At 41.1% G+C, this 217960-nt stretch overlaps 12 protein-coding genes and 2 long non-coding RNA genes across 28 annotated transcripts; 7 read left to right on the top strand and 7 right to left on the bottom strand.

Moving 5' to 3' along the window:
• Positions 1–1732: 1732 nt before the first annotated feature.
• Positions 1733–35101, top strand: arhgap17a (Rho GTPase activating protein 17a). 7 transcript variants are annotated; one of them, XM_025909620.1, is made up of 22 exons: positions 1733–2352; positions 9908–9947; positions 17879–17983; positions 18191–18223; positions 18648–18724; positions 19447–19558; positions 20128–20204; positions 20392–20509; positions 21159–21227; positions 21399–21480; positions 23285–23412; positions 25687–25798; positions 26081–26162; positions 26550–26630; positions 26728–26841; positions 27053–27144; positions 28464–28611; positions 28815–29093; positions 29903–30051; positions 30527–31066; positions 31168–31187; positions 32737–32833. In XM_025909620.1, the coding sequence occupies exons 1-21, from the start codon at positions 2300–2302 to the stop codon at positions 31170–31172; spliced, it is 2496 nt and encodes an 831-aa protein (XP_025765405.1). In that variant the 5' UTR covers positions 1733–2299; the 3' UTR covers positions 31173–31187; positions 32737–32833. The 7 variants fall into 7 exon arrangements, with proteins under 7 accessions (XP_025765405.1, XP_005448158.1, XP_005448160.1 ...); XM_005448101.4 differs by lacking the exon at positions 31168–31187 and having other exon boundaries at positions 32737–35101; XM_005448102.4 differs by lacking the exon at positions 31168–31187 and having other exon boundaries at positions 1734–2352; positions 29906–30051; positions 32737–35101.
• Positions 35102–36013: 912 nt separating this feature from the next.
• On the bottom strand, positions 36014–75240 carry grid2ipb (glutamate receptor, ionotropic, delta 2 (Grid2) interacting protein, b). Its single transcript, XM_013273721.3, is given in 26 exon segments — positions 36014–39145; positions 39447–39611; positions 40658–40776; positions 40936–41065; positions 41151–41237; positions 41328–41483; positions 41565–41761; positions 43000–43077; positions 43531–43618; positions 44020–44172; positions 45329–45936; positions 45939–46074; positions 48461–48762; positions 49236–49359; positions 49600–49685; positions 50738–50872; positions 51056–51207; positions 51641–51796; positions 51928–52080; positions 55009–55078; positions 56648–56733; positions 59569–59850; positions 70849–71003; positions 73667–73996; positions 74157–74410; positions 75086–75240. Coding segments are annotated over 26 exon segments (4359 nt in total). The 5' UTR covers positions 75171–75240; the 3' UTR covers positions 36014–39073.
• A 3689-nt stretch (positions 75241–78929) lies between these two features.
• On the top strand, positions 78930–81014 carry zdhhc4 (zDHHC palmitoyltransferase 4). Of its 2 annotated transcripts, none has more exons than XM_003438717.5 (7): positions 78930–79107; positions 79391–79520; positions 79662–79735; positions 79816–79994; positions 80075–80200; positions 80301–80545; positions 80643–81014. In XM_003438717.5, the coding sequence occupies exons 2-7, from the start codon at positions 79398–79400 to the stop codon at positions 80940–80942; spliced, it is 1047 nt and encodes a 348-aa protein (XP_003438765.1). In that variant the 5' UTR covers positions 78930–79107; positions 79391–79397; the 3' UTR covers positions 80943–81014. The 2 variants fall into 2 exon arrangements, with proteins under 2 accessions (XP_003438765.1, XP_019218332.1); XM_019362787.2 differs by lacking the exon at positions 78930–79107 and adding an exon at positions 79114–79248.
• Positions 80997–81731, bottom strand: LOC112847722 (uncharacterized). Its single transcript, XR_003221453.1, has 2 exons — positions 81600–81731; positions 80997–81391 (listed from the first exon to the last, which is right to left on the bottom strand). It is a non-coding gene; the product is annotated as an uncharacterized LOC112847722 (long non-coding RNA).
• pgp (phosphoglycolate phosphatase) lies at positions 81691–83789 on the top strand. Of its 2 annotated transcripts, XM_003438718.5 has the most exons (3): positions 81691–81838; positions 81957–82560; positions 82883–83208. In XM_003438718.5, the coding sequence occupies exons 2-3, from the start codon at positions 81966–81968 to the stop codon at positions 83206–83208; spliced, it is 921 nt and encodes a 306-aa protein (XP_003438766.1). In that variant the 5' UTR covers positions 81691–81838; positions 81957–81965. The 2 variants fall into 2 exon arrangements, with proteins under 2 accessions (XP_003438766.1, XP_019218329.1); XM_019362784.2 differs by having other exon boundaries at positions 81691–82560; positions 82883–83789.
• Positions 83790–84083: 294 nt separating this feature from the next.
• Positions 84084–91171, top strand: bricd5 (BRICHOS domain containing 5). The gene is made up of 6 exons (XM_005448112.4): positions 84084–86655; positions 86853–86990; positions 87068–87217; positions 87310–87417; positions 88593–88743; positions 90280–91171. The coding sequence occupies exons 1-6, from the start codon at positions 86602–86604 to the stop codon at positions 90372–90374; spliced, it is 696 nt and encodes a 231-aa protein (XP_005448169.1). The 5' UTR covers positions 84084–86601; the 3' UTR covers positions 90375–91171.
• mlst8 (MTOR associated protein, LST8 homolog (S. cerevisiae)) lies at positions 90764–94291 on the bottom strand. Of its 2 annotated transcripts, none has more exons than XM_003438719.5 (9): positions 94147–94291; positions 93822–93969; positions 92827–92878; positions 92574–92736; positions 92419–92494; positions 92163–92315; positions 91919–92043; positions 91671–91834; positions 90764–91356 (listed from the first exon to the last, which is right to left on the bottom strand). In XM_003438719.5, exons 2-9 carry the CDS (start codon positions 93948–93950, stop codon positions 91238–91240), a joined length of 981 nt encoding a protein of 326 aa, XP_003438767.1. In that variant the 5' UTR covers positions 93951–93969; positions 94147–94291; the 3' UTR covers positions 90764–91237. The 2 variants fall into 2 exon arrangements, with proteins under 2 accessions (XP_003438767.1, XP_025765790.1); XM_025910005.1 differs by having other exon boundaries at positions 94170–94258.
• Positions 94292–95494: 1203 nt separating this feature from the next.
• LOC100705197 (voltage-dependent T-type calcium channel subunit alpha-1H) lies at positions 95495–115175 on the top strand. 2 transcript variants are annotated; one of them, XM_005448113.4, is made up of 33 exons: positions 95495–95615; positions 97198–97353; positions 97543–97645; positions 98660–98796; positions 98972–99060; positions 100211–100370; positions 102222–102507; positions 102680–102805; positions 103004–103161; positions 103458–103500; positions 103591–103716; positions 103952–104100; positions 104428–104613; positions 105073–105190; positions 105573–105728; positions 105842–105916; positions 106023–106139; positions 106292–106377; positions 107303–107426; positions 107867–107935; positions 108086–108270; positions 108416–108542; positions 108772–108897; positions 109490–109579; positions 110349–110520; positions 110723–110871; positions 110966–111075; positions 111166–111299; positions 111406–111464; positions 111612–111690; positions 111962–112083; positions 112237–112395; positions 114715–115175. In XM_005448113.4, exons 2-33 carry the CDS (start codon positions 97217–97219, stop codon positions 114820–114822), a joined length of 4065 nt encoding a protein of 1354 aa, XP_005448170.1. In that variant the 5' UTR covers positions 95495–95615; positions 97198–97216; the 3' UTR covers positions 114823–115175. The 2 variants fall into 2 exon arrangements, with proteins under 2 accessions (XP_005448170.1, XP_025765789.1); XM_025910004.1 differs by lacking the exon at positions 114715–115175 and adding an exon at positions 112564–114688 and having other exon boundaries at positions 102713–102805; positions 112237–112443.
• A 441-nt stretch (positions 115176–115616) lies between these two features.
• On the bottom strand, positions 115617–124099 carry meiob (meiosis specific with OB-fold). Of its 2 annotated transcripts, none has more exons than XM_005448115.4 (14): positions 123964–124099; positions 123562–123649; positions 123342–123399; positions 123032–123163; positions 122809–122881; positions 122457–122652; positions 119337–119437; positions 119051–119103; positions 118766–118861; positions 118284–118376; positions 116934–117078; positions 116655–116841; positions 116350–116436; positions 115617–116269 (listed from the first exon to the last, which is right to left on the bottom strand). In XM_005448115.4, exons 2-14 carry the CDS (start codon positions 123616–123618, stop codon positions 116153–116155), a joined length of 1395 nt encoding a protein of 464 aa, XP_005448172.1. In that variant the 5' UTR covers positions 123619–123649; positions 123964–124099; the 3' UTR covers positions 115617–116152. The 2 variants fall into 2 exon arrangements, with proteins under 2 accessions (XP_005448172.1, XP_005448173.1); XM_005448116.4 differs by having other exon boundaries at positions 123941–124052.
• A 28079-nt stretch (positions 124100–152178) lies between these two features.
• Positions 152179–173220, bottom strand: si:dkey-121b10.7 (heparan sulfate glucosamine 3-O-sulfotransferase 6). Its single transcript, XM_003438559.5, has 2 exons — positions 172380–173220; positions 152179–153763 (listed from the first exon to the last, which is right to left on the bottom strand). Exons 1-2 carry the CDS (start codon positions 172850–172852, stop codon positions 153121–153123), a joined length of 1116 nt encoding a protein of 371 aa, XP_003438607.1. The 5' UTR covers positions 172853–173220; the 3' UTR covers positions 152179–153120.
• A 139-nt stretch (positions 173221–173359) lies between these two features.
• On the top strand, positions 173360–177768 carry LOC106098490 (uncharacterized). 2 transcript variants are annotated; one of them, XR_003221452.1, is made up of 4 exons: positions 173360–173603; positions 173984–174187; positions 174447–174647; positions 177657–177768. It is a non-coding gene; the product is annotated as an uncharacterized LOC106098490 (long non-coding RNA). The 2 variants fall into 2 exon arrangements; XR_001224734.3 differs by lacking the exon at positions 173984–174187.
• On the bottom strand, positions 176503–196736 carry neurl2 (neuralized E3 ubiquitin protein ligase 2). Of its 3 annotated transcripts, XM_005448117.4 has the most exons (4): positions 196596–196651; positions 195650–196459; positions 194957–195062; positions 176503–177832 (listed from the first exon to the last, which is right to left on the bottom strand). In XM_005448117.4, exons 2-4 carry the CDS (start codon positions 196422–196424, stop codon positions 177802–177804), a joined length of 912 nt encoding a protein of 303 aa, XP_005448174.1. In that variant the 5' UTR covers positions 196425–196459; positions 196596–196651; the 3' UTR covers positions 176503–177801. The 3 variants fall into 3 exon arrangements, with proteins under 3 accessions (XP_005448174.1, XP_013129023.1, XP_013129024.1); XM_013273569.3 differs by lacking the exon at positions 176503–177832 and adding an exon at positions 194030–194093 and having other exon boundaries at positions 195650–196736; XM_013273570.3 differs by lacking the exon at positions 176503–177832 and having other exon boundaries at positions 194102–195062; positions 195650–196734.
• On the bottom strand, positions 191781–193923 carry msrb1b (methionine sulfoxide reductase B1b). The gene is made up of 4 exons (XM_003438720.5): positions 193795–193923; positions 193174–193316; positions 192942–193059; positions 191781–192372 (listed from the first exon to the last, which is right to left on the bottom strand). Exons 1-4 carry the CDS (start codon positions 193847–193849, stop codon positions 192356–192358), a joined length of 333 nt encoding a protein of 110 aa, XP_003438768.2. The 5' UTR covers positions 193850–193923; the 3' UTR covers positions 191781–192355.
• Positions 196737–199164: 2428 nt separating the features above from the next.
• Positions 199165–217571, top strand: tex2l (testis expressed 2, like). Its single transcript, XM_005448118.4, is given in 13 exon segments — positions 199165–199525; positions 205714–207147; positions 210128–210328; positions 210506–210658; positions 210661–210832; positions 212174–212409; positions 212487–212636; positions 212737–212836; positions 213404–213539; positions 214675–214812; positions 215165–215374; positions 216850–216970; positions 217054–217571. Coding segments are annotated over 12 exon segments (3168 nt in total). The 5' UTR covers positions 199165–199525; positions 205714–205755; the 3' UTR covers positions 217213–217571.
• Positions 217572–217960: the final 389 nt, after the last annotated feature.

Here is a 217960-nt window from a genome sequence, read left to right as displayed (position 1 = left end):
TATAATGTGCCTAATTTAATTTTTTCAGGTCAATGAAACTTTTTATTGTATTTTTGACTGGCTTAGATCAGAATATATTCAAATGTTAATATGTTTTTTTCTTTAGATTTTAGTGACTTTAGTGACTGACCTAAAGACTCTTATCTGGCTGCCAGTTTAAATCACGTCTTTTTTTTCTTTGCTTAAATACAATGAGTCTGGAGACTTTTATTAGTTATTTGCATAGTGAATTTTTGGTGGTGTGAGTGTAGTTAATGATGTGGCCCATATTCATGTTAAAGAAAAGGAACATTACTGGAGTCAGAACAAATCCCTCTAGTTTTAAGTTTTACAGTGGAACAAATTATTGGCCAAATAAATACACTGCGTGAATGAGCATATAGGGGGCTTTCAAACCTGCAGGAAACATTCACAAATTCACAAACAAAATAACAAAGTTAAATCTACAGTCGTGTAAAACAAATAAGGTTTTTAAGCATATACCTTCAACTACTTCTGTTGGAATTAAGAGGGTCAGAAGGAGCCAGCTGCTAATGCACTTGATTCATTGGCCATTAGCAAGTGTGAGCACCTCTGTTTTGGCAGTTTGTAGGTCTGGAGCATTCAAGTGCATTAACATAATACCACAATCCTCCTAAGAGAGCAAATTTACTCCAAGGTCAGACTGTGCAATGCTCAGAGAAACTGCAAAAACCAAAACCCTTGAGCTACATCTTAGGCTCTGCAGGTTTCAGTAACTCATTAAATATTAAAGTTCATGACAGTACAACTAGAAAAAAACAAGTACGACTTGTTTGGAAGGGTTGCTAGGAGCCCTTTCTACCCACCCCAAGAAAAAAAACAACCAAACAAAAAAACAAACATGGCAGCATGGTTTAGGTTTGCAAAGTTGCATCTGAACAAACCACAAGACTTTTGGAACAAGGCAAGACCAAAGTGGAGATGTCTGGCCATAATGCACAGTGCCATGTTTGGCACAAACCGAACCAGCACAAAAACACCTCAGACCAGCTATCAAGCACGGTGGTGGAGGGGTGGTTTGGGCTTGTTTTATAGACACAGGATCTGGGCACCTTGCAGTCATTTAGTCAGCCGTGAACTCCTCTGTGGATGCAGATATTCTGGAGTCAAATATGAGCTCCAACAGGAAAGTAAGGTGCTGCAATCACTCAGCCTGACTGAAATGCTGCGGCAGGATCTCAAGAGAGCTGAGCATAAGAAACAGCCTGCAAACCTCAATAAACTGAAACAACACTCTAAAGAGGTTTGGGCCAAACCTCCCCAACAAATATGCAAGAGACTGATAAACTCACACAGAAAGCAAACACCTGAAGTTACTGCTCCTAAAGGTAGCTCTACAAGCTGCTCAATCACTTGCACTTATTTTTTCACAGAGCTGACTGAAAAAAGAAAGCTTCCTTTTTCACACCACTGGAGATACTGTTTTTCTAACCATTTTAACTTGCTGGGATGAGAAAAGAAGGTTGAACAAAATTAATGTGGTTCTATGTGGAAACCCTGTGAGCAAACTCCTAGATGCTTTATTTTAACTATATCCACACGGTTTAAGCACCAGTTAAAGTGCATTCAACTCATCTGAGCTAAACCCAAAAATGTGTCTGTGATTTTTTTTATTTTTCACTATACTAATATTAGTGATACAGATGGAAAAAAAACAAACAAACATCCTGATGTTTTAGTTTAGGAAGGCATTGTTTTGAGTAGGTCTGTCCTGCCAGTGTCCAGGGGGAGGTGGTGCTGCTTGACAGATGCTGGCCGTGCACTAACGTTACTTCCTGCCGCCGTGTGTGTGTTGGCAGTGGCAGAGGTGAGGTGCTGCTGCTGCTGCGCACTCAGCTCCCAGTCATCTGCTGCGCTCTGGGGGAAAAAGCGGCCGACGGATTATCCAGCTCCCCTAACAGTGTTAGCTCATCGGCTAACAGACAAGCCAGCAACCGAGAGGAGCCATGAAAAGCCGCCGGAGCCGGTGAAAGTTAGCCAAGGGTTACTTTGGGACTTTAATGCACGCAAAGATACCAAAAAGGAGGTTCGCGGGTCATGCCGTCGCCCCCAGCGGGAACTTTTGCCTAGAATTTCCACTTGGGAAGGGCTAGCTCGGGGGGCTAGCTCGGCTACGAACTATTTTTAATTGGCTTTGCGCTCAATGGCTCTCGCTTGTTTTTCCCTGTCATAGCGACAGCTTGGAAAATTGGGAGAGGCCCCCTTGTGAAGTTCATGACAAACCAAAGCCCGGTTTTGAAGCTTAACTTCGGACGACTAAACTGGCAAGGGAGCGAAAATGAAGAAGCAGTTCAATCGGATGAAACAGCTCGCCAATCAAACAGTCGGCAGGCAAGTATTGTGTTCAGCTCCGAAGCTTTATAGGCGAACTAGCAGCTTTCTAAAGCTTGTTGGACCGGAATTTAACTTTTAACCTTAGTGTAAACTAACCAAAGCAGTTCTTGCTGTGAAATTCAAAGAAAGAGTTACACGAACTGATATTAATTTAAAAAAACCGAATAAAAGGAAAGGCTACACTGGCAAGCAGAGCAGGCTTTCATGAATGAATCGTTTGACAACCAGAAGGAAAGATGAGAAACTCTTAAGGCTGAACTGATTTAGCAGCTTTTCATTTTTTTTTGGTAAGTGCTTATGTAGAAGAGGGTGAAGATTTCAAACCCGGCCATTTATTATTAAAACATAAAAAAAAACAGTTGTAAAAATACTGGGTTTCCTACCATATCAGCTGTTAGAGTCATATAAAATGATAAGAGTCTGTGTCTGATACCTCATGAACACTATACTGATATGTCTGTGACAAAGGAGTTAAACCTTTGCTGTCTAGTCCATGTCTTTTCCTGCTTGCCCCTGTGCAGCTGAGTGTAGGCATCAGATTCAAGCGCTGTGCTGACTCTAAAGCCTATGAGACCGTGGCAGTGGCTTTATGTGCCGCCTCCACTTTTATTTTGGGGTTGTTTTACAGTTAAAAATAACCCTCTTTTAATTTTGACGGAGCCCTTCGCTTAATAATGGGTCTGAAAATCAGTGTTTTAGCTCATTTCTCTTTAACACAGCTGGTTGATTGGCTGACCCTTGCAAACAGAAAGTTTGAGCAGCTGCTTCAGCGCTGGCAGCCAGAGCTGTGTGGCTGAGATCACTCCAGAAGTGATATCCTCTCTTATTAAAAATGTCTGAAATGGAGCTTTAAAGCAGTCCAAAGCCTGAGATTTGGTCATTGTAATAATATATAAAGGAGAGAAAACAGAGAAGAGCATAGCTGTTCTCATTCCTTTGAATTTGAGGCGTGCGGCAGTGTTGAGGCTAGATCCATTCTTAAAAAAAATAAGCAAGGGTTTATTTTGTCGTGTGTGGACCTGTCAGCGAATGCCTTTATGTTTCTGTGTGATGACACATGCTGTCCCTGTGTAACTAGATATCTAAAGCTGGCAATAAGCTCAGCCTTGTGAAAACATGAGGGTGAGACATGTCAAAGGATCTTTTCACCCTGAGAGGTTTTTCTCATGATGTCAGGTGTTATAGGTATGCACTTTGTGCTTGTATGTGGAAGTCACATATGTTTGGCAGATATTGGGCACAGCCAACAGTGGATGGTACCAGATAAAAGACCCTAACAGGCGGAATCATTTTATTTTCAGTGGTTAACAATGGTTTAAAAAATAGAATATATAAGTAGCAAAATCCAAACTCAAAGCTATTTAATTTCAGTTTTATTTCTATTGTCCTGTTTTATATGATGATCTACATCTTTTATATATCAGTCAGGCAGTGCAGACATAGGATAACAGATGTGTGTTATACACTTTGCTTAATTTAGAAATAATTTGTGTAGTTTGGACTTGTAACATTTATAAATAATAAATCGACCAGCTAATCAGTGGTAAATGAAAATACACACGAGCAGACAGGGCTGGCAAAAACTGAGTTGTTGGCAGCTTTGTTAAGATGCGGTTATTAGTGTGTTGACGCGCATTCTGTGTTTACTTTAGCAACAGCAGCACTGACACGGAGGTCTATGGAGATATTCTGCTCCTGAAGCCAAAAACTCAGGACCAGGAGAAGCAGGGCAGCTGGAATACTCATAATTCCCTGTCTGCACTCAGCAGCAGTAAATTAGAAGTGGAGAGAGTGTAATGCAGAAAACAGACAGATACGTGTGCGTGTGTGCATGCATGCAGTAGTTGCTTGCTCTTTTGTATGCACAAGTAGGGTTAATCCCTCATACACTCGTATGCATGGCCTTCTGAGTGAGTGGTCTGTCAGCGGTTGGATTTGGAGCAAAGCGAGAATGCTCTGTTTCGTCCATTATGTTTGTGGCTGCTTGAGTCTGCAAAAAACCTGGGAGTGCAAAAGGCCGTCTCGGCCGGCCCCCCTGGGTTCCTGTGATTGTGCGAAGGCAGAACACTGTGTCCAGCGAGCAGCCGCTCTGAGGAAATCTCCTTCTACAAACAGGAAGCTGTTCCCAGAGCCACGCTTTCTAAAGAAGAAGAAGTAGGAGAGAGAGTTTAGGGAGAATTGATGTTGAATCAAGACAGTGAAACAGAAAGATAGCGGCATGTGATTCATGTCGGGGATTTTTTTTTTTCTCCTCTCCTTTCAGGTTACAGCGTTTTGCTATCGATGAACTTTCTGACCCTTTGTCTATCTTTGTTTGCAGCAGGTAATGTGCTCAGATAGTGACACCTTTAGAGATAACTTGGCAATAGGAAGTTATAGACTATGACTACTGTCTGCGTTAAAATGAATGCTCACAGACCTTGAATGCGGTGAGAATTTTACTCCATATAACTTTCAGTTAATGAGGACTTCATATGCTTTTCCTATTTTTTTGCCATACAGTTGATGATCTGCATATTAAACATGACCAAAGCCTCCTGTGAATTAAAAGTTACAGCTTCAGGCTGCTCTAAACACTTTGTTTCAGACAGTTTTTCTACTTGTGAGAGAGCATATATCCTTAATATCTTAGGCACACATCAAACCCACAAACCTGCCATTCTAATTTTATATTCAGAAGAAAGCTGGCTTAAATGGAGCCTAAACGCCTTGTTCTGATAGTGGATGAAGGCATAGCCTAAGATAAGAATTATTTTGAACCAGAGATCTACTCTTGTAGAGTCAGAGAATAAAGAATAAGGAGCTGGAAATGCGCGTCACAGATCTTTTGTCTTATCTGTGTTTCGTGGTGATGTCAGGAACTAGATTGACAGTAACACTTTGGCAATAATGGGTGGTGCTGAAGTGTGAGACAACCACATGTATGTGTGGGAACTCGGACATAGATGAACCAGAAAAAATTCCCAAGTGTTTGGAGTTTTTCAAGTTAAGCATGTTGGCACACCCCAGTGCCTACCACCTCAACTAGATTCAGATGTGTGACATTATCTGGGTTGCAGAGGTAGATTGCCACAGTCACTTGCATCCCTTTTAATTATAGCTGCTTTGTTGTGTGCCTCTATTCTCCCAAGCGTGCGGTCAGCACATTGACAAATACTTTTAAATATCACCCTCTCTGCTTGCACTGTTTTCATCAAAGCTTTTGTCCTCCTCCCCCATTGTTAATAATTGACTGGGTTTATAAACAACAATATTATATAATCCTCTTTTGATGCTATATCTAACAACATAGCTGAGTGTTATGCAATTTAATCATGCATTGTATTTGAAAGTCCATGATTGACTTCAGAGAGGCTCAAGTTGAAAAGAAACTCTCCCTACAGGAATCAACAAAATGTCACCGTAGAGCTAACAAAGATAGGTGACTCTGGGCGTTCCCCCTCCACATGAACAATGGCATGTATCAGCTGGGATGCCTCTGTGGCACTGGTAAGCTATACGTGCAAGGTTAGGCTGCTGTTTCCAAGTGCTGCTTAAAGTCAAGCGCTACTCTCAAAGACTTAAAATGACAGTGTACTAACAAGATCGCTACCATGTGTCTCAACAATGGTTCCATCTTAAAAAAGTTCAAATAAGATAGAAAACTCCTTGTCACCAGGGGAAAAAACTGGTAGCTGTCAAGTGATTGCACTGAATTTTTTTTGCATTTGGTGATTGACTACAAGTATAGTTGCTTGCTTGGTTGAGTGTGCAGTCAGTTCAATTCAATTCATATGTTGCCAAATCACAACAGCACTCACATCAAGACACTTTATATTGAACAATAGAGACGATACAACTTTACAGGGAAAATCCCAACAATCAGACGTCCCTCTTTCAGCAAGCACTTGGCGACAGTGGTAAGGAAAAACTTCCTGTTAACAGGATGAAACCTTTAGCAGAACCAGGCTTAGGGAGGATGCAGCCATGTGCTGTGACCACTTGGGGGTGAGGGGAGGAAGAGAGGACAAAATGAAAAACACACTGTAGAGAAAGCCAGAGCCTAGTAATAACTAATGATTGAAAGCAGAGTGATGTATAAACACATAGTGAGTGAACAATTGGAGCATCTGGTTCCAAGGCTCTGCTACAATTCTACTTTTAAATATCCCAGCAACCATAAGTAACCCAGCAGTTCAATTTATCACAAGGTCGTCTGGTCGGAGGTAACCTGTCTCCACCCAACTGCAGTCTGACTCACACTGATTGCTAATTTGCCGACACGTTGCAGTCAATCTGAGTCAGTCTGCGCTGAAGAGCGCACATCGTGTGCACACGTGGCTTTGTAGCAGGTGACTCCATCTTATAGCAGTTTTATCGCTGTCTTGATGCACCACAGTCACTTTGAAGATGACGGCTAATTATGAGTGGTCGCAGACATGGTCCCCAATTTCAAAGCACCCATTTCAAAGCCAGTAAGATGGCACTTCATTGCACACAGCCACAGTAATTACTCTACTGGTAAACAAGGAGCTTATTTAAGTTTCAGTTTGACATAATAAAGACTCCTTTTCTGGCAACTTTCTGTCATGTTTGAGACTTTTGAATAAGAAGAAAATAATTGTTGTTTGCATCCCTTTTACGGTTTTGCACACTGTACTGTTGTTTAATTACATAGTTATTATTAGAACATTTGGATATGAATATTGGTGAGGAAGGAGACATCCTGTTTTCTCAGGTTAGCTTCATCTTGATCTGTCGCTACACATTTGCTGTTCATCCCCATCTTATGCTTCAGGTTAATTTATCAGCTTATGTAATCAGCCACATTAGATGCGCCGTATGGGCTGAGTCACTCCATTATACCTCCAGCTCCTTTCATCTGGGCCCAGTATCCATTACCGTATGCCTTAAGCTGCCAACTGTTGCTGCTGTAAATGCAGACCCTTTTTGGCTCCTGAGTTTAGCGACTGTGTTGAGTGGCCGGTAACAGCCGCTGTATTGTGCTCACGGCTTTGCTTAATCGCTTTCTACGTTCATAGTAGATCACCATGGTTACCATTCTGAACAAGCAGCCACCACGGCCGTGCAGCGAGGCGCTCTTGTTGTTAAGAAGTCACATGCAGCGCACAGTTGACACACTTTTCTCCAAAGGCTGCTGCTTCAGTGAGGCACGTCGGGGTCAGCTCTATTCACTGTCAGTCAGCTGATGCTGGCAAAACAATTATTGTTTTGTTTGTTGTTTGTCCTCTGATCAGGCTCCACACGGCCTATTTTTGACTCTGTGACACTGCGTTTAAAGGTTTAAAGTGTTGCTTTTAGGTGAAATACCAGCGTCTCCACGTGTGGTCAGATCATTCAGTTGCAGCCAGCGCTGGGTCAGACTGTGGACACGTCATAAACACACCTCACATCAGCATCAGGAAGCGGAGCTCAGGGATACCAGTCAACTTCTTGTATTTCTCTTGCCTTGTAAACGGTTTAGTCTGGTTTTGATGCGGCTCATAAATCACACATGTCATTAATTGGGCCAGATGCAAAATGGATGTGTTTAAATGGCATGAATATGACTGAGTTTTTTAAGTGCCTTTCCCACAGTTTTTGTTGAGGTACCCTAGAAGTGTAACCACTCCTTCTTATTTTCTGTTATTAATATGATCCTTTCTGTTAGTAATAAGAAATATGATGCATATTCTTTCAACCAGTTACTCTTAGGCCAGCAATTGGAAATTGCTGATGAAATCGCAGGGCTGTGAGTGCAACACCTCAGCCTCTGCATTCATTCAGTTGTTGCAACAGAAAACCAATAAAATGATATATTTAGGTGTTTTCTTGTTTCAAAACAGGCAAGGGACCTAAACCAAGGATGTCTTGCAGTGTCTACATGAACAATTGAACAAACTGGTTGGATAGTATGCTCTGTTTAATGATTGGTGAAACGGTAGCACCACTTGGCCAGCTTATGCCTCAATCACACAGACCTGTATTCTCCAACTGGTTGGCAAGTGGTTTCTGGAGGTTGCTGTCAGTCACTGCTTGAAATCAGTCACAAAGAGAGTACTGCTCTCAAAACCTCCTTATTATTTCTTTACTTGCTGACATATTTAATCTAAAATTGAATTAATTAAAATTATTCTAGACATCAAGTCAACCTTTAAACAGGAGAGTCAAGTTACTTGTTTGCCGGCACAAATACAGAGTAACCAAGTGGCACAAGGGTGTGATCTGTAGGAGTGTTGCAATGAAGGGACAAGTACTTGATTTTTAAGATCAGGACCACACCAAGAGCGCTCCAGCATGTACACTAGACCAAAACATGGATTGCGTACTGTGGTTTTGTAATCGCTTTTTGCATGTGTGTGTGTGGGGCTCGCATTTTTCCACATCTATGTTGAAGTCTTGTCTGTAGGTTTCTGTGGGTTATTAGATGTTTTACTGTGGCTTTCCTCTGGAGAGCATCTTTCCATTCATCTCAGATTCCAGATTATTATGGTTTGGAGTCTTTAACTCCCCCAAATCGCCTCCAAAAACATAAATAAATAAATAGATTACACTATTTGTGCGTCTTTCCTTCGGACCCCAAACCTATGGTCCCTTCTCTGTCAGTCTGTTTCTCCTCGCTCCCTGCCTCTGTGTTGTAATTGAAAGCAGCTGTGTGGAGGTTACCATAGTTCATAGAGAGCAGTTTTTGGAGGAGGGCCCAGGATTCGTTTAGAGCTCAAATCTCCCAAAATTCAGGCAAATGACCGTCTTCAGGTTCTCTCAGTTGGAGGACTGAACCTGCACTTGGAAAAGTTTGCACAATAATTGGGCACAAATGCATCAGTGTAGACTACTTAAATGTCATGCCTCCCTTGCTTGACTCACAACCATTTATTAGTTCATCCCTAGAAATTCAGATGTTGGCTAAAATACAGCACTTATGCATTGATAGTATTGCTTGTATGAGCTTAATATAACTATGGCACACAAGGAAAAAAAAAAAGACAATACAGCAGGCAGTAAAGTGTCCCTTCTCTCTAACAAGAAGCCACCACCCTGTGTGAAGGCGTTAACAAGCAGTCTGAGGTGTGCCTGTGTTTTCCCAGCCTTCTCTCTTTAAGTGAATCTAATCTGTCTGACCTCTTCAAGTCCAACTATTAGTTTGCTATTAATAGTTCAGGCAGAGCAGGGCTGCATGCTGTGCGCATGAAGACATGAGTCTGAGCTCCTGCAGCTTAAGGAAATCAAGGCTAGTTGAGTAAACAAGAAAGAAACAGAAAGAGTAAACAGAAACACACCTTCTGTATTGTTGCTCATTTTATTCAGTTTAAGGACACACTGAAGTTTGAAGAGAAACATGACTTGCTTGACTGCTTGAGCCATGGAAACAAACTAAAAAGATCAACACACTCTTTCAACATTCCCACAGATTCCAAGGGCACAGCTTTGATTTTAATTTAACTGTGGAAGCCAGCGTTTCAGGGTTAACGTCATTTCCCTCAGATATTTTTCAAAGTGTATTGAACCACTTATCTACCGTCATCTGTCAGTGCTAATTTGTGCTCTCTTGTTTTGTTTTTCTCACCCACAGAGCAGAGAAAACAGAAGTCCTCAGTGATGACCTCCTGCAGGTAAATCATTAATCGGACACAGTAAAGCTCTGACCAGCTCTCAATGTGGGTGTATGTGTCAAGCAGGGGTTGCAGCTGGTTGTGCCATTGTGTCTGTGTTCTGTATGAAATCAGTTTTTATTTACATCGCTACAATTCAAATATTTGGAGCAGGTTAATTGATGACATGTTCCTCAATAAGGAACCAGGAGTGCTCTCAAATGCGCTGAGTATTGAATCCAGCACTCCACTGTGGTGTCGACACTGAGCTTGAGTTTATCGTCTACTGAAATTTCTAAAGTATTCTGTAGTAGTGTATAACTGATTGTCATTAGTATTAGATGTACAATGCTGTGGAAAAGTCTTGAGTGACCCCTCATTTCTTTATGTTTGGCAAAATTAAAAAATACATGCAGTGCTTTCTTGAAATATCTTATATATAAGGCTGCTGCCGATTGGGAACCAAAAATTTCACTTTGGGATTCATCACTTGTTGCCACTGACTTTGTGTCCTTGTGTAATCTGGCATACCTTTGCCTTTTCTCCTTGTTTCCCTTCCCCACAAATGGCTTCTTGACAGCCAAACTAAAATTGATACCATTTCAGATTCTGCTTTAGCAAACAGTAACTGGATCATCTGAAGGTCCAGATGTCTTTCAGGTCCTGTGTACTTTCTTTGCTGGATTTTGTTCTGTCTCTTAAGAACATGAATTTGCTCTAGATGGTTTTTACACCTGCCAACTTCTTCAACAAGTTAAAAAAATTTATCTGAAAATGGGCATCTACAAGGACTGGATAGATAATGACTGAAACCAAACCAGAAACACTGCAAGACTTTCAGAGGGGCTGGAGAACCGTTGCTCAAGACTTTCTCAGCCTCAGCAGATTGCTTCAGTTGCTGCTTCATGCAACAGTTACAGCCACAGTGTAGGACGGATCGCTGTCGTAGGAACTCTAACTCAGCAGCACTCAGACTGTACAATACCCACACAAGATAAATACTGTTTAAAAGCACATGTATATTTTAGCACTCCCACTGCACTTTACGTACAAAATCTTGGTGTATTCTGGCTTTTTTTTGTGCAATATTTTTGTTATTTCTTTTTTCTACTTTTATTTTTCTAATATAGCTCTAATTCGCCCTTTCTTCCTGTCGCTTGTGCAGCTGTAACAAGTGAATTTCCTCAGTGTGGGATTAAATAAAGTCTATGTTTATATCAGTTACTTTTCTTGTCTTCTAGGGTAGTCACTGGCAGCACTTTGCTGTTGACTTGTCAGTATTATGAAGTGACAAGCCAGGACATGAATTTAAACCACGGAAGCGTTAATTTTTAACTTAAAGAGTGACTTCACTGAGTACTGTAAAAGCTAGGAAAGAGTGCAAGTTGTCATGACAAATGCTGGGTGAATAACAGTATATCAGTGCATTCATTTGAGTAGTACTTGTGTAACTCATGTGGCTGTTGCTAGTAGAGGTGAGAGTCACCAGGCACCTCGCGACACAATATTATTGTGATTTTTAACATTTTGAGATATGCTGAGTATTGAATAACATATATTATAACATCTATAGTACTGAATATTGTAATAACATATATTGCAATTTATCACCTTTTTTAAAAAACTGCTTTGTCTATATCTGTTTTAAACGATAAGATACAATCATCTCACTTTGGCTATTTTTTCCTGCAAGATGAGGTTGTCAAGCACACCATCACTGTCCATAAATGTCAGTCAGTCTGCAATTGAATGTTGCAGTCAAGTTGGCAATTACATGCAATCTATTTCTGATAATATAGCAATTACCTGTGATAAGTCTTGTGTTGTCTGTTGCTGCCTACAGAGACAGAAGTTCACAACACCCTCACGTTCCAGACAACCATTTAGTCACCACAAGCTGCAGTCAGTCACAGAATATGTAAAAATTCAGTGCAGCCACTGATTTTTGTAGATTCAAGGAGGTTGCTGTCTTGTTTTCACTCGTGTGACAGCTTTGTTAGGCTAAGTATGTCCAGTGTTGAATGGTTTTACGATTAAGCTGATTTAATGTTTACTTGGGTAACGTTAATGTGAACGTGCTTGAGATGAGCTCTCTTGTTTGTAATATTCCCATCGTTTTTTTATTTATTTCATAAAAGAAATTCAAATACTACATTGATAAAATATCACCTTGCTAAATATTGCAATACTATGATCTATCAATTTCGATCCACCACCCCATTGCTAGCAAAGGGTTGTGAAGCACATGCAAAGTACTTCTGAACTCTGCGTGCAGAGCAGCAGATATATCTTCCCACCAGAATCTGTCTGCTGCCTCTGAGCTGATCTGAGGCAGACAGCAGGTGGGGCTGGGTCAGAATATTGCCTGCTCAGCAAAGCATTCCAGCAGTGAACATGGTCTATAAACGTTCAAGGAAGCTCAGCTGCCTTTGCACTACTTCCTGCAAAGAGATGCAATGTCCAACACCCTCTATTATTTTCATTGGTCTCTCCACTGTCACCTTATATTGCTGATTATCTAAACCAACAGCACTGACAGAACAGTAAACGAGAGATGGTGGACGTGAAAATGAAGTGAGCCTCATATGGACAAAATACACATTTGAGTGACAGCTAGAACATCAGATTGAGAGCCAGCTGGACTTATTATAATTCAAGTGGACAACAGTGGTGACTTTAACCGCTTGGGGTGCTTTTTCACTGAAGAAAGGAAGTTATATTTTTCTGACAATTGACTTTGACCGCTCCTCAAAGACACTGTTGTTCTACGTCTGCCTGGAAATCAGCTGTTGTTTTTCTGGAATCGGTCTCTCAGGTCTTTCTGATAAAGAAAAAAGGGAGTGAGTCACTCAGAGATGGTGACTCAATCACCTTTAATTCCTACGACAGCGGTTTTCACTTCTTGTCTCGAAACACAAATTCTCTGTTTGTTTCTTAGCAAGTTGAAAACCTACAACTTTTGTGTAGTCCTAATGTTTTTGCAGAAGACAGTTTAATTTGTTGTGGTACATACTTGTGCCATCTTCTGCTAATACCCAGTGATAATTTATAATTTCCAGAAATGCTTTTAATGCCACCTACTGTATAGCCGCTATAGCAACAAATACTGTGCTTTGGCAGTAGATGTGTTGAGTATTGTTAATGTCTCATTTCTCTCAAGGGCATTCTGAGCACGACTTAAAACGCTTACTTAAAATAAAAAGAAAAACTAAAAACAGTTACTGGGAACAGTAATGTAGTCAGATACATTAGCTAACGTAATGATTGTCTATACACTTAATAAATATCCGGTTCTAATACGTGCCCTCCACTAATCATAGATTTATCTGTGTCTTACTAATTAACTGTAAGATGAGACTTGTCGTTGCTACTTGTGTCTTGAGAAATTTCATAAATGCATAAAACAAGACGTTGTTTGGATGTACTGTATAGAGCTAAGTGTGGCCACATCAAAGCAGTAAGAAAATCCTCATTGCATCTTTGTATCCAAGCAGTGAGTAGAAAGAATTCTCATGCATGTTTTTGTTTTTTATACTGTCATGTTGCACACCTTGCTGCCCATTTGCAACCACTCATTAAAAATCCCACTGGTGGAATATGGATAAACAACAAGTAAAGACAAACCAGTGCTCCAGTGTTTTAGATCCTTAAATAGCTTCCAGTTAAATATTGAGTTTAAGTCTCATTAGAGATAATGTCATAGATGTGTTTGCTTAGTACATCCCCAATAGGAACAAGGACCAGTGATAACAATAATGACCACTGTAAGTACCGGCAAGTATTCTCAGTAGTTTATTTTGCTCCAGTCCACTCATAAAATCCAGTTAAAGCCTGCATGTTGGCATGGTAACCCATTAGTGTTGACTCAAACCTACATTAGACCAAGGTGGACAGTTTGTTCCTGAGTGTCTGGCTAGAGATAATCGAATTCCCTACGTAATCACTGCTTATTATTAATCTGCTATTGTGCCTATGTTCATGTTTAACTTATTTTTGTCTTTATTAAATGTGTCTGTAATATATTTGGTTTTAATTAATGGCACTTTGATTAATCTCTTTATGTAATAAGGGATAATGGAAGTACTGTCTGAGAAGCAGCTTAGAATAGAACAAAATAGAATAGAAAAGAATAGCTATTTATTCGTTATACATGTAGAACAAAATTATGGTTGCTCAACGCCAACTGTGCAGGAATAAAATATCAATGATAAGACAACAGGCAAAAATAACAAACGGGAAATGTACACACAATCAAGAAGAATATATGCAAAACAAGAGAAAGGCAGACAATGCAGAACAAAGTGCAGTCAGGTTCAAAAAGTATTTGGACAAAGGCATAACCTTTTTTTTTTTTCTTTTTTTTCCCCGCCTCTGTACACCACCACAGTGAGTTTGAAATAAAACATGGTGTGATTGAATTGCAGACATTCAGAACCATTTTTACATGTAGTCCCACATTTCAAAGGGTTCGGATGGATAAAATTCCTTTGGAGTCTGTGACTGAAGTCAAGAGCCCATGGACGTCACTAAATGCTGTATTTCCTCTCTTGGGATGCTCTGCCAGGTCCTCAGCTGCTGCTTGTTTGTGGGCCTTTCTCCATTCTGCTTTGTATTTAATAACTGGAAAGCATGCACTGTTGGACTGAGATCACATGACTCAGTTGGCTATTGAAAAGATCCCACTTCTTTGCCTTGAGAAACTCTTGCTTTTGCTGTAAGCTTTGGGTCATTACCCATTTGCACTCTGAAGTGTTGTCCAAGCAGTTTTCGGGATTTGGCTAAAGCTGAGCAGAGAGTACAACCCTGTGTACTTCACAATACATCCTGCTACTTCTATCAGCAGTCACATTATCAGTATATCTTAGTGACGTAGTTCCAGTGGCAGCCATACATGCCTCCACCATGTTTGACAGGTGTTGTACTATTGCTTCAGATCATGAGCTGTTTCTCTCCTTTTCCATCTTTTCAGTTGTCAGTCCAGTACTTATGAAAACTAACCAACTCTTTACAGTCAGCTTCTTTCTTAGCTCGATTGCCTTAAAGCGGTTCTGTGCTTGATCCTCCAAGGTGGGAAAGAGTCGACCAGCATTCCTGTGCCAGCTGCCTGCCCATTTCTACTTCTCTGTATATAGCATCAGGCAGTCCACATGGGTACTGCAGAAGTACTTCAGAAATATCGTGTTGCCAGTGTAATAAGTTTGGAGCCACCTGTTTGAACGCTTCTGTCATTGATCCCTCCTGCAAACAAAGAATATTTTGTTTCCCATCCAAGGCTTACTGAATAATTCCACCCTTAATGCGTCATCTCTTGCTATTTTTTGCTCTTTCAGGACATGTTCAGACATGTTAACATCATTTCTCTTAGGAACCAATAAATAAACACATCCACTGTCTGTCTTTTTCCTCCCTGTCTGTCCTACATATTATTGGGATTCCCTTTCCTATGACGCATCATGGGATTGACCAAGTATTGACCTCATCACACGGCAGGAGGGAAAAAAACCACGCCCCTCTGCTTTTCAGCTTCTTTTCGGATCTGCCGAGACTCCTCGGGATAATTTATTCTTTCTCTGGCCCCACTTTCTAACAATGTAAGGAAGAAGGTTCCTGCCATGTAATCCAAACATTTCCCATACACCCACACAGGAATTTAGGCCCTTCTAGAGCATAGGGAGGGGAATCCCCTGAATGGTTTTGTACCAGGCACTCAATGAACTGGGTCTAATCACTGTTCCCAAGCCTTTAACGCGTGCATCCTTGTGTTCATGTGTGTGTTTTGGTTAGATTGTATTTAAGCCAGCTGTTTTAGGAATGCTGGGGGCCACCGGGGGTCGGTACTGACGTAAGAGCGCGAGGAGAGGGGAGGGGCAGCACACGGAGGCGGATATCTGCTGTGCAGTTCCTGCGTTCCGACTCCATTCTGTTTTTGGAACACAATTGTGTGGTATTTGGTTTATCCTCCTCCTGAATTCGCCTCCCTCCATTTCTGCTCATGTTACCGTCTAGATCTCACTGTTCCCCTTTATAATTGGAACATCTCGTAAGTGCATGTTTATCGCTTTGAGACATTTATAGAGTTCTGATTTCTCACTTCAGTAGAAACCTGTTCTGTGAAGTTGCTTTTCCATTTCTCACAAGTAAGGCCAACTTACTTACAGTTCCTTGCGTTGTCACGCTGTGCTCACCAGACTTCTAAGTACATGTGAACAGTAACTCGCCATCAGCACTTCCATTCACGGGTTAGCGACAGTCGGCCTAATGTTGACGCTGACCATCGCAGTCAGACACCTGGCACGACAAGGACAGTGAATAGTGACCCTGCAGAGTTTCAGTTGGCCTCTGTCCTTCAGCCTGAATAGCTGTAACTTCAATCAATGACAGTATTATATCTGGTGTCAGCCTGAAAGCACAGAGTGGATCTGTGGAGTCAACCGAGTAAACAGGAGAAAGTCTGTGTAATCAAAAAAGCCTTTTCAAAGCCAAAGAGCTGCTCGCCATGGGTCACATCTCGGTGGGCGCTGCTGTGAAGACATTTCCGATGAGTCACGTGTTTCGAAGATAACATTCCAGCGTTGCTCCGCAGGAGCAGGCCTTATCAATCACGCTTGAACTTTGACCCCTGACCCTGACAAGGCCATCACAAATCATATTTCTGCATGGACCTGGAGCTCATTAGCCCTCAGCTGGGCGCTCTGCCATGTTGGGTTTTGGTGACAAGTTAGTGGGGTTGATGAGATTAATCTAAAGTTCATTAAAGAGGCTGGTTATACTTTTCCTTTTACAGTGGTTGATACTAGTGTTGTTGATACTATGTTCAGTTTTTGCACAGGCCAGTACAGACAATAACATCAGTGACAGCACTATTAAATTGTCTAACACAGTGCTGGATGTACAGTAACATAACTGTAATGTATTTGTGACACATTTCAAGTGTCTCTTAGGTAGTGCAGAGACGAGGAAAATAGTTTTGTCTGAGGTCGTGCTGTGCTTTTGGTTACTTGGCATCATATTTCCACGCTATCAGAGGTTGGCTGCGACTGTTTGTCTAGTCGCTGATAGACTTCCTCAGCTTCAGTCTGGAATTTCAAGAGAAACACGACTCTTTTTAGACACAAATAACTACTAATCAGTTGAGTTGACAGGTTATGGGCAGGACTCCTCACGATTGCTGCCTAACTGCTGCATTAACATTATTATTCTATTATTAGCCACAGCCTCTATCGGGTATAGTGAATGTTTGGGATTTAATATGTGCACTTTCCAGGTTACCTTAAAGTGTTGCAAACATACGCTACTTCTTCTGCTAGTGGGGGGCAGAGCTGTGTCAAGTTGTGTATCAGCTGAACTTTCTCTCTGTCTCTGAACTAAAATCTTCATTGCTGCGTTCCAGTTACCTTGGAAGTTGGGTGTCGGTCACTTCTGAGTTAGTTAGCTTGTGGCTCTATATAATGTCAGTGACAGCTAATATCCCTCTCATTGGTTCTGGCTGTGATCACTGCAGACCCACCCAGCTGCTGTTTAAACCTTCTGTTTGTAATGGGCAGCCAATCAGAAGATAAATTCAATGTAGGCAGGTAGAGGATGACGTGGTGGCTCGTGAGTCATGTGAAGTACTCTAAAGGAGTCCCTGAGCCTGGTTCTGCTGGATGTTTCTTCCTGTTAAAAGGGAATTTCTCCTTCCCACTGTCACCAAAGTGCTTGCTCATTGGGTTTTTCTCTGTTGTGTTATTGTAGGGTCTGCCTTACAATATAAAGCACCTTGACACGACTGTTGTTGTGATTTGGCGCTGTATAAATAAAATTGAATGGGATTGAGTCCAAAAAAAAATATGGATGTCTCCTTTTCTAATTGTGATAAAGTATAACATTTGTTGAGTGTTTGTCTTCTCTTTCTACCTCAGCAAAAAGCTCTCTTTTTGCCTAAGATCTCTTCTTGTATGTCTTGTGCACAGATCGAACGGCGCATGGAGCTGGTACGCGTGGTGTCCCACAACACACACAAAAAGATGGTGTCGTGTCTACAGGGACACATCGGTGCAGAGGCAGAGAAGAGACATGTAAGCCATCAAGTTTGTGGCTATAAAACCTGTTAAAGCAAATCAAGCAGCTGTTCCAGGATTTAGCTTTTCCTCCCACACACGTCGGGTTCTTTTTTATTTATATGTGTTTTTTTTCCTTGAATGTGTCCACAGTAGGAAGCACAATCTATAATTTCTCTTTTGTTTTGTTTTTCTACCCTACACCACCCAAAATATCCACCTCAGTCTGTACCACGCCTCTATACAGGAAATGGTCAGGTAAAAGCACTTACTCCACTTCTCCAATCCTCAGCACCACTTGCTCCATTTCCCATTTCCAGCATCTGTCATCTTCATTCACTATGCATGACACGCTCGTCTTTGGGGATCCTCTCGATTAAAAACAGGATGCTGCACACACATCAGTGTTCTTTCACTGATGTAAATCATAGAACTGTAAAAATAAACTGTCATTTAGCAGACGTGTCACTTCCTTAGTTTTCGTCTTAAATTGTTTTCGTCTATTTTTTCCCTCTTCTGCTCAAAAAGCCCGCTTCCTCTTTCTGAATTTACACTTTATATGTTCAATGGAAAGTCCTAAACAGGTTTTCCATTGGCTTGACCTTGTATGCAGAAGTTCATGTGTTTGTGCACCCGCATCTAATCACTGTTTGCATTTTTCCCTCCACTAAACACACAACAGAAAAAGCTTCCCCTCACGGCACTGTCCCAGGCAATGACTGAAGGTGGAAGCCAGTTGGGAGAAGATTCCTTAATAGGGTGAGTGTGTGATTGATTGACACACCAGAAATCCAATTGCCTTGTCTGGGCAACGGTTGCCGATATAGAGCAGACGCACCCCAGAGAGTGTGAAATGCAAGGTCTCACATTCAGGGTAAGCGGTCTTCCCGGTTCTGTTTGTCTGTCAGGGACTTTCAGCAGTTCCCTTACAGAAGAATCAGATCAGCTATTCTGGCGCTCATACGCAGAGTAGTTGAGGATCTAGAAAGTAGATGTCTACAAATCTACACTGCAGCTATGAGTCTGGAGAGAATAAGGAAGGGGAAGTATGACAGTCTGCTTGCACATGTGATTCAATCATGCCAACATTTTTATTGATATCTGGAACTCGCTGTTTCTCGTGTCAAGGCTTATAGGTTTCATATCTGGGAAAACTGCAGCTCAAAACTGATTCACTCGTAGATAAAGTGTCACTAGGTCACTTTGTGCTCCTGGCTTTGAGCGGCTAGAAATGATGACATCACAGTGACCTGGTTTTGTTCTCAGCTGTTGGCTGTGGACAGATGAAGGGCTGGTGACGCAGACTGTGGTCCTTCTGTGTTGTTATGTAAATTCCATTTTGCAAAGAACACGTGTGATTACACTGGTTACAGAAGACCTAACATCCACATCCGTTAGTGCGGATGTGTTAATGAGGCATATGTGTGACTTTGCTTGATTTTAACAGGCCTGACTCTCTGTCTTCATGTGCTTGTCAATAGGAAAATGATGGAGGTGTGCGGAGATGCAGAGAATCGCCTGGCATCAGAGCTGATGCAACATGAGCTGCAGATAGAGAAGGACGTTCTGGATCCACTCAGCCAGTTAGCCGAGGTCAGAAAACCTATGCATTAATATTAACTTAATATAAAGAAGCAGCTTTTTGCATGCCTAAAATAGCAGCAGCACCCATTTCTCCACTTTAACTGGTGTCATTTATACTTTATATGATTTGTTTTCTTTTGCTTTGTGCTGCCCAACTCCAAATGAACGAAAGCTTTTTAGTAAAAAGCAGCTAGTTGCTAGTGCAGTGACCCATTATGGTGATTTTCCTGTGTTTTTCAAAACATCCCAGCCCTCATAACACTAGCCAAAGTATCCTTGTCCTAGATACTGAACCCCGAGTTGCTCCTGATCCATTCACCGGAGTGTGAATGTTGGATAGTAAGCACTTAGGCATAGAAAAAGTGCTTGTGTGGATGAGTGAATGAGACGTGTTTTTTAAAGCTGTTCTGAGTTCCTAACTAGAGTAGAATAGCGCTATATAAGAACCAGTCCATTTAACAATTACCATATTTTATTCCACCTCTAATCGTCATGCAGGAAAATCAGTGGCAGTGCCTTGCAGGTCTTCTTCATCGATATATTTTCTTAAGCTTGGTGTGTTTTAACCATTCATGTAGGTGGAAATCCCTAACATCCTGAAGCAGAGGAAACAGCTGGCCAAACTGGTGTTGGACTATGATTCTGCCAGAGCAAGGTGTGTCTACAGCTCAGTGTGGCTGAATGTCTTTCTGCTTGTTAGGCGATGCATTCTAAAATACCTGGAACTGCTAACACAGTACCATAAATCAAATTTATTCACAGGCATTAACTTTTTTACAGTGCCCACATTTCAGATTGCGGTCTGCATTTCCTGCTTTTTCCTCTTTCCTTTCCGTATTCAGATGGTTGCAGGCAACCAAGTCAATAATCTCAGGAACAAACACTCAAGCACTGACGGCCAAGGCTGACCTACTCAAGGAAGAGGTGGATGAGGCCATGAACAAAGTGGAGCTTTGCAAGGTAATCTTTACTGATTCATTTCTGCAAGTCTATATCAAGGCAAACTACCAGTCATGTCCAATCAGGACCATATCGAAGCGAAGCCACTTGGAAGGTCATGACCTGATTGATAATATAACTCAACTGATGCCATTAAATTTAGACGATTTTATTCATGGCTACTTGTTGTGTTTGATACTATTTAGGCTTAAAAGTGATCACATAGCAGAGTTAAAGTGATCTTAGTAAAAGAAACTGGAAATAAGCTTGGGAGTAAACTCATTAGAGCAACAACTGGACATTCCAAGACCCTTGGAATGGCCGGTTTGCTGACGCACGCAAACTGACTCTGTCCTGTCAGCTCTCTGTGTGTTTGTGTGCATCTACTGAACTGAGTCACTGGTGACTTTAGTGTCATGGCTCCATGATGTGTTTTTCTGTCCAGGAAGTACAGAACTTTCTGTAAAATGTAGGATTTATGAGTCGTGTAAAGCTTAGCCGGCCACTGACGCCTGAACTTGTGCCACCTGAAGCACTTTTTCATTCGAGGGATGGCACTAGTAGATATGATCCTCTTTAAATAGCCTTACTAATTCCCCTGTTTTCCCTTATAAATGATAACATCATCTTTATATATCTAACATCATGCCTTTTTGTTTCTTCTACACAGGATCAGCTTGCTGCCGACATGTACAGTTTTTTCTCAAAAGAAGGCGACTATGCCCACTATTTCGTAACGGTGAGTTCACTGTGTCAACAAGCCAGCACTGTTGTTGCATGACTTTCCGTGGGAACGTTCACAGCTGCAGAGTAGCCGTGGGGCGGATGCTTGGCAAGCTGTTTGTATTTACTTTGCTGTCATGTACTTTACTGCTCTTACCCCGGTGTGTGTGTCTCTCTGTTTCTGTAGCTCTTAGAAGCTCAGGCAGATTACCACAGAAAGTCTCTCACTGTTCTGGAGAGTGTCTTGCCAACCATCCAGGCTCAGCAAGGTATAACATATGCAAACATGCTTTAAGCACACACACCTGTTTAACACAAAATAGTGCAACGTTGTTATGGGGGGAAAAAAGCACTTTCCCAGGCATAACATGTGACGTGACCCCTTTGCTTATTGGAGGAACCTCCTGTACCTCCTTCCCAGCAGCAACCTCTGTTTTACTCGTTTTTTTGGCTCCCCCTTTAAAGATCTGCTTTCCACAGAAATTCACTCATATGTGTCCTGACTTGTAATGAGGAGAATCAGGTTTTCATTCTCAGCTGACTCAAGAAATCCAAAACCGCTGCTTTCAGTTACATCCCGCCAATCTGTTTCTCCCCCACTTGTGGTCATTGTTAAAGGTACAGTGTGTATAATATCACCACTAGATGTCAGTAGATTACAGATTGCGGCCAACTGAGTTCTGTCTTCTTACCCCGTCAAATTCGAGTGCATAATCTTAACGACGCTAGCCGCTCTAGGACAATCACTTGGCCCCTTTCTATTACTGTTTATTATAACATAGTTGAATATTATCAACACTTAGCAATAGATCAGGAATAAAATAAAATGGATATGTGTTAATTAAATATTTTGGAGTATTTTACCTATTAATTCAATTCAATTCAATTCAATTTTATTTATATAGCGCCAAATCACAACAGAAGTCGCCTCAAGGCGCTTTATATTGTACAGTAGATCGCACAATAATACATACAGAGAAAAACCCAACAATCATATGACCCCTATGAGCAAGCACTTTGGCGACAGTGGGAAGGAAAAACTCCCTTTTAACAGGAAGAAACCTCCAGCAGAACCAGGCTCAGGGAGGGGCGGGGCCATCTGCTGCGACCGGTTGGGGTTAACTCCTCCTAGCTACGGTGGCCGTTTTAGGACAAACAACTCCGGCTGTCGTTCATCTGTAGTGAGTGTAGGCGGTCAGTCCACTGTTTACCTCGTCTATTCACAGGGAGAGGAGGAGACTGCAGAACTTTGCGAAAGGTATCCAATGCAGTGTGATGAGTCAGGAAAGCTCACTTAGCTGTTGTTGTTGAAGACGGCGGGGCTAAAACCAGTCTGTGCCCGATTCTTTGTATGTTTAATGGGTTAATTCTGTTAATTCTGTTCTGTCAAGTTGTTGGAAAATGTAATAAATAATCATATTTATGAGTACAGTATTTTTCTTTTCTATTAAATAAACTCTAAAATGACTGACTGTACCTTTAAAGGGTTCCTGACATTAAACAATAGTGCTTTACTCTCTGAATATTTTAGGATTGTGATGTCTCCTCTCAGTTTGTTTTCATCTTGCTCTGCACTCTTTAGCTGTGTCTTGTTCAAGGAGTTTGTTTTTTCTGCATTAAACACATGTGGTCTTACACAGACTAGCCTGGTCTCCCAGCATGTGGCAATGACTCATGAGCTGCACACACACCCACCTGGTTTTGCAGCGCCCCACACCACTCCAAAATTCTTTCCCCGGCCCTCCCTCTGTATTTGCCTTTAAGCTCACGTGCTCACACTCGCTCATAAACGCATAAAAATGACAGAACAGTCACTTCTGCTGGCTGAGAGCATGTGGTTATTATTTGGCGACACCCTGTAGGGGGAGTCAAGACTGTTTTTTTAAAAAAAACAAAATGGCCCAAGGGGAAGTTTTTGGCCCAGATATCTACCATCCAAACCAGTAACAGGCCTTACTCACACTGAATGTATTTTACAATTATAATAATCTGGTCTCTTTTCATGTGTTTCTAATTCCACTCTTTGCTTCTTTCTTCTCCTCTCTATTTATTATTAATTCTCTTTACTTTCAGATTCATGGACGGAAAAGCCTGCATTTGGCACTGGTTTAGATGAACACCTGAAGAGGAGTGGGAGGGAGATCGCTCTGCCAATAGAGGCCTGTGTCATGATGCTTCTAGAGACGGGCATGAAGGAAGAGGTAAGGAAGTTATAGACTGTGTGGCAGGGAGTGAGGACGAGATGAAACAGAACAGGGACCGTATCAAGGCACTGATTGAAATTTAAGTCCTTTGGATCATCGAAGTAAGATATACAGTCACCAGATACTTTCAGTTAAACCTTGTTAGTAAGTGGTTGCTTTATGGCAGAGATTCGATAAGGTGCTCGCAACCTTCCTCAGAGATTTTGGTTCATATTGACATGATAGCATCACATAGTTGCTGCAGATTTCTTGGCTGTACATCCATGATATGAATCTCCCATTACACAACATCCCAAAGGTGCTCCATTAGATTATGATCTGGTGACTGTGGGGGCCATTTGAGTACAGTGATGTCATTGTCATGTTCAAGAAACCAGTTTGACATGATTTGAACTTTGTGGCATGGTGCATTATCATGCTGGAAGCAGCCATCAGAAAATGGGTACACCGTGCTCATAAAGGAAGGTCAGCAACAATACTCAAGCTGTGGCATTTAAACAATGTTCAGTTGGTACTAAGTGGCCTAAAAATATCCCTCAAACATTACACCACCACCATGAAACAATGTTGTTTACATCCGATTCACCATCCAAATGTTGCAACAGAAAACAAGACTCATTGGACCAGGCCGTGTTTTGCTCTTATGAAATGTAGCCTCTGTGTCCTGTTCTTAGCTGACACGGTGGTACCGAGTGTGGCTTTCTGCAGCTGTAGCTCATCGGATTAGAGGTTCAGAGATGCTCTTCTGCAGGGACTGGTTGTAATGAGTGGTTATTTGAGTTACAGTTGCTTTTCTGTTAGCATGGTTGTGCCATTCGACTTGTGGCACTGTGGTGGAAAATGCCAGCAGATCAGCAGTTTCTGAATTACTCAGACCAGCCCATCTGCCACTTACACCACCTTTCTTCCAAATTCTGATGCTTCATTTGACCTTCAGCGGGCCATCTTAATCATGTCTATGCGCCTAAATTCTTTGATTTGCTGACTTATGATTAGATATTTGCTTTAAAGGGCAGTTAAACAGTATATAAGGGAGCAGCCCAAAGCAGCTTTAAAAGAGTTTCCATTTTTGTCTTGTTGCTGTTTTGCTTGATTAAAATGTGCTCGTCCATTTGTTAATATCGGTTGGAAATAGTGCTATAAAGCCAGGAGGTCGTTGTCATCTGATCTTGCAGAAACCTGTAGCATGTATCAGCTGCATAACTACGGTGATTAGTGCTGTGCTGTCTCATAGGGTTGCCAAGTGGCAGCATGCATAATGAGAACAGTAACTGATCAAGACAACTGCCCCGTGCAGTACCACAGGAAATGTCATGACTGTTTGACAGCTGATCTCCAAAGGTGCTGATATATGATCTGAACCACTCAGAAACATTATTGGAAAAACGTAGACGCACTGCTCCAGAGAGTGAGCGAGGATTTTGGGATCGGTCATGTTAACAGCTGCACTTCAGCCAAATAATATCAGACTGGAACCTATCAGGGATGACATATCGCTTTAAGAAAGCACAGACTTCCATGTTGTTCTTTTATTACTCAGTGTCCTAGTGTCTAAGTTTGATTTCTATAAGAGGTTTTAGTACAGCCTCTTTTTAATGCTTTTGATAAGTTGTCGATGCTCGTTTTAGAAATCAATTCTTATCTAGTTTGATGAGCTTATTAGCTTTTTCTTTATTACTCGTTTTAACCAGTGAAGTGAAAGTATTGCTGGCATTTTAATTAGAAGTGACATGGAGCAGTAGCTGGCATAAACGGGTCGACTGGTCATTGAGAAAATTGAAACTAAGCTTTTAATTGTTTGTTTACACGAACATCTAAGGAGATGGGCAAATTGCGAATGATTTTCCGTAACGCTGTTCCAGAGAAATGGTCGCCATGTTATGGTGAACGCGATGACTTATGAAATGTTTACGTCTCCACCCTGATACAAATTTAGAATACAATGTGCTGGGACGTGCTCGTCTCCTGTCCATAAATCAGAAGGTTTTGTTTCCCCCGTGATTGTGCAAAAAGGGAGGGAGGGAAGAGGGCAAGTGTTAACTCCAAAGCACATTATTTGTTTCCCAATTCATTCCCCTGTGAGTCCAGTCTGTGTCATTATGGTGTGAAGACAGCCTTTGTTTATGTGTCAAAGTAAATAGCTCGCTATGTGTGACTGGTGGGTGTGTTTGTTTGCCTGCTTTAAGGTTTCATTATGTGCAGCTGGCAGAGGGAGTATACGTAGTGGATACAGAGTCCGTCTGTAACTGTGTGTGTCTCTGTGTGTGTCAGGGTCTATTCAGAATTGCAGCAGGGGCATCCAAGTTAAAGAAGCTAAAGGCGGCGCTCGACTGTTCCACTTCACAGCTGGAGGAGTTCTACTCTGACCCCCACGCTGTCGCTGGTACGTTCCAAACCAGCACCGTTCTTCAGCTGTTGTATCTCTCAGTATAAAATTTCGACCAAAATCTGAAAAGCAAGCAAATATTTGCTGTTTATTATAATTAATGTTTCTTTCAAACTTTGTATTTTCTTCTTCATATTTCAGTGACAAACTCAGGGATAGGTCAATTTCACTCTTCACCATTCTAACTGATAAATGACGTAGCAGCTCGATTTTATTTCAGCTACATTTTTGCCTGTAATAGTGTTTTAAAATGAAAATATTGTGCACGTGTGGTTACAGGAGCACTAAAGTCCTACCTGAGGGAACTCCCTGAACCTCTAATGACCTTCCAGCTTTATGATGAATGGATCCAGGCATCCAGGCAAGGCTCTAAATAGTCCTGCTGAATCTATCTTTGCACAGCACATTACAGATTCAAGTTTTACTTTCCATTCATTTTTCCCCTGTTCATTCATAAATAAACATGTAATCAAAGGTTTTTAATATACCTCTGTATCACCTTTTCTTTAAGTTTCCTGTATAATGTGAGAAGGGAGAATGATGACAAAAACTCTCAAATGAATTTGATAAGAAAAAAAAAAAGCAGGGTAGTTTTAAATTTGCCATGTGACACCTATAAATAATTTCATTTTAATGCTTTTATTTTGGTGCATTTGAAATATATATTTTTTATGGATATTTTTGGCTTCTTAGGTCTTCCATAAGTAATGAGCTGCTGTTATTTGTCTACTTTCTTCTATCATTCTAGTGTGTCAGACCCAGACAAACGGCTCCAGGCGCTCTGGGTTGTATGTGATAAACTACCAAAGAACAACAAAAACAACCTGAGGTCAGTCGCTGAAACCTACATAGGGGCTGATTTTGCTTCTGTTTCCTCTGTCGTGTGAGACTATTCTCACCTCTCTGCCCTCCATGTTTTCTTTTAGGTATCTGGTGAAGTTTTTGGCCAAACTGGCTCAGGAGAGCGAGCTGAACAAAATGACTCCTAGCAACATTTCTATTGTCCTGGGACCCAATTTGCTCTGGGCCAAGACTGAAGGGTGAGCGGGCAAGACAGAATAATCTGTTGTAGTTTACTTGTCAGTCATGTTTAAAACAAGAGAGATGTAACAGTGTCTGGGAGGTCAGAGCCTAGTCTAGGGTGGTGAAGAAAACGTAGAAACGATAGTCTGTTATTTGAGCTTATTTCAGTTTATCCCTCATTATGTCAGAAAGCATCTAATTTTTGCACATCTATGTATGCACACCCAGGAGTCTGGCTGAGATGGCTGCAGCTACCTCTGTGCACGTGGTGGCCATTGTTGAGCCCATTATCCAACATGCTGACTGGTTCTTTCCTGAGGGTAGGTCTTGGGTTTCCTCTATAGCTGCTTATTTTCAGTCTGACCTTATTTACCTTCTTTGTAGCCATTAGTCCTATCAGTATATGAGGGAGTCATGGTGAAGGCAGCTGATATTGATTGCCTTGCAAGACCGATAATCAGGAGTGAATGGGGACTGAGATAAGATGACCATGGTCAAACAGTTTTTTGTACTTTAGAGGCTGGCTGGAAGATGTCTTTTATTGAATGTCATATACATAGAAGTTGCTTTAAACGCTCACCATATCCAGTGAACTGAAGAAATAAATGAAAGTAAAACTCCCTCTTACTGTTAATATGTAACAGAGTCAATAGTTTGCATACTGGGTTAAATAAACACACGCCCCCACTAATATTTGGTGTACTCTCCCGTAGAGAGTCACACCTCGACCAGGTGCTTTTGGTGGATTCGAGAATATCCCAAAGACTTGTGCACCCAATTCTTGTTTTTTAAAGTCATTAAGGATGGATGCTGTGCAATCATTGCACCCTGGAAAAAAACTGTTCAACAAAATCATGAAAAGCCAGAAATTACCATAACATTTATACCCATGTTGGATGTATGTAAAGTTCTGAGACAGCTGCGTATTTGTCTTGGGTTGCACAGGCAGGTTAGTTAAAGCCTCTCTTTTAGTCTCTGTTGAGGGCCTGTATCTTAGGCAGAGATGATATATTACTAGTGTTGCCATAATTGAGCATCTCTGGTGCACATACAGAGAGGGATGATGAGACAGTGGGAGCTATCACCTCACAATAATAAGGACTTTGGTAAATTGCTGACTCTGTTTGTGGAAACTCCTTTCACAGTCTTTAGACAAACACTTTCAGGCAAATCTTTGATTCTTAATTCTGTTCAGTTACATTTGAATTATGTGTTTTCGAGCAGCTTATGAAGGGTTTTTGGCGCATTCCAGCCTAGTATAAACTGAATAATAGGCTAATGTTTGTGTCAGAATAAACAAAGTAAACATCTGTCATCTGGCAACATCTGCTTCTTCTTGCACATAAAAATGAGTGTTTTCGGCTTGTTTTCTGTTTCAGTCTAATAAGCTTGGCTAATGACCCGAGACCTCCATGGTCTTGTTCAGTTAGGTTCTCCCTCTATCACAGGTCACAGCTAGTCTAAAGTAAAGAATGCAAATGTGGATTGATTGAACTTTCTGTGCATTACAGTGAATAACGTTAAATTTCCGTTAAATTGTTCTTTTGCCGTTTATTTAACCAAAAGGGGGCGCTATAACACCCACCTGCACTCTTTCTTTACACAGTTTAACCTGTTTTTCTTAACTGTGTTTTTATAGACGTGGAGTTCAATGTTTCTGGCATGTTTGTGATGCCCACACCTGCATCCAACCACAACAATCACTTAGATTATGACTCTGGCACCATTGAAAGGAAGAGACCTGGCAGCATGGTGGGACCAGAGAACGACACAGGGCGCAAAGACAAGTAATCCTCCAGAAGTTGCTCACTGATCACTCTGATTAATTTGTGCCTTTTAATCCAGCTGCTTTCTTATGCTTCTAGATAATGTTGGTGTAAATAATCCGGTCACTTTTCTCGTTATGCCGTGGTGATTCTGCCCTAATCATGAATCTCTTTTGGTGGTTTTTGTTTCTCTCCTTCACCGTCTCCCTGCTATCCCTGTGTAGTACCACTAACAAGCACTCGGACCACACCCTTCGTAGAGGCAGTAACACTTTAGGTAGAAAGCAGCACACTTCACCTGCTTTCCAGCCTCCTTTACCCCCCGTGGAGGCTCAGGGACAGGGACACGGGGCCGGGCAGGTTCCCCAGGCCTCGACTGAGCCCCAGTCACAAGCTTCACCTGGGGGTTCAGGGTCTGATCCTTTCCAGCAAAGTTTGGCACAGGGTCTTGCTGCTCTTGCAGCTGCTCAGCAGCTTCTAGCCCAGCACACAGAGGAGCTCAGGTAAGAGGTGTTTCCCTGCATCTCTGCTGCTGGTGGCAAAAACGTAGCATGCCTTACAAGCACACATGCATGCTTTTATGTTTTCAGGGTTCAAACTGCAGGAAGACATTAGTGAATTGTCGGTAAACACACAACGTCAGTCTGATTAGTTGCGTAAAGTGGAGAGGTTTATTAATGCATGGCTCACTGGCATCTCACAGACACCAGCTCTTCTCTTGGTCACCATAGTTCAGCTGGTGGTTTCTCTAACAAAACCACAAGTTTTCTTACGCCACCACCAGTTGCAGCTATGCAGACGACTCTGAAGTCAGCCCACTGAAATGGCACAACAATGGCCTCTGTCATTCCACCAACAGTCGCTCTCAGGGCCTCTTGACTTCCCATCCCTCTGCTTTCCTCCCCAAATCACTAGAATCAGCAGGAAACTCGCACTAACTGGCTCAAACTGCTTTGAAAAGCCTGGACATTGGCGCCTGTTATGCAAAGACTGAACGAGTGTCTTTGATTTAGTTGCTGAAAAGACAACATTCGTTTTCAGACAGATGACACTATTCAGTTCAGCATTTTTGGCTCTACAGACTCCACTGGGAAAGCAAATTTAGATGAGCCTCCCAGATTATATTTGTGGCACATACTACGCAGCACAGGAGAGGGGTTTGCTACTACTAAAATAAATCTGGATCTACTTTAATAGCTCTTAAAAACATTCAAGGCTGGATGCTGTTGCATATGTGCTACTCAGTTTCAGCCAACTTGATGGTTTAAAGCTTTTCTTTTTTTTTTTTGGTGTGTGTGTTCTTTCTCTTAAGCAGCCCAAAGCTACGTGACTCTACATCCACCCCAACCCCTGCTCTCCAGAGGAATGGCTCTGGAGGAGGCAGCCAGGCTGCTGGCCAGCTGGGCACTGGAACCCCGGGGGCTGGATCCATGGGGCCCAGTCCACATATGATGCGCAGAGGTAAGAGTCTACACCCTGAAGTGGTGCAAAAAATTAGTCATTCATTGCTTAGAAATATTAATTAAATAAAGATCTAAATATGTTTAGGACATCGGTACAGCTTCTGCATGGGTTGAATTCCCATAATTCCTCCCTCTGAATAGCCAGACCTATGCAAACAGACTTTAAGGTGAGACCATCACTGTTTGTATGGCTCTTGGAGATGGTATGAGATTGACGGCTAGTGAAAAATTAAGCCAGTACCCAAGTCCCAAAGAATTACAGTTCCTCTAATGGGCCACTTCAGGTTCCAGCAGCTACTCACAATCGATCAGGGAATGCACGTCTTTCCCTCATGACCTGTGGTTGGCAGAAGGTGTCTAAGCCTGTGGGACTGGGGCCTAGATTTTCTTATACAGATGGATATAGTATGTATACTTTTGGACTTTTATTTATGTTTCCCCCCCAATAATGGCAGTTTACCTTCTGCTTCCAGGTACCAAGAAGCAGGCTCCTGCTCCTCCCAAACCCACAAACCCTCCACCCAGTCAGCCCTGTAATTCTGTAAACTACGCCTCATCCTCTGGCTCCTCCCAGACTTTCAGTTCCACCCCCAGACCCCTGTCTGGCCACTCGTCCACCTCTGTAACCTCCCCCACCTCACATCCAAGTGCCACACATCGGCGCCATTCGAGTAACCAGCCCCCGATCCAGGCGCCGAGCCATCCGCCCCCAGAACCTCCGACGCAGGCCAATCCCTCTGTGCAGCCCGCATCCCTCGGCCAGCCCAGCGGGGACCAGCACAGCACCGACCCCTCACCCCCAGGAACCCCAACCCCTCCAGACACCCCTCCACCCTGCACTAACAGCCAGGATGCAGTTACCCCTCCATCCCCATCTCCATCTCCCTACCAGTCGGGCTCGCTTCCCCGGCCACGGCCTGTCCCCAAACCACGGAACAGACCCAGCATCCCCCCGCCGCCCCAACCCACCACAGTGACCAATGAGACCAACGGGATCTGCACCAAGATGATGGGTGGGTACCGTTTCTTATGTGAAGTGTGTGTAATAGTGTCATTACTAACCTAATACTAATGTACTGTAATTCTAACACTCTTCACTGTAATACCTCTGCAGGTTAAAGACACACTTGTGAGGTTTGTTGATAATTGACACTTGCAGTAGCACTCTTTTTTTTTTTCTTTTAAATATATATCATCATCACAGCCTGCCGGCTCTTTCACATCTTTTTTTTTAAACCAGCTTTGATGCACGACTGTCCCGTGATGGATTTTAGTGAGAAACCCACTTCTGATGTGAAAAGCAGATATTTGATACGGTTGCACTTGCTGCGTCCAGTCAAATGATAAGGAAGAAATCAGCAGATAATATTTGTTCCTCTTGAGATCTTTAAAAAAAAAAAGAGAAAATGTTGTGTTTTTAAACACTCAAACTTCAATTCATCAGTTGAGTTGCAAAGTATAGAGGGAATATAGCCTCACTGATCTTTACCTACTTATAGCGGGCCATTCATTCGAGTCATTGAGACACATTTCACCCCACGTTTTCTAAGCACCTCCCGCAGGTTGGATTGGTTAAATGTCCTCTTCTTCTGTACCATACAGACTTTGCTAGCTACTCCAGTATATAAAGAAATACCTGGAGGTGAAACACGAATCATTAAAATCTTTCCACCAAATTTTTTGGCTTATGTTTGTGCACGAGCTTTAAAAATGTTGTGTTTTTTCCATTAACACGGAAAGACACCTGACAGCTTCACACTGATGGACTCGATTAAACTGTTCACTTTATCTTCCACTGCTTCTCAAAAACATGTTTCCAGAAGTGGATGTCTCACTACGGGTAATGCGGCAGTCTGGCATCAGAGCTGTTATTGCCCACGAGTCATTTTCATCTGTCACTGTGTAATTACAAACAAAAGGGTTTGAAACTCTGATCAGCTCTTAGGCGAGGCTTTCAAACCCTTCACTGTCCGGGAAACTCCGTTCAGATTTTCAGAAATATGAAGTGATCCGTGTTGTGGAGTTTTAAAGCTGGTTCCCCATTTTTTTTTTTTTTGTATTGTTTTTTTAACGCATGTGCATCTCTAACATGCATGTTTGTGTTTCCAGTATTCAGAATCATGTCCACCCCTCCATCCACCCTCAAACACTGTAATGCCCTACTTTTATTAATTGCATACAAATGCAAATAAGAGTTTTCCAGCTAAAATGAAACAGAAACATCTTTCCAGACTTTACATTTTCTCTCTGCTTCCACTGCTTTGTCGCACTGCTGCTCCTCAGTCTCTGTTGCACAGCGCCACCTGCTGGCTGGAGAACTCCTCACTTGCCAAACCTCTGCTGCAGTTTAGTTTTAATCTACGGAAAATATGACACAGTTTGACTGCTCTGCTGCAGCTTTAAGTGTTTTCATACGTCGGGCACGTGTTTGCCATTATGGCTGCTGTTTGTCCTGTGGGCATTTATCTTTTTGGGATGTTTATGTAGAGTTTTATATGAATTCCTATGTGCATGGGAAACACATTTGCAGTCCCTTGCTAACATAAACAGTAAGTGGAGCTATCTGTTTCAGCTGTTACCACACGCATCTCCTTTTATCTAAAGATTATTTGCTATTGTGACTAAGCTTACATGTTTCCTCACCGCAACTAATCTGTCCTCCATCATCTGTCCCGCTTTGTAGATCCGGTGATTAATTTCAAAGGTTTGAGTCGAGCTTTGGTCCCCGACTTCACGGCAGTAGACCAGCAGCTGCCGACTGCCACCGCCTTCTCCTCCTCCTCCTCCTCCTCGCCGCCTCTTCCTAAAGACTGTGACCTGGAGAGCGAGAGCACTGTCCTATAAGGAGGCGCCTCCTCTCACACCTCCTTTAGTCTCCTCTCCAGCCCATATCTGCAGCCCTCGTATAAAAGATGACCCTCTCCCTCTGTGCCTGGTCATGAAGGACAACAAACTAATGGCGGCCATCATGGAGGTCAAACAGCTTCCTGTCAGCAAAATACATAAAACATTTCTCCAGCCACATGATTAACCTTTGACATGCTAGTTTATTATATGCGAGCTCTATTAGTATTTATACCAACTACTACACACACACTTTAACATCACATTATTATAGGGGGTAAGCTAGCGCATTACTACTGGTTGTCTTCACTTTTATAAAAGTCATAACTACAGCTTAGTCAGTATAGTTATTGATTATATAACACATCTTTAAGCTAAAAAGGGTAAAACATCACTATAAATTAACAGAACTGAGCTGATCACAGCTCACATCAGCTAAAGGATCTCATCTGCAAGCCACTTTGCAACCCCCAGCTCCTTTGCTTCATTCTGTTTTTAATTTAATTCATGTGTGAAAATGGTGTGCTAGGAAATCTAGAAGCAGTGATAGTCATGTAAATGGCAAATTTTTGGTTTCTTAGTCTGACAACGGAGGTAGCGTCCACATGCGATTGGTGTTTTCCACTATTTCTACTGTTGTTTAGTGCAGTTCGTGTGGCCATCGGCACTCGCTTCCCGACAGTCTTCTCGACCTCCATGATGTTGCCAGATGTGATTTTTGCAGGGAGACTCGTGATACAAAGCCTTCACCCTGCGACATGTACCGGCCCCTCTGTCTTTACACCGCACTCCCTGCAGATCAAGCTCCAGACAATCGTCAAAGAAGAGCGTAGCAGAAACGAAGGGCAGATGTTGGACCAGCACTGCTGTTAGAGACTGTGTTACAGCAATATAAAAGAGCACAGTGGGGTGGTGTATTTGGTGTGAGGTGGGGTTTTCCTGTGTGTATTTTTCAGTGTTGAACATGGCCTTAGATCAAGAAATAAATAAGTTGTATTTTTAAAAGGTGGATGGACTAGAAACCAAAACAGTTGAAGTGTAGCTGTGACTGCAGGTTTCCAGTCGTCTCAAACACTTAACTTACCCTTTTCTCCCCCTTTATATGGAAACCCATACTTTTATTTCTTTTTCCTCCTGCCTGTATTTATTTACCAATTTAAAACAAAAATACATTCCCTAGTGGCTTGACATCTTTAATGCAGTCTTTAAATATGCACCATGCCTTATTGGTTCCTCCCAGAACTATGAAATACGCATTTACTGTATGGGGGACGGGAGGTATTCCCTTCTAGTACTACAGTATTTCTAAGAAGCTGTGTCGGTAGCGGGTATGTTTCAGGCCGTGTCCGATAAGAAACTGTGCGCTTCTGCATTGTTCTGCAGAAGTTGTGTATTTAAATGTGTTTTGGGTTTTCTAAGCAGACGTAGCAGGGGTCGACCTGACCCTCCCAGCCTGAATGCAGTCAGTATTTTTTGCCTTTCTGTTTCTCCAGTCTATCTTAGTGTGCTCTCCGGCGTTCGCCAGGGCATTACACACAGCGGGGCTGAGCGTGAGCGAATGTAGTGAAACATCACCCTGAGCAGAAAGATGCATAAAGAGCTGATTTTGCACTTGAGCGCAGGCCAGACTCATTGAGTGGTTTTCTAGTGAACTCTGTTATAGAGGGCTTGGTTTTCTTCCCTCTCTCTGTCTTTCCCACTGAGCTGAGTGAACACAGTGCTGTGATATCTCAGTAGTGATGTGGTGTTAGATTTTTGCCAGGTCTGTTTTTGTTTTTTGTTTTTTATTTTAAATGGCTTTGTTGTATTTTCTGTGTAAACTTTGCTTTATTGTTATTATTATTTTTTGGCCTATGATAAATGCAGATTTTGGTTTCTAGAGAGCTGACCCAACATGGTACCAGGTGAGAAAGTCTTGGATGCTGCAGTTGCCCTGAAAAGAAGTCGAGTTGTGTTTTTCAGAGACAATCAAAGCATTACGATCCCCTCCTTTCTCTCTCTGTGCGCTCTTGTACCTTGCTGCCTTATCCTTGTGCATCGAGAGAACAAACAAATGCCATTAAACTAGAAATGATGATAATGATGCTGCATTTTTAAGTTCCATAGTTTTATATGTATGCTGTCTGGTGAGCTTAAATATGGGAAAAAACATGTAATATGAATGCTTTCCTTTCCAAAGAAAATAAAGTATATGAAGAAACTATTTAAATCTGCTCCAGGTTGATTGTCTTGTGCCTCGACTCTTCTCCTATAACAGCCTTAAAGAATGAGGGTTAAAATATTCCTATAATATGATTTTAAAAAGGGGAACAAATTGCTAATGTCACTGATTAAAAAGCTTTTTTAAAAAATGCATTAAAATGTTACCTATAAACATTTTTTTTTTTCTGTTGCCACTGAAGGGCTATATGCAAGTATGCTAAAACAATCAGGTTAAACTGAAATAAGATTATTTGGGTCATTAAAATAGTTCAGTTGACTGTAGACTGAGCTGTTTAGATGACGACCATCTGCACTTTCCACGAGGAGGGTAAGCCACAGAAGCCTGACTTCAGAATGCTGCCACAGAGGATATTAATGGAAAGACGACTGGAAGGGGAAAAGGCGCACAAGCAACAGGGATGACTGCAGCCCTGAGAGGATTGTTGGAAAAAGTCGATTGAAGAAGTTGGGAGAGCTTCACGAGGAGTGGATTAAAGCTGGTGTAAGTGCATCAAGAGCCTCCATCACGCTGCTGTCACGTTCCTAATATCAAGCCACCAAAAACACAACCAAACTGTCGCTAAGTTGTTCCCTTTTCAGATGAAAGTACATTTTAAATTGACTAAAGTCTGGAGGAAGAGTGGAGAGGGTTTCCACAGTCACGTCAGGTGCTGCTGCTGGTGGAGCTCTGTGTTTTATCACGGCCACAGTAACACAGCTGTCTATCAGCAGATCGATTTATGATACTTGATATGCTTTCTTCCTTTTACAGCAGAATTTTGCACATGGACTGATTTATGTTGATACTTGTATATCTGCTATCAGCTGATAATAATGGGCGTTCAACACGTGGGTCACTCTCTAAACCTATCACCTGAATGCACAGGTAAATCAAACAGCGTTACTTTCAGGCATTTTTTTTTTATTTAAAACATTTTAAACATATCCTCCATCTGAAAGCAAACAGAAAGGTAAAATGATCACAAAACATGAGCAACTTTTCATGAAAACATATAAAACAGTTATAAAAGAGAACCAATAAGTTAACCTAACTAGACTAACTGAAGTGTATTTAAACCTAAATATCCAGGGAGGGTAAATGCTACCAGCTGCACATCTTTTATACATTAACTGCACCGACATGCAAATGACGGGGACGAGAAACACCGTTACTACACCTGTAGCAGCTAGGAGTGTATTTTTTATTTATATTTATTTTTTTTTACAAGGTCACAGTCACCTCGTGAGCCTGACTAAAGCTATGCATTAAGAATAAATAAAACGGTAATTTCCTGGTGACACTCTTGAATAAGAAAATGAACTGGGACTTGGAGGACAGGGGAATACAATTTTTTAAAAAAAGAAAGAAAAAAGAAAGAAATGATGAGCAGTGCATAGCAAAAAACAATGAATTTACAATTTCAATAGTTCATAAACAGAAATACAACACAGCTACAGGTACACTGTACTGTAGAGGAGTCATGACATCACCATGACAACCAGAAAAGCAGGAAATGTCCATTTACAGTGTGTTTTTCCTCCCCGCACATCCCTTTGACGCGCATTCATCCAGAGGCCGCCCACTTGTTGGAGCAGAGATGCGTTCAGAACACTAGAAAGGCTCGACAAAGTGCACAACCATTAGCCGTCCTCTCTGCCAGAAGCAAACAGCTCACGCTTCACAATGAAGCTGGCTTTCACCTTTGAGTACAGCCAACAACAAAAAGGACACTAATCACCCACATGCTCTGAAACTACAGAATTTGACGATGTGCAGATGGCGGGCCGTAAAAGGTGCAGCATTGTTTGCAAAACATCGCTCGGAACACTCAAAACAAATGTGCAAATGAATGTGGATTCCACCGAGTCCTCACAGGGAGAACAGCAGCGATGCTGGATGAATCCGAGTGGATGTTCACAGGCTTTAGTTCGGCTGCAAACGGGCTGCATTTGGACGGTGATGTGTTTTCTGATGGTGAGTCCAGGTGTACTGCGTGGAGACATGGAGTGACGTATGTCATCCCCGCTCAAGAGAAATCAGCCATGATCACCCAGCTCAGTGACTAATGTGTCATTGACCAACTGAATAAATGATCGTAATCACAGCATAATCCCTATTATTGAAATTTAAATATCACATTTTTAGTCGTTGCTTTAGAATCTTTTAAATTCATTTAGATAATCTTTGCATTTTGTATTAGATATACTAATGACTTAGTCACACTAGAGTAAAAATGAGACGATAATTCTTGCGACTAGAAAAGAAACTGGTAATTGCCCGGTGATTGTACTGAATTGCAATAACATTTTGTTTCCCATGTAGCAATGGATTGTAAGTTGCAGTGACCAGCTGCTGAGGAGTCACAAGGAGACTGCAATTGTTTGGAGACTGGTTGCCTGGTGTGAGGCAACATGTCTCCAAGCAATTGCAGTCTGCATCTAATTTATAAACGCAGACAGATTGCACGTTACACTGACTCTGAGTCAGTCTATGCCAGTGTGCACAACTCATCTGTGAGGTGTCTCTTTGCAGTAGGGAACTCGACTCAACTGTTTGCCAATTGGTTGTATTCTGTTTATCTTCTTGTAAGGTTGCCCAGCACCTATTTGATTTGCAGTTAAATCACCAACCTGCAGCAACTACGTCACCAGTGGTGGAGGAATTTATGGGCTTCTGGCTGGACTGGGAATACAAGTAGTTAATTTTTGTTTTATGTGAATTTGGACATCAACAGATTTCATGTGATTGCCAGCTTGACTCCCTTCAATCGCAAACTGATAGCAGACAGACTCCATCTTACTGCCGTTTTATTTCCATCCAAGTCTTCAACGCAACAATTCAAAGGCGAAAAATTGATTGCGAGCTGTCATGGTAGAGTTTTTACACTTGAGTGACATAAGTAACAATGTAACCTTAAAGGATGCAGGCCAAAGAATTCTCTTCACATCTGTTTGTTTGTTTGTTCAAATGACAAATTTTTTTCTTTACTGCAAGATGAATTTTGACATTTGGTTTGAGTTATTTTAACATATTTAATAATAATAATAATAATAATAACAAGAAGAAGAAAAATTAAAATATTAATAACACTTAAATTTTTTAGCCCCTTGCTTTGCTTCCATAGACATCAGATCCTCAACACTTTAGGACCAGAGCTGGGTGTGTGTGACTTTAACTCGCCTCTATCAGGAGAGAAAAAAAATAGGATTTTCATCATAGATGTCATTTAAATTCACAGTAAAGGAAATAAATATGACTACAAGTCATACAATTTATGTTCTAGATTCACAATTTGGACATAAATTGTTTAAAAACTCCTACCGTCTACTATTTCTGAATGTTTAAAATATATCCTGCTGTATGGGAGGCAGTGAGCGCACCATCAAACACTAACACTGAACTACACCTGTCAGTCATCTTGAGTCCAGATAACTGTCATCAGCCTACATTTATGCTTCGTCTTTACAATTTTCAAATATGATCTGATAGAAAATATAAACTTTATATAGTCGTATAATAAACATGTAAATAGTCATACCAGTTGTTGTCATTGCTTAAACCTCACTTTAATGCAGCATCACAATCAAGGTCCTTAAAAGGCTTCCTTCTAACAATCTTTACAAATTTACCAATTAATGCGCATTAAAAAGAGATGTAAATAATGTTAATAACTGGCGGGAGTATTGCGTGCGTGCTGTGGAGTTCCTATTGATCTGTGGACACCTGAATAGTCCTGCTCTACCAGCACCTGAAGTAATAGCACTGCTGCACACGGGGCACTCGTTAACTTGTGGTTTATCTACATACAGATACAGCGCATTTCCATTGTGTTTGCTATAGATGACGTGGTCTCTGTTCCCGTTGGTTTGAGTGTCTGCGTGTGAGCTTGGCACTTTGGTTACGGAGAGCAGAGTGAAAACTGAGCCAGCCGGCCTTTTCGGTTTGGCCCGACATCTGCCCGCATTTCTTGCTTCTACCAGGCCAAAGGGGAAGACAGTCTGGGGCTTCTGGGGTTTTCTGGAGTCTGGATCTCACTGAGAGCTCTCTGCAAGAGAAAAACCATAATCTCCTCTGATTTATACTCATTTTACCCCATTATTTCCAGATTTAGAGCACATTCATTTATTCCATAGACAGCACCCCTTTGCAGCCTAATCAGTTTATAGCTGCAGGCAGCCGGTCTGTGTGAGAGCACTGTTTGAATGCCTCATTGTTTAGTAGGTTTGAGTCTGTCACACGCCTGCTGAATATATCCAAAATATGCCTGTCACCTTCTGGAACAAGTCAAATTTAGCCTTGCTCACTCTATCAACACCTTGACATAGAACGGTGGAGTAATAGCTCACCTCAAACTTGGATACGAACTCTGAAAAAATGCCAAAGAAGGTCTCTGTGCTGGAGGACTTGCTGTCCTCTCCAAAGTAGGAGGCCACCTTGGAGAACTCCTCCATGGCTCTGGTCTGCAAAGATTCCAGAGACTGGATCGCAGGGTGGCTGTTCTCCAGGAAAGTCTGTGGGCACAAACGTTTACAAATATTAAAGGGGGTCTTGATGAATGGTGCAACTGGGTGAAGATTTAGAAAACAATTAGTGATGTTGCCATGACGTCAGTAGATTTGATAGCTAGCAAACAGCTATATATATATGTAGCTACTCGATAGCTATGTATATATATATTGTTTAAGTGAAGATTTTACAACCTGATTTCTCTTGTCTCTATACTTACACTCCTCCATAATTGTTTGAGGCAAAGCAAGGTGCCACCACCTGTACACTAACAACTCTTTTACTGCAGTAGTCCTGGTTTGAAAATGTTATTGATATCTATTGAGAGTACTGTATCGTATTGTTTCTTTGTTGTTTTTCTCCAAATACCCTACTTTCCTCCCACAGTCCGAGGAGCTTGCTTGTTAAATTCGGATTAAATGGTGAGCTAACCATAGCTGTAGATGTCAGACAGATACAGTGCATAAATAAATGTTTGAATGAGTGGCTTTGTGGTCAATTAGACCCTTGAAGTGCAACATTATCATATTATTTGTGTTTGTGTTACTATCTTACCCAGCCAGGAAACGGTTAGCTTAGCAGTGCGAAGCGGGCAAGTCATTATGTCGTTTGTGTCAACAATATGGAACCCAGAGAATAAAAACAGCTGATTTTGTTGTGTTTTTCCTGAGCTTTTATAATATTTTTTACACTTATATTATAACCTGTATGGTAGTAAACATCAGAGTGCTTGTAGTCGATGAGAACTAGACAGACACAAGAGTGGCTCTTTAACTCTTAACCGTTGGTAAACATCATTCATTTATTTACAGATTTTACTGTAGGGGTGCATTGTGGAACAGTGGTTAACATTGTCACCTCACAGCATAAGTGCTCTGGGTTCAAACCTGCTGCCCACCTGGGCCTTTGTGTGGATGTTCTCCCTATGACATTAATCTGAGTGTCGTTCCTACTGTTTCAGCTTTGTGATAACATGCAAGCTACCCATTGTATACACTGTGTGTGTGCTGGAAAAGGCTCCAGCCTTGAAAATGGATGGGTTTTATCGTACACTCATGACTGAAGTGAAGTGGTCGTCAGGGGTAGACTGGATCTTCTGACAGGCTGCCCTGATGTCCTGCACGGTGGAGTGAAGGTCACTCAGCTCTGTTGTAATGGCCCTCTGGTTCACTGTCACAGGAAAATATTGGAGATGAGGTAACAAACCCATAGCGGTTAATTGAAACTCAAAGGAAATATGCAAATCAAACTGTAACAATCAGCATAAAATATGCAAAACAAGCACACCTGATTCTACTGTATATTAACTATTAACTAAGAGCATTGTACCTTTAGCTGCCAGAGGCACTGTTGTGAGGTCTCTGGGAAAGCTGAGCAGCTCTGGGAAGTGTTGGCACAAAGACTTGGCCAAAATGTGGAGAAAGGTGGATTTCCCGTCTACTGTTTTGGTTGTGCTTAGCTAAGAGACAGAAGGAGAAGAGCATGAGCGACTAAACACTGAACTCGAGCTTACCGTGTCGAAGGCACAGACATCCATGCTGTACCTCAGTTAGGAAGTTGATCTTAAAACTGGTCGTCCTGTTGCTCTTCGGCTGCCCGTTGTTCAGGTAATTTCCCATTGCAAGAACAAACTGTTGGTAAAGTAAAGCCGTAAGTATTCACTGCTAACACAGATATTCACCGATGCCTTTGTTTTCATTTCGACTGCTCTAAAGTCTTACCTCCAGGATCTTGGCTAGTTTCTTGCTGCTCCTCAGCTCCACTGAAGCCTTGTAGATGTAATCGTACGCGATCTTCATCTCCTCCGTCCTCTCCTGTAGGGTCGTTTTAAAGTAGAGGCTCCGCAGGCGAGTCTTATAATCAGGCACCATTAGCATCTGAAACACAGACAATATTAAATCACTTTGTTTTAATCTTTAAAACCTTGATTATATCTGATATTATTCCCCCACGGTCACCTGGAAAATGAACTGGTCCGGCTCGCTCAGCTTGCCCGGGTCCTGATCAAACTGTTCGTACTGTTTCACCTCTTCTTCGTCTGGGGCGTACAGCAGCAGCTGCTTGATGTGGGCCGGCTCCAGCCTGTCGGTGGTCATGTTCATCAACACCTGACGCAGCTCTTCGGGGGAGATTTTCAGATGGGCGATGAGGATGGCTGCAGGGAGGAGGAGGAGGGTGAGTAGGCGGGGGGAAATGTGGAGAATTTATGTACCAAAGAGGATCACTGTGTTCCCGCTCTGCTGACAAACCCTTCATCTGCCTGTCTTTCACTCACATTTATTACCATGTGTCTGTAACATGTAGCTCTGAAACCCAGAGTCACATCATAAACTCGCTAATTAACAGTGAATTAGCAGTGCCGTGACAGGAGACAGAAGTTGCTGTGCCAAAGAGTCCAATCTGGATAACTGCAGAGAAGCAAGGCATCATTTTTAGACTTTTCATTGTCTTGCTATATTGCTACACTGGCCTCCATTGTTACACTGATGTATGATGACTAAGACAAGGTTGTAGCATTTCTTTGTAATTCTTTGATCAAATTTGGCCAAATCTGATCCACGATCTAGGAAGAATATAAATATACATTTCTTTTTCTTCTTGGAGAGACTCACTCTTTTTCCTGGTGAATGAACCATGAACGACCTGTTGGAACCATTTAGCACAAAGCAAATCTAGAGAAAAATCAGTCAGAAGGTATAAGGAGAGAGCAATGATCTGTGGCCAAATCCATTTTCTTTAAGTGGGTTATCTCGTTGTTACCTCGGCAGTGCACCTGTTTTCACCTTCATTCCAACCAAGGGAGGTGAAATAGATTTACGATGGTTTCACTTTGATCATCCAGTATTTCTTTACTTTATTTGAACAGTTTATTATTTTTTGCTCTCACATAGCACACGAAATGAAAACATCTGTATCCATTACGGTGGCCCTGAGAGGTCAAATGCAACTTAAGAAAACACGAGCAGGTAGAGAAATGCTGCAAAAGCACAGGGCACACATGGGAAGCTGAATAAGTAGTAGCAGAAATTTAACCGCTGCAGAATCAGTGGTAATTTTCAACTCTTGATTCTGTTCCATTAACCTTGTTAAGCTAACAGATATATATATCTGAGTGCGCTCTCACCTGAACCCTGCCCTTCGATGCAGCGTTACTACTTCAGGCTAACATGTTTTTATCAGGTTAATTTTTTGTGGGCACAATGTGGATTTGATACCTTGTCTAAATAGTGTCTATAATTCCTCTCCCACATCAATGACGCAGCAAATATTTGGCCTTCGTTAAGTGATGTTCTTTGTCTTCTACTTGTGCAAGGTTTTTGTAACCAGCTGTAACTATAAAAGGTATTTTTGCTGCAGTCTCACATCCTTGTGTCGTGTTTGTGTGGTACTCACAGGCATTGTAGGCTTTCTTATGAGACAGAATCTCCACCACGTCTTTCTTTTTTAAGTTCTCTGGCTGGAAGGCTGGCTCTGGAGGAGAGACTGATAATTTTAACAAACAGTGTAAGGATGTGTTCTCCTGGCACCAGGGGTCAACACGCAAGCTAAGTCACAGAGGCTGAACGTGGCGGGTTGATGGGTTAATAACACACTCTGCCATTAGAGGCCAATAAAAATGATTTTTAATCAGTAACAGCAAGTTGTGTGGTTTGTTTTTTACATAGGCAGATCTGTGTTATTACTGAGAATCATGACAGAAAACAAGAGGAGGCTATGGTGCCGTATGGAGAATGGATTTGAGGTGCAGGTGAATGAAGCAGCTCCAATGGAGAACATCATAACTGTGAAGGTACAAACACAACAGGCGACGTCAATAAAGACAGACATATATTCAGATGCGATGCAAATGTATCGTTTTAGACACAAAGAGGTTAAAATGACTTGATTTGTATGAATTGATGAAGAAGTGACAAAATCACTTACTGGATCTGCGTTGAGTCCCAAAGTGCAGGTCCAGGTCTAAGTGCTTCACCATGTCGGTGAGCTTGTCATACTCCGAATCCTCCCCGAGCTAAACACAGACAAGGACACACTCTACTCTCCGAAGGCACAGTAAAAAATCAGCTTTTTTTATTTCTTTCTTTTATGGATGGTGTTCAGATTTTATTCATGTCTGATAGGACTATATGCTGGGATCAAAAAGGCTCAACATTTTAACATCTAAAAGCAGATCAAGTCTGGCACAGCCTCTGTTTACAAAAACAACATTGTTGCCTTGATGACTCATCAGAGACACATAAGGAGGTTTTTCCAAATATGGATGGAGATATGTAGGAGTAGTGAGAAAACTCACAGTCCGAGTGGGAAGATTCACATGTTGTTTTCTTTTTTTACTGACAGAGCCATACATATATATATCTGTACAGCCTCTAACCACAGGGTAATGCAAGATAACTGGAGATCATCACTCACCTGACCCCATATTGTTCCCTCAGAGTTCTCCACCTGCTCCCAGCGGAGCCTCTTTACACTCATGTGGTTAGCGTCTGAGGCTTGCTGGCCCGGCTTGGGCAGCGGAGGTGGGTCACAAGGAGGAGGCAATGGTGGAGGAGGTGGTGGTGGAGCCTTGAAGATGGAAAAACAGTTACTTAACACTTAAGCCATAGTGTTCTAGTTCAGCACAAAGACAGCAGTTCTCACTACTGAATCATATTCCCACTGTGCGCATGGACCTCACAAGTTTCTTGTATACTCTCTAGCAGTTGTAGACAAAGAGATTATTCCTGTTATTATTAGTTATTTAGGGTATGGCTCTGTCGTTGAAAGCAACAGCAAGACCGGGGACAGAGCACGAGGTTAAGTCAGAAACAGCATGGCAGGAAGTACTGGGGTTGAGATGGGTTGCAAAGTGGCTTACAGCACACTGTGGACAGGATAAAGAAGATTAAAATAAAATAAATAGATTTCCCACTCAGGTGTATAGGAGAATATCAGCTGAACTGTGGGTTGCAATGAGATCACGTGACACATCGGGATGAAGTTGATGGTCTGCCTGAATGATGTTCTCGAGTAACGATGTGGAATTGTCATCATGTGAGTTGTTCATTGTCTCTGTGTTTTTGTCTGTTTGTTAGCAGAATTACTGGAAGAGTATGGTGTAAAGATTCTTTATCCTGGATCTTTACACTTATATGGCACTGAAATAAAAAAATAAATAAATGGAAGAAATCTGGAAACATGTTCAATTCACAAACAGTATTGGGGGAAGAATACAGACTCAGACTGCTCGTGTAGTCCTTTTATTTCTCCTTAACCTCTGACATCCCACAGGTCAAACCACACAGAGTCAAGGTTGGGCTACATTTAACATACTGAAGGCGTTAGCTTTCAAATCAAGCATCTTAAGTGAATTTTGGCCTAATAGATCTTCTGTCATAAAAGGCACATTTGGGGATGTGAAATAGATACTAAACTGCATATAGATCAGACGGTACATCATTCCAAATCCGAAACTGGCTGCTGGCAAACATGAGCGATGTTAAAAGGTTAAAATGGGGCAAATGATGCAGAATGTTGCTTAGCACCAGAGTGTTTAAGTGCTAGTTTGCACCTCTGTTGCTAAGCGCTCTTGGTTTCAGCACTAATGGAGTGAACCTCTTTGCGTTTTCATTTTCTATTTCTGTGTGTGCTGACGTCTTATTTGTACTTCAAGTAACAAGACAAAAAACAAACAAACCACCAAGCAAAAGAACAAGAAAAAAAATCTGAATGCAGATGTTACCTGTTTTGATGTGTGGTGTTCCTGCCTTGTGGTTTCCAAAGTCTTTATGTGACTGGGGAGGGTGGAGTGAGAGGTTGGAGGCTGCGAGAGCAGCGAGGAGCCCGCGTGGCCCTGGCTCTGACATTGGGATGGGCTGTGCTCCTGGAGGGACGGCGGCAGTGGGCCCTGGTAGCTGTGTTGGTGGTGGAGCTGGTGGTGCCTCTGCAGGACGAGTTGGCTCGGCCTCAGCAGCTGCGGGGAGGGCTGCGGGGAGGGCTGGCGGATAGGCTGGGGCTGGCTGAACTGTCGTGGGAGGTAGGTGGGGCGGGAGCGCAAGGTTTTGGTGGAGGTCAGGGTTGTGTGGCCGAGGCGGGTGGTGGGTTGGAAGCGCTGGAGAGTCTTCTCATTTTCGTCTCTGCTCGGGTGCTTTTTGTGTAGGGGAGAGCGGCTGGACAGGATGGTCCTCGGAGGGGGTGGAGGAGGAGGGATGATGGGGTGGTGCGGTTGGAAGGGCATCCGGCTGCGGGGCACGTGCTCGGGCGAGAAGCGCACTGGTGGGAGAGGGTCGGTAAACGGAATGGGAGGGGGTATGAGAGCCTGCAAGGGTGGAGGAGGCGGGGGCTTTGGGTGGGAGGTGGTGGGATCGGTTCGGATCCAGAGGAGTAGCAGGGAGAGGAGGCCTCGTCGCTGCTGCTGTGACCCTCACTGCTGCCGCTGCTGAGCTGCCGAGGCATGAAGCCGATTTCCTGGTCCTCCTGGAAGCTCATCTGGAGGGAGGAGGAGTGCACCATCAGACCCGAGAACCACCTTCACCTCCACATGCTCTAATAAACGGCTTCTATGTTTTAAAATCCAGTCTATTCAAGCTAATTAGGTTATTATTAGGTTCATTACGGCTTTGACGTTTGCTTGAAATGTTGTACTGAAACTTACTCCACTGCCTGTTTATATTTGAACAGAAAAAGCGACACAGGGTGCGATCAGAATGTTTTGGAACTCAGACAATTTATTTAAAAAAAAGGTTTTGTTCTTGTGCACCTCTGGACTACTTCTAGTGCTGCTATTTTACGTCCCATTCATCTGTAATTTCTATCTAGACCACAAACGACATCTGTGTCAGACTGACCCAGCTTTAATGTCCTGAACCATCTGTGCTGGTGAGAGGTGGGTGTCCAGCTACCACCAGCGAACCAAAAAGCAGTTTTCAGTACATAAAGTCCAAGCTTGCTCAGGAAGGTCAGACTGTTCACACAAACTTCTGCTTCAGCTCCATGCAGATCTGGCTCCCTGCAACTTTATCTTTTCCCCAGAAATAAAGTTAAAGTTAAAGGGTAGCTTCACTAAAATCAATGCAGAGGTGCACAAAGGTGCAATCTTGAAGGGGGGACTAGCCAAATTCATGTTTGCTTGTTTAAAAAGGAGATTTTATTTTACAGGTGTAGTCCCAAAATATATTAATCACACTTCATAGTAAGTTCAGAAATTCAGCTTTTTTTCTCTCTTTTTGACGTTTAGAATAGAAAATATCTACAAAAAACAAATCAAAGTGCTGATCTACAGAATTTAAAACTCATGCACTTAAATATCTCCAAACCTCTATATAAAAACTATGAAAAAAACAATACAATATATTATAATATAACATAATGTGAATGAAAAAGAACCATGACAATGCTATAAAAAGCCCAGTACTTATTCTAAATACAGATTGCTAAACAGAAATATGCAGATAAAACTCTATGATATAACTGAGTATCGTTTTACTTACAGGCACAACTCTTCTTCTGAAACCATGACAACCACCTTGATATATCTGTTCGTGTGACACAAGTGTTCATTGTAGCGTACATTAGAGGTGCTCTAATGTAAACATGCAACACTACAACGTTAATACTTCTCTAAATGTTCAACTTGCTTACTGTTTTATTAATGAGCAAATGCACAAACAACAGATTTTCTCCTTATCATGCTAAATATATAAATGGAGATCACGGCAGTCTAACAGCTTCCACGCTGCAGCGGCGTACATTCTGTGCAACTGAGTCAGACAGGATGACATTTTCCCGTCTGGCCCAATCAATATTGTGGCAGTGAAAGTGAAAGTATGACCAGCATTAGCTTTTATTACAGTATTACTCACACTCTGCATTGAAATTTAAACTCATTTTTAATTTAAAAGTAATGAATGTAGCAGCTTTAAATGTGAAATATAGACAATAATAATAATCCTGTGATGAATGACGCACGTTAATTGCAGGCACGGCTTCCAGTTATTCCTCTCACTGAACTAGCACCTATAAGAGTCTGAAGGTTTAAGGTTTAATCCATGGAGATTTTATATTTGTAGAATGTAAACATTACAGGAGCTAGCTTCTCCTGCATAGGCTGCTGTAGGCTGAGTAGTAAATCACTCACTCTTACGGTTAGGTCCATAAATTGTTAGACAAGTCTGGTTTAAAATCCACTGTGGTGGTTTACAGAACTGCACTACAAAACTACAAAAACTCTGTCTCTGTATCATTAGCATGACTGCCATATATGCATAGTACAGCATAAGGCTTCATATGTGCAACCCTCAGCTGATTAAAAAAAAAAAAAGCTCAACTTGTAAAATAATAAAATAATGTATTAAATAGTGAATGTGGGAACATCAGCCCTGAATAAATGGTCAGCAAAGAAGTTCTGCTGGTCACTGGATGTTTTGCATCATCACGTGTGAGGAACACATTAAGAACAGAGCTCGGATGATGCACATATTTTTCTACTATGTTGATTCTGACAACATCAAATGAGAGTTCAAAAGCAGACTTTAAGTTCATCTTGTATTTTTAGTGTGGTCACGAAAAGCAGACTCGCACACTCAATCTTTAAAATCCAAGAAAACATATTTGGCTACAAAAACAAAGATATGGCTCTTAATATGAACAGAAATATGACAGCGACAGGGCTCAACAATGAGAGCGTTCCACTTTTTCTTAGGCCTAAAAATGAAAACTGCCCCTGCTCCAAAAAGCTCCAAATAAAGGTAAAACACTTGCAGCATAGTCCTGCCTCTCACAGCTGGCAGCTCAGTGGTGGAATAACTGAAAATCACTTCCATCAGTCTTAAGAAACTATAACGCTCTAAGATCGTGGCCTGTTTTTCTTCCTCACCTCCTCGTAGTCGTTCTCCCCAGGCACGAAGTCATCCACCAGAGTGACCCGGTGGCCCAGCTGCTCGCTCAGGGAGTCCAGGAACTTGTCTGTGTCTCGGCTGCGTGGCGGCCGGGAGAAGGTGAACAGTTTTTTGCGGTGGGTCAGCACGTTGTGGCCGCTGTCTGAGTGATGAGGGGAGGCCGGGGGGCTCTCCAGACTGACATAAGGGTTGGAGTCTATGCTGCTTTGATGGTGGATTTCATACACGGGAGTGGGAAGAGGCTCCTTCCAAGACAGGGACAGGCCAGATTTACGATTACCTGTAGAGACGCACATTAAAAACGATGGCCTCGATTTATATTTAGGCCACCTTGACGTGAGAATCATTCCTCATAGTAAATATCTGACATTCTAGACCACGTAGTCACCAGGAGGATTATTTCTTCTGAGAGGTAACCAGTGCAAAATAAATAAAAAAATAAACTGAAAGCTTGTGTGTTTGAGTGGTTGCCATGCCATGGTCACATCAGACTGGCAAAGAAAAGCAGCAATTCTGCTTGTTTGCCACCTATAAGGACACATCGTCCACCACAACCCCCCAAATCTCATCATGATGTAAACATGGCATCAGTCACGTGCCACCAAGGCCCAAAATTGATCGTCTTCTATCACTATGCATGTCATTTTATCTGTTCATTATGCAAATATGGGATCTTGGTGGCTTAAAACAGCAAGATGAAAGCATGTATCTGAAAGCGTGTGGATGCGCTGAGTTTTTAGGAACCCAGAATACCTGTGAGGGTGGGGAGTGTGAGGGGAGAGAGAGGGCTCTCGGGCTCTGGTGAGGAGCCGCACTGCAGTGGAGGCACACTCTTTCCTGCGTACACGTTCTCCAGCTCCGTATACACACCTGTCATCTACAGATGAAGGCATGATCATCTCATTAGCACATTATTGCTGGGTACATTTTCTTTGAAGGTCTGCTGCTTATTAGTGTTTTATTACTATTTTTTATTTCGGTTAAGCTGCAGACCCACATCTGACCAATGATCAAAGTAATAGTAATGATCAGCAGACCTTCACAGAGAACATAGCTAGCGTTCCATAAATGCCAGTGGCTGAGGAGCTAGGCGCGGGAAAGCTGCGGGTATACCTACATGATTGAGGTCAGGGGACTCGGGGAAGGAGGTTCCATCTCCTGACTGCCTCTCCTCCGGGCTCCCGGATTCATCGATATGAATTCCTAAAGCACAATAAAGCATGAACAGTGACACGTGTTCATCCACCATCCACCTCCAGCCTGGGAGGAGAGCGGATGAAGCAGAGCAGAACAGCGCAGAAGGAGCAAAAAAAGCTCAGGTCCCGCAACGGGGGTTAGCGATGGTAATGGAAAACTGGGAAAAAGTAAAGTACCTGAAGCCTGAAACAGCCTGGAAACACTGTTTCAAACTGAGAGCTTGGGGAAGTTTTCAAAAGCAAACGGATGCTGAGAAATGGATGTAATGTATGAGCTGGTGATGACTTTTTTTGTTTTTGTTAGTAGCAGTCCTACGTGAGCTCAAACACTTACACACATTCCCACCTGGGACTTGGCCACTGCAAATAAAGCCTCATTACTTATCTCTGATAAGACTTGGATCAATGGGAATTTAGGTAGCGGTGCGTGAATAGTACAGTAACTTCATCAGGCATCTCCATTTACTGTCTCATCATTGATTTCTCTTGTATGTGTTGTGTTATAACGATGGGAACACTGAATTACTTATAAGCAGATTTAAATAAGCACACAGCTTATTAGCAATAACAACCCCATTTAAATCCCTCTTGCTTTACAGATTTCGTTAAAGCGACATTAATATTCTGTGTTGGTCACCTGGGGCAAACAACCTTGTTACGACACCATTTCAGTTCATCCAGCAGTGACGAAGCAACGTTCCCACTCAAGTCTCTCTTTTTTTGCCTCCCGAGGGAAAAAATCTTCATCTTCATCAGCTAAATGTTCACCGGCTCTACCTTTAATTGCTAACTTTGTCTTCCAGCTGTCTCTGCGCTGTAGCCTACAGTGGCTTATTAAAGCTTTGACATCAAAGAAAGGTTGCCTGACGACAAGATAAATTGCTGGAATTGGTTATATTGTAGCAGATGTGTTGCAGGATGGAGCTCGGAGGCTTTTTAAAACCTTTGTATCAAACCCAGCTGAACAATTTCTGAAATTATAATGATTTTGTGCTTAAGGAGAACAGGCTCTTATTCAACATGTTTATCCCACTGGGACGTTGCCATGCATAAGCGTACCCATTCCTAGGTGAGTCCCGATGATGCAGTCATCGGAGCTCCTCTCTCGGACGTTGTTGCGGTACGACGACCCCGTCACCCGCATGGAGCTGCTGCGCCGGTGGTGCTCTGGACCGTTGTCAGGCTCTAATAATGCTGCAAAACACACACATGTATACACACACACACACACACACACACAGGGTCAGATTGGCTCTGTTTTGCTATTTATATAAAAAGCACAACCTCAAAGAGCAGATTTATAAACAAAAGTCTGGAATGATCAGAGTACATCACGATAAAAATCCAATTCAACTTCTCGTTTGTTTCATGCCTCACCGTTGCTCTTGTAGCCGAGGAAACGAGACAGCTTGCCCTGGCAGCGCTCCTGTTCGTCGTAGGTCAGCAGCTGGTAGATGAACTTCCAGATCAGCTGCTTGGCTGGAGTGTCCAACACTGGAAACACGTCCACGATCAGGGTGTCCACGTTCCTGCAAACACACGTGCTTCATATCCACTCACTGTCTTCTTTATATAATTCTTGCTTATGGCTGACTATCATTCAGTGCAAGGGTTTATTTTATATTCTTTGTACCATGTAAAGCTGAGAAAGAGATGCCGGGAGAGAGCAATGAAAAGAGTGGGAGGATAACAAAGATGTCACTTATGGTATGATTTATGTTGTTGGGTGTAACAGTGATATTTTAATCCTGCTGCCTCACATGTTTGCATCATCTGCTGAGCTAATTCATCATCCCGTCTCTCTCGATCCCTTCATCCTATATGGGAAATATTATCAGAGTCTAACGGAAGCTGTAACTTCCTGCTTCCGCTGCTAACCCTTCATTTGCTCAATAATCCATGTCTTCTTTTGCTAACAGATTCCTCTGTAACCCTCTGCTCCCCGTCCCTTCGCTCACTGACCTGTGCTGGAAGAACGTCTCTAAAGCTTTGCAGACACCGTATCTCTCCTGGATGGTCAGCAGGTGCTCCAGCTGCTGGCTGAAAGTCCGCCCGTGAACTTTGATGCTCGGTGGAAGAATCTCTGCAACCCACTGCAGAGAACTGAGACCAGGAGACCTGGACAGCATATATGGAGGAAATCAAACATTAATTTTTCCATTCCTACTTACTGAACTAATCCTTCTCCTTCATTCAAAATAATACACTGCCACAGGCTAGGTCTAGTGTGAGATATTTGGCGTGCTAACCTAGAGCGCGGTAATGTGGTGGGGGCCAGACTAGAGGATTCATCTGCATCTGTTTGGTCTGAAGAAAAGTCAGATGGACCCTCCTCCACCATGAGAGTGGGCACTGCCCCGCTGCCCTGCAGCATAGACACCACCTTCTCATGGGAGCAGTTCCTAAAGCAAGGGGAACAAAAAGGAGAGACGATGGCTGTTAGCTGTATAATAGAAGGACTGAAGCAATGTAATCTATTGTAAGACGTGCACAAACCAGCAGAATCACTGCGTTATTATGTAATACTAAGATAAGACACTGGGAAATGATAATTTTACAACCATAATTGAAAAATTATGTAAGCAGACATACATAAAAACTACATTTAACAGGATTATATAATAAAAAATTAAATAAAAAATGGGTTTTTTGTTTCAGTCTGCCCAGAAACACTGCTGCTGCTCTAAGACACCTTGCAAGCCACAAGAAGCTTCCCACACTTACTTCTATATTTTGGTACAATATGTGAGAGCATCTTGTTCTTTATGTGATGTACACAGACACAATGAATCCAAATATAAGCCCTGGTGATCACGTACTGCAAAGTTTTAACAAATACACATTTTTTTTTACCTTAAAGGGATGAGGACTGCAAAAATAATTGTTTCCATCATTATAACAAATATCTCATTTTCCACATTGTTACAGACGCTTTGTAAACACTACACTGTAACGTCTAAATATCTTGTATTTTCTTTTCCTCCTTCTTTCTGGTGAGCGCCTCCCACTGTTTTCCTGATCACCTCCTACGGCTGCAGCAGCATGTTATCAGGGAGAGCAGCGAAATTATACAGTGCCAATCAAATGAGTACATCAAGTAGCCTGGGAGACGCGCTGTGACTCTTCTTTCACATGGTTATCAGGGTGGCAGGATGAGTTGTGCTCTTTCCTCACATGGAAATACTGTGTGATGTATTGCTTGGTATAGTGTATTTGCTGAGCTCGCACAGGTACAGTTCAAATTCAGATTTCTTATGTGCACTCCCACACTCACTCACGAGAAGGAGAAGGTCAAGAAGTTGTAAAGTCCACAGAAGACAGTGACTCCCACAAGGAAAGTTCAGTTTACATAAAGGCTGTGATCACGTTCATCAGCCCATGCGCGCATAGGGCACCTGCACACGTGTCAAGGTATGTGACGGAGTGCTTCATTCACATACCCCTCAGGATGGGCTGTAAGAACCCATTTTTCCTGGAGATATAATTACTTGAAAATGTGGGGATCTGATTGTCAAATATCCAATGAAAAAAAGAGCTGAGTACTGTGCAAAAGTCCTGAACCACCAGTCATATTATCATATTTTGCCTAGAAAATGGGAAATAGGTAGATCATTTTGTTTGCACAGTTTTAATTAGCTTTAAAGTCAATATTTGGTATAACCACGTTTATTCTTCAGCACAGCCTGAACTCTCTTAGACAAGCTTTTATGAAAAATTTTAATAAAATCTGACTTTACTTTTCTGTGCTCATTATTAGATCCCCTACTGCAGCTGTAAACATGACAGTCTCCACTGTGTTTTACAGATGGCTACAGACATTCACTGTAGTATCTTGCTTCTGACGTTCTCTGTACATATTGGCCAAAATCCGATCCAGACCTGTCAAATTTCATCACTCAATCAGACCTGTTACCACTGTTTTTCAGACCAGTTCTGGTCTAATTTGGTATACTTCAGCATTTTCTCCCCGTTTCCCTTCCTTGAGAATGGCTTCTTAGCAGCCACCCTTCCACTGAGAACACTTCTGATTAGACATTATGTGTTTTTGTAACAGGCAGCTAGTAACAAAATATCTAAAGATACAATTTAAAATGGATTCTTTGCTAAGTCGTCTGTAAAGTGTAGACACAACACTGATTCATCCCTTCAGTTAGAGGTTTTTTTTAATGCTTGAATGACTCATAAGTCTGTGTTAAGTGGTTTAACATGAAAAAAATCCCCAAGACCACTTCAAAAAAAAAAAAAAGTCTGGCTCATTGGCAGCAAAATATAAAGAATGAGGACTGACTCAAGGCTTTTGCTGAGGACTGATAAAACGTGCTGGTGTTAAAAAAATGCTATCTTTGTGGGTTTTTCAAAACACTACAAATTCTGCCCATATATAAAGATAACAGGAGATAGATAGTGACAGATATAGTTATGGTACACATCCCTGAACACAATAATGACACAAACGAAAACACTGCTGTACATCCTGACATTGAACTTAATGCCAGAATTTAGTCTGAAAACGGTCACTGTGTAACAAATTTAACAGTAACACCATCATTCGTGCTGTGAGTTGTAGAAATGAAAGATTTCCTGTAAGGTCTTGACTCGTCTTATTTTGTGTTGACTGATCAATTGTGGGGATACTCATATGGATCCTGCTGCTTTAGATCATTTTATGAAACTGCAGGTATTTTTTTTATAAAATCAGAGGAAGAAATCCTGTAAACAGCTGAAAGCAATAAACACTGTTCTCTTACAGACAGCACTCAAGCATGTTTAGGGCTTTTTGTGTTTTCTTTGATATACATATGTTGGATTATTAGTTGATTTGCACCAGAGTACAGAGTCTGATAACTAGACTTTAAATTGTGTGCAGAAAAATCTGTCTAAAGTTAGGCTCTGAGATTTTTTTGTATTTAACGTGAGATTTGTTTGGGTAGTGATGAACAGTTACTAAACCCTATGGTCTTGCAGTGCACAGCTGAAGACACAGTCCACAAACTGTTTCTGTGATGAAAATCTCATAAAATTCAGCACAGAAACTATGAAGGAGAATGTTCAGAGAAAAAACAGAAGCGTCATGTGCTTGTGAAAATATCGAGGAGAATCTACGTCAGAAAAAAATCAGAAGGGTTATGTGTTTGTGATGGATTATCTGGCTCTGTGAGAGCTGTTTTTCATACTGAGGCAGAATAAATGGCAGCAGATGGCTTCTCCTGGAGAAAAACAAGTGCTGATGTCTAAATATACTGTCTAAGGTCAAGAGCTCGGGCAGCAGGGAAAGGCAAAATACTACAAACTACTACTGCTGCTGACAATAATTTCCATTAAAGACAAACCTCATGTCCAGTCCGTTGAGAAAGAGGATACGGTCGCCTGGTTTCAGTCCACATTCCTCAGCAGGACTATCTGAGAGGTCGACAAAGATGGCAGAAAATCAAACATCAATCAGAGACTGAAAAAAAACTGAAACCAATCCTTCCAGCTAACAAGGTGCACAGAACAGACGGGCACAACGGGGGGAGAGATGGTGACTAATGTGATGCTGTCAATCTGTGTATGAGATCCAACAAAGCCCATCAACAAACAAGATGAGCTCCGTGCTAAATCTTATTACGTAAGGAAACAGTGCTGTCAAAACAATCCCTGGCAGAATAAGTTCTGACTGCACTGTACCCATCGCCTCCTCATCTGTCAGCACACTGCGGATGAGGAGCTGTCATGTCATTTGTTTTTTTTCTTGTTCTTTTTTAACCCAAAGTCTGGATGGAGTATAGTCTTAATGGGGAAACGGGGTTGTGGCTTCCGGGCTATCGGCAAAGAATCTGTGGTCAGATCACGATGAGAACTATGCTACCCACCTCCACAACGGCCCACTGAGTCAGTCCGCTCTGGCTGTTTCAGCACATGTTGGTGGGGGATGATGGTGGGCGGGAGCAGTGCCGTCATCGTCAAACACACACACAACGCACACGCACACCGCCTTCCTCACCAAGGAACCTGGCAAATTCCCTCAGCAGTAGCTTCACAGCCTCCCTTGTCTGCTAGTTTTGTTTCAAAAAGCAATAACTGTGAATTAAATAACCTTTTACTGCGGGAAACTTAAGAAAGTAATTATGAATATTTCACATAAGCTCTAAGTGGAAATTAGATTTAAAAGCTAGCTTTAATAAAACAAGCAAAAAATGCCTGTGAGAGGCGTTCAGTATGGCCTTATAGTCACTCTATATGTTGATGCAAGTCTATAAAGGAAATACATATTAAACCATGGCGGCTTGTAGAAATAGTTGACAATAAGAAAAAGAACAAATGGGAAATCAGCCTAATTGCTTGTTTGGCCAGAGTTAGACAAGGAGATCAACAGCTCGGCTGGTTAGATTGCTATCAGGCATTTAACTGCCCACAAAACCACAAGCTGACAGCTTTAAGATGACGTTTTCTCCATGGTTTAAATATTAACGATGAAACCTGTTGGTAAGTAAGCTCTAGAAGAGATGATTACCAGAGCAAGCTGTTTTGTCTTGTCCTCAGTCCCAGAAGCATTCGACTGCCCTTCATTGTAAGTATATGACACTAATATATTTGCAGTATGACTTAATGTACAAAGGATTTACTCCTCCACCCTATGACCAGTTAAACTGCACATCAAGAGCAATAAACAGAATATAAAGTACATCTGTGCGGCACTGACTGACCACAGGTGTACCTGCTGCCGCACAGCACAGCCTGTTAACATTTCACTAGTGAGTCAGATAAGTACACTTCCGGCAACACTCACAGTCTCACACACACACAAACGCCTCCTGATCACCTTCAGCCCCGAGCGGCTGGCACCACAACAGCCTCACCCGCGTAAAATACATCTGCCCCCCTCACCGCCCACAACACAGAACGGCGCACGAGTGAAAAGCCGCCACACAAAGAGAGGAGGCGTCAGTCAGGACTGCACTGTACTGGGTTTTATTATAGAAGCAGTACCTGGGATGACGGAGTCGATGCAGACGGGAGCGTGACCCCGCAGCGTGAAGCCAAAGTTCTTCTTCCCCCTGTAGACACGGACGATCCTGAGGAAGGGGTGCAGGCAGGAAGTGAGATGAGCAGTTTATTCATTCGGATTTAGAGCTCTCTGAAAAACCTTTGCGACTAAATGTTTCTAACAACGAAAAGCTTAGTGGCTGTCTACTGGCCTTCAAATTTCAAAGAGGGTGACACAAACTCTACATGAAGCAGAGTGCATTCATGTGATTTATGTGCAAAGCATTTTTCCTTTGTTCTGAACACTTTCAGCCGATGTTCTCTGCTGAATGGCATTTTCGAATTTCTTGTGTTTGCGTCAATCCATCCTCCAAAAGCAGCACCTTTAACCGACTTAAAAACTTTCAATTTGAGCAGTAACCAAAACCTGTAATTTATTTTTTGGGCTTTTTTGATCCGCTCATCACCCATTTAGTCAAAATGTGAACAGTCTAAAACGCAAACAAAGGAAGAAAAAGCTGGAAGTGGAAAATGTGTGGAATTTGTAAAAGTGATCAGTCAAGCAAAATCAGACGCGCGAGTTCTCAGTGTTGCTCGTGACGTCATTTAACAGCATTGATGGCTGTGAATGAATGAATGGGAAGCCCAGCTGTCCCTGGAGTGAGCACTCACTCGCTGTTGTTTACAAGCCTGCCTGCGCTTCGTTTTTGCTTTTGTCACTTCCTGTAAGTGGGAGTCTGAACAAGCACAGACGTGACCCTCTGTTTGCCTCGATCCAAGCTGACATTTTTCTAACATAACACAAATCAGTCCTGCTTGAATGCCAGACATTGGTTTTTGTTTCCGGCTTGAATAAAAAAATTTGGGACATGTTCAGAATAGCTTTGACATTTTGCTGAATGCAGGGCTCCTCTCTCTCATTCACCCCGGTCGGAAGAATATGCGTCGGAAACCTCCCGGTGTATCAAAGATGAGGCTCGTTCAGTCTATCCGTGGAGCGTTGCCATGGAGATAACTAAAGGCAACACTACTTTGGTATATAAACAGGAGGAAGGCAAAAAAGACAACAAGAGAAAAGAGACAAACCTACTCTTTGATAGCCGTGGTTATACACGCTTATGTAAGCCAAGCTAAATGCAGAAAGGCACACTGGGTGCTGAATGTGGATTTGTGTGTGTGTTTGAGGGCTGAATAGAAAAAAAAAAGAAGAGCTCACAGCATCAGCTCTGAGCACACTTGACAAACTAAGTGTCTGTGACTATCAGGCTGCTTGAGGCCTCTCCTCATTCCCTCTGGGCTACACCAGCAGAGCTTCATATACTTATGTATAATTTCACATGACCTCAGCTGAATGCACTCTGAAAAGGTATCAGTCAGTCTGCTGGTACATCAACAACCGTCACATTGTACACACAGTATACAGACAGCTACCACCCTATAGTGCTTGATTTTGTGTATCAATAGTCAGTAGAACATTTTGCACAACAACACATCCGGGGGTGGATTTACCCAAAATGTTATGTCGACATCTCTCTCCACCTGTATCCCACTTGTCTATCGATCTCTTTCTCCATCTCTCTACCTAAATGTCACCATGTTTCTCGGTCTATTTCCATCTCCCTACCTTCAGCCATCTGTCTATCACTGTTTCTTCACCTCTGCCAAGCAGCTTTTGTGGTCGGTTTGTTTGTCTGGCAGGATTATTAATAAAGTTATGGACAGTTTGGCGCAACTTAGAAGCAATTAACTTTCACAGTCTATCTAGATCCACATCCAAAATCGGTTGTTTTTGAGAGTTTTTTTTAACAACTCCTTAGTATTGCCAGATAAATGGAAATGGGGAAAATTGGGGGACATTGTTCTGGTGATGTCAGGAAACCTGAATAATCTCTTGGATTCAGAGGCTCACTTTAATTTATGCAGATTTTCAGCTGTTGCAGAGTTATGCAGTCTCTTGAATTCTCTCGTTCCTATATGTTTTATCTATATTTATTTCCTTCTGTCTATATTATTGCATTTAGATATAGATATATAGACTGCATCTATATCATCACCTTATATTACTTTGTTTACCTGTATTCTATTCTCATTGCCATCCATCTCCATCTCTACATCTGTTTACTCCTTACTTCTGTTCATGTCTTTTTCTGTTGATATCTATATCTATCTCTCTGTTCCCACCTCTAACTCTGTCTCTCGCTCTCTCTCGCTGCTCTATGCATATTTCCAGTTACTGTGGAGACACAACAGTGTTACACAACAGTCTTTCGGGTTTATTCAGTGCATGGAAGGCACCAGCAATGCAGCGCGACTTCTTACTGACACATGATGCCCCTTTAACACAATCAGCTCACCTCCTGCTGCCTTGTGCCCGGCCAGTATGATCACACTTGACATAAAGAGCCACATGTTTTTTAAGACCTCGTGTTGCTGAAGACTCAAAGACCCCAGGATTTTATTAGTTAGCTCGCTATGGAGATTTACTGCCACGGTCCTGTGCTGCACCACGTCCACTGTGGTGTTATTAACTGGACAGTAGTGTAATCAAGTGTGTTAGTGGGTGGAGGAAAAGTGTCAAATGGTCAGGGGGGGGGGGGTCTACCCCATGTAGGACGGTTGCCAAGAAACAACCAAGAAGATGGTGGAAGATGGTTACAATGTGATGTTTTGTTTAATGAAACAAATACGCAGCTGTGCGTGAACATCTTCGTGCATGCACAGACTTGAGATGCTCGAAGTGCAGCTTTATAAAACTCTGAGGAAGAGGAGTTTTAGCACACGATAAGAGATAAAGCTGTCCCTGGATTCTGCTACAATTTCTTAAGAGGACTTCTCGGCTCTTGAATTATGAATTAACAGTTAACAACACTTAAAACAGAGCAAAAGGACTCGTGAAACCTGCTGTGTTTGATATGTGTGCTTACCTCTGATTGGGTCCAATGGGGGGATGCACGGGTATCCCTGAGACGGACTTTCTTAAGCCCCTGTCTCTCTCCGCTTCTCCCCTCCCTCCGGGTTCTCCTCCATCCCTTGGCACTGAGCTGGCCCGTTTGGACCCGCGGTGGCGGTCGGAGTGATCCTCGCTCCGACTGCGACGGATTCTGCCATGCGGCTCGCTGATGCTCTTGCTGCGGCAGAGTCGGTTGATCACGTTCTGGGAGACGGTGTCGTCAAAGCGCTGCCGGTGCTTCTTGGGAATGAAGATTCTGGCCAACATGGCAGCATATGAGGAAAAGAAATTGGTTGGTGTTAACTGTTTTTCCATAAGAGTTCCTCTACGAAAAGCAAAGAGACGGGTAGAGGATGGATCTACATCACAGATCCACCTCGATCCATTTTAAAGACACAAATTCCACAATCACGACTCTGAGAGCGATGACAGCCAGTGTTGGAAGAGATTAAAAGTTATGATATACTTCAAACTCTACTGAGAAAATGTTCACAGTCCTAGTCGGCACAGATTCGGCTCAACAGGCTTCCATCTTCATGTCTCAGATCTGAAGAAAAGATGAAAAGGTTTTGACTGATGGAGAGTCTTTCCCCTGACTGAAAAAGAAAAGAAGTTGAATTTGATGCAGTCTTTCTCTGAGGAAATAGACGGTGAAGAAATCGTGGCGTCACTCACTGCTTGCTGGAGTCTTACTGCTGCAGCGTGGGGTACCAGAGCCAGAATACAGCATGAGAAAAAGGTGTGGGAGTGAGCGAGCAAGGGATTTCTCCTCTCTCTCTCACTCTCTCTCTATACAGCAACCGATTCTCGGTCTTTCCTACACTTCCGTCTACACTTCACCTACGACTGAAGCAGGAAGCTGTCATCTCATCCACCTAGGCCCTGACCGATACCTTAAGTTCAACAAGGAAACTCAAAGTGTAACGCACTGGGATAAAATAGGGCCATGGGCATCAATTACAGTGAAATACTGAGTTAAACTGTATGAAATCACAATGTTTTTTTTATTTTGTAATCCAATGTGATTTCCTACTAAACACTTGCTGTTTTCATTTAAATATCAATATACAGCTATGACATCGATAAAAGTTATTTTCCCGAAGTCTTACTTTGAGAAAAGTCAAACACTTGAAATGTTATGCTTGTAATATAAAATTTTAAACGTAAGCAGTCACAGTGACTGATATGTTATAGCAGCTGAACATTGGTAGGGTTAGTCGTCATCACTCATGAGTGATGAGTAACTATCCCCTGTGGAGCCTACAGTTGGTTGCTGGGGTGCTGAAGGGTTTCAAACAGTAGCCGTGCTGGCTTGTCAGATGGAGAGGTGGGACATGCAGCTGACATCGAGAGTGGGAGCATTTATCTGGTTTATGCTGTAAAAACAATGAGACACATTGCAACAATCCAGTGGGGATGAATTCATTATTTTAACCACTTACAAACAATGTATCTAACAATGGAATGTTTTTTTTGTATTATATATAACCCTAACCCTAATCCTAGCCAATCAGAATTTAGATTTTTTTTTAATGGTATTATTCTCCCAGAACAAAGAAAATAATCTAATAATCTAAAACTATACATGTTTTTTCTCCCTCAAAAAAGTTAGGTTTTGCCTTTCTCTAGGGTTATGATCTATGATGACCGATACCTCAGAGGGTTAATAGTGAAAGCTACGTTATCCACACTCAATAATAGAAATAAACATTGTGTAACACTTCTGAATTAATGTGCATTTAATGAGGTGTAAGTATTTGATCACATTTGTTACTTGGTGGAGTAACCATCCTTAGCAAGCACAGCTTTTAGATATTTCTTATAGTTATTGCTAGGTTTGAGCTGAGTTTTCAGATCTCCTCATTGCTGATCTTCTCCAAATTCTTAATGCTACTCCACCTCGAGACTATGATGTGCTTCTTCTTCTCAAGGGACTCCTTTGTTGTCTTGGCATATGCTTTGGATCAGTGTGGAAGACCTGTCCATGATGCGTTTGTCGGGCCCCGGCTGAGTGAAGGAGATTCTTGTCCAAGATTTGTCCATCTTTCCAATTGAGCGATACAGTCATCGTGTAGCTTTGGCAGAAAAACATCCTCGGAGCACAAAGCTTCCACCACCATGACAGTAGGGATGCTGTTCTTGGGGTCACATTCAGCCTTCTCTTCACTCCAAACACAATGAGTGGATTGATGCTAACCAAGTCAATTTTGTTCTCATGTAACCGCATCACATTCTCAGAAGTCTCACCTGAATCATTCAGGTGTTTCTTTCTTTTTTTTACAAGTTTGTAAGAATTTGACCATTTTTGCTACGCAGTGTTACAGATACTTTTCAGTGGTACCGAAAACATGTAGAGGTTCTCTTGCTCGTCTTGCTAAGCAGACTGGGAACAAACGAAATATCAAAGAGGGGGATAAGTGTGAACTGTACATGCTGTTTCATATGGAGTGCTGGCAGCTCACCAAACAATAGCAGTGACTAAGAGACAAAACAAAACAAGTCCCCACTCACCAGCAAACACACACACACACACACACACACACACACACACACACACACACACACACACACACAGGCTGAGAGCAGAAAACAACTATTCATTCAAAAGATTAGAACTGCTGCCAGGAGACAAGACAGCCACCCACACACACATACACATACACACTTTCTGGGAATATATTTCTTAAATATAGATGATCTAACATTCACTGACTGATTATCAGGTTATATGATGTGCATAGCTCCCAAATAAAAAACAAAAAGAGTTGGAAAGTCAATAATCTTAATATCAGGTATACAAAGTAAACAAAATATCAAAGAAAACTGGAGGAACAGGAACCCCCCTCCCATGTTTACGTGGTTATTCCGATCATTTCTACCTTATACCAGCAGTTGAGTTTAGATTACATACTGAACACAGTGGGAGAAACAGCTCGCATAGCACCGCCCACTCGTTTAAAGTGGATTTTTTTTATTCTTTTCCTTATCTTTTTTTCATTAATAGATAATTACATGCTCATATATTTGGGGGAAGAGGTGGGGTGGGCAGATCGCCAGTCTGTCACAGGACAGATGACCATTCACAACTATGTTAGAGTGGATATCCTTAATATGGTAGTATCACAAGTACATACGTTTATGGCTGTAAACACAAAGGTTTCTCCAACTTTTTCTTTAGGAGGGGCAGAAGATTGAAATGTAAGAGGTGGATTAATTTAGGGGTTCCTCAAATTCCCTGTATAGAGTCTGTCTGTCTAAATAGATTTCAATAAGTCCCCTAATTACTGTCTTTCTCCTCAGATTCATGTGGGAATAAATAACTAATTCTATAAGTATGCTAAGGCTACTTTCAGGTTGTCACAGGAGGTTGTGACAGCAGATAGGCTCTGCCTTTTTGATTTGGCAGATTGTTTTAAGATGATGCCCTTCCTTACGCAACCCCCAGGGGACTATTGTCTCCCACCACTGGGAGGAATCTATCATTTGTTAGGTGAGTGTGTAAACCACTACACTGTGGAGCCACTCCTTTCAGTACACTAAACCAGCTCATGAGTGGTGAGAACTGGAAAAAAAGACAAAAGAAATCACCCCACCTCTGAGAATTTATTAGCACAAGCACATACTGCCATAAAAAGGCAGCAGCCTACACATCCTGAAAACAATGCACGCTGTATAAAGTCTATTAACACTACACTTTTTCTCTACTTCTCAAGGACCACATGTGAAGGAAATGTAGAAAATTCAAAGAGCACCAAAAACATTTGAAGTTAACATTTGATCAGTTGGATCAGTAAGATGAGGCCGGACACATATTTGCACAAACAACCATTTTGATTCCCACCTACACCAGTCTGTTGTGCTCTGACTGTCTGCTGCCGCTTATCTGCTGATCAGATGAATCAGTCATTAGCAGACAGGGCGCAGGGTCGGTGAAAAACAGCACCAGTCAAGCAATTAACCACGAACGCGCAAACAGAGAGGAGGGAGGAACAACAGCTACCACTGTTCTTGTCCACGCGGAGCTAATTAAGCTGCAGCAACAATTCTGACAGCTAAATAAAGCAATTAGGACACTCTTTGGACAGAGAGAGAAGCAACTTCACAGCAGATGTGACTTTTCGCCAGTGTGCATTTAATTATCCATGGCTGCTGAAGTGCTTTATTAGGAGGTATTCAGGAAAATATGCAGCACCTTCAGCCCTGTTCTGTACTTGTAAGTGAGGCAAATAATGAAGACTCACTCACATCCAGAACCTACTGGTCACAGCTGCTGTTAACAACTAGTTGCTGTATGAAGAGCTTGTTTTTGAAAAACCTGCCCAAAACATTTTCACTCGTTATAAGCTGTAGAAACAGGCCTGTAGAGATAACAATGATGTCATTAGTGCCTGAACCATTGTCCTTTTGGCCAGTGTTGGTATTTGACACTGTAATAACTACAAAACAGCAGCTGATGTTGACAACCAGTATAAACCCATCAGGCACATTTCAGTGGCAGTCTTTAATGACAGCAGCCGCCTCCAGCAGGAGGTCTTCAGGAGTAATTTTCCAGGCCTCTTGAAGGACTTTTTGGATGTTTGCTGCTTTCTGATCTGTTCTCTGTCAAGATGATCCCACACTGCTTCAATAATGTTCAGGTCCAGGCTTCAAGGAGGTCAATCCATGACTGATACTCTTCCGCTGTGTGTTTTTCTATCCAGGTATGGTTTTACTGCAGTGTTTTTTGGGAGTACTGTCATTGTCAAAGATGGTGCTGGGTAGGGCACGCTCTACTCCATCCGCCAACCAACATCACTAGGCAGGCTCTCAGGTGGAACCCTCAAGGCGAAAGAGAGGCTGCCCAAGACACATCTGGAGATGAGACCTCGAGGCAGAAGTAAAAAAGATGAGCTATACCTGAAGCCAACTAGAAAGAATGGCTCAGGACAGAAATCTCTCTTTGGCGACTCTTACCCTGGGAGGGGTGATGGGCAGTAGTAGTATTAGTCATGCTGAAAAATGATTTCCAGACACCTTTCAGATTGCATTGCATGGTCTGAAGGCACTTTTCTGCATTAATAATTCCATCAATTTTAACATGATCCCCAATAATACTGGCTAAAATGCAGCCCCAAACCATGACACCGCCTCCACCGGGTTTTACAGATGGGTGTAGACCAGGGGTGGGCAACTCCAGGCCTCAAATGCTGGTGTCCTGCAGGTTTTAGATGTGTGCTTGATCCAACACAGCAGATTCAAATTGCTGAATGACCTCCTCAACATGTCTTGAAGTTCTCCAGAGGCCTGATAATGAACTAATCATTTGATTCAGGTGTGTTGACCCAGGATGAGATCTAAAACCTGCAGGACACCGGCCCTCAAGGCCTGGAGTTGCCCACCCCTGGTATAGACACTCAGCGTTCCTCTCTCCGTACACCCAGTATTAATGATCTGAAGGAATTTGTCATGATTTTTGCACAAAAATACACACCAAGATACAACTGTTTTAAACTAAGTGGGCAGGTCGTGTGGGGAGACCTTGTTAATTCAAACAATTTGCTTTTTTTCTAGATGCTTCTGACATTTACAACTTGGTTATGTTGCAACATTTCCCAGGAAAATTGAACCACAACTCCCATTTAAACTGGAGGTTTCTTCCTGTAAGAAGGGATTTTACTTCCCACTGTCACCAAGTGCTTGCTCACAGTCTGATTGTTGGGGTTTTTGTGCAGTCTTTACCTCACAATATTAAGCACCTTGAAGCGACTGTTGTTGTCATTTAGCATATTTAGGAATCATCATTTAGGAATAAATTAAATATTTTTCCCAATTTCAAGGGTCTTACAGAAGACATGAGAGTAGAGTGATCAGATGAAATCAGCAAAACAATTATTGTACTTATGACGGCGACATATGTAATGTCATTAAAACCATTTTAAGTGTCAGCTCCTTCTTATAACCTGTCAGCTATGAGCTGATGCTGTGGGGAAAATGACACTGACTGTGTCATGGCGATGATATCAAGTTGTCACTGTGCCTGTGTGGATGCATGTTAAGCTAACTGGCAGTTTTAAAATGACTATAGGTGTGACTGCGAGTGTGAATGACTGATTCGTCTCTTTGTTACCCCGTAACGGACTGCCCTGAATCTCGCCTAATGACAGCTAACACAGGCTCCAGTCTAGGTTAAAAAAAAGTGGATGGATGGATACTAATTCGCTAAATCATTAAACGCTAACAAGCTGCATTATGGGAAATGTGAAATACAAGGTTTAGAGTATGTGAACCATAAAAGTCCGGATTACCTAAGCTCTACTGCATAAGCTTTGAAGTTTTTCCAACATTGCTAAACAACATAGTTTACAGGTGTAATTTTGCACCCATTTGAAACCACACCCAAAAGTGATGTCAAAGTCCACAGGCATGCCTGAGAGTACACTCCCCCATCATCACAGCAAAGGGGGAAATTAAACAGCTGCAGATGTGCAAGATCAACATTTTCTGGGCGTTTTGAGGTACAGGGCAAAATATTCACAGAAACAGCCTCACCAAAGAAGTTTAAATAAATATTACTTTTCAAAAATATTACTTTTCCCCCTCTAATATAACCTGCCATTTGCAGAAAACTGCACAATCGCTCTTCCAAAAGTGTCTTAATCATCAGCCAGGCTCCAGGTTTAGCAATATTATTTTTAAAGGCTTAAAAATCCACATGCAGCAACTTTAACACCATTTGTTAAATCTTCTTTGAGGTTTTTTCCTATCTCTTGTTTTAGAGAAGCTTTTAAGCGCTGGTGGGTACCTTCTCTTTGAAACAAATCTGTTCAGTTATAGATATAGGACACATATTCTTAGCCCGCTGTCACTGTCTCTGCAGACTTTGATCAGGCTGAGGTGTGGATGTATCTGCAGCCTGAGACAGTGTTGCCTGAGCACAGACTACTGGCTACAATAAGCAGACTCCCTAGATATAAATAAATGTTCTCTTAGTGCCGTAGGTGTAGCAGCCCACACAGCCCTTCTCTGCTCTCTGTGCCCGCCTGCTATTTGCCATTTATTCACATCACAGCACTATTATGCCCTCCCATCTCTCACACAGAGATGTGGTACCTGTCTACGCAAGGCTAATCTCTGTTGGTGTGTAGCTGTGGCTATTAGCATCTTTTTATATATATATGTGTGTGTAAATGCAGCTGTTTACCCACCACATAAACACAGCCATCTGTTACAAACAACAACAACATAATCAAAAGAAGTTTTCCGCGTCAACTCTTGGAAACTAAATGAGTGCTCTGATTTGACCTCATTTATAAAGAACAGAGATCTATAATTATCTGAAGGAGGGTTGTGGAGGAGGAAGCAAGCTGGGAGGAAGGGACAGATTTCTCAGAAGGGAGGAATGACAAGCAGAAAACTACAAAGACCTCATTTCATTTTGAGTGTCCAGATGTGACTCTGATGCAGAGAAGGAAGTTTGGTGCAAAGCCTAAATACATATAGGTTGGATAAGTAAGATGGGCAGATGATGTGATCTGTTAAAGTTAGCAGAGGATCTGCCCTTCTGACCTTTTGAAGGCAGATTATTAAAAACTCTGCAGTTTAAAATTAAAGTGTTGCAATCAAACTATGACCACAGTGATGAAAGAAATAGCAATTCCAGATAATTAATATAACATAAATTATTTAAACAGTGATTAAAAAAGACAAAAATGTTTATATGTAAAGCACGTAATCTGAGTTAATATACTATACAAAGGGGTATACGCTCACCAGCCACTTTATTAGGTATGCCTGTTCAGCTCCTTATGAATAAATACCCAATCAGCCAATCACATGGTAGGAACTCATTACATTTAGGCATGTAGAAATATAATGAATAAGGAACAAATTAGGACATTAGGAAGTAAACTTAGTCTTTGTCATCTTATAAAGACAAAGAGTCTATCTTGGACAATCACTCTAGCACCTCTGCGAGGCTGTTCCTGAGCAGAAATCGCGCTTTAATATCCTCCCACACTCGAGGTGACGGCGCTAACGCACTAATTTAGCAGGTTGGTGATAGCATATGTCCGCTATCCAGTTAGTGTGTTTGCCATCAAACTGACTGGATAGTCTGAACATAAAAAAGTGATTCAGAACACAGAAAATAAATGTTGTAAAAGGATCAAAAACTTAATTCATCAATATTTCCACCACGCAAAAAAAACACAAAAAGGAAAAAGGCTGCTAGAAAAAAGGCCGTATTTAAAAATACTGCAGAATCCCCCAGAGCCTGCAAGCTTTGCATAAAGATGACAAGGCTCAGAAATACATGAAGACTAATACTCACTGTTCTAGTCAACAGAAATGCTGTCGTGATACACAACGTGGTTCAAAAAAATGCGCGACACTTGTTCATTGATGATCTGGGTTTGCCGTGATTAACAAGGCTGTCCCTGTCAGGGGCCTCGGAGATCTTATAAAGGCAGTTCTTAATTGATTATTTCTTTCATGCAAAGAAAACTCTTTATTCGTGATTAGAAGACGGTGCCTGCTTTGGTTTCCTGCATGATACTGAACCATCCCCCTGCTACAGAAGACCACAGAGACACCGAAGACTCGGGTACTATGTTAAAGAGACTTGAAAGACCACCATCATTCCTTTTTATCCTGTGGAGAATCTGTGAAGCAGTCACACTCAGAAAATCTAAAGGTCAGACAGTGTACCCCGAGGCAGCTGCTTGCTTGGAAGGCAACTGTCATCCTCGGCTGGATGGTGGTTGAAGTGATATCAAAGAAGCTCATTTAGCGAGAAACGCTCTAAACTGAAGAACGTTCTGTCACAACAAATATAACAGACATGTGTTCATTACGACCACCTGGATCTCTCCAAATAATCAAATGCCATCTGCATTTTGTTTTGCCCTGCAGCTATTTTCAAAATATATTATATTTATTGAGTATCGATCTTCTCCGGCAGACTGTTCCGAAGAAACAAACACATTTTGCAAGTGCTTAATCATTTGGAACAAGGTTTATACTAATAGAAGGAGGCAACTTGTTCCACTCTCGACTGTACCCACTTTGTACTTTGTGTTCATTTCATTGAAGACGCTGTACAAGGCTCCTGTGAGGCGTTTTTTTTTTCCTGTACAGAGTACAGTGCAGCAGCAGCTCGGGAGTAGTTACAAACAAGCTCCAGCCTCTGATTCCTGCAGTCAGAATTAAACACCATCATTATCAGCACCACTAACAAAGCAAGATTTGTGCTCAGTGTGTAGTATGATGAGGCAGACTACTGCCTGGGACCACATTTGGATAATTGTTTTTAATGTCTGAATGGCTACAAATGAGAGATTTTTTGATGGATCTATACATTTAGCTGTTAGAACATAATAAATATTTTCAACTGATTACTTACAAAATCTCAGAGCCAAAATGATGGTACACAGATATTAACTGAACCACACCCTCTGCTCATACACGTGAAAAGAGAGTACACCCTAAAAGCAGAGACTTCGTGATCCTAAGAACCCCCAGTCACTTCATACACAGACACGAAAGCATTGCATTAACTGTGTTGTTAACCACAGACAGTTTTCATGAACCCAAGTGAGACTGCATTTCATCAAACTGCATGAATAAACTGCCAATGGTCCAAATGAGCTTCATTATCCCTGAAGTAAAGGGGATAATGAATTTTAAATCTATCAAACATCAGCAGCAGCAGCAGCTGCAGCAGCAGCAGCAGCCTGTCCTGTACTTTAAGGACTGCATTAAACATCCACTCAAGCTCTCACATTATTACACCTGCACAGCCACCAGCAGATGGGAGGTGATAAAAATCCACGACGTCTGCAAAAATACACAAAAAAGCCACATTTCACACAACACTAGAGAATATCAGCAATGAGAGGAGGATATACTCACCCCAGGCAGTTCATTGCTTTAGCTGTCAGCCATAGCTCAATAATCAGCTAAACGTCTGCACAAGTCTAAAAGCAGCAGTGAGCAGAATACTGGGCTCGTGCACTGCCACTGAGCTGCTCCTCTGTGGGGGATAAAAGGTCTTCTGGGACCTCGGTGCGGCCAGGAGGCCGTCTACACCAAGTGTCAAGAAAAAAATGGTCACCGCACAGAGAAAGCAGGGAAACAGTCTGAGCGGTATAATGAGAGGACAATCTATCAGTGCTAAACACAAACACCCCTTAAGAGAGAGGGAGAGCGAGGTAAGAGAGCTGGGAGACGGGCAAGGATGGAAGTCCACAGAGAGATGCTATTAATGCTGGTATTGGTCCTTGTAGCAGATAGGAGTGTCCCTCATTGCACAAATACCAACTCTCAGCTTTGGATTATTCATGCCTAATTGAAGGCACTAAAAATCTCACATTAAATCTTGTTGCCTCTCTCAGCAGTGACCTCATACAAATGGAAACCCTTCTTACAGTATATTAATATCACGAAAGAGAGTTGAAAGTGGTGTAGTAGTACTGGAGGAAGGAAGCCAGCGTAGTAACAGAATAAAAGCTTCAATTGGCTGGACTTGTGGATGGAGAGGAATCTGTGGACAGACTGTCTGGGGATTTATTTTGGCACACAGACAGCCCATAACTAAAGAGTTGTTCACGTTTGGTTACCTGGCACAATTCTGTCTGGTAGAAAGCCACCTCCACGCATCTTCAAAAAAAAAACCTGCTGGATGTAGCTCCAGATTTTATTTTAATTTTTTTTATTTGAAAGGGCTGCAGAGACAGAGAGAGCAGCATGGCTACCAGTAGTTCCACGAAGCGAGTACTCTCCTAAATCTGTGAGTGGCTCATCATCACAGGCACCTCCATGCAGTGAATGCAGAACACTTTGCCAATCCTCGTTTTCCCCCCTAAAATCTAAGCTCCCAGTTATAGACCCGTCCTTGTCAGTTTAGTCTCTCAGTTTCTCATTAAATGACAGTTTAAGCAACTTGGGAGGGTCACTGTGGATTTACCATGTGTTGCAGATGGAACCCACAAATCTCTCTAATCTGCAACCAAATGTGCAGGAAAATCCACTTTATAGTCATTATGAATTCAATCCATGCAGATTATTTTAGTTTTCACTAGGACCAAAAACATGTGCAAGTCTCTGTGATGCAACACAAAGAGATGGCCTAGTATGGTAACATACTTTAGAGAGCATTTGGCGTTTACAGTTCACTCACAAATTGCTTGCATTGTTTGCATCTCTTTGCATCTTTTCCAATAAAGACTCTAATCTACTTCCTGCCTGTGCAATGTGAGCTCAAACCTCTGTCCCCTACCTGATGCTGGAGATGAGCTGTCGATGTTCGTCAGTGGTGAGTATGTCCGGCAGGACAGAAGCTAACCACTCAACTTTCTTCTCTGCGGCGTACTGCTTCAGCACAGCGAAGAGTCTCTCTTTCACTTCGGGATCATCACCTAAAATCTGGTCGACCTGTTGGAGATTCAAAAAGAGTTTTAGAGAGGAGGGTAGTCAGTAAAAGAGGAAATGCTATGACTTCACTGTTTTTAGCATAAAACCAAACAGAAGTATTTATTTTTTGTGTATATTTTATGCTGTCATTTTCAATTCTCTTGTCATTATTTAACCGAAAACTGAGCCAAGATGCAGAAGCAGTGTATGAAAAACTAAGCACACCCCATGATTCAGTAGCTTGTAGAACCACCTTTAGTAGCAATTACTTGAAGTAATCATTTACTGTATGATTACTGTATGATTAGCGTTGTGGCATTCATTCGTGCACAGCTCTGTTAAGGTCCGACTACAGCACTTTTCAGCCAAGATTTTGTAGAGTAAGTGAGATCATTGTCTTGTTGCATGACCCAGTTTGAGGTGCCGGACAGATGGCCTCACCTTTGACTCTAGAACACTTGTGCTATACAAAATTCATGGCTGACTCAGTGATTGCAAAGTACGTAAGTCCTGTAGCTGCAAAACAGGCCCAAACCATCATCTGTCCATCGCCGTGTTTTGCAGTTGGTATGTGGTGTTTGTACCAATATGTTGTGTTTGTGGCGCTGTACACTATGGTCAAACATCTCCACTTTGGTCTCTTCTTTTCAAAGCACATTTTTCCAGAAGTCTTATGGTTTGTTGCAGGAGTACTGACAGGGACAAGAAAGAAAGCCTTCAGCTTTCAGGCCCATCTTCTGTGGAACCAGCTCCCAGTTTGGATTCAGGAGACAGACACAGTCTTTACTTTTAAGATTAGGTTTAAAACATAGTTAGAATTTGATCATAAACCCTCCCTTAGTTATACTGCAGTAAGCCCAGGCTACTGCAGGCTTCACTGAGTGTTTCTTCTTCACTCACCTTTTTCACTCACTCTGTGTTTATACACTTCTTTGCATTTAATTACTAGTTACTATGAAGTTCTGGCTCTTTTCCACAATGTGTCTTTAGTCCTGACTCCCTCCACTCACCCCCAACTGGATCTGAAGGATTATCCTGTTAAATGGGAGTTTTTCCTTCCCACTGTCACTAAGTGCTTGCTTATAGGGGAATCAGATTGGTGGAGTTTTCTCTGTATTATTGTGGGATCTTTACCTTACCATGTAAAATTCTTAGGGCAACTGTTGTTGAGATTTGGTGCTATAAAAATAAAGTGAACTTGAATTCAAATGCAACTTTGCAAACTTAAAACATGCAGCCATTTTCTTTTTAGAGACAAGAGGTTTACTCCTGGCAACCGTTCCAAACAAGCCACATTTGTTCAGTCTGAAGTTTAAGATTTAACATGATAAGTGAACCCTGAAGAGTCTGAGATGTATCACATTCCTCTGACCTTGGGGTAAATTTACTGGGATGTCCAATCCTGGGAAGATTGGCAACTGTCTTGAATGTTCTGTACTTTTGAACAATCTTTCTCGCTGTAGAATTATGTACTTCAAATGCAATGGCCTTATAACCCCTCACAGACTAATGGGTAGCAGCAATTTCTTCTGTTGAGCACCACATTTCACACAACTAGACCATTCAGGTGTGTTATAACAGACAAACTACCAAAACTTTTGCTTTTATAGAGGTGTTCACTCTTGCTGATGACTATTTACAGTCATTATTCTTAGTCAAGCAGTAGGGTACTTAGTTTTTCACACACTGATTCTGGATTTTGGCTTTGTTTTTCCTAAAGTAATAACAACATGTTGCAATATTTTACGTGTTGCTTTTTCATTTTAAGTTATGTTTAAATAATTTTATAACCTGGTACAAACCAGAATAATATTTTCATTGTGACCTGACACATAAAACCTTCAAATTGAAAGAGGGCGTGTTTTCTTTTCCACATGACTGAAAACAGAACATTGTTGAATGTTGAGTGATTTTATAGAGTTACTATCTGACCTGTCATAAGAAAGTGGATAACTATAGACTTTCATTCATTCTGGTCTCAAAAACATGTCGACATTCTACATTCTGTTACATTAAATATTCATGAAATAAGCACTAAAAACACATAAAACTTAAAATTAAAAAAACAAACATTGTTACATGATGTCCCCGACCTCATCCGAAGTGTGTACGATTGATTGTATATATTAAATGTTGGCAATTATATAAAAGTAATCCCTTTTAACCCAAAGCTCATATTCTGTTGAGCACCAGGCTTCTCTGATCTTTGACTGTATAAAGGACTCTGATGATACACATTTCTTTATATGGTTATCTGCAGCAAGCACACAATATACAGACAGTACAGCTCAGAAGCACTGGGTGCTGCCCTTCATTTGGCTTCTGGAGGTTGGCCAATCATAAGAAAGACAGGTTTTAGTAAGGGAGGCCTTGAAAATAAAGGCGCTTGTTTCAGACACGGGACAAATTGAGGGACTGTAGGATAAATAAGGATTTTATTTTAACCGTGAGTCATGCAGAATTATTCCAGTAGAGGCACAGAAAAAATAAACAGCAACCATAATAGGTCCTTAAATTCATATAAGTTTCTGCAAAATTCTGCTTGGTGCACAGAAATACTTATTTATTTATTTTTTGTCAAATAAGCCCTGCCCTCTCCAAAACAGTTACATGGGAACAAAAAAAGCAGCTTAGGCAGAGAATGTTGTCTTTAATTAGAAAATACCTTTTAACTCGAAACTTACCTTCCTGTTGAACTCCAGAGCCTTGTGTTTGCGGTCCAGTCTCGTCCCCTCTCCACCCATCTGACTGTCCTCTATGCTGATGCTCCGTTTGTGCCTTGGCCCAAGGCACAGCACTCCCAGGCGGAGTGTCCTCCCCTGGGATGCCTTGATTAGTGCCGCAGCCATCTCGTGCTGCCTGACTGGGATACCGTTCACTTCCATGACATAATCCCCAGCCCTCAGGCCTGCACGGCCAGCTGGAGAACAAGGAGAGCAGTCCTCCACCAGTAGGGGGCAGTCTCCCACAATGGTAAACCCAAAACGACCATCTGGACCTGGCGTGATGTCCATCTGTACAAGACATTTGCCTCAGTGTTTGACCACAGAGCATATCCCCCAACAGCTATCCACAATAGTGCAGATCTACTCCTTACTATATTATGACATGCATTTCCACACCCATTAGCCTATGCATGCAGTATTGAGCTGAAGGATTTGAGAGCTGCACGACCTGCTGTATGCGGGACACCACTCCAATGCTGGGAGGGATGTTCTTCTGAGTCTGGGCGATGGCGATGACAGCTTGAGGACCTAGCGTCGACACATTGTGGCCTTCGATCTCCAGGACCTGATCCCCCGCCTGCAACCCTGCCAGGTGGGCACTGCTGCCTTCCTCCACTGACAAGATGTAGCTAGGTCCAGCACCACCAAGGTGGAAGCCAAAATCCTCAGGCCAGCCCTGGTTGGAAGTCGGCATGCTGAGGACTTTTAGAAACAGGGAGAAAAAGTGAGGTTTGCTTCAATATGGAGTCTCGTGGTACTTAGAAATACTTACCCACTGTAGCCAGTGCATTCAAGTTCAGCGACATTGCAAGAAAACTCTATGATACAGTCTTTTGTTTTAAAGAGATTCAGTTTGTTCTCTGTCTCCTTCCCTGTCTTTAGCTGTACATCAAGTGTGGCTCTGTAACCCTCTATGCTGAACCATGACACACTCAGCAGTCCCTGACCTGGTTCATAAACTCTTTCACAGCCAATCAAATTAAAGCATTGAAAGATTGTGACCTTAATTAGCTCAGGAGACAGAAGTTCCTCTTGCTATTTTTTGCACTCAGAGCACATGCATGTCTCTCCTGTCAAACGGTAATTGAATGGAAAAGCAATAACGTGACAGAGCACACCACTGGCTGCATGGATGAACAGGTAAGAGGCTAAATTCCAGGTTAAATAACAGGATTATTTCCAACCAAATGGGAAAATAGCAGGAAATATAAGGCTTTCAGAACCACCTCTAATGGAACAAGTACAAATTTCACAGCAATGAATTGCTATACACCCTGTAGCTCAGCTGTAGGCTAATGATGTGCTGCACAGCTTTCCAAAAGCCACAGCGCAGCAGAATTCACAGAGCTGACGAAGACGAAGGTTATAAAGACTTACAGAAATCTTTGGCTGGATACCGAGAGCCCCGTTTGCTCTGGCGGAAAGAGTATCTGCCCTTTTTGTTTTGCAAAAATTTCTTCATCTTGAATGTCAGATACCCGGTGGCCTGCTAGGAGGCTGTTATCCAGTCTTCTCAAATATAGTGTTTAAAAAAAAAAAAAAAAAAATCCCCACCACCCACAACCCAAAGTCAAAGAGAAAAGGTGACAAACTCAAAATACTGCCCCATTCCTCCTCCCTGAAACCACAGCAGTCTCCTCATGAGCAAAGGGTGAGTGTGCATGAAAAGCAAGTGCAGTCTCTTCCTGTGAGTATGTCAAGGAGTTGGTCCTGCATCTCATCCCTGATTCATCCTAGGGCCAGCCTGCTTGCACAGTGTTAATCAGAAAACTGGGACGCGTGCACCCGCGCACCTCGGTTCCTTAATAATTCTCTCTCCAAAAAGGGTATTGTGAGGCCTCATTTTTCTATAAATACACCCATGTGTCTTTTTTTCCTCCCCCTCCTCTCTTGGCAAGGTGGCTCTCCGTGGGACCGCTCCTGGCCCAGAATCACTCTGCGTCGATGCGAGAAAGCCCGAAGAGCTCTAATTGGAGCGTCTGCATGCCTGTGATTCTCTGCGTACTCTGAAATGGTCAGTCCATTGATAAGGAGCGGGGGCAATTTAAGACTTTAGCCTGTGGGATTAGTGGGATTATCAGCTGAATCTGCTCTCCTCCACCCCCCTTGTTATTAATACTGTAGGAACACATGCTCCCCTCCCCTATTAGATATTTAGAGTGCCTCTAGTGAAGTTTATTTTAGCACTGTGCACACTTTTAGACGTGTATTTATGATGAAATAGGCTAAATGCTACTCTAGTTCAATTCAATTCAATTGTATTTATATAGGGCCAGATCACAGCAACAGTTGTCTCAAGCTGCTTTATATTGTTAGGTAAAGATCGTACAATAATACAAAGAAAACAGAGAAAACCCCAACAATCATATGAGCAACACTGGTGACAGTGGGACAGAAAAACTCCCTTTTAACAGGAAGAAACTTCCAGCAGAGCCAGGATCAGGCAGGCGTGGCCATTTGCCATAATCAGTTGGGGTAGTTCCAAGTTAAAACTTTTAACTGAAAATTTATGGTGTCAATGTGCTGATTAAAAATCAGCCCGATGGATTTATCAGCCGATATCAGCTATTTGCCCACATATCAATATCAACATCAAGAAAGAAAAACCCTTCAACCATGCTATGGGTGCTGATGCTCACATCAAGTTTTACTTTTACAGTAATACATGTATTTTTTTTAACTGACATGCATAACAGCTGGAGAGGAAGCTGAGGAAGTGCGCAGGTGGGCTTACTGGAGTGTAAACTGTCATTAGTGCCAAAGCGCACAATAAGGAACAAACAGTTCAGTGCAAACTGAATAATTAAACACAACGGACTGCATCTCCAAACACACTTTTCACTTCAATCAAACTCTCCTCTTACACTTACAGTCTTAAAGACGATTGAGTCGTCTGTGACAAGATGTGCGACAGAAAAACTTTAAACCACCTGAAACAATTTATCTTTTGACAAAGAAAATTGTCATTTCAGGTATAAAGCTGTAATATTGATTTCAAACTGTAACAGCAGATACGCTCGTGGCACTGTAACTTGATTTATCCGACATAAGAGACAATAAAAAATGATTAAGGCACCCAGCACAGCACATCCAAACATTCAGTACCTGTTTAAGCAGCATTCGGAGATGAGCCTGCACAGCTCCTGAGTAATGCTCCCCTCTGCAGCTCTGTGAGCTGTAATATGAGTGTTGGGCCATGTCCGCAACAGTATCCACTGACTGGTGTCCTGTGGTGCCTTGTTGCATTGTGTGTAGCACTGGATTGCAGAGACAAACAGCAAACAGTTAATGTTTTCATTCAGGCACCAAAGTCAAACACTATAGGCCGACATCAGCCTCGATGGCGGGTATTGGTCTATAATCAAACCAGATGACAGTAGCTGATATTTGTTTGTCATTGTCAGATCAATTTTTGAACAAAATAGATGTTCAAAGCTAGTGTAATGAAGAGTTGAAAGACATTTCTTCATGTCTCTGGCACAAAAGGTGGGATAAAAGCATCGCTCACAGCACTGTAACTTGATTTATCTTATATAACAGTCAATAAAAGATGATTAAAGCACCAGCTCAGCGCATCCAGACATTCAATAAACAAAAGGAAGTTAACTGTTGTTATACTGAAATTATATATTTAAAATTCTCCTTTTTTGAAGTTTGTGTGCCAACTTTTAGACAAAACCTTTTATGCTTCAATGCATGTTTTAAAAAGTAAAAAAAAAAAAAAGAGAGAGAGAGTAGGTATAAAATACTTCAATTACTCACATGTATTTTGGACAGTGGAAACAAACATTACTGTTGATGCTATCTCACAGATCATCTTCCACACTGGATTCCTCAGGTAGCAAAGCTCCAGACATCACCTCTCTCTTTCTTGAACTATAGAAACTGCTGGCAGAAATCCCCTCAATGAACTAGTGAATTAACCAATAACACATTTAACAGTAAAATCAAGAGTAATGCATTTATAAAACATGTATTATTGGCTCTGGCAAAGGCCTCAAAACTTCCAGTTTATACACTCACCAGTCACTTCATTAAGTACACCTTGGACACCCTTTTGCCTTCAGGACTGCCTTCATTCTTTGTGGCACACATTCAACATTCCTCCCTTGACACTGCACATGATCCAGCTAGAAGCAGCCATCATAGAGAGATGCACATGGTTGGCAAAAATACTCAGGTGGGATGTGGAATTTAAATGATGCTCATTTGGTAAAGGGGCCTAAAGTGTGCCAAAAAATGCCCCACACACTATTATACCACCAGCAGCAGCCTGAACCATTAAGACAAAGCAGGATGAATCCCTGCTTCATGGTTTTTACTCCAAATTCCGACCTTGACAATTACATGTCAAAGCAGGCTCCAGGCAACATTTTTCCAGTCTTCTGTCCAAGTTTGGTGAGCCTGTGAGAATTCTAGCCTCAGTTTCTTGATCTTAGCTGAGATTGCACCTGGTGTGGTCGCTGCTGTAGCCTATTTTCTTCAAGTGTTGATGTGTTTTGAGTTTAGAGTAACTCTGCGATGAGTTATTTGAGTTTTTATTGCCTTCCTGTTAGCTTTTTCTTTGACTTCTAGCATCAACAAGACATTTTCACCCAGAGAACTGCCGCTCACTGGATATTGACTCTTTTTTGGTACCATCCTCTGTAAAACCTAGAGATGCTTGTGTGGGAAAATCACAGTCAACCAGCAGTTTCTGAAATACTTGGAGCAGCCTGTCCAGCCCCAACAGCAATGCCACATTCAAAGTCACTTAAATCACCTTTCATCCTTATTCTGATGCTCAGTTTAGTGAACTTCAGCAGGTCGTCTTGGCTATGTCTGCATCGGTAACTGCACTGAGCTGCTGCCATAGGCTGATTTAACATTTGCGTTAACAATGTAGTAACCAATGAGTGTATGTGGGTAGTGATGTGCATCATAGCTCTTTTTTTTAAATAGAAGACGTTTAAGCAATGGGGATGTAAACTGTCGAAAAATAACTGGATTTTCAATAAAAGAAAGAGCTCACTCTGGCTGAATGCACTTGTCTTGCCAGCTCCCTGTATGGCTATTAATACACGTTTATAACAGGAGACAGGGACTTTTAACGGAAAGTATAGTTACAACTTTTAAAATTAATAATCCACTCTCTTAATCAGCCGGAAAAACCCCCAAAAAACAAAACAGACTTTTCATTTATTTCAGTGTAAAGTAAAAAGGAGTAGGACACACACACTGTCCTCTCACAGCGGGGAGGCTTCGACGTTAGCCCAGCCCATCAGCGATGCTAAGGAAGTAGCATTGTTTACAGGGGCAGGACGTGAGCATGGAGCAAAAGTGAAACTAGAAGCCTCCTAAACCGACTGTTGACTTGAGACAAACACTAAAAGGCAGCTATGTGTAACCCCGACTAGATGGTAAGGGGAGAGCGAGCATGAAAATGGGTTTACAAGGTGAAGAAACGAAGACTTGGTTCAGTTTTGCTAACGCTGCTGTGTGGGCGCTGAGAGGTTTCAGCGCATGCTAACCTAACTTGTTCACCTGAGTCGTTTTTAAAGGTCTTTAACGCGTTTAAAGGAAGTAACCATGACTAAGAATCAACTGTAACAAAGCTTAATTGTTTCTTGTTAAGCTTGCTACCTGCTCTCGGTGAGTTTGTACCGTAAACACCTGTTGTTTGCCTCTCTGTGATGCTGCCAGGTGAGATATGGATTTCCTGACGCTGTTTGGTATTTACGTCGTGGTGGTGCTCACATGTATAGCTCTAGTGTGCAGATACTCCGGCCAGCAACACAGCCCCCTTAATTCACTCTACAGCTTTGCGTTAAAGGTAAGAAAAGAGCAGAAACAGGATGAGTATGAAGCTTTTCTTTTTATGCATTTCCAAAAAGCGACACTATGTGGCGCTGTTGTCTCAATATAAAGAAAAACCTATCCACTCCAGTTAGAACTATGTGCTTTTTTTTCACAGAGACTTGCATCTATTACTCCAAAATGGCTGCAGAAGTTTTCACAGTGGACCTTGCACAGACTGTTCCATCAGAGGTTTGTAGTTCACGCTTAGTGTTTACAGAGTTTAATGTTTATTTAAGGCTCTATTCAGTGTTATTTGCATTGGACTGCAGGAGCAACGCGTTCATATACCTGCACATCCTGCTGGAGGGCGCCGTGTATGCAGAGTTCACCTACGAGGTGTTTGGCTTCTGTAGGGAGATGGACACCACTCTGATCAGCCTATCTGTGCCTTATATCCTGTTGGCCATCAAGACCTCCTTCTTCTACCTCTGCATCAAGACAGACCCAGGTTTGACCACATCTTGTTTAAATGTGTGGTGGTGGTGTCATCAATGGCAGTGTGTTATCTCACTTCTCTCCATCTGTCAGGCACAGTGACAAAGAAGAAAGTTGCCGGTCAGCTGCACATCTATTCGTACGACAGGAGATTGTTTCACCCGGGAATCTCATGTTCGACTTGCCAGCTTGTCAAACCAGCCCGCTCAAAACACTGTAGTGAGTGCTTTTTAATTTGTCAATGTTAGCACCTGAGGTACTGGGAGAAAAACAAAGGTAGCGTGTCTTAGTGCTGACTGTAACTCCTCCTGTGATTCAGGGGTCTGCAACAGGTGTGTGCAGCGTTTCGACCACCACTGCGTCTGGGTGAACAACTGCATCGGTGCTCAGAACACACGTTACTTCCTGCTCTACCTCTTCAGCGTCTGTGCCATGGCGTTCGACATCGCCCTGTTAACGGTGGACATGCTGCTTCATGTTGTGCTGCGCACAGGGCTCCTGGGGGCCAGTTACTTAGATGAGAACGGCCAACGGCAGCCAGCGGGATTTCTGTTTGTGGTGCAGGTACTGCTGACACGCTGAATATTGCACACAGCTGTTTTTGCTTCTAACTGAAATTGAATTTTAATAACCCGCCCCTCCTCCCATTTTTTTCTTCCAGCATCTCTTCCTTACTTTTCCCCGAATCATCTTCATGCTGGGCTTCTTACTTTTCGTATTCTTCCTCCTGGCGGGTTACACCATGTTCCATTCCTTTCTGGCTGTTGTGAACCAGACCTCCAATGAGTGGTACAAAAGTCGAGGCTACGTTTGCCAGCACTGCCACCCATCTACAGTGGCTGATATTCTCTGTAGCCCCGTCCCAGATCACTCTAAAAGATACTACTACAGCAGGGGGGTCCTCCGAAACCTGGGGGAGATTTTCTTCCCTCCACAGCCTGTTCAGAAAAAAGACAATTGATTGGTTACATGTAATGTCTACGATAACTAATGTAAACACTACTGGAAAATAAAGTTTATTGGTTTCTTTATGGCCTCTGGTTTGTGAATTGCTGATTGTTTTAATTAACTGTTGCAGCTACAAACTTACCTAATCAAACACTTAGAGGTAACTTCTGTGATAACGTTGAAGCCCAAAGTAGCTGCTGCTTGTGGGGTTAATGGGGATGTATTTACACAAGTTATTTTGATGGCTGAGGAGAGGTTTTTTTTAAAAATGTTTTTACGTTTAAATTTTTATGACCAGTGTTGGAGTTTTTGTAATATGAAAAAGTTAAGAAGTTGGGAGGAGGCTAAGATTCCAAGAAAAATAAAGTATAGATGAAGACACAATAATATAACATTGAAAAGAAAAAGCTGACCCTACCTTGGAACTTCAGCTAAACGTAAGGAACGTGTTTCCAGTCGACACTGAACAAAAAAAAATAAATAAAAATCAGCTATACATCCAGTGTTCTGATTTTTTCTTAAACTTTATTGAAACCACAATACAAAGTAACATAACAATTAAAAAAATCAGAAGATGGGTTAGAAAACAAATGTGTTTGCTGATTGAGTTAATCATCATCATAAAGCACCTGTTCTTCTAAATTAAAAATAAAATAAAATATTTAATTACTTTTATTTTATCAAAGCGGAAGTTTGACCGGACTTCTTAGTGTGTGGCTCCTGTCGCTTTAAGCCGGTGCGGAAGTACTCGCTGCATTGATGCAACGCTCGGCGGTCAGAAGGTCAGGCTCCGGTGGATTGGAGCTCCTCACACAGCACACCAAAACCGGTTGTTTTGACCGGTTATTAACGGTTAACATTTACAGCTCGCCTCTTTGTCTCCTGACATAGCGCTACTACTTTACTTGAGTAAGTATCGTGACATTAGAGGCTTTTTTCCCGGTGAGGAAAGCAACGTCCAGTAGCGATAGCTGCCAGCCGGTAAAGCTTCCCGTTTTTAAATTTCTTCACGCTCCGTTCGCCGCAGTCTTCCCCGATGTCTGTGTCAAAATGCACCCGGCTGAGCGGAGCTCTGGTGAAGCAGCTGCTGGACTCTGTGGACAGCATCCTGTTCGACTGCGACGGCGTCATCTGGCGGGGGGACCAGGCCATTCCCGGAGCTCCTCAAGTCATAAACCTTCTCAAGGAAAATGGCAAGAGGGTGTTCTTCGTCACCAACAACAGCACTAAGTCCAGGAAGATGTACGCCGATAAAATGACCGCGCTGGGCTTCGACGTGACGGAAGATGAAGTGTTCGGGACCGCGTACTGCTGCGCTATGTACCTGAAAACGGTCTGCAAGCTGGAGGGCAAAGTGTACCTGATAGGAAGCAACGCGATGAGGCAGGAGCTGGAGGCGGTGGGGATCCAGCAGACCGGGGTGGGACCCGACCACATCTGCGGAAAGCCGATTGACTGGGCCAACGTGCCCCTGGATCCCGAGGTGAAAGCGGTGGTGGTCGGTTTCGATGAGCATTTCAGTTACATGAAATTGAACCGAGCCATGCAGTATCTGACCCAGCAGGGTTGTCTGTTTGTGGGGACCAACAGGGACACCAGGCTGCCCCTGGAGGGAGGCAAGGCCGTCCCAGGTAAACAGTTACTCTGCACTTTGTTCCATTTAACGCATTTTTAAAACTCAGTAGGTGCCTTTTGTTTGCTTTTATTTCGGTCAGAATATCCACAGAACTGTTTTCAGAGTAATGTCAGCACAAGCGATTTATTGTTCAGCCGTGTTTAACCCTAAACAGAGGTTAGAAGACCTGAATAGAGGCAGTGCTGAGGCTTTTAAGTGTATTGGCAACGATTTATTTTCAATCTTGTCCTCTTTCCTGTTAATCTGAACAAACCTAATCTGTAGGATTAAACAGTAAACGGTCACCTCACCTCCTGACTGTCACTCTTAACCTTCAGGTACCGGCTGTCTGCTTCAGGCCGTTGAGACAGCAGCCCAGCGTGAGGCCCAGACGGTTGGGAAGCCCAACCACTTCATGTTCGACTGTGTGGCCTCCCAGTTTGGTGTGAAAGCCGACCGTTGCCTGATGGTCGGCGACCGTCTGGACACTGACATCTTGCTGGGCTCCAACTGCGGCCTGAAGACCCTTCTAACCCTCACGGGGGTCAGCACTGTGGCGGATGCTGAAGCCCATCAGAAAAGCGGCTGCCCAGAGAGGCAGGGGATGGTGCCGGATTACTACGTGGAGAGCATCGCGGACCTCCTTCCAGCTCTGCAGGGATGAGACTGAGAAACCTGCACAACACTCAGGATCCAGTGTTTTTTGTTTTGTTTTTTTCTTTAAAAAAGGGAATTTTTTTGTTTTGTGTTGTTTTCTGCTGCTTCAGATAATCTCTGTAACAGCACTTACCTGCTGTGGGACAGGAGACTAAAGCTACAGAAGCTCTATCTATATTTTATTTTATCTGCTAAACCTAATTTTAATATGTTTTAAGTGATTATTAACAGCGTGAGAACAATAATCCTCAGTATTTTTTTCAATGTATTTAAGCGTTAAGAGTTGCGTTGCATAAATGAGTGTGTTCCTTTCTTTTTTTTTTAAAAGATGTCAGTGAACTATAAAAGCCCCTACCAGATATGCAATGTAACCTCTTGAGCAACTACAAGTCAAACTTGGGAAGAGAAGTGAGCACACACGAAGTGTCAACAGTTTAGTAATAAGGTTTACATCATTGTTCCAACGGGCAGAATCAGACTGAAAGGCGCTGAACTGGCTGAACTTGAGCTTTCTTTGTTCTGTATTCTAAGACCTCAACACAATGTTCCGATATCTGCATTTAGATTCAAGGGATTGTGCAAGAGTAATATTTGGATCCGTCATGTTATTTATTACGTCATAAAACAATCACATAACATTTAAAAAAAATATGTCTGACTTTTCTTAAGGGTAAGTATCACATCCAAAAAAGACATGTTAAACTCTGTAACATGAGTTTAACTCATGTTAAACTCAAAAATAAACTATTTTTACATGATCTACCATACCGTCTGCCTGGTTCATGTTTCTTGTTTTTAACACGTTCACTGATTTCCTGATGATTACTTTTAAAATTGTTGAAACTTCTTATTTTTGGGTGGTTTTAATTTTCATATAGAAGATGCTATGGCAAAATTCATCAGCTTGATGGACTATTGACCAGCACATGTCCTTCAGTGTTCATAGTAAACACAAATTGTTTTCATGCATTTGCACAACATCTCTAAAGTGCATGCACAGGGACTAGACAGAGAGCATATTTCTCCTATCACTGGCTCCCAGTTAGATCCAGAATCTATTCTGAAATCCTTCTCCCCACATACAAGGTCTTGAATAATCAGGCCTTATCTTTTGTTGAAGACTTCATAGTACCGTATCACCCCAATAGAGCACTTCACTCAGACTGATAGCTTACTTGTGGCTATTTAGAGATCGAATAGGAGGCAGAGCCTCCAGCTTCCAGTTTGGGTTCGGGAGATAAACACCCACTCTACTTTTAAGATTAGGCTTAAAACTTTCCTTTTATATAAAGGTTACAGTTAGGGCTGGATAAGGTGACCCTGAACCCTCCTTTAACTATGCTGCAATGGTCTAGGCTGCTGGGGGCTCCCGTGATGCACTGAGCCTTTCTTTTTCACTCGCTATGTGTTTATAAATCACTCCGTATTTCACCATTAGTTATTATTAATCTCTGGCTCTCTTTCACAGTGTGTCAAACTCACTCGCAACAAAGGACACGTTTTACATATTGTTTTTAATCTAGGCCTGAACATCAAGTCCATTTATTCTGACCACTTGTGTGTTCTTTTTTATTCACTTACGATTTGAACCCTGTTACTGGTTATCATATAAATACAGAAAAATATTTTTTATCATCTTTCTGCACATCTTTCTGTTGTTTTTAACACTGAAAATGCCTTTCCCCTTCCCTGGACAGCCATGTAAATCCAACCGTGCATTCTTTTAATGATCACTGTTTTAAATAAGGTAGCTCCTTTTAAAACCAGAAATGCTCCCTCTGCTAACTCCTTACCCTGGATGAGTAACAGTATTAATAATTGATAGCATTCAACAGTGGAACGTTTGGACCAGGCAGACGGTGTGGTAGATGCCTTGATTATTATAATTTACTGTCTTAAAAGTTGAAAAAAGGAGACAGTCATAGTTCTTTAAGTTTGTGAAGACATTTCACTTCTTATCCAAGAGGCTTCTTCAGTTATAAAAAGAAAAACTGCAAAGTCCTACATCTTTAACCCCAACTGGGTTTTTTTCCCTTGGAGGATCATGTGTTTTACCACAAGAGCCAAGGTGTGAAAAAGTTAAGGATGAAACCACTCAAAGACATCGCTCCGTGCTATGGCTTATTGAGGTCACCTGAGGCATGGTGTGAGTGGGGATTGAAGCTTCTGGGAAGGGTTCTCAAGACTGCATAGTAGGTGGCTGACAGCTGGTGTCATAAGTCACAACCTCTGTTCAGTGAGGGTTGTGCACAGCTGATATAGATAGCCTCCTTATTCTATTGGTTACCAGGCTCCAAACTGGGAGCTGTGGAGCTGTAGAAGTTGGTTCCACTTGAATAAAATTGAGTTGAACTGAACTGAAATGAGGTGCTACGCCTTTGTAGAAGTCATCCCTGGATTTCTTAAAAGTGATTCAGAATGCTGCTGCAAGGCTTCTCACCACACCCCCATGTGACGCTGATTCTGTCTTCCTTATGCTGACTCCCAATAAAGTTTAACGTTCGATTTAAATTGTGCTGATCACTATCACAGCCCTCGAGTGCTTCTATTTGTCACTGACCTGCTACATCCATACCCAACGTCTGAGGTCTGCTGATCAATGCTTCTGGCCCCCAGTTTGTGGAACTCTTTCTTTGGACCTAAAATCTGTGGATGCTGTTAATACCTTTGAAAAGAAACTCAAGACTCCCCTGTGATGGCATGCCTTTATTTAGTTTTATCTGTTTATAGAATTTTAGTTGTTGTATCTTATTCTGTAAAACACTTTGTGACCTTGCTTCCTGTAAAGCTCTATATAAACAAACCTTACATACTTACTTCCTCGTGGCTTTAAGTTTAGAGTGAACTTCTCTCAAAGTCCTCAGTCACCTTGGGCTGTCATCGGCTGGATGCAGCACCAGCAGCAGCATATCACCCCTCACCTGACGAGAGAAGCTTTCCAGCCCGTGCCTGCCTTACCTCTTTGTCCTTTGTTTGGACTGTTGGGGAGAAGCCAGTTCCTCTCGTGTAAGTGTATGTTGGAGCAAGGGGAGAAAGGAGTGGGGGGACAGGGGCAATAAAGAAATGGATCATGTTAAAGAGGCGTATTAAGCCACATTAGAGAAGACATTTAAAAAATGAAGGAAATTGCAGGAAGACAAAAATTGGAAATTGAGTTTGGCGAGATCTGGAAGTTTAGGGTGAAGCGTGACTTTTTTTCCCTGTTTTTGGGGGGGAGGGAATCTGTGAGACCTGAGGAGGGGATGAGGGGAGGGGGAGGTGTGAGGTTTGTGAGGACAAAGAAAAGAGAAGCCGGTCAGGTGTACCGAGTCTCAGTCCAGTGCTGGTCATGACCACAGCTCCATGCCGGTAGCTACGAGAAGGGAGCAGACCGAGTGAGGAGCCGCCAAGGGACACAGCGATGGTGAGGTGCTGGAAGCGTTCAGAAAACCGCCTGGAGGAAGAAGAGTGCACAGTAAGAGCATTACAGACAAGAGGGAGGATTTGAAATAGCTGGGATATGTTGGTTACTTACAGACCCCACTTTTGTTGTATTGCAGGTTTACAAGTTTATAGCTGGGTGGGTTCCTGTTCACAGCCCGGGACTTAAATACCCCAAATAACCATCAAATAGGGTTTTTTAACGCCTGTTGCTGGTTCATGTGTTCTCAGGATGGGGGCCCTGAGGAGTCCCCTTTGTTCCACTTCCCGCACAAGGCATTCTGGGTCAGCCTCTCAGCCTGCCTGCTCCTGGCCATCCTCGCCCTGGGTTTGACGGGGCACTTCGGGAGGTCTCAGCCTCACTCTCAGGTACGACACACACCTTCCCTTATCGTGCCCTGGTTTACATTTACCAACTTCTGATTTACCAATCTCTGTTTTTTCAGCCTTTGCAGACTGTGAGGTTCACTGTTTCAGATCAGACTGGCGCGCTTATCAACCAATCAGCAGTTGTTGACCAGCAGAATGACCTGGTGACCTTTTCTGTGACCTCGTCGATGAATCAGACGTCCACTGTGCTCTTTGATATAAAACATGTATGTCCAGATGACTTGAATTACGCTGATTAATTAGAAAAAAGGGGGAACGTCTGCGAGTTATGATGGGTAAATGTGTTTCTGTGTTTCAGAGTCTGATATGCTACAAACCCGTCAGCCAGGAGAGCTGCTTCCTGAGAAAGATGGAGGAGTCAGACTACAAGAATGTGAACTCCGTCCTCCACGAGTCGGCACGCAAGGTAGCGGGCAGGGGACATGTTATATAATATGGTCTTCCCCACTGCATTAAGAGACACATCAAAGTGCACCAGGCATATTAAGAAAAAGTTGCCCTTTTAGCTCTGCCAGGTGTTTCTAAGGTAGCAGCTGCACTAATGTGTGAACTGGCATTTCAGTGCACTGCACCACTGAGCCAGGACTTGGTGGTTTTGCATGACTTTGTGGGGTACGCCGTACAAAGAGAGAGGTGAAGCGTACAGGGCCGCGAAGAGCCTCATAGTCTGTCTCTCTTACTCCAACGGCTGAATTCCTCAGCACATCTGATCCCTTCAGCCCCCTCGGCGTGCCCGGGGATATTCTTACAGGAGGTTACGGCAGCGAGCCCGAGCCCTGGACTGGGCACAATGGCCGCTCTGTGTGAGGGCTTTTCAACTTTTAAGGCGCTTCTTTTTGGATTAAAATACAGGTTGATGCATTAAAGGGCCAGCGTGTATCTGCTTGTTGACAAATGCCTGGATCTTGAACACTGACATCCAGTCTTTAAAAAGTTTTCATCTGTGTCATTATCTGATTCTTAATTATGATTTGACAATATGATCAGGTGAATGGTGCTGGCCCTGGCTGAATGGAGACTTTGAGATGAGTTGTGGGACCTTGGAGGTAAACTGAGAGGGACTTCTTATCATCTTTTTACACAATACCCCAGTTCCTCGTCTCAGAAGCTGCTTTTCTGTGATCCTGTCTCATGGTGTCACATATCTCATACAGGCTCTGTGTATTCAAACGTAGCTGCTGTAGCCATTTAATCTATGATATTGGGGCTAGCAGATGTGGCTTGTCTGTGCTGAGGCACAATGGTCTTATTGGTTCTTTTTAACAGAAAAGGAAAACTGGTTGGTGTGTGAGCTACTTCAGCACAACAGGACTTTAAGCGGTTTGTTATCAGAGCCAATCAGAGTTGTAAGAGGCGCAATTACGCACAGTGTTTGGGGTGAATGCGAGCACAAATGCGCAACCAAGTCGGCCTCATCAGTGAAGATATCAGGCTAATAGGAGCTCAAGTTTCCATCTTTTTTTTTCTCGCTTTTTCTCCTTTATGAGTTTAATATGATTCCTCACAGTAATTAAAATACTTTCCGCTGAAAATAAGAACTCTTTGTTGTGGATATTGATACTGCGGTGCTGTCCTCGGCAGAGCCAGTTCCAGCTGTCTGGGAATGAGACCCAGAGGCAGATGGAGTTCCTGGGAGTACTGGCAGCCAGTCAGGTGAATGTGTCCTCGCTGGAGGAGCCTCTCCAGGCCCTGTGTCAGGACAGGTCGGTCCACTGGACCAGGAGGACCGAGGGTGAGGGGACTGCTTTGGCATAAACATCAAATGTTACGTTAAAAAAAGCTTTACAATTATTCTGATAAAGTTTAGAAAAAAAAGTTAAACTAGTGAAAAAAAAGCTGATATATTCTGAATTTTACCTGTTGTCAACAAATCCACGTTTTCACTGTGTGACATCTTCTTGCATCATTAGAGGTGGGATATCAATAGTATCAATATCTATACATCCAAATATCAATAGTATCAATACCAGCTTTGGTATTAGTATCGGTACTGGATTGATACTTTGCTTCTATCCTATCCTCTATCCTCTCAGTATGTAGCTCACTGAATTGTGGTGAGAAAAGTATTTTTTGGGGATATGAAAGAATATACCTCAAACATGCACCATGAAAAATGTCTGACTGTCACACACATCAACAAAGGAAGGTGACCTAAAGTGCTTTAGGGACAAGCACATTTCGAAATACATGACCACCACGAAGGGGTTGTTATAGTGATTAACTAATTTAACTAATTATTGTAGACAGTAAAAAATGACAGTGATTTAGTGGTCATTAAAATGTGTTCAGAATGTACAAATTGATGATTAATCTCACAGACCACACACACTGCTCTCCCCTTTATAAGCTGCCTTTACTGGTTATAAGTCTCGATATCTGCAATACTGATCTTGTATATATTTAGTATCGCATCAATACCAAAATTTGAAGTTTCGCACAGCTCAAAGATCAAATGTGCATTAATCCAAAGCTGAAAATATCTCCCAAAATATCCTGAGTTATGTTTTCTGCAAAACTAAAGAAAAAACAGTGTGCTGCATTTCTCCTCTACTTGCACTTTCAGGAAAAATGAACTGGCGTCGGGCTCAGTTCCTCAGGATAGTCAGAACATTTTATGGGCTCTGGATTTTTAATAAAATTTGTCTATATTTGGAACATGGGCTTTAAAAATTGGTTTCACAAGAGCTTCAGATTCGGCTTAAAAAGCGATTTCTGATACTGTTTGACAAAGCTGCACCAAAGAGCACCACGGAGTCTTTTACTCTGATGATGATCCCTTTAAATACTCAGAAAACAGTGGAATTTTCTATAACCACCCCAGAACTGTTCCCTACTAGTTTCATAGACTCATTTATGAATCGACTCTTTTTTTCCAGACACCTGAGTCACAAATTGGGAGAACAGAACAGAAATTATGCTGAAGTTTTCACACAAGGGCTCATTTGTCAGGGTCACCGGAGCCTACGCGCAGAGAGGTTTTTCAATTAGCCCTGCGGCCGCTCCGCAACGCAGCAGCGTGTCAGACTGAAACCTGATTCGTGGCCTAATGTGACCTTTCCACGGCCTGAAAGTCTTTTTATGTACTTCACTGTGCGCTCCCTCAACAGCATGTACGCGAGCCCATTCTGAACAGCAAACTAAATCTGGCTGCTTTTAAACCATGAATGACTCATGCAAATGACTGCATTTCTAAATGATTTGTTTTCAAGTGACACTTTAATCTAAATTTGTATTTTTTAATGAGTCACATGACCTCTCATTTTCTCAGGCCCAGGCAAACAGAGGTTGGTCTACTTCTGCATCGACATCTGCTTCCCCAGCAACATCTGCGTGTCCGTGTGCTTCTACTACCTTCCAGAGTGACTCTGCATTCTCTCGATCCTCCCGGCAAAAGATCAGGGAAACAAAGTTGTCTCTTTTCTTTTTGTTTTTGGCTCCCTCTTCAAGAACAAAAGCGAGCTTTGACTGTTTCCTTTGTGCCATACAGCCACCAGTAAACCATTTTCTTCCTTCCGAGAAAGAAGTGAGCTGGAGACAGGCTGTCACATTTATCGCCAAATCCCCATCATCACTCTCTTCATGTATAATTCCCTCTCTGGTGGCACGCTTCACAGATTAAAGAAGAAAGAACCCCCGCCCCCCGTTTTTTTGTTGTAAATGCCTCTAACTGTATGTCCTGTAACGGACTGCTGTGTGTAACCGTTCCTGTTACAATGTGACTGTTTTGTTCTGAGAATAAAAGACACAACCTGTTGGGTATAAAGACATTTCTGTACACCGTTTATTCAGCAGTCCTCCTCCACATAATGAAGAACAGAACAGCTATTCAAATAAATCATACATAGCACATGTAAGAGATTAGACAAGTCTGCTGCACATACAAAGCACCTGTGATTAATGTGGTCTTTTTTACAATAAATATAGCGCTCTGTAAAAACAGAGTTTTGCAATTTGAATAAAAAAACAAACAAACTATTATGTCTGCCTCGTCATTGACAGATTTCTTTCTGTACGTCTGTGGAAACAAAATAAGTCCATTAAAACAGATTTTAACTTTACAGATTTTTATTTTGGCTGTGTCACTCTGCGCATATGCCAGAGATGGCCACTGTGCCCGCTTCCTCAAGTCGATCACTGTACTGGCGCTGACATACGTGACATGAGTGGCACCCTCATAAGAGTCTTTAGTTCCTGTCTGACAACCTTTTATCTCCTCCTTCTGCTTCTCAGCCGAGCACGCTGTCATTAAAGGCCAGACACACCACGGCCTTCTGGTGGCCGCTGTATTCCCTTTTGATCTCACCAGTTTCCACGCACCACAGGCGAGCCAGGTTATCTGAGGAGGCTGTGGAGTGAGTGAAAAAATAGAATTAAAACAAAGCAATGTCCAGCCTTACATGGAAGTGTCTAAAAGTTATCATAATCTGAGAGCAAACTTAAAGCCATGTTTCATTTTTAAACCCCTTTTACATCATGGCAGATGTAATGGCAGGGCAGGGGTTAGTGTGACAAATCAAGACAAAATCAGAAAATGAGATGTCCTTTTTATCTTACAAACAGCCACATTTCAAATCTGCAGCCCTCAGATAGATTGCAGTGTTTTACTTGAACAATTCTTATTCAGTTTTGAGATCTGTTGCAGTGTGCTGCTGTATGGACCTGTAACAATATACTGCGAGTCTCCGGAGAAGGCGCAGTCCCACATCCAGCCTCTGGATGTTTCTCCCGGATTATTGCTCTTGATGCTGAGCTCTGTCATCAGTGAGAAATTGGACGTCCTCCAGATCTTACACGTCTGGTCTGCCGAGCAGGTGGCCAGCAGCCTGGAGGCGACGACGAATGCAAAATGTCAAGTTGTATTTTTGGTGGGGAAATGAGGGGGAAATTGGAGAAAAAGGTTCACTCACGTGGAATCGGGGCTGAACTTGCAGCGGAGGGAATAGCGTTTGTGCGCAGGGATCTTGGTTTTGGGAATGAGCTGAGTCACTTCATCCCCGATGCCTCCAGCGAGGTTCCACACGTAACAGTTTCCCTTTAAAAGAGAGCCGGGCAAAAAAAAAAAAAAAAGGTTTTCAATAATATAACACGATATAAAACAGTGAATTTATTAACCTGCGCCACATATGCTGCAGATTTTTTTAAGCATCTGACCGAGCTGTTGACTGCTGCCATGTAACTCGCATCTGGGTCAATGTGAACTGAGTTGATTGAGACCTCCGGCTCTGGAATCAGCTGCTCATTATGGTCTGTCTTCAGATCCCAGATATGGATCACTCCACTCTGGTCTCCAACTATAAGCTCTGCCTAAAAAAACATAATGAAATCTTCGGCATTAAGTGCAAATGCTCCAGATAGTAACCAAGAGCACAGCCTCACCTGATTCATCTGTGTGTACTGAGTGTCTCACCTGGTTAGGATGCAAGCACACACAGTTGATTGGAGCGTTTACTTGGAAGATCCTCTGACACTGCAGATTTCTTGACCTACAAGGTAGAGCAGGGATCAGAGTTTAGTTTGCTGATCATTAAATAAACAAAGACCAGTGAGCTTGTCCTTCAGTACCTCAGGTCCCATATGCGAGCCATGCAGTCCTCTCCTCCTGTGTACATCCAGCGTCCATCTTCGTGGAAGCCCACAGACGTGATGTTCTTGCTAACTCCATCGTAGTTGATGACCGGGTTGGGGTTGTTGGAGTTCAAGTCGTACATGCGGATATGCTGATAACCTTGAAAGCAGAATGCAAACATTACTATGAAGCAAAGTAACATTAAGGTGAGAAATGAGAAAAAGGATTGTGGGGAAAATTGTAACCAACCTGCGGCTGCAATCATACTTCTGTCAGGTGTGACCTCGAGTGAATTTACTTGCTGAGAGTAAATGTTAAGGAAGTGGACAATGTAGGTTGCTGCTATATTTTACAGCTCATCAAATTTAAACTGCTAGGTAAGGTCAGGGTACTGTCAGGTGGACAGATGACATCAGAAAGGAGTCTCTGTGGACTATGATGTTCACAGACAAGATTTTGATCTGTAGTGAAAGCAGGCACCAGGTGGAAGAGTGTCTGGAGAGAGGAGGAATGAAAGTCATGAGAGAGAGACAGGCGTAACAGTCAAGATAGTCCACAAGAGAGGTGACAAGAGTGAGCAGGCAGACTGGAGAATGTGGGGATGAGTGTCAGAAGGATAGCAGCAAGAATGAAAGGGAAGGTTTGTAAGATGGAAGTGACACCTGCTATGATGTGTGGTTTGGTGACGGTGACAGTGACAAAAAGATACGGGACAGAGCTGGATGTGGCAGAAATGAAGATTTCAAGATTCATTCGGAGTAAAGAGAGTGGTTTGGAGACAGGTTAGAGGCAAGGCTGAGATGGTCTGGACCTATGCAGAGGAGAGACAGTGTAAATGAGACCTGTGAAGTGTGAATATGGAGCTGCCAGGCAGGAGGAAAACAGTATGACCACAGAAGAGATTCTTGGATGTAGTGAAGAAGGACATGCAGAGGGTTGGTGTGACAAAAGAGTGTGAGATGAAGGCAATTACCCACTTCAGCGAACCCTAAAGGGTTTATAGAACATCTATAAACAAATAGAAAACACAGAACTAAAACAAAAGCACTTTTTGCGTTCACGTGGATTTTTGTGAGAAGCTTGTTTTCTTTTGTTGCCTTGAAGAGAACCCCCCCCCCCCCATAGACAACATCTGATTAACTTTGAACTTTAAACCTGAGATTTATAAATGGTCATAACCTATAATTATTCAAACATGACAGTACACATTCTGCGTAAGCCTCCATATATCAGGGTAAGGATACTGAGTCCTGGTGCTGGACCGTCCTGGTGCAGATCCCGCTGTGGGCCTGCCAGAAGCGGACAGTGTGGTCGTATCCAGCCGTGGCCAGAATGACCGGGTCGCTGCCCACCGTCCCCTGATTCACATTCATGACGAACTCCTGGCGGATACTGCAGGGAAATTCAATTTGCAACAATTAAAGTAAAACACAAAACACAGCTAAAGCACAAAAAAGGGTTAAACTGTGAACGTATCATAAGCTAACTTTAGCAAGAGAGGCTAGCCAAACTTATAGTCTATGCAATAAACAATAAACGCTTCTAGTATGAAACCATTAGACCCCTTACCTATAACTACACAGCAGTACTACCGTTTTAAAAGGACAAATTTCTTTAGTTCCCCTTTGTTGTTGTTAGTGTTGAAGCCAGCCAAGAAGTACGTCTCCTTAACGCGTCCCTTAGAAACATAATAGTGTTTCAAGAGTTCCGGTTCAATCACTAGATCAGTACCGCCCTCTGCTGGTGTGTCCACGAGGAATAGACATGCTGCAATTAAATACAATGATTTTCAAAGAAGTGTATACCAATAATTCATAATATTAATTAAGACTAATCGTATTTCATTATGTAATATTGCAACATCTTTTAATTTCAGCTTTATTAGCATCGTCTGAAAAGTTGCTTGTGTCAATATGGCGATATCTCAGTCCTAATAGTCAGTACCAAAGTAAAAGAAAGTAAATAATAGAAAGTTGAAAAATGCCATTGAGTCAATAGGATTTAAGATGATCGCTTCTATCACTGTAGCCTGTGTTATTCTAAGTACTACTAAACTTTTCGTACATTTCAAATGGCAAGGGTTGAATAGAAACATAGAAACATAGCTGGATGTATAGAAACGTGCCAATATGGATACAGTATTGTTGCTTAACTAATAAGGGGTTTTTTTTTCGGTATATAAAAAATTACACTCCAACCTCGTGACATCATCCTCTGTCTGTACAACCAGTTTCTAGAACCGCTCAGAAAAACCTCACAAATACTGTACTCAGTACCACGATCAACACTAGTTCTAACAGGTATTAAACACATCTAGTATCAACTTGACAGTTATGGAAGACTCATTATTAACAATGTAAAAACAAAAATGAAACAAAAACTATTGCAAAATGATATAAAACTAAAGACATCATAAATCAAAAATCATCATGGTATATTGTCCCCTAATAGTTTCATATATGATCTACTGTCTGAAATGCACTGATGTACAAAATATAAAATTATAAAGATTGAATTAAGATTGATCATTATCTAAAAAAAACAACATAAAACAACAACATAAAAACTCAGGTGATTAAAAAAAATAAACATGAGGCACAATCAATATGATTACTATTTGTTTTTGTCCTAGTTTAGTATTTATTCCTAATTTTGTGTCATTTTTTGGTGTTTCTTTGGGGCAGATCAGGTTAGAAAAGTGTTGCCAGTTAAGCAACATTTTGTACAAAAAGTCTAGGTGCTGTGCTTAAGCTTCAGTCTCCACCTTTTCGGCCAGAACTTAATGATTAAAATATTAGCTTCAACACACCCGCTATCAATAGTTTCTTGGGCCCACATTAAAATATTATAAGATAAATTTTAAGAATAAAAAAACTTAAAGGGATGAAATTACTGTTTAATAAAACAGTTTGCTCTTCATCGTCAACATCCGGTTTCAGGATGGTTGCTGTTGGTTACAGCTTCACATCAGAGTTTGGCTCATTTACCTTTGATTGGCCAAAGTCAAGGTGAAGAGGAGAATTTACAATCAGAAACCTGTGAGTCTGTTTGGGGGAAAAATGTAACTTGAGTATTTTCGAAAATGTAAAAATGAACATTTTCAGAGTTAAGTGTAATAAAGTGGTTTTAAATTTCTTTAAAATAAATTGTAGTAGCATAATTAGGTACAGAAATGTCCTCAAAGCATTGTTGGATTTTCTTTTGACTGATTGATTGATTGAGCTAAATTAGGAAATGGTTTTCCAAGTTTTACTTTTGTATGTTTACTTCTGTCTGCTGAACCTGAGGATAACATGTTTGCAAACTGTTAAATATTTCTGTCTCCAGTGCCTATAGTTATTATCTAAAAGAGGCTAGTTAGTTAGCTAGCTAATGCCATACGCAACTCTTTTATCCAAAACCAGTTAGCTAATCCAACCAAACTTTCATAAGTAGAAAACAAATGGAGAGTTTATGATTGTGTGCCGCCTATTCATGTTTATGACAGTGTCATGCTAACAGCCCCATCATGTAGCCTCCAATGACTGTAGCTTTAGGCTAATGCGAAGTCACTAAAACATTAGCATGTTGCCTAAATAAGGTACACTCAACGTTAATGTGTTGAGTCACTGCTCTTCCGGACTACAACTTAAAACAGTGAAAAGTTGTCAATTCATTTCAGTGAGAATTACAATAATTTTCTTTTGTTTACCTTTATTTGACAGCTTTCCTAACTCATTGGTTCTGTTTTTGTTATATTTCCAATTATTAATATAATTAATTAATTCTCCATCTAACACACTGTAAACACTGTAATAGTTACACCCTTTTTGCACATGCTCTTTTCTTCTCAATAATATTCCTGTCAACATTCTTGATATTTATTTATAATCACCTCTGTCAATCCTTGATATTTATTATTGAGTGATTTGTATATATTGTGCTGTTTCTTAAATTTGTAAATCTGCGACATATTGTATTGTTAAATAGTCTAGTCTGTTTCTGTTACTGTATTGGAGCAAATGTAACCCACATAATTTCCTTAGGGATTAATAAAATATACTGATTCTGATTCTGACTGATTAACCTGTTTTGCAAGGATCCTTGCAAATGGCTGTGCGCTATTTTATCTACTCTGTATTCTACATTATAATCAATACAGATCCTTTTGGCCACTGGATAAGCGGAAGCGAATGGATGGATGGAAGTTTTTACCTGGATGATATATAAAAGTCACTTTAACAGAAACTGATTGCAGATATGTTTGAGAGCAACAGTTTCTGAAATACTCAGACCTGCTCCTCTAGGGTCAACAATTAGCCACATTCAAAGTCACTTAAATTCCCCTTTGTTCTCTGTTATGATGATCAGTTTAAATTTCAGCAGTTATTTTTGACCATGCTTGCATGACTAAATGCACTGAATTGCTGCCATGTGATTCTCTGATTAGGTATTTGACTTAAGGAGCAGTTGAACAGGTGTAATGAAATGTATCCAAACATTTAACAGAAAAAATCCATATATAGCCAACTCTATTAGTGTGGGACTGCTTAACTTTTTTATGCAAGAAAAGGAAGTTGTTTCTCCAAATAGATCTGTATATCATGGTTTTCTTTGCCCCTTTTTCCTGACCTCTCTCAGATGCGTTTCTGGTTTCATTATGCATGAAATCCATGATAGACATAGAGGCGTCGTTGTAGAGGAGCAGCTTCCCTTCCCAGAGGTAGTGCCTGTGTGCTTCGGACTAAAGCAGACGAGTAGACCCCGCAAATGGTTCCTCAAAATAGTCTCTGGCCCATATCCTTTCTGTACTGAATGAAGTAAGAATGTCATTAACACAATTTCAAACCTTTTTTTAAAATTTTTTATAGGTTTTTTTTCTTGTATACCACTCAATATGTCCACATTAAACACTTTTAGTACGAAAGCTTCCTTTGTTGCTGATAAATTTTATGAATGTGTTTGGACCTTAACCTCTTCTTCTACATGGTTGGATTATTTGTCCATACTGGTGGTCCTGCTCAGCTGCGTGAATGACGGCATGTACCAGCCTTGTGTAGAGGCGAAAGAGGAGAGCTTCACCCGAGAGGTTATTATAATGAGCTGAGCATCAGAAGAAGAGACTAGCAGACTAGAAGTGCTTATCACTGTGCAGAAAAAATTATGCATCTTCATTTTCATCATCTTTGGCTGGCGGTTCTAGTTCTGTAGAAAAAAAATAGTCCTTAAATGAACTATTTATAACACAATTTGTTGATGTTTTTCAGGGGAGGGCCATAATTTCGGGAATCATGAATATTCTGCTAATATTTCTACAGCTGAACTTCAAATCATAGCAATTTAGATGAAGATGGCACAACAGGCCCAACAGAAAGTATACAGATGTACAACATGCGAACTGTCCCTTTAAGGACTAACAATAAGCTGTAGTTTATAACACACTTCGTAAACGCTCTCATTTGTTAGTCCTATAATGTTCTAGTGTAATCTTGATTCTTGGCTTCACGATGAAAAATCCCAAAGTGCTTTGTCAAGGACATGTTTTAAGTTTAAAATGTGAGTTTTTGTACCATATATGATACTAACAGTGTTAGTCCTACACTTAATATTTCAATTCTGCAGCTGCTTTTTAAATGTTCTTCTTTAAAAACTGACAGGATTACTCACATCATTTAAAGGATTTGTTGGTTTGTCTTATTTGTGGCCAAAAACAGATTTAACACAGAAAGAGAGAATTTTGAATAACATACATGTATTTAATTTTCACCTATTTCTGTTGAATGACTTTAATTAAAATGGTCATCTCTTTTTTCTTAACCTGACATAAGTCAGCATTAACTTTGTCAGAACAGTCACTTAACAATATGTCATCTTAAAGAGGAGGTAACTTATTGCAATAAGTCACATTAAACAGTAAAATCTTGTAGGAATGGATCAGAGCCCATAACCAGACCCTCAGGCCCCTTACAAGCTCAGATGCAGCATCTGGATATAGTATGTTATATCTGTGCTACTGCTGTTATTACCAGTGATTGTATGTTAACAGTATGCCTTGTATGTTTTGATATTTGATATGATGATGTTTTTCGTTCTCTGTATACAGATTTTGGGTTCTCTCGTCTTTCTTTACTTCATCATGGAAACGCTCATTAAGACAATAGCCCTGGGATTCATCGGCCATAAAGGAAGCTACCTGAGCAGCCACTGGAACAAGTTTGACCTTTTCATCATCTTTGCAGAGTTAGCATCCATGTGTCTGTATCTATGTGTCTCTAGAATTTAGTTTCAGTTTAAAAACCTTTGCAGAGGAATTCCAAAAAGATGCAGTTTTAGATTATTGGAAGGCACGCTTATTTTTATGAATGAAAGAAAGTAAAACTCACCTTCTTGTTTGTGTCTGTAACTGCCACCTCAGGCTAATGGATTATACGTTTGGATTCTTTAATCTCCACGTAGAAGCGTCTCATGCCATCAAGCCAATGAGACTAATCAGCCGAGTACCAAGTAAGTTGATATTTACAGAGTTTGAAGAGAACAGAGGCCTGATGATTGTCATTATTTAGATTAGTGTGGTTATTTTGAATGTACACTACATTGTTTAGACTGGAGGGCTAAACAAGGAAAGTTTTAAAGGGCAGGCGAGCATGTGGCATGGTCATCCAAGTTTGTGAATTTGATAACTCAAGCACAAAGTGATGTATGAGTTTCAGTACATCACCTATGATATCATAGGTGTATTTACTAAAAATCTTGGACTAATTCAAATCTCAGTGACCTTGACCTCAGGCTCAAGTTTTCTGAAAATATTGTGATTGTGATAATTCGAGAACAAGGTGACGTAAGATTTTGTAATTGAATCCATAGGTGTGTCTACTGGGAGGTTGAGGGGTAGCAGTGTTTTTTCAGATCTAGTTTAAAATGTTGAACCACTCCAGTTAAACAACAGTAACAAAGAATTTTGCTCCACAGGTTGTTTATTTCTAACTGAATACGGGGAATAAAGGTATTTGCTAATTTATATGTGATCATAAAGGGGAAATGTAATATTTCATCACTGCATTGTAACCATTGTGACAAATCTCCATGAAGTATACAACGTCAATAAAATATCTTTTAAATATTTAAGATTTCACAGTAAGTAAGTAATTAAATTCTGAGACATTCGTGACATTTTTCGTTGAACCTTTTCAAAACACAAACTGTAATAAGAAATTAGTGAAATTTGTCACTTTCTGATTTATTTGGGATTGTCCAGGAAATGTGAGTTTGCAGAAGATCAAATAGTTATTTCACTCAGTGTCATGCAAATCAGTTTAGACCTTTTGTTTCTTCAGGATTTTTGGTTAATTTTCTGTCTCTCTCCAGTAAAATGAAATAACCATAAGACCATAGAGAGCAAACTTACAATTTCAGGAGGGGATCAAATAATTATTCCCCCAGTGTATGGATTCATTGTTTGGTCATCATCAAGTCATATGGAATGCAGTAATTGAGTTTCTGTTAAGTTTTTTACCGTGATTTATACAATTACACAGTACCTGCTGGATCCAAGGAGAAGGGTTTTATTCCAGACTTACAAAACAAATTAAAGTTTTCAGAGAGAGTCTAACTATTATTCATGTAAGCTTAATTTTCCTGCTGCTCATTCGTGTAGGTATGCGGATATTGGTGACAATACTCCTTGAAACGGCCCCCATGCTTGGTAATGTTCTCATCCTCTACGCGTTTGTCATCCACATCTTCGGAGTCATTGGAGTTCAGATGTGGGCGGGGAAGTTGCGCAACCGCTGCTTCCTGGGAGAGGACATCCTGACGTATGTAAACTGCTTCATCTGCTCTTCTAAGACTTTAAGTTTTTTTCTTTTTCAGTACAAGCTTCTAACAAACTTTAACCAATTAAATAATCCAACTCTCTGCCTATAGCAAATAATGTCTTTATGTATTAAATTTATCAAATGCCTTCCATCCATTTTCTTCTGCCTATCGGGGGCAGGGTCGTGGGTGCAACAGCCTAAGCATAAAACCCAAACCTCCCACTCCCCAGCTTATCCAGTGGAACACCATCTGACAGATGTAATCTCTCCAGTTTGTCTTGGGTCTACCCCGGGACCTCCCCCCGGTTGGGACTGCCTGGATCACCTCACCCAGGAGGCATTCCAGTCAGATGCCTGAACCACCTCATCTGGCTGCTTTCGATGTGGAGGAGTAGTGGCTCTACTAGTGAACTCCTCAACCTATCTTTAAGGAAGAAGCCACCCTTTGGAGAAGTCCCATACTCCTAAAGTACCCCCACAGGATACCCAAAAGGACGCCATCAAATGCCTTCTCTAAGTCCACAAAACACATCTAGACTGGTTAGGCAAACTCTGACGCATTCTTCAATATCCTGGAGGGGATAGAAAGAATTGGTCCAGTGTTCTGTGACCAGGACGAAAACCGCATTGTTCCTCCTGTATCAAAGGTTTGACAGATGAACTCTCCTCTCCAGTATCCAGGTACAGACATTCCCAGGGAGGCTGAGGAGTGTTGTTTCCTTATAAGTGGAACACACTCTCCGGTCCCCAGTCTTAAAAGTGAGAACCAATAATCCAGTCTGCCAGACTAGAAGCACTTCCCCAGATCTGTAAGCGACGTGGCAGAGGCATGTTAATTAAGGCGGCACCGCTAAATCCTGGACCTTCAGGAACTCAGGGCAGATTGGTGTTGTTTAACTACCTCAGTGACCTTGACCCCAGTGATGGGCGAACCTTCCACGTCATCCCAAAACTCTGCTTCTTCTACAGAAGGCGTGTTAGTGGGTTTAAGGTGGTCCTTGAATCATACCTTCCACCATCCAACTCTGTACTCAGTTAAAGTAAGCAGCATGAACAACAGTTGGAAAATTCTTGGATTTACAATTTACAAAATAACCTACAAAAAATAAAGAGAACTAAAAGTCTCAATTCACTTGTAAAGCTGTAACAGAAGACTGAACACCACCTAGACAACTAGTCTTGTCACTCTGCAGCCATCTTGGCAGCAATCCGGGGCTTTTGAGGTCCAATCTAAATGAATTAGGAGAAATCTATAAATTTAGTTTCCATGTTCACTGGGAAATAAAAACTGCATGTATAGAATCACCAGTCAAATCTGATTAAAAGAGTTCATATGGAGTTTGTTCTACCTGTTCTGGCTTTGGGTTTTCTCTGCTGCTCCGGCTTGCCCTGGTGGTGACAAATTGGCTGTAAATGTGAGGTAGATAAATGTACTTTTTAAATTACTTTTTCACACAGGCCCTGGTAGGTTTGGATAACTTTCCCTTTAAGTTAAATTGTCATTTAAAAACTGTGTTTTGTATTTACTGTGGTCATTTTTGTCTAATAGTAAGTGTAACAATTATGCAAAAAACTAACAAATCAGGAAGGGGGCAAATACATTTTCATGGCATTGCAAAAACCCTACAATATTAGACAGAAGACCTCAACATGCTGTGACATGAGCAAGTACTAGGTGACTGTGGGACAGAAAAAAAACATTTTTACAGAAAGAAACATCCGGCAGAGCCAGCCTTATGGTGGGGGTTGCCATATACAGCAGCTACTCATGCATGCAACACTGAAATGACCGACTGTATTTAAATGATTGTTTTACATAATATGTGCACATTGTTATCTATTTCTTTCTAGAAAGTATAACGTGTCCCTGAGTCCATACTTTGTGCCCATCTTTGGTGGACAATCCTCGTTCATCTGTTCAGCTGACGACAAGGGTGGAGGACGCTTTTGCAGTGATGTGCCGCCTTACCAGGAGGATGGGAAAATCTGCACACTGGCAGCAGATGAGCCCATCCAAGCCGGCCAATGTGTAAACTGGAACATGTACTACAATGTATGCCGTGCTGGGGACCACAACCCTGACTTGGGAGCTATTAACTTTGATAACATCGTCTATGCCTGGATAACCATTTTCCAGGTAAGAAATTGTTGATATATACAGAAAAACATCTGGATTTCGTCAACCTCTGTATGGCAGTTCATAGAAAAAAAATTCAAAATTCATAAAACAAATGCATTTTCTTTGGCATGTAGTGCAGTTTATCTGTTCATCTCCCTGCTGTTTTGCCATCTGTAATGTAGAGGGATAGTATGTATGTCTCTCTGTGTCTCCCTACTCCCAGGTTGTGACACTTGAAGGATGGACCAATATCATGTATTATGTTATGGACTCTTATTCCTTCTGGAGTTTTGTGTTTTTCATATTTGTCACTATTGTAAGTACCCACACCTGTTAAATCATTTTTATTATGTATTCAATAACAAGTATTGATGTGTTTTTCTGGAAACCAAAACCACTAAATCAGAGGATGCTGAAGTCTTTGTTTCTTATGTGGAGAGTTCAACAACCCTTCATAGTTGGTTGTGCAATTTCCCAAGAAATTCTATAGCTAATTCTTTATCTCCTCAACTAGATGGGCTCCTTTATCATAATGAATGTGTGTGCAGTCATCATTGCAACCCAGTTCTCAGAGAACTTCGCAAGAGTCACAACAGAGCAGCATGCTGGTCCTCTGTCTTTTAAAAATCTCTTCAGGAAGTTCGTTTCCTTCCTGAAGATGATGACCAACAGGTAAGAAAGGTACTGTGGCTATAAAATCTCGACTTTGTTGTGTTTGAGGTCAGATTTGTAGTTTGCAGGGTGTAAAAGTATGTCAGACTGTGTCAGGGACGTAGTTTTAAAAGTATTACTCATTTCAGGCTAGGTAAAGAAAATTTGAGCTTTATTTTCAAATAGAAGGAAAAAATGAAATAATTTAAAAAGAATACAGAAAGTACTAGAAGAACATAGGTCACAGATTAGGCCACTCAGGTTCTTTTGTTAGCTATGAACAGGTTTTCACATGCTGTGTGTTTACATCATAACAGGGTGCATCCCACCAAGAGCTCAACACATGTCAAACCCACACTGGTAAGACCAGTTTGCAACTGGGTGCAGTAACATCAGTCATAATAGCGTTAGCTGTTTCTGATTCGTCTAACCAACTGTCTCATCCTCCAGCATCAGGTCTGGATCCCTTTTAAAGAAAAGTTTAACATTCTTATCAACACTAAACTCTTTAACCGAATCATCGTTATTGCTATTTTCATCACTATTGTCACCATGGCGATAGAGCACTACAACCAGGTGAGACATGTTTGTGATTATTTATTACATAAATTTTAACTCAGTGATATAAGACGCTTGCGCTAACTGTTAGATTAAGAGTGAGAAGAGATAAGAGGGTTCATTAAAAAATCCATATTTTCTTTTGCATCTAATGATGACTCTTCCCTTACGTTCATGCATTTAAATGATTCTCATTTCTCTTGTCTGTGTGTGATTCTGTTTTCTTATTTATTTCCATTTTCTCCTCCTGCAGCCTCAGGAGTTGACACGAGTATTAAATGTCAGTAACATAATTATTACCATTATATTTGTGGTGGAGATGATAATAAAGCTGATCGCCCTCTCGTGGATGTACTTTGCGGACCTTGACAACATCTTCGACTTTGTGGTCGTTCTCATCAGGTATAAACCTTTATCCTTTGACTTTTAAACTTTGCTTATTGTTTTATTGCGTCACATTTGGAAACATTTCTTTGTTTCTTTAGGGGTTTCTCAAGTTTAAATAAATGTAACTTTATTCTCGCTCTTCTTACTTTTGTCATTTTTATTTATCATATAAATATTTCTGAAGCCACATCCTAGTGTTTGTATCATGTTAGCTGTATTACCAACAGGTCAGACTAATGATATCAGTATAATAAAACATGATCTCAGCATACAGTTATTAGTCATTGTGGACAAAGTGGTTTGACAGAGCTGCACGTTAACGTGTTTGTTTGTGGTTTTCAGTTTATGGGAATTAGGCTCCCAAGCTGATGGCAAGCTGTCAGTTGTGCGAGCATTTCGCGTGCTGCGCTTCGTGAGGCTGTTTCACTTCCTCCCGTACCTGAAGAGGCAACTACTGGTCCTGAAGAGGACGATTGGAGAGGCATCCACTCTGTGCTGGCTAATGCTGTTCGTCATTTTCATTTTTAGGTATGTATCCACACACCAAGAGTCTCGGTGTACACATTTGTGACCTCTAAGATGTTATATTCATAGACTGTATATAAACGATAGACGTTGTTTACAGGGCTGAAAAGTAAAGCCAATACCAAAGTTCCTTAAATTACATTCTGCTTAACAGCCACCAGGGGGCGACTCGTCTAGCTTCAAGGTTTTATAGAAGTTTATGGGTCTGTGAGTGAGCCTACTCGCGTCAGTAAATAATCTCCTGATGCATTTATAGACATTATTTAAAATTCTTAATACACTGTGATGCTAATTTTATAAATTATGAACCAAAGTAAGTAAAAGTAAAATTTAAAAGGTTTCAAAATGACTGTATGCTTCTTTGAATACAGTTTCTGATTTAGTTGTTTTATTTTCTGTCACCCTTCAGATCCCATATTTACATACATGTGATTCTCACTGCAGCTTGCTGTTTCTTTGCAGTATTGTGGGCATGCACCTCTTTGGATGCAAATTTCACTTCAGGTCAATAGATGATGAAACCGTTGATGATCGAAAAAACTTTGACAGCCTGCTGTGGTCCATGGTCACTGTGTTCCAGGTGAGGTATTGACTTTGGGATGTGTGCTGTTTCATTGTCATGTAAACTCAATGGGCACTGTATTAGGAACATGTGTCACCAGATCTCTGTCTAATAGAAAACCTCTGGGATGTGGGGGGACAGGAGATTCACATTGTTGATGTGCAGCTGATCACGTCAATGGGAACTAAAATGTCTGAGAAATGTTTCCACCACCTTGTTGATTGTTCTGTTGCCCTCCCCCTCGACCCCCATGTCATCCATGTCATTGATGTACAGCTGACAAATCTGCAGCAACTGTGTGATGCTCTCCTGTCAATATGGACCAAAATCTCCCAGCTGTGTTTCCAGCACCTTGTTGAATCTGTGCCACAAAGAATGAAAGCTTTGTTAATCTATCTAGATTCTGACTCAAGACGACTGGAACGTGGTGCTTTATAATGCCGTGGCTGCCACCTCCCCGTGGGCAGCTATCTACTTTATTGCCATCATTGTGTTTGGAAAAAATGTTCTTCTTAATGTACTGGTGGGCATAGTGGTTGACAGCTTCCAGGCCAGGGTAAGAACTGTTTCAGTTTTCTTGAGTTTAATGTTAAGTTACAATAACATTAAAGGTGTGTGTGTGCACACACACCTCTGCCAATCTGTGTTTCCTGTTGTCCTTTCTGACAGCCCAGTGAAAACATTCATCAAGACTGCCCTCGCTGTCCCAGCTTGACATGTGAGGCAGAAAGCTCCCTTGAGGAGGTACTGAGAATTCTTTGAATTGACTTTGCTATTTGCTGATTTATAAATCTGACTGAAGGTGCCTTTGTTCAAACACCCACACTGCCACTCACACCTGTCGTTCCAGAGCCCCAGAACAATCACAGGAGAATATTCTGTTCCTGCCACTGAGCCCAGCAGATCCAATGGGAGTACCTCAGCCTCTGAGATTCCCTCCCCACAGACAAAAAACAACAGTTTCACTGTAAGTGTAAAAATGATTGTTTTTAAGGTCTAGTTTGGTTTTTGTAACACTAATCTACATTAAAAAAATTAGAGAAACAGATTTTTTTTCAGTATTTTATTTATGCTTTGGATAAAGAGGAGTGACTGATGTGTGATCGTTGACTCCTGCAGAGATTTTTGAATAGGATTCAGAAAGTGCTGCTGTGGTGCCAACAGCATAAAGACTGGTCATTGTACATGCTCTCTCCACAGAACAGGCAAGTGATTCACACACAACAAGGGACACACACTTCATACTTAGATCCATGAGGTTTTTTACTCTTTACTTTATTACGTTTGACTGGACAGAACTCCACTGTCTTTTACATTTTTACTAGCTGAGATTTTTTTAACACTGAAGCTCATTCATGTCCACTAAACTAGTTAATAGTCACTCAAAACTTAGAAAGACTTTTCCTGTACGGCTCCACACATCTGTAATTTACCTGAATACAAATAAACAGCCATTTAAATTGTATTTAATCCACCATCGCTCCTGTCCTATCTGTTGCTGGCATTAACCCTCTGGAGTCACCGAACACGGCAGCACATTCAGATCATTCACACATGAGCAGCAAGACGGAGCCTCGCTGAGTCTTTGTTTCAACTGGTGTTAGAACAAGTTTTAATCCTAACAGTGCAGTTATGTGGATGTTTATGGCACTTTGATGCAAATAAGTCCTACACCATGAAAATAGATTGAAGCTAATAAAATAATAAAGCTTACAGTATGATGAAAGTGGCCTCAGAGGGCTAACAGCAGCATGTTTAGCTGGATAGACAAAGTCCTAATGACGGTACCTGGATAGTGTATTTACTGTCCATGTCCTGTTTGTTATGAACTGCACAGGTTCTCCCTGATTTCCTTGACCTTGTAAGACAAATCAAAATTTTATAGAAAGTAAAGGTAAAAGTATAAAATTCTACACTTCTGAGGACCAGTTAGATTCAAACATATACATATTTTACCTGTACCTGTATATTCCATGAAAGGTGAATTTGTGCATACACATACCTAAGTTTAAAATTTTTTATCTAAAATTCTGGATGTTCAGTATCATATTTTTCTGTCCTTAATTGTGTTTGTTTCCTTCTTAAACGACTCTGACGATTGCACTTAAAGTGTCGGTGTTTGTGTTTTAGGTTGCGTAGATTTTGCCAGCGTTTGATCTCTCACAAGGCGTTTGACCATGTGATTCTCTTCTTCATTCTGCTGAACTGTGTCACCATTGCTATGGAGAGGCCTAGCATAAACCCAAAAAGCATGGTGAGTCCCACATCTGGAGCAGTTACAGATATACTGGTGATACACTCACTCAGAGAAGCACAAATATATAGACACATTTCAGATGTAGCATCTGTGTGGAGTTAGACGCTGCCAAGCTGGGTGATAAACACTTCAAGCCTCAGTGCAGTCCTGTAAAAGAAATGTAAAAAGATTTAGCATGTAGAGTCTGAGGTGTAGCTCTTGGATTATTTGCAATTCTTTGAGTCTTGCACGGTCTGGCGAACTTGCTCCTGAGAAGATTGTGGCATTGTGTTAACACTCACTCGAACTCCCCAGACCAGCAAAATGACAATAACGGTGCTCACACTTGCACCTAATGTGTGAAACTTCTTTAGTATACCTAATGAAGTGTCAAGTGAGCGTATGTTTCTAAAAGAAAACACATGTAGGTTACAAGTGAATGTCGCTCTGCTCTAAAGGAACGCTTGATCCTGAATGCATCCTGTTGTGTTTTTACTGCCGTCTTCCTGATCGAGATGGTTATTAAGGTAAACACCAGATTTGCTTTTATTTATTTTTTTCAAAATAATGTTCTTCAGTTTTGATCAAACATTTCCAAACTCAGATTGTGAGTACTTTCAGCTGTGGGAATCGGGAATGTTTTGAATTTGTACTGTTGATTTATTGCTTTAACACAGGTTATAGCTCTTGGCTTGGTGATCGGGAAGGGCAGCTACTGCCGGTCATACTGGAATCTCATGGACGGCTTTTTGGTGATTCTGTCCTTAACCAACTTTATTATCACTTTGGTCACTTCTGACAAAAAGAACATTCTCAGCATCCTCAAAGTTTTTCGGCTGCTAAGAACACTTCGCACGCTGAGGTACCGTGTGTACACACACGCTGTGTAAATAGATGTTTGTTGTCATATGCAGCACCTCATTTGAGAGTTGTCTTTCTTTTCTCTGTGTATGTCTGTGTGTAGATGTGCTGGCGTTAATACATACATGTATGTTTGTGTGTCCCAGGATGATCAAGCAAACCCCAAAACTGAAGCTGGCTGTCAAAGCTCTTGTTGCCTCTGCTAAACCAATTGGGAACATTGTCCTGATTTGCTGTGTCCTCTTCTTTTTCTTTGGGATCCTTGGGGTTCAGGTTAGCCCCCACCCCCTCCCACACACACACACACACACACACACACACACACACACACACACACACAGACTTTTCTGAACAAAATTACAGCATGACTCCTTGTTAGCTTTTAGCCAAACATTCACAGTTAACACCCAAGAGTGTGTACTCCTTTTGGCATCAACAGTGTAATAACCTGACATCAAAATAAACCCTCTGCCTCTGTCTTTATTTCACACTCACGATGTAGCTGTTCAAAGGAAAGTTCTTCTACTGTGAGGGTGAAAACACTTCAAACATCACCAATAAGGCCGAATGTCTCTCTGCTAATTATACGTGGGTTCGGAAGGAGTACAACTTTGACAACCTGCCTCAGGTACGGACTCACAGACTAGTTCCACATTGTTGTTAAGTACAAGTATAGGAACAATCAACAGCTCCATATTTAACACAAGCTGTCCATTATGTCCACATTCCCTCCTCTACACATGTCCAAACCATCTCGGCCTTCCTTCTCTACCTTTGTCTGTAAACCAAGTTTCGACCTCAGTTGTCTTTTTGATGAACTCATTTCTAATTCTATCCATCTTGTTCACACCCAGTGAAAATCTCAGGAAGTCCACCTCTAGCTCAACCTTCCTCTCTCCCCTCTCGTCCTACTTTGTCTTTGGCTAACAGTAGCATGGTTTCCACTGGCCCTGTTGGTCAACAGCACTGTAGCTATTGTTAACCTTGGCCCTTTCTGACACAACCCTCCCCTTTTATCTGAGGTTGGGATAGGTACTATGAGTGCAGTGGCATGTGGCGCCCTCTGTGGCTGAGTTTAAAACATTTAATCTCAGAAGTAGGATTCAAACCCAGACGTCCAAAGGAGACTGTGACTTGTTAATATTAATGTTCTATTAATATTGGCACCTGGAAAATAAATGTATGTCAACTTAACAGCTGTTTCTGTGTTTCTTATTCAGGCTCTGATAGCCTTGTTTGTGATGTACTCTAAGGACGGCTGGATGAACATCATGTATGATGGACTGGATGCTGTGGGAGTAGATCAACAGGTACTTTGGCTACCAGTATTTTAATGTATGTTTTACATTGTTGCTTACACACATTATGAAGTAAAAGGATTGTGATTATATGGGATGATGTAACTAAGTTCATGATTTGAATGGACTTTTTTTTGTTTTTCAAGCAAGTTTCATGGGTTTCTTAACTGAGTTCTTAGGATCCAGGAAACAAATGAAGGTCTGAAGGCTATAATTAAAAAATCATCTACAAATTCCTGTAGAAGCAGTAGTTTTTCACATACTATTTTTACATTTTGGTTTAGTTTTTGTAAATTAATAGTAACACAGACTAATACTTGATGTGCTGTTGTTCATCTGAGGATATATTTATGTCATTTTAAAGGTCAAAACACTGTAACTTAGAAACTACAGTTCCTACAAGTTTGGTGTGTGTTGTCAACATATAGAAAGTACCATACAAAAAATTAAAATATCACGTCACATGACCTCTGCCTTTCTTTCAAGTTGACCCAAAAATGCATTATTTTCACTGCACTCCAAACTTTTTTACAATACATTTAAAAATAACAAAGAAAACAATGAATATATACAAAATACACTACAATTACTGTTATTATTACTAGTAAATACCTCCCACAGAGTGAGCTGCCCTGGGAGAGGTTTGCACTCTGAGCGCTTCTTTTATATGTTTCCAGTCCTTCACACACTCAAGTCTAATGTGACTATAGAACGATTATTAAAGCCCGATTATTTAGTTCTTAAATTTCTCACAGTCTTTCCTCTTGTGTTTCTTTTTCAGCCTGTGAAGAACTATAACGAATGGATGCTCATTTATTTCATCTCCTTCATGGTAATGAGCTTTTTCCTCCTCGACATGTTTATCGGCGTCATGGTGGAGACCTTCCATGTGTGCCAGCAGCAGCAAAAACAGTCGCTGCAGAGAGGAGGAAACTCACGGGATAAACGTAAAGGTGATGAACTTAGAGTTGTATAAAGTGCTTTGAGTGCTCATGTGGAGTACATAATTGCTATTTAAGAACCAGTCCATTAAATCAGCTGAACAGAGCTGATTGGATCCTATGGTTGACTGTCTTCAGCATCTTTTAGGTACTTGTTTCATATATTTATTTATTTAAATACCTCTACCCTTACATGTGTGCATGTCTCTTCCAGGCAGAGAGGAGAATTATTTCAGGCACTACTCCCTCGTGCGTCGCCGTATCTATGACCTGACTACCAGCAGATTCCTCGAGTTATTCATGACGGTCATCATCTTCATTAATGTCGTGTTAATGGCTTTGGAACACTATAATCAGCCTTTGGTAATGCAAATGCATGCACACACACGCACGCACACACAAAATCCTTTCAAAAAATGCACATGCATCTATGATAGAAATGCGTGTGTGTGTTCAGTATGTAGAGCAGATGATAGAGTACTCCTTCTATGTGTTCACTGTCCTCCTGGTCCTGGAAATCATGCTAAAGGTTGTGGCATTTGGCGTACTGAGGTTCATAAAAAACAGGTAACACAATCATGCCCAAGAATTTAACTTATGTGGTGTGTTGGGTTTCGTAAAGGCCTGATTGACTGCATGATGTGTGTGTGTCTTTAGTTGGAATGTGCTGGACATCGCTATAGTCTTGGTTTCCTTCATCTTTATCGTTTTCACCGTGATGAATATGGAAGACACTCTTCCCATTAATCCCAGCATCCTAAAAATCACTAGAGTGCTCAGACTAGCACAAGGTACACACACACATTTGACAATATGAGATATTTTTTATTACTAAGGCATTTGTGTGTTCTGCACATCTACAAACACTTTGAAGACAACACTTGTTTCCCTTTTCAGTGCTGAAGGCCAAGAAGATCAGAGTTCTGCTGAGAACCATTACTAAGACACTGTCACAGGTAAACACCCAGAATAAACTCACTAAGACCAGCTGATTTTGCTTTCCATGCTTAGAAGTGGCAATCTTTACAATAAACCAAAAGTAGGATATATAAATATATGCATTATAGTCTTCAAAGAGGATTTCACAGGCATTTTGGTTCCAGGTTGGAAACCTCTGTCTGCTCTTTATGTTCTTCTTTTTCATCTACGCTGCACTGGGAGTGGAGCTGTTTGGCAACCTCGGTCAGTCAAACTACTATCATAACAATCACACACACATAAATGTATTGTGCATGATGCAAAGGAGCCTGTTAGATGATTTATTTTATTTTTACTGTATCTACGTTGTTAAGTAGAAAAACAAGGAAGGGAGATATTTGCATAACTTGTACAGCAGTTTGGTCAACTGAGGTTGTTTAAAATGTGCTAAACTGAATCATTGCATTTATCAAGGAGGCAGTGCAGAAAATCACTGTGTGTGTGTGTGTGTGTGTGTGTGTGTGTGTGTTGTCAGAATGCACCCTGGACTATCCGTGTGAAGGCATAAATCAGTACGCTAACTTTAAGAACTTCGGGATGGCGCTGCTCACACTGTACAAAGTGTGCACAGGGGACAACTGGAGTGGCATTTTGAAGGTATGCTTGTACTCATTCACCCATGCACACAAACTCTGCACATGTTGTCTTTTAAACAGTGAAGCCCAAAACCTGTAGTGTAAGGAGTAATCAACATGTGAATCTCCAGTCAGGGCTTTATGGTTCATTTATACCTGCTCTGTGTCTCTAAAGGACACATTGCGCCCATGCCGTCCCAGTGATAAAGCCTGTCCCAGCTACCTGTGGTGGGCCTCGCCAATCTGCTTCGCCACCTTTGTGGTCATGGTTCACTTTGTTCTGGCAAACCTGGTCGTGGCAGCCGTCATGCAAGCGTTGGAGGACAGCAAAGAGGTAGTGTTGCTACATGTTAACAGACTTAGAGAGCCCACGAACATGCAGGTATGCACCAATAAGAAGATCTGTACAGTTCTTTGTAGCTATTTCTTATGATACATCACTTGGTTTTGAAACCAGGATCACACTGATAACCAGTTGTTCTCTTTCAAACCTCACTCACAGTATCTCACAGTGGGAAAAGATGGCATGTGTCCTGAAACAGATCAGTGTAATAAGCTGAGACAAGGGTGAGCTCATTAAGGTTTTCTTTGGACTGGGCTGCTGACTTGTAAACATTCTGGTACATGGAGGCAGTGAAATGCTCTGTTTTACCTAGTATAGAACACAAGTTTGGGTGGAAGTGATATACCACCAGCTGCTCCACCACTGGGGACTCAGTAGAACCCAAAACCTCCAGTGGTAGCTTTCAGTCCAAAATGAACCTCGATGAGAACTATGTGGTGTAAAGATTATTCCCAGTAACACCCCAACTCCTTCATATAAGCTGGAACAGTGGGCATAAGCTGCTCAGCAGGTTCTTGATAAGAGGATATCATTTTCCTGTTATACAGATCCTTTTCCTGTGCCATCATCCTTTGCTGTGAACCAGTTAATAGAGGCTTTTATTGATTTCTTTGAACTGTTTATTGATATAGAGCACAATGATTCTAAAGCAAAGACCTTTAATGCCTTGAAAAACAAGACTTTGTTCCATGGGTTTGCAATTATTTTACACCCTAAGTCACACCTTAAATAGACTAGCCATCAATAAGCTTGTGCTAAAATTATTGCTGGATATTTGCTGAATGTAATTCTTGGCAGAATTGATAGAATGAATTTAAACTGTTTGGTTTGTTGGCACAGACCCAGATTTCAAGCATTTATCACAAATTTTCAACATGGTTGGGGCCGGAGGCTTTGGGAAGGCCATCCTAGAAGCTTAATGGGACATTTCTAAGCAGAGTCATCCAGAGTCATCAGTTTACAACTATGCAAACGTACAATTTAATATAATTATTTGGATATGTCACCATTTTGGCAACTGTCACCCTCAGACGAGGGAAAATTGGTTAGTGGCTAGTCATTACAGGAAGTGGATTTTATATGGCAAGCCATCTAGGCCATAAACTTTTACAAATCATTTAAGAAACGATGTAAAAATCAACATTTATTAAGTCAGGACACTGTAAAAGTTGGTGAAAACTCGACGCAAGTAAGTGGAGTTTTGAACCCTTCCTTCCGAGTCATTGAATGCTGCTTTGTACATCACACAGCTGCTCAACGTTTATTAGCACTGGAAAAAGCACACTTAAGTTAAACTATAATCACCTGGTCAAAGAAGTGCAGACTACACCAATTCATCATGGAGTTTTTATTTAAGTGGATGAGAAAACCATGGGTAGGGCCCTGCATAATTTAAGAAAACGCTGTCACAGCTGTCACTGAGCGCTGGAAAAAGCATGCTCAGTGCTCCAAAAACGCCATTTTTCCCACCACTCAGAAGGAGGCGTTCAAAAAGCCACTCGCTGGCATAAAATATGGTGTTCTGGTGAGGTGTTCCCTGACTTACAGCATCCTGACTTATTAAACTTTTTAAATAATTTCTTAACCAGATGGGTTGTAAAAGTGTTGGTTTATGGCCTTTTGAAACCTGAAAACACTGACAGCTGTTAAGCATGGTGGTGGTACCATCATGCTCTGGTGCTATATTACTACCAGATGTAGGTGGAATAATGAAAAAGGGTGACTACCTTTAAAGTCTTCAACTTCACCTCAAGTCAACTGCCAGACAACTGAATTTTGGACACAGGTGTTTAACAGGATGATGATCGTAAACAGAAACTAAGTTTGAAATAGATAAGATTAAGCTTCTAGAATGGCCTCAACCCAATAGAAGACTTTTAGGATGAATTAGAGCGGAGACTGCGAGCCAGGCCATCACAAACAAAGATTCCCATGAACACACTTGTAAACCTGGTGGAAAGCATTCACAGAAGAGAAGAAGCTGTTGTAGCTGCAAATGGCAATATAATGTACGAACGTCTCAGAGCATAGCCTCTATTTTTTCCTGTAATTAGATCAAATATAATAAATCATTACAACACAAGAATCTCTGATGTTAATTATATAGTTCATTTTAAAAAGGTATTTAGTGGTGAACGTGTATAGTATCCTATAATATCTGAAAAAATGCTAATAAAATACCTTGAAAACTGTTTTGTTGACCATGGATTATCCAGTGTTAATTCTGCCACATAATAATCTAAACAAATCTTGGATTTCTCACGCTTAAAATGAAATAAAATCTTACACAAGAATATTTAAATATTACAGAAAAGGCCTAAGACTGAATCCTCAGACATCATGCAGCAGCCCCAGGAGTCTCCGGGCGAACCCGTCATATCCAGCTCGGCTGGTACCACCGAAGGAGTCCAATTGTAAATCATTTCATACCTTAGACTTGTTTTTGTTTATACTTCTCTGTTACTGTGACATTTTCTGATATCCTGTAAATGTTAAACATTTTATACCTATGTACTTTTATCTTACTGTAAACATCTTTAACAAAATTCACTTAAATGTTAACAGTTCCTTTGTTAATAATTGTTTATATAAACTATAAGTATACACTATATATAGATAAATACTACAGACATACACACGTTGTTTACAATTAGTAGTATTATAGTAACTACATTACAGGTGTGTTTAAACACCAAGATCCATGATCTTATGCACTGTTTTAAATGATCAAACCTTTAAAATGTAAAGGAATAAACTTCTTATAAAAACAAGCTGAAATATCTTTATTCCAAAATTATTTCGAAATGAATTACCGTAAGATGATTTCATAAATTTATCACCACACAAACACACACTCATGGTTTACGGTATAAGTGCTTTCACTGTATAATCAAGCAGTGTCTACATCATGGCTCGTTCTAATTTAAACGAGGTGTGAAAATGAGTTGAAATTATAAAACACATTGACGACTAATATCACTGAGACAACAAACTGATCCAATCATAAAAGTCACTTTTGGATCACTGGAGAGTTAGGTACAGTTTGTTGGTATTAGAACAGTACTGCCCTCTGCTGGTGTGCAGAAGTATGGCAATATTTCTTATGCATGTTCATGCACCAAGTTTGGGTTTGATTGATTCTTCGTTTTGCAGTTTTTTTTAGAAAATTTGACAAATGAAGGCTAAAAAAAAGAAAACAAAAGACCAGAAAATCCATTATATTTTTTATGAGTCTTAGTCTGAAGAACAGAAAAACCTTTTCATCAACTAATGCATAAAATTCAGAGATTAAATGGTGTCAACTTGACTTAATTATTTAAACAGAGCAGTACCTAATCTTTAAAAATGCTTCAAAAGTATGTATCACACAGTTTTAGGGGCTCCAACCACTGAAGAACATGAAGAACACAGCTTACTGTCTAACTTGTGCATATTTGGAGATGTTTTAAACCCAGACTGCTCCTTAGCTTTAATATAATGGAACATAAAAGTTGCAGTGTAAAACATAACACATTAACATGGAGCGGATGAAGTTAGTGTAACAGCTTTAAAATCAAACAACTTAGCAGCATGTTTTATAAATAAATACTTTTACATAAATACATTAAATAATCTGGTGTCCTAATAAATAATTGTTAATAATTAAAACTCAAAGTGCACATGCATGAAAGCCTGTTGTTAACATGTGAGTCCAAACACCAAACAGTAGGTGAGGCAGAAAGCTGAAACGTGTGAGTGAGTATGTTGATCACAGGCGCTGCTGCAGCAGGGCAGACATGTGCTGCTTCACCTCTCCTGCATCTGCCAGCGAGCAGTCCAGGATCATGCCCCTGATTCCACTCTTCATCTTAGGAGAAGGAATGATCTACAGCACATCAAAGTTTTGTAAACACTTTGTTTTTACAGCTAATAGCTTTTGCAGCTTGGTATCAAAAGCTAAGGTACCTTCACATATATTTTGCATCTCTCCAAAAGAAATTTCCACTTCATTGCAGTCCTCTCACCATCAGTCAAACTGATGAACTCCTCTGTCTGAAACAGATCAAACAGAAAAAGTGATGTGGCAAAGCTATCAACCAGCACCATTCAATTACTGGATTGTGGAGGTTCATCTGAGCAATAGCTACAAAATACAGAATAATTAGATAATTTTGTAACTGACATCGGAGCCATACATAACAGCACAGATATAGGAGCACAAGGTTTAGAACTGAGAGTGGAGAATCGTCTTTCTATGAACTGATACTTACTGTGCATCCCAGAGCCTTTTCTGCCACTGGACTCCTGAGGCTGCAGGCGTGCAGAGTGCCGGTGTGGTCTGTGAAGTCCACCAGGAGATCAAAGCCTGTAGTAGCTGAAACAATCTGATCCTTTCCTGGACATAACTGGTTGGTGCAGCTGTTCAAGTCCTCAGTCACCAGGAATTTGCATTTAGAGCTGAAGCAAAGACAAAGCAAAGAGCTGATCTATGTTCTTGTTCAAGGAAGTGGCTGTCATGGTTATAGGTAGTAAACAATGTGTGAATTTACCACCGTGTCTTGATGACTTTTGAAACAGATGAGTCGAGGTCGAGCTTGGAGATGAAACTATATGTGATGCCAAATAAAGCCTCAGGATTCTCTCGGGCCTTCTGGATCAGCTGGCTCACTGTGTAAACGTCGGTGATGGACTCCACTGCAGACCAAAACAGCAGCATACATGTGTACTCAAAGGCCACTTTCTACCTGCTCAAATGCTCATTAACACACATCAGCCAATCACATGGCAGCGGCCAAATGCATTTAAGCATGTAGACATGATCAAGACCACGTGCTGAAATTTTAGGAATCATCAGAAAGGGGTGAAGATGACTTCACTGTACTCATAGTCATGCTCTGTTAGATTCATATGACCAGATCTCAGTCCAATAGAGCACCTTTGAGATGTGGTGGAGTAAATCATTCACACCATGGATGTGATGCCGGAAAATCTGCAGTAACTTTGCGATGTTGTCATGTCAATATGGACCAAAGTCTCTGAGCAACGTTTCCAGCACCAATTACGGCAGTTCTGAAGGAAAATGGGGTTCAACCAGTTACTAGCAAGGTCACAGTCTGCAGTCTTTATACAAAGAAAATCCTGATGCCAGGATACTGATATGCTACATATTAAAGAAAGAAATTCCTCCTCAACAATTTAATTGGTGGGAAAAAATGTTTTCGGACTGGTAAGTCATATCTTCTATGTTGTTTAACACATCTAGATGTAACTACCAGGGAATAAAAGCTAAAAATTTTGATCTCACACTCACATGTCTCAGTGCACAGCAAAATCAAAAATTTATTGGCATCATAGTCTCAATACCTCCTCTGGAAACACTCTTAAAGCCTGAAAATCTTTACACCAGAAGGTCTCTATGTGGACTGAGAAAAAAAATAAAATAAATGAACTATTGGTTTTCATTTTCAAGAAGAAAAACAGCAGCTAGAAAAACAGCAGCTAGAGTAACTGTGTGGCTTGGTAATGTGCTTTTAATGAGGGGCTGAACTGACTGTGCTACCACTGGTCAGTGATGGAGGTCTAAGCCACAGGTTAGCCGTACTCATCCGTCGGATCCTGTTAGTTTTGCTCTTTTTAGGGGATTTACCAAAAGTGGGAAAAATGACTTTTTGATTTGATAATAGCATCTTGCATTCACCTTTTAAACTTTCCTATATGCCCTCTGTAACTGAAAATATCATTATTTTATATAATATAATCTTTTGCTTAAAGATCCAAGACAAAAGCAGGGGAAATAACAGCATCTGATGCCTCAAATTCAAAGAGTCTTTTACATTTAGATGAGCAGAATGACTTATATGAATATGGGGAAGTCATGACAGGAACTCATTATAACTTACCAGGAACATCCTCTGGCATGTCATCTTGATCCAGAGCTCCAGACTCTGACACCTCTTTAGCATAGCTGAACAGCAGGCTGGCCTCTCGGGTGTCTGAAAACAAATTATGATTGACTCTAGCATGTTTCTCTCCCTGCACAGCAGGAAGGAAAGCTCCATTTCTTTCACTGTCTACCATGACTGATTGGTTAAGTCCAAAGCCAGCATTTCAGTCTTGTTTTTGATCAATTACACCATTTAAATCTCTATCAGAGCCTATGTCAAAGGAGTTTGCAAAGAAAAGCGTCTGGACTTCTTTAAGTTGCTTGAAGACGTTTCACCTCTCATCCGAGAAGCTTCTTCAGTTCTAAGGTCAAATGGCCGAGAGTCCCAGATTTAAATCTGGGACTCTCGGCCTCTTGACTACGATGACCTGGATGAGTGAGAACCTTCACAGACATATCAGAGCCTATGTTTTTGTAAGTGCCGCTGTGATCTCTTACCAGGATTGACAGTGATAATGCTTTTCGAGTTAACGGTTGCCACCATGCCGCTGCGAAAGCTGTCAAAGCTGATCTTCGCGTCGGCTATGAAGAGCACTTGGAATGAAGAAAAACAGTTGAAACAACAGAAAACCATCTTAAACGCAAACACGCGGTTGGATCTCAGGTAACCACCGCTGTGTTTGTCTTCGGCACAATATGCTAATGGGACATGACGGGCAGGAATAACAGTTAAATAAAGATTCATTTCTGCGGCAGAGAAAGAGCAGCAGCCCCTAAACCTACCCGTCTCCCTGGGTATCAGAGGTTGCATGAGCTGAATGGCTTCTCTGTCCCAGCTGTGAGTGAGACAGAGGTCAGGGAGTCACTCAGGGGAGAGAACAGTCAAAAATCAAACACACATGTAGTTCAGAGGGGTAATCTAAGGCGTTGTATTGCTAATGTAAATTTGTGGTTGCTTAAGGAGACACAGCGGTGATCCAAGAGGCAGTAAAGATGGAATATGGCACAAAAGCAACAGAAGTAATAAATCTACGTTCATTTTCCAAATTAATAAATGCCTTTGACACACCAGACGAGGGGGAAGGAAGAGACAGAGTCATCAAAGAGCCTCACTTCCAGCCTCTGCCCTCTGCGTCCGTCTGAAGTGGTGAACTGCTTTGTGTCTCCGATCTGAAAATGCAAACACGGTTACTTGAAGTTCCTATCACACTATCTCCCTTTCATGTGACACTGAGATCAGGGCGGGTCTGGCCCGTGTGTGAACTTTGGGGCCATTATGGTGAGCTGGTATGTTCCAAAACCAACAACAACTATTCACCATGAAACCACACGCACACAAACACAGACACAGTTTAGCCTAATTGACAATTTATAAGATGTAAATGAAAACTCAACTTATTTGATCGCTCACTCATCACACTCATACACAACAGGCTTCCCACCACAGCGTCTCTCTGACAGGTTATGTGACTTTTCCGTGACTGACTTTAATAATCCAACATCGAGCCACTTTTTAACTACCCTCCCTCTCTTTTCTTGTTAAAGTTGTTTTTCAGCTCAAGAAACTTTTAACAGCCTATTTTCCACCATAGTTCAGTTTATGATAGAGGAAAAAACAAAACAAACACCATCTAATGTAATCAATGTGGGAGCAAAGTTGGAAAATACATATTTTACTAACTGAAAACCACCTCTTAAAATATGGATACATTTAATATACTCAAGTTTATATGATTGCAATGTGTTACTTGGCAAAGAATCTACTAAGCACAAACATGCTATAAATGTTTCTACACTGTAAAAGAAAATCCTAATATAAAAGTATTTTACTGTGTATTTTACAGTTTTGTTCTGTTCTTCTAGAATATCATTAAATTTACGTAAATAGACTGTGATTTCACATTTCAAATGTAAATTAACGTAAAATCACTGTAATTTAAAAAACACAATTTTCTTGTTTTTTTAATGTATTTGTCTGTACATATGCATATTTAGATTGTTAAAATACATTCACAAATATATATATGTGTCCGTTATTTGAAAGACTGAACTGTTAAATTCGAATGTAATGCTATGGAACAATATATAAAATGATTCTCATAAACTTTTTTTTACATCAAATAATAATTATTATTATTGCTATTTAGGGCGATCGTGGCTCAAGAGTTGGCAGTTTGCCTTGTAATCAGAAGGTTGCCGGTTCGAGCCCCGGCTCGGACACTCTCGGTTGTTGTGTTCTTGGTCAAGACACTTCACCTACCACCTACTGGTGAGGGGCCGATGGTGTGATATGGCAGCCTCGCCTCTGTCCCAGGGCATGCAATCCATTATTATTTAAACTAACTGTATATTTCTGTACATTTAAATATTATTATTCATATTGCCACATTCATTGACCTTGTTTATAGGTAATTTCATTGTTTACTCACATTAACATGTTCCTAATTTAATGTTTAAAAGCACTTGAAAAAGGCAAAATCCCATGTAAAATTAGGGCAACAAACTGTATTGTCATTACTGAAAATAACCGTATTTTTATGAGAAAGTTATTTTCTGTTATTTTCTGGTATTATTTTGGCGCCCCAGCTGCCGGAATATTACTGTTTTTCTAGGATTTTTTTTAAAACAGTGTACTGAACGGTTTTTATTTTATTGTATTGTCTTTGGAAATCTGATTTGGTTGATTGTCGTTTATTTATTTCCTCTTTAGTGTCAAACTAAGTTTACACAACCTGTGATGCTACAGAACAAATAAACACAGGCTGTCAGTTCAATGTGAAAATCCTAGGTGATTTTCAGAGAAGTTAACCATCTGACCTTAACCTTGAGGTCGATGTCACTGAGATTTGAGCAATACGAGATTTTTAGAAGATGCACCTATGGCATGAATTTCAAAATCCTGTGTCTGGTTCTCAAGTTATCACATTCACAACTTTGGGTGTCTAACAGGTGCGGTACGACAATACTCCGTTGGCCTTTTACAACTGAGGGGCAGAAACTATGTTTAGCAGATGAACACTATCTGAGAATCTAGGAAACAATCCAGCAAAGACCTGACACAGTATCTGAGAGCTTGCCTCTGGCCCTTCAGTTTTTCCATCTACAGTTCACTGAAGCCGCATCAGAAATGGTCTCAGTGGAAGCGTCACTGTCAAGAAACCATTCTTAAGGAAGGGAAACATGTAGAAAAGGCTTAGGTATGAAAATTACACAAGAACTGGACTGAAAACCCAACAGGTCTTCTGGAGTGACAAAGACGAATTTGAAATGTCTGTTTCAAATCATCATCAGTAACACTATCAGTCATAGACTGGCCTCTCCAGAGACCCCACCTCAACATTATTAAAGCAGTGTGCGATCATCTTGATGAACAATGGAACAATCAGCAGCCAGTTTTGAATGTCCTTCCAGAAGCCTGGAGAACTGTTCCTGGCTACATAAAGAAAGAAAGCTGCCTAAGAGAGTTCAGTGTTAAAGAATGACGATGAGCAGTGGCACAAAACTTTTGCATGCTAATATAGAAAGAGAGAAAGTTTTCTTTCCCACTTAAAGAGTCTTTAAAAATGCCATTATGGAAAACTGGGAATGCTTTTGAAAAGGTCATTGCTTATTTGATTGCTGAGAATTTGAATACAAAATAAAAACTACTGTAATAACTAAACTGTAAATATAGCTGCCAGGATTTGGCCATAAAACAAAATCCAGCAAAATGAGTTCAATAATCAACATTTTATGCCACATTCTGGCCACATTTTAAAAAATAATCATCTTACAGATGCTATTAAAGCAGTTTTTTAATCTTTAAATAGTGCAAGCTAAGCTACTGGGGGTAAATTCTCATATGACACACTACATGGACATCAGAGTGAAGTTAATCTTGATACATGTCATTTTTCAAGAACTCAAATATTTATTTCCCTAGTTGGTGTAATGTTTATTGCCCTCTTTACTGCACACTGATCTGTCCATGCATGTACAGAAAAGCATTCTGGGAAAATAAGGAAAAAAACACTAACCTCAGTAAAAGCAGGTGAGGTGGGTTCATGAAAATATCAGCACAATAAATATGTAAATAAAAAAGTATTTGTGATTAACAGCTTAAGGCACTCTACACAAAAACCTTAAGTGTATAAAAGGTGAACTTTTCTCCTATGTAACACTGAGTGACTGAAGCCTTAAAGTGTCCTACCGATTTTACAGCAGCAAGTATATTTATCACCGAACCATCCAGCTTTTGCCCGTTGGCCACTATGTCTCCCAGAGAGTAGAAATCTCTAGAGTCCTTAACAGGCAGGTGAATCAATGACAGCAGTCTGTCAATGGTGTCCATATCAGCACACAGACACACCTGGGAATGAGCCTCCGTCACCAGCAGCCTGTAGTGGCTAAGACAGCAGATGCTATCATTACACATTACTCCCTGTTACACCATGCTTTGCACAGCATTACATTATGTTTGCCTCACTTGCCATCAGCTACCTAAAAGCACAGTAAGGAGAACATGCTTCTTAGATAGCATCTGTCTTAAAATGCTAAATTACCTCGGTGTTGCAGGACAAAATCGATCTCCTTTTTCCAGGTCTTTGGTGGCAACTAAAGGGTTTTCAATTGTGACTGAAAAGGAAGCAAAAGAAGCAGTTCTGTTTCCAAGCATCATTATGTAATGTCTATAGGCAAGAAATACATTAAAAATGTTTCAGTTTATTAAAAAGCAAAAGAGGACAGTAAAAGAAATCTACACAACTTTGAGAAAGACTTTCTCACCACAGTCCCCAATGCTGATGCTGCTGGCCAGCCCGTTGACGTAGGCATCATTTCCCCAAGCGCTCACGTTGATGAAGAAGTCCGGAGAATCTTTAACAGTGAAGCCAAAAGTGAATCTGTCCATACCAATATCTGTATTTCAGAAATGGAGGGTTAGTTTAGTGATGCAGTTCAACGGAGAAAAAAGAAACCTAAAAATCACCACCAGGAGAGGGCGCTGGTGTACAACACACTGAAGTGCAGAGCACGAGGAGGAATGTTGAAAATAATGGTGAAGGTGCACTGATAGAGATACAGCCAGGATACGAACTTTTTCTGTCAGGGAAGCTTTTGACGTCAGTTTTTCCAATGATGATGCCTGCCACTTTCTGGAAAACATTACAAGGACAACGGGAGTGCATCACAGTATTTAATCAAACTCACTAAAACAAGCCTGAAAATACACTGGGCTACATTCGGGTATAAGCCCTAGGAGAAAGCAGAAAATAAAGGACATGAAGTTTAAAAAAAAAAGAATCAGTTGAACTCACTGAATGAGAGATGTTGGGATGCAGCTCAGAGATAGCGATATAGGTGTGAGCAGCCATTTTGTTTATTCATAACCTCAGCACGGTCGGTCTATAAATAAAATAAAAAAATAATAAACAGAAGTCAGGAACTGGGCCTCAGCTGAACCTCTGCAAGACGATTTCTACATCTGCTCTGAATACATTAAAACACAGTGAGTAATGTGTAAGAGCTACATACATTTACTAGCTAAATTTAACTTAATGCAGTAATTATATAAGTACCAAGCTAACGCTGGATTATTTTTAGTACTTTTAACGCTAAATTTGATTCAAACAGACTAATTTTACAGTTGTACTCTAGCCTTAATACTCTTTAATTTAAGGCTCAGCATGTTTTTACCGTTTGCCGTCTGCGGTTTTTACCTGTCTCCAGCAGTTCTGTTGTCACGTGACATAAGATTTTCGCGGTGAAGCTGTTGCACGCGACGGTATAACGGAGCTTTGATGCTGCCTTCATTGTTGCTGGAAATTTCTGCATTAATACAGCTGCGTCTTCAGGCTACAATACACATACGAACGAAAAAAAAAAATACGGCTCTCCTTTCATAGTGGCATACATTAGTAAAAGGTACAGAACAACTGTTAGTGTGAACTAGGAGTTTTCTTTATTATTTTATAATAAAGGTTTTATGTTTAAAGTCACATAAGTCTTTACTGTCATTGTGCCACTATCACAGGGTCACCACATAATTAGGTTGTGCTAAAAAAAACAACCCAATAAATAAAGAAATACAAATAATACAAATAATAATAAATATAAAAGTCTTAAATACTGTCATATAAATAATCAAATGCAAACATAAAATATTAAAGTATTAAATATTAACACACACACACACACACACACACACAAATATATACATGCAATATTATTCAAGTCTTTTAGCAGCTTCACTTCACTGGTCCCCTATGATGTTGGTGGCCCAGTTTGGGCAGTGGGGCTTGAAGATGTCACTAATTGCAGTTGCTGGATCCCAGTGATTTTCTGGGCCTCCTTAGCGATCCTCTGTAGTGCCTTCTGAGTCGGTTTGCTACAAGTTAGTGAGGAGATTCTGAGGTAATTCAACCTTCCTCAGGTTCCTCATGAGATCTAGGCATTCCTGAGCCTTGCCAGTGATAGGAGAGGCTCAGGACAGATCCTCTGAGAAGGGGACACTGAGGAATTCAAATCCAGAGATACTCTCAACAGCCTGAATGTTGTAGTGGGTTCTGATCCACTACTAACTTCTTTTCAACTAGGCATAGCCCAACAAGCAACAAAATACATACGTGCTACTGAACTCCTCATTATTTCATCTTCTTTATTCAGAAAATACAATATGAATTAAGTCTATTTCCCCACTTTAATCATCATTTTACATTCTGATAAAAAAAACAGTAATTGTTACTATAATTTAAGCAAATCGTTTCACCTTTCTGCACTTCAAACATACTCTTCCTCAATTTCACTAACTGATTGGTTGCATTAATCTTGATTTCATAATAACGAACACAAACCAGGCTCTATTCACGTAATGTTTTGTTAGTTGCTGTTTAATGTTGCGCAAGATGAAATCTACAGTTTCAACACGCATTCAGTGTGGTAAACACCGATACAGCTGCGCAAACATGCATTGAAACAGGAGTAACAATGAAACTGCTAAGGACACAATGACTGAAAGCTGTCAGTTATGCACACTGAAACACGCACACATTTTATTTGAGTCATCTGTTTTAGTGTCTTTGTACCTTAGACTTTAATATTAGCTTGATGATCCTACCCAGCTATCATTCACAACATGGGATTTGTGCTCAGACAGCCATGCAGAGATTAATTTGACAGCTTCCTGGTTTGTTTTGATAGCACAAAGCCGTGTTTGACATATGATACTGTCTCATGCACCTAAGCAGGAATCAAAAGGTGTAACAGTAAACCCTCATTCAGCTTCACAGAGCCCTTGCTCATTTCCCGTGTTGACTAATCCTCACAGTCGGATCAGATAACTGATCCCTGTGACTAATGTTGATTTTTCAGACAGTAATGTCTCTGGTGATGTGATTTTATGGCTGCTGCTAAAAAAAGGGGGGGGGGGAAAGAGAAGGCGGGTACAGTAGCAGTCATGTGCTTAATAACAGAGTAAGAAAACAGCTAACACGGGTAGATTATTCCTGAGCAGATAGCCTGATGTGTAACTATCCATCAGTGTATTGGTGAGCTTTGTATAATCTTGTGTAATGTTAAACTGAAGTGGTTAAATGCATTGAACTTTTATCTACACAAAGGAATCGATTTGCTTTTCGCAGCAGTGGCAGGCTATTCAAATGAAAGAAAATTTCAAATTCTAATTTCATTAGGGTTTTTCTGACTAAACTTGGTGAGTCCATTAATCAAAGCACTGTAAAGCGTCATCAGATAAATCAAGTGAAACTTACTGTTGGTTTGATGAATTATTCATAACGAATTCACCTGTCATCAATCACTCTCGGATCAAACGTTCAACTGGTTCTTTTGACGTAATTTGAATAAACTATGTAAATGTCTATACCAAAAGCAGTCAGCTAAGGTCTTGCTTGTCACCTTCCAAAAACCTGACTTTATGCAGAGCCGAGCAGGATGTCGCATGCACGCAGTCACCGCAGGAATGTGCTGTGATCGCGTGGCCTCTCTGCCTCAGGTCGGCTCCCCAGAGGGCCTGCAGCCGTGTGGCCACTAATCAACTATTAATCCATCATCTCATGTGTATGAGTATGAGCTCCTTTCCGTAGATGCGCCATGCATGTCAGTGCATACAGCACATCTATTTTTACTGTCATCAAAAGGACAGTTCAAAGTTCATAAAGAATGTCTGTAACAAACAAGAACAATAACTCCAATAATCAGAGGTGATGCTGTTTAGAAACAGATATTCAAATGGACAATAACATTCGTGCAGGAAATTTCATATCTTGCAGCTGCTGCATCAGTTACTGCCCTGATGAACTGTCGTGAATAATTCAAGAAAATTGCTTTTCTAGATTCATATTAATCTGTAAACTTACAGAAAACAAGTGTTCAAACAGCACATTTAAAAGCTAATTTCATAAAGAATAATGTCCATGAATGTAAATACTCCACCAGCTTAGCTTTTGCTCACATCTCGCATGCTTAAATGTTTATCTATTGAGCATCTTAACAGACTAAAAAGGCTAGTGCTTTACATGATTCAGAATCAAATGCATTAGAGCTCAGGCAAATAAATACATTTAAAAAACCAAATGTAACTACATGGTAGTGCAACTATAATGAATTTCTCACTTTAGATTTGCTTACATTTTCCAAACTCAGGAGTCAAAGTCATTTACACAGGTAAAAATGATTTTTCACCTCTACAATTTACCTCTTTTGAAAAGGTCAAAGAAAGTTATGAAAATACATAAAGTAAGATAAATTAAAATGTATTTGCATTGAAAAGGTATTATGAGGAAGACGTACAGTATGACTCAAAAAGATAATGTTTTTGTTTTTTTTTGCATTAAGACAATTATCTGAGCACGTAAAATGTGATACAATAATAAATCTATAGAGCTCTTTTTACTCAGTGGTGAAAAGTTGTGTAAGCTTCAACCTCTAAATACTGCTCAAATGTACCCACTATAATCAAAATAAATTAAATAGGACTGACAAGAACCTCTCCAGACATTTTTCTCTTATAATACTTTTTTTGTATTTGTATTTTTGTATTTGGACTTTTTGTATTTAAGTGTTTTTACATTGTGGTGTTGCTTTTTAGAGCAGCCTTAAAGCTCTTCCACTTCTTTCACAGTCTCCTGGACCTTATGTAAAGGGACCAGACAGGAGATTTATAGTTAAACTGCAAACCATGTATAAAACATGAGAACACTGGAGGGAGTAAAACCACCACAGACCTGCTCGGAGACCAGGCGACACAAAGACAACACGAAACCAAGTTGAAATCCTTTAAAACTGCAGAGACTCAGAACTGCAGGTCTGTGGCACCTTCATATATCCTGCATGCATCCAACAGCAGAGGTTCACAGACTGATGGTTTGATTGAAATGACCTTTTGCAATCGGGAAGTGAAAGCGCCGGTGTTTACACTATATCCATATGTTTGGTAATGTACCAAAAAATCCTACACAGGATTTTACATTGCTGCAATATGCTGTACAGGAAGTGGGTAGACAGGTTGTAGTATTTAGATGGTTTGCACTCACGTGTGAGAAGGTACCGATGATTGTGCACATGCAAGACAAGAGGGCCATTGTTAAAAAAAGGAAAAAATGTAACCAATCCTCATTATTTTATTGTATCCGACCATTAAAACATATTGTTCTGCGCATGGTGAGCAATATCTTGGCATAACCCAGACTTCAACATCCAACTATAGCTTTTGCAGTCGCTGGCAGGAGCCTGTGCAGTCTTTATTGGTTTCCACAAGTGGAAGACGTCCAAACTACAAGTATGCGTACACTGTAATTTCCCTGCCACCTGTGTGACTGACTATGGTGGAGCTGCTGCTGCTGAGCCACTGGGCCTGCTCAGAGCCATCGGATCTGCCCGGCTCTGGTAGAACAATGCGCTCCGTCTCCTCGTCCTCGTGCCCAGTGAGATGGGGATGTGGAGGAAACTTTAAATGATGTTAATAACATGCTGTTGAAAAGCAACACGAAGACAGAAATCGGTGGCATGCACGCATGATGTCAGCTCCCATCATTATGCCACCATGAGGTAATGGGAGGAACACTGCGGCGTTTGTCATGCTATTCCTTCGGCTGCCTTTTTTGATGTGCTGTTAGCAGATTTAAAGTCTTGTTTTTCAGATTAAACTTTGCAGGAGTTAGTTAGAGAGGAAGCATTTCAGTACAGTGAAAACTGAAATACTGATGAGGAGGAAATGGAAATATGAAGGAAATGAAATTTGTTGAATATTACAGCACAACAGGAGCTGGTTTTATTCTATAACCGAAAAATGAAATCTGTGGGTGAATGCTTTCATGAAACTGTTTTCACAAAACCGGTAACGCCACTTACACACCCAGATCAGGGATGTTTTCTATTTGTGAGGCTTGCTCACTTATGGCCTTTATCCCATTTGTTCTGTGCTGACTCACAGGTTTGACTGGACAGGTGAAGAGTATAAGCAAAACTTCATCAACCATTTTTCATTATTGAAGTTCAATCAAAACATGACTATAGAAAGGCTGTTTTCTGCAAAATAAGTTTTCGAGGCTGTGCGCGGCTGTACTTTTAAGCAAAACCTTTAATTTTTTCTGTGAACGCAATCAATTGTAAGATTTTATTTAGTTAGGTCCAAAAATATTGGTTGCTTTTAATCAGGGTTTGGGTTATAATAGAGTATACAGTGTGGTTACAGTAATTAACATGTGGTTCGGGTTATGGAAAGGTTGTGACTAAAAATAATGTTGAAATGTGAAACGACGAGGCTGTATAGAAGATGGATGTAGCTGCAGTGATGTCACTGGTTTGTAGACTAATTTAAAAAAAAAAATCCTGCTCTGTTAATGCATCAGTAGCAAAAACTGCGCCTAACATAATGAAAATTAATTTTAAAAAAAAGGCTGGAAAGAGCCTTTCCAGGAGCCGACAGACTTTAAGCTCATTTTTCTGACTTTAAGACTTACATATTTCTATTTGAGTGTTTTTAAAGTCCCGAATACTTCTTCCAATTCTTTAGCAGCAGCCTCCTCGATCTCCGTAAAGGCACCAGACAGAAGATTTATAGTAAAACCATGCAAACCATGCATAAAACATGAGAACAGTGGAGGAAGAACAGACACCAAAGATCCCCTAAAAGACATGACGGCACAAGAACAACACAAAGTCCAAGTTCTTTAAAACTGCAGTGACTCAGAGACTTTGACATCTATTCCCTGCATACATCTAATAGCAGATTTTCACAGACTGATGATTTGGTTGAAATTACATTTTGTAAACAGGGAGTCTATGTAGTGGGAAATGCATAAAGGCAAGACAAGAACTTGAATAGCTCAAGTTTACAGCTTTCATTATTTTTCGTAGTCCAATTATTAGAACGAAGAGGCTGAGGGGAATGCCATTAGTTCAGATGGCAGCTGGTTCTAAGTCGCCACTTGATGATTGTGTAGTAAAAATGGCTACTAGTTTTTCTTAAGGGGGAATTTAATGTCTGCATCAAATGACAAGAGAATTCAACCAATAGTTCTTCAGATTTAACCGAACCTTCATGGTGGCATCATGTGAAGGATGGGCCTTGGCCCTTTCTGCATTTTGGTAACGGCCATGTTGTTTTTTGTTTTTTGAGTCAGAACAGACCAAATTTGGATGAGAGGCATGCAAAATTTTCAGTTACCTCTAACATCTATAAATGCTATGAGACATACACAGATACGTGTTAATTAGTGCAAAATAAATAATGTAATACCAGAATTTGAGTTGCTAAGACTGGGGCTCAGTTTGTTGGATGGTCTGAAACTCACAGCAGGCCATATTTTAAAGATAATTCCATTAATAAAATACTCGAAAAGGCTCTAACGGCACAGAGATGTGCTCTAGCAGCGTGCATCAACACCTATCAACAGAATCCGTGGTTGTAAACATGAACTCTGTTCAGCTGTAAAGCTCCGCTTTTTAACATGCGAGTTTCCCTCGCTTCTGGAGCTAGCCTCAAGTGGCCAGTCAAAGAACCAGGGGTGTAATTTCCAGGGGGTTATGACCCCCCCAATAATCAGACCCAACCAATATAGCCCCCCCAATAAAATTATGAATTATCTTGCATAATTAGGCTGTTGATTTACTTTACTCATTTCAGGTATTACCAGCAAAATAGTTGCATGTTTAATCATCTGAGAATTTACCCAGATTTATTTATTTATTTAGACAGAGATCTTGACCCCCCCAATGTTCAGCACAAAGTAACGCCGATGCCAAGAACTGCAGTTTTTGGGACTTTACTGCTGGCTTTATTTTCAATTCTGGATGCTATCCAATGGATAGAATGGAGATCTTCTCAGGGTAATGAATTTTAATAGTAAATTTTATGGTAATTGATCCAATATCTGTTGAAACAGCCCAGAAAAACAGACAAACCAGAAATACCATGTCTGGAGTCCATGCAGTACTAAATCTTTTTCCTTATATGTAATGCGCAGCATATCTACACACGTTCCCCATTTATCATGACTTACTGATCTGAATTTGGAAGATGCTAAATGTCTGGTATGAAGTTGTGTGACTTGGAGCGAGTGTGTCTTTTCAGATTATATGCATGAATATGTGTGTGTGTGTGTGTGTGTGTGTGTGTGAGTGTTTTGGAGTTTTAGTATCAAGTCAAAGGGCATCACTCAGTTCAAACTTTTTATCCTCTAGGACAAAAATCCGGCCTGATATACAGCCACTGTCAATTTAATGTTACCCAGAGAGATTTTTCATCCATTCATCATTTTAACTGTGGAAAGACCTGGAGCTGTACTTCAGCTACATCAAAGCCAGTGCTGCTGTCCCAGTCCATCACAAACGTCCTCACAATATCCACTGCTTAGGTAGTTCCCCTCATACAAACCCTGACAGAAATATTGCGCTCTAGATTTGACCCCAACACTTTCAAATTAAGAAAGAACCCCTTTTATTATTTTTTTCTGTTCCTCAAATAAGTGAGAAACACATTTCTTCAATTATTGTCGAGTGATATATGAAACAGAAGCTTTCTTTTCTTTGCCGCATGTGTTCCACTGAACAATGAAATCATTATATTGTGGAGCAAAATGGCACTGAGCAGGACACAGTTTCATGCGTTATGACAATAATGCTATTTATTATTGTTTAATGATTTCAGTGTTGCTTTGATTAGGTGCTGATTTTTTAGCATGTGGAACCAATGTCCTGTATAAAGAATCGTCTGTACTCAGTTGAAACGCAGATAAACTCCTTCTGTATTATTTACAATGGAAAACAACTTTTCACTGATTTCCTTGGAATAAAAATCAAAAAGAGCGGGATTCTGGAGCGTTTTGGGGATGAGTCATTTGTATTTTTTTGCACAAAAGCTGAATGATCACGCTGAAATTCACGTCCTCTAATTTACTGGTGCCATGGTTAGAAATCTTCAGCCTAGAATCTTATTGTAACAATTCAAAACTAAATATGAATCCCACATAAGTTTTTCGATGCCTATCTATTGTTTATGTTCATTGTGTGGTGCGTTCAAGCATTGCACTTTCATTCTTCTCCGTTTTCTCATCGTTATGATCTGTTTTAAGGATTTAATATGAGGAAAAACAGAAATATTCATGTTCTGAGTTTTCAGGGGCCTCGTTGTTCTGCCCCTTAACAAGAGATACGTTTTGTCTGCGCTGTGCTTATTTCTAGAGTCCAAGCGTGTCTCTGCAAAGGATGTTGAGTAGAGTCATTAAGTTTCCTCTGTTTGTGCTTATGAGTCACATCCATTAAAAATCAATTCCATCCACTGAGAAGCAGCTTCATCCATCAGAAATCAATTAATTTATCAGAAACATTACACTTTTGGATCTACATTGTTTTAAGTTATCTGCCCAGTTTCCAGTGACTGATTGAAAAGTTGTCAAGCATTGGATGTGTTTGCATAAAAGGGTCTGAAACACCAAAGTGCTTGTTGGCATTTTTGGAAATATGCTCACTTTTTGAGAGTTAGCCAGTTCAGGTTTTGCCACGTGACCCTTGAACTCATCTGCCATTTTGAATATGTGATGCTGTGGGGTCAAGTAAGGACACAGGAAAACAGGTTGGTCAGTGATCCCTCTGGCAACCACCTGTTGCTAGGGCAAAATGTGTATTCCTTGACTAGTTGATGAAAGGTTGATGGAGGTTTCTGGCAATTGCAATGAGAAACTGGTTGCAGAGAGGTACACGGTGTTGCACTGAAAACCTTGCCTTTGCTTTGGCTGTTAGCACGTTGTCGAGGTTGCCTGCAGTTTGCATGGAAATGCCGACATGTCTGTAAACATCCAATATGCTGACAAGTCTTGAGCAATATGCAGGTGACATCACGTGAGAAGTCTAAATGTTACATTTACCTTATTATAAATATATATAAATTTAAAGTGTGCACTGATGGGCAGCTAAATGACAGCTCACAGGTAAGCCCACTGCCGGCACAGCAAGGCAAACAGTTTATTTTAACTGGAGCATACACATTATGAAGTAAAGTGCCCTAAGATGATGAAGTTTTTACATGTTTTCATCATTTATCAGTATGCATAATGTGTTTAGAAGAAAAACTGACTTTCCTTTGTGCAGACTTTAAGTCGTGTATTGCCATATTACTTTATCTGCCTGCAAGACCAAGGCATGCCGCTCTAATCCCAAATCCTATTGGATGTCATTTAGGGCTTCTTTAAACCAAACTCTACCATTAGAGGGAAAAAGGCTCCGCCTCATCTGTCTCTTCTACTCCTGTCTCTCCTTTGGATGCTAGTAACATCACATATGGAAGACATCACGCTGTTACAGAGCAGCTCTCCTCACCAAACACTAATAACAGTGTGGCTATGGGTTTAATAAAAAGGAATGGAACGAATTATGGCCCCATCCTAGTCAGAGCCATCATGTACTGCAGCGCATTAGTGTGGCCTCAGCAGCCAGACCAGACCAGCAGAGACAGGGAGGGGAGATGGGTGGGCGTGGGGGGGAGACTGTTGGGGCTGACTAGGAACAACCAGACTTTCCCAGCAATAACTAGTCAGACTCTTGGGGTTCAGTGCTGTGGTATTGAGAGGGGGAACACACAGAGAGATATAGGGAGAGCAAGTCTGTGGGCAGCTAAAACGCGGCCTCTGCCAGAGGTAATGGGACATCAAGAGGAGTTTGACAAAGCTCAAACTGAGTCTTCCAAGTGAAATTATGAAAAAAAATATCACGCCCATCTAGAAAAGTGAAAACATAGGAATGCCATGGGAATGGGAGCTAAGAACTTGCTAAGTTCTTAACTAAGAACTTAAGAATGAGGGGAAAAACAAGCGATCCAGAGCTAAGGGAATGTAAAAGTGAAGAGAACTCGTGCTGCAGACAGGTGATAGACCCCGTCAGTGACCCCCATAACAATTTGGTTTGCAAGAAAAAAATATCAAAATGGAACATCTTCCTCTTCTTGGCCATTATTACCCTGCAAGGTTTGCTTAGTTTCCTCTTAAACACACACACAGGTCTGGCACGTCCCACAGGTGCCTCAATCTAACTCGAGTGAATTGACATGTGGGGAATTTTTGCTTTCTGGCAGGGTACATTATCCAGCTGAAAGAGACCACAGCCATCAGGGAGTACCGTTTCCATGAAAGAATACTTAAGTCGGTGGCATGTGTCAAAGTAACATCCTCATGGACCCAAGGCTGCCCAACAGAACATTGCTGAAAGAGCACACTGCTTCTACTGACATACCTGCTTTGCATAGTGCATCTTGGTGCCACACAGGGGTGTAATTTCCAGGGGGGTTAGGGGGGTTATAACCCCCCCAATAATCAGACCCAACCATTATAACCCCCCAATAAAATTATGAATTATCTTAAATAGACTGTTGATTTTCTTTACTCATTTCAGGTATTACCAACAAAATAGTTGCATGTTTAATCATCTGGGAATTTACCCAGATTTATTTTTTTATTTAGACAGAGATCTTGATCCCCCCGATGTTCAGCACAAAGTTATGCCAATGGTGCCACATGTTCCCCAGGTAAGCGATTTGCACAGACCCAACCATCCATGTGGTGTAAAAGTGTATCCTCTGTATTCATACATGTCTCTATTAGAACCAGCATTAACTTTTTCAGCAAGTTAAGCTACACGGGCGATCCTTCGCTCTCAGTGTGCATCAGTGAGCCTTGGCCACCCATGACGCTGGTTCACCACTGTTCCTTCCTTGGACCACCTTTGATAGATACTGACCAGTGCAGACGTGGTCACCCTCATACGAGCTGCAGTTTTGGAGATGCTCTCACCCATATAGGCATCGCAGTTTGACTCTTGTCAAAGCTCAAATCCCTACGTTTGCACATTTTTCCTGCTTCTAACATCAACTTTGAGGACAAAATGTTCACTCACTCCCTGATATATCCCACCCACTAACCGGTGCCACGATGATGAGATGATCAGTTTTATTCACTTCACCTGTCAGTTGTCAGAATGTCTGATCAGTGTACACATCCATGTTTACCTTTTAGAACCAAGTTCCACTGAATCTGTGTCAATGGGGTACTTTCAAAATTCTTCTTATGACTTTATTTTGATCAATTCATAGTAATAATAACTTTTATTTGTATAGCCTTTTTGAAAACACGGTTACAAAGTGCTTAACAGTTTGGATAAACCCACACATCAAATATAAGTGTAGATGTGCAAACATACAAACACGCAGTCAAACATATGCTCTTAGATTAAATCCTGCATACACCCTTCCATACACACATTAGGAGAACAAGAGCCAAAAATAATGGGCGGAAAGCTTAAGGAAAAGCTAACCAATAAAAATGAGTTTTCAGCAGCCGGTTAAAACAAACCACAGATTCTGCCGACCTGATAGACTGAGGAAGGCTGTTACAAAGCAACAGATTTAAAATAAAGAGCGTGGGAACAGTTAAAACACCCTGCTCTGGAATGAGCAGTGGGTCTGCTTTATGAGCAGGAGCCTGGTCATGTAGGGATTTATACGTAATTAATAGAAAAAATGGCATTGCTCCATCCAGGTGCATCCACAGAAAGAGACAGAAACACACATGTATCCACATTTTAGAAGAAGTAATGCAAGTGCTCACACCTCTGACACAGTTTTTGTTTTATTAAATCGTTAGCCTGCTGCCCCCACAGATGATCTGACCTCTTCCTTGCTCCTTGTGTGTTCCCGTCTCATCTGCGAGTGGACTATGGAAAATGCACGGAGAGCATTTTTGAGTGCTTGCACCGCTTGTTTGGGGAAGAAAATATTACTCTTTGACATGTGGATATAAATTCTATATATGGCACCGTGGAGTAGATATAATGAGGGAAACACACAATAGTCACAGAATTTATGTATTTGTTTATTTATTGCTGGTGAAGCTTTCCACATGCGGATTCTTATTTGTCAAGATCATGGAGACATTCTGGCTCCCAGCTTACGTCTTTATTTTGCAGATTTTCACAGAAATCCCAGCAATGACCCTTTGGCTTGTGTATATTTCTTTATGTAGTGGTCTCTGATTAAAGAGCTATTAAAAGTGATATATTGCACTAGTCAACATAACATAACAGATATTAACGTATAGTAGCTTTGCCGTGATTAATGTTGCCCTTAAATAGAGCAGATGAAGACGAGCAGAGCAGCTGGCAGCGAGAGTGGCTGCTTTCACTTCATGGGTGGGCAGATCTGGTCCTAACCCTTGTCTCTGTATGCAGTGACATGTCTGTCTTTAGATCGGCTGCCGCTGGAGGAGGTGACAGGTTAGTTTAGACCTACAGCACAGAGGGAATCCTAATGGCTCCATCATGACAAGCGTGCAGTCTGCTATGTTTTATTTCCTCCTCAAAATACGACCTGTATGTCATTACTTCAGCCCATGATTAAGCATGTGAAGGCAGCAAACTTACGTTTAGTCAGTGGCAGTCAGGGCTTCATGTCACTCAAGACTTAAATTCAGCAATTTTGCCACCGTCTCCTTCTCTGTTTAACTGGGTTTTGCCACTCGATACTGCCTTCTATACCAGCTCGCAGTCATGTGTCTTTAAAACCGGCCTGCTTTATTGAACCTACATACAAGTCTGTTATATTTGGATCAGGAGACACCGGCTCGCCTGATTTTCTCTCCCCACCTCTAAGTCGTTTTCCTCTTCACTGTCAGTGACGTTATACTTTGGACCACCAGAGTTGGACTTCTGGTATTCCACTCTGGCCTTGAGTTACCTACATTATATGTAAGAATAATTTGATGTAGAAGGATTTTCCCTGAAAGAACTCACTGCTAATCAATCCTGTCAGCTCAACTGGTTAACCCAAATGCTACTGCATACTGTATGATTTAAAAGAATAGCAGGAATGGTCATGGACTGTTGAGTAAATACAAATTTCCTCACATTATTGACCTGAAAGCTTGTCCATCTAACAAATTCTCTGCTAAAATTCTCTGATACTAACAACACAGTCTCTGTGTAATTGATTTCCTTTAGGCCTTATGACTACTCCAGTGACTCTGACTATTAAACCCCAGAGAGCTACAGCCTGAAGGGTGGATGCTGCAAATGCAAAGGCATGTCAGGCTGACCAAAGATACATCTGCGTTGTAAAAAGATATATTAACTCAGCCACGCATGTGTGCACAGGAACAGTGCATGCACACGCATACACACGGACGTAAAATCACATTCATCTTCTCACCGTCCTTGTAATCGTGGCTACGTCAATAGCATATTATACCTCTTCCTTTAGCTGCTTATTGAGCAAGCCTGCAACAAATGTTCATGTGTTGGTTATAATGTGATCTATTACCTGTGCCCTAGTGTCAGGCTCTAAGATCAGGGCGGTAGGACTGGGATGTGCCGCTATGGGCTGGGGGTTGGGAGGATTATGGTTTGTCTATAGATCTCTGGGAATGTGAAGAGCCTCTGTGTCAGATGGACACTTTATAGCATATGGGGCATGTTGTTGTGGCCTGAATAGGATGTATGGGTTAGTTTTTAATCAGTATAGATTTCTAAAGGCTGATGATAAAAATGATGGTTTTCTATTTCAAATTTTATTTTAAACTGGCCATTAGAATACAAAAAAAAAAAAGGATTATACCTGTGTCCCAAATGACCCTTTGTTTGTGCAGCAATGGAAAATGTTTGAAGTGCAACCACAGTTTGCCATTCTAGGAGTAATTAAGCTGCACTATAGGGCCAGATTTAGCCAGAACGGAGGTTGGGAGCCAAAGGTGTTAACACCTGAAGTGCTAAAACACAGGAACACAAAATATTGCAGAGGGCCAAAATCAGCAGACAAACCAATCTCAAATCTCTATCCAGCCCTTAAGAGAAAACAAAACAACCCAGCTGATAACGTCCCATTCACACAAGCACTTTTCTGTGTCTAAATACTTTCTGGGTAAGATTCACACAGTGAAATGAGCACATCCAGACCACCAATCTTCTGATTAACCTTGCTCTACCTCCTGAGCCACACCAACCAACTAACCAGCCAGTGCCTCCATACTGTAGTGGTTAACATATTTCCCTAACAAGGGGGGGGAAATGGTTTAATCACTGGAGGAGGCACAAATCCTTTGGGGCTGCACCAGACACCTGGTGTAAAGAGCAGCTGCTATCAAATATGTGCTGTGGTGACCACTTGAGCAGCTAAAAGTAGCTTACTATTAAAATAAATATATAAAAAAAGGTTTTACTACAATTAGCTGGATTGTTTTTAACAATAGTCCTTCTCTCTGTAAGGTCTTGTTTCACATCCCCAAGATGCTTTAATGGACCGAGATCTGGTGAATGTGGAGGACATTTGACTGTCATTTTCAAGAAAGCAATTTGTGATGTGACAAATGTGATGTGATGTGCTGAAATCATCATCATCAGAAGATGGATAAACTGTGGTCATAAAAGGATCGACATGGTCAGCTCAGGTAGGCTGTGGTGTACTAGGTGAATCTAAGCATGCCAGAAAATACCCTCAGATACCAATGTATGCAAGGCAGGGTGAATCCAGGGCTTCATACTGTTTATACCAACTTTTGACCGTGCCATTGAAATGTCTCAGCAGAAATGAAGACTCAGAGGAGGCAACAGGTGATTATTTGAATTGTTTCCTATCAGCTCAAAGCAGTCTGGTCAATCCCATATGGAAAAAATATATATAAATCTTATAAAATTTGCATCTGTCTTGTGTGAAACTTGTATGAAAAGCATACAAGAGTGAAAACAGATATAAGATCCATTGAAAAATTATATAAATGAAACTTGTATGTTTTGGATACTTACTAAAACAATATATAAGTAAGTAAATCCTATAAGCCTTATATGATTCACTATATGAAGTAGCCCACATCTTATGCAAGTTTTTTCTATTTCTTTTCCATATGGGATCTCTTCTAACCTCTGACATCAACAAGGTTTTTTTGCCCAGAGAACGGCAGCTCAGTGAATATTTTCTAAGCCCATTCTTTGTAAACCCTAGAGATGTGTAGGTCACCAATTTTCCAAATACTAACCTGTCTTCTGATGCTCAGTCTGAACTTCAGCAGGTTGTCTAGATGCACGAGCTGCTGCCATACGACTGGCTGATTACATGTTTCTGCAAACAAAGCAGCAGATGTGTGTTTGATTCAGATTCATGACATTTTACTGGAACTGGCTGGAATTCACCTAGAGAGAGCTCACGTGACAGTCCCTTGTGAACGATGAGTCAATGAAGCTAAATGGCTAAAATAATAATTTCTTTTTTAATTATTTATTTAATTTTGCAAATATTAGTATTGGTTCAGTGTAGAGTCTTTAAAAAGCTGATTTTGGCCTTAAAATGTGGGCATTCAGCGTGATTGCTGAGTGTTGATTGCTGATGTATGGCAGGACATTCTCTGTTGATTGCAATTATTTCCCTAAGGGATTACTACAACACACATTAGGAGTGTGAAGTCAAACGGGTGAATGCTGTAAAATGTCATTAATAGTTGCAGAACAATATTTAATATTTTTATATATTTTGCCACCAGGGAAACCCAATACTGTACTTACTAAACCTTTCTTCATAGTGCTCTGAGCTGTCTGATGTCGAACATCAGAAAAGTAATTTCCTACATATATATATAAAGAATTATGATTCCACTGTAATGTTTGTCTTTCCTTTCTCATGCACTGCTTGCAGTCATTACTACCAAAAATAATGGACGTGTAATTTTTCTTTCTGTTAATTTCTGGTTTGTGTTATCCGCCCCTAACCATCATGATGTCAGTCTGATGTCTGAGTTTCTACCTCAAAGTGACAGCAATGGCTGAGCAGCAGCGTATGGCCGCTTTGGTCGGAAAACAACATGATGTTTCAAAGCGGATGAATGAGTAATTACGACTATATTGTCAGTGCACTGATATCATATAATTTTTTGCAATGATTTAAATTGCGAACGATAACCACATCTGTTTGCAGTTAATGATGGCGAGGTTCTATCTCGGCTTCTATGTTGGAGAAAGAAAATAGAAACATGGAAAATGTGCGCCGCCAAAGATTTCTACTCCTTATGGCATCGCTCGTCTCATTTCTCTCGCTGGAGCTGAACGGCTCACTCCCACTTTCTCCACGTCTGGTCACCCTCATCTCATCTTTTTGCTACCTCCTTTTCTCCACCACCAATTACTCCTCTGTGCTGTCTGAATGTGCAACAATCTCTCTCTTTATCGCTGTATCTCTTCACCCCCTCTGCAAACTAATGTCCGTAAATCCCAAGCTGCTCGGCCTCTGTGTTCATCTTTTTTTGAGCGTGTGACATGCTCCTTATTGAACAGTGACCCATAAATCTCTGACCTCCTTGCAGCCTCTGAGTAAAGCACTCTGATATTAAATAATGAGACTCAGGGAGGTGATGTGGTCCTCTGTCAGGCCCCCCAGGGATGAGATGTGATATTGTTCCCATATCTGCCTCCAAAGTGGGAATTAACTATAGTCTGGATCCCAGCAGCACACAAGAAGAACACTGTCTCCAATTTGTTTGAGTAACCACTGTAGATAATAAAGCACGATGATCTTTTCTCATGCTGAGTGGTAATATTTGCTTACACTGAACTACTCTGTGAGAAAACAGTGAGTCAGCATATTCTTAATCTATAGCGATAAATTGTTTTTTTTCTTAATCTGTTGTGTGGCCTCTGATGAAAACAAGAGAAATATACCTGAAGAAGAATATAATGTCCTAAAGAAATAAATTAGCTGGCTAACTTTTAGGGCTTCTGGTGTAGTCAGATAGTTATTAATGTGTTTTAGTTTTGTTCAGTTTTGTTTTTAGACTTTTAATAAATGTCTAAAGTGTAGTTTTTAGACTTTTAATAAATGCAGATAAATTAAAGAAAAAATGCAAGGAAACAGTTTGCTTCAAGTAAATTAAATTAAATTAGATTTAATGCCCATAGGTTTTAAAAAAAACAAAATTTTTGCCAGATGATAGCTGCTAATCCTTCCTGTTTTAAAAAAATTCTTGGGTAACAGCAACTAAATCTGTTGAAATATTATTGGCCAACAGAACTAATTAAGCAAAGTACATAAAAAAGGTCCAGGAAGCAAAATAATCATTACCTAGACTACTATTTAAATTCAGTTTTCAGATACTTTGGGGGTGTCCAAATTCATGGCCTGCATCCTCCTGTGGCCGATTACGTCACAGCGACGCGACGAAGGCTGTCCAAATTCGTAGACTCCTCCGAATGCAGCCCACAAATGTGTCCTCCTTTTCCCCAAATTTGAAGGATGGGTCGGGTGTATCCTTCTTGGCCCACCATGTCCCAGAATTCACAGCGCGGCCCAGCCAATTCCAGTTTTCAACAATGGCGGGCGCTACTAAGTTTTTAATATTACTCTTATTACTCTTTCTGGGTCACAAAATAAACTTTTAACATATTGTAGCTGTGTAAACTTCAATATCTTCAAATATCGACGTTTTCGGAGACGTCTGTTACCCACCAGCTCGATAGCTAGCCGGGAGCTCGAGGGTCACTAGAGCGGCGAGAACGGCTCTCGTGACCTCCTCCTTGGTTTTCACACAGATGAATAACGTCAAACAGAAAACTGATTAAGCAGAAGTGTGAGATGGTCGAGAATTTACACCAGTGTCATGTTATATTTTAGATAGCAAGGAGCAGACAGCTGAGTTTATTAAACTCCACCGAGACAGCAGTGACGCAAATCTGAAGGCTAGACTGTCCAATTTCATAGCCGTTTACTTCCGGCCTACCTGACCTTCTGAGGACCCGGCCCACGTAGACCGTGAAGGTACCAGGTCAGAATCAAAGGATCGGGGAGGGAATCCAAATCCCAACAGTAGATGCTGCCATGTTTTTGGCAAAAAGCTAACAGCTTTTTGGGAATCGCCTTGTTTGTGCAAAAATACTATTTTATGCTTGTTAAACTGTGTTACTTTTGGCACTTTTTGTACATTCCACTAAAGAAGAGAGAACAAATTACTTGTTTTTGTGACAGACTGCCTGCAAGAAAGTCCCTAAAACTACCATTTAAAATTGTTTCTTTGCTAACTTTTCTGTTATATGCAGACATAAGACTACATGAATTCTTCATAGTTAAGAAGTAGTGTAACAACCAAATTATGCCCTTTACAATAGATACAAGATAAAGTCAGGATTAGACTGAAAATGACAAAAATAAAAAATATTTATATAGCTGAATATAACTGAAGAATAATAAGAAAGTGTGGATCCTTGGAAGCATATATAAAGAAAGGCAAAATGAAAGGTAGATCAAAACTTTTGTACATTATTGTATTTTTAACTCTTAACTATTCAACTGAAGAGTGACAAACTGTCAGCTACAAAGAGAGGTTTTAATGAGAACAGGGCTCAAAGACTCGACATACAAGCATGTTTTCTGCAAGCCTTTTATCGAATTCAGTAAGCTAACTAGTTAGCTTGTTTAGCTCCAGCTTGCTAAACAAGCTAGCTAGCATCTATGACAATCATCTCCTCAGAGCTTTCCTGCCAAATACTTTCATAACCAGTTATAAAAAACAACAAAAACAAACCTTTAACACCCTTAAAGATTTAATAACAGTCCATGATTCATGATATCATGTTTAAATTTTATTGTTATTGTTTAGCTAGGATGCTATCTAAAAATGCTAGTGTGTCATTCACAGAGCTTTGTTAGTTACTTGGTAAAGATATAGAAACTCAAGGATAAAAATTGAAATGAAAAAAAAAGAAAAGACAAAAGTAACCTAAAATCTAAAATAAAAGCAATTTTATTATTTTACTGGTGACATAACAAAAATGCTTTATTTTATAGGCTAATCCCGTTTACTTACCTTATTTGATTATCACTAATAATTATTGATGAACTCAGCATAGGCTATATTTGCTTGTGTTATTGCCTTTTCTTTTTCTCTTGATCACTTTAGAGGTTAAAAATTTTTATTTATTTTTTTACAAAAAAAGTATTTTACGCTTAAAATTCAAACAAACAATTCAGTGAATCAGTTAATGAATGGCTAAATTAAAAGACACAAATAAAATAAATATTGCTAGTAAATATATTAATAATATATTTTTATTAGACCATGTGTTTCTATTTTTCCACTCTGCATTGTCCCCCAAGCTGCTGAAAGCTGATCACATCCCTAAAGACTTGCTCCATCTTCTCTGTTGGGGTGATAGGAAACTCCATCTGACCTAAGAGAGCCTAAGAGACACTGAGACAGTGTACAAGAGGTGACTTGACTCCCAAGACATCTGTTACTTTGAATGGCATCTAATTTACCTTTTGGTGCAGAGGGAAAAATAAAGAAAGGGAGGTTTGTGGGAGGGAAGCACAGAAATAAGCCTGGAAATGGGAGGTCTGTATGCGTGTCTCTGTGTTAGAGTCCTATCCTGCTGCATACATGCCAAAACCCTGTGACCTTTTTCATTTGTATAAATGTAGATTTTTTCGCTCTCTGTCTCTGACTAAAAAGTGTCCAATAAGAAATAATTTAATCTACTGCTGCATAGAAAGGTATAAATAAAAAATGAGGATATCTCAGTGTGCCTCTGCAGTTTTTCCAACACTTAGTGGAAATACAGGAAACTGAGATTTAGGCATCAGAAGCTTGGATGACTTTTTCACTGTGCAGCAGTGTGTAGATCAACATGATCAGTGCTCGCTGAGATGTAAACTCAAGTGAGACTGTCTGAGCAAAGGATCTAGAAACAGCTGTTTAACAGCAGGTCGCTCAGCAGGGTTACACACCATCATAGCAGGACAAAAAGACTGACAGAGTAACTCTTTACGCCATACTTAGTTCCTATAGGAAAGAAGAAATGCAAGCACAGGATGTGAATGGGTGGAGACATTTTTTAGAGTAATTAAAATGATAAAAGTCTTTCATGAATTTAGCCGTAATGGTCATTTTCATTTTCCTTTGTTATCGATTCTTTTTTTTGTTGTTGTTTTTTTGGGGGGGGGGGTTAATTTCACTGTGCATTTTTCTTTTAATGGGAAAGAATTAACTTACAATAAGCTAATGTTATTATTTTTATTTTCATATTAGTTAATAATACCACCCGGGGGATTAATAAAGTTTCATCTAATCTAATCTAATATTAAAAAATACTATATAATAATAATAATATAACCACAGTTCATGGTAAAACTAAATAATTGTTTATCCCCAGTATGACAACTAGCCTGTCTCTAAGAATTTGCCTGTTTCAGAATCTTGACATACCCTGTCAGGGTCAAAGGTGGCCCATAGATACCCTCTGTGGGATCAATTTCATTAGGTGTCAATGATCCTCTCTAGAGGTTGACAGTTGTCAGCTCTTCTTTCCACTTTTATTTCTAAACTTAGCTTCTTTAATGCATTAAAGCACCACATGTATAGCTTTTGTTATCTATCTTTTCTTTGATTCGCTTCTTTCCAAAATGAGTGAATTACAAAAAACATATCAGATGTGAAAAAAATGAACATATTGTGAAATCAATGTGAGAGTCCATTCATTAAGCAAACTGTCACCAGGAGGCCATTCCTAAGAAATTAGCCAATGAGAGCATGTAACACAGGGACTTGGTTTTGTTCCCAGTGATTTAAAAAAACAGCGTATGTGTAAATGTACGTAGTCCATGTTTTTTGTCCGTCCCTTGATCTGTTAATTAGAGAGGATGCATGGGTGCAGATTTTCTCTGCTTTGCTGCAGGAATGCAGCTTTTGCAGCCAGAACTCAAACGTTTGCTCCTAATTTGAAGCTTGCTCGTCAAAGTAGGGAAGACCTCATATTAAACCAATCAGGGTCTGTGTAATTTGGCATACATTTAGACAGTTATGGTAAACAGATAAGAGCAGGAGATGAGGTTTGAAGGACACTTTTTGATGTTTCTGGCTTTAATTTCAATTTGCTTATGAGATGACCAAGATCTTGTTAGCACGATTGTGAGCGAGTCTCAGTTTCTTAAACTTCCAGTGCAGTACCTCAGAGGTGTGTTTTAAATTTTTGGATTAGTTTAAAAACACAATAAGAATTAGGTTTAAAGCCCTGGGTCTTCCTTAGCAAAATGAAAAAGTACCGAGTTTTAACGCTTGGTTTATTTGGCTTGTAGACATGGACAGACTTTGTAACAATCTGTCCATGTCTAGTGTAGCGATCATCCATAATAAAGGTGTGTAAAAGGTTCTCCCTAAGCTGTAATGACTAATTTAGTTCAATCATTCACAGTAAATTACTCCATTATTAGAATTGGGTAACAGATTAGTCACTTTCTACTCATCAGTCTCAGAATAACCTTCAGAGCACGGGCCTCAGGTGACCTTAAGTGACCCTGGCGGTGGAATGCATTTTGAACTTTGATCTCAAGGCGGGCTACAGTGCTGATCCCGACCTGCACAGGGAAGAGCACAGTGCAGAGGGGGACCAGAGACCAGTTGCTCAAGTGACTTCAAGAGTGAGAGGAGATGTTGTTTTGGTCATTAAAAGGGAATGTGGACAGTAGATGGCGGATATGTATGGCTGTTCTGTGTTGTGGGAACAGAACAGGCTTGTTTTGAGTTCGGTTATTGAAAACAAGCTTCGACATTTTAGCGCTTAATTGCGGAATGCAGCAGTGGCACGCTTTGGTCAGCCTATTGAGGATCATGTTTAACCTGCACTGAGAGGTTTTCATAGGAAAAATACTGTCACTCGAGTTCAGTAGGGCTTAGTTGGGCTGTTTGTTGAGAGCAAACAGGAAGCCCAGAAAGACTGCTTGTGGGGTAGTAGAAGGCTTCCCACCAAAACATACAAGTCATGTCTAGGATTGCAGATTACAGACATTTATGTTATTCTTCTTTCTGACTTTTCCTTTTTTAGTTTTTATTTTTGGTTAGACTTAGGATTGAATTCTTCCTTGGATATTATAAAATTGCTGTTAAAAGGGTACCCACTCTGACCGAGCATCAGAATAACTATTTGGAAAGATTAACAATTTGTCACAGCATGATAGGTTTCAGAGAAATGGTATCAGTTCCTTCATCCTCCAGAAACTGCCAGCATGCTCTTGCTACATGAGGCTGGGCATTGTCGTGCACTAGGAGGACCCAAGGCTAGACAATCCAAACATCTCATCCCGATACCTAGTAGTAGAGAGAGTGCCGATGCCTGGCTTGTGAAGGTCCCTACATGAGTATCCCTCCTCAGACCATCACTGACCCACCACCAAACCAGTCAAGTTAAACAATTTTACATAATATTGTCCTCGGCTACTCTAGACCTGCGGTCTGCAACCTTTCTTGCGCCACGGACCGGTTTAATATCAGACAATATTTTCACCGACCGGCCTTTAAGGTGTCGCAGATAAATACAACAAAATAAAATGATACGACCAAGACAAAAACTGTGGCACTTTGTAAATATAATAACAAATGCGAATTCACTGTGTAATTGTGTAACTTTATTAGTAGCGTCCTCCTGAAATGCGCCAACAACATTGAGAGTAACATCCTCCTTTCTGCCCCTTAATGCTCTCTTGTCACTATGGTAATGTGTAAATATTTCTTTCAAAATAAGACGCGCAACTACAACACAGAAAAAAAACGAGTTAACGATAAAAACCCTGAAAAACATAAATTTCACATTTGAGGCTCAACTCTCGAGGCCTGGTACCAAATGTCTCATGGACCGGTACTGGTCTGTGGCCCGGCGGTTGGGGACCGCTGCTCTAGACCATGTCATATCTGTCACATGTGCTTAGGGTGAACCTGCTCTCGTCTGTAAAAACCACATGGGCGCCAGTGGTGGACCTGCCAATTCTTTTATTCTATGGCAAATTCCAATCAGGCTCCATGGTGCCAGGCAGAGCTCTCTAAAAGATGTTGGGCCCTCAGGCCACCCTCATGAAGTCTCTTTCTGACTGTTTGGTCAGAGATGTTCACACCGCTGTCGTGCGAGAGGTCATTCTGTAGGGCTCTGGCGTTGCTCATCCTCCTCCTCCTTACACCAGTCCTGCTGATGGGCTCAGGCCTTCTATGGGTCTGTCCAGCTCTCCTAGAATAACTGGAGAGCTGGAATCACCTCCATGCTCTTGAGAGTGTGCTGGGAGACACAGAAAACCATCTGGTAATGATGCCTATTGATGTGCCATCCTGGTGGAGTTGGACTACCAGTGCAGCCTCTGTAGAGTCCAGGTATCGCCTCATGCTACAGTAACACTGACCCCAGCCAAATGCGAAACTAGTGAAAAAAAGGTCAGAAAAGATAAGGAGGGCAAAAATGTCAGTGGCCTCCACCTGAAAAACCATTCCTGTTTTGGGGGTTGCTCCTCTAGTGCACCTGCTGTTAATTTCATTAACACCAAAGCAGCTGAAACTGATTAACATCCCCCTCTGCTACTTAACTGACCAGATCAAAATCCTAAAAGCTTGACTGACTTGATGTTATATTCTAAATAAAAAGTATCCCTTTACTTTTTTTAGCAGTATATTTGTTTGGCATATCAAAATGTGTGGTACAATTTGTCCAGTTGAACTACAAATTAATTCTGAACCAGTCTGTGCGTCTACCCTGCGAGAGTCGGGGTTTCAATTAGCCTCTCTCATCCTTCGGCTGTTGCACGCTTCACTGAACCCATGTGGTGCCCAGTAAGCAGGCTGGCAGAGTGGCAGGCAGTCCTCAAGCAGCCTCCAATCCACCTGAATAAAAACACTTGACCTCCTCAATAAGGGTCACCAGTCACTTTTATTAAGGGTGCAAAGATCTGAAGGGGTGACATTTGCCCACCCATCCCGATATCCGGGTTTTGCCTAATCCATGTGTTTTTGGATCCTATGCACAGTCAGTGGAGCCAGACGCTCAAATGGCCCATTGACAGGAGGGGCCATTGTGTCAAGGTCTGTTCTGCAGACCTGAAGCTGAACCATCTAGTTTGCATATCAATACCTTCAGGCCTGAATAACTTCAGTCAGCTGATGAATGAGAGATTTGCTGCTATCTCAGGTCTCAGGGCTCTCTGGTGCAGAGAGAGACATAAAGGAAACTTTTCAGCAGCGGAGAGCTCGACGACATAGCCCGGTGGTTCCCTTTACGCACTCCTCACCAGTGAATGGGATTGTGTGACTTGAAGATATTCTATAACTAGAGAGTATACACTGGGGAAAGTGAACACCACCCGCCTGTCAAATGTTAGCACGTTTTGGTTTAAAAAAATCTGCTGAGGTAACTGATCGCCTCATAACTCCTCTAAAAATGTTGTTGGCAGTGAAAGTGGCTGCAGAATTTTGAATGAAAAAGCATGTGGTCTTGACCTGAAACTGCAACTTGCTCCACGTTCATCCCTGTTTTTTTTCTTCTTTTTAAAATCTAGCTGTTAAGCTGATGAAATCCAATAGCATGCAGTGAGTTCAAAAGAGAGCTCTGCTTAAAAAACAAGGTACTTAAAGCAACAGAAGCTGTAAAAATGGTAAAAATGTATCAAACGTGAAAGTTGCTCATAAAACTGTGCAGGGATCAGCGAGTGCACAGCGGTAGTTGACAATTCATTATGTGTGCGCCAGCTTCAATTTCTGCTGCTAGCACAAGTGTCATCCAAGCTTTTTCTACATTATTGGTAATTGAATTGAACTGATACAACTGCTGATTCAAATCTAATGAAATAAGAATTTAAAAAATAATGAATAAATTTAAAAATAGATACATTTCTCAGGCTGCGCAGCTCTTGAAGGATTAAAGTCGTAATCAGGTCCAGCATCCTTGTGAGTACCCCCCCTTCCCCACCCGTGTATTTGTGTTTAGGTGCTTCATCGATTAAAGATGTAAGAAAGATCTATCATTTGATAAATAATATTATACAAATACGATAAGTATGATAGTGACCCATACCTGACCCCAAAGCTAAATCACAACGATGCTGGAACATGGCACCTATAAGCGCGTATCTCCACCACCTATAAACTAAAGAGGCAGCTATTGATTGGTAGCATCTCCCCACAGTGGAGGTCCCAGAGGATGAGAATGTAATATTAATGGATCAGGAGGGTGTTGCTGTATGTCTGTGTGCGTGTGTTTATAAGTGTGTGAGTGTGTGCATGCTTCCACGCTCGTAGTTCATGCTGGGTGACTCCATTAACCAGCATGGCTATAGCGGTCAGCAGTTTATGGTGGCCAGGCTCACAGGTCAAGGGGGAGAGAAGAGGTCAAAGATTGCCATCCCCAGAAGGTCTCCAATCACCCTGGTGAATTGATTGCTTACACATCAGAAGAGCCAATGTCCTGTGTTAACTTCAAATTTAACCGCAGACGCCTGCAGCTACACGACCCCTACAAAAAAAAAGCCACCCCAACTATATCCACCCACCAAATTTAGTCAGTCTCTGCACACTTAAAACAAGTGTGTGCCAAAAACTGACTGAACATATGTCTACGTTCAAATGAGTACAGCAAATTTAAAACTGCTGGGCGGCTTTCTGCAGTTTTACGCTGTTAGAGCCAGAGTCACTTTGAAGGAAGCATTTTCCATCATGGACAAACATATAGTTTGACATCCTGGTGAATTATCTTAATGCTGAAAGTTAGATGGGAATATTGATACCTCTCTCACATCTGTTCACTAAATATGACGCTAAAGTCAGCAGATGGGTAACATAGTTTAAACTCCAGGAACTGACTGGCTAACACTCTGGGGGATACAGTCAATTTTTCGGGTCTTTTGTGGCCAGGATGTCCTGATAGTAGATAACAGATATTCAGTTCCAGACTTCCTGTTCCATGTGCCATTTATTCCTTTTGAACAAGGATAAATTCCAAAAAAGCTTATACAGAGCTTAGTCATCAGGTGATGGCTGGTTGTTGATGATTTGTGAGAGAAGGAGAGCAGAAAGATTGAAATAGAAGGTTTAGAAGGTGGTGGTGAGACCTGCTATGAAGTACGGTGGGATTGGCTGAGCTGAAGGTGGCCGAGCTGAAAAGTTAATAAGATTTTCATTGGGAGTGATCAGAATGGACAGGATTACAAATTAATTTATCTAGGAGAGATAATTCAGGCTGAGCAGTAAGACGGTTTGAACATGTGCAGAGGAGGAAAACTGGCTATACTGGACAAAGGATGTTGAATATGGAGCTGCCAGGTAGGAGGAAAAGAAGAGGAGGACTACAGTGATGCAGAGGGTTGATGTGACACAGTAGGATTGTAGAGCTAGGGTGTAATGGACGCAGATGATTTGCTGTGGCGACCCCTGAAGGGAGCAGTCGAAAGAAGGCGACGGTGATGACTCTGTGATTACATTTCATCATATGTGATCTCGTTTCTGATCTCCAAAATGATTGCTTATTTGCATAAAACCAAACCTTTTTCAAATGTGATTTGAGAAGCTTTTGCATAGTTGCATGCATATATCTGTTACTAAAGATAAGCACAGTTTAGACTGGAAACTGGCTTGATTAGTAGGCTTTTTCTAAATTTAACAAATTTAGCCTACCAGCACATTTAAACCTCACTAATTAGACATGACATTACCTTTTCACTCTGTAGTCTTTATTCAAAGGACAGGAACAGGAATCTTCAAATTTGGCTATTGGCAAGAAAACAAAAATGTGTTTCCCAAAACTTTAATCAGCTAATTGAAATGCAGAGGGAAAAAAACGTTTGCATTACAAACTGTGGGAGAATATCCATGATATTTACTGACAATGCTGACAATAAGACTTTCAAACAAGGCCAACCATGTCTTCTGTCAGATTGCTAGGTTAAGCAAAGTTAAAACAGAAAGCTTAAGTTAAACTAGAACTTCCAGTTTCTTTGCAAAAAGAGATAAAAATCACACTTATGTCAACAATAACACTGTTAATTAAAACTCCCATTGGTCCTTTTGTACTGTAGTAATGAAAGCTGATTTGTTGTAGGTTACAAGAAGTCAAATGCAGAGCTATTTTTGGTTAAAGAGATGGAGGATATGCAATAGACTTGAGCTACCCCTCATTTCATTGCTTCCAAAGAGTCAGACTTTCTTGTAAAGTAGGCTTGAGCAAATTCTCCAGGCTTTCTGAAGGTCTTTCAGTTTTCTTTGGACATTGGCTGCTTTTTCACTCATGTCCTTGGACCTGAACTCTGGATCATTCAAGCATAAAAAAGGACTAAAAAAGGACGGATAGTGTTGTGTCTACACATAACAGTCTTAACAAACTTAACAAAGAATTTATTTATTTTTTATAGATCTTTAGACGTAGAACAGAACCTGGGCGACGTGAAATGGTCTCAGTGGAAGTATGGATATCAAGAAGCCATTCTTAAGGAAGCAGGGAGCAAATTTGGTATGTCAAATTACACAAGAACTGGGCTGAAAATCAGTGGCAAAAGATATTATGTAGCGATGAATCCAGATTTGAAATTTCTGGTTCCAACATCTGTCAACCTGTACATAGGAGGTCAGGAGAGCAGTACAACAAACCACAGCCATCTGTAAAACACAATGGAGGCTCTGTCTGTGTATTGCCTTGCTACAGTCTTGTCAAAAATGATACAATTGTGAATACAGAATATTACCATCAGATTTTGATTCACCATGCAGTGCCATCTGGAAAGTGTTTGATTGGCAACAGCTCTATTTCTAAGTAATAATAATGACGTTAATGATCTCAAACAAACTGCCAATGCAGTAAAAGCATACCTGGAAAGAAAAACACTATCATGGATTGGCCTCACCAGAGCTTGAACGTCAGCATTACTGTATCAATGTGGGATCATCTTGATGGAGAACAAAACAAAAGGCCGCCGACATCCAAAGAAAAGCTTCAAATGTCCTTCAAGAAGCCCGGAGAACTATTCCTAAAGACTAGGTTAAGAAATGAAAAGAAATATTGCCTAAGAGAGATCAAACTGTGTAGAAGAATAAAGGTGATCATACCAAGTACTGACTTTCAATCAGTTGTACAAACTGTTTTTGCCTTGTATACTCTATTTTTGTTTGGATAGGCACAACAGAATGGATAGATGTCTGGCTGGATACTAAATTCCCATTTATGCACTCATATATTTCAATAAAAAGCTGCACCTATTTCCCTGGTGTAGCTCAAGACTGTTTGCATAGTACTTTACAGTAGCTGTGGAAGTGGAACGGAGGCTAGCTGTGGTGTGAGATCATGACTGCTAAAGCGCCAATCTCATTTTAAAGCTACTTATTATTTCAGGATGAAATATTAAACAAATAGTCTTTACAATTTCATATCATGTAAAGGAATGGGGTCATTCCTACTTCATCTCTTGCAATAACACAACACCGATTAATTACGCGTTCTTTTCTAGTCATCACGAGTCTCGTACATCTTTTCCAGGAACCAGCAAATCATCTGCCCCGCAGATGTATGTTGTAGTCTTGGCAGCAGCAAACTCGGCCTGTCTGGAATAAATACAAAGAGTTTGATCTGAATACTTCTCAGAAATAAATTGCAAAAAATGACCCAAATGCTTGTTTCAGAACAAAATATTTAGTCAGAATTTCAAATACAAAAGTTTCAGAGAAAACATCTCAACAACACTGTGCCACCTTATAAATTAGACTTTTAGAAATACACAATTACATGTAAGTACTGTACCATGTGACAGGGTAAGTGTTAATCAAACAAAGTGGAAAAACAGTCACCGGTTTACTGGCTGTAAATGTTCCTCTCCAGTCTTTAACAATGCACTCATTGCATTACTGACATAAATAACTGCAAATTTACAGCATGTAGTTGACCATGGCTGGTTTCCCTCTCTTACCTTTTTTCATCAGAACCAGCTATTTATCATCTTTGCTACATCTTGTATTTAAAAACATGAAATGATAGTCCATAAAACAAACTTTAGACTTTTTGTATGTGTATATAACCAGAGTTGAACTGTTATTTCTGTTGATTTAGTGTAACTATTTCCGAATGATCAACTTGTGTCTCAACCCATTTGCATTTATTATGATTGCACCATTGCGTACCATGGCTTTGTTCACCCGGCAAATCTCTTTTTCTTTTTGGTTTAACATTGTGAACGTCTCCCATCGTCAGTGTTTTGGATAGCAATGGCAGCTTAACTTGGGGTGTCAAGAGCTTGAAATCCTGATTTAAGTAAATAGGCATTATGCTTTAGTTTGCCTTCTGCTTGTCTGTATGAGCACAAAACAAGCCATTTGCACAAGACTTTGTCGAAAATGCTTGCTAAAGTGCTTCAAAGGATTGAAGTTTTTCTAAACTTTGTTAGCATGGTTGTTATAAAGCCAGGTGAAGGCTCCTTTGTGCGTTGGCATTCAGGTATCATACCTTAAGAAATGAAAAACAAAAGGCAAGTTATGCAGAGTAGAACCTTTGGCAACAAACAATAGAACACACAATATCCCTGCCCGTGTTTAACTGTTGGTGAATAAAACTGGCAGTTTCTAAGAGCTTTGGTGAGTTGCCATTTGGTCCCAGCCAAAGTCGTGGCCAGTCATTTGGTAAAATTTAAGATTAAACGGTCTGTAGAAGTCTCTGAGCCTGAGCAGGACCTCAGAGGGTATCTGTGGATGGGGCCTCCCCTTTGACTTCCCCAGGCAGCGAGGCCTGCTGCTCCCCTCGGGCTTCTTTAGGCAGGGGAAACCTTTGGTCTGGTTGAAGTAGAAGTGCTTATCTGTGACCACGCGCTTGAGCCCTAGGAAGTCCTGGACCCGGCCCATTTCACCCGCCGGGTCTGTTACAAGGCGTTCGCCGCTGACAAACAGGAAGCGCGACAGTGGAAAGTAGCGCAGCCAGTTCTCTAGGTGCTTGGCATAGATGCCGATGCGTACGGCGCTCCAAGATGTGTCGATGAGGCCTGTGGTGGCGTTACGAAAGACCAGGTTCTGAAAGGACGGAAGCCCGGGAGATTTGGACAGAGTCTGCGTGTAATCGGAAACAGCGCGCGTCACAGGGTCCCGAACCACCACGATAAGCCTGGTGTGGCGGCTCATGGAGAAGACGCGCCGAGGAGCTTCTTTGGTGATGAAGTAGCTCGGGGTTTTCTCCATGGTTATCTGGCCTTCCAGAGTACGAGGCATCAGATTCCTGGATGAAAGAGGGGAAGAGAGAAAAAGCCATTAAACATTGTCGAAAAGCCCCCCCAAAAAACCCCACTACACTGTAGGAAATGCCAGCATGTGCGCCGTATTACTGAGAACTCACATATTAAGAGTACATATTAGAAAAATGATACATTCCCTTAATATTTCCAGTACATTCCTTTGATGATGCCTCACTTGCCTTCGAGGCTTTTCGATTTCGCTTTGTAATTAGAGGGATAAATCCGTGATTAGAGAGAGATAAACATGGCATTAGCTGCTGGCACTGATGGAGTGACCATGTGAGTTTAGTCTGGGCGGGAGCTACTGAACGGCTACTGTAGGAAAACCGCGAGGCTATGCTAACCTCAGAAAAGTAATTTCCTCATCTCATCCGCGGCCTCCTTCTAAACAAGCTCATAACCGCTGCTCTTGCTCCTGTGTTCCTCGATGATGGGAGAATGTCCGGCTGGCCTGAAGTAATAGCCACAGTGCTGTAATACCACTAGCATTTCTTGCAGCACTGCTCTCACTGACATCTGGAAATCAAAACTATAGCAGCTAACTGTTACCTAGCTAACTTTCATTATCTCGTACTGCTTGCTTTGAATTGCAAACACACTTCCAGCTGTCGGTCGACTAAAACAGCTGCACGTTAACCACAAAAGCTTTCAGCAATCACGAGGCAATTCCTCCAGAAATTTAGTTTAGATTACTACTTGAGTAAAATGTTATTTTTGCAGTTTGGCCATCTTTGCTAATCAAAAACACTGCAGTCACTCGTCAAGCGGGCATTTTTCAACAGCAGACACTTTGACCTGTCACATTAGGAAACCACAGGTGTTACTAATTACTGACGGCGCTCTGTCGTGGCTTTTCTCAGCAAGCCGAGACAGGACAGCAGAAAGAGCACCGCGCCGGTACCAGGGCCCCGAAACTGAAGCTGCTAAATGGAATTCAACTGTCTTTAATTTTTTATTATTTACATGTGTGCCTTTTCTGCAACGGCTAAATGTTTTTTCCAGAAAATGGGCTATTGCTGACATCCGGGAATTTGGGAACACTCTTAGAAAGAACATGGTCAGATAGTCAAGTTATTTGGTAGAACACACACTTGAGGGTTTAGATAATCTACAAAAGCTCCAATATGACTCTGCTGTTGGTTTTATGCATATTTAGGCTTTATAGTCAAAGCCAGTCAAAATATGTAATTTGAAATATTATTTCAAAGTAATTTGCACCGCTGTGAAATTTTAAACGTCAGCTCGCAGTTTAACCCGAGGGTAGAAATGGCATGCGTTTGTTTTTTCTCTGATAAATGGAATGAAATGCAATGTGATGAAGAAGTTCCTGTCAAGAGGCAACAAAATTAAAGTCACAGTAACTTTGCACCGCGCCCACTCTTTAACATTGAAGTACATTATGAAGTATGCTTCAGTTTCTCTGTTTTGCTCCCCATATTTCACTCCGCTCCTCTTTGCTCTCTATTTCCATTATCCCTGCTCGAGTGGACTGACCTCCTGCTCGCCATTGCTGCCACATCTTTATGACGTGACAGTTTTTTTTAAAGAAGGATGCTTCAGCAGAACAAAAACTTATGATTAGACTTACTTTGTGACTTTTTTCGGCGGCGTCTAGGCACGGCAACACACTGTCCTAATGCACAGTGTCACGCTGATTTTTAGTTGTAATTTAGGCACAGTTAGCAATCACACAACATGTGTTTGCCAGTACAGCTGAACCATGCCAGAGCCCACCTCTTCAAGCAGGCAGTGGCACAGAAAGCTCAACCTCGCCTCAACGCAGTGAAAGAAAGTCGACTTTGCAAATGTAGATTGTGTAGAACGAAGTACGAATGAAAAAGTAACCTTAACCCCAGGCCAGTCGTCTGATGAGGCTTGGGGCATTGGTGAAATAACCTTTAGTATATCCTCTAACTTTGATGTCTAGTATTTGTCTTTGCAGGAAGCTTAAAGTAACATTTTAACCCTCCATCACCAAGTAGCTCATATTTGATGCATTAATTTTTGACTTTTAAAAAATCTAAATCAACTGCATAGCACAATAGATTGAAAATAAAATATGTCGCAAATATGATACAAATTAAAACTAAATTAACTGGAAATTAATATTTGATTTATTTTTGTTTTAAGTTTTTTAGAAGGTTCAATAAACACTCCATTTAAAAAAAAAAATGTAACATTTATGGCAATAATTTAATGGTTCAGGATTTACAGGGTTAAGACTGACATGATATGGCCATCTTGTGACCTAAAATAAAATAATTTGTGTTGGTGCAAATGGCTTTTTGGTTCATTACCTTTGCACCAATATGCTTAACAGACTGATGTTATGCAAGTCTTTCACAAATTGCTGAGAGTTGGATTTAGACAGATTGCTTGTATTTTATCGATCAATCCATGCTATCAAACTCAAGCAAAGTAATAACTTACAAAAATAAGATCCAAACGATAAACTGGGATTGTTATTTAATTTATGGACTATTTGGGCTGTGGTGGTGTAACTGCATTTCTACATTTCAATTATACTACTGCAGCAGTTATACTTGCGGACTGCATACAGCCCAAAGGTATCCTATAATAGGGCTCACCATGTCTTCTGGTCCAATCCTGTTATTGCTTTTGGCTCTCTGCTTGTTATTATCAGTACTTGAGGTATTCTAGGCACACTTTGGCTTTAAAAAAAAAAGGGCTGCCCTCTTCCTCTTGATCTTTACCCCTACTTAGATGACTCAGACTGAGAGGACATACCTCAAAAAGTTCAACAAACCCTGACCGAAGCCTGCGTTTGACTGAGAGTCTCCATAACCTGCCAGAACAGATTGTATATAAATCGGGGGGAAATGGGAGGGAAAGGAAAACCTATTTGTCTCGTGTCGTTTACTTCATTCAAATGCTACCGTAACACCAAAATGGAATCTAATAACCTCCGTTGTGAAAAATATTCTGCCAATTTTCCCTCTCCTAAAAAAACAACAAAATGCACTGGTTTGCAAAGGAGATTCAAATCGCAAGCAGGAGTTTGTGTTATAGAAATCCAAGTGGAGAAGAATGCCAGTGTTGCAACTGTGAAAGATCCCTCAGCTAATTTCCATGCTTCCCCCCTTCCCTCCTCAGCAGGCATGTGGTGGCGGTTGGGTCGGAGTCTTCGTGGTTGGTCTGCAAGTGAGGGGCTTACTGGGGCTCTGGTGTGTGGTGATGGAGACTCCATTTCTCTCTCTCTCTCTCCCTCTTTCTCTGATCCAACACACACACTCGGCTCCAACTCCGGCATGTCCCCTGGCATGAAACTCTGAGGGTAACACCAAATACACAACTTATGGCATTCATAAGAAATGTCTGACTTGGATTATGGGGGCTGAGGCAAAACAAAATTGTGAAATGTACAACAAATACCTAAAGGAAAAAAAAAACGATGCTGTTCCCATGAGTCCTCTCTCCATTAGGGCGTAGTGTAAGCTACAACCTATAGCTCAGACGTTTCTAAGCATGTCGGTCGTGAGTTTATTTCTGGTGACCACATGATATAAGTGGCAATATAGTTTTTATGGATCTGAGTCCCAGAAAAAAAGAAGCTGAAGACCTCGTTTGTATCCCAGGAAAGTTTAAGAGCTCTGCCTTTCAGAGGAAACTGCACTCTCGCATAAAGTTTGGGAAAAAGTTGTTGAAGCTTGGTTAAGAAGATGTATGACTTCATGCTGAGAGAGCACTACAGATGTGATGTTTGCTTTGAGAGTGTTGATGGGGAAGTATTGAGAAGCTCAGAGTGTTTTTGTAGAATACATGTATGTGAATGAGAGGGAGACAGGTGTAACAGTGACGATCCAAGGAGTACAAGTAATGACGGGGGATCATTTTAAATACTGGACTCAACCACACAAAGCAATGGACAGAGCAAAAAGTAGGTGATTTGTGACAGAAGGATAGCAGCAGGAGCGACAGGGAAGGTTTACAACATGGTAGTGCGATAGTTTGAGAGAAAGACAGAAGTTAAAGAAGACCAGGATGGGCAAGATTAGAAATAATTACTTCTGGAGGAGGAGGAGGAGGGATGGTGGATATACTGGGCAAAGGATGCTGAATATGGAGCTGCAAAGCAGGAGGAAAAGAAGAAGAACTCTGTAGTGAAAGAGGACATGCAGAGGGTTGGTGTGACAGAGGATGAGACGGACGCAGATGACCCATAAAGGGAGCAGCCGAAAGAAGTAGAAGAAGAAGATGCTAGTCTGGTAAATTTACTTCTCCTTATCCATCCTTGCCTACCTGTGTCACCCACTTTTTCCAATATGATTCCCAAAATCCCAACGGAAAAACATGTGCGATCAATTCAGTGAGTATTTCCAGCTGAGAAAAAGGAACAGTCGCATCCTTTAATTATCATATTTTCTGGCCCATTAATATTACTGTCATAGGAATCAGCCTGACACTGGAAAAAGTGATATTAACACCATCGATACCCCCTCCCCCCCTTTTTTAATTGTATTTTTCTGAGCTTCCAGCATGTTTGAGCTATTTCGTGAGCGTGCTGCAGCACTAAATGGATGTTTAATTTCAGTCAGGCTAATGAAAGCCACAGTAACCTGTTTGAGACACAGAGGGGCTTCTATTGACGTCGTGTTTACATTTTCAGGCCACACAATGATGGAACACAGGGTGGGGGGAGGAAAATGGCTGCCGGTAAGGGTGGATTACAGCCGAGAGGAGGTAGAAGAAGAAGAAGAAGAAGATCAGCGACTGTCCATCCATCCATCCATCCTCATCCGCTTTATCCGAGATCGGGTCGCGGGGGCAGCAGCCTAAGCAGAGAAGCCCAGACCTCCCTCTCCCCAGCCACCTCCTCCAGCTCATCCGGGGGAACACCAAGGCGTTCCCAGGCCAGCCGAGAGATATAATCTCTCCAGCGCGTCCTGGGTCTGCCCCGGGGCCTCCTCCCGGTGGGACATGCCCGGAACACCTCACCCAGGAGGCGCCCAGGAGGCATCCTTGTCAGATGCCCGAACCACCTCAACTGGCTCCTTTCGATGTGGAGGAGCAGCGGCTCTACTCTGAGCCCCTCCCAGATGGCCGAACTTCTCACCCTATCTCTAAGGGAGAGGCCAGCCACCCTTCGGAGGAAGCTCATTTCTGCCGCTTGTATCCGCGATCTCGTTCTTTCGGTCACTACCCACAGCTCGTGGCCATAGGTGAGGGTAGGGACGTAGATCGACCGGTAAATTGAGAGCTTCGCTTTTACACTCAGCTCCCTCTTCACCACGACGGACCGGTGCAGCGTCCGCATCACTGCAGCCGCAGCACCAATCCGTCTGTCGATCTCCGGCTCCCTTCTCCCATCACTCGCGAACAAGACCCCGAGATACTTAAACTCCTCCACTTGGGGCAGGAACTCATCCCCGACCGATCAGCGACTGTGAGTCTAAAAAAACAAAAGGCGAGAGCCACAGATGGAGAGAAGAAAAGCAGCAGCGAGAAAGCACAAAACAGGGGCATCTCATCTAATCTCCCATTATCTCATGAAGATGAGAAAAAAAGCAAAATGTTTGTTCTTTTTATCTGATCACAACTGGTGTGTGTGTGAAATGGTGCCAGAGAGAGTTTAGGGCGACCTAGCAACCTGATGTTTGTTTTCATCACACCTCTCCCATCAGCATCTGGAGCAGGAATGCGGTTTGGTCCGAAAGTATGCTGATGTGCGTTTATCTGTGCATACAAATGCATCCAGGCACACACACTCTCTCTTTCTCACACACACACACACACATTTAGCTTGTGGTCTGTGTGGGTGGGCTGAGGTTTATTAGAGACTGTTTAAATGGCTGCAAACTTGTGGGCTTCTATTTATCAACAGAAAATGAGGACACATTAGTTTAGTAGTTTGTGCTGTCCTCAAAGGCAAGAGAAAAGCAGGGGCTACTTGACAAACAAGATTATCTGAAAAAATATTTTTCAGCCACCCCGATTAATCGGAAAAAAATGAATAATTTCTGCAAGAACACCAGAGAGAATTTGCCTTTAATACAGAACGGAAAACCAAATAGAAAACAAGCCAAACCTGACTCTGCAAAATCCAGATGAGAAGCACACTTAGTTGACTTTCTGCTATACGACAGCAGCTATATATCAAAGCTAGATAATACTGACATATCTGCGAGATTAGTTGCTTTGCTTGCCACTGATGTTCGGATTTTTCTTTACGCAATGCTAAGTCGCTTAATCGAATGGAGAAAAAGAAGCAGTAAACCGAGCTCAGCAGGGTCACTGTGTCTGTTTTTGACTGAACATTTGATCTGACTGTAGAGGCGTCTTACTCATTTCACACACCAAGCTCAGTCGGCCTGTCACAAGATGTACTACTCCATCTGTGGCAGTATGTTTTCTGTAGCTCTAGTGGAGGTTTCTAAAAGTTTTTAAATGTCTCAGTGCAACCTCCACCCCCCGAGGGTTGGATTTTGATGAATGGAGGATAAGGTTTTTCTACAGTTTGATCATTACGGAATATAAGGCGGGACTTCTCGTAGCTAACGCTACAGAGTTTGATCTTCTTTTATAAAAGCAAAAGGAAAATATCCCATGTACCAATTGATATATCTATTTTCTTTCTATTACCACAACACAGCTTTGGCGCAGCAAAGATTATGCACATTCCTACCACTTTTTGCAACCTGAACGCCATATTTGTTTTTAAAAAAGCGGTTTGGTAAGGTAAGGTACTGTGAATGCCTATTATCGCTTTTCCAGTGGTAAGCACATTCCCCGGCCATTTCCATTTCTGTTTGTGCACAACCCATCTTGCTCTGTCTGCCTTCTCCTTACACACACATATATAAACACAGCGCACACATGTGCACACAGTAACCATCTGAACATGCCCTCCACAGGATGGACCCACATCTGGGAGCAATGAAGTTCTTAGTTTGTGTGCGCGTGTTGGATGTGTGTGCGCATGGCGGAGATGAGGGAAGTGTTTCTGGTTTAGGAAGTTTCCCTCTGGTCCCAGGGTTCGGAGCTCTGAAAGCTGTGATCCATACAGGCTCTGGCGGGCCTGAGGCCAGATCCCCGGACCCTCTTAATCCCCACCAGCCTGCGCTGCACGGAAATGGACTCTTCCACCCCGAAGGTCAGGGGCAGATGGTTGCGTTTCACGGAGCGAGACCACCGGGGATCACGGAGATCATGTAATGCAACATGTCATCACGAGCAGACTTCTCTCTCGTTTCCTTGCGTTTCCTTTCTCTATCTCCCCCATTTTTTCTCGCCTCACCTCCTTTCTTCCACTCCTGATCCTCCCCTTTTTTTTAGCGACTTCAAAGCTTCCCCTTGGCCTCTACTGTATCCTTCAAAGTGAGAATGTTATGAATGCATTTGACATGTGTGAAGGGATTTTAAAACACACTGACATCCTCAAACCACTACAGAGGGACGTCTGAAGACGGATACAGTTAGCCTGCGTGTGTTCAAAGATCTGTAAAAGCTGCTGCGTGGAGGGAGAGGGTTGTCATTACTGTCGGCAAATACAGGGCTGAGAAGTTTCTGTGGGCTGATTAGAAGTCAGCAGGGACTGTAAGCAACTCAATAAAAGGGGAGCTAAAGTAGTGCTTCACTTTGTGTCTGTTGGAGTCGGGCCATTGCGTTAGTTGGATGATGTTTTTGGCCGCTGATCTTTATTTAAATGTACCCAATGCCTTGTATAAATACAAAAAATCTTGCACATCTTCTCCTTTACATAGGTATTTAAATTTCTTCATCTTTGGCTGCCAAAAATAGATTTCATCAATAATAATAATAACAAAAGGAAACTGTATGTGGGATTCTTGTGTGTCTAAATGCAATTTTTTTTTAATTTAAAGAACGACACCCTAAAGGGTTTACGTTCATTAAAAATGTAAGACCTTTAAAATATTCCAGACAGTGATATTTAAATTTATATTACATTTTGTTAATACTTCCCAGCAGTATGTAAGAATTCCTAGCATTAAAAATTAATTGACGGGCTGACTATGATCAGACGATGAGCTTCCAAGTTAAAATAGCTTAAAAAAGCTTTAGTATGCAGTATTGGTAAGAAGTGGTCAAAAAGCACTTACAAACCAATGCAAAACTAGCTAAAGTTACCGTCTCTGTTAGGACCTATAAGAATTTACGCCTGCTTACTGGACGCGCATTCAGTGTTTTTAATGCTTCTTGGACATCTGTGCTATGTTATAGGTTGGCACAAGAGTCTTACACAATATCTGTGTGACATAAATCCAGATCATGTTACGCTCCCTTCAGTTGTGTACGTGTGTGTTTTTGTGTGTGTGTGGCAGACTATTACACGCTCTGGAGGTTGCTGTCTGGCTGACGCACCAGGGTGGCGATGAGTATTTTTACCGAGGAGGTTTGCATCACTGGGGTAGGTCGGTAGGAAAGAGCTGAAGAATGCGTCTAGCTGAGGGGAAAAATAGAGGCGTAACAGTTAATAGACACATCTCAAGGCCCGAGAGCGGTGAGTGAGCGAGCGAGCGAGGAGCGGTCAGAGTTTCCCCTGAAAAAAGATCAGAGCAGATAATGAAAGAGGAAGCTCGGCGTGGTTTTGTTGTCAAACGTATGTGTGAATTTCAATAAAACCACTAAGCTGTAGCATTCGGTGGAAACCGACTACACTGAATAAATGTGTTTTATATTGAACTTCTGGCTTTTTATAACACATTATATTTTTTGCGGAGTAGCTTAACATTTTGGAAAATACTACACTCGTAAATGTGTAGACAGAATGAAGATCAGGAAGAAAGGACGTGATGATAAGATCTTTCTGATAACAGAACAGCCCGTAATGACAGAAAGCACTAAAGTACGGAAACTCTCATGAGTGTCTGGGCGTGTGAGTCTACTTTTTTGTGCCCATACAAGTGAGTTTAAATAACTGTGTGTGTGTTTGCACGTGCATGTCACTTCCCCTGATTGCTCCCACCCTGCTTGACTTATCAAATGGGAAAATCTACTGTTGTGCTCCTGCCGGGGCCCACAGTGGCCCACTTGTGGGGCTTTATCTCCGAGCAGCTAGCCAGGGGGCCTTTAAGGGGCCCCGCCCTGCCTTTCCCCATCTCCCGAACGCAGGATGAATACGGCCAGATAGAGTGGGTGGAGAAAGCGAGGGACTCTTCCACTTCCTGCCTTCTCGAATGTAACCCCGGTGATGTCACAATGTCACGATCTCACCGACATCACAGGACGCTGCGGTTATATAATTAGGCTGGCAGTAAGATGTCAACACTTGGGAATGCATGTGAGCATGAGAGAAGTTTCTCTGGAACTTTTTTTTTTTTAATGGAATAAGCAAATACTCAATGAACTCCCCTAACGCCACTCATATGTGAATGTTTGCTACTTTAACAAAGAATATCCAGAGGAAGAGGACACAAATACACGACTCAAGAGCAAGAGCGAACCAAATTGTGTAGAAACATGAGAAAAAAAGAAAAGACGAACGCTACAAGAGGGAAAAAAAGAAACTGCTGGAAAATTTGAGTGTAATGAGAACCAGATGAGCGAGCAAGTGGGAGGCGGGAACAGGTGTGGTACATTAAACACAGGTGATACTAATGCAACTGAGGGTGGGGCAGAAAAATCACAATAGAGGGAAGTCAAAGATAGAAAGTAGAAATCACTAATGTATAAAAAAAAATAAAACAAAACAACAACCAAAAAAAGCAGACTTTGGTGTTATTATTATGTTATTACTATGTTACCTATACTATGTATATATATATATTCATATTATTATTATTTTTCTTGACTGATGTGCACTGTTTGGCCTATTGACTGAATGACAATAATTCAATCAAACAGTGCACGTCTACAGTTCATGAATGAGCCTGTTTCGGACATAATAATGAATATGAGCATTTCTAGTCACTATGTTCACTATAAAATTAATGAAAACATTTGATATAAATATATTAAAACCATACGGCAAAATGTATATCATTTTACAGCTTGACAAATCTATAATAACAGTAATTATAATTTTATACCACAAATATGACCCATTATAGCAAACAGATAAATTGCTGTTTATTGCCTTTTGACTTGCTGTTAGTTTGCCCTTCGGTCCAGTTAGTCCAGTTAAATATTAAACATGTGCAAAGAGGTACATGCGGTAATGTTTACCCTTCCCTTTGACCGTGCACTAGCACCAGGGAACACACGCTTCCACTAATTAAACAGCTCCTCTAAATGAGTACATACACATGTGGGACAAACACACCTCGGCAACGCTATAATTGACTCAATATGGACTTTTGCTTGCCTGGCAACTCCCCAGGTCCCGACCAATAAGAACACTCGATACTGTACGATCGTGGAAACCCACTTCCGAGCAGTTGCAGCCTTCATCCCTGTGGTTTCTCAGCTCATTGTTAGCACTGTCTTAAGCTGAAAAACGGAAATCACTGCTGGCAGAGACTGGGCTTTTACAACTGGAAAACATCCTTGCAGCGGTCTGCCATTAGTAGCATCTATCAGGCTCTTAGCAAGCTTTGGCTACATTTGTCCAGACATCAAACATTCAGGACACAGAAGGCTTTTGGATGTACATGAAGCAGAAGCTGGTGTTGGTTTCCAGATTTCCACCCATCACCGTGTCTTGTTTGATGTTTTGCTTGTCCTCAAATTCAGCTCTAGCTCTCTCTGCCAGAGTTTCAGGCATAATTAACCTAATTTCCTCTCAAAACCCACACAGGCATCACTAACAATCAACCAGTTATTCTAAGTTGGTTAGTTCCAGCGTTGGGGAGTTTTCTAGGAAGGTTTTGTAGCAGACAAAGAAAGGTGTGTTTCTCTGTGGGATTCTCAGAGTGGCTGCAGGTTCTCACGACCCACCCACCCCCAAGCCCGTCAGGCAGTCAGACATTAAACAGAGATGGACACCAATGAGAGGTCAGCAGCCACACACAAACACACACACAGTCAATAATTACCTGACTCTCCAGAGAGAGCATTTGTGGCAAATTTGGTGTGGATTTGTGGATTAACATTAACTATGAATGAAAAGCAGGAAACATCGTATAGGAAGCAGAATTAAAAGGAGATTTAAATTCCTGAGCTTTTATAGATTGTGGAGCTGACTAAAAATGATCCCCAGAAGATGGCAAATATATAAAACAATATATTTTAAATATTTTTCTGTTGTTTTTAGAACAAGCATTTAGAACATTTATAATTCAAACTGTTTTAGTAACTATTACTAAATATTAGAGTTGTTAAACATAAATGTATAAAATAAAAAATAATTTAAAAAAAATAAAATAATTAAAATAAAATAAATACAAAAAATCTATAATTGAAAATATATAAAATTAAAAATATAATAAAAAATATATAAACATTAGAGTAAGTTGTAGACATAATTCACCAGTTTGTGGTTAGAAAAAGTACCACATTTTTGACATAATGTCAATTGAAAAAAATTAAGAATTTATTAATCACGGTTAAATTAATATTAATGTTGCATAATTAACATGGGCGATGTACTGGAGTTAAAAATATTCATTTATAAGGGATATAAAACGGTACTTATATCCCAGAACTGTACACAACTTCAAATTTGCTTACCATAGTTCCTCAAATATGAGTAAATATGGCCAAGAGCTACAGATCAAAATGAGCCTGTGACTCACTCTGGTATATTTAAAGTAATGTCCATCAATGTAAATTAGGGTTGTTAAAAAAAAGTAGACAGTTAACACAGGAGTTTCTGATAATGGCCAGAGGTGTGGTCGACATGATCAAATAAAGGTCTCAAATAAGCAATAATAAGCTGTTTGTCTTGTATGTTTACCCTCCTTTTGTTCATGCAGAGTTCATCAACGTTCACATTAGATTAGCAAAGCTGTGACACCATAAGTGCAGTGGGTAGCTGCTGGCCTATGAGTGAGTGGAGCATATAAGTATAATAGGTGCTTAGTTAAGTGAAATAAAAGCCTTTTAACAGTAAAAGCCTACATCTAATTTATAAGTATATATATATATGTATATATATGTATTCATATACAGAATATGAAGAGTGTTACCATTATTATATAGTTATTGACTCATTAGTTTTGTTTCTCTCCTCACACCTCTTTCATTTCCTCTTTTTCATTTATGAGTAAGCTACGTCTGCAGATCTTGCACTATTTTTAACCCCTCCCATCTTTCCTCATGCCGGCTCATTTAATATAAAAAGACTAATAACAGTGTAAAGGGGGGAAAAATAAAGCAAGAGGTTTGGTGGAAATGAAGGCAAATGATGTGATGAAAAGAAGGTGAAGGAGGTAGAAATAGGATTATTATTTTGTTGTCTGTGGCAGCTCATCAGTCATCCTGATCTCGCAGGTCTCCTGCAGCCTCGTCTGCAGATTTCAATGAGTTTGCGACTGAAGAACAAGAGCGACGCCCCTCTTCTTTGAGTCTTACTAAAAATGCACATACTCAGCACAGCAGTTTGGAATTAAAATCCCAGACAGAAGAATTAAAAACCAGTTTGGGTGATGAACAACACAAACTTTCTCTTTCTGTAACTGTGATTGAAATGTGGTAAGTTCCATACTTTCCCCAGTGATCCTTTCATTGTTCATCTCTCACCAGTCATCTGTTTCTATTAAATTTGACTGGATGAAAATGGCGTGCTGGCGGGGGGAAAGGTCGAACCGTGACGAGCTGTCAAAAAACTGATGACAGGGCTACATCAGGCCTTTTTTTTGACCAAGTAAAAATCCATACCTCCTCCAGAACAAGTCTAGTTTGATTGAGTCACATTTAATTACAGCACTTAAGCTTTTCCAGCTGAATTTCATACTTGTTCTGAAAATAACATCTCTCTATATATAGGTAATTCATCTCATGTGTGTCAGTTCTGACAGACATGTCGGATGATGCTACTAATGTTAATGGTTTGAACGCACTTGTGTATTCTTATAGTGATACAGCTTCAAACGTCCAAAGCACTGAACCCTGTCTTCCAAGGAAAGCTGCCTTTCTTTCTTTGCATTTCCTATTTTTCTGAATTCTTTATTGAAAGTGCCTTTTTCCCTCCCAGTCCTCTTTTAGTCTAAAAAACACTCCGTAACATGTAGCTTCCAAGAATGTGAGTACTGAGAAATTCAACCAGAGAATCCCATGTGATTGGTAGAGTGCCCTAACAGGAAATACAACCTGGACATTACTGTCTAGGCGGCGCATCTAACCCTCAGCTGAATTATACAACACGCTCCTTTGGTTTTACGACGAGAAAACGAAATGAGTCGATAACGAAAAAGAAAGAAAAGTAGTGACTGTGAGGAGGCATAAAGAGAACGAGGCTCTAAAAGGAGTGAGAGCGTGTCCGGTGGCTTTACATTACACAGTTTGAGTGACCTGAACAAGCCAATAAATCCACTCCATCAACACTCAGACTGTGGGGCATAAATGTCAGCCGCGGATGGGAGTACGAGCTTCTTGTCAACAAGATGGAATATTCAGAAGTTAATTCATTTCTGCTGCAACAGCGTGATAAAGGCAGAGAGGAGGAAATCGATAGGAAGAACGTATTTTAGGTGATCAATATGGGGAAATGACATTTATATCTGCGAGATATTTATAGCGTCAAGAAATGGTGGGGAGAAGAAGAAGAAGAAGAAGAAGAAAGTGGATGGAGATCAGGTATACAGCTGAAGCAGTGTGAATGAATCCAAGCTCACACACATGCTCACACTCACTCATTGCACACCATGGCTGTCTGAACCCTCATTCCCCACCACAAAGCCACAGAATCGTTTCCAGTAGATGGTAAAGCCAAGGCTTTTCCACATATAAGCATTTTTTCTGAAACAATTTGCCAAATGCTTCCTTTAAGGATGTCCATGTGTTTTACTTGGTTACCAGCTGAAGACAGGGCCATGGCTCTCTGAGCTCAAAGACACTTTGAAATGAAGAGCTCTGTCAGAGAATACTAAGTGATACTTTCCAGCACAATTTCAGATGATTTTGTTGGCTTCATATGCTACGGTTCTGTTTCAAATTGATATATCTGAATCACTAGGTACTTAGGCTGTAATTACACTTAATTAATCATATTTTTTTATTACAAAAATAGATTAGATTTGGAATTATGGAAAAGGAAGAAAAGCAGGAAAATCGAAGGAAGGAGGGAAAAAGAAGATATTAGTAGAGTGCGACAAATTTGGCATTTTTGAGACAGATAAATTACATATATTTGGCAATTTAAGTATCTGATATTCTGATATATCTGTGAATATTTCTTTTGAAACATCAAACATAAAAAGATTTTCCCAAAGTTGTTTAGGGCGTTCTAAACACAATGGCCAACAAGGAATTTGAAAAGTGCCCTCTGGTGGACAAACTATACAATGTCAACGCTCAAAACATGGCTGAAGGGTGTTTCTCTCGTCTTTTCTTTACTTATTAAAATGTAATTTATCGGCTGTTATAAAACCAGTTGGCAAATTAGCAAATAGCTAATAATGGCTGATGAGATAAGCTCCAGATACTACAGTAAATTTACTTTTTATACAGACCATAATATAGGCTCACTTTTTCAACCATTAGCAAAAACCTTTAGACGCGTTAGTCATTCCATCTGTTTATCCAATAATTTTTGATATTGTTTATCTTTTCAGTTATTTACTTATTTCTAGTACCAATAAACTTGTATCAAATGTTATGTATCATTTTTTTCTTGCATTTTATCATTTTAACTATTTTTTTTTTTTTTTACCTGGATATAATAGTTACAATAATTTATCCATTAGTTATCTAGCCTTTTTGCTACTTAGCTAACCTGTATCCAATTTTGCATGATGTTGAGTAAATAAATTAAAAATATTTTTTAACCTAATATTAATTTTACTAATATTACTTATAGCTACTTAGCTTAGCATTACCAATCATCCTTTATTCAGAGGCATTAATCCCACAAAGTTCTGATGCATTATGTAGCATCTATTATATGTGATTCTACTTATTTATTATTTCCACAATGTGTTTAAATCACAATTTTTATAGCCTCTTTTTCTCCCACCCACCTCCCCAATACTTGAGTAACTCTATGGTATAACATGTACTGCCTCCAGTTGTAAGTAATGTATGATCTAAGCCTTGTTTGGAGTCACTGGACTACTTCCACATCCTTTGATCATCTATCTGTCTCATATAAAATAACAAAAAGTAGATACAAAAGTCAGTGCTTGTCTGTAAGTCAGAGGACTACATAGCCCTTGGGCACAATAAGTGTCCCCTGTTGCACTCAGGTGTAGGATGACTGCAATTCTCATCAAGGATCAGTGCTACGTGGCGAGGCGGTGGCTGGGTGGGAGGGGTGTTGACTAATGCTCGATAAGGCCTTGTTTAACTGCAGCTAGGAGCCTAATTCATCTCAGCCCCTTCATACGTCCCTGAGCTGTCCACGTTAATGCCTGACCTGTCATTACACCGGTCCAATTCGCGCAGTGTTGACAAGAGCTGTCAGCGGATTAGGATGGAGCAAAAACACACATTTCATTATATCTTCAAAGGAGAAAAGAAAAGAGAGACAAAAAAACAGAGACGTTTTACATCACATCTGTGTTAATAAGAACAGGGGTAAGGTCACTTTCCTATCAACAGAAAGTATAAAGAACACGTAAAGGTCACTGATCTCTCCACATTTAATCCTGTTAGGTCTTGCTTTGTCATCACTGACACCGGCAAATGGCCTACAAATCGTGACATTTACATTTTCTTTTCTTTTCTTTTTTTTTTTTACATCTCTTACGCAGCAATGTGCATTTAAAAATAGCTTCTTAGCAAACAGACCACAGCCAGTAATACTAAAGAAAGAAGATTTTTTTAAAAGACAGTCAGCAAACACAGCATAGATGTAACGGCAGCACTAATCCACCTGATTAGTCTAGTTTTGCACCTCACTTAGCTCATGGCTTTGGTAACATCTGAGAGGGAAAAGACATTAAAAAACAAACAAAAAAAGGTTTCACCTTCACCTTTAAATCAAAATGCAAGCTTGAGGTTTTCATCAGGGTTACTTTGTATCTTTTTCACTTTGGCAATTAATTAACTGATTTAAAATAAATAGAAAAATCTGAAATGAAATCTGCATTTAATTATAATTTAGAGGTTACGGAGAATGGGTGGATAAAACAATTAATTTCAAAGCCCAACTTTTGGATTCCAGGAAAAATAAGACGATGAACTAATTGATTACTAAGTAACTATACTACATATTAAATAAAAATAACATAAACAGTGTTCCACTGTTAATGAGCTAAAAATTCCAGTTTGTTTCTTTAACAGTTAATTTAGCATTTTTTGTATTACCCATCTATTGCTGATTCTATTCACAGTGATCCCCTGTTTGTGTTTGTGATTCTCAGACATACTTATCAAATATAGAAATAGAATGGCCATTTCAGTACTCAGTCAGCTCTCTCTTTATCTGTTCTCCGTTCATAATCTAGATTTGTAAGATAAGATCACAGCTGCTATTTAAATTTACAGATACCACCTTTTGCCACCTAACCATTAAACAGGCTGTATTTATTTTTGGGTGTATGTGAGTCTGCTGGACCAGCACCTGACAAAAAGACACACCTGTTGGCACGGAGAGCAAATCTGTTAAGATAAAACTGCAATAAAAACACAGCTCACTCACTCCTAGATTTTTAATGCACTCTGCCAATAAAAGTGTCACTTACTCTGGTGTGCGCTGGAATTTTTATTGTCTAATTAAAGGTTTTATGGGATTGAACTAGTCCATTTCTGTGCTGTGCTGTAATTGTACCAAAGTTCAGCATCACTGATGGTAAACTTATCTTCAGATCTTAAACTGAAACTGCCTCGATAAGCATTTCTCACATAAAAACATCTCGCATCTTTCATCTTTCTCTTTGTTATCATGCATGCACCGTGCATTTAGCAGGAAATCCCCAGCCTCTTCCGCTTCTCGTGCATGCATACTTTGATCTCTGATGTCACTCAGCAGTTATACACCCTTCCAGCGAACAGCTGATTACCTGTCGTGTATTGACAACATCTTTCTCTCTTGTTTTTTCACCCTTCATTTTTTTTCCTGCCACCCCTCCACATTCACCTCTACCCTTTCCACATCTCTTCATCAAACTGTCATTTACTCTGCCGATCCTCTGTAATGGCTCTCATCTTTCCTCCTCCGCACACTAACTCACACTTTTTCTGTCTTCTGCAAATTTGAGGTGATCTGTAACTTCCATCTATGTTGTTAAAAGACAGTAAAAAAGATCAATGTTAACATTTTTCTCGGGAGCGTGCTATCATTAAAAAAAAACCTGCTTCAGTGGTTCAGTAGAAAGAGTAACTTGTACCGAAAGAAATATGTCCTTTAAAATCTGGGCCACCATCAGATCAACGACACCACCAGCATCCACAATAACCCGCCCTCTCTCTGTGTGATCAGAGGCTGATAGTGACGAAGGCTCTCAGGGGACCAGCATGGACACTTAGCGAGGCGGTGTGTCAGCTCAATAAACAGCAATTTATTGGCAGGGGACTGAATACGCTGCCATCCTTGCAAGCTATCAGCAAAGCATCTTATTGGTGCTGAGAGATATTAATGAAGAGAGAAAAGGTGAGGAAAGGGGTTAGAAGAGCTCAGCTCTCCTCTTTCACTACAGCCTGGACTAAAAGAGACTTTATTTGCACTAATAAGGAGGGAGTGTGTTGAATTTGTTGTGTTATTGTTACATCATGTACCAGGCAGTCCTATTTCAATATTTACTGCCACAAGGAAGAGACACAAATACACATTTTCAGTATGTGAGTCCCCTTGGGATATATCACTTTTATTTCAAATGTGGCCTCAGCCTGGAGAGACATATATATATATATATATATATATATATATATATATATATATATATATATATATATGTATAGAGAGAGAGAGAGAGAGAGAATTTAAAATCCTCCCACTGAAGCAGTTATTGATGTTTATTTCTTTGCTGATTGAAGGCAAAACAGATTCCAAAGGAACAAAATGAGCTCAGCTTTTTTCCCCTTCTTCTTCTTTTGATTTAACATCTGCCTAATCAGGCGTCTGCCACATCAGACTGCTCTGACAAGCTGCATTAAAACCGCAGCTACTGAAGATAAAAGCCATATCTGGTTCAAGTTTCCATGACAGAGCAATCCAATATAATCCGGAGGGGAGCACAGATAGTACAGGCCCCAGAGGGGCTCGATTTTTAATTCCCCCACATGACCTGTTGTGAATACACCACTCCCGTATTTAAATGTCTTTTATGAAGCTGAATATTTCATAAAATACATGTTTGCGTTTTTAAAATGCGAAAATGTGTCCGTGAACCAACATTATTAAGGAAGCATAAATTGTGTATTCACATTTACGTAAAGAAAGAGAAAGACTGTTTTTAAACTGATATTCCGGAAGTTTGAAGTCACCACAAACAGAAAGACTTCTTGATTCTTTTAAGGTCAGTATCGGTTTGCCCATTTTTCTGTTTGAGGACTGCTGGAAGGAAACTCGTGATTTTTATTAAAGATTTCACAAGTCCTTCAATAAAAAAAATAAAAACGCAAACAAAGTAAACACGCCTTTACCTGTACCATTCCAGTCCCTTCTCGTAGAAGCGATCGAAGAAGTGCGGCTCAGCGCCCACGGCTCGCACGTCTGGATGGATGCGCAAAAACTCCAGGAGGGCCCGAGTGCCACCTTTCTTCACCCCGATGATGATGGCCTGAGGGAATTTTTTGCTGCCAAAATTATTGGCTATAGAAATATTGTTGGACGGGGGATCGCTGTTCGTCAAGTCCGACAGCTGTTCCCGGACAAACGAGACCGGAGAGGCGTTATACGCGCCGAGCTGCTCCGTTTCTTGTCCATCTTTAAAGATAATTTTGGTTTGGAGATTACTTCGCTGGTCATACACGGGTCTGGGCAGGGATTCGCAGTAACCGTTGAGGCAGTAAAAGAGGTAAATGAAGAGAATAATCATGGTAAAGAAGACAGGCAGCTTGGAGTGCACCTTCAGGTGTCCAAAGTTGAACGCAGCTCTCCATTTACTACATCCCATGGGTCGCAATCCTGAGCACGGGGACACGACGCAGGAAACATGCCATATCAGGGGTGCTGGATACTAAAGTCAGTCAAAGTGACAGCAGCTTAAAAAGCGCCTGTTTTGTGCCACAATTCCAAGTGGCGCAAAACTTGTCCACCGCGCATCCAAAAGCTCCACATGTTCCTTATTATCCCTCTCACCCCCCGTGACTGTCCCTGAATCCTGCAGTCATCAAAACAAAACAAACAAACAAAACAAAGTTTCTTTAACAACTGGAGCAAAAATCCACAAAATAAAAATGCAGATTCAGCAGGCTGAAAAAAATCAGCCGCACAGCTCTCCGTGTCTTCTGTGCGCCCCTGCGGCTCCCTGGCAGCGGCTGTGTAGGAAACCCTCAGCGATCCTTTCCGTGTGACTGCCAAATCCACGCCCTGTTTATCAAGCGCACGCCCCCTTCCAATCCTCAGCTCGTGCCACGCTGAAAAATACAACGAAAAATAATTAGGCGGGTACGACGCGTCCCCTCTCCTCTCCGAAGTGACAGAGAGGAGAAAACGCTCATATCGCGTTATTTTGAAAGCAATTTTAGAGAAATATGGTAGTTAGTTTAATTATATTTAATGCACCGGGAGAGGAGAAAACGTCTGGGAAATGATGAAGAGGGGATATTAGTTTTTTGAAAGTAATTTCCTTTCATTTCCCCTTTAAGTCACCACATCCACTGCTGAACTCTCCGCATACGGGAAAACCACGCACTGAGCTCCAGGTAACCGGTCGCTTTGAGCAGCTCTGTATGGCCAACTAGCGGCCACCTGCTGCCTGCTATAGTTGGCCTGCCGGACCACACACACACCAGTGGTGCCAGCCATGACACACACACACACATTTAACCTTGTCACCCCTGGCTAACTGTAACAAACAGGTGTCATCAATTTCTCTGTTTCTTTTCTCCTTGTGAGTGGGTGTGTGTGTGTATATGTGAGACCAAACATGAGGTAATTGAGACCACCACCATTCTGTCCCTTTATTTACTTTCTCCTACAGACAAATGCTAGAAAAAACAAACAAACTTGGAAATATAAAAAAGTCACGTATAGCAGCTCTTCTTCTTATTTCTTTTTGTTGTTGTTGTACATGTTGGTGCAGGTTTAGGATTAGGGATTCATCTCCCCGAGACGTCTACTCATTTGTTCTTGAATCTTGCCAAGAAAGCCCCAGGATGCAGATGATATTTTCAGGAGTGACACAGACAGATAAAAAGTCCACATCGCTTCTTCCCTTCCTCCCAGTGATATTCATGAGGTGTACCGCTACACTGAAAAAACACCCAAGAGTCCCCGCTTGACCTCTGTAAGCTGAGGATGCTGGCTGACACTCATCACGGCTACAGCTGAAGTGGCTTCAAAACCTGCTAAACACACTAAAGAATATACTATGGTTACTATGTTTGTGTGTGTGTGTGTGTGTGCTTGTATGATCCCAAGGGTATTCCAGCATTAAGCAGTTAGAACGCTGATAACTTTATTGGCACACTTATGATTTCTGTGCCTTTTAAAGCAATGCATTGTACTGCTGGATATAAGTAACAAGTTCTCATATGTTATTACAGCTGTTTCAAACAAATCATTCTGTGGGTTTGAACACTGAGCGCCGACGGGTTATCATTTATGCCAACTAATATAAACTGAAAAAAGGAGCAGGTTCGGAGAGGAATAATCCACATCTGCAGTTCTCATATCGGCCTCTGTGGACCTTTGCTGACTCTGGGTCTGGCTGCCTCGAAGTCATCCTTATATGGACCAGATGTCAGGTATGTTGTGACGTTTGGGGCACATCTGGCCCCTAAAACATATGTCAGCGATCTAACGGAGCTCTAAGTGCCAAAAGTAGCTCCGATTAGGCTGAAAAGTGTCCGCTATCTGGGGTTGATGTTACAATTTGCCTGCTTCAGAGCACGTAAGGGCAATTCCAAGCACTTCTATGGCCTTTTTTCTACAAGTCAGTATGAAATCTATGAATAACTGCCCAACATGACATTACGTTAAATTAAAGGCTTGTAATCTGGAGAGTAATGAGAAACACGAGCGACACACCAGTGTTAAAATGAGATTTTTTAGTGTCCAGTGTACTCCAAAATCAAAGAATCGAGGATTGAAAGTGTTTATTTATGCACCGCAAAATGATGAGTATGCAGGAAGGATTTCACAGGGAAAGATTCATCACAGAAGAGACAAAAACAAACAAAAAATAAAAAAACAAGCCAGACACTCAACAGCAACACAGCTCCAGTTTTAAAAGTTTCATCTGCTGATTTGGCCTGAAATCTCTACGCCAAATGCCAACCATCCCGTGTCAGTTAGAGTGCTCTGACACGGGAAACTAAATCCCTTTACCTAAAATGGTACAGTCTAAATTGCAGAATATCGGCACCTTCGCCTTATATGTCGAAGTATAAGTGAGGGTACATGGCAGCACGCTCTTGTGGATGATAAATCTGAAGGGGATGACAATATCTATCGACACAGGCCTCCTCCAGTCCAGCAGTATGTCAATTTCTCAGAGTCTCTAAACAGAGAAGACATCATTTACCCTTCTCCACTGCTGGAGCTCTCCTCCGTATTGATCTGCCGTGATGTTGAAAAACAATCGGAGATGTGCCTCTCTCGTCAAAGTGATCGATACCGCCGGTTAGCCTTGTGTTGTTTAATGTTTAAGACCAAGTTTGGCTCTTTTCTCTTTTCTTAAACCGAAACTGGTTGAAGACAGTTTGGCAAAGTGCGCGCACCTTCAAAGGAAGTTAAAGTGCAAATCTAGGAATTACTGATTCTCTTTCAGCTTTCTTGTCCATTACGACAAGTTTGTTACTATATGTGAGTGTGTGTTTTATCTGTGTGTGTGTCTGTTCATCACATTAGGAGAGTGGAGAGGATGACACATAGCTAAATGTCCATCTTGGAATTGAATCAGTCTACTGTAAGGACTTTTAAGCAAGGGCATGCACCACCCGTCTGAAAATCAATATGTTGGCATATTCATATTAAAGTATTTAGTGCACTTAAATTCACTCACCAGCCGTTTTATTAGGCAGTGGGTTGGACCCGTCCCACCTTTTGTCTTCAGAACTGCCCTAATTCATGGCACAGATTCAACAATGTGCTGGGAACAGAGATTTCTGAGAGATTGTGGTCTGCTGTAGCCGTTCTGCTTTAAAGGTTGACATGCTGTGCGTTCAGAGATGCTCTTCTGCAGCTGTTATTTCAGTTATTGGTGCCTTCTTATCAGATTTTAAGGAGTCTTTCCATTTCCCTCTCCTCTCCAGCATAAACATGGCTTTTTCACCCAGAGAACTGCCGCTCACTGGATACTCAGAGATTTCAGAGATTGATTGCAAACCATCTACAATATTTGGGCTCCAGTTCTCAATTTTGTTAAAAGTGAAACTTTCTTTCTTTCTTTCTCTCTATAAACAGCAAATACAAATGGGAACACAGTATATAAGGTACTATACGATTCTAATGAGCTTCAGAGTCAATATTTACCTTTATTCTTCAACACAGTCTGAACTCTTAGGCAGCTTTCTTGTAGTTTATTTCAGTTGTCCTTCAGGAATAGTTCTCCAGTCTTCCTGAAGGACATTCAAAGCTCTTCTTTGAACGTTGGCTGCCTTTTGTTCTGTTTGCTGTCGACAGGATCCCACACTGCTTCACTAATGTTGTGGTCTGGCTAAAAGCTGCTAATTTTGGCTAATAGCTCTTTGTGAATCACCTTTTTGTGCACAAACACTATTTCATCCCTGTCAAACTGTGTTATCTTTGGCATTTTTCATAGATTCAATTAAAGGAATGGGAACAACTAACAACTAACTCAGTGCTTGTGCAACAGGCCGCTGGCAACAAAGTTCCTAAAGACACCATTTAAAACTGGTTCTTTGCCATTTTTCTGTTATGTGTAAACACAACACTGGGTCATCCTTTGAGTTATGAGCCTTTTCTTATTCTCCAGTGATTCATAGGTCAGTGCTATGTGGCCAAACAAGCAAGCAAAGTAACAAACATTCCTCTGAAAACAGTCAGGACTAAAAATGAGAGAAAGAAAAACAGAATTTCATTTAAACAAAGTCTCCCCGGAAGCCAAATATAAAGAAATGAGGGGAGGCTTTAGACTATTGCACAAAGGTTCCTAACAAAAATATGTAATTACTGCACAGATAAAATGTGGAAATAAAAATATAATGTTGTTATTGTATTGCATTGCATTTGTAGGCCATCAGCATAATTACAGTACATGATATGCAGTATAAGTAGGCCGCTACGGGGCCTGTGTACTATAGCTGTGTAATCATGAATGACAGTGTACTCTATGGGAACTTTGGTCAGTTTACAGGGACACACCTGAACTAAGGTATTAACACTCTTTCACATAGGCCCTTGTCTGAGTGACATCCTGTGGGTTGAATTCCTGCACACCTCTGTACAGTCTGAGGCAGTGGGAACACAGACAGCTGTACAAAGTCCCTCAAATGACCTGTGGCGGCTGCTTCAAAGACAGGATCTGTTTCACATCCTCCTGCTCCTGAGACTTAGGCGATCTTTCTGTATTATCAAATGAAACCAAATGAGGTCTTCCCAAATATAAAACATAATTTTTAGGCAAACAATATGACCTGAAATGCATCTTAGATCTGAAATCACTGACGTCATATCAGCGATTTCACTGAGACATACACCAGACTTACCCTGATGTCGTGCTTTGTGATTCTTTTTAATGCTTCCAGTTTTGTGTTTCTCACAATAGAAAATCTGTTACTGTTTCTTCTCAGAGTGAATACACCATCATGACTTCTCAAGTTGTCCAGAAGGGCGTTGTAGTCATTGTCCCCCGGGAGAATACCGAGCATTGTACCTGTATTGTGCTGCCTCTCTGAAGAGACAATGGATGCGACCGGCAACTGAAGAGCTGCTAAGTCACCTGGATGGAATGTGTCTCGCTCTGAGCCTGGGACAAACACACACACAAAGAAATGTATCACCAAACCACACCAGACACCATCATTAAAGAGGACTGTGGATTAAAGGATGAGTTTCATGCAGAGCGTCTTCTTTTTTTCATGCTAGTCTGACTGATTCAACCCAGAGTTCAAGGAACACTTTTGCACTTTTTGCTTGACCTTAAAGGAACACTTCAGGAGTTTAGGGACCTTTAGCACACACCTTCCTGATATTCCTCCGATTTTCTATTTGGTTTGGCAGAATGTCAAAAAAGAATTTACTATTTTTTTCTTCAAAAATCATCTAGAGCGTCTAAGATTATTTTTATTTTTTTATAATATGCTGCATACTGTTGTGCATTTGACCTCAAGATGGCACTGGTGTGTCACTGTTACTTTTAATAAATGTAGACCAAATGATACAAATTCTCATTTTTAAACTTTTTTATTTATTACTTTTTATTGTTTTATTGATAATACGCAGCTCTACAAACTGGTAGGACACACTGAGGGCGCCAGTGGCATCCTCCACCAACATCCTCCACCAGCGCTCATTCCAAAACACCGGCCTATCTTGAAGTTTTAAAGAATTTCCTCCCTTGTCAACGCTCTGCATCACAATCAGGTTCCATTAAATCCATTAAATTTGCTTAATTTTACTGATGAACAGTGATTGGTGTAATGATTTTTTAAGGTATTTCTGTTGCAGGAAGATGCTGTGAAAGCTGTATTCAAATAGGCTTATCGGTCAATGCCAGATTTGAGGAAAATAGGTACATATGAAAACCAGATAAGATTTTGAAATCCATAATTATCTCTTTTAAGCAGGAATAAATAACAAGTTAAGGTTTCAACTCATTGTAGGATGTTTTCCTCTCTCTTGTTGTCGAGTAGAATTGGTTGTGACATCATACGGTTGCACCGCATAAGACAGTTTTGCCAGGGGTGCAATGGAGTGAACCAGCAAATTTTTTGGGGGGGGGGTGTCCAGTACCCCGTGGCCCCCCCTTGGTGGCGCCCCTGGCTTTAGCCAATGAGCTCCTACAAAGACATAGGTGAATTTTTATGTATTTATTTATTATCTATTACTACTCAACAAAGAATCCAAAGTGCCTGAATTGAAGGCAAGTCAGAGATAGTACATAGATATTCCCAGGTGAAAATACCTTACTAAATTAAAAAAAAAAACCCAAGTGATTATTAATAATTAACATTCATTCTCTATAAAACATCCACAGTTTCAATAGTTTCACGGTAATTTATAGAGAGAGTGCATTTTGAGCACCAGAGACTTTTTGTTCCACTCACACGGTCGGCCCTGCTGATTTTTTGGGTGTTTTTAGTTGCCCTAGAATACGTCGCTGTATCCCCTATTGTTGCTGTTTGATGTTTTGAGAGATATGAAAAATAGACCAATCTGGGCACACTCTTTACCCAGTCAACAAAACATTTAAGGGGGAAAAAAGCTACACCAGGCAAAAACTTTGAATGACAGCGTCTCCCATTCAGCACATATAACACTGCAGGAATTTGTACTCTATACAATAGCTGTCACCAGGAAAACTTCACACACAAACAAAGCAGAGGGATCAGCCAATGAGAGAGTCCGTAGAGTCTTCACATCTACGCACACAGAGAGCCAGTGGCAAGGCCATATTCTCAGCCATAACTGCAGGGCAGAGCTCTGCGGCGAGCTGAGTAAGTATAGGGCACAGCAGCACTGTACATTATCACATGGGTGTGGCTATGAGCTTGCTACTTGAAAAATGTTTTCAATAGAGAAGGCACGTCAAGTGCCAGGCATGCCTGCACACGATTGTTGCCTCACTGTGCGACCTGGGGAAATCAGAGGGCAGTTATGAAAACTGTTTACCAGTTTAAAGCTTTGCAGAGTGAAAAGTGAGAGCAGGAATTACACTCAACAAATGACCGGCTGTCTTCTCATATTTAGACTTTTACAACGCTACATTGCAAGCAACTGATCATTATCTAAAATAAAAAACAAAAAAAAGTTGTTTCGAAGGGGGAAAAAGCGCTCTTTTGTTTATTTCTTGTGTAATTGCTTCTTGATTTTTTTCTGATTTCATAAAGCATAAAAAAAAAGGCCTCCAAATTTGAGAGAAAAACCGGAGGGGAACAAATGAATTTCAGATGTTTTCCTCTCAGTGGAAACATTTTTCTTTAACACTAAGGCAAATATTTTGATTCTCGTTCAGTCATTATGAATGCACTCCCTGTGTAATAGGATTGGGGAAATGCCATAATGATGTGTTGAGCTGTGCTGACAGCATGTTGACCAGTGACACACTGCCAGCATTTTGGACCTCCTCCTCCAACCGGTGGAGTAACAATACAGGATGAGATAAGGCTTCAGGTGCTCCATGCAGGGCTGAGATTCAGACACAACAATGCAGACAGGATCGGCTTATCTACTGACATCTGTCATTTTTGTTGCTTAAAGAATGAGAGGGGAACGAGCCCCCCCCATTAACCAGATATATTAACCAGATATATCGCTATTTGAAATTAGTCTCCTAATTCATTTCATAATATATATTTTAATTGTCAAGTTCCTTAACAATGACCACAAAAAAGTCAATTTTGTATACTGCGAAAGTAATTTCAAAACTATTTAATGCATTATTTAGTATTTACATGACTTTTATGTTTGACTATAATTTCTAAAAACCTTTTGTAGTCTACAATGAGAAGTTACAGGTCATCTTTACACATTACAAGGCAATTTTGCATAATGAAACCTTCCAACATAGCGATGCATTACAAAAACCTATGTTAAAAAATTCCGATTTATGGTACAATGTACTGTTTTTAAAAATAAGGAATATTGATGTTTTTTTCTGGTGTTTATCCATATTTTTTAAACCATTTATTTTTACAGTTTGCCATTTACAAAAATAGATAACATACTTTTAGAAAATTAACAGGATGTTTCCTGTTTTTTCACAGTTTTCTTTTATAGTGTATACTTTTCAGAGTGGCATCCATTTTTTCCCCATTTCTCTACAGCTGTGATTGCCACACATTTCAACAGCAGAATTAAACTGTAATTATCTCGCGACCTTAAGAGACTTTCCAGATGTTTTAAGTCATTAAGGGTCACTTTAAAAAAAACTGCCATATACAGACGAGTTCTCACGCTGTACATCTAAATGGCAGTCGTGCCTGCATAAGCAAATGATAGAAGTGAGTGGCCCAAAGAAAAGCTTCTGAGTCCCCGTGATTCTGATCTCAGCTACACACCTGGAAGGTTTCGTAATGCTATCTTGTGCCCTTGTTACACCATCATGTTGAAATCTGTCCATAGATTAACAGACATATAAACACCTGCCAAACACTCAACACCACTTTCATGATAGTTTCCTGATAGTTCGTGCTACACCGGGTTTCTTTAAACCTGAGAAGTGAAAATATTAGTCTCCTGCACATTAACGTGATGTTTAACTAGAGATGATCATATTATAGGATCACGCGAACTGTGAAGCCTCTCAACATGTTGGTGTTTTGCCTCATGAATAACCCCCACCACATAAAGCCGTGAATACTCAGTAGTCACTGGCTGGACAGCATCCATCTTTGAACGTGCACTTTATTTGGATCTCAGCTACAATCCTGTAAAATTTTATAACTGCATTTGGCACAGTTTTGTTGCTATAGCACTGACAGACCTGTCCACAGTTAGTCATATAAACACCTACCAAAGTATCGTGTTTGGCTCCTTTCCCACTGCATGATACATGATACATGATACATTTTGCAATAATGACACAGACACCAAAGCAGACAGACTCAAAGGCTGAAAGCGATACCAGTCGCTGCTAAAATGTATATATTTTTAACTTACTTTGAATCATCAACATCATACAACATCAAATATAAATAAAGTGCAAGATTTGCATATATCTTCACATACATACACTCCTAAATCAGTCCTCAATTCCATGTCTTGGTTACAAACAGCATAAAATTGCCATTTTTAAAAATATACATATAAATTATTATTGCTTTCTATTTATATATTCAAAAACTTTTTTATTATTAATTACCACCCATTAAAAACAACTAAAAACTAGTGCTGTCAGCGTTAATCGCATTAAAATGACGTTAATGCGGCAAATCTCTGTTAGCGAGTTAGCGCAGATTGCCCCATGCATAGGGCTACACAGCGCAAGCTAACGGTGCTAACTCGCTAACGGAGATTTGCCGCGTTAATGCGGTTATGGCGTTAATGTCATTTTAACGAGATTAGCGCTGACAGCACTAATAAAAACTAAACAAGTAAATAAAGCCATTAAAAAAAAGTTTTTTCTAGTGGCAGCTTATAACGTGTCAAATTTCTATCAGCGCTGCTTGTTAGCAATGACAGCTACGCTATGCTAACGCTGTCTGCTGCCTGTAGCCTCTTATTTATCAACAAGACATGAAAGTGGACTCAAACCCTTCATCTCCCTTAGACAAGAGTGCAAACAAACTTGTAATTTTATATGTGCAATTTTATGTGTACGCGCTTATTTTTCAAAAAACTTTTTGAACTTTTTTGCTAAAGTTCACCAGGTTAGCCAACTTCTGGCTGTATACTTTCATATGAATTAGAAAAGCAGTATTGATCTTTACCTCTACAGTACTTTTGAGCAAGAAAACAACATGTTGGACAAACAAACAAACAAACAAAAAAAGCCCAACTTCATGAAACAGCCCACAATCAAACCCAGGAATGAAGTTACAGGAGACCTCGGGGACTTCATGGCAACAGAGCAATCGCCCTATCTGGGCTACAGTTCACAGCAGCAATCGTCTTCTCCGATACGTTATCTGACAGATGTAACTCAAAGTAATGAGACCACCCCATGATACGGGCAGATTAAAGCTTCACAGCGGCATCTGTGCTCGCAGGTTATGTGAGTGCATTTTATATGTGTGTGTTGGTGAGTCCTTGCATGAGGGCCTCCTTCTGCCCACCTTTTTCTTTCCTCCGCATCAAACATTTAGCCAAAAATGTCAGACTGCACGCTACAGCTACCGTGCAATTTACTGCGCTGTGTGATCTCCAAAACCATACCATTCCTTGATCTGCAATCATGATGTCATTCACAGAATTTGAAAAAAAAAGTGGTTTATAATCATTCTGGTCACTTCTTCTCTCTGCTTTGAAATTCCAAAGAGATTTATCAGAAGCTGGAAACGAATATAAATTCAGACACGTGCCACGCTGTTAGATCATTTGGGGCTATTACAGTTACATGGTGTTTGCGTGAATGCCTGTGTTTTGAATACAGGAGCTTTATAGAGTGGCATTGATTTCACTATGTGGCTGTTTAAGCAGGAGGAATCGATGGAGCAAAGGAAAACTCAGAAAACTTGTAAGATCTTGAGCAGTTTCACCACAGAATTATACCTCTATAAACCTAGGCCGTACCCACTGAGGGAAAGACAGAGCCTAAACAAACATGACCCCTTCAACCACTAACACCGCACACACAAACAACAGAGTGTATCGCAGCACCAGTTCTGCAGCGACGGCCAGGAGAAAAGCCCCTGATTACATTTCTTTGGAGCGTGTGCCGCTGCGGTTCAGGAAGCTCGGCTGCTTTGAAGCCAGTCACTCGTTTTTTTCTCTTATCTGCTCTTGGACTTAAGATAACGCAGTTAGACAGCAGTAAGAGACGATGTTTACAAACAGCGAGCGGCGCTGACAGGAGGAATCCACGGCGAAGCAGGAGTGAGGCTCAGAAAGCAAACCAGATGGTGATTACTGGGCAGATGGTGCTTGAAACCTGGATGCACTTCTACCTGCTGCGGCCAGACATCCCATAAAGCACTTCTGCTTAAACTTTGTATCACATCATATTCAGTTCTTTCCTTCCCCCCACTGTATTTCTGGTAAAGGGTCAGTTCACTAAATTATACTAAATTAAGTGACATTTTCGTACTGAGGTTAGCAGTATATTGCTACTCACATAAAGCAGATTTGGATTTATTTACACTGGTTTTGAGTTATGTTTCTGGGATTTGTAAAGTCTAAGACAGATTTTTGGCCTGATGATGACACAGAGGGATGGATAGTTTTTCCTTTTTCCAATATGGATACTTTCCATTTTTCCCCTTTACTGTATGTTTGACCTTTACCCAATACACAGGGGGAGAATGGAACTTAACGTCTGATGCTTAAAATGTTGGAAAATGGTATAGTAAAAGCAAAAATGATGAGATAAAACACAGGAAGATGCGTAATTAAAAAAATACGTTTAATAATTTGACTCTTTAAAAGTGATGGCACTATTTTAAACACAAAGAGTTGTGGTCAGAGGTTTAAATACTTAGGTCATGGGCACAAATCTCATGGTAATTTGGGGCTTTTAATGATTATTTAACCTTAGTCCTTTAACCATTTGCTTAATGACTTTAAAAAAACAAGAATTTGGTGCACAAGTTTGAACTTATCTATCTTAGAGTCAATATATGTGTAAACACCCACTAATAGTTAGTTAAATGTTCCTTAGCAAGTTGCACCTTGACCAAATGCATTTCGTGTGATCATTGTCCTGTTGGAACACCCAACTGTGTCCAAATTTCAATGGTCTAGCTGTTGCGCTAAGGTGAAACTGAAGAATTTGGAAGTAGACGTCCCTCTTAAGTTTTCTATCCACCGCTGGCAGCAAAACAGCCCCAGAGCACGATGCTACCACCACCATGCTTGACTGCGGGTGCAGTGTTTTAAGGTTTTAAAGCCTTGCCTTTACTTCTCCAAACATACTTCTTGGCCAAATAACAAAATCTTTGTCTCATCTGACCGTACAATCTTTCTCTAGAAGGCATTTGGCTTGCCCATGTGGGCAGCTGTAACAATGGTGGAAAGTTAAAACACACAAAGCCACATGAAGAAGTAAACTTCAAAATAAAGCAAGGTCAAGGAAAACACACAAAGCAAACAAGAACTAAAGATTACAAAAATACACTGGGATCATCAGAAAGGCCACAACAACGAAGGCTTTAACTGTCAGTGTGCTTTAACTGCTCCTGAGATTCTCATCCAGAGCTCAAAATTCAGCTGCAACGATCGGGCAGGTAATAAGGACTGGGCTGCTTTTTCACTTGTTTTTCGTCTTCATACTTTCTGCCTCTTGTGGGTTCACGCAAGTGCAGCGCCATGAAAATGGCACACCTTCATCCCAATTTGAACGATTGCTGCCTCTCTGCCCTCTCTGTGATGGCAGGGTTTCGTGCTGTCCCCGAGTGTGGCCATTAAGGCGTAATTATGCCTTTAGATGTGGCTGAGTGACACTTTGCACAGAAGTGGTTTGAATGAAGCGTGCATTTAAACCGGCCTCTGCTTTAGTTCACTGTACCGAGTAACCATTTGATAAAAAATACATTTGGTACACATCTGAAACAGTGTCTCCTTTCTAATACAAATAATGAAGAATGGTGTTGTACATATTTATGAGCCCCATACCAGGACATTAACTTTATACAGATGCATAGCAGACCTTTTACAGAATCAAAGCCACTGTTAAACATCTGGCAAGAAAAGCACGCCAGTATAGCCCCTTGTTGCATTTTTAACTCAAATCCCATCTGGAGCTGAACGTTGTCGATACCTCGCTGTCTGTGCTGACTTATTGAGCAGCAGCTCAATGCTCTGATCTCGCAGCATGATGTATGGGGGTGTACGTGTGGGGTCCGCTGGGACCTGAGAGATGCCGCTGACACTGGGGACACACAGCAGGCCGAGGGAGCTGGGCGCTAAAGTCGACAGTCAGTCGACAGTGATGTCAGGGCATCAAGATGGATGGTGGAGATTTGTCCAGAGGATGGAACGTAATTCAGCCCAGATGCTGAGTGACTTTTGTTCCACTGCCTGGCTGGGTAGCTGCCTGTGGGTCGATCCTGTTTGCAGCATGATTTAACTTCTGACCCCACGATCTTCACCCAGCAGGAATGGGTCATAGAGCGTGCTTTGTCTCTTTTTACTCAGATGGTTTTACATCTTCAGACAAATTTATAGCCTAGGCCTGCTTTTCCGAACTTCAATGCTGCCCGTGCCAGAACGCTGTAAATAAACAGTAAGTGGTTAGTGATCTGACGAGTTGGAGCTGTTTTCTATCTCCAGTATGTTTTACCTTGATTTACATCATTAAATGGCTATCAGGGGAGCCACGGGGAATACCATCAGGTTGTGCGTTTGAAGTGAAATGTTGCATAAATGCACCAGAGCCAATTAGAGGATCTACCAATTTTACACAAGTAGGTTGGTTTACTCATCATTATGAGTGCTATTCAGACTGCAAAAACACTTTGTAAAGTCAATGACCCTCGGGATGAGGTTATAACAGATTTGGCACGACGCTTTGAAATGTCTTTGATGATGCTCCAGACTTTAGGTGTGGTGCCTGAAGCACAAGGGTATTTACCTTCAGACGTGGCATGTCCAAGAAGATAGTGAGTTGCACTAACAAAAACACAAACAAACAAATAAAGAAAGAAGAAAAGAAAGAGTGCATCTCAGTCTCTACTGCTTTGAATTTGACCTCTCTTTTTAAAGTCAAAATCATTGTGAATCAGATGGCAATAAGGAAGTGACTCACTGCATTGTTGGAGGAACCCTTCAAGGCATCTATTTGGGCATCCAGTGGAAAAAAGCAAAAGACTTTTTCTTCAAACTTTCTTTAGTACACAAGAAGGGGAAAAAACTAGTTTATAACAATACAAACAAGTGCAGTAAGGCGAAAGAGACACTAAGAACTCCTGTAAAAAACTAAACACAGCCTTTCTGCTTCCTTAGGAATTAAGAGGATAAGGAGCAGCCAAGTGCTGCTAATGAAATGCATTTGATTAACTGATCATTAGCAAATGTGAGCACCTCTATAAAAGCAGACATTTTGGCAGTTTGCTGGTCTCGAGCTTCCAGCTGTGTGTTAACACAACGTCAAGGAGGAATAACAGTGAGTGAGCAACCGTTATAAGACCATCGCCAAAAGAATCTGAAAGTCCGTCATTCTTCAGTCAGAAAGAAATAGGCATTCAAGACAGCTGTGAATCTTCCCAGGAGCAAACATCCCAGCAAATTCATTTGAAAAAGAAAAGAATCAAAGTGCTGCAACCTGACTGAATGATTGCGGTGGGACCTTCAGAGAGCTGTGCACAAATGAATGCCAGCAAGCCTCAATTAAATGTTGTGATGTTTGTCTTTTTGTTCCTTTTTTTATCATGTAAAAAGTGCACAGTATGGCAAAATTCTGTATATATGTAGGATAAAAATGAGCATTAAAAAGAAAAGACTAAAGACTAAAAATACTAAAATATAAAATAAAGCAAAATGGGTTGTAAGGAAGAGTGGGCCAAAATTCTTTCGCAATGATGTGAGAGACTGATAAACTAAGAAAATGTTATTGCTGGTAAAGGTGGTTCTACAAGCTACTGAATTCACAGCAAAGCAACTGAAAAAACAAAAAACAGCAGAGACAGACCAAAAAAGATAAAAAATAAAAAATAAAAGTATGAAACAAATACAGAATCGTGACATTTTTGCTAGCATGCACATGTGTTTGAGAGTTAAAGCTTGATATATAATATATCAAAAATTATAATGAGTTATTTTTGTTGGCATCTCAAATAGCTTCATAGTGTGGGAGTCCAATATGGCTCGCCATTGCACTATTTTAGCACATATATACCACATATTAGCAAACTGATAGAAATGCTATCTGTCATTGGGGGTTTTCCATCAAGTTGTTACCACCAAAACTTGTACCTTTGACTTCTGGTACATTCAAAGTAAGGCGTTAAGGCAAAGTCTCTGACCATACAATATATCATGACATGGACATAATTACAAGAATAAAATATTACAATAAAACACGACACTAAACTGCACCAACAAGTCATTCCTGCTCACGTGCTCCATGTTAAAATGCCTTCCTAATAGGAAGGATAAACATACCGCGATGCAGGTACAGCTAATTGTTCATCGTCTAACAGTCGCCCCTATAGAGGAGGCATTTCTGCTGAATATATAACGGTTAAATCTAACTCTTTATCTAGATCGAGACAATAGAGTTTCACCGTCCCATAGCAAAACTGATATGTGGGTATGCATGTGCGTCTCGGCGTTTGTGTGTGTTTTGGCTCAGCAAGTGGCTCTAATATGCCCTAATAACCATGATGTCATCCACCTGTTTTTTGGCTCAGGGGCAGCGATGACTGATGGGACAATTTTGAATAATCATCTTATCTGATCTGGAGCCCGTGGGCTAGAAACCCAGAGAAAATAGTACCTATGAATGTGAAAAGTCGTCTATTCGGAAATACCCTTGGGATTTACTGCTTTGGGAAAAATTGGAGAACAAAGGTTTTTTCCATTAGGTTTCTCCAAAGTGCTGTGCAGAATGTCTGAAAAGTGTTTGTTTTGTAGACCAGAACATTTTCTTTTATAAAATACACCAATTTGGATTCATTTACCCTTTCAATTACGCTGTGGTAGGAGAGCCCTCCATAAACTGCCCATTTGTAATGAAAGATTCATCTGTACAGCTGGGGAAGAAAAGGTGTAGTTCTTTGAATGCCCTTTCCTTTTTTACAACATTGCACAGGTAACATATAATTGAGCTTCTTCACACCAGTACAGAAATGTTTTTCTCGCTGGATCAAACATTAGCTCAATCTTAAAACGTTTCAGGGCAGCCAGGTTAATGCGGCGCTTGTGCAACAACAGTGTGCTGTCTGCCCTTCGGAGAGAGTCGCCATTAACCCGCAGACATCCTGCGTCCACACACCTCATTGAGAAAGCACTTTGTTTCTGTTTTGCGTCTTTCATTTCATCAGTGGTGAAACCCAAATGCAGCTTGATGCGTATGAGTCATGCTAAGGTTAATGATAGCTATGAGAAGATCAATTATTGCTGAATTATCTATCAAGTAGCTGTGCACAACATGCCAAGTGGAAGCATTTTATGACGTGCAAAGATGTTCAGACCAGAAAGGTAGTTATCATATTTGTGGTTTAGAGGGATGCCACTTTGTTTGGTTTCCTGAGAAATAACTTCAGATCACTGACAGTAGCGTTATCGCCATTTACAGATGCCAACTTTTAATGGAAAAATCCTTGTAAAACATGTAAGCACAGCCCTTTGTGAAGCAACTCTTTTTCTTGAGGGCAAAATTAGATGATATAGTGCCATTAGAAAACAGACATGTTTAGTCATGTGGCAGAAAATGCCACCATAAATTAAAAGAAACAACAAGAGGTGAAACTGTTTCTTTCTGTTTAGATTTTCACGGCCAATTACCAAATGCAGCATTACATCTAATATTAAAATGGTTATTATGTCTCAAATCAGATCCTTCTGTTGGCGCACTTCCATTTAGTACACTTTGTATTTTGACCAGTGTAGTTTATCTCAAAAAATGGAAAGTTTGGCACTTATTGGAAAGGACAATTGCAGCATTTGACTGCAACACATTTTGTAAACATCTGAGATTTTTAAAGCTTCTGACCAAGAAATACTAAACTGAAACAAGTGAAGATGGCAATTAAACACAAAGTAGCAACAAAATGGCAAATGTAACATCAATGCCTAATAAAAACCTATTGCTATTATCTAGATAGCTAGCATTGCCATTGCAATTTAAGTATGTATGTCTGTTTGGATCTCCTTAATGGGTTGGCCAAAGTTTCTGGATGAAACTTGCACAAACATCACCACACATACAGCAAAAGATTTATTATAAATTCCAGTTCTTATGATTTTCCTATATTATGTTCATTTCATTGTCATCCCCTGTGAAAATGCAATGCTGCCATCTCCTTTTGTGTTTGTTACGAATGTCAACAAATGTCATAACTTAGCAGTCACAAAATTTGTATCCACAATGGAAATTTGTTTGAGTCAGCACTAAATACAAAATGAGGAATTAGAAATAAAATCATTTAAATACCACACACACATAGCTTAAACGACGGAAGATGGATGCAGCTACTGTGACGTCACCTGAATTATGTGTGAAGTCCTGTTTTAAAGCCTTGAGAACAGCATGTGATTAGCAAGGAGCAAATTTATCTGAGAAACAACACGCTCAGTAGCTAACGACATTGTTAGCCAACAAAGTTAGCCTGGATACTCCTCCTTTCTCACACCTAGCATCAGTACCGACACCAGCATTAGTAATCCAATGGGATGCAGACACAGCTTAAGAACATAAAAGATTTTGAGCAATAGCTGCTGACCGTAGTGACCCCCAGGAAACATTAGCATGCTATCACTGTTACTCCATGTTAGCATCATGGACAGTAGAACAGATGGGTACCTTCCAGATTTGATTACGAAAAAGGCGCTTTATTCTTTTCAACAGCCAGCAGAGGTAGACTCCTCAAGCACAAGTTGTTAGTCAGCAAGTGTGTAGCAAGCTTCTTTCAAAGATCGTCACATAGGTTTCCAAAACACTGAAACGCTAACACATAACAGGACTTCACTAACCATAAATGGATGATGTCTATGGTGGCTGATGTCACCTAGTGTTTAAAGATGACAATGAATAAAGAAAGAAAAGGACGATGCCGAGACCAAACTGGAAAGAGTTAGTCCCTTAAGATTTTTATGGAAAACTATTGTGGGAAATACGAGCAAATTTCTGTATAATATGAATGACTTGTTAAGGTACAAAAAGTGCATAAGAAAGAAGTCAATCATGACAGGAATGAACCACATGTCACAGCCTCATGGAATATAACAGCAAAGATGATCCATGGGGCTCCTTTCTCTGTAATTACAGACTTCATCTCGGCTATCTGATGTCGTAATCACAGTCCCCTTGATGTATCTGCTTTCACCTTATCCGACAGAGCTGTACAGTATACCACAGGCAGAGCATGACAACCACTGCCAAGAGTTATGGGTTTAACTCCTTGCGGGACCACCTCTGCTAAAAATGCTGTGCAGTGTAGCATCTTGGGTAAAAACATCCACCAAATAAGCTAAGTTATGTTGAAAGAATAAGCTGAGTGTCTGCCTGCCAAGACAACACAAGAGGAAATTCACTCAGCCGTAACAACCTCGGTGCAAGGTCAGGCTTCTCTGCCACTCCGAGGGCTGAATGCATTTGAATACCTTTGGCAGCGCGAACACGTGAAGTCGGATGGAATGTTTGCAGCTGAATATTCAAGCTGCGGACGGTGAGAGTTCATCGACATCTCCCAGTGTTATGATGACCTCTCGTAATTGCACACTACAAGAAGTGATGTTTGGAAAGAAAATAGGCTTTAAACTTAACTTGTCTGTGGTGAGACCAATAAAATGGAGTTCAGTGTGTGTGTTCTGTGTGTGTTTTGGCATGTGCTGCTCCATGTTTTTGCACATAGGGAAAAAAAGAAAGCGAGTGAGCCGTCGATGCATGTGACAGCCATTAGGTGGGAAAAAAATAATACATCTCTTTGAAGTAGTACACGTCTGTGACATGGACGAGAGAGGGTGGCGACTGACACGTTTGTCGAGCTTTGTGTGCACGAGGATGTATGTTTACTTCCTTTGTAATGATAGCCCTCAATCTCTCACCAGGCGGCCGGGCTACTCCTCTAAACCTCAGGGTCTTTGCCAACCCCCGGAACCCAGAGAATATGGCCAGCAGCTGGGCCTCAGAGAGCGCCTAAGCCCCTGCTGAAGGAATTAATGCCAGAGAACTCACACAAACACACACACAGATTTCTTCCTGTGCATCAATCACACGTGTAGGCAGTATACCAAAGCATACAGTACACCGTTTACATCATATAGGGGCAAATGTAGGGAATCCTCACTTGTGGAAAACAGTGAATGTCATGTGAAAGGACAATACCGCCATCTAGAGCTCAATCTAAGGAATAACAGCTCTGCCACTTTGAAGGTAAATTTAAATAAGCAACTTGATCCCAAATCCTGCAAATGCATCTTTAAAGACAAAGACAGACTCTATCAAATATAATTTATTGTTTGGTTTTTCCTCTGCATAAGCAACAAAACACTAACAGTGGGAGACAAATTAAACTGATGTGCATTCGACTGTAAACTTGCTATAAGTAAAGGATATAGAGAACAGAAATCAGTGTTAAGTAAATGCGACAAACCGGAAGAACAAATCAGTCATGGTTTGTTTGCTACTACATGAATTTCAAGTAACAGAACAGCAGGCAGACTATCTGGACTTTGGTGCATAGTCGATATCTTTAAATAGACAGCAGCCTTTGGAAGTGAAATTACTTTCAAGTGTGTCTACTCACATCAGCGTGTTTCAGCTGAGGAGAGGAAATGACTAAATAGACAGTAAATATGAGGTATTCAAAAAATTTGAACCATCTTGTAAAGGAATATTTGCAGAGATGCGGTCCGAGCTCGGCGTCACAGGCCCGGTCAAAGATTCTTCAGTGGACAGGACGTCCCTCCAGGGCCTTTCTCCCGACCACGTCACCCACCGACCCGACCTGTTCGCCGGACTCGAGCCGAGCAGCAGGTACAGCAGCTGGACATGAAACACTTCGCTCGCTCTTTACTGCTTGTCCTTACCTTGGACAGAGAAGAGAAACACACTTGTTGATTGATTGCATGTGAGGCTAAATCTGAAAAATGCTGATTCACTCTTACAGGAAGATACCAGTCAAATCTCAAACATCGAGCACTTTGTGGAGCAACATCAGGACACACGAGTTATTAGACAAGAGAACCGGATCAGCATTTGCTACCTCAGTTCATTTCAGATTAAATAATATTGTACTTTAAATCCACTATATTCTTCTAATAGCTATATTGACAAGTAAGTGTACAGTTGATTCTTTTTCCTAATGCTTATCGAGCCTGAATCCACAGTGGTGAGTGGCTTTTGCAGGAAAGAATTGTTTCATATGTGAGAGAATCAGCTGACCTCGTTGTGGACAACGCTTATTATTTTCTGCTTTTAAGAGAAACAGCTACCAATTAAAATTTTTAACAGTGAGTATTCATTTCACAGATAAACAAAGCATTGTTGCTAAAAAGCAGATTTTATAATATAGGTGAACTGACCTTTTCTGCCTGCATGCATGGAGTTTTTTCCAAGGTTAACTTGTTATAAAACAGCAGTAAACAGAGTTCTCTACCTTTTCCGGGGACAAACTTGAGCGAGTGGCTGAATATTCAAAAACGCGATATTCCCTCCTCTGGACCGTCGTTTACAAACTCGTGGCCTAGTCCATTGCCACACTTGCCGCACAGGACCTGTGTACGCACAACACCAGAGTGCACAAACCTCCCGTTGGAACCAACAGGTGACTGTAATTACGCACGATTTTTGTTGCTGAAATGCACACTTTGCTTGGTTGTGACTCTGACCTTGTAGGCGGTGAGCGTCTCCATCATCTTGGTTACACTGTCCTCCCTGATGGTCTCTGTGAAAGCCGGCCAGGGAGACGAGTGAGCAAACTTGGACCGACTGGAGAAGAGCGGATGGTTACATTTGGAGCACACATACACTCCTGCAGGGGGACATGCAAAAAAAAGCTTTGGTACCTTTGGGCTAAAATCCTTCCAGCATTGCTCCCAATTCATTAACAAAAACTAAAATCTGTGTGCTACAAAAAATAATAGTTATTAAGATTATTTGTTTATTCCTCCAAGTGCCAAGACAACGTCTGCAGAAATGGTTTGAACATGCCACCCTTTGATAGCTGTAGCTCAATACTTGATTGGATTCTGAAGCTGTATCACTGCTTTGTTTTTACTATTACAGCAGCTTTATTCTGTTGTGATTCTGGTAAAATCCAGCTACATTTATTTTATCTTCCCCCAGATTTTGCCACAGTACATCCTGTATCCTGCCACTGTGATGCTGCACAGGATTTACTTAATTTTACAGACACACGATGCCTCAAAGTTCATTTTCATCCTTTATACTACAGTGGGAGGTTACATCACATCACCGTTTACCGAATAACGGGACCGCCTGCTGCTCACCTGGTTTAAAATGATCCTTGTAGATCTCACCGCCGAAAAACTGACAGAAGGACATGATATTTCGTCTGAATAGATCAGCTGAAGGGAAAATTCTCTCTCCTAAGCTTGATCGGTGTTTCTTCCTCCGTTTGAGAGCGATTACGGAACGTCTCCGGTTTCCCCTCCTCTCGTGTGACGTGTCCTGGCCTGGGATTTAACGGGAGCTCCGCCCCCTGCCGTTATTACCACGGCCACTAGATGTCAGTGTCTGACAGCAGGCGCACAGGTGGAGGTCGTGTTACTCCGAGTCTGATGTCGGACTGAAACAGATGTGTTATCTCTAATTTATGTGTTTGATGGGCTGAGCAAACATTAACCAACATAATGTGCCGGAAATGGAGCATCATATTTTCAATTGGAACCACGTGGTACTTTTTAAATTCAATTACAGCCTAATCATTGCCTTATTCATGGATGTAGTGAAGGAGGACATGCAGAGGGTTATGGAGGCAGATGAAGAAGAACTAAGAAGATTGATTTAATTATGGTTAAAGATTAGATTAACTTTCCACCACAGCCAGACTCGTTTTAACTTTACAAGGAGATTGATTGTTATTCTGAAATCTGGAAATCTGAAAATCACAGTTCAGTGCAAAAAGTTTCCTTCGTTTTTTTTTTTAGTTTGCTGGGAAACTGGGGAATAATTGCAGTCATTTTATTGGAACTTGTGCAAACATGGAAATATATAAGGCAAAAACAGATTGTTGACAAGTTTCCACTGAGACCATTTCTGACAAGGCTTCAAAAACATTATGCAAACTCATTGTCTAAAATAAAAAAATAAAAAACTTAAGTATATTGTAGTTAAATTAACTAGGTTAGGGCAACATATTCATTATGAGTAGGTCCTGTGCCTTGCTACAGGGTCTTTGCTGGATTTTCTCCTACTTCATAAGGACATTACTTATAAATACTGTTTATCTGCCATAGTGTTTTTTTCCTCTGAAAGGCTACTAATAACAAAGCCTAAACATACAATTTAAAATGAATTCTTTGCTAAGGTCTGTGTTATGTGTAGACACAACACTGGTTCATCCAAATATTCATCAAAATAAATATCACATTCTTGATGGGACAAAGCACTTAAGTGATATCCATGTGTCCATGTGTCCTTCATTCATACTTGCAGTAGTGTTTGAGCGCCTCTGGCAGCTCGAGCCAGTCAATGGCCATCCTGTGAACAATGTGCTTCTGGATGGCCTTCCTACACAGTGTCTGCAAGGATGAGACTGGAGCGACAGAGAAGAGAAGAGGAAAATGACAAAAATACAAAGTGTTTTGGCAGATTGAAGGCAATGAAGAAAAAAAGAGATGAATAAAAAGCACTAAAGAATACTAAACATGCAAAGTGCCCAGCAGCCCCCGAGCAGTCATTAATATTTGATGGATGGTCAAATTACCATAGCCCAACATGACAAAAAGGTGATGACCCTTTGGAGGCAGAGAACAATCACGACAAGACACAACATGAACACAAAGAGATGCAAAAAGCCCAAAAGAGACTAAAAACAGCTATAAACTGACAAAGAGAAGATAAAAATTACAATAAGCAGACACAAACACAACAACAAAGAGACAACACAGAGACTACAGAACACAGAGACAAAAACGTGACACAACAGACTGCAAAGAGATGCCAGACAACTACAAAGAGATTAAATAACTACAGAGAAATGCAAAATGACCACAAAGATGTTAATAAAGGAGCGTGTACACAATGACTCCTTTGTAGCTGTGTTGTTTTTTTGGTTTTTTTTAGTGCTAATCAATCTCTGTGCCTTGCATCCTATTATCTCAAAATCATTCTGACACTCACATCCATACTCCACCTGGACAATCCGAACACACTTGGTAGCAGCAAATACATCCACCACAGCATAGAGAGGCCCCACAGTAGAGATTCCCTTTGCAGAAGCTCCCATGTCCTCCCCATTGATGACTATGTGCATGTCAGCCAGGCCTTCTCCTCTAGGCACATACAGTACTCCTATCCTGCTGCGTCTGGCTGTGGGAGGCAGGGCGTTGGTTTTATACAAGTCATCCAAAATGTGACTGTAGCGCCCGGGCCGGCTCCGACCAACCAGCTTATCTCTGGGGATTCGAACATTTTCGATGTACAAGTGGGTGTCGGTGAAGAAAGTCTTTGGTTTTGTGTTCCTGGCCGCCTCGTCTCCCTGATCTCCAGCCCCATCTTCTTCCTCCCCTCGCCCAAGCCTCCGTCCCCCAACAAGTTCTCCCTGCCTGGGCTCTATGACCCCATCCTCCTCGATGATCTTGTTATGGTTGCGCGTGATAGCAAATATCCAGCTGTCCCCTAAATCTGTCAAGTTTGGAATGGAGTATTCAGGTACCACCTCTAAGCTCCTGGGGTCCCTGGCGGTCAGACCAATCCGGAGGTGGCCACACCATCCCATCTCCTTATCTTCAATCTCTATTAGAAAAATCTCTCCAGGCTTCAGGGGGCATTTGCTAAAACAAACTCCGTTGGCAAAGCTCTCTACTCTTGTGGCCTGGGTTCCCGAGTGGTCCAGTCGAACATTGGTACCATGGATGGGGTGGAATTGCATGAACTGGTCAGAAACAGGCTCCATTTCCAGCTTTGGTTGCAGCACTTCAAGCAGCCACTCTGGATGAGGAAATGATCAAAAAACGAAAACCCCAGATGAACAGAGGGGTTGAAAAAATGAACAAAATAATTGATCAAATTAAAAAGTCTTGCAGTGGTTTTAGAGTACATGTGGTCATTGTAGAGTCAAAACAACCTGCATGGACGTGGGACAGGAGCCGTCTCTGCTGATCTGCAGTCCACTTACGGAAGCTTCTGGTAGAGGGGCTATTTTTGAACAGCTGCACATGTCAACAGATGGCAAGATATGTGTGTGAGTGTGTGTTGAGGAGGGGGTGGTCAACACTCGCACGGCCACAGTCACTCACATGGCAGACACGGAGAAAGACAAGGACTGAGCCGGGGTTAGCTGGAGCAATGAAGCCCCCGGGGCCTGAGCGCTCATTTTTGATTTCACAAACCCACATACTGAAGAAATACCAGCGTAATTATCCTAATACCATATGCCAGGCAGATATGTTAAAATACTGGCCTTTCATGGCTACACTCTAAAAATAGCTCATGCAAACACAGACTGGGATTTCATTCTTATGTAAAGCAGCAATTAAAGTAACATACCGAGGCAGACAGAGCCGTGGAGAATATGAAGAAGAATTACATTTTTTTTTTTAAAAAAAAAGGAGGAATGTGATGAGAGGGTTTTTAGTTATTATGTATAAATAAAAGAATATAATGTGAAGCTATCTGGTTCTTTAACCAGGTCATATTAGCACAGTTATGCAACTGTGGGAAAAAAAAGAAATAAGATGTTATTTCCCTTAGAAATGAGCGCTTAAACTCATGAGAATGAAATACGTCACTTGGTTTGCCGTGGCTGCGAGCTCATCGTGGCCTGTGCAACCAAATGTTATGAAAAGCACGTTTATATATTCCTGTGTTGCTCGGCAGAGATATATGCTACAAGATACGACTTTTCTTTACTTTTTCCTGTGAATACTGCCTACATGAACTATTTCCATTATGCAGTTGCTGTGGTGGAGATTGCATAACTCCACCAGCGACTGTCTTTTTAAGGGACTCGGTTCTTTATCTGAGATTCAATATCTGAAGGTTAATAAGATAATGTGATGAAAAGAAGCTCTGCACCAGAAAGCTTAAAAGCGTGTTCTTCCAGAAAATAGCATTAAACGGGAAAATTAAACAAAATGTTAAATAAATAGGTGAGAACCTTAAAGTATCTTCAGTACCTTAAAGCTATGCTTTACCATACTGCATGATTAGATTTACTTTCATGCAAGCTTCCACCTGGTCTGTGTTTGAAAATGTCACAAAAACTGCACACCATCCTACATACAATAAGCAAATAGAAGCAAAAAGCAATAGCACTCAAATTTTTTTGTAAATGCACTTATTATGAAGCTTTTGTTTTTATTTTTTTATTTTTGACCCAATACACTTCACAGTCTTCTACTTTGGGGGGTCTAACATCTACAGTACAGTAATTATATGCTTTTATAAGTTGGTGACCTGCTTTCAGTCCTGTGCCTCCTGCTGGAGACGCTGTGCTAGCATGCTGCTTTCACTCTGTGTTTGAAAGCACAAGTGGCCATTAGAGAGTCATTAGAAAATGACACCGCTAAAGAGAATTAACGCTTAAGCTTCACAGTACAATAAAAAATCACCAACATATGGTCTGACAGAAAGTCTGAGGATTTTACCTGAAAGCAGTTACTTCTTTTGTTCTGGTGCAAATGCCAGTGGAGCTGCACAGCACTGTGGTGTGATCACAGGTACTAATAAAGGACGTCAGGACCTCATGCCAGTTTGGTCAGAAACATGCACAAGTAGCTCACTGGAGGTCACTCTGTCAGGCTCTGGCGGTGCTCCTCCTCTTCTTCCTCGCACAAAGAAGCCAATCCCAGTCCTGCAGCTGGGTTGAAGCCCTTCTAACAGCCTTCACCTCACCTTCGTGTAATCACCTATCTCCTGGAATCTCCTCCACGCTCTCGAGACTGTGCTGAGAGATACAGCAAACGTTCTTGCAATGAAATGTATAGATGTGCCATCCTGGAGGAGCTGGACTACCTGTGCAAACTGAATGTGCTGCAGCAGTGACAAGCGCACCAGAGAAATGACAGTGACTAAGGGCATGTATTTAATTCAAGGAATCTTTTAAGTTCTCACAGGAGCAAAAACAAACCCTTTCAGGACTATTTAAGGACTCTCTGGTTTCATGACTCCACTCACTGCTCATATGTTAACACCAACAAGTTAAACAAAACGTATAAAGCCATAATAACAACAGAGCAGAGTTAAAGTAAAACAGAACCATGAAAATGACCAAACTGTACACAGACTGTAGCTCTTCACTGAGTCTCCTCCTCCAGGCAGTGATGGATGGGGGTTGCTGTCTCTTACCCCAGCTGCAGCCTGCAGGCCAGTCTGCCCCATTCCTCACTTTGTCATTTCTAGGGCTCACATTGTGTTTTATGTAGGCCAAACTGCACAGAAAAAAGGAGCCGGATTTATTCTTTCCTTTTTAGCATCACATAAAAGTCTTCTCTGGCATTTCACTCAAACTAAAGATACTCTTTTTAAAAATCACACATTTCAGTATCAGTGTGTTCTGCTGATTGTAGTACTTTTGATCGATAAGACGAGTAACAGAGTTTAACGCAGCAGGCTGTGTAACGGTATTCAACCCTCGGGGTGTACTTCAGCTGTCACCCTGTTGTGTGTAGGCCACAATTAGACGATTATTAGACACACACCGTGCGTGCGTGCGTGCGTGTGTGTGCGTGGGTGAGTTTGTGCGAGTGTCTGTTAGGACCGCAGAACTCTGTGGTTAATCTGGATTACCATGCCGCGCGGCCACGCTTTTCATAATCAGGCTGGTGAGCTGTGATTCTCAGCAGCGCGTGACACATCTGGAAACGGGCGGAGGGAAGGTGTGCGCGCGTGCGAGGCTGCGTAAGAGGGGAGAAAGAGAACTGGGGGGGCAGGCAGATGAACAGAAGAGCGACACTTTCGCATTTCGCAGTCCTCTCGCGCACAAATGGAGAGGACCCCGGAGGAAGACAAAGCTAACGAGCCGGTTTAACTATTTTCCACACACATACTATTTCCCGGGGTAAGTAAACGCCCCATAACCACATTTTTATCTTCCTTTTATTTAATTTTTTTCCAAACACATCATAAGCGGAGGAGACGTGTTTGCTCTTTTAGCTAATTGTGCGCACTCGCCATCTCTTTAACTTCCACCTCTCCCGCCGTGATTTCCTTTCACGCTCGTCTTGTGCATGCAGGGAGGGATGCAAAAGTGAAGATTTTACTGCTGCGGTCTGTATGCGCTGTTCCAAAGCTGCACTCTGTGCTTTAATAGTTTATATGAGACAACTGTTCATGGATTTGGCTGTAAAGTCAGCCAATAATATTTTATACTTTCTTTCATACCTATTACTTATGTTGGTGCAACAAGGATTAAACTGACCGCTTTTCTTATTATTGATTGAATGATTGATGTATCATTTATTGCATTTATTGTTTGAAAGTCGTGGGAGGAGCCCTGAGTGTCATTTTCAAACTCATAACTTTATTTTTAGTGAGGTTGAAGTTGCTTTTAAATTGCTGCAAGAAGTCAGTTGTTACTTGTAATATTTAATCTAACAGGGACTGACATTCTTCGACTTTTCATGTGAAAAGAAAAAATCTCAGCGTATCTTTATATTGTTTGTGGTCTCCACAAGCCTCTATCTCAGGTTCATGTAAGAGCAGAATCTCCCATAAGTCCTCAGTCTGGATATGATTCCTGCAATTTTTTATTTGTCAAATCATCTGGGTTTCACTTTAAGCCCAGGAAGATGACTCATAGCAAAGGGACTCTAAAGGATTGCACTGGTACTAATAACTACAATCAACATTGGGTCAGCTGAGATGAGCTAGCTTGGAAACACACTCCACCAAATGTTGGTTTAGCCCATAATCCGGCTCTGTGATTTGTCAGATTTCACAGTAAAACCCTGCATTAATGTTAATCTGAGATTGTTACTGTTTGTGTCTGATTGGCGCGGCACACAAACACACAAACCTCTACACTCACATACAGAGAAAGTGAGTGAAAGACACCCTGTCATTTGAAGGCTTGGATTTCATGTTAAGATCTGTTATGGCCTAATTGTTTTACAAGTGAGCTTGTGGTTGAGCTTTTCATGTTGCCGGTTAGGAAACTGAAATGAGTTTCTGGAATCACAAACACAAATGAAAGGCTTTAGGAGTAGTAACATTGAGACACCAAATTATTACTTTTTTCTCGCCCTTGTTTAAACTGCATAGTTGTATAATTTCATACAGTTTTCAATGCCCAATGGGGCTGCCACAGATGAATACTCCAAATGCACAATTAACTAAGTGGACAAAAAGGACAAAGGCAGGGGAATCCCCAGAGATCACACAAACACACCATATAGGGATCTTGATATTTGTGTAAATGTTTTTGAAACATTAGACTTTGTGTCTAATTTTCTTCTAAAAAACACATCAGGGATCAAGTTCTGAGCCACACTTGTTATTTATCAGTTGGTTTGCATTTTGGTACAGAAGGAATAACCTCAGAAACTGTTTGGTTGCAATATTTGTTCATACATTAATGGCTCGTAACAGAAGTTTCAAACTTGATATAACTTATTTAAAGCTTTAGTTCTTTAGCCTCAATTTTCTTTACCTAACTATAGAACTCATGACATTTCAATCAGTCGTAGTTGCTCTTTCTGTTTATTGCTAATTAGCAAGTTAGCATGTAAACATACAGTAAGATAGTAGTGTAAGTTAAACAAACATGTAGCTAGTTGTAGATATTGGTCATAAGCCATATAAAACATGGACGTAGGTACTGTGATGTCACCCGTTGGTTTCTGAAGCCCTGTTTTAAAGTCGCAGCCATGCCCAGCACACTGGTGACAGTGAGCACGCATGCAGATGGGTCAAGGATTTCTTAACAAATGGACCACAGGGTGGGGAGTTCCCCACTCCGACACTCCCCCGGGGCTGTGTGCTAAGCCCACTTTGCTACTCCCTGTACACCTACTACTGCACATCCACTCCAGCACCAACTTAGTCATCAAGACTGGACATGGTACCAATGTCATTGGATTAATACATAATGATAACAATTCTGCCATCAGGGATGAAGTCTGCAAACTATCAGAGTGGTGCTTCAACAATGATTGCTGTATAGACAATCATTCTGTACAATACAATAATTATACTTCTGTTCTGGTCTCTTTACAACTGTTTATAACTGTTTATTAATACTCACAATTGTATATCTACAATCTGTGTAGTTTTCATATTTTTAACCATATTTATATCCTGTTCATAGCCTGTACATAGCTTGTACACTCACTACAACCTATACATACTTATAGTTATAGCATATTCATAACGTACCTTCATACCGTGTACATTGTAACATACCTATAATAGATCCATATCTTGTAATATATCTATATTATTGCTAAAGCACGTTCTGGATGGATGCAAACTGCATTTCGTTGCCTTGTACTTATGACATGTGCAATGACAATAAGGTTGAATTCTATTCTATTCTGTTCTATTCTAGGAACCTGTTCCATTAAACATAGGTGGAGAAACTGTTTAGAGACTATTTAACTTTAAATTTTTTAGCACACATGTTCCAGAACCTCACATGAATTATAAACACAACCAGTCTGGTGAAGAAGGCACAGAAGTGGCACTAATTGAGACACCGAGGAAAGCTAATCTGTCAAAACAGTTGTTAGCATCAGCACAGCAGGCATACCAACAAAAAGGCTTTTGAGAGAGTTAATAAATCAGCACAGATGGCCACCAACACTCAGCTATTTTCAGTTGAGCATATGTACATTAGGTCAGAGACATGATCAACGATGCTTCTCATTTTCTTACATGGTTGCCCTCTGGAAGGAATTACAGATCCTCCCTCTAGACCGAAGAAAAGCTTTTATCCAAATGTCAAAAAAGCACTGATTGTAGTTTCATAGCAAGTTTTATAAAGCAACTCTTTATAGAGTAGGGCTGCCACGATTAGTCGACTAGTCACGATTACGTCGACTATTAAAATCGTCGACGACTAATTTAATAGTCGACGCGTCGTTTGAAGCTTTGTAAGATCCCAAAAGACGCAGGAATAAGAAGTAGTATTTAAGAGTGTAATAACGGACTGAAACAGAAGATGGCAGCACTGCATGTACAAGGATGCCAGCTGCCGTTAAACCCCGAAGAAGAAGAAACTGTGTCCCAGAATTCATAGCGCGGCCCAGCGCAGTTGTCAACAATGGCGGCAGCTAGTTAGTTTTAATGTTACTCTTATTATTCTTTCTGGGTCACAAAATAAACGTTTAACATATTTTCAGGCGAGAATGTAGCTGTGTAAACCTCAAATATTTGCTCAGTCTATCAAGACACCACATATTTTCAAAAGCCCTCCGACGTTTTCGGAGACGTCTGTTACCCACCAGCTCTATAGTGAGCCGGGGTTCTAGGCTCATTAGAGTCGGTGAGAACACCGGACTCCCGGCAAATCGTTTTCAAACTCACCGCCGTCTTTCGCTACTCAGGTTAAACATGTAATATAAGTCATTTTGGCTGAGAAATAAAGTTATAGTTTTTGCACAGCTGAATAAACGTCAAGCAGACAACTGATTATCAGAAGTGTGAGATGCTCGAGAATATACTCCGGTGTCCTGTTATATTTTAGATAGCAAGGAGCAGACGGCTGAGTTTATTAAACTTTACTGAAACAATCTGCAAATTTCATTAAAAGTGTAATAAATTATCATCTTGTCTTCATTTTTAATTAGCACATACCTTAAACACTTCAAGCTGTAAGCTAATGATAGTTATATAAGAGCAGACGTATGCTGGTGCAATAAGCTGTACATTTTACGTCCAATGGATGCATGATCTGATTAGTCGACTAATCGCAAAAATAATCGGTGACTAGTCGACTATCAAAATAATCGTTTGTGGCAGCCCTATTATAGAGCTTGTTTTTTTTTAGTTTTTCCTTGATGTGTCTTAATTGTACGTACCATTTGGGAGCATGCTGTAAATTTTGTTATATATCAATACAGTGACAAATTTGGAGCATGTAACTTCTTCAAAAATGAGTTACTGAAAAAAATGACTGACCAACGGAATGTCTTTAGAGGTCAAGACAGAAAGTTGTTTTTCTATAAATAGTCCTGGAAGTCTTTTTGCAGCCACAGCTATCGCCGTCTGGGGTCTTTCATTTAGAATCCTTTTTTTACGACACTGGCTTCATTTTTCTGACTTGAAAGCTATATCAATTTTTAACTTGTGCATGCTTGTGTTGAAAGCTGAGAGAAATTTAACTTCTGAAGCACCAGCACTGACATCAGCCAGTCAAGTCACATTCATTTCATTCGCTAACTGTCATGCTCCAGCCTGGCGGTCAGCGAATGAAATCACGTTATGCAAACATCCTTAGAGAACGGCGTGGACATTGTGTAAGATGTACTTCAAAGTGTAGGAAACGTTGATCACTATATGAATAAGCAGCCTGTTGTATATGCACCAAGTTAGCAATAGGCAGCTCGCTAATGGGCTAATGCTCGGCTAATGCTACCTTCCAAGCGAAGCTTGGTTATCTTGGCTTATAATGATTGGTTCTAGTTCTTATGAGGTTCCCACCAGCAGACATGTCCCCCCCAAGTGACAGGAACAACTATAGCCAATCACTGAAGCAACACTTCCACGTGAATCCTGTGTAATTAAGGTGTTTCACAGCAATTTCTGTACAGTTTTATTTTCTCTCTGCCTTATTTGAGACATATAGAAGACCTGCACATGTTTTAGCTTAAAGCCCTCTCCACTGTGGATTTTGTGTTATGCTATTTGACCAATACAATAACCTTATATGCCCCAATGGTTCATATCCTTTTATGATGAGTTTATGCATAAAGCCGACTTATAGCTGCCGTGATTGTTATAAAAACATCTGGATTAGAACTACAGCAGCATCTGGAGTCCACGGACCCCACAGCAGTTTCCTAACTCACATGATGATAAGACACCAACAGTCAGCTTGGACAAAACATTATTAGCTTAACAGTTGTTTAATGTGTGAGTGCATTTAGCACCTTGCAGCTTCTGGTCCCTCTTTCCATCCCGTTAAAGGTTGTGAGGAAGGAGTAAAGCCGCCTCAACACATCTGTGTGTGTTAGTTTATCTCCCCTCCGTCCACTTTGGGCGAGAGCAGATTAGTCAGAATCCACCAGCTGCTGGGGAATTGGGTGAAACTGTGCCACACAGTGCTCTAATACAGTTACGTAAATCTGAACAGTAAGAGGTAGGGTTTAACTTGCATAAAGAGCAGGGCACTTGACCTCCAGAGACTGCAAATAAAAGGGCTCCCACTGGGCCTTTGTGCTGGTTTCCAACTTGTGTTTGGGGACACAGAACTGCTTCTTTCATTCACTAAATTAGAGCTAATCTAATGCGTCTCTCCAATGTTGGTTTTTACTTGTATCACTTTCACAAGTTCGTGGGTGGTGGCCGTGCTATGTGAAAAAGCGCAATGCTGTTGCGACACACAAAGGCCATATGCGGGGATGGAGGTGGGGGGTGAACGACAGAAAACATCCCCCCTCACTATTCATCTCAGGGTTGCATAAGTAACTTTCAAAGCAACTTTAGAAGACATCACAGGGAGCGTTGTGGCTCAGAGTTTCAGCAGCTGACAGTAGGCTCTTTGGTGGGTGACGCTGGAGAGAGATTACATTCTGAATACTGCTTCACAGAATGACTGGAGCTTTTTTATGTTTGTTTCTTCTTTAAAGGGATCTTACCATATTTAAATTACTATCATGCACAGGTTTTTCTGTTTCAATAAAGGCATTCATATCAGGCCCAAAAAGCATATAGATCCAAGCTTGAGTTGCCCTAGTTTGTGCAACATTTGGGGAAGAAAGTCTGTCTTGTCTATTTTTGCATGCTTCTAAAAAACCTTCAGTATGTGGAGCGACAGCTATGGGAGACATGCTTACTTGGCTGTGATTCAGGCTCACTGGTCTTCAGATTAATGTAGGTTTCCACAGCTCTTCAGAGCTCAACTAAGCGGCATTCACACATTAATGCGCAGTTGGCATCAGTAAGCAGTTTCTTTGGAAATTACGCACTAGCACAGAAAAGATGCCCTTCCTCATTCTCTACAGCTCAGACCCTGACTGCTTTCATTTGTTCTGCCCTGGAGGCTTATTGATGTAGCTGACCGTGTCTTTTTTTATTCTTTTTCAGTGACACATAAGTGCCTCGGCCTGGGGATGTAAAGTCAAGAAATGGCAGAAGGTGGTAAAAATGGAGAGAGAGGAAGCGAGGACAAAGGTGGAGCAGGTGGCAGATCTCCCCAGGAACCCCACGGTCTCTCCTCAGTGGGTGCCACCTCCCTCGGGACAAAGAGGCATCTCCCCCGAGGGATTGTGATCCAGCTAACAGGGACTGAAGGAGAGTGGGACAGCCTGGATGAGAGTGAGTTCATCTTCTCCCTTGAGCATGATGAGGACTACCCTGCTATATCGCTCTCTAAGGAGAAACATTTTTCCGTCGAGGATGACAGTGGGGTGAAGTCCGAAGAGTTCCATGTCCCTCTGTCTCCCTCGACGCCAGGTTCGCTGGGGAACTGCTCTGGTTCTCTGGGCCCAAGCTTCCTCTTGCCTGGCCCGCCCTCACCCACCCACCGACCCTTAGCGAGCCTGGTCAAGTCTCTGTCCACAGAGCTGGATCTGAAAGAAAGCTCCACCCTCAAACCCAAACCTTTTCTCAGCCTCGTCAAGTCAATCTCCACAGAGCTCTCCCGCTCAGAACCCGAGGTGTCGCAGTCCAAATCAGATTCCCGACTTAACCTCCACCTGTGGAAGCAGCTGACACAACCGAAAACCCGCAGCAATGGAGACTCTCGGACTGCTCCCCCATCTCCTAGTTCGCTTTCCCCAAGCGGAGACAGCCTGAAAGGTGGTTTCTTCAAAATGGAGCTGGAGGACACCAAGAGGAAGCTCACCGAGGTTGTGCACGAACCTTTGAGCAGCATGTTCAGTAAGATCAGGAGGGAAGAAAGCTCGGGCAGCCCCAAACACCAGTGTAAGAACCAGGGAACTCACCAGATCAGCTCCAGAGGTTTGGGGCGGGAAAGTAGCACAGACACTGTTCTGTCCGAGTCTCCTGTGAGAAGCGCCAGGAAAACAGATGCTGATGTTTTTTCTGTCTTTGAGTGGCCTTCTGTAAGACATCTCAGGAGAACTCAGCACAGCCCCTGCCCGGTGCATCACCACGTGCAGCAACACAGGGATGAGGAGCTAGAAATATGTACAGATGGTGATATGATGCAAGTGTTTGCCATCGAAACTCATAAGCAGGCGAGGAGGTCGCCTGGTTCTCAGGCTCTAACAGCACCCACGACCTCTCCCGTTCCGCAGCCCCCTCACCCTCTGCCACGAATGAGTTTATTTTGTGTGGCAGTGCTTTCGTACGGCTACTTTATCCTACCTCTCAGTCCATACTTCTCTGGCCTGGCTCTGGGATTAGCACTGGGCTTCTTGCTAGGGCTTTTGCTCATTCGGATGGGTTCCTCCAGGTCTAGCAACTCAGTCCATACCTATAGACCGCCACAGACGCTGTTGGGAGAAGGGATTCTGACAGGTGGCATTGTAAGCACTGAGCCTGACACACTCAAGGTAAATGGATGAGTCATCAACGATGAAAATGTCACTTTTATTTTCAGACACCTCTGTTCAGCTCCAGTACTCACACATTTTTAGTTTGTCATAAACATGCCTGGGAATCAAGTGCATTACGGCATTTGAAGGTGCCATAATGCTCAACAGATACAGAATTGAATTTCTTTGTTTTCCTCATTCTCCGACTCAGAGGGAACGGGCTTGAAAATGAGACTAGACCCGACAGCCAGTTGGAGTGATAGAAAAAGGCTGGCAAGAGGGAGAACTAAGTAGTCCTGGATGAAAATTTTGAGAATTTTTTTTACATTTTTGTTCATCAATCAGTGATCTTTACATATACCCTACATTACCCCTGTTTATAGTCTTTATACTATGAACTCAACTGGCTCTATTTTGATTCAGAGGCTGTTAAGCTGAACAATTTTCCACCAAATGTTTGAAAACTGGCAAAATCAAATTTATATATACTGTACATTGGCTTTTCCATTTTCTGCACTTATTAGCAAGAAAGTTCTTGGATTGAAGCTCTTAGTCATCAAGTCTTCTGTGTGTCCCGCCTTCCCTGGTATGGGTTATTTTTCAGGCTCAGACATGCATGGAGATTTTAACTCTCTGAACTCTCTGAATTATAAGTTACTGTAGGTAATAACTCTGGTCTGTTTTTGAGTCAAAACATTTTTTAAAGGGAAGTTTTTAATTTGTGTCAGAATGATCATTTTCTTTGTTTGTTCCTTAACTGTCAAGACACAGATTTTTTAAAAGAGCAACCCAAAAACTATTGTAATTACACAGGTAGAGTTAAGGCAGCAGGTTTGGTACTGCTGCTGAAAACTTTGATCTCAGAGGCTTAAATTGGCCATAGGTGTGAATGTGAGAGTTTATGGGGCTACGTCCACACTAGCCCGGATAAATTTGAAAACGGTGTTTTCGTCTGAAAACGCTCCTCGTCCACACTCTCATTTTCATTCGTTTTCACGGAGTTGTGCGTTCACATTGAAAGGGCCGAAAACACTTACGTCCCAGTACTGCGCATGCGTGAAACGCGAGACGATTCGACCTGCCTCATTTCTGTCTGCCGTTTATTTACTTTCCGGCTCGTTGAAACATCACAGCAAAATGTCGAGGAAAAGAGTTTTTTAAATGGACTAACAATGAGGTGGAGTTGTTGCTGCGAGTAACACAAGAGTACAAAGTTGCAAAAGCGGGTGAGAATTAAAGAATTTGAAGAAAAGCTATCTGGAGCATGTACAGACTGATATTAATCTTTAATAGGGCTGTCAACACTGAGAGCAAACAAAACAACTGATGTGTAATGCCCTCCGCTAGCTTAGTTTAATTGGTCACATGACTGCATCACATGACTAAAATGAAAAGGCTCTGGGTTCGCTGTCCACACTGCGACGCGAAAATGGAGTTTTCAAATGTATCTGCTTTGGAGAGCGTTTTCAAAACACTCAGTTTCCCTTGACCAAAAACGCCGTCTCAGTGTGGACGGAAGGCCAAATGGAGAGAAACAGGTGCGTTTTCAAATGAAAACGTATTAGTGTGGACATGGGTCTCTGTGTGTCAACACTGTGACGGAGTGGCAATCTCTCTTGGGTGTAAAGTCATTTTTATCCAGTGTGAGCTTTGACAGGTTTGTCTGCCTGTGACCTTGAATTTGATAAGTGTTCAAAAGAATGTATTGAACAAATACTGTTATATAAATATTATGTGGAGATGGGATCAAGAGTTACTGCAAAATAGGGAATTAATAGTCTCAGTACAAGTTCTGATTTTTGACCCTCCTGTGCACAGAGAGCTGAAACAGGTTCATATTGTAGTGCACAAAATTTTTGCATGTTGGCATGTTGTTACTCTGTAAACAAACTTCAGTTTTGTCTAAAATGTTCACATGAAGCAGATCGATGGAAACACGTACCTCAGTATGGTCACAGTGGGATTATGGCTATTTCAAAATGTTTACCTCTTATACGAACGAAAATTTACTAATTTCTGAATTCACTTTAAAAAGCTTGTTAAAAAGTTCCTCCAAGTAAACTTCAGCAGCCAGAATATGCCAAGCAGTTGTTATTAGTCTTCACTGCTGCTCATTTGGTCCAAAATAACAATGTCATGCTGGCGAGTCGCTTCAGCAGGTCCGACTGTTTTGTTCTCAGATTAAAGCTTCTGAATGTGGCGTGCTACTACCATACACGAGGATCCTGGAACACAATTAAAACCTTCAATAATGAAAACTGCTGGAGCCGCAGTGATAATTGCTGTTCTGCTCCTGGCTTAGCTTGACATGGGGCAACCGAGGAAGACTACCACCACCCAGACACTGTCAGCTCCAGAGGCAATTAGTGGGAAATACAGACAGGAATAAGCTGTAATTTGTCAGGAAGCTTGGCAGACTAGGGATGGAGAAGAGTGGAAAACGATGTTTGCTGTCTCGCTATTGAGCTAATTCCCTTCTTTGGCCATTAGCAGTTGGGTATCAGTTTGAAAGCAATTAAAACGTGAAATCTGGGGAGGTTTGTGAGGCCGTCTCAGAGGTCATAGGGTGACTCTGCTTTAAATTATTAAATTACTGTGTGTAATGTACCAGTTAGTTTACTGGACCTTTAAAGTGGCGTGCACAAACCGTTAATTAGGTACTTTTGTTTGGTGCCTTAAATCAAAGCTGGAAGTCTGCACTTCAATCGCACATTGAGTATTTGTAAAGGGGAAATAAGATAAAGCATATCTTTGAAAATCCAAAGAGTTGAATATAAGTTGCCTAGTTTGGTCCCGAGACGTCAACTCTTCACTGACAAATAAAGCATTTAAAATGCACATTTACTTTTTGCTCTCCACATCACATCTCAGCCTGATTACAAAGATCAGGATTTTCACGGCTGGAACAATTCGAGATGAAGTGTTTACTTCTCACTTGAATGTGCATAAAAACCCCTAGTGTTGATTTTAAATCACCTCTTACTTTCTTTCTTTCCAGGGCTGGATGAATGAGATATTTGATTACGACCCAGAAACCAGCCATCTAGGTCTGACTCACTCTGTGTTTGCCACCCTGGAGGGATCGTGTCTCCGTCTGGAAACCCCACGATCGAACATCAGCCGCAGGGCCACGTATGACGAGAGATTCCACGAGCCCACCTTTGTCAAGTCACGCTGCTTTCAGCTGGCAAATAGCAAAGTATGAGGACTCGCTAAGTAATAGTGTTAAGTGAAAGGTTTGACTGTATGTGAGGCCCCACTGGCTGAAATGAAATGTTTGATTTTGAAATTAACTCTCAAGATTAAAATAAACTGTTTACCTTCCCTGTTTAACAGTTTTGCTTTAACACCATTGAACTCTTTGCTTTTCCCAAAGGTATTCCTGCTGCCATCTGTGTTGGCGCAGAAGAGGATGTGGAATCCAAAGTATCCCATCTGCATCCAGCTAACCAGGGGGGCAAAATCTCAGGAGGATGAGGGGGAAGGCGGGAGGAGAGCCGAGGATCGGAGTCCGGAGCCGAATCAGCCAGTCCAAAACCAAGATCCTCCAAACATGACCATGAGCTTCCCACCGTTCTTTACCTCTTCGGCCGTACAGGAAGAGAGAAAGAAGAGTGGTTCCGTCATTTCCTGTTTGCATCCATGGACACAGAGAGAGAAAAGGAGAGAAACAGACAGAGCAAATATGTCTCCAGCACAAGGGGTATGAGACACATTGTTAATGCGTTAGGAATCTGTAATATATGAGTGGAATATGGATTACATGCTCTGGCAATCCATTTCAAGCGAACATGCAATAAAAACAGAGACCAGCTTTGTCATAGTGGTCTCACCTACTATATACTCTGGAATGACAGAATACAAAAACATATCTTCAGGGTTCAAACCACAGACTGTATATCAAAGATGGACAGGCGCTATTTTTTGTGAACTCCAGTTTTAAAAGCTCAACTTGAGTATTTTGGCTATTTTTTTTTTTTTTTGGTTTAGGAGTGAAGGGTGGACCCGACTAAGAAATTGTTGATACTACACCCGAAATGATGTTTTATTCTAAATGAGAACATTATTGATATATTGACTTCAAACTAGTGATTGAAGTCATGGATAAAGAGTAGAGCTACTGTCTTATATGTACAGTCGCCCCCTGTTGGTCATTAGAAAGATTATAGGTTTGAGGTATTTCCACTTTAGCTTCACTTTTACATCCTGAAAACTATGTCTGTCCGTTACATACTGTAAATATGATTAGAAACTAATGGTCAGCCTGGTTCCAGTGGAGTTTACATGGTCAACAGATTGTTCCTCAAAAACTGAACATATATGCTTGCAAAGAAGTTTCTTTCAGATACCATCATCTGCAAGTCTGTCCATCAAAAACAGACTTCCAGCCGCCCTGTTCATGGTGAAAAATATATTAGAGGATTAATAAGGAACTGCAACATAAGCAATGATATGATCACTATAAAAAAAATCTTGCAGAAAGTAAAACCCATAGTACAATATTTCTCACTCAAAGTTTCCAAGGTAGATGTTGTGAAACTAACCAAAGTAGCTTGCAAGTTATCCCTTGCTGAAAATGAGACAACTTGCAAGTTGCAAACAGCCCTTCTCCGCTAGTACCTGATCAGCTCTGCATAACTTGGTTCTGGTTGTTTTCCATTACAATCCAGAACAACTTAATCTGCATGGGGTTGTTATAGCAACACGACCGAGAGTATCACAAGTATATATAGTTACATATATATGTATATATATTTAGTTTGTGATATTACTCTGCTCTTTTTTTGAAGTTTGTGTCCCAGTGACAGGTCGGTCACACATTGACTGGGTAGAATTAGCAGTTTAAATCCAACAGTCTGTGTTGTTTATGTTTTTTGAATACAGTTCTCAAGAAATAAATCACTGTATTTTATATTTTAATTAGAGAGAAGATTTATGATTGGGCGTGAGATTTTCTGGTTTTAAAGTGGGTCACTTTGCTATGAAAAATCATCAGAGTTACTTTTTCTCAGAACTATGATTAAATGATCCTGTGTTCTCCCAGGTGACCAAACACAGCGCACCAGTGTACACGTTAATGTGCCGAGCAGCAGGGGCTCCAGCAGAGTGGGCAGCAGTGACGAGGACGCCCCATCTACACCTCCATTCCCCATTATCTCCGGAGCGCCCTCCGGTAGCACCAGGGGCCTTTCTGTGCTCGACTACCCCAGTTATATGGCCCGTCTCTTGGTTACAGAGGAGCTGACCCCACTCTGTAGTCCTGGAGCCAGCAGCACAGATGTAAGCTTCACCATTACAAACTATACAGCCTTTAATTTGCTCTAAACTTGTGTTTTTCTTCTCTTTATTTTTTTAAGTGTACCTGTGATCTAGCAGAGTACCCAGGGAAAAGCCAAACTGCCTGGGCTAACGCTCTAATCGGTCGGATCTTCTGGGATTTCCTGCGAGAGAAGCGCTGGGCCGACGCCGTCTCCCACAAGATTCAGAAGAAACTCAGCAAAATTAGAGTGAGAGCAGTAATGAAAGCTGCCGAGTCAGAAAGGTTAACCATAATTACGCCACATTTTTGCCCCCCTGTGATTTTAAATCATGCAATATTCTCTACAGCTGCCTTACTTTATGAATGAACTGACTCTGACTGAGCTGGATATGGGCAGCTCAATGCCGCAAATCACCGCTACCTCCAGACCAGAGGTTAACCCCAGAGGTGAGTGCAGAGAGGAGATTAAACACCGCAAAACATAAGGGCAACACAAAATGCAAAGAGATTTACACAAATACACAAACACAGCAAGCGATGACCTCATGCGGTTACAGCATCAGATCAGACACTGTTATCCTGTCGTAATCTTGTGGGGCAGGGCAACCATTACTACGCCATTTGGAGCATATTTGCGTGTGTGTGTGTTTTGAAATCAGGCCGTTTGGCTGCTCCTAACGATGAGGGGAATTTAAGCTTATCAGCATGAATGTAGCTGTGTGACATCATGACTTTCCCCTTTCTCGATTTCTCTGCCTCCTTCGTCGTTACGCAACTTTGTGTCAACAGCTTTTGCTGTTTTCTGCCCTCCCCCACTTCCCCCCCACTCACCTCCTAAAGAGAATTAATAGTCTCTCGTAATTTACTATGAATTTAATTCCAAGCCTTGATAATCTCAATGAAAACTGTTTAATCTGCCTACTAAGCAGTGTGTGTCCAGATTAGGCTGTCTCTTGCAGCATTTGTCTTAATTTTGGAGGTCTAGCATTGACCTGTTTGGGGTGCCCTCTGCAGGCCTGTGGGTGGAGCTTCAGCTGGTTTACACCGGTAACCTGCAGATGACCCTGCAGACCAAGTTCAACCTGTCCAAGCTGGGTAAAGATGGCGGTCAGGAGACAGTGCACTATATGACGGAAACCGGTAGCCCACGGTCAGTGCTGCACACACATGCATTCGCACTGTGACACGTGACACACCCCTGTAATCTTATAGAGTTACCTATATATAGATATATTCTTACATATCACACACTTTCTTAAAAAAGATGCTGTTTAAAAATGAAATAGCCAGTGATGTCTGTGGATAATCTCTTTAATTAGCTACCTTACTGACTTTGTTTTCATAATCCAGTAACCCCCACAGAGCAATGTATTAGTTGCATCCTCATCTCTAATGCACTAATCACCACGGGGGTGAAATTCACAAAGACAGATACATCCTGACTTACCTACTGAGCTGCCTCCTATTTTTAAATTCTGTCATGTATTATTATTTTTAAAAAAGCTAATAGTGTTTTTATCATCTCTAATGCACATTTTATCATGTTGCCTTGCCCAAGTAGCACGAGCAATGTAAAAAATAACAATAAACATGGTTTTTCATTCTAATCCTTTCTATAGCACGCACGCACACACCTACACATCTCTCTCCCTTGATCCCTTCTGCTTTCTGATCTACAGAGCCGCACATTATAATGATTAGACCTTCTTGTCATAAACCCACAAGGATTAAAGTCCAGGAAAAGCATCACATTAGCCGTCTTTGTGCTGCATCTGAAGCTAAAAGTCAAGATAGAAAAGCTTTAGGTATGTTCACTAATAGCAGATGCAAAATTGGCTCCTGCACATGTACGTCCCCAATTCTGGAAAAGTTGGAACGCTGTGTGAAGTGTACATAGAAACAGAATGATTCGCAAATCTCAGAAAGCGACATTTTAATCAGAATAGAACAGGATATTTTAAGAAACATATTTGCTCTTTTTTCATTTGTTGGCATGAACACGCCTCACAAACAGGGGTGGGGGCAACGAAACGAAGTGGTACTAAAAAGAAATACCTGGAGAAACATTTTGTGCTTTGATTAACTTCAGGTCTATGAGATCAAATCATTTAATTCTATCGTCCCAATCATTTAATTCTAAATCTAATGTCCCAATGTTTTAACACTGGAGATTGTATCCATGGCGATATAAGTGAGTGTTTCAAGCACTGAATTGCCTCAGAAATGTTTTTTGAATACTTGTATTATGCCTGTGTCAGTACCTAACTTGCCTGCCTGTTTATCAGCTGCAGGCCGATCCTCAGCGTGTTGGCCGACAGTGATGAGGAGTCCTCCAGCGCTGGTTCATCTGACGAGGAGGAACCGCTTCTCTCTGAGCCTCAGGGTCCGGTGGGGGAGAAGGGATGCCCACCAGCTACAGAAGGGTAAATTTTGAATGATTCATGTCATGCATTCATGGAAAATATATCCTACTTTTTGCATCGTGCTTAGTAAGAGCTAAAAACAGGAAACAAGGTTGCAGCAATGACATTATATTACTTTGTGGAACGATTAGCAATAACAGCTTCTAAAAGGAAAGTTTCAGTAAGAAGTGTGAAAGAAAGTGTTACTTCCACCCTGCTGTCTTGCAAATGCTCTTTTTTTAAACTGTGCTGACATCACACCCCAGATGGCTGCTGCTCTCATTTACATTTCGAGGCTCTCATCTCCTCAAAATTGTGACTCGTAGGATCACACAGGCGCTGTCATTTCGTCTCCTGTAATCCTCTCTAACAGGACAGGGGGTGGCAAGACTGGAAGGAAGATTTTGAGATTTGTGGACAAAATCGCCAAATCCAAGTACTTCCAGAAGGCGACAGAGAACGAGTTCATTAAGAAGAAGTTCGAGGAGATGTCCAACACGCCCCTGCTGCTCACTGTCGAGGTTCAAGAATTGTCAGGGACTCTGGTTGTCAACATCCCGCCGCCCCCTACCGACAGGATATGGTACGAAAAGACACGCAGCTGCCTTAGAGCTGGAACGAGGCACAAGCGGCCCTTCAGTGTTGATCCAGATTATTTCTTTCTGCATATAAACATGTAGACTAAATCAGAAGCCCTTCAAAACCATGTTGGATCAAAGTGTTCAGGCCCAGTAAGAAGATCAGTCACTATAGCTTATTCAATAACCACATTAAAGATTAAAGAGGATTGAGCAATTCAGATAAACATGTATGTGCTGGTAGGGCTTTGGAGGCTTTGGACCATTATGAGTTCACGTGTTTAAATAGTGAAAAACATACAATTGCGTATGCATGTGTTGTAATTAATAGTTTGAAAACAGTTTAAAGCATCCAAATATTAACAATGAATCAAGTGAACATGAAACGGCATCAAAGGTGTAATTACACTCACTGGTCATTTCATTAATTATACCTTGATCTTCACACCAGCTCACCAAAATTGGACAACAGAAAAGTGGAAAACACAGTCAGGTGTGATGTGTCCTGATTTCTGCTGCAACATTTAGATGGTGGAGTGAAAACTTTGTGTAAACAGCATTATAGCATGGGTGCATCCTGCCTTATATCAACAGTTCAGGCTGCTGCTGGTGGTGTAATACTGTGGCGGAGATTATTTGGCACACTTTGGGCTCCTTAGTATCAAGTGAGCATTGTTTAAATGGCAAAACATATCGTTGCTGTTCATCTCCATCCCTTTGTGACCGCAGTGTAGTCGTCCTCTGGCGACTGCTTCCACGTCACAAAGCAACTTTGGCAAATCTGCATTAACTGTGTGATGCTATCGTGTCAAAATGGATACAAATCTCAGAGGAACGTTTCCAACACTTTGCTGAATCTGTGTGTCACGAAGAACCAAGACAGTTTAAGGTGTAATAAAAGTGACTGTGTTAACCCTTTTTTGATATAAAAAAATAAAGCTAATGGAAGTGCCACCAATCGCTACTTGGGTTTGTCTTTAAAAAAATGGTGGCACCTTCTAGAGTAAGATTTTCTATGTTTTGCATCTTTAAAAATTGACAGAATGAGTTGATATAAGCTTTAGATTGGAACTAATGCAAAAGTTAAGAAAAACATAATATAGGGAGAAAAAATATGGAGAACATAAACAAAAAATCTGATTTCACTCCTGGTTAACTGATTTTCTTAAGATATAACACAGTATAAGTTTACATGTATTCAAGGAAAAAACCACTGTGAGATTTAAAAGACGTGGTTATGCTGCATGCTATAAGTGCACTTAACAAATGCTCAAAAACAAATCAGCTGTGTGATCTGTTTCTGACTCTCTGTGGAGTGACTCACTTTTCACTGGTTGCCAAAGGAACATTTATTTATACGCCTGTTCGAGCACTGAGGCTGTTTTAAAGCGCTCCAACAACGTGAGATCGAAATAGACCTGAAACATTCTCATACTTGTTATCATCTTGATGCATTTAAATATTTGAATATTATCCGCAGGTACAGTTTCTGTGTACCACCAAAACTGGATCTGCATGTCCGTCCCAAACTGGGGGAAAGGGAGGTGACTTTCTGCCATGTGACTGAGTGGATTGAAAGGAAACTGCAGGACGAGTTCCAGGTAGAGTCAAAAATCACTCGAATTCTGTGCTGCCATGAAATGTTTCTGCTTTTTCCTAGCTATCTCCTGCTTTTCTTCTTCAGAAAGTTTTAGTACTGCCAAACATGGATGACATCTACTTACCGCTGATGCAGTCCGGCGTGGACAGCACTCAAGCCTCGGAGTCCCAACAATCCCAAAGCTCCTCCACAGAATCCATAGAAAGGATTCCACCCGAGATCGCCGGGGCAGAATCTGACTAGTGCCACAATGATAATAAAATAATGACAAGCCGACCCTGTGAAGTGGATACATAACATGAAGCTAGTAGCTCTTAGGCAGACTCACTAACTTTAGTGTTTATGTCTGAACCAGGAGTTTCTATAAATTGTGTTTCACGCTGTACGTGTTAAGATAACTGACCATGACTTAGAGATCTGCTTGTATCATCTAAAGGAGAATAACTGTCACAATGAATGCTATGGAGCTACTTCCAACTGTTTACATGTGAATGATCCGTAGAAGATATATTTATTTATTTATTTAATTATCTGATGTTTACAATGTCCCTTTGGATAATAAGATGATGGTCATTATTAAATAAAGTCGGAAAATACTGAAAGCATCTCATCTTACTACAATACACAAAACATATATATATATGTGTGTGTGTGTGTGTGTGTGTGTGTGTGTGTTTGTGTGTGTAATGATTCATTGGAACAAAAACAGTCCCTAGCATTAGAGGTGGTTAGTTATAAATAATGGAAATGTGTTAATTTAGTGACGATAACCAACCATTTTTTGTTGAATTCAGTCGTTTGCTGTTTAACGGAAGCTGACATTTTTTCTAGTGATATATGATTTAACAGACGGTCCTCCTGTTCAGTGAAACCTGGTTGGGATCACTCTGGGCTTCCCCTGATTCTGCTGCTTTTTTTAGCTGCTTTTTACTGCAATTAAGTCTAAGGAAACAGTTTTAAGGCAGCCTTCATGCTGCAACATTTAGATGGT

The sequence above is a fragment of the Oreochromis niloticus genome, linkage group LG8 (assembly GCF_001858045.2).
Source record: "Oreochromis niloticus isolate F11D_XX linkage group LG8, O_niloticus_UMD_NMBU, whole genome shotgun sequence".
Classification (NCBI taxonomy): Eukaryota; Metazoa; Chordata; class Actinopteri; order Cichliformes; family Cichlidae; genus Oreochromis; species Oreochromis niloticus.
Note: the sequence above shows the minus strand (reverse complement) of the source record. Positions and strands in the feature narration are given on the sequence as shown.

Excerpts from the sequence above, each read along its gene's own strand:
- arhgap17a (XM_005448101.4), top strand. The coding sequence starts at position 2,300 with ATGAAGAAGCAGTTCAATCGGATGAAACAGCTCGCCAATCAAACAGTC. Across the intron at positions 17,984-18,190 it reads CAGAGGCAGAGAAGAGACAT|TCTGTACCACGCCTCTATAC; the intron begins GTAAGCCATCAA and ends TATCCACCTCAG. Across the intron at positions 19,559-20,127 it reads CACTCAGCCAGTTAGCCGAG|GTGGAAATCCCTAACATCCT; the intron begins GTCAGAAAACCT and ends CCATTCATGTAG.
- zdhhc4 (XM_003438717.5), top strand. The coding sequence starts at position 79,398 with ATGGATTTCCTGACGCTGTTTGGTATTTACGTCGTGGTGGTGCTCACA. Across the intron at positions 79,736-79,815 it reads CACAGACTGTTCCATCAGAG|GAGCAACGCGTTCATATACC; the intron begins GTTTGTAGTTCA and ends ATTGGACTGCAG. Across the intron at positions 79,995-80,074 it reads CTGCATCAAGACAGACCCAG|GCACAGTGACAAAGAAGAAA; the intron begins GTTTGACCACAT and ends TCCATCTGTCAG.
- pgp (XM_019362784.2), top strand. The coding sequence starts at position 81,966 with ATGTCTGTGTCAAAATGCACCCGGCTGAGCGGAGCTCTGGTGAAGCAG. Across the intron at positions 82,561-82,882 it reads GGGAGGCAAGGCCGTCCCAG|GTACCGGCTGTCTGCTTCAG; the intron begins GTAAACAGTTAC and ends CTTAACCTTCAG.
- bricd5 (XM_005448112.4), top strand. The coding sequence starts at position 86,602 with ATGGTGAGGTGCTGGAAGCGTTCAGAAAACCGCCTGGAGGAAGAAGAG. Across the intron at positions 87,218-87,309 it reads TGCTCTTTGATATAAAACAT|AGTCTGATATGCTACAAACC; the intron begins GTATGTCCAGAT and ends TCTGTGTTTCAG. Across the intron at positions 88,744-90,279 it reads CTGGACCAGGAGGACCGAGG|GCCCAGGCAAACAGAGGTTG; the intron begins GTGAGGGGACTG and ends TCATTTTCTCAG.
- mlst8 (XM_003438719.5), bottom strand. The coding sequence starts at position 93,950 with ATGAATGTGAATCAGGGGACGGTGGGCAGCGACCCGGTCATTCTGGCC. Across the intron at positions 92,879-93,821 it reads CGGTCCAGCACCAGGACTCA|CAAGTAAATTCACTCGAGGT; the intron begins GTATCCTTACCC and ends ATTTACTCTCAG. Across the intron at positions 91,835-91,918 it reads AAGTTCAGCCCCGATTCCAC|GCTGCTGGCCACCTGCTCGG; the intron begins GTGAGTGAACCT and ends CGTCGCCTCCAG.
- LOC100705197 (XM_005448113.4), top strand. The coding sequence starts at position 97,217 with ATGCATGAAATCCATGATAGACATAGAGGCGTCGTTGTAGAGGAGCAG. Across the intron at positions 105,729-105,841 it reads TTGACAGCTTCCAGGCCAGG|CCCAGTGAAAACATTCATCA; the intron begins GTAAGAACTGTT and ends CCTTTCTGACAG. Across the intron at positions 106,378-107,302 it reads ATGCTCTCTCCACAGAACAG|GTTGCGTAGATTTTGCCAGC; the intron begins GCAAGTGATTCA and ends TTTGTGTTTTAG.
- meiob (XM_005448115.4), bottom strand. The coding sequence starts at position 123,618 with ATGGCTGCTCACACCTATATCGCTATCTCTGAGCTGCATCCCAACATC. Across the intron at positions 116,842-116,933 it reads AAAGTCATCAAGACACGGTG|CTCTAAATGCAAATTCCTGG; the intron begins GTAAATTCACAC and ends TCTTTGCTTCAG. Across the intron at positions 116,437-116,654 it reads AAAAGGCTCTGGGATGCACA|ACAGAGGAGTTCATCAGTTT; the intron begins GTAAGTATCAGT and ends GATCTGTTTCAG.
- si:dkey-121b10.7 (XM_003438559.5), bottom strand. The coding sequence starts at position 172,852 with ATGGGATGTAGTAAATGGAGAGCTGCGTTCAACTTTGGACACCTGAAG. Across the intron at positions 153,764-172,379 it reads AAGGGACTGGAATGGTACAG|GAATCTGATGCCTCGTACTC; the intron begins GTAAAGGCGTGT and ends TCTTTCATCCAG.
- neurl2 (XM_005448117.4), bottom strand. The coding sequence starts at position 196,424 with ATGGAGCCTGTTTCTGACCAGTTCATGCAATTCCACCCCATCCATGGT. Across the intron at positions 195,063-195,649 it reads TGTCCAGGTGGAGTATGGAT|TCTCATCCTTGCAGACACTG; the intron begins GTGAGTGTCAGA and ends CTGTCGCTCCAG. Across the intron at positions 177,833-194,956 it reads GCGCTCAAACACTACTGCAA|GCTCAGAGCGAGACACATTC; the intron begins GTATGAATGAAG and ends TGTTTGTCCCAG.